The 280,396-nt window shown below is 43.1% G+C and overlaps 2 protein-coding genes and 3 long non-coding RNA genes across 10 annotated transcripts; 2 read left to right on the forward strand and 3 right to left on the reverse strand.

Annotated features, from left to right (window-relative positions):
- Positions 1–100,432: 100,432 nt before the first annotated feature.
- On the reverse strand, positions 100,433–128,273 carry LOC142065420 (uncharacterized). Its single transcript, XR_012663414.1, has 3 exons — positions 128,088–128,273; positions 126,606–126,705; positions 100,433–101,835 (listed from the first exon to the last, which is right to left on the reverse strand). It is a non-coding gene; the product is annotated as an uncharacterized LOC142065420 (long non-coding RNA).
- Positions 128,274–136,323: 8,050 nt separating this feature from the next.
- KCNJ2 (potassium inwardly rectifying channel subfamily J member 2) lies at positions 136,324–143,285 on the reverse strand. Its single transcript, XM_075111518.1, has 2 exons — positions 143,144–143,285; positions 136,324–138,109 (listed from the first exon to the last, which is right to left on the reverse strand). Exon 2 carries the CDS (start codon positions 137,891–137,893, stop codon positions 136,610–136,612), a length of 1,284 nt encoding a protein of 427 aa, XP_074967619.1. The 5' UTR covers positions 137,894–138,109; positions 143,144–143,285; the 3' UTR covers positions 136,324–136,609.
- A 111-nt stretch (positions 143,286–143,396) lies between these two features.
- LOC142065424 (uncharacterized) lies at positions 143,397–153,877 on the forward strand. The gene is made up of 4 exons (XR_012663419.1): positions 143,397–143,764; positions 148,171–148,246; positions 148,674–152,012; positions 152,984–153,877. It is a non-coding gene; the product is annotated as an uncharacterized LOC142065424 (long non-coding RNA).
- KCNJ16 (potassium inwardly rectifying channel subfamily J member 16) lies at positions 143,809–192,790 on the reverse strand. 6 transcript variants are annotated; one of them, XR_012663416.1, is made up of 6 exons: positions 192,606–192,727; positions 188,707–188,794; positions 179,894–179,999; positions 161,448–161,521; positions 156,162–156,342; positions 155,595–155,657 (listed from the first exon to the last, which is right to left on the reverse strand). XR_012663416.1 is itself a non-coding variant. In XM_075111519.1 (4 exons), the coding sequence occupies exon 4, from the start codon at positions 161,443–161,445 to the stop codon at positions 160,156–160,158; it is 1,290 nt and encodes a 429-aa protein (XP_074967620.1). In that variant the 5' UTR covers positions 161,446–161,521; positions 179,894–179,999; positions 188,707–188,794; positions 192,606–192,716; the 3' UTR covers positions 156,955–160,155. The 6 variants fall into 6 exon arrangements, 2 of the variants coding, with proteins under 2 accessions (XP_074967620.1, XP_074967621.1); XR_012663418.1 differs by lacking the exons at positions 155,595–155,657; positions 156,162–156,342 and adding an exon at positions 143,809–144,401 and having other exon boundaries at positions 192,606–192,716; XR_012663417.1 differs by lacking the exons at positions 155,595–155,657; positions 156,162–156,342 and adding an exon at positions 149,385–149,908 and having other exon boundaries at positions 192,606–192,716.
- Positions 153,979–156,378, forward strand: LOC142065425 (uncharacterized). The gene is made up of 2 exons (XR_012663420.1): positions 153,979–154,125; positions 155,265–156,378. It is a non-coding gene; the product is annotated as an uncharacterized LOC142065425 (long non-coding RNA).
- Positions 192,791–280,396: the final 87,606 nt, after the last annotated feature.

Here is a 280,396-nt window from a genome sequence, read left to right on the forward strand (position 1 = left end):
GGTGTGCTGTGAACACCATCTCAGTCTCCCTGTAGCCTACAGACATGCAAGGTGTCCTGCTGCCCTCCCCAGGGCTGAGTGCCAGACCCCTATGCCCAGCACGAGGCAGTCTGGTGTGCTGGGCACGCTTGGGCATGTCCCTTCGCTGCCGAGCTGACGCGTGACCTCGACGGGGAAATGACAATACAACCCTTTAAGGCTCGACAATTAATTTTTAGCTATCAAAAAGCTGTTAACTTACATAGGTCCTGGCAAGTCTAGAGAGGCACCTCCAAAGGACAAATCTTTCTGTTTTAGATGGTTATAGATCCGTAAGTTTTGATTGTAAGTATGTTTTTTTTAATATTTACCTTTGATAAAGGGACCAGGAAGATAGACATAAGCATTTGCTGGTGAATGGTTTGTGACACACTTTCAGCCTGAAAATTATTTCTTTAATCTGTGAAAAAGAAAATGATGGGTACTGCATGCCAAGAAGTTCTCACCTTTTGCTGGAAGATTTGCAAAGCTGGGAAGGTGTGGAATCAGTCGTGAATTTTAAGTGTAATGAATAGCTCAGGTAGTGAGGACTATCACCCCCCCTCACTTTCTTAAAGCTGTGGCCAGGGCACGGGCACCGCCTGGAAAGCACTGCCACTGTCCTATAAATTTTTATAATCTCAAAATCCCTATTCAAAAAAAAAAAAAAAAATGCACATACTGGGAGTTCCTTTGTCCACAGGAGGCGGTGAAATGAGAATGAATGTGGATGGTGAAGCATGGAATATACAGAAAAAATTCCTAAAGGCTCCAATATAACAAATACATCACTCTGCTCCTGTGCACTGTTGCAGGGAAGCCGTTTTCTGGTGACTGGTGCATTGCAATTTTGCATCACTTTGCTCGTTACATGCCAGCTGTTACAGGAGTGCACGCAGAAAAATACTGCAGTTGCTATTATAACAAGAACACCAAGAAAAAACTTTTTCTAGAAGCAGAAAATGGAGTTTGCTCTACCACAGCCCTCACAAAAGACTGAGGTTACTTGCAGGTAGTGACTAAAATTGAGAAAAATATTTGATGCCAACTGATGTAAAGAAAATGGGCTACGCAGCAGATGAATGAACAAGATGTCCAGAATGATTGTATTGGGGATTAGTAATATAATGATTACTGATTTATCAGTGATATTGAGGCAAAAGCTGGGGAATGTTAAAAAAAAGGAACCAAAACTGACCCCTACTGAAATTTATAGAGGCTGTTTAAGTCCCCTAACCTGCTTTGCTAACCCGTACCCACCTGGCAGGCAATATTCTCTCATTGCAATAGGTACGCTTCCTCATATCCCTTTTTAGTGATGAATTAGTAAATGTGCAAATAAAAATAGTAGTTTTTAAAGGTCTATGCAGCAGCCACTGTTGTGGATGAAGTCAACTGATTCTGTCAATTAGAGTAATTATTTGGCTTGCCCAGTCCCTTCTCTACTTCCAACTCTTATTCAGCCCTTGATTGTATCAAATAATTTCATGAATGAAACAGCAGTTCTGCCTGAGTAAAATATTTATGTTGAGTGTTTCCTGATCTTTGGTTTGAATTTGCTTTTTCTTTATCTGTTTATTAGGATTCAAGTTTCTCCGTAGCTCTGGGATGGAGAAACCAAAACCCCACTTGTTACATGAGTGGTAAGGACTAGATAATGTTGGATGTTTGAGAGTCATTTAGTGATCCTCAGCTCTTTTTTCCTGAGGCTAATACCCATTTGAAGATGCTGATTCTCAAGCTTTCGTTTTCCTAGTGAATGAAGCCATGGTTAAGAACTGACTTCCAAAAAGCAGATAGTTTATACTATGTTTAAAATCACAACCTTGTTGTTCTTATTTTCTACTACTATTCTTGATTCCTGTTAGCAGGTTACAGGTGATCTCTCTTCTCTACCTTCCTTGAGGTGAAATTAAGTTGTAGCTGTGAATTTTATCTCTTATGATAACATTTTTCTTATTCAGCCAACCGTAAGTCCAGTGTTGAACTGTAGTCACTCAGGATAGAGGTGTAAGCATGATATCTGAGGCACTGCCAGAACTATTTCTCCTGGGTTTTATTATTATTAATTTAATAGCAGGTTTGTGGCCAGATAACCGGGACTGAAAATATTTGTTGTTGTTTATGAAGGTTAAAATGGAATTGACCCTTTGTAGATGTTTTCTTAATGTCTTTTTCATAACTGATGCCAGACAAGGTAACTAAATCTAATACACGGTAGAAGTTAAAATGGAAAATAAGCACCTGCTGGCTTAGTTTGCTGTTGACCAGTCAGAATGACTGCAAGTGGGAAGCGGCTCGTACTGCTCTGCTTGGAGTGGCTGTGTGTTCCTTTTGAAATGGTTTCTTAGTTGGTCTGGAATAGGATTTTTTTTTTTCTCTGTGATCAAATATGTGTATTACAACTGTTGATATTACCACTTTGGTGAAACAATACATATTACCCCTCACCAAATGCTCACTTAGTGTCTCTACACTCGTTTGTAAGATTTTGAAATAATAGAAGATTTTGAAAAGAGCTCAGTAGCAGTATCACACCAGCCATCACTCATTAGTTAAAAAGTGGGATAGATTCTTCTATAGGGAAACAAATATTCCACCTGTTAATTTGAAAGTCTTGAGGAATGGATCTGGGATGAGTAATGAACTTTGGGAATATCATTATTTTCTTTTTAGAGCATCCCGCCTTGTACAGGAGTAAGGAGTGAAAGCTGGAGTTAAGGAAACCATCCTTTTTTTGGAAACTCCGCCTTGCTCCTTCATGAGATGGATGGTGGCAGTTACATGATGTGCTGTTAAATGTATTAGTGATGTTATTTTACAGTAGGGCAAACCAGTGACTTGCTACTAAGCCTAAGCATCAACAGTTGGAAGGAAGGGGTGGGAAGTGCATTTGCTGCTCCAGTAAAAACATGTTGCATTCCCAAAGAGTGGTGTGACTGACTTCAGTGTCAGTGAGAACCTACAAGTTTTGCATTTGATTTCCCAGATCTCCAGATTTCCTTTCCTTATCTGACATCAGCATTTCATTTATATATATTCACCTGTAGGTTGCACACACCTCTCAAAAGTGTTTAGGAACAGGTGGGGCAGTGGGTTTTGGCCTGAGGCTTCCTGTATAACAGTTCATTGCAAGGGCTGACCCACTTTTTTAAAGGATTGAGATTTATGGCCAGAAAAAACTGTTTTTATCAGAAGGGCCTTGTTGTGAGCCATATTCTTATATGGAAAAATGCGGCACGTCTTCCCAGGTTCCTACAGATTAATTCTGGTTTTGCCAGCACGGCAGAAAGGCTTTAATGCTTACAATCAGGTGCATGTCTGCCCTTGCTTGATTAAGCCAGTTGCATGCAAAGCCATGATTGCTGGTAGGGTCTGGCAGCAGTTTTAAACTTGTTTCCTTTCTATCAGGCGTGCAGAGTATGCTTTTTCTCCCTTCCACAGCTAACTCATGTCACAGTCTCATTCCTGCCTTGAATTTTAGGTGTGAAAAGAGCCTTTTGCATCTCTAGAGTTTGGATGTTGAGAATCTGGCTTTCACTTAAACAGCACATTCTGATCCCTTACCTCATTCAGAATGATGAGCAGAGCAAAACTAAAGGGCACAGAAGGCATGAACTTGTAAGGGGATTGCAGCAGGGTCAGTTCAGCTACCTAGCTTTCATCTTTCCTAGAAATAAACAAAATACCCATTTCTTCCCTCTGAGTCTACAGGAGAAGTAAGGCAATTTGAAATGTAACGTTTTTGCGATTTACTCTTTATGTAACTTGGTTTGGTGGTGATCAGCATTGTTAATCCTGCACTGGAGAGTTCCCAAGGATGGCTCCATAAGAGGAGGCTCAACTGCTAAGCTCGCAGGGTGCAGGGGATGGCTCAAATAATTAAACTCACAAGCCTATAATGAGTTGTACAGTAATTTCATTTGGTTTTAGAGTTTAGACACAGCTAGGAAGGCTCAGAAATAAGTCAAATGGCACAAGATAAGGATAAACCTAGCCCCACAGTCACACTCACTAGTTTTAGGCATGTGCTTCCCTGTCCTGTAACGTGTTGTAAACATCTGGGCTATTTACTAAGCTGGGATGAAATCAAACAGGGGTGGCTGAGTGGGGTGAAGTTGAGATGACAGTGTCCGACCCGGATGCCAAATGGTTAGATAACAGGTGACAGTGTGAGGCTTTGCCTTATCGCAGGAGTGGCAGCTGGCAGGCGGGCTCTTGCCCTGCTCTTTCTGAGCCTGAACAGCAGGTCACAGCTGGAACTTGCTTGTTGAGCTCTCTTTAAAAAAGGTATCCATGCGAATAACATACAGGGGAGATAGAACAAAATGCAAAACATTCATCAGTGTTCACTTTTTTTCTTCATCCTTTCCTTCCCAAATTTTACTCTGACTCCAGCACACGAAGCTTTATCACAGTCCAGAAGATTTCCCTGGACTGTAATTCTTTCACTCTCGGTTGCTTATCTGTTGTCACCTTTTTCCTCCATCCTCTTAATCTCATTTTTGTCTCCTTTTTTTGTTTGTTTTTCTTCTCTTCTGAGCAATCTTACCATCCTTGGTTTGTTTTCATTGCAGCCTGCAGAAAATTGCTTTCTCACTTGTGCTTGGGCTAATTAGCTTTTGCTGACATATGTGATTCTCTTCCAAAGAGCCCGTTGGTTTGGGCAAGAGTGCTTGCATTCAGCTTCCTCTACTGTGCTTGAGCTCTCTCATAGCTGCCTTTTATTTTATTAGTTGCATTTTTAATAATAAAGAAAGGTAAATAGGAATCCAGCCATGTATCTTCTAAAGCAATTTTCTTGCTGATATTTCAGTTAAGTACTGAATTGTATTCCAATTTTGGCATATTTTCTACATTAATCCTAAAACAGCAAACAGTTCTGGCTCTGTACAGTATCTAGCAGGCAGCTGGAGGCCAGCATAAGTGTGGCGTGTCTGAGTCATGGTAGATACATTGTGATAGGTAGAATTATGATTACTTTTTAGGAGTGTGACTGATTATTTACCTCCACTTTGGGATCCCAAATGCAGAGCAGCTGTTTTCTTGTTGAGCAAACTAAAAGGCAGTAACTGTCCCAAAGAGCTTAGGAGCTAAGAATAATGCCAAGGTGACAGATGGCTAGGGGCAGATGTGGGAGTGCATGGACACAAGGCACAAGTTCTGTTGCTCTTAAAGTAATCCCCAATAATGCATGTTTTCTCTAAGAGCAAAAGACAAAATGTGTTACCAAGCCAGAAACTACAGGAAATTCAGATGCATTTAGCATTAGGGATTTTTTTTCTTTGCTCTTTAGTTATGGATTTCTTATAACAGGAGCCAACCCCAAAAAACCTGCTGCAACCATCTGAATGTAATCTGGGGCAAACAGACACCCCATGCATGTTTGTTTAAAATAAGCTATGAAAGCAAATATTAATATTGGGTAAGAAATAAGCTGGAACTTAGTCTAGATAGTGAAAAAGCCATGAAGGGCCAGCTTGTGGCTATTGAAAACTTCAGGCCTGATGCCGTGAACCTGGCTCACCTAGGGAGTGCTTCATGTAGACGCCCTTGAATTCAGTGGGGTGTCTCGCTGGAGCAGGACCGCATGTGAGCAGGTATTTGCAGAGGTATCACTTTGGCTTTAAATCCTGGAGAAGCCCAAGTGCTTCTGATGACGTGACCGCTGTCGGCTCAAAAAGCAAATGCTGTTGGAGCTGCTCAGAGCTTTATCAGAGAGGGACATAAGTCTTCTGGTACCACAGAGGTCGTAAATTAAGGGAGTGTTACAGCAACAAAACACCTGTCAGTACAGGATGTAATACAGATGTGAGGTAATTTTCCTACTTGCACATCTCTTTGGGAGTTAACTCCTTCCCTTCTGCACAAGCAGGCAGTGGAAGAGATGCCCCTGCCTAACGACTGCGGAGGGCAATGCCTGTGCTCCACAGCGGTTTAGCTGGCTCCCATTGCAGCGGGAAGGCAAACTCCCTCTTTACAGATGTTGCTCTGCAAAGGTTCAGATGCAACCAGAGGAGAAATCTATCACTTCTGCCACCAGCCTGTGCCAGGAAAAGAGAGGTTAGACTCTGAGATGATATAGAAAATAAAGTGACTTTTCATAGTTGTCATCTTCCAGTGCCTATCTCCAGATAAAAGGTATTTATAAGGATTTTTCCTGCCCCAGGCTGAGGGTAATGCTTATTATCAAAAATTGTAAGGTGGTGGTGGGGGTTATTACTGATTTCAGTGAGCTGAGGGGCTGCCTCTTGTAACAGCTGATGGCTCTTCACTGTCACACCACTAACTGTGACTAAATACAACTCGAGGTTACCCTGGGTCTGCAATGATTTTCACCACCACCACCACCACGGGGGTGGCAGGAGCCACATGAAGCAGTGGCTGGTTTTTGGTGTTAGGCAGGGATGGATGAGGGTGGAAAATGGTGAATTTTTGAGCCAATAACAGCTATTTAATAGAAAATATTGTTTGGATTCTAAATGGTTCTTGTCTTTAAACTTGTAAAAGTTGTTGAATAGTATAAGGTCGGGTTCAGAGAATCTGGATGTTCCAATTCTCTAAAAAAAATAATTGCAGCACAACATATCTAGCCACATTTCTAATAATAATACTTCTGAACGATGTACGATGTGTTCTGTTTGAAATACCTGGGAACATCAAATTGGGTCCTATGAGTCTCAAAAATACAACTGATAAAAAGACAGCCATCTGAGAGAACACCATTAACGAGAGGCATAGCTGAGGTAAAACTAAATGTCTCTTTTGCTTTAATGATATTGCAAAAACATCCTCCTATTAAAAACATAATTTCCAATTAAATTATCAGAATTTACTTTGTAGCATGCTGAATGAAATTATTAGAAATGGCTCTGTAGTACTGGGCCTTTGTTAGGGTGAAAGTGTATTGATTTGGTGCCAGGCTCCGATTAACAGAAATAAGCAGCGAGCCATGGCACTGTCATTGCATTACGATTCTTGTACTAATTATTTTCTAATTAGAACCGATGACAAATGGTGACGACATTACTCAGATAAACATCCCACTTGTTAAAATAAGGACTGCAGCTTCTGGACACTTGGGTAAAAATTCAAAGCTTGGAAACTAGTGAAGCTCCCACTGATGACAACGTTCATATTTTAAATACATGAGGGCAGAATTTGGCCCTTCTGCTTTGAAACACTTGCTTTGTCTTGCACTTCATACTGACTATCTGTGCATCTAAGATTGCTTTTTTATTAAAATAAAAAGTAAGGAACAATGGGCGCCCTGATGGATTTCCCAGATAGCTTGGCCTGAATACCTTTAAGTGAGAAAACACTGGGATAAAGTCTCTTTGCTAAGATTTTTTTTTTTTTTTTCTCCAGAATTTCTCCCTCCTTGTCAGTTGTAGAGCAGTGTGATAGGGAAGGCTTGCTTTGTGGAGCTTTGAACTTTGAAATAAACGCTAGGACTTACCTTCAAAGAAACTGCTGTAAAAGACAATGACTTTGTGTCCGCGTAATTCATACAACCTGCCTTGATATGATATTTCTCCCCTAATATTATAATTTTTTGCCATTGTCATCGTTGCATTATTTTATGAATAGGTTGAAGCCTCTACCTTTTGCAGTCTTTTGTACTGAATGGTTTCATTGTGCAGCTGAGGCTGATTGCTGCAGGCTAGTGGTGTGTTTGCTTGGCGGTGAAGGGAGGAGAGATTCAGCGCTGAGCTTGTCTCTTCTGGGATGCCTACAGCCAGCACGCGTGGGTTCACGTTTCCAGCCCTGTTTGAATTCCTTGAGGAGGGCTGCTTCCTTACCCCTAGCAGAGGCTAAACCTGCCCTGGTGTTCTCTTAAGACGCTGTCTTGGGATCTCAAGGTTTTAAATCGCTGACGGGGTGAATGCAGCTGACCAGCCTGTGGTGATGCTTTCTGTTATCTTCCCCAAATCCTTCAACAAGCAGGTGCCTTTGCCCAGGTGGGCATGTTCCTCTGGAGGTAAAAAGCTACGTTTTCAACATTCCATTTCATTGCTGTTTTCAGAAGCCCATCCAAAGAGAAACTGAGCCAACTGAAAATCTCTACTGCCTTTAGAGCAGACCTGTAGAGAGCAGCTAATGAGTACCAAATCCCAGAGGTAGTTGTGCGGCGCTCCTAGGATAGAGAGCGCCTTCAGCAAGCCTACGTTGTATCAGAGGAATTGGCCGCTTTTACTTTGCCTTATAAGTATTAATCCAACCTCTCAGCAAGACTCTGCTGTGGTTTTGACTAGTCCCCAGTAACTTCAGAAATGAAATAGTCTGGCACAAAAATCGCTTCTGCCAGCTCCTTTTGACAGATCACAATGTAGTAAGTAAATTCCCCACGGTCAGTGGATGCTGTCGTCTGATACATGTGTTTTCAGCAAGTTTTATCTTTATCACATTTCCTGAAGAAATCAGACTTCATGGCCATGAAGCCAAAAAGGATTTCTCTTTAGTGCTTCAGCACCTGTTTGTTATGTTTGGGGACTTAGTTTGTTTTTTATTTATTTTTTTTCTAATGGGAGGTGGGAGAGAGCAGAGGGGAGCAGGAAAATGAATACAATTTGGCAAGTTCAATTTGCCTTTCTATCCTGCAGCCAAAGCAGGAAGGAAATGTCTTGCAGTTGGCCGCTGTCCTTGCTGGATGTGTTTAACTGTTTAAAGTAAAATGTGATGTCTCTGCCCACCCTCTGGTTCAATGCCAAATTTGAGCTGGTCTCACTGGGTGGCAAAAACGGAGGTGTGTGACATGGGGGTGTTTTGAAGGAGATGGAGGGGCAAAAAGAAGCAGGGATGAATAAAGCAAAGGTTTCCTCTTACTGAATAAATATTCTGAATGACACAGCAATGTCCAAAAAACTGTGTATCATGTGGGGTGATTGAGGATTTAGTGAGATTACCCTTAATCCTCCTTAGTCAATAAAAAAGGAAACAAGAACAGATCCTTTCTTAGAAAGACAATGACATTTAGTATGTTTGCTAGAGTTGGAAAATTGGCACAATGTGTTTCATGTCATAACACTTAAATCCTCATAAGTTTAGACAATGAACTTTATCTGCTTTGCCCTAGTGCATCCATGGCTAAATGTATTTTTCTGTAAAGCTCTGAAACTCCTTATCTGACAGAAGGCTTGTGAACTTGCCTGGTGATAGAAATAAACACCATTAGTACAGGGATGCTGCTAGCTGCTTCTAGTTGTGATTGGAAAAGACAACTTTAAACAGGTACAGGCTGTATCCATCTTGAAAATTGATGACGTGATGCCTCATGCATTTGTTGCTCTTGTTTTCTTACCTGTGCATTTTGAGCAGAAATGAAACTTGCTTCAAGCAAGAGTACCAGGGGAGGTCCCACTTGCACCCCATTTTAGAGCTGGAATACAGGTGGTCTAACACTGAGGGTGCTAAACTGGGCTAGGGAGAGCTGGATTACATTTCTTGTTCTGTCGGCACTTTGAGGTCTCCAGTAGAAAAAGGCTATGTTAGAGCTAGGCAGTAAATAATAATTTGTCTGTCTCAGATTGCCATGTCAAAATTGGATAAAATTACTTCTGTATCTTACAACGCTTCTTAATACACTAGAGGTTGGAAGATTTTAAGATGGTTTGCTGTGGATGTAGAGGACCTCCAGGATTAAACATGATTTCTGCAGTGATATTTCTAGTTAGAAAGTAACATAACAAAATCTTGGCTGGTTTTACAGTGAGACATAATCCAAAGAAAACCATATTCAGGTGAATCTTGCTGAACACTCCTCACCTGCATGCCTGTGAAGATTGGTTCTGACGTTTATGTGCGTGTTAAGGCATTAATGTATCTAGAGCTCACTGATATGCTACAAGGAGATAACTTCTAATAGAGCAGATGAAGATTAGTTAGTTGTGCACGTGGATTTAGTGTGTGGGCCTCGAAGAATGGGCAGGACTTGGATTTTTGCAGTAAATGAGCTGTGCCAAGCGAAGCTCAGGCTGACTCGTGGAGGAAAACTGCCTCAGTTGTGCAGACTCTGAGCCTATATGTCACTTTGCTTGAGAAAAGTCATTGGCTGCCTTGAGACCAGAAGTGTGTTATAAACTCTCTGCTAGTTTAGGTTTTAAAATGAAACGAGCGTACGTGTATGATCGTACTCTGATAACATTGCCAGTTTTTGGGACAGTATATTGAAGATTCAAGCCTGAATCTCAAATTTAACTTACGTATAAGTCTATGTATGTTTTTACATTTTTGCACTCCTTTATCACCCAAGTAAACCTGTCATGGGTGAAGCCCTATTACAGATGATGTATAAATAGCCCATCAAAATATTAATCCCTGGCTTGACAAAGACAAGTCCTTGAGGTGTTTGCAGTGTGACTGTAAAACAAGAGACAAGGGATAGGTGCGTGTGCGGGAAGGGGAGCAAACAGGGTGGTCAAGAAAACATGAAACTCAAACAGCAGGAGAAAACGACAGACAGTAGAAAAGCTCTTTCATCAGAGATTTTTGAACCAATATTTAGTTTCTCTGCTTTTTCAAGTTCCACTTATGAATCCTTCAAGCTTGGATTTTGCAGTCTCCTGCTTAGGTGACCTGTTTTAACTTGCGTGTGTTAGACTAGATGCTGTGATCTTTCCTGCAGCTAGACTTGCCTATTTTTTCTGGTACTTCAAGAATTACACTGCTCTGGAAAATGTCAAGTATTTTTCATAGCTATAAAAAAAAGTTTGTTAATGGATATCTCATAATAAATCTTTCTCTAAACAGCAGAACACCTACCCTCCCTGGAGACTGGCTGTCACAAGCAGCTTGAGCAGCATTTGGCACCAGAGTTTTGTCAGTTTTCACCTTTTTGTGTGCAAAGTTATAGGGTGATATTTCTTGGTTTTGCCACCAGTGAGGAAGGCTATTTGGTGGTGAAAAATACATAAATTTAGTTCGAGCAAAATCTTATGGTATTAACGATTGCCACACATGGAAATATGATATTTAAATGGCAATGTTCTTATTTTCACCTTACTAGAAAAATCCATCTCTCCGGTCCCATAAAAATATCCCAGATGAAATGGAAAATGCTATAGATAGCAACAGTTCTTCCAGGAAAATGTCAGCTAATCTGTTACCCTTCTTACCACTGTCATGTAAATACCAATCAATTTGGGATTCATATTGTATATAAAAGAAAAAGAATAGGGAAAGAAATGAGAGAGAATTGCAGCCATTCTCATGAATTTCCTACCTTGCAAAAACCTGATGAAGTTCAGTGATCCATGCCACTAGAAGGAAAAGCTTTTAAACTCTTTATCTGCAGTTCTGCTTGTAGAAATTTCCATGGCTCCACTAACTTCAGTTGAAATATTTGAGCTTGCATCAGCTGAGGGTTCGGTGTTCACTTTGTGCAAACATGTGTACGCTCACACTAACCTACCTGTATAAATGGCTGTGAACAAACACCCGTTCACTGTTTGGCCAGCTCTATTTTTTTGCTGGACTTTCCTGCACTGCTGCAAAATTCAAGAATACGTATTGTGATATTATTTTTGATCCTGAACTTATTCATGCAGTTAAAACACCCCATACATTGGAAGAAATACTAGAGAGGTATCTACGGAAAGAGCCGTCTTCTGGTGGGTGCATAAAGCTTGCCATCTGTCTGACCCTGAGAGGTACAGTGCAGTGATGAAGTAGTATAAAATATGCTGACTCCTCAGCTTTACAAATGATTTCTGGTGTTGACGCTGGGTTTTTCTGCCTTGCAATCACAGCTGCATACCACTCTGTTGTCACAGATGCTTTTTGGCAATTAAACAAGCTGTTACTGCTCACAGCAAGTCCTGGCTCCCCGGTTTTATTTGGAAACCTTTACCTTAGAAATGGTTAATTACTCAGCTTCTCTCAATCCTTATGAGCTGCTTTTTCAAGTTTTCTGATGTACATTGCCATGACTGGGCAGCAGTAAATCAGAGCCCAGCTGCAGCTACTGATCTCCTATAACCCTTTTTTCTCTTAGTTGTAATTTCAACTATAAGCTCAACAATAAACCCATCTCTTAATCTCAGCATGAACAAATGGAAAATGGTCAAATGACGCACAATTTTAAGCTTCTTGCTGTATAAATTAGACAGAGTGCGTCAGTTCACTGGAATACTCTGACCTTTTCTCCTTAAAAATACTGGGGGGGGAGGGAAGATCTGGGTTGAGCCCTAGGTTAAGTGTCTGTATTTACAGCATGCAACTCCCTAAGCATAAGGTACCGATATGTACAGAAGCTGGTGCTTAAAATATATGGGGAAATGGAAGCAAGGGCATATAGAGAGGAGTGCCAATAAAAGCCAGACTGTTACTGGCTTTCAGCAGCTAAATTTACTATAGTACTTGTATAGGATAGTATTTCCCATCCTTAAGTACAGGGAAGGAGGGACACGCCAGCTACCTGAGGGATTTAAAACTTAATTACTGATAATTTGACACAGTATTGTCCTTTTATTTTGGCTGTAATGTAGTGTGCCAAATCTGGTCCTGCTTCCACCAGTGTGAGGCTGTTCAAGTCAAGGGAAGGCAGAGCTTGGCTGGCTCTGTGCTGCGGGAGGGAAAGCCAGGAGGCGCGTAACGCCGACGCGTGGTGATGGGAGCCTGTCGGCACGGCGCGCTTGCCGCAATAAGCGCTTAAGCAAGTCCACCGCCACATCGCAGGTTAATTTGAATATTAATCTTGCTTATTGCAACCTGTGGCGCAGTGTTAGGCAAAGTGAGGTTATGAACTGATCTTGCTGATACAAAAATCCACTTCTGCCAGTGTTATGGGAATGGATTTCTCACCCCCAGCGCTTCTGTCGCTGTTGCAGCTCTGATATATCAGTTGGGTTTGGTTTCAAGTTGCTGTAATGGTGATGAAGACACACAAACCAGCACGCTTTGTAAACTCAGCAGGTGGGTTATGCCTTGTATATGGGCACAGTTCTAGATACACAGACAACATTTAGAAAAAAACATATTTGCTTGCGTGTCACTTGATACTTAATTTAAAAGAATTACTGCTACAAAACAGACTTTTTCAGAGTTTCCAGACAAATATTCACATTACGTACTCATTTAGAACCAAGTGCAAATGATGCTTCTTGGGCATGCTCTTCTCTGTGGCTTCTGTGCCAGGCTCTGCGTGGCCAGGCTCTGAGCTGGCAAGGGCATAGTTTCTTACTGTCCTTCATTTCAGTGCTGTTTGTGTTAAATTAGTTGCTTCATTATTAGTATTGCTTTTTCTTGGACAAAAAGAAAATGATCCCTAAGTGGGGAGAGATTAAAAAAATAAGGAAGGGAAGAAAACTTAACAGGATCTGATTTTAGAGGCAAGGTTGAATTTTAGTTTTATGAGCTAGAGGTAACCTGAGGTTTACCTGAGCTGAAACTGTTAAGTGCAATTTTTTTTTCCAAAGCATTTTGGATCTCTTAAGTTGTCAGTGTTTCTCTGAGGAAGGAAGGAATCGCTTGGTATGTCTGAAATGAAGCCACAAGCGATGGCTTTTTCTCCTGACCCTGGCTGATGCACTGATGGTGGCTTGTGATGTTAACGGCTCTCCCACCAAGGTTGCTCCCCACATCTTCCTTCTGCAGGGCAGTGTCCCCCTGAAGTACCGGGGTGCCTGTGCTGTAGCTGCCCAGGGCAACAGCCTGACAAAGAGATTAGAGAGGCTGATGTGGGTGAAATGGGAACTGCTCTGTTGCAGCCCCCAGTGCTCCTTACTTCAGGGAAACCAGGCGGGAGGTTTCCATACAGGCTGGTGCTGTGACCACTGGTCACCTTCTCCCCAGAAGTGAGGATTTGCTGTGGAATGCACTAATGTAAACCCAGCCTAGTTTCACCGAAGACTTGAATTTTAAATAATTAAAGGTACAGGGCACAAACGTGCTGGGAAAATGGGGGGTGGGGGTGGAAAATGGAAAATGTCTTAAATTGAGGCTCCAGATCCTTAAAGATGTAGAGCTGGACTTGGGAGAACTTTCTCAAAGATCCAAGTCCAGGGTGTGCATGTGTTTCCATCACAAGTGAGATGCCTATGTGTACTTGTGGCCCTTCTGCCTAATGCTTGAGCTGAGTGGGACTTAATGTCCAGGCCAGTTTAAGGCTCCCCGCCATTCCCTAAATCTAACCACACACATATAGTGTACCTGTATTTATTGACATATATACCTCAGTCTTCATTTGTTCCCCACACGCTGCTCTTAATTCACCTACTTGGGGTGTGGGTAGTGGAGCCACTGCACTTCACCTTTTTGAAGCACACGGGCTCATTTTAAGGCAGCTGAAACCTGCTGCTTAATGCATTATTGAAAGCTGATCTTTATTTTAAACTTTCCAGGAAGTTAAAAATAGATCTGATCCTTTTCATTCTCTTATAAATAAAGAGCAGATCTGAAGTATGCATTGAACACTGTGTATAATCCATTGGTTAGGGATTATATCTGGTGAATGCATCAGTTAACTGAATCAAGTCTATTTATGTTTTCTTAAAAAAAAAAATATCAAACCTGGTTCTTGGCCACTTCCTTGCTGTCAGGATTTAGAAGGCAGTCAGTGCTCTTGCCTAGCTTAAACGTACTTGATCATCACTGGATTTGGAGATACGTGTTCATCCCAGTATCTGCAGATTGACCAGAAGCTTGAGTGTGGATGCTCAACAGAAATGCATTGATTTTGTATTAGTTATGGGTGTCTTATTTTCTCAGAATATTCTGAGAGAGAAAGTAATCTTACATAGAAAGAACATACATTTAAAAAAAATTCTGTCCTCTTGTCACTTTGAACTGGATATTGTTCAGGAACACAACCCCCATCCCATCTGTATGCAGAGGTGTCTGCCTTAACACCTTGCGTTTCACTAAAAAGACTATAACTAAATTGAGCAAGGCCAAAACAATCTCTGTAACCCTGAGCAGCTTTGTTATAGATTCATGAGAAAGACCTTGTCCAGTGTGGAGGAGCATGTGAGTGTCCTGGACACCGAATTAATTTTTTCAGTTTCCATAAAAACGTACTGTGTTGCTAGGTATTCACGTCTTAAATAACATTAAGCTGCATAAATGCAAGGAAAAAAAATCCAATCACTGCCTAATTTATTACAATGAATTGTCAAAGAGCCATAGGGGTTTGCATGAAATGCTGTGAATAATTAATCATTTCAGGTGGGATTTTCAAAAGTGCTTGGGGGCTAGCTCAGCCCCACTCATGCCAGGGAGATGGATGAATGCTCTAGAAAATCACATTGAAATACCAAAGATTAGAGCTAACCAAGGACTATTTTTCTAGGTATGCCCTTGCCTGTGACCTCTGTTACTGGAATTTTGGGGCTTGAAAAAAATAAATGTCTTGCAGGAAACTTTATTGGAAAGATAATTCTTCATATCTTGGTCTGATTTTTAATTTTTTTTTTCTGAAGGAGTCTGCCAAGAAATCAGAGTCAAAAAGGAAAAAAAAATCAACTAGTTTCACCAAAGCTGTCAGTAACTGATAATCTGGGATAAAATACTGTAAAAATCATTCTTCGTCTGCTCACAAAAATATCCTTTGTCCATAGCGTTTTTCTATACAATTATGTCCTCTTCTTGTGCCATGAGTTTCAATGGGGGAATTAACTCTTAGCTCACATCTGTTTTGAAAACCATCTCATGTGCACTTCCACAGCTTTCTGTACCTTAAATATGCCCAACTCTGAAGAGAAACAACCTTTCCTTGCAAGGGGCTTTTTTTGTATGTAGACATGCAAATACATTGCTCTAAGAGAAGCTGTAGAATGAATTTGTAACGAATGCTGCTTCTCCAGTGAAACCATCCCTATGTACAGTTGTTATTGAAAGTACAGGCTGAGCAAACCACGCACCAAGAGATTCATGCTGAACACAGCAGTGCAGAGAAACTCATGCTTGTACTCATCGAATACCTCCTGCAGGACCATTGCTCACTAACTGGAAGAGCTGTCAGCGCTAGCTCTTGCGTGCGTCTCGGATTCATATCCCATACTCTGTAAAATGTGATCTCCGTATGTGGTGTATGAAATGTTTTGTGTGTGGTAAGAATTGGTCTTTGGCCTTCAGCTTTTTCCACCTATAAAAGACAATACTAGGGAATGGAAAGGTTCAGGAGAAAAGGGAGAACTCTTGTTGCTAGAATCTTTCCTGCAAGGTGTTCAATATCCTGTTGCTTATGAGCTGTCTGATCTATATTTACCAATGGCCTTAAAATGGCAGGTAAGCAAAAATAGGGTTGGATGAAAGGAATATTGCCAGCCACCTGGCTCACCAGCTTAGTATTGCGTTCAAGTCTTTCGACCTTGCTAGAGCCTCCATGAGGGGAGTTATGGCTCAGGGGGATTAGAAGGAATGAAAAGCACTAATTCAGCTTTCCCCATAGAGAGTAGGTTACATCCACTGTTGCTATCAGTTACAATATGATTTTCTGTTTTCTAACAGACAGGAGTTGGCCGGGGAAGCGGACATGCTAGCTGCTCAAAGACAGTGGTGGCTGGCTACACCTCAGAGCTCACTCTGTATTTTTGGAAGTACATTCTGGAACAGTTGATGGAAAATCGACAAGCTAAGAGCAGTGGCCACCATTTAAAGGTAATCTGGAGGTATGTTTGCTCTCATATGGCTTCTCCCAGCCTTGCAGATGGCACAGTGCAAAAGACGGGTTGTGAGCCTGAGGCTTTGTTCATCATGTCAAGAACTGTGTGAAGACCGCACTGGCAGGCAGGGTAGGAAGTTGCTTAATGCAGCAAACTCTTTAGCAGTACTTTGGCGATGCAAGGTGATGGTGAAGGGTCAGGGCTTCTGCTCCTGCTCAGCAGCAGTAGCAGGGGACAACCACATCTGGAGTCCATCCCAGTTCTCCTCCCACCTCCCTCTAAGCAGCAGCAGCAGCAATGCTGCAGTTGCCTCTTCTTGGGGTGACAAAGTTCAACATTACTGCTGTGTGGAAGCCTTGAGCGAGCCCTGCTGCAGCTCTGTCCCACCTTCTTGGGAAAAGGCAAGGACAAGATGGATTTGTAAATAGGCTGGATTATGAGGACTCCTATTGCATCGTAAGAAAGATGTTTGAGTGGAGGGTTAGTTTTGGGGAACGCTTCTCGCCAATGCTGTGTTCATGCTAAGTGTTAAAATACTTCAGCCCTCGCTGACGTGAGCTCCTGCTCATGTAGTTTCTGGTCTGTAGCATTTTCTTCTGTGCATATGTAGCACAGCCACTGGATGACACAACTCATATTTTTGGAGATACCACCAGACACAATGAACCCCAGACTGTCACACTTCTAAATATTTTATTTGGGTTGCTTAAGACTCTCGTGTCTTGACCTATGTGAATTTTGCACTTTAAACCAGCTGATTCATGCTCATGCTACAGCACTTTTAAGTTCCCAGAAGCAGTATAACCTATCAGCCTCCAATAAACCTAAGCAATCCCAGCTGGAGGAGCTTAGGCAAGGTCTATACTGAGATCTATGTAGGCTTTAACTGTTGTGCAGTGCTCTGGTTCGCAGAGCAGAATTCAGCTATTTCGTGGGGGAAATGGAAAGTTCCACTGCAGAGCTCCATGCAGAGGCTGAAACACAACCAGGTTTATTTAGATGTGAAAGCCGAACTTGTGTCCTGCACTCCATGTGCTGAGTGAGTGGCTGAAGTCATTGACTAGAGCAAGGACAATGAGCAGCAACAGTTGGAAAATGCATTTTCAGTCATATACTTTCCTGATAAACGGCGAGTACCTTTTTTGCAGCAGCAGGTCTTCTCTGCTGATTGAAAAATTCCTGGGGAAGATCTCTTTACTTCTGCAGTTTTCTCTTCTTAGCTAACTGTGAGCTGAATAGGAAAGTTTGAGAATCTCAGTTATGTCTGAATTAATAAAAATTGGAGATTCTCCAAGCTTATACACAGGTATTTTATGATCAGTCCCAGAGCAACTATTAGATATATACATAAGTTGTGTTGAAATCGGTGTCTCTGACTCAGAACCATGCTTTGTGAGGGTACATCCAGCTGGAAAACAAGTAGAGTCTTGAACATGATTTCCCCTGTTGTAGCAAGGGCAAGCTGTGCTGGTTGCTTTTTAAATATTTTTCTAAATGTGCATGTTGAGAAGCAGCAGAGCAGTGTGAGAGCACTTACTGTCACAGGTGAAGGCAGAGAAGCAAAGTGTGTTTGAGCGTATGGAGCTTTTGTTTGCGTGAACAAGTCGAGCAGTTGCTCGGCCAGAAAGATAATGCTCACAAACAGGCTGGGTATGGAAATATGGGTGTGTACAAGTGGGCTTCAACCCTTTTATTAAGCTGCAAATGATTAGGCCTGTAATGTTAAGTGGAAACATATAACACATAAAAACAACTGCTTAAAAATAAGCTTTCCAGTCTAGAGGTCCAGGATCTTATATTTGCAGATTATTTTTATGGATGCCATTTTCTCTTTCCAGTATTGTCTGTGTCATTGGTAGGGGAATTATTCATCTACTCTACTCATCAAAGATTTATTTGCTAATCTCTACTAACAGGTGCTTTCCAGGCATATGCATACCCATCCCTTTATTAAGATGCTCTGGATCTGCTTTTGGGACTCTTCCCCATCTCTGATCTTAAAAGCCAAGGCCAAAAATTTTATATCTGTCTGCCTACTTATTAGATACCTAAATCTGTTTCACATATCACGTGTAGAATAAGAACATGAAAGCGTGCTTGTAAAGGGTGGTTGTAAAACTAAGCTTGTGCTCTATTAAGAGAACTATTTACAGAATGCAGCACGCAGCAGCTCAAAGTTTGGCCAAATTTACAAGATGGGTTTGTGGGTGCCACCTCCATGCTCCTTCCTCTGTGACTTCTTTCTTTCTCCAAGCTCAGTAAAGTGGTTAGTTTTCCCTTTAAGCCAAGTTTGCTGATTTAGGCTCTTTTGAGTGGCCACCAGTTCCCTATGAGAAAGGTTGCTGCTGTGTTGCTTGCATGACCAAGGAAGCCTCTTGGCTATAAGACACTGTGATCCATGTCTGCTCTCTGGCTCATTATTTCCTCAGCTGGTCCTCTTGGCTGCTCCAGAAGTTCATTCTTCAGCTGATCGGAAACCTCTGTACTTGAGGTGATTTTTTTTTTTTTCACCAAGACTTTTCTTCTTTCTTCAATTTTATTCTCCTTACAGATCAAATGTTCAATTCCATGATATATGGGCTTCTCCTCTGAACATTTCTGATGTTGTGTTTATCCATTTAGTGCTGCAGCACAGGGAGATGCCTCAGATTTACAAGTGGGAAGTTCAAGCAATGAAAACAAATGGTCAAGGTCATAAAGTCTGTTCTGTGGTAAAAGGGGAATCTGAGTCTTTTGACTCTTTCAAAACCACTCTTAAATGGCTGAATAATAGTTTAGGAATTGTATAATTTGTGTATGAATAAATCCAAATTAATGACCCAGCAGTGGGCTTGAAAAGAAGATTCTTTGCACTAAAACCAAGTAAAACTGAAGTTTCTACCTATAACTGGGAAAGCATGGCATTTTCCAGACCCCAGGGAAAAGAAAGAGGTAACATCACATGAAACAGTGATGATGTGCACTGTATTACTTTGGTCTAGAAGGTCAATGATGAAATCTCATACCAGCAGAGACCATGACGTGTTTTAGAGAGTAAGAAACCCATTCAGAGAGGCTAAATGGATTGTCCAAAACCACAGATCAAACCACAGAAGTCAGTGCACCCCTCATAAAGCTGCTGAAAGGACCCAGTTCAGAGGTGAAAAGAGGACCCTCTCTTCTTTGCAGGCGGTCAGAGTAAGGGAATTGGAAACTAAGCACTGATGGAAAAAAATAACTGCTAGGTTGGAGATAAGTGAATAAAAATACACTGCCAGCAAGCAAGGACAGCTGTGGTGCTACACCCAATGGCAACTGCGGAAAAACAAGGCTGTAAAATAAATATACACATGAGGAAAGGTTAGGCAGGTCTTACTTTCCCCCCTACTGTTACTGTAACCCATATAACAACGTTTTGGTTGTGAACAGAACTGTGAGCACTTTGCTGTTAGCTAATGGAAAGGATGGGTGACAGTTTGGGTCGTTCAAAAGTCACTGCTTTGGTCCACCTGTCTCTGCAGATTTCTCTGATTGTCAGCTATAGGGACAGGAAACTTTAACATCAGAGGAGGAACAGTGCTGTGGTACTTCAGTGTAACCATTGCCTTCATGCAGCTGCTGAAGCAGAAATGTCCTGTCCTTCAGGGCAGATGTAGCTGCTCTTGCTCCAGATACTGGAGTAAGGTTAGGGAGAGGTCCCTGGCTAATGATCAAAAGTGAAAATAAAATAGGGATGCCTCCATATTCATCACAGCATTTGAAATGGCAGTAATATCTCAGAATATGGGAATTTAAACTGCTTGCTAAAATCTCACTGAAAGGTTAAAATCCTGGCTAAGACAAAAACTTGGCAATGGGAGTGGTTTGGGTTCCTTAAAAAGGGTAAGTTTTTCAATGTGAGTTTCAGTACCTTTTTGTGGTTGTGAAATTGGTGAATGCTGATCTCATCTTAAGTTTATGCTGTTCTTTATCTTGGGTATTGTGTTGCAAAAAGTAAAGGTAAAAAAATAGTCAAAATTATTCCACATTATTTCACACAGGGTTCTAACTCAAAGAAAAGAATCATTTGTAGGAATAATTTATAGCTTTTGTCTTAATTGCATATATTACTCTCCTATTGTCTGCAGACATTTCAGGACCCTCCAGAAGTTATCAGAACATCATCTGTTTCTCCATTATTAGGCTTATACTAGGCTTTAAAAACACTAGCTTTTTAATACCCATATCCATGAGAATCTTAGATTTATGCTACTGTGGTCATACCGTTCTGTCAAAAAATATGTAAGAATTAGTTTTGCCCAGAACCTTAATTAATGTAAGGAACCTGATGTTCATTCTTCTCCTACTAGAAGTGTGAGCATGAGAACAAAGGCAATTTGTTCATGGCATAAAAATAGGAAAATTGCATCATTTCACAGTTAGTTCTGTCACAGAAAAATATTCATGTTTTGTGCTGTTCTAAGTAGGAGCATCACGCGCTGCTCTGTAAATGGACACAGCATCCAAGTCAGGTCAGCAAACCCCAGCTGCAGTCACTGGCACAGAGATAACGGTAGCAGCAAAATGTTGCCTGTGTTTGGAGTTATTTGAATGCTTTGGGGGGAAGCGTTTCTCCTTGCTAAGCATAATCAAGGTGAAAAACAAGCAACTGCAGAAGGCTTCCATCCTCATGAAGGACACGCAAACCAGTTTTGGCCATGCTCTCTTGCCTTGCCTCTGGCGACAACTGATAAAGCATTTAGCTCTTCTCCTATGAGGGCTGCATGATCTAAATGTTAGGTATTGTCTCTAAAATCATTCCCCAATATTTGGGGAAGTAAAAAGTTACCAGAAATTATGAAGATGAGCAATAAGTCTGAAACCCCCAGCCAACCAGCCTAACTCCTGTCCAATAGGATTTCCTCCCAGCAACAGGCTGGACAGGGTCATTGCTCAACTGCCCTACAGTCACTCAGGTTGTTATTATTAGTGCACTGTTGTTGGTGCTATTTAAGAATTTCCAGTATACCAAATGGTAACTTTAGTCAGCATTGTCAGGAAAAAAAATACCACCTATAAACTATTTTAGACTTAAGCACATCAACAGTTACTAATACAGTGCTTTACAAGGCTCAGTAAGCTATGGAGCTAAGCTCTCTGGTAAAATAAAACCAAACACAATATTTAGCCTGCAACTGTGCACTTACAGCTTATAAAAAGTTGCTTAGTTTTCCATAGGGAGGGGGAGCTTTTTATGTTGTAATTATCAGGTGGCAGTTGTGCTTGCAGAAATGTACTTGCCACTTCGACAAATGCATTTGATAAGACTGAGTGTTCAGCATCTGACAAATGTTTGTCCTATTATAATTTTGATTAGTTTCACACATGCAAAACCAAGCATTATAGTCATGAAAAGTTGTTAGGTAGGCTGTAACAAGTGATGTTTATATAAAAAGTATACAAAAATAAAATGAGTAAAAATTAATGTCTAGACTTATGAGAATTGCAAAAGCAAAGGACTAAGCAAATAAATATGTAAACTGTAAGTGTCAGAACAAAAAAGTCAAACATCAGAAAATGAAAAACTGATGTTTTTACTTACACAGTAAAGAAAATTGTCGGTTTAGATTATTTAACTGCTCATATTATTGGGGGGAAAAAAAGAATGTTGACAATTCCAATTAATTTCTACCAAGGTTTTTCAGAGCTGTAATGAATGTCTTTACCTAATGATGCTGGTACCCAGTAATATGGCTCACTGCAAAGTTTGCAGATGTCATGGGCAAGACCTAATTAAGAGCTTGTAATCAAGCTGTATCTGAGCCCTGACCCAACATTCACTGAAGTCTATGATAATCCTTCCATCAACCTCGGCTGGTGATCACTCATCCTCTATAGAATTGTTACATACCATACGCAACTGACTCCTTAACTGCACTCCTGCAGGGAAGCCCCAGTTCTGGTGGCTTCTTAGAATTTCCAATGTTAATGAAGAGCCTTCAGATGGTTAGTTAAAATTGTTTAGGATCACTCCGTACTGTACATGACACATCTTGTAAGCGTAAAAACAAATTGTTGGCATTTCTCTTCCAGAAATCACTGGAGAGTGATTTGGACTAGGCTCTGTCCCTGCCAAATTCAAAGTTGTGGAGCCTTACTGTTTTGGCGAAGAGTACAAACAATTTCCATTGTGCAGCTCAAGCAAAAATTATACACAAAGCTGTTGAATCTTGTACTTTTATGTGTTTTCATTTGGCACAGGAAAATGTAATCATTAAACAAATCTGTTAGTTTAACAGGTCAACTTTGATGTATCTTAACAAGTAAAAGCCATCATTGCTGCATGTCTATCTCTTGAGGAGTGTGAACTAGCTCTCTTAGAACAAACAGAAAGCTGACACTAGGCATGGAGGCTGCCAATTAGGTATTTTATAGCCTTTCAGTGTCTTCCAATACCTTTGACAGGAATTCTTATTCTTTATAATGTACCTCTTCCTAATTTACCTTTGGAATCACCCTCTGTTTTATTAAAGTAAAAGGCTTTTTCATTCCATTATGATTAGTCTTGGGGCAAGTCAACGTGATTTATTGAAGGCAGATACAAGTTCATCCTACTTCTTGCTTCAGCCAAAAGCCACGTAGGCCTACAGTCATCTGGGTTTGGGCTCAGTGCTGCGCGCACAGCAGCTGCTTGCTGTACGTTTTGGAGATCCTGCTGTCTTGAAAGACAAGGGGGCTTCTCTCACAACTTCAAACCATAAAGCAAAGCCCATTACCTCAAGTATTCACGGTTAGTGTTTCCCAGGTTCAGTACTATCATCTGTCAGATTCTCTCATCTGCAAAATGTCTTGTGAGTTGTGAGGCTGTTCTTGATGGGGCTTAGGGAGTTAATGGTGTTATTTTTGTCCAGGTGTAAATAACTTTGAGAAGGGGCATGAAAGAACCTGGTCCAAGGTGCTGTTGGTGTTGTGGGTGCAGATTTCCCACAAATCTTTCTTTTGCAGCTCTTCCCTTCTAATGAGTTACAAAACCTACTAATCCACTTTCTCTCATTTTATTACAAGCTGCAAGTGTCCAAATATTTCCCCATCTGAATTCTGACTGTACAATAAGTTGTCTTTCCAGGCCAGTAAAACTTAGCATTTATGACATTCCAAAAGCTGTTGCCTATTAGCAGTTTCTCAAGCTTCAGGGTGTTTTGCAACACAGCAGTCTAACTAATGATTGAGGGGAAAACAACATAATCATGTGCTGACATTCCAAGTTATTTTATAAGCCACTTTTATCTCTGACACCCTTTTCCTCCCTGCCTTGTTAGTCTAAATCTGCTCCATCTACTGCTGCTTCATTGAAACATTTCTGTGGTTGAGCCTAGAGGTCCTCCTTCAGCTGCTTTGGGAGGCAGCGGATCTTCCCTATCGTAGGCCAAGCCCCCCTCATACACCAAAGATAAAAGGAATTCAGCTGATGGTAACTGTTTATTAGCTGTCCTAACTCTGCACCAGAATTATCCCCAGAGGCACCTTTACTGAAAGGTTAATTTAATGTATGTTGAAGGAATAAAAACTGTGGCTGGCTTTCTAGTGTGCAGAAGTGATGACATTGCTGGATCACTTATCTGCAGGGCTCAACTGGGCTTGGGATGTCTAGGTCTAAAAATATGGTTGCTTCCTGCCCGTACTGAACCGTTAGGGATGCCTATGCTAAAAGTTGCATATTCAGAAGTGTCCGAGCTCCCAGACAGATGTAGAGAGTTTTGCTGTGTTAGCATGTCTTAGGTACCGCTCTGAGTGCGGATGCTTATTCACAGTAATTTAGTTTCCTTTGTATAAGTGTTCTAGAGAAGTAAGGTATCTCACAGCTGTGTAAGTTACAGGTGATGAGCATGAAAACCTCTGGGGTCCTGCGTGGGGTGGGAGAAGAAAAGCCCACAAAACGATTTCCCTCTAATGGAGCGGGTGTGCAGAGTGGGAAAGCTGCAGGAGTCCCGGCCCAAAGAACATGGCAATGACAGTATCACAGGCTGTGTTTGGGCATTCTCCTCGTTCTTCTGGATACTGGAAAATAGTTTTGTTTTTACCCTGGGTGGGTGGAAGGTGGGCCACAAATTCAGTTTGTCTTTGCAGGGGTTTTGTTCGAGCTGGCTCCCTTTGAGCATCTGGCTGAGCTTCTCTTTTTGATATCTGAGTTCTGGTGAGTTTAAAAATGAGTAAAAGCTGATACCTGTCCTCACCAAACTGAAACCGCAGGTGCGCACCATTGCGATGCAGTTAGAAACTGGCCCTGGCTCCTGGAATGTTTTCCAAGTAAAGAGTTTGTCAGCTTGCAATGAAAGACTACCCTAGCTAAAAGCTTACATCATTTGGGCTAGTTTTTGACAGAAACAGCCAAAACTATCTTCTGCTGACCTGAGATTTACCTGTACCCTTACGAATAAACCACAGATCCATTATTTAATGGAAATTAGGAGTCTTCCTGTAATCCCCGGGGGTGGGGGGGAAGGTGTAAAAACAAAACTGAACTCTAGTAATGTGCTCCCACTTGCACTATGCAAAATAAATACTGCAAAGTCATTTAGCAGTGTTTTTATTCCTGGTTGATTTCTGTAACCCCTCCAAGAAAAGTTAGGGAATCAGAAGTGATACTCACTTTTGACAACTTATTAATGGAAAGTGTGAGGCAATGGAAAATAATTTATTGGGTTTTAATGTCAGTGAAATTTACATTTTGCCAATTCACTGACGTTTTCGGCAATTCCTATATGTGCCAGTAAATGCCAAACACCAAAACTTGGATGCAGAACACGAGAATAGGGTAGTAAAATGATAGGGATTGTTTTATCTGTAAGCCAAGCCTGTTACCTTTAAACGAGATTGATCATTCTCGGGACAGATCAACTATTTCTGTGGGTAAAAGTTTTATAAAGACTATTGTCTTGTTAAACTATGGAAGAGCAGAACTTGAACTCTCTTAGAAGTATCTGTCCAAAGCTGTACAGTTCTGTTTATGGTTATACACATGAGGCCAAACCACTGTGACTTCAAAAAGAATTTTCAGAAGAAAATAGAACTCTCATTCATTCATTCCAGAAATTTAAAAATAATTAAGTAAATTGAAAAATAAGAAATTATTTCTGCATTGTTATATGTTCATAGTTTCCAGTGTTTAGATGTTAAAATTGTGGTCTTTTTTCTTGGTGGCTGACTAAAGAAAGAATAGAGAAGGGAAAAAGGTCCAAAGGGGATTTAATTAAAGTATTAAAAGTTATGAGGGGCACAGCTGTCTGATCACTTCATTGTCCCTCGGGGAACAGTCAAAGGGTCAAGATTAATGACAAATACATTTAAAGCATGTCAAAGGAAAAATATCATACATGTTTAAGCAGCCTTTGGAATTAACTGTTGCAGGAAGCCACATGAGTATATGGTATAGCTTGACTTTTTAGAGAGATGGATCACTTTATAAACAGTAATAGTCAGGAGGTAATATTTATATCTTGATATTTGACAGCTTTAAATTGAGCAATGATGCTGGATTTTAATGGGGCTGAAGTCTTACAAACTCTTCTTCGCACAAACAAAAGTGGGTATTGCTGTCTAAACAGCAAAGCCCTACGCACGGATAAGTTGCAGAAATCTAAATTAAATATAAGCATGTATAAACTTAGGATTCTGGTAAGCAGATCGTTCATCTTTTTAAAGAGTAACTGATGAGATGTAGAAGTTTGGATCTCTTATATTCAGATTAAAGCTCATCTAGGTCTTCATGAATGCTTTGTTCCTAAGTGTACGTGTTGTAGGTGGGTTTTTTATAGACTCTGCCTAACTGCTGCAGCTATGTACAGAGAAAGCAAAACTGGGGGGGCCCACAAAGAAAAAAAAACACCAAAAAACTACAAAACCCACCAAAACCAAATTATAAAAACCCCCAAAACCCCTTCCCCAGACAAGCCCAGTGTAAAGCTTTGAAAATACGGTCTGTATCTCTACAGTTCTCTTCTGTAGCAGCTGTGCTGTATTCCCTTCATAATAGACTTTGAATATGTGGGTTCTTTTTTGTCAGAATTAATCCTTATTACTTCTGTATCAACACTTCAACATTTTTAGTTAATGAAGATACAAGCAGCAAATAAAGTGTTATCCAGCACAGCACGTTGATGCAAAATACAATGTGCTCCTAGGGCTTAATTCGTAATCCTTGTGTGGCTCTCAAAGAAAATCTGCCCATACCCCACCTATCCTTTACTAGCCAGGGATTGAGAGTTCCAGGTTTGCAACTGATTAACTCATCTATCTTTAAGTAAAGACTCCTAGTCTTGCAAGTCAGAGCAAAAAAAAATTAGAAAATGCAGGAAAATTTCCTTCCTCTTCAAAGGGTTTGTTCTTTGCTCAACCCCCTTCTAGTCTCTTATCTTCTTGGTATTGGCATCACTCTCAGAAATTGTGTCCCATGTTAGCTCTTGATAATTTTTTTCTCTCCTTATATCTGGTTATTTCTGTGATCCAGCCATTCAGCGGAACTACAGCCTCCCTTGCTATCATGGCTCACTGATTTCTATTTCAGCAGCCCCCACTGTGCCATCCGCTGGCTGAGGACCAGAAGCAACATGAGGGATTTAGCTTTGCCCCCCAGATATCTCCCCAACTCCTGGATGTACCAAGGATGCATCTGTTCTCCCCCACCCTGCTAAGGCACGCACTGCACTGCTGTCTTTTTATTTAGAGTCTGGTACCTGAATACCAGCCCTCAGCAAGTCAGGACACTACCTTCGGTCAAGGAACTGGAAAACTTGTATAACAAAAGCTCTTACCACTTATAAATACGGAGGAACTGCCTGCTCAGTGGATCAGACTCATTTGTGTCTTCTTTGCTCTAAAGCTTCCATAAACTTGGAAAGCAAAGGAGTTATGCAAGTTCATATCAACTGATGACCTGACTGCCTTTTATTAAAGTTGCGCTGGTTTGTTTTTCTCTTCTGTTTAAGATTAGGAATGGGCAGGAACACTTAAACATTTAAATCAAGTATCCTTTCAAAATGCTAGCCAAACCTGCAGTGGGCTTGTTTCAAGCGTATTGATGGTTTCTTCTTGAAGTATCCTGGCACACAACAGCTTCAAAATATTAGCAATTATATTTGGAGCTGGCTGAAAGTTTGCAAATGTGAGCAAAATCAGTGCAAGCCACTGTTCATGTGTATACTACTGCCAGGCTGGAATGAAAGCTTGCTGCCAGTGCATTTGAAGCTTACCTTAAATATTCCCAAAACTGCTGTCTATGACCCTGGAAATCTGATGCAAGTTAAAGGCTGAGATATACCATATACCTGACGTGTACATTCGCTCCCTGAATCCTCAGATAAATGAAGGGTCGAGAGCAGGAGGGCAAATACAATTTTCTCCTGTCTCTGTCCGACTATACCCTTCAAAGAGAGGTACAGGAGGAGAAGCTCAATTAATTCAATATACCATGAACAATTCTGAAAGGTGTAGCTATGGAAAACAAAGGGCTAGTATGTCAGCTGCTGCAAATTAATAGGGATGCCCTAAGCCAATAGAGTCATGCCATTTTAGCACCAGCTGTGGAAGGATCTGGCCCACTGTCTTTCACTTACATGAGTTAAGAAACAGAGAGATTCAGTAACATGCCTCTCTGCTGAGTCAATAGAGTAAGAACCTTTCTTTCCATGTGCATTAGTTTTGCAGCTATGGCAACAGTGTATGCGTGAGGAAAGGGAGTGCTTAAAATAGGCTCCTGCTCCTAGTTGGAAAGAGCTGACAGCAAACACGTGTGGTCACCCGAGAACAGAGAGGGAGGCAGTGTGCTATTCTCAGCCTCCCTTTGGGTCGTCTGCCCCTGGATGGTGGAGGCTGTAACCAAGAAGATGGATGCACCTGGTTGCAGCAGCAGCTTTGCTGTGCTTCAAAACCTTCTCTGAAGCTCTGAGGTTTCCTCCTCCGTGCTCCTTCCCACTGTGCTGGCTCACCTGTGAGCAGCCTGGGATGGATTAATCAACAAGGGACTTTGAATGGTGCTAGTCAGTTGTAGAAGAAATCGTTTGTGGCTGACAAGCGGGCTGGTCTCTTCTACCAGACTATTGTAAGGTCAAGACAAACCTTGCTGTGCAGTAACTCAAAAGCATAGCAAAAGGTCTCCAGATATCACAGATATGAACAGATATTGCTGGGTATCCTCCTTCCAGCTCTAGCTCTACTATGCTATTTCAGAGACGGGGAAGGCTGTGGAAAATAGTAGCTTTGGCTCATAAGCTGTAACCTGTTTTGGTCTCCATTAATTAATTTGGCACTGGCTATATTGTATGCTATTATTAGGCCCTCTGCAACAAATTAGGGCTTTCACATCTGCCTAAAAATAAAACTTTCCTGTCTGCTGGCTAACAAGCAAAACCAGAATGCAGCATATGTGTAATAAAGATGCACAGCTGTTCTGTCTATGAACTCAAGAATTTGTAAGGGGCTTTTTCTTTTTGTCTTCGTTAGGGATACAGTAGGTACCCAACAGTGAGAAACAGTATTTCCAATAAACTGTCAGGCTCTTAATGCATTGTAGTAAGATGGCTACAAAAGGTGAAACAAGAAGGAAACATCCAGGAAGATTATAAGAACTTAATTATGAAACGTAAATTTGTTTTCGTTCCTTCTTTAAGCCAGTCAGAAAGGTGACGTTCTTGATTAAAGAAAAATAGTCGCAAGGGAAGGTGTAATTCCCTTAGTGTTCTGTGTGGCTCCCAGAGAACTCCGAAGCTTCAGAGCATTTGCAGCTCTCCTTTGCTGCCTCTCATCCAACAGCTTGTACTGTTCTCCGCACCAGAGCCATGACTCTGTCCACCCTTTGTAGATGGTCGCCGGGTACATCCTGCAGTACGTGCTGCCACAGCCGAGAGAGGAGCGGGCTCCCGCAGGCACCCGTGGCTGGGGCTGCTCCCCGACACCAGGCACAGCTCTCCTGTCCTAGCCCATGAGCTGAAGAAGAACAACATGCATCACTGGCAGCTTGCAATGAGAGCAGCAGTAGGGCCATAGCGTATATATTTAATATTAAAGTACTTCATAGTATTTCTTACTCTAAGGAGCCCCTATGTGGGATACTTTTCACCTAGCTGAAAACACGGGGCAGGAGGAGTAGGATCTATAGCACGTTTTATTGTTTCAGTAATGAGGTGCTTGGTAAGACTTCGATCATCTCCGAATTGTTGCTTCTGCGGTTTAACATGCGCTGAGCAAGGACTGAGCGATACGTAATACAGTATGTGTGTTTTCATTCTTTCTGTGGCTCAAATAGGCAGGCATCTTCAAGAGAGCCAGTTTGAGCTGGTCTAGCTTTTTATCACCTGACACATTTAGATATGCTTTTTAGATAAGATTAACTAATGAATTTCCTTTGACATTGGTATTTACTCTGTCTCTGCATTAGTTACGTTTCTGTGATGTGGGATCCTTGCTTTGCTCTTTTTTATTCTGGCTGTCTGCATGATGTATTAATATTGAAGTTTGTTATGTAGGCAGTAAGCTTTTTTTTTTTAAGAAATCAGTTAAATGGAAATGATCTGTTTTATATTTGCATTTGGCCCCAAAGTAACAGCATAGAATTGTTAACTAGCAAAACAATGGGCTGCAAAGCATTTTTTTTTGAGATAAAAAAGAGAAAACAATCTGTTAATCGGATTAGTATAAAATGTACTTACCATCTTCATTCAGATCTGTGAAGAAGAGGAACTATGGCAATTACTACTTTTAATTCCTAATTTTATGTGCAGGAAATAATAATCTCTAGAGCTAGGGAACCTGGCTCCAGGGTCACACGGGGTATCCTCTCAAGGCTCTTTCCCCATCAGTGACGTTTTCCTGGTACCTGAAGGATTTTCCTGAGAGGGGTCGATGGAGTCCAGACTCCTGATTGCGTGAAACAAAGTCTAACTACCAGAGTATGCAAGAAAAAAAAAAAAAAAAAAAAGCTCTCTTGTTTTTCTCTTTTTCTTCTGAATTACATGACATTTCACGGAAATGACTGCAAAACTTTTTCCATTCAGACTTTAGCACTGGTTTGGTGACAAACTTGGTAAGATTAGCAATTTTCCATGCGTTACGAGTGAAAATTGTTTCTGAAGCTGACTAAACCTTTCCATTCAAAGACGCATTTTCAGGTTTTTTACAACTTTGCAACCCTTAAACCTTGGTTTAAGGATGTTGGTTTTTAGGCCAAGAAACCTCATCCTTATTAGATACAAATATGCACGCTTTTGCACGAGTGGGACCCCCATCCATGGCTGTCTCTGGCTATTGCCGGCCCTATCATTCAATCATTTTCTGTGCTAGTTTTCCTGGCTTTTCTCTCACAGCATACTTCCATGCATTTTGAAAGTCCATGAACAAGATAGTGTCTTCAAAGAGGGAAAAATCCTGAATTTTTTAAAGTATTTGTGTTTTGCAAGTTGAAAACAAAACACTTCAAATAGGTCATGCTTCTAATCAAACATATAGAACTTGTAAGCAAAGATAGATTTGAAAAAGAGGGTTTTCTTATTAAAAACAATAATTTTAAGTGCATTAAAACTTAACGTGCAAAACATGAAAAAGTTCCAGAAGTCTGTTTCCATGTGCTCAATTGTATTTGCAAAAGCAGCCCATTTTCAACTAAGAAAAATATTTTGTCTGAAAAATATTGATCTGGGGTAATACCGTGCATTGCCAAATATGCCTTGTCTTATCTCTCCTGACTTCCCCGCCTTTCTGATGATAGAAAAAGCAACAGCTTTCCCTGTTCCTGATGAAGATAAAGTTTTCAGAGCCAATGTCAATAGCACTACTAATGTGCTATTTTCCAAAAAAAAAAAAAAAAAAAAAAAAAAGACACTTTTCACAGCTTTATTTGATCTTGGTGAATGTACATAAGAGCAAAGGTAAGATTTCCCAGGCATAAAGTGGACAGTAACTAATTTTCTGGTTTTGAACTTCCTATCCAATTGTTACAGTAACTAGTAAAGCATAGTAATAGGGTAAAGAAACGATATCATTAAATAACTTAGTATTTGTAATAGGTTTTTGGAAAAGCTATTATTAACATCTATTAATGCAGGCTATAAAAAAATTACAGCTGTGACTCATTCATGTTCCCTGAGTCCTGTGTGTTTTGTGTAGGAGCGTCCTGCCTTAGACACAGCTCCTGCTGTGAGAACGAGGAACAGGTTGTGTCTCGGCACGGAGGAAGGTTTGTACGACCTTCTCTGTGCTGAATCAGAGAACCTGATGAGAGGAAAGCCTTGTATCGCAGTGACCGACGCTAAGGCTGGCAACCTGCGAGGACTGAACAGGAGTCCAGCTCTGTGCAGTGCCGAGCAGTACCGGTTGAAAACGATGGGCTGAAATCCTGGGGTCCTTTATTGGGGCTCTCCTCCCTCTGAGTGACACAGCGATGGAACTGGAGACCTTTGCTTGGAGCTCGTGGGCCGCAAACGAATGGGCTGTGAAACAAATTGTGGATTGAGAAGGCAGTCTTAGACTTGCTGCTGGCTGGAGCATGGCCGCTGATGGTGCATGGCCGTGCAGGGGCTCAGCACCCCTTGCAGAGGATGGGAAAGTCACTGGCTGCTTTCTTACTGAATCTGGGATCTCCAGCAAGGAGAAGCATTTGGGATGGAGGAGTGAGCAGTGCAGCAGAGAGGTGCAACGGGATGAGAGTGCTTGTGGGTTCAATTCTTACTAGTATCTTCCCCAGACTGCAACAATTTCTCTTCTGGGCTCACTCCTAATGTAGGTTTTCCTTGGCCTTCCAGCAGAAGAGGCACAGCAGCACACACTGAGTTCCTGTGGGTCTGGGAAATGTATGTGGAAAAGACCTAAATGGTTCAGTAAAGACAGAAACTGAGAACTAAATCCAAACCCACTGAAAAACTCCCTTTGCAATGCATGGTGGAGTCAAGTTCTTTGCCATGTTTGACAGCAAATGATAAAAAGGAACGTGAGACAATATTTATCTCTATCAATAAAAAGTCTGTAGGGATCTACAGGGGAGATGTAAGTCTCTGTGAAATAATAACATTCAAATAGCTTCAAAGCAAAAAAAAAAAAAGTTTAATAGAAAATCTGTGTTTTTCATGAAAAAAATAGATGAGAGGCCTGGATTTCAGAGATTAGATCTGTCTTTGTCAGTTAAAAGCTGCTCTGCTCCCACAAAACAACATAACTAGTGGGAAGAATTATATTGCACATTTGCCCTTTCTGACAGTTTTCTTAGAGATGGATTGGCCTGAGAATGCAGCGGAGCACACAGAGCTTGCTCTGCTCTGTTTGATGCTCTTTCTATCAAAACAAACCTCTTGGTTCTCAAGCAAGACCACCTCACATTGTCTCCATCATCACCTTACTATTATTCAAATACTTGGGCTGATTTACGTTTTTAAGTGTCTTTAGATAGTTATTTCAGGCTGTGTTCCTAATTATTTTTTTAATGGCAGTATTATCATGCTATAGATGTATTTGTTTAAATCCTGGCTGACTTTACGGGGGTAGTTTTTTAAAGGAAGAAGAAAATGAAAATCACAATCAAAATATGTGCTAGCTTTTTTGGGATAGATGCCAATCTGGTTTCAGCTGGCACAAAAGTGAACAATAAATGTGGGACTATATGCTCCTTTTTTTCCTCCGAATAATCATTGCTTTTTATTGTGTGTTTCACCTAGCTGCTCTGTAGCTCATAACCCTTCTCGACCCAGCAGAAGAGAGCAGAACTTGTCTTTGTGTTAAAGTTCTGAATTCATTAGTTCTGTTTCTTAGTAGGGACAGAGGAAATTAGGGGGAAAAATTAAATCAAAACCTCTAGAAATGTTCACCCATACTTTACCCTGATGGAAAGCTGTCTCCATATTGTCACATTTATATTTTACTCTTCTACTATGGAATGAGGACTAGGCTTAGGATAGCAATATTTTCCTGAATATTATGAATTTGAATTGCTACCTGTTGGAAATTGTCACTTAAAGCAGTATAACTAATGATGATATAGATGGTATATCTCCAAGCTGGTTTTCCACACGTTTTTGTTATTGGGCATTCTGAGGCTTCCTCTGAAGAACATTGAATTAGGCATTTTCATTCAGCAACAGATTATGGATCCAATCCATAAATGGTAATTCCTGAAAATGGAGCTGAGGATTGTTACTGAGCACAAAAGAAGTTGGGAATGGAAGATGATGGGTTAGGAAAATCATGTATTCGAAGGAACAATTTAGGAAAACTCACATTTAAATAAGCAGAGAAGACTTTGGGTGTAAGTCAACCAAAGGCGGATCATCAGCCTAATTTGCTTGTGTCCCTCTAAACTTTTTATTTTCAATAGTCTCTGCCTAAAGCAATCCACATAAACTAGACATTGGAGTTTAAACCAGCTCCAGCATCAGGCTCTAGTGCTTGTCCTTCCTTTTGGTGGATTTAAAAGTTTAGGCCGGGTGGCTCCTTTCATTAAATGAAAGCAGCTGAGAGAATTACCCATAGCTGTGTGAAAAGTCAGGCTGAAGGGGTGGATGGGTACGGCAGTGGTTAGCACATCCCAGCACCTGCCTCTTCACACTGATGCTGAAAGCGCAACCGTGACCTCCAGCACAGCCAAAGAACATGGGAAAAAAAGAAACCCTACTCTCGGACCTTGACCAAAATCATCCAAGTTCAAGTTTACATTCTTTAACTTTCCAATATTGGCATTGCCGCTAATGCTTTCACTCTGAGTGCTGCATGCACAACAAGAGAAAATAAAGAAAAATTGACAGATGGAAAAAGCATGCTTTAGCCACAGCTGTTTCCTCCTCCCTTCAAAAAATGATTTAAGCACCTTATAACCTAAGGGAGAAAAAATGATGGTTTTCTAAGTGAAATATATTCTGTTGAAAAATCTGCTATAAAATTGCTTATTACTCAGTAAGATAATATCTCAGAATTATTGCTTAATGATTTAGCATTTGGGTTTTTCTTAAACAATCATTCCCAAAATTTCCATTACAGAGAGAAAGAAACTAGCCATTGGTGACAGGCTTTACAAGAAAAACATGAACAGAGTAAGGAAAACAGGGGAAAAAATAAAAAAGCTGAGGATTTTGCTTACATATGATGTTCTGTCTAGTGTAGATGGGAAAAATAAAGTATAATCAACTGGCTTTGCTAACAGTTAAAGAGGAGTTGAAAGCACCTTCCCACCTGAAGAGTGGGCAGTTCCTGGCTAAAGTTCATCCTCCCTAATATTAGATATTGGTGTCTGTCTGTTAAGATAGAAGAAGGAGAGGGATAAAGTGAGCAATTAACGTTTTAGGCAGACTGAATCATCCTCCAGGGAAGCTTATGTCTCTCCATCTACCTGAAACCCTAAAATGGCCATGTTCCTAATGCAAGAATCACACCTTGGACACAAAAATGAGATGAGGCAAAACCAAGACCAAATCTTTTACGGACAGGAAAATGGATCTGGAAGCAAAGCTCATTTTAAGCAGCACCAGAGTTTTGTGTACTTGTACCCACATATATGCTGCTCCCTGCGTAGCTCTGAATAGGGCTGGGGAAGCAGAGTATTATGGTAGTAAACACTCTTTCCTGTCTGTTGGTTATTTCTTCCCATTCTACTTTCAAGGCTTCTCTAAGATATGACCACTTAAGGGATGACTTCTGGGATATGTTTAAAGCTGCTTTATCCTACCAACAGGGACGAGAAGTCATTACAGTTAAGAGAATAAACATCACATTTAAGATTTGGTGAGGGTGGTATTTGGCAGTCTGCCTGAAAGTTTTCACCTGACAGCAGCTGCATTAGAGGTAAAAGAGTGGAAAGGACCCAGCTTGATCCTAACAATGATATAGCAGCAGTGGTTGTTAGACAAATAAAACTATTTTGGTCTGAAAACTGACTAGGCTTTGTATGGAAACCAGTAGGGAAGAGCAGACGGCGCCCTAGCTTTACAATTCTTAAGGCTCCAGTTCCACAAATGCTTATATTTTAGCACACAAATGTCTCTATTCCATTTTGTAAGGTAACTCAAATGCAGAAAGCCAAGCGTACTTGGAAATGGTTGCCAAATGTGGGTCTAAAACAGAATTTAAAATAGTACTTGAAAAAATCTGCAACAGAAAAGTAACTTAGAATTGTAAAGCATTGTTGGTTAGAATAGGGGACCTATGTCAAAACAAAAAGCTGGTTATCAATCTCTAATTGAGCTTTTGCATAAGACATCAGGTATTAACAAAAATAGACAGGTTTGAAATGAGAAGCAGATGGTCACCCAAAAGCTCTTGTCTTGGAAAATAAATGAGAGGAAAGAAAAGCAGATTGACTAGCAGTGACGGTTTTATATACAGTAATATGGTCAGAGATCTGGAAATAGTTGACAATTAATTGAAATAACACATTGCAAATTGTCACCGTATGATGAAAAATCTTCGGGGGGGGAAAAAATGCTGTTTGGTCTGGAAATTTGGATTGTACTAAAGTCATTGTAAGGAAAAAATGTAACCCAACTCAACCCAAATTTCCACAGAATTTTCCCACCCAAAACATTTGCAGGGATTTTAAGTACAAGCTGATATTTCATGTTAGACTTCTTAACCGTCAAGAGGTGGAGGTGTGCTTTAGCTAGTGAGCCCTTTCTTTGGGGGGAGCAAACCTTTTTTCAAAGTTAAATCAAACTGATTGAGAACCTTAACCTCATTTCCACCAAGCACCAGTGTTTTACTGTCCTGCTCGTAGGTTCAAAAATAGTTCACTCCAGTTCAAGACTTAACCTTATTTCTCTTTCACATAGGGTGCTTATCAAAACATGGCATTCGGGCCAAACAAGCCCTCTTATAGGTTATGTTCTCCTTTGCCTCTCTCGTAAATAACTTATTCCTGCACTGGAGAAGAAAAAGGAAAGGGGGGAGGGAAACGCCACCCACAATGAGGCACGTAAGTAACAGAAATCAAACAAAACAACATGAAATCTCAATTTTTTCTGATTCTAGCACATGTTCAAGTGAGAAGGACAAGTGAGGTTGGTTTCGGGGAAAAAAGCAAGCCCATGTGTACGGAATTCTATTGTTGCTGCCACTCGTGCGGTATCAGAAATTCCAAATCAGCAGAAGAATTAGTCATTGAGTTACAGACTTCCTTTTGCCATTACATGTTACGCAGCCTTGAACAGCCACTGAGCTGGGTTTGCTCCTGAGCCTGCAGTGGCCGAAGCAGAGGGCACTTGTGCTTCCACTCCCCAAGGAAACATAGCGGAGGGGAGAAGGGGGAATTGGAAAAAAAAGAAATTTAAAAAAAAAAAAAAAAAAAAAAGAAAAAACAACCTGGCTGCATAAATCTCTTTCATGTAGCCAAGCGGGAATTGAAAATATCTTCCTGTTACATTCTTTCCACTTCTGCAAGGGCCATACTTAGATTTCATTAAAAAATATTTCCTCTTATCTTGAACAGGTTCTGACATAAGCCAGGTATTTGTTAATCCTAACATACTTTCTTTTTTAGCTGGTCAGACCTTGTTATTCCTGCACTTTCTTATGTTTGCAAAGGGGGCTTTTCATGATATACGTGTCAGGATTTTTGTGGGAAGGTGTATGCCAAAGTCAGTGTGTAAATCATCCTTTTTTTAGGAAAATGCTACATGTGCTCATTAGTGGCAAAGAGCAACTATGGATGTGTAAATGATGAGTGGGCAAATAGATGTCTGCACAGTGCTTTGCTGTTAGGACCTTGGACAATCTTGCTCCTCAGCAAGAATGTTCAGCTGCATTTTCTGGGCTATCGACTCCTACTCTTTTTCTGCAGCTAGCTTCTATCTGCATCTTTTCCTCATTTTTTCTGTCTCGGATAAGGATGTTCTATTAAACTGGGTTATCACCAAAATGCGTTTTATTCCAGCGGATTTTTTCCATGTTACAAAAAGCAGAGCCCTAAGCTACTCCTTGCTACAACATAAAGTCAATGGGAGTTTTACCTCTGACTTTGCTTCAAGGAGAAACGGATCTTTCATCTGCCTGTGCAGTATGCTTTGCCCTGAATAGATATGATGTTGAAGAAAAAAAGAGAGGCAGTAACAATGATAGTAAAAGGAATTAATTGCTTTTACTAAGCTATGAAGGAGAAGCTGTTCTCTTTACCTATCTATATTCTTCTTTGTCTGACAAATAGGTATATAGATTTGCTCATTTTTGAACCTCTAACTGGGCCTTAAAATTGTAGAAGAAAAAGCCCTGTCCTCATTTGCTGCTGTAAATGAGAAAACAGAACAGCTGCAAAACTTAATGTAGTAAGATGCTGCCATATGAGACACAGTGTTTTCTCATAAGTCTGTGCATGACACAATGGATGTGATTAACTGCTGCATTATTACGCAGTGATTGTTTTGTTACTGGCAGGGGTGAAAGCAAAGAAAGAATCATTGACCTTTCCTCCGAGTCCTCAGATCATGATACAACCCTAATGTGTGTTGGATGGGAAACTTCCAGAGGAAGGGTTGTGGAGGACCCTCATCGCCACATCCAGAAAGAGGAGATCATTGTAGGAAAGGATAGGAAGAATCCAGGGAATGGGGACTCTTCCTCAGAGGTTATTAAATAGGATTGACTTGTTTTGCCTAAGGAGAGAAGGCTAAGAGGAGATCTGACAGCTGCCTATGAGTGCATCAAGGAGGCAAGCAGCAGGCAGAGGAAAGTTATTTAAGCAAAGAGACAATGTTGGCACAAGAAGAAATGGGTATAAATAGACAGGCGCTGGAAATCCCTTCCAGTAGGAATAGTGAGGACACATGAAAAAAAATCAGGCCAATTTTTAAAATTAAGATCATGGAAAGAGATTACATGCTTTCCGTGGCAGCTGGGGTCTCTCGCACAGGAGGTCCATCCTCTATTTCTACAGAAGTAATTCTCCTTCTGCGCTTAATGTGATGGCTGGCATCAAACGCACCAGTGCCTCTGCACCAGCTGAATTCAGAGAGAGCTGGATGTAGGGTGTTGCTACCAAATATCTGTGACTTTAGATGCTCCCTCTTTGTGATGGAGTTGGATTCAGCGTGTAGTAATAAAGCCCATCCAAGTTCAGCCCAGTCCAACTTCTGCTGTGTTGCATTTCGCCAGCAGAAATGAGATACTTTCCTGAGTCTGAAATGTCTTTTGGTGTTGTGTGAGCTCATTAAAAAGTCAAGATTATTTTTGTCTTTCTAAGTAAAAGGGAAGATTTACTGTGCTGATTTGATGACCTGATGTGTTTTCTGGACCCTGCAGTACTCCAGCTTGGAACAAAGGAAGATGAGTGCATCCACAGTTTTCACAATAGCGTCTCTTCACTGTGGCACCGGTACAAATGTTGTTGCAGAAGAGGTTTGGAGTATTGAGCGGCTTGCTCCAGACAGGCAGAGGTTTGAATGATCAGGAAAAACAGGATAGGAACGAGTTTCTCGCACACATCCTCACTGTTACCGTTGTCAGTAAGACTGGAAACCTCTTTAAGAGTCTCACTTGGGTATTTCTTCTATTCGACTTCTATCCTTAGCTTTTGGGGAAGGTTTTTAAAGTGGTTTTTTTTAGCCCAGCTACGCCTGAAACTGTGTTCATTGGCTTTCCCTTGAAGTTTTCAGTGATATGCAATAAGCTGGCGTCCTTCTCAAGGGGACAGCCTGACCTGCTCTAGCACAAGCTTCTTCAGATTCTCTGACTGTAATTTCCATTTTTTTTTTTTGCTTTTGAAAGCAGACACCTTTTAATGAGGTTTTGCTTTTGTTGTTGGGTTTTTTTCTCTCTGGATTTAATGTAGTATATGCAGTTAAAGAAAAATAATGAATTATTACAAATGAAAGGAGACTTATAAAATATCATCTCATAAATGGTCACTTTAATATATATTTTCTTCACACACCAAATGTGTGCTTTTTGCTTTTTTCCCCGGTATTATATTCTTCAATCAAGAGTTCATATTTGTCTTTAGTTTTAAACTTACGTTTCAAAAACTGTTGAGCAAAACCTTTATTACGATGTTGCTAAAACAAATCTTAGTGCGTAAGATTGTCACTTGGCAACCATTCCCGCACAAAGGTCATACCCAGTTCAAGAGCGTGGATGTTGGCAGTCACGAATGCAGTGGGTCTTGTATTTTCTCCTCCTGAGCAGTTGTGGCAGGAGGAGGAACAGTGACGTTTGTAGCTCAGCAGGAAATATGTGGCTTAACCAGATGTACTGAGCGCGCTGCAGCAAAGAGGACTTTTTCCAGACCTGCAAGGCTCCTTGTGTCATTTCTCCTTTTGCACCCCTTTCCGTGACTTCACGCTGCAAACATGAGCTCTTTGGTTTTGTCTTTGAGGCTCATCTTGGCCTGCAGGGCCAGACCTCTATTTCTGCCTTAGGCTGACAAGTTGGCTCGGTCCTTGCCTGCGCTCCCCATCATTTTCTCTTTGCAAACAATTGCTGTCTCCTGTCTTATAGAGAAATGGTGCAGGGCAGCAGCCGCTTTTCTCTTTTCCTCTGAAATACCTCCTGTCATCAGGTCCAGATCTCTGACTCTGTATCCTCAGTGTTGCAGCAATAGAGATGGTCATTTGTAATAACCAGCCTCTATTCTTTTACACGTTATGAAAGACCCATATAGCACGGAGAAGTCTCTGGTTGTGATGGTAGAGTTTAAAATATTCTTCAACTGACCATGAGCATAAATTCCTATTCTTACCTTTAATATAAAAGAGATGCCCCCTGAATTAGCTGTATCTGCTGTCCAGCTGTCCTATGAATGTCCCTGGTCTCCACACCTTTTATCACTCCAAGAGGGCATAGATATATTTTTTTCTGTATGTCCACATAGTTTAACTTTTTATCTTATTGCTGTTACTTCATTTACATATTTTTTTCCAAGTTTAGGGGAAGTCAGCCAGCCAAAAAAAAAAAAAAAGCCAGTAGACTATTGTTTGCTGAACATTAGTTGGATAAATTAGAAGCTCTGTACAGAGACTTAATGCTATTGATTCTGTTTAATCTCTGCTGCATATAAAGGCGTTACAGATTGGTGTTTGCTTAGAAAAGGATACTGCTAAGACAATATTGGACGAGTGGGTAGTGAAAGCAATAGGCTGAGCCTATTGCAGAGCCTAGCAACAATGGCCTGACCTGCAGTCAGAAAGATTAGAGGGAGGTTTGGAGGCACCGTGACCTCAACAGCCAGTTAAAAGACAGCTGCCATCTTGGAGTGGGATAGAACTGGGATTTATGGAGCACTTTTCTGCTCAGAGATGAACGAATGATGAGTATTATTTATGAAAGCTAGGCAAAGTGGAAAGCTGCAAAATTAGACTCGGCTTTGGGGATTCTGCAGACCGTTGCTGCTGGAATGGACCTTGTTCTGCCCTGCTCTGGGTTGCTTTCTAGCATTACTGGCTCAAGATGTGAGTTTTGAGGCCCTCTGCACTGTACCCTGTAGCACAGGAGGGATATGGCCAGGCAGGCAGGTGTCTTGACTGAAGAATTGGTGTTCAGTTATTAAAACAAATGACTGAGAAAAAGGATGGACTCCCCCTACTTTCACTGCTTCAGAATGAGACAGGATGTTATTTATTTGTTCAAGATAAAGGTAAAATATGATAACAACATTGTGACCAAAAGGTTGGCTTTGACTTAAGCTCTAAGGAACCATTTAAAATAGATTAAAATTCCATTATAATAATCTTCTGTTTGGGTTTGCAAAGGCCATTGAATCTCAGTCTGTGGCAATGAAGTTCACAAATGTTTCAGGAAAATTCACGAAACGTGAATTTTCAAACCAGATGCATTTCCAAGCAATGGTAGAAGATTGAGTTTTAGGAGGACGCCTTTCCCCGACCCTCATGGGAGGGAACAGCAGAAGAATTTAGGCAGGGAAAGCTCATCCCAAGTCAGAGCCCGCAGCTGCACGTACAGTTGCTATGGTGAAGCAGCTTCATTGTATTTTCTGTCAGGCTGTACCTGACCAAGACAGCACTGAAGGCTGCAGCTTTAACAGTGCCTCTTTCTTCAAAACTGCCAGGTTACCCTCTCAGTTTTAGTGATGCCTGGGTTTAAAAAGTAGGACTTTTGCAGAGCTGGGTGGACATACAGCAGGAAACTGCAGAGAGCTTTCATCAGAGCCTGGGAAGCCCCAGGAACATCACACGTATCCGAACATTGGCAGCACAGCTACCAGAAGTGCACTTTATAGCAGAGTAAATAATGTGTCTATCCCCTTTTGATTACTCTACATTTATGCTGAGCTCAATGTCTCTTTTGCATTTTCCCCAAAGGCTGACAGACCTCATAATTTAAACAAAATCCATCCATCCACCCACCTTGGGTCGTGCCTGCCAAACGGCAGGTGGAGAGAGATGCCTGCCGAGGAATATCTACATTCCTATAATCTATACAAGAAACCAAACAACCGAAAACACGTGAAACATTTCTCCAAAGTGCAGCTGCAAAAAGTATTTTTGCTGGGAGCAGTTGTAGCACTTAATGACTGCTGAGCTCTGTGCACTTTTAACTCATGTAATCCTTTTTCCTACAACAGCACCATCTTGGAAGAATTGGCCAGGGACTCTGAACATATTTTCCTAGTACTTGCATTCTTGCCATATATTAATGACACCCATGGAAATGCATGGGGAGTGGGAATACAAATGCCGCTACCTTACGGTTCAGATACTCCAGAGGAAGGTTTCAGTAGGGATCCAAACGTTTGGACACTTATCAGGAGATGAAGTTATCTTAGGATTTTCAAAAAAGCCCCTTAGGGCTTAGATGGTTTGTGGGGCACCTTATTATTTTAGGTGCTTTGTAAATCCTAGCCTTAAAAAGCAAAAGCAAGCCTCCATGTGACCACTTACCAGTGAGGCTTGGATTCATTCCACCCTGTTTTAGACTGCCATTGGAGGTGCCTAAGTTAAGAGCACAGTTCTTCAGACACTAGATAGAGGGAGAGAGATGTTTCCCCAGAAAACTGCTGGTTTTGTAGGAGGCAAAATGTGGTCTAAAAATGTAATCATCAGGACTCCGGTAGCAGCCTCCCAAAGGCCGTAGCAGTACATCAGCTTCAGACTTCTGCTTATAGCTGGTTGCCGATGAAGCTTAACAAATTTATTGTAGGGTTAGACTGGCCCAAAGCGTGTAAATAGCATTATAAGTAATGACCATCCAGATAAAGGGGAAATAATCTAGCTGAGATAAAAATCAGTGGGACAAGTGGTCCCAGCTCTGGGACTGGCATTTAAAAGCAGACTGCAGCTGCCCATAGAAGTACACGAGGGTACTTAACACATAATTCAAAAATTTGAGAAAGTTTTATTTTCTTACATTTTTCTCCTTACTTGTGTTTTGGTTTAAAATTTGGCTTTGCCCAAATAAAGCTAACTAGAATGATGTCAAAGCTGTGAAATGAGTGTACATGCAGGGCTGGCAAGAATTTCAGGTTGAGTTTTACGTCAAAAGTGGTGAAAAAACCTTAATGGTGAAACCAGACTGATTTCATGTCTCTGTCTACAGCCAAGGCACTGTCTTGACTAATATCCCATCTGTAAAGTACAAAGGCACCACAAACACAGTTAAGAACTCCATTGCTTTGTCTGCCAAAGATCCTAATATCTCTCCTAAGTTGATTCATTCAACACTTGCTTAATGAAAAGTTTTTCAGTTTTCCCTTTTTTTTGTTGCCCTTGAGAAATGGTGCCAGGTTGTTCTCCAGCCTCGTAGAAAGGGATGAAATTTCCTAAAGGCATTACATGTAGCCTCAGGCCTGGTTGTGATGAATTTCCCCAGTATCAAATGATCAGAAAAGCCCAGGATTAGAACAAAAGATTCTTGTTACATTTCAGGGAGATATATTGCTTATATTTGCCCTGCATTTGGTGATAATTTTGTTATTTGTAAGACATGGCCATTAATTTAAATACACATATCTTTTAACAAACACCTGTGCAACCCACAAACAAATAGGGAGAGGAAGAGCTCATTTCTAGTTGCCAAGGCACAGCAAATCAGCCATTTTATTATTTCATTCTGTTGAATTGGTCTATCCCCACCTGGATAAATACTGCTCACCTGTTCACCACTCCACCCAGGCAATGAGAGTCCTCCAGCCCCTGCCCATCGCTCCAGCAGTGACTCATCTGCCACCTCTTGAGGGTACTTCTGTGTACCTTGGCTGTATTTAAGGCACATGAAAAAGTGTTTTAGGGTGCCCCTGTGTTTTGGATGTGACCTTCCTGTTGGTGCATCCCTCAGGCAGGAGGGGAAGGTGCAGCACGTTGCAATTAATTTGTGAGAAGAGGAGGCTGGACTTTGCTCCTAAACTTTACTAAAGGGTCTAAATGGGCTTTGGAAAGTGGCGGGAGCTTCTCAGCACTCAAAGGCATGTTCCTTGGTGTGCTGGGACATGTATTTTTGTTTTAGGGCATGCCTCTGCTCTCCTGCTGTCTCAGTACTCATCTGGAGCTCATGACTGAACGCTGCCGGTAGTTCCCAGGCCTGTGCTTGAGCACTCTCGAACCCAGAGCTTGAAACACACTGCATGGGTGGTTCAGGGAAGCAAGCCGGCACCCCATGCCTTGCTCATCATTCCTCTTGTGTGGATCTGACACTTAATGGTTAGTTGTTGCTGTTCGTATAAACTTGATCCTCGGGGTCTAGGCTCTCTGTCGGGATGCGGTGTGGTTTCGTTGAAGCCGTCCGCTGCAGGGCTCTGCTGCGTTGTGTAACTCTGAGGTGTGTAGGCACGAACCAGGAGAGGTGTTGGTGAGGTCAACGTGCTGGTCTGCAGTGAAGCTGAGGCCCGTAGTGATGCTGTTGTGACTGATCACTGCAAAATACTAAATCAAGCAAACAACCCAAAGGCATTAAATTCTGATCCAGGACCAAATCCGAGCATCCCTTGTACCTTTCCCCTCTTGGCTCCCTATGCCTTATACCTGCTCAATAGCCACGGAGCTGTAAAGCAACTTGCAGGTCCCCAGATCTTACTCATGAGCACATTGGCCTCCTTGAATTAGCACAAATGAGTTTTGCAAAAAGCAAACAGGCCATTTAACAAGCTGCTGTCTTCAGCTGCAGGGTGATCAGGTAAGAGTTATTAATAACTATACATACTCCACAGTCCCAAGGTGTAGAAATATGTGTGTGTATGTGCACATATGCACACGTATGTGCCCACCAACACAGAGTAGTTGGCTAGAGGGTTGGATGGAAAATGTTTGCAGTTCAAGGGTTAAAGGGCTCTATGGAAAACTTCTCAAATATCCTATTTATAACAGTTCTGTCAGAGGTCAGATTGTTCTGTGTTTTACTTCCCTGGGTGTATTTTTATGCATAAGGATATTTTGTCAGTTTACACCTGCTAAGGAACTGGCCTCAGAAGAGAAGTTTTTGGAGGTTTAGGGCCGTTTAGCATTCTGATGAACCTTCCTCCTTTTTGGGGCCCAGGGACTGCCTACCCTTTACACTCACCTGCTAGACCCTGGTTTTGGGTATTTGTACAATAGAGTGAGATAGCTAATATTAACTAGGGATTGTGTAGCTCTGAGAGAGTTATTATTACAGCTCTCCTACACATGGTGCTTGTATGTGCCTGATGTTAGGTTCTAAAATGCTGCCATAAGGTCATACCCCCTTACCTGTGCATTTTCATAACTGTCAGTGTCTTGTCATGTAGAATGGAACGGCAGAACAGGAGATTTATCCACCTGGGGCTTCAACTGTGAAAATAGACTGCGGACTCTGAAACAAGCTGGGCTTAAATGATTACGCACCTGGGAAAGACCAGCATTTGTCATTATGATAGGTATAAGGAAAAGATCCACAAATAATCACTGCAGAAACTTGCAGCACAGAAAGTGGTAATCAAGTGTTATCTTCTTGTCTAAATGCTGGGAGATTCATTAGGTGTGTTCAATAGGAACAGTGCTTTACTAGGACAAACCCAATGGCATCCCCCCATCTAAGAAAAATGAAAAGCAAGGAGAAACTGTGGATAAATCCAGGTATTCAGGTGTCACATTCTCCCAGAGAAATGGCTCCCACAGCAGTTCCCTGAAGCTCTAGCTCGCTGCTCGCACACTGTGCTTTCCAGGCTCTCTCCTTTCCACCACCTTCCTTTGATGCTGCTCAGCAAATGATCCTCTGCAGAATGTCCTCTTCAGACTCCCCCGCCGCTTTCCTCTATGGGCTCACCAGTGCGCGACATCGTTCAGCAGCCAGAGCCCCTGTGTGCCCGGGGCTGGGTGGGAAGGCATCGCACCGAGAGCAGCACCACGTGCTGAGGCAGAGCTGCGCCGCAGCGTGCCAAAAGCACAGCTTTTGCTTTCGGTTTTCGCTTTCCTTTCACATTTCCATCCGTGTAGCTTCATAGCATTAGAGCTTTTTGTTCTGATCTGAAAAGTGGGATTTGAATGATTGCTGTGAGTTTGACTTGGTTAAATGTTGAAGAATCCAAAGTTTTTCCAATCTAATTTTTTTGATGTTTTTCTTTTTCTTCTCTCCTTTTTGAGATGTAGGAAAAAGAAAAAGTACAAAATGTATCTGTATTTTTCTCCAAAATTAAAATTCCTTTGGAATATGTCAAGCAAAACAAAGACTATTCCATTCCACTTTTAATTGAAAGAGCAATTAAGACATCCAGTAGCACTCAGTTTAAAAACATCTCTTAAATCAGGCTTAGCTGAGGCTATGATTAATTTAGGAGACTTCAGGGAGCCTTGAACGTGCTCAGGATGAGCTCCCAATTCACACTGCAGACCTTCGTGCAGCTCTGCTTGCTAGGGCATGCATGCAATTTGTGCAGGGTTTGCATTTTTCCCTTCTTCAAGCTTTCCTTTGAACATTCCTTCCTTGTGATCTGTCCTCTGACACATTCTGTCTTTTGGCTTAGCTAATGGCACAAACCAAAAAAATCTAGTTGTTAGAGAGGTGGTGGGGTTTCCCCCATGATATTTTGCTGAAATTTTCATGCATTACTGTTTTATTGAGGTATCTAGGAACTTTGATTTTGCGAAGATAAGGGTTCGTGTGGCTGAATCTCAGGAGACAAGTGACAAAAAACGTTGTTCAGGATCAGAGAGGTTGATCAGAGAGGGGGCAAGGGAACTTAGGGCAATGCTAGAGACTTTCCTGAGATCATCTGGCATGGAGAGGTGGTGGCTGGCTGGTCCCTAGTGCTCCAAGGCAACTTAACCTTCATGTGCAGCCCAGGGTGAGAGCAGGTTAATAGAAGGCACTGTTCAGTCTGCAAAGAGGGCATATGATAGTGTAACATGGTGTTTTATCTAATGCAATAGTCACCTGCAGACAAAAAAAATCAACAACCCATACATTTCTGACTAAATTAGATAAATTTCATTAGTGAAATTGCTTGATATTTTCAGACATGCAAGGATAGGTTGGCTGCAGCTAGAAAAAGTACAGGATGACATGTTAATAGACTTATATTTCAGTTTCAGAAATAAGATTGAAAGGGGTTCTGTATCCTGGCTGGCTGTTACGCCAGTGATCGAATCCAGTCCTGACCTCTCTGCAAGTTATACAGCTGAGACACAAACACAAACTGCCAAGTTAATGTTTAAGGGCTGGAAAGTAGAGGATCTTTTCTGTCAATCTGTTTTGATTTGGGCAGATCAGGAAGGAGAGATTTCCTGCTTTAACACTTCGCAGGGGGAAAATATTGCACCACCTTTTAGAAGCAGTGCTAAAAAATGTTAATGAAGTTTGGCTCACGGTCAGCTTCCATGAAGAAGATGTAGAGACCGATGTGGCTTTGACTGATTTTCTGAAGTCTAAAGGGGGTGGAATGGAAAAGCCCATCTCAGGGAGTAGGTGGGGGAGGAAGAGATGAGATGAGAGAGCTTGCCTGAGGCTGGTTAGCGATACCTGCACCGGAACATGGTCAACAAAAGCCTTGAAATTTGAGGGGGTGACAGGGATTCTCTGTTGAATCTGCCAAACACCTCGAGCTGCTCCTGAAAAGGGAGACTGCAGGCTCTGAGCATCCAGGAAAAGTTTCTTAAGAATTTGAATAACACTATATAGTTATAGTTAATATATATTTATAGTTTGAGAGGGGTTGTGGGGTGTTTAGATCAGGGTTTGGTGGGGTTTTTTTGGGGGGGTTGGTTTTTTTTAATCCTACGAGAGTTTAGAATATAAATGTAAAGTAATGCCTCAGAAAAAGAATAGCCATCAACAGAGGAATAGTGGTAAGAAATTAATGAAAGAATGTACTGGTCAACTCAAGAGACAGTCAGAGGCAGGATGCCAGTCACCTAACTTTCTCTTTACAGTCAGATTTTCTGTGTTTAGTGTCTTTAGATTAAAGAGTTCTCTAGTATCATCTTGTGTTAATGCAAGAGACTAAAAGTGTATGACAATAAAACAGGAACATTTAATACAATTCCAATCTCTGACAGTTTCTTAATACTGCTTATCCTGCCTTCCCTTTCAAGATTTAGTCATCCTAGATTTCCTTCCAAATGTGAATGAGGTGGCTTAAATCAAACCATAAATTATGCTTCCACTTATTATTTGCTTGCTAATCAGGATGGAAATGAAAAGAAGTTGGTTGTCAACCAGGACTCTTTCCCACAATGTCCAGGAAAGTATCAGTATTAGGCAATTTAACAACAAAAGGAAACCAGATTGCACCTTGAGGAAGAAAGAAATAATCTGCTGGCCAGGAAGAATAGAGGAACATAGATTTTGCCAAATAAGCTTTAAAAAAAAAAAGTTTCTAATAATTAAGAGGGTCTGTGAGTGAAGCTGGTGAGGACAGAACTGTGATACTTCCTGTTAGTAAATACAAAGAATAGACGCTAATAGGGCTCCAGGGGAAAGCGATAGCTTGGGAATAGCCTTGGGAAGCAAGACAAACATACACAGAGGATGCAAAAACAGTGTGAAAAGCGATTCACGGGGACTCTGTAGTATTCCGAATTGTTAAGGCTTTATTGTATTAACGGATTCCTACCAACCGAACAAAGACTGTTGATTTCAAAGCGGTTTGAATTGTGTGCCGGGAGCTGGCTGAGGCTGTGGGGAACACCTGCTGGGGAGTGCGGAGCAGCACCCCACCAGAAGCAAACCAGGAAAAGTCAGGATGAAGGTTAAGGTGCATGCAGATAGCCAGGGGAGCCCAGTGACTTGCTCTGGATACAAGCCCTTTTTTAATGTTACATTAGCACGTGTGAAAATATGACCGTGCTTAACATGACTTGAGATGAAATGTGTGTTAACTTCCAGCTACGGGATTAAGGGACTATAGCGCTTGGAGAACTGTCACTGAAGAGCTAGTCCAGTTTACGGCTTAGCTGGTATCTGTTTCTGTCTCTGCAGACTCAAGTTTCTTTAGCCACGTTTTATGGGTCTCCTAAACTGAAGGTGCCAGGACCACCACAGGCCAGATCAAAAATCACTGCTGTCTTCCAAAGAGGAAGAGCTCTGTATCTAGAGCTCCTGAACCAGTGCAAAACCAGCATGCAGACTTGCTTGGTGTCATTTTGCCAGGGTGACCATTGCTGGGACTTGGCGGGACCCCTGCCTTTGGGTCTGATCTGGATTCCATACTTACTTCTTACTTCTTCTTATTTTTTTTGAGTTCTTGGAGTCATGCTCCTCAGCCATGTTTACCCTCATGCTACACTGAATTTTCATAGTCAACAGGGTTCATGTAACAAAGACTGTAGAATTTCTTTCTGCAATGACATGGAAGGTCTCAAGGAGATATCAGAAAATCTGTCTCTGTGGAGTTCACTTCAGCTGTACTAGAGCATGCAAGCTAGAAATCACAACCCTACTTACTGCTTGCCATGTCATTCAGGCATGAACTTCTTGGGAAAGTGGAAGATTTTTGTGATCATTAGTTGAGATTTTAAGCATTAGCCTCCATGACAACCTTAAACAATATCTTTTACAGATCAGATCTTTTGTTTTATTTCTCTACCTGTGTTGCCAATAAACTTCTACAAGCTGACTAGCAAGAAATATCAGGATAGCACATACTGCTAATAAATTTCCGAGATTAAAGTCATGTGAATAATATTTAGTCCAGTAGTCTTGAACATAAATGAATATTCAGATAGAAGTGGATGCAATATTTTGGAAGCTTTCAGTGATTTGCAAGTTTGTTCATTAGTAATGGTATGTTTAGGAAAGCAAAGGACCTGTCTTGGCAAGTAATCTGTAAGAAAAGATGCATGCCAACAGCTGGGGAAAAGTTCTCGGGGCGGGAGGGAAGTGATTCAGGATTGTACCCTAGAGTACAATCTTCTCTGCTTTGTCTAGTCTGATTACAAATGATTCAAGTAATGAAGTTTCTACTATTACTCCTGGGAAAAATCTGTGGTTTTATGTTACTTGTGACTTGGGCCATTCTTTAAACCAGGGAGTGAGGAATGTTCATCATTCATATTTTATTAGTGTTCTCTGAACTTTCAACATTTACATTTAAAAGCGTGAAAAGAAAAACACTGGGAAATTGTTTTCAGGAAAAATGCCAGTGAGACACACACGTACATTTATAATATGTACACACTAACCCCTTACATATGTTGATGCACTTGTCTGCTCAGACTCTGTACATACAGTTTTCACTTCTGCCTGGAGATTTTAAAATCAAAATGAGACAATCAAATAAAAACTGACTCAAACGCAACATAATTCCCATCTGCCCCATTTGTAACTGCTTCTGAAGCTTGCTAGGAAATTCAGCAGGTCAGAAGAGGTGTCTTCTCCCCCCCCCCCCCCCAATATTTTAATCCATTTCCATGCCTCTATTTGAATAACTGATGGAAAAAGTAGTGGCTAGATGGAAAAAGCTAGTGGCATCCACCAAACCTCTTACAAGGAGCAGCCCTCTTCTCTGCCATCTGCCTGTGGGTTGGTTCCCAGAAGGGCACTTTAATCAGCAAATATCCCAACATTGAGAGGTTCAAGGTTCAGTTTGAAAATATTAAAGATATCTGTCTCTCTTGAAAGTCATGTCTTAGTACAGGCTCCCCATACCTCTCTGCACCTGCCTTTGCCGGGTATGGGAGCAGCATATGGAAGCTGAGAAGGTTGGAAGGAGCCATAAGCAGGAACGCTGCGTCCCAGAATGGCTCCCCAGCCTCAGCTGTGTGTGCAACAATGAAAATGAGCACTCTGGCCACCTTTATTTTAAGGCTGATATCTTCCCAGCATTAGTTGCCTTGCCCTCTAGCTCTGGGTGCTGGAGCCAAGAAGGGTGGAGCATTTTGAGACCACTTGCTTCCACAAAGCTGTCCCGTTTTTCCTCTCTCCTCTGTCCGTACGTAGGTGAGCTGGTTGGAGTTTGGACGAGAATGTCTGTGTGCTCCAGCTGCAGACTGGGGGAAGGTGGGAAGGCCTGTTGTTGGAATATGGCTGTAGCCTTGCTTTTCTCTCACGCTTTTTCTTCAAAAACAGGCTGATGGCCCAGACGGACCCCAGAGCCACCCTGAATGCCCATCCAAACGTGCAGTGGTAAAAACAAACGGTCCCAGTACACGTCGCTCCTTTCCAGCGAGCTTAAGTAACTGGTTTGGCTGATTTCCTTTGTTGTAGCTTCTCTCTTGTTGGGGCAGCTGAATTAAAGCAAATCTATTAAATATCAGGCTGCTTACTACATAACAGACTATGTGGTGTATATTCGTGCTTTTGGGGAACAACAAAGGATACACACAAGTGAGTGAGAAACGCTCTGTTAGCAGGTTTGATTAGCTGCTGTCTTCCTGTTTGGCCTGAGAACAGCGAGGTCCTGGAGGCACTCAGCCTGCTGGAATGAACTGCTCTCTTAGCTTTTTGTTATGGATGATCGGCTTGTTTGCAGCTCGGATATTGAGAAACAACTTTGTTGCTTGTTTTTAAAATAGGCAATCTTGCCAGAGCTTTTATTTCTGTTCTACGGAGTCTCTTTTGACTCCACTGATTTCTTTCTGTGCTCCTGTTATTCTGAATGGCACGTTATTACCTTTTCTTGCCTTACGTTGAACTGCCTATAGGCTAGCAGCCCTTCACACAGCTCAGAGGTAGCAGAGCTGACCTCTGCACAATTAATTCAACAGGTCTAAGCTCCATAAGGCATCTTTGCTTTAGAGGACATAGGAAAGATAAATACTCTGAAAAACAAAATCAGTCATAGGAACTGGAGAAGCAGCACCAAGGAAGAACAGCAGTGCTGCTCAGCTCTCTGATTTACAGAAAAGGGCTGCTGGTGTGTCAATCTGAATAGATAATTGCAATTTCCAGTTGAACTGTGACTGCATTTCAGTTTTTAAACCCCCCCTGAAAAAAGAAAAAATCAAATTTTAGTTCCTTGCTTGCCCAAAATTTCTTGGGAGAAAAGGAAGTCTGCTTTGGCACTAATATAGGTAGTTACACATCAGAGACCCCAAAAGAACAAAGTGTTTATGGCTTTCAGCTGGACATACACCAAAGTTTATGGCCCACGAAAAGCTCAAGCCACAACAATGCATTGGGTCCCCCAAAAGTACACTGCAGAGATAGTAACATGGCCAGTTAAGTATAATGCCTTTGGCTTCATGGATTTGCTTGAGTAAAGTTAAAAATACATTTAAATGTCCTGCTGGGTTATGGCTTGAGTGAGGAGATGCAATTTGTTCTGTGGTCTGATGACACACCATCAAAACCAGGACCATCTCAGGCAGTGGTCAGCTGACACTGAGCCAGCTGATGATGTCAAGCTTAAATATGAGTGCTATTGTGCAAAATCCAGTGAATGTGAGAGCTGAAGAGTCAAATCAGACCAGACGGCTGAAAGTGAGAAATGCTCCCTTGTGCTTTTGCAACTGTTAATCTCTTATTTATACAGAGTATAAACTCCTTGGAGCAGGAGCTGTGCATTTCGTTCTTTATCAGAGCAGGGCTTAGCACAGCAGTGGCCATGGCTGGGGTAGCCTGGGCTTGCTCTAATACAGGTATCTAATATTAGAGTTTGTTGTGGTTTTTTTTGGGGGGGGCGAGTGTGTGTGTGACCCCCTAGGCTTTGTCAGATAAGGCAGAACTCTTGAACCAATCCTTTCTGTGGCAAAGTACTTGTTTTAGGAAAACATCATTCAATAAACATTTACAGGGTGGATTTTTTTCTTAAAATAGAAAGAAGGCAAGCCCACGATCTGTTGTGGTTATGGGCCTTACATAGGATACAAAAGCATGGTAGCGGAAGGACCTTTGGATCATCCCATATTTCAGGTGATTACCTCAAGTCCAAGGCTGTTCCTAGCTCCCTGCTTTGCTCCCTACCCTCTCCTTTTGCAGGCACGCACCTCTTCTGAAGCCTTAACTTCCTTTTCTTGCAGACAAGCTGCTTTGTTGAAGTCTGAGAAAGTTTCATAGCAGAATAAAAACGTTTCCTGGGCAAACCTGATAATATAAGAAAAGCAAAACCCGTTTGCTTTTTGGTGCAGGCACCCTCTGTACTTGAGTACCAGACAATCCAGGATTGGGTGCAGCTGAGGTGAAGGGAAGCATTTATCTGCATCACTGGTTCATTTTTGTAGATTCCTTCTGCAGTGGTTGAAAAGGTTGAAAGCAGAGATTCCTTCCTTCATGTCAGGTCCCAAATCAGTGGGGGAAACACTCAAGCTCAGAGACAGAAAGGTCAGGCCCAGCATTTCACAACAGGTTCTGGCTGAAACAAAACCAAGACATCCTCACCTTGGCCATGTCCATCTTCCCACTTGGAGCCGGACTTTTCTTCTTTTTTTAGCTACAGTGTGAACTCTCCTGGGGCGGGATGGTGGGGTATTTTGAATCGTAGCTGTTGCTGTGCTGCCTAAAATGAACAGTACAAGAATAGCCTGCTCCCCAAAATATAAGTGGTCTTTGAGTTCCAAGTCTTATAAAAGCTCTTTTGCCTGTGGAGCACATGCCAGATGGAAAGTGCCCCTCTGATTTCCTCCAAACACGCATGCAGCTGTTACTGCTTCCCCCTTTTTTTCCTAATGAAATTTTTAGACCTCACCTGTTGACACATGCATTATAGGGTTGGGGTTTTTTTGTGTGTGCGTGTTTTTTTTTTTTCTCCCTTGTTCTCCTAAAGGAAAATGACTTGATGTTTTGGAGAAATGATACAGGGCAGAAGCTGTGAAAATACCTTTGACATACTTTTAAGGGTGGGAAATTTCAGATACCGGCAAGCCTTTGTGCCCACAATACAGTGCCTGGCTGGAAAGAGTCTTTGTTTATAGCTTGTTTTATTTTGTGAGACAGAAGATGGAAACTGCCCAGGTCTTAGGGGGAATACCAAGCATTGAGCTTGGACAGAAATAGATCCGCAGCTTAGGACACACTGAAACAAATGGAAGACAAAGTGATGACCCAGATCCAAGTTATTAAGGGTAAATACATATTGACAAGATTGAGGATTAGGTAGAAGGTACTTACACAGTGAAGGAACTACACGTCGTACACTGAGTAAAGTTTACGCTGCAATCTGGGGCTTTCTCAGAGTAGCTGATTCTTCATTAAAAAGAAGATAACCAGCTCAAAGGAGAGAAAACCTGCTTCTCTCTCCCAGCACCTGCTGTATTGTGAATGCAACGTGAGCAGTGCACCGAAACATCACGGTAAATCTGGCAGGAAGATGTCTGTGCTGCTCCGGTGCGACAGCCAGGATTGTCCCACGTCAGGATCAGGCTCATGGCAATGTCATAGCTACATATGGCTCCTCCCTTGCAGGAGTCTTCATTACTCAGTTCACCTTGAAGTGCCCCTTTCACTGTGACGCCCAGCCCCGTCTGCTCATAGGCTTAACAGACCCTTCAGCATCTGGTGATGCTATTAGGAATGACCCAGGAAAGAGGGAAAATAGAGGTTCCTAAAATAGGGGTTGAAGGACGACAAAAGATTTTCATTACCATTTTAAGAACACGAGCCCTATGTGAACGTGGTAACAGAAAAAAACGGGGTTAGGAAGCGGGTGGAAAGATATTCTCAAAGGAGAAGATAATTGTAGCTGAGCTAATCTTTCACATCTCTTAGCTGGCTGGTATCTCTAGCTGAATGCAAAGACTGAGCATTTAGCAAATAATATTACTTACTTTAGCTGCTGGTTGATGCTCATCATTTTCTTTTAATGGGTTGTACAGACCCTCTAGTAATATCAGACGTGTGATACAGCATGCACTGAGCATGTGCTCTGCTCCCCTGTTGCACCTGGACGATTAGGTGTGCTTTTATTAGGATATCGGCACAGCTTGCTATCATGGCACATGACAGTCATGACTCATAAAGCAGATGTCAACAAAAACCCGATTCCTGCAACTGTTAAATAAAGTATCGTTCCCTTGCAGAAAGCCATATTGGGGAATATTTTTGAGGGGACATTGAACATATATTATTTGCTTAGGTAAAGCCTAGTCATTTGGAAATGGTGTCAGATAAGAGCTAGGAAACCTCAATTCTTTCTCAGCTGGATTAGCTGACAATATCCTAGGTCAAGAAGCACGTTGGTTTAGAGAAAGCTTCATGGCATTGTTAGGGCTATATTTAAAACTGTTTAAATGCTTAAGGATGCAGATAGATCCTTAGGTGCTCCTGAAAACCCCAACAGGCATCCCTGGGAGAGGTGTACAGGTATCTCAGTGTTTTGTTTGCCTGGTGGGTCTGGGGAAAAGGAAAGAATGAGGAAAACTCTTCACCTTGTGTCCTTCTACCCTGATTTTGTTCCAGTGTCCAGCAACACAGGAAGACCAAAGATTATTCATTCTGGAGCAGAAACAGACCATTTGACCCAAAGTGAAAAAAATCTTTCAGACTGAAGCGATGTTTTATTTATGTTGTAGTATTTTTTTATGGAGAGATTTAGTTTTAGTAATATTGAAACAAAACTTGAAACTTTACTGGAGTGAAAAGTTGCCTAGAGTAGAGATGAATTTCAAACATATTTTGTTGTGGTACTCTCTGCTTTTTCCCTGTCAATATTTTCCATCAGCATTTAAACTTCCTTTACAAAATCTGAGGTCTTATCCCACCAGTTTCTCCCACATGCTCCTCAGTACATTAGATCTTAGTTTTAAGTTCTCATTACTGTTTTCGTGATACTGACCTATTGTCATTCTGCAGACCAACAGGCCTCTAGAAAAAGGGGGCCAAGGTCCTCAAGATGATTTTCCAAAAATGAATTTGTAGCAAAATGACCCCACCTGACTTACTTTGCTGAGATGAATTCACAGATAACACTGCTTCTCCAAACTCTTTTTCCTTAGTATTTGCTTGCATTTTCTCTTTATTCATGAAACATCCTTCAGAATTTGGCCTATGACTTTTAAGGTCTTCATGCTTTAAATTGCTGGATAGATATAGCCTGGGGGCATCTGGCACCTGAAATTTGATTTATTAGCTGTCCCCCAAAGGTTCACCTCCATTTGCAAGTAGCTCTGTGCCCGGAGATGAAGTGTTCTGGAGTTTGCAACACTACGGGACACGGAGCTATTTTCATACCCACAAACAGAGGGTATTTTCACAGAAGAGTGGGCAGGAAGTTATTGTTGCAGCTTACCTTGAATAGACAAAGGGGAAATCACCAGCAATCCCAGTGCAAGCTCCTGCTCCTCCAACATCCAACGATCGCAGGAGCTTCTGGGGCTTAAAACAAACACGTAGGTCCGCTCTATTGTTCCTTAGCTTTCTATAGCCCTTGCTTGTTTAAAAAATGATTTGGAAAGCCTGCTAGCACAGAGCCAGGCTTTGTGTTCTTCTTTGTGTGTGTATTTCAAACTTGACTCCATTCAAGTTGTGAGGATTTAAAAAAAAAATAAAAATCCATCATTTTCTGGCTTGGGGGGGCGGGGTTATTGTTGTTGTTGTTTCAGTTTATAGTCAGCTTCCTGTATTTACTTTTCAGCCTGCTCTCGTGGTGTGCTGACTTCTGGTGTTTACTGGTTTTAACAGCTGCAAACCTCCAGGTCTCAAACCTGCAAACCAGGAAGGTCTTACCAGCTCTTCCTGCACATTTCTGAAGGGCACCCTCACGCCCCCTTCCGCCGCGGAGCTGCGAGGGGGAAGCATGCAAAACAGGTTGGAAACCCCCTGCTCCCCCTTTCCCTGCTGGTGTTGATTAAGTCCGTAAAAGTATATTGCAAATAGTGGGTTCACCAGCTTCCTGGAAAAAGACTCAAAGTCCTTTCAGACAGCCAACTGCCATGGACAGGTGAAACTAGAGATGTTCTGATAGAGTGAGAGAGTCAGGTTTATTGTATACAACATCTGCTTGATAACTGCCTGATGAGTTCAATGCTGAAGCATATTCTGCTAAAGTGAATTGTAAAGGGCTCTCCCAAGCACTGGCACATCCCAGACATCCTTCTGATACAGCCTGCAGATAGCAGAATCTGCCTAATGTGAACTCATTCACGTGAAGGGGCTTTTAGACGCACTTTTCCTTTCCTTCTGTAAAAACGAAGCTGTTGTCACAGTGTCTTTCATGAGCCCATTGGCAGATACGTGCGGGCGGCCTCGCTCTGACATGCACGAAAGGCAAGACAGATTTCCCCTGCGAGACAGCATTCCCAAGTGCCACCAGGAGCCCTGAGCAGAGGCAGGTGCGGTGTACGCACAGCCCGACACCTTCCCGCGTCCAGCTGCAGCACTCCTCACGTGCAACTTACTCCTTGATCAGGACTGCGAGGTGGGTGCCGATGCTACCGCATGTTTAAAGCTGGACCCAAAAGGCATTTGTTTCCTGTGCTGCTCTGGATGAGCAGTAGTTTTGCCAGTCTGGGTTATTTAAAGGATGTAAAGCAACTCTGACTCCTATTACAAAATCAGGAAAAAAATAAAAAAGAGCAGTTTGCATTGTCTCTGCTTGGATGCCTCTTTCGCTGGGGAAGCAGCACCACCTACCACCTACTCCCACCCTCCAGCTGACAGCCAGGGGGGTTATTAACTTGCTTGGCAAAGCTGGGGGCTGATATTACCATACTTGGCTCACATCCTCCTGGTAGCACTTTTTTTACAGTTAAAATTATTCTTTCTGAAACGTAAGCAAACCCCTTTAGCATTTTTGAAAGAGGTGACCAAACACAGGGGATAAGATTTTCAGAAAAAAACCCAACTAAAATCTAGACTAGATTTATATTTCCATCATTTAAAATGATGTCAGCATAGGCAAAGGGATAACCTACTCCCCTTCACTTGAACCAGTGTAAGAATGTTTTTACCAGTAGAGCTTGTTCCAGTTTACAAAAGCAAAATAAGAGATATTGCTAACTATAAAGGATTTTTATTGGCTTTTCTGGGGCTGGGGGGATAAGCCATGCTCGTGCCCTGCAGGGTCATGCTCACAAAGCGCTAAAGCTTAAGAGGCCTGAGGCAATAGGGCACCACAAGTTACTGAAATGTCCTTAGGTGCCAACAAAAGTTTCATTTTCCTAATTTCCTTGTATTTACCAAAGGGCGTGAATAACCAGCAAAAGCAGTGTTAAAGCGCCGCGTCTCTAGAAGACATGAGAGATGAGTGTCATCAAACAAAACCAGGAAAGAAAGAGAGGAAGGGCAGCATTGCAAAGGACAGGAAGGTGGATATTAAAAACAAGGAAAGCATAAGAAGGATGGACACATCAGACTGAAATAGCACGTGTGAGAAAACTCTCCCAGCAGCAGCTACGTACTGTCTTACAATAAAAGATGGGGGCAGGAGGAGGCGGGGGAGTGGAAAACCGGCATGAGACCCTTCGTTTAGTCCCCATGCAGAACCAGCTCGGAAGGAAAAAAATTGAATCTTTTTGCTATAAAATCCTGAAATTCAAAGTTGTTTTGCAGCAGAACTGAGACAGAAAAGGGGCAGAGAGAAAGTTATTCTAAGAAATCATGGTTTGTTATCTCCTACGCCCGCAGGTATTCTGGGGTCTGAAGATTCTGTGCCTCAGAGGCTTTTCTTCTTTTGCTGCTGACAGCAAGGAATTTAGAAAATACACAAGATGCCACATTAGTTAAGGTTTTGTTTTATCTTTTTGGCTGTGTTTTTGTTTCTTTTTTAACTGTTTTATCAAAAGGGGCAGGGGAGGGGAATCAGGTGACTCAAATGCTTGCCTTTGGTTTCTTATCAGAATTGCATGATTAAGCTATATTCTTATTACTAAAACATTTCAGGGCTGGACCCTATGTGTTCTGGGCAGTTACGCTTTGCAAAGAATTAAACTGCTGATTTTGCAGGATGAAATTAAAATGCTAACTGCAGCGCAAGTATGAAGATGTGAGAGAGAGATTTAGATTTTTCTGAGTAGAAGACAAAATGTAAATAGCTCTATAGAAATTCTCTGAAGTGTGTAAATTTACCCATTGAAAGATTTCTCTTTCCCTTTGAGATCTAGGTTTGAATTAATTTTAAGGTTTATCAGGGCAATGGCGTTCAGATTCTTTCTCCTTTTTAGTTGCTTTGATTACTATTTTTTTAATCATTCACTCATAAATCGACCGATCTGGGACCATTATACATTGTACTTTGGCTCAGGACCATAGAAAACAATGGCTTAAATCCCATACATGCTTTGGCACCCACTCAATAACTAGTACATTCATTTATGCTAAATTTACTTCTGTTTTCAATATTTCCAGTGTGCCCTAACCCTTTTGACCTACAATCTGCTGTAAATCCCGTTTACTACTCACTGACACGTGACTTTATAAATCATGCACAGGGCACTGAGATGATCCTATAACTGAACCCGGTATTTAGACTACAATTGAAAGGTCATAATTCTGGGCATGTTTAAAAGGCAGAGCTTGCAATAGCAGTTAGCACACGATTCAATTTTTGACCTTAAAAGCAAAAGGAAACCAAGGTTCCTGCACACACACCACAACCCCACACCCCCCATTTTGTTTAAAATAGTGCATTCAGCAGACAGATGAAGCAATTTGAATTATTCATTCCTCAGAACCCACATCTTGGAAATATCTGGCACCAGCAAATGCTGCAATGCTCTGACACTCAGAGGAGTCCGCGGGTGTATAGATTCAGCTGCTCCCTGAATCCTTTCCCAGAGGAGGGAGAGACTCCACACATTTTCATACCGTATTTTGTTCACTGGAAACCTCAGATATTTTGCTACAACTGGAGCAGAACTGCAAATCTGAGGCACTCTATCCATGAGGCGAGGTCTCCTTGCGATTGCAACCATGGAGCTGCTCATCAAAGTGTCTTAGAGATTTGGGGTAAAATAGGCGAGTTCAGCTTCCTGTTAGAATCAATGGAAAGGTCCTTGTTAGCTGCCTCGTATCCATTCACACGTCAAAGCCTATCCTAAAGATTATTCCTATTACCTTATTGGGTAGGACTCATTTTGCTGTCTGTCCATAAGGCAGCTAATGTTAGTCAGGTCAGGGGTAAATTCAAAGTGCCTGTTTTTCTTTGTGGACTCTAAAAGGAGACTAGGAGAAGACTCAGGTGAAGATATTTCACATGCAGATGCCTACAGTTAGGGAAGATGAGCCCACCTTTTACATCTGAGGCACATCCAGTAATGTCAAGTGAATACTGCTATTGATCAGTGCTCAGCACCCTTGTATAGGCTTTCGCTGTGTGGACTTAGTCCTAGGGACTTTAGCTGGTGCTGGATCTGACCACAGCAAGCCAGTTGCTTGATTTTTGCAGGTCTGAACTTGCAATTTCATCCAGACTGTGTTTTCTCTGCTCATCTGGTGGCTTAACCCATCACTTGCAACTCGCTGAGAGAGGTTGGTCACTTGCAGAAACTGGTTTGTTATCAGTGCAGGAATATGACATGTTGTATGTGTGTGTGAAAAACTGTTCTAGAGAAACCTCATCTGTGAGCAGAAAGAGTGTGCAATTCTGTGAGTAAAAAATATTGGCGCTGCTCTTCCCATCAACCACTTAGCAAGGCTGTTATTTACCACTTGCCTTGCCTAGTACCCAATAAAAATTTGACTTTCTTTTCATGCCCGCAGTTTTGGCAGCACTTACATCCACTCATCAGGGGAAGTAGGCTACAGTGTTGTAGGTAAATAAAAAGGGAACCCAATCCGGTTGCAAAAATAAGGGCTATAAAAACAAAACAAAAATACAAACCTCTAAAAATTCAGAGCTTTTCTCTTGGCAACTTTTGAAATAACAGACTACTGCTCATAACGTTGCATAACATTAGAGAACATTACTCACTACCAAGTGATGTAATGTGACATCTGGTATTTGGAAACTTCAACTATACACTAACTATATGTTGCCTTGACTTGTTAAAGTAGTTGCAAGATACTCTGTGCATGGAAAGCACGTGTGGCAACGCAGCCAATGCACGGCTCTCATGAGGACTGTACACCTTCTGCTGGCACAGGCTCTTGTCATCTTTTCTTACCCGATTTCACCGAATTTCCAGTTACAGTCGTCATGCAGATGCATCTCTGCCAAAAGCCACAGCCGTTAGAGGCGAACGGCAGCACGTCAGATGATCAGTGCAGGGCATAGCCCTAGGGTGGAGGCTTCTGACACGCACTCCTATCAGCAGGCAATCCTTTTCATGGATGGGAATTGCAGCATGTAGAAATAATTCATGTATTCTTTCTCTACATTACCAGTTTTATGGATAGATACACTATTATAAGGCATATCGTAAAGTTTTGACAAATGCTTTACATGGTGTCCCCACCGGGCAGTGCCTGGCCATGTATCTTTCCCTGATTGTTCATCCTAAAGGATACAATGACCATGTTTACACTAGGCCATACAATTTAATTACTTTTTAATTTAATTATAATTTAAGAGCTACCTTCAAGTCCAGAGACACTCTCCTTCTGCAAACCTGCAAGTTTAGCATCCAGTCTACAGGCTGCTCACGAGACAGACCTGTGTACAGAAGCTGGGTTCAAAGAAAAGATATAATGGAAATATAGCTGGGACTTTCCAAAGTGTTCACACTAGGCTAAGCATTCCCACTGAAAGCACTAGAACAGCAATGAAACCTGAGCTGGCTTTGCAGAAATAGGAGATGTGTGTTCTTGCAGCACTCGCTCCCTGCCCCGCTGCCCCAGTCTGCACCATCCCTCCCGCTCCTCCATCGCTTTGACTGATTTCCCCTATGAAACATGACCCGAGGATCTCCCATCTTCTATTTTTATTCCAGATTTGGATCACTCTGAGTTTCCAGAAGGCTTTAAGTCCCAGGCTGTGTTACAAATACCTTTCGCACTCTCTTCTCACCTCTCCCCTCCCACTCAAATAATTTTTATCATCTCTCTTGCTTAGAGAGAGAGATATATCCTGTTTCTGCATTGACCCCCGAGCGAGCGCAGCTGGCCCAGCTCCTCCAGGTCCTGCGGTACCGTGTGAATTGCTGAGGGTCCAGCTGACCGCTGCAGACCTTTTACCTCTGCTTGTGTTTGTTGGTTTGTCACTCCGGCACTGCTGGTAACACCCAGCTAACAACTGCACAGCATGAACTTAGGAAAACTTTGCCTTTAATGTTTTGCCTGTCCTTCACCTGTCTCCTTAAAGACTGGGAGGAAGAGGAAAAGAAAAGCCAGGAAGAAAAATCCCTCTTAAAATTCACTTACACCCTTCTGCTTGTTTGACAAAGCACCTGCTGAAAGGCACAAACCCAGACACAACCTGCTTCCATTTGGCCAAAACCAGGTACTGTGGGACAAAGTTTTAGGAGGATAAGGCTGGCATTAGTGCAGGTTTAAAAGGCTCCTCCCCACGTGCCTGCATTTCACCTGGTATTAGCGTGATAGTTTTAGTGGTATATCTGAAGGGAACGTGGCCCAAATGTAGGATGACAAAGTTGTCCTTGTTGCCCTTTCCTATTGGCAACAGCTGTTACCAAAAATCCTGAGGCCGTGGCATTTCATACAATGCCATTTAATTTAGCAACCGTCAGATCGTAACTTTCACCAGTTTCTTGAAGCATTCAAAGCTTGCATGTTTTTTTTTTTTTCTAATATTTCCGTATTCATTCCTTCTCTCTGTTGGATAGCGCCTGGCAGTTCCAGAAAGATAATTTGTAAACATGACAAAAAAGCCATGTATATTCACACATGCTTTAATATAAAACCAATAATAAATTATTTCAGGTTATAAGGGACTTTCCTTTTTTTTCTCAGAAAGTAATTACTTGAAAACAAGAAGTATCTTAGTAGTATCTGTGTCAAGAGACATGTCAACAAACCGGGTCCTTTCTTTCATCAACAGATTATGGCACCGTTTAACATGCTCTTTAATAGATGTTAATTAATATGGAGGCTTTGTGTTTTCATTAGTTATAAATAGCTTAAGTGGGTGGTAGGCAACTGGTTCCTCCTTGCCACATAACTGTTATGTTTAAACTGCTGCACAGTAAGTATCGAGTGTATGATTCATAGGAAGCACCACAGTGAAGACTTGTAATAGGGTAGATAAAAAACAAACAAGCAAAATACTGAGAGCTAAAATGCCTAGCAGGTCACCTGCTTTATTTCCCCCACTGACAGTGCTGGATCGTTCCCTGTGATATTGCCGTCTGGAAATTACTGCCTAATATACTTCATTAAAAAGAAACATTTCCAGGGATCAATCCAAGTGTTTATCTTAATACTTACTGCAGAAGTAAAAAAAAAAAAACCCCAGTGGAAAGTTCATAGCACTGCACGTCAGGATACTGCAAAGGGCAGCGAGCTCTGAGATGCACCCGTTTGCCATGTCTTTCCCCTCCATTTTTTTTAATATTATATTTTATTTGAAATAGTTCATTTTGATTATGAGCTTTCTCTGAACATCCATCTCTATATAATCCACCTCCATGGGATTTTAGAAGCAGTTTACAATTGGAGATAACAGTGCCATCCAGTTCAGGGTTTTTCCTAGGGTAAATCCATATGGATTTAAATTGGAATTGATTTCATGCTTACAGGGTGGGTTTTTTCTGCCCCTTCCATCTAGATCTAAGGCTGTGTATAATTCGTTCTTCATCCCTGACTCACCTGTAAAGGAAAAGAGAATGAGGCCATCACTCTTGCAGGAAAAGGGTACTGAATTTTCTTTGCTTAATTTGCACTACTAAATACACAGAATATTCAGATTATTTACTACCCATCTATTATTTCTAATGAAATTGGAGGATAAAGAGGCTGCTTTATCTGCAGGATGCAAACTGATAAAAAAGAAGAAAGTATTATTGCAAATACCTGTTTGTGTCCTCGAGATGCGGCCACTGTAATTAATGGGAAATATTTTGTTAATGAAGGCATTTTGAAGAAAAGAAACCCAACATCTTAAAACTCTGTTCTGTTTTCCCTGTTCTAATAAGAATGAACTGTCCAGCACATTGCACTTCACGACCATCCTATTCACCACGGGTGTGCACACACACATTGCTGCTCCTGTGTACGAGCGCCGAGTTCTCATTGCAGTGGTGTGTACCTGCTCGCAGCCGCAAGCAGCACCAAGGAGCAGTTACCTGCAAGTGAGGCAGAATCACGGGGTCCACCACCTCCAGGCAGCTCCCAGATAGCTGAAACTGTGCCAGCAAAAATGCTGGGACCGGAGTTATGAGAAAAATTAATCCATGCAGTCACACTTAGTCGGAGGGGGAAGGTACGGCAGGTGAGAGAGAAGGAAAGCTTTCATTGGCAGCTGTTGAACCTACAATTATTCTTAAAGTCACCGTCTGGGGGCAAGGGAGGGTGAACTTTAGCACTTTGCCTAAAGAAATCCAAGAAAAAAATGTTCCCAGGCTGCCCCTTTGAACTGCCAGATCAGCTCCCCAGAGGTGTTTACACGCTTTGTGGAGGCCTGTGAGGGCTGGACACCCTGAGCCTCCTCATGCGGTGAAGTGTAGAGGTCAGCGGAGGAGAAGGGTGCAGTGCATGGAGCATGAGGCGGGAGTTATAAGAAAGGAGCTTGGAAACAAAGAGGGGAAGCAGAAATCCAGAGCTCTGACAGTCACTTGGACTGAGGCTGGGAAGTCATACATAATCCTTTCGAAGACTAGCCTTCCAAAGAAGCCATTGTTTGAGTCCTGGCATGATTTGTGCCTGTACTTGAAAGAGTTTCTCTAATCATTTGAGGTCATGGGACTGTGATTTAATTACTGTGAATTCCACTGCTAAACAGTATTGAAGTACCAAGGGGGAGAAGATAGCACAGCTGACAGCATGCTGTCTTAAACCTCTCCGTGTCCATACGTACCTGCGTTCTTGCAAAGAGTTCGAGAAGATTTTTCTTCCTCAAAACACAGGTTCATACTGAGACAGTCACTGAAAGTGGAAACCAAACCAGCTCTTTGGGAAAACATTTTTAAGGAATGCTGCCAACTAGTATCTACTGGCCCTTGCTTAGTAGGTGATTTTTTTTGACATGCACTAAAAGGGTGTTTTAATTAACATTTCAAAAAAAAAAAAACCAAACCAGAGGAAAGAATTATTTTTCATCTTTTAGAAGGTCGAAAGGTGTTCAGATATCATAGAAATGGATATAGTGTGAGAGCCTAAAGAGACAGAGAGGCATGTCAAAACACTTAGATACCGTATCCCCGTAGAGTAGCTATTTTCTTTCTGTTATCGTGTTAAATAGAGGTATCATAGAAATTAATCTCCTGTTCAGACATGCTCAAAAGATAAGGCAGAGGTGGTGGCAGGTACTTCTTGTTCAAAGTGTCTTTGCTACTTCTGGCCAAAGTAACAGGGGTGCTTAAAACACATAGTTGTATGATTATTTTGTAATGTGTTACCCTGTGGCAGCCAGCCCTGCAAATGGATGTCATCGCTTTTTATGAAGACGTGGCACTCACGAGTGTGAAAGGTTAATGAGATTGTTCTTCAGCCAGGCACAGTGCAGGGCATCTCTCGTCTTCTCTCTTGCAAGTGATAAAAGGAGAAAGCTTGCAATGGGAAAACCTTTTAAACTCCAGCTCGTGTACTTCTCCGTAGCAGAGTCCATCAGTCATGCTGAACTTCACTGGGAGCTCCCTAATGTACTTCACTTGAACTTTTAAACTGCTCGAGTCAGCTTTTGTTCAAGCTGGGACCCCCAGATCAAACTGGTTTTATATGAAAGAGGTTGGTTTACCACAGGGAATGTCATGAGTTTTACTGAACTTTCTTCAGAGCCAGCCTGCACATAAAGAAATAGCCAGTTTTACTGTGCACAAAAAAAAAAGCCTTACAACAAATTCTGAGTGTGCCTGCGCCAACGTAACCCGGACACGTGTGCTCCCATTTGTGGGGTGGACAGGCACCGCCCAGCCAAACAGCTCAACACAAAACAGGAAAAATATGTAAAAAGTAAAAATTCCTCTCATCCTGTTCCAGTAATCAAAAAGGCATAGTAAAACTCTCCCAGATATGAAAACTAAAATTGATTTATTATATTCAAGCTTGCCTTGGGTGCAAGGTGGTAATAATAACAAGGTAATGCTAATAAGTGCGCATTTTTCTTTTAAGTGGTTGTGGGAGATGCTCTAAGCTGAACGATGAGCCTGTGTAAGTAAAAATTGATCCCAGCTCCCAAACTCTAACAAAGAACCTGCACACCTACAGGAAAGAATTTTTATAAAGCTGAATATATGACAAGAGACTTTCAACGGCTCGAATGCTCTTATAAGTGCTGAAAATAGATAATTTTCCAAATATATTTCCCCATCCAAGGCAGTGCATCTGTTTAAACAGCTTGCAAATAAAATGTTAAGTTTGCAGGTACCTATGACTGAAGGTGATTCAAAGGTTAGGAGACAAGAATAGCTGGGCTGTAATCCTACAGATGCCTGGTGGCTTCACCTGTGGAGCTACTTACATTTCTTCAGGGGAACATTTTAAACCTGTCCTTCCTATCCTAGCTGCTCCTTTCCTATCTCCTTTTCCACCTCATATCAGCACCAGTAGCCATTTCAGCCGTGCCAGTTAAGCTGCCCAAAACAGATCTGAGAAATGATCCAGGAGAAGGAGGAGAGCAAGTCTCAGGCTGCGAGCGTGGATCTCACAGGATATATTCAGATCCAGCTGAATCGAAACAACTGTATGGGGACTAATTCTGAACAGGTGGCAACAAATGAGGCTGGAAACCTCTCAAAATGCCATCAGAATAATAATGTGCCCTGGTTGGGCCATCAGAATATAAATTATTCTCACCTCTGGAGTGCCTTGTGGGGTTAGTATGTAATATATTCAGGTTTTCCAAGTAGTCAGAGCCTAGGGAAGGAAGGGAGCTGTAGAAGTACAAAATATCAGCATTACAATAAATTGCAGAGGGGAAGCACACTGTCATTTCCATGTAAAAACAAATTGGAACTGTATGCTGACTGCCTGGTGGGTGGCGAGAGCAGCATTGATGCTGTGATCTACAGCCTCCTGGAAAATAAATATCTGCATGATTAGACTTCACGTTTCTCCACAGCGCTGAACAATTAGGCAGGGTGGAGGCTGGTTTCAAACAGGCATAAATCTTTCTTCCCTCTGCTTGAATCTCACGCTGATAGGAATAAGTTTTCTTACCGGCCTCTGATGGTAAGAAACAAGGATCTAGATAAAGTTGTTTATTCCAGTCAGGTATTGGCATGATGTGAGAAAACGCACTGGGAGACCAGATGTTCAGAAGTTGGCCACTGCCAGCATTTGCTCAGGAGCAGGAAAAATGGTTTTCCCTCCTTTTCCCTGGCCTCGCTTTGCCTGTTGTTATTTCCTATGAGGACCTCGACTTTTTCCTTCATAAGTTGGTGAACATATCAGAGCAAAGCATGGTTTCTCCTCTTCTGCACCGTCTGTTTCCAGAGAAGTTTTTGAACACTATCAACACACAAATGATAAATATTCCTCGGGATTCAGGAAAGCATTCAACTGAATATAATGAATAGGATATAAGCACAGGCTTAGTAATCTGTTTGGCCACACCAGTAACCACCAATCTCATATAGGACAGTGTTGACAGCTCAGCTATTAGGTAACTTGTATCTTCTATATATCAGAAAAACCACCTGGCACTTGCAATCCCCTGGACACCAGTTTAGCAGGAACGGGCAATTAAGTTTCTTTAAGTCCCTATGGGTGGTTTGAGCGTAGTTGGCAGCCTGGGTCGGTGGAAACTTGCTTGCAGCTAGCTAGTCTCTCCCCAGGTGCACCAAATTCATCTCCTTCATCATGGGGAGATTCACTCACAAAACAGGAGGACAACATTTGTAGGTGACTTTGTTCTTCTGGGGTTTGTCTGGAGGGTTTTTTCCCAATTAACAATATTTCAGTAGAAGCTAGACAGGGGAGAAAACCACAATACAAAAATGTTCTTTGATCTTGATCAAATGTTTACTCTATTAAATAAGTAGTTTTTAAAAAAATGAGCAGAGCTGTGCAGTCTCATCTGTCTGCAAAGTGTTTGTAGTCTACAAGCACAATAGGAGATAATCAAATGTCTACATAATCTTCCCTTTTAACCTTTCGATAAGGAAGTTTTTCCAGCCCGACTGTGCCTGAAGCAATTAATAACGGCGCATCTCAGCAGATAGGATACCTCTGAGGGCAGCCCATTGTACGCGGCATAAAAAATATTAGAAAGCACTTCATTAACCAATCTGAAATGAAAGCATTCAATCTTAATCCTGTCATCAGGGTTGCCTAATTAAAGGAATGAGCAGATTTATGAAGCTGCTATTTTTAACAAAGCCCCGGCACATTCAGTGCCTTGGCCTCTCGGCGCGGCGGAAGTGATGTCAGTGGTTGCCTGAGCGAACATGAATTATGTTTACAATATCCCAGGAGAACTTTTGTATTTTTCAACTCCCACAGAAAACTATCATATTTAGCTTCAAATAGAAAACCTCAGGCAGGGCTCCAAGTGATTTACACAAGCTGAAGCTGCAGCTTTATTTTTCTTTCATATTTCATCTTACAATATCTTTTCCTGATTTCTTCTATTGCCAAAAAATCCCCATCTTTTGCAAGTCCAGTTTAAGGCAGTGGGATACATTTCCTTCCTGAACAGAGTGGAACAAATTTTAGGGGTTCCTATAAAGCCATCAGACACATAACCTACATTTGCTGTGGGGTCAGCGGTGACAGCATTTGGTCAAATGGGATTAGGAACGTGACAGTGTGTGTGCTGGGACACCCGTAAACATATAGAAAGTGAATTTAGATCGCAACAGATGGGAAATCTGCAGAGAGAGCAGTCCCTTCTTGGCCCCTTGGCACTGCTGGCACCGTCTCTGCCTCTCCCGCCTCTTAGAGCCACTGCACTTTTTGAGAAGCTTCCTTGTAAACAACCTGTTTGTACAATGAGGGATCTCCAGGAGCATCTGCGAAACAGCCCTAGCCCCTTCCTTCCACCCTCTGTTTGAAATTGCCACCTTTAGTGATGCTTTTGGGGGAGAAGTGGCGGAGGGAAAGGTTCAAGTTTCAAAATGCTGCTGTCCTCCAACGAGTGATAGGAACAGTCTCGATTTCAAAGGGCAAAGAAAACGCCCTGAAAAATCAGACAAGAAAAACAAACAAACAAAAAAAAGACCCCAAGGAAAGAAACCATTAATACAGTTTACAGAGAACAAAAATTCAAGCCCAAAGTACTTTCAGTGTTTTGTTCTTAACATGTATTGATGAAAACCTTTTAGCGTTATCCCTATATTTAGCATCGCAATAAATGTTCTGCATCCCCACACTGCCATCACTGCTCATTTAAAAGCCTAATAGCTTAATTTATGACAGGTTTTCTTTCTAATGCCACTGTTTTCATTCTCATGAATTATAGATCCAGCTTTATATACAGTGTTGGTATCAGACAAAAACTAATAACTTCTCTTTATGAAGAGAAATTAAGGTAGGAAACTGCACTGCGACAAAGGACAAACTTATTGATTAGGGGGAGGGGAAAAAAAGTCCTTTCTGGACTACTTCTGGTCTTGGCTGGCAACAAGTCCTGAAACTCTGTCAGACTCTGCCTTACTCATACTGGAGGAAAGGAACCACTGACTTCAGCAGGAATTTGATTTCTCTCTTACAGCAGAACAAAGAGCAGGATAAACGAGCAGCTATCACAGTACTTAGTGAGCCAAATCCCCATTCTCTTGTCTCGCGGGGGTGACCCCTCACTGGACTGTAATTTGTCATGAACTCTCCCAAACTAAATACTCCTTTGCAAATTCTGACCTGGACACTATCCACACCCGTATTTCAACATGTTTTACTACTATTGACCAGCATTTCACTGCTGTATCTGGACTCCTCCTTCCAGGGGACCCTATTAGCAAGAAGTAACATTCCTTTTCTTGAATTCCTTCCCTCCTACAACAGTGTATGTTGCTGGAAGTGGGCAGGTTTTTACACATTGTAAACCAATGCAACAGGAGTCTCACACCCAAAATACAGAGGAAGGATAAACTAAACTAATTTTTGCTCTTAAGTTTGGAGGGGAAACATGCTGCCAATTATCTAAATGTCTTTACTTGTCTTATGTCTCTGTGCTTCCATGGGACATTTCACTTAAAAATGAAACCTGTGAATGGCATGCGTTTCTTGTTTTGCTATATATACATTTGTACCCTCTTGTTTTCTCCCCTTACACAGGGAACCTTGCCAAATTGTGCCTTTTCTCTTCCATATCCCCTACCTCCATATCCTTCTTTTCACATTAGCTGACAGTCTGTTATGTCCATATCCTGGCAATTTCTTTTACAAAATCTTCATTCCAGAAGGAAGGAATGCAAAGGCCAGAGAGTCAAACGTACCTTTGCAAATACTTTAAGCTCCTTTTCCTCTTGTCAAACCATCCTAAAATAAATGTATTTCACACCTAAAGTTCAATAAACTTTTACAAGGCAACGCTTTAATGAAAAAGTATAAATCACAGTGGAGATAAGAATGCAACCAATAAAGGTGTATGTACAATTGAACTGCAGGGGTGTGAAGGTCTGGAAGATGTGACCAAGATACTGTTTTCTAATTGTTTCCTCACACAAAAACCAGCATCTTCGTCAAACCCTGAGCAACTCACAGGAATATAGTTTGTCCCAGTGCTTGTTTCTGATGTGAGTAACCTTGCCATACTGACCTCCTGCCTAAATCCACTCAACATGGGCTGGAAAGTTTTATATTTTTTCTTGCTATTTAGTTCTGCCCATTAGGGGAGCAGAATTTCCCCCACTGAATGACAAAAAATACAATGAAGAGAGAAAAAAAGGAGGAAGTGAATGCAGCTTTGAAAACCAAAATATAAAAAAAAAAAAAAAAAAGCAAATTAATGCTCAAGAGCATAGTTTTGTGTTGAAACTCTCAAAATCCAGGAGGCCAACGGCAGACTTCTGTCCAGGAGCTATTGCGGAATACGGGCACACACATGCAGAGCCTTAGAGACAGAGCCAGTGCCGGGGAGGGTGGGTTGAAGAAGCCGTCTGGAATAAATATGCAGGTTCCTACAAGTCAAGGAACTCAGGGAACACGGCAATGCTGTCGCTGCTCCCAGTCCCTGGTTTGTTCTGGAGGGCAGCAGTAGCAGTCCCAGAATAAACAAATCAATCTTACCGAGAGTTTTCCATGAGACTCCGTCATCCAACGTTGCTGAATATTAGTTTACACCAGCCCATACTGTGTCTGCGGAAAGAGTAAATTGATGAGGAATGGAGTGAATTTGATACTGAATATCCCTTTTTTGTTAGTGCTGTATAGAGCTGCATAGCATCCCAACAGCTACACCACATCTCCGAGCAAGATTCCTCAAATTACTTTATGTGGATCAATGTGGTTAGTTATTTCTTTCTCAGTAGCAAATATTGTGAGGTTGTTCCTGTTTCAGTGGCAAATTGCATTTGTCAAGTAAGCGTTATCTTCTGAAGAGCGGTGGGTGATTTATCTTTACAAGGAACGCGCTGCGACTTGCACAGGCATTTCAGTGTTACTGGGACGCCAGGTGAGCTACCTGCCAGGAGCTGACGGAGAGGTCTGGAGCTGCTGCAGTTCATTTCTCTCCAACACACGCTGATGATACTGACATGCTGCTATTAGTTTTGTGGGACATTGGACAGTGGCAAATATTGACCAATTCCTGATGCTTAAAATGGAATTTTTCAGAGATGGAAATGCCCACAGGCTTTCGCTGGTTCCTTATAAGTGAAGAAGAAAGCTAAAAACTGTATTTCTGGAAGAGGCAGAAGCATTTGGTCTATCCAGAACCTTTTCATGGAAACTGAAGATGTGCTCGAAGGCAGCCCCTGCGGCTCGATGGAGGCAGCTGTTGAAATGACAGTCCCTTCCCCAGCTGGCTGGGAAAGCCACCTCGACAAGCACAGCGCTCGCCCCTCGGCTGCCTCCCCAGGGGCCTCAGCTGGGCCCATGGCACCTTCTCAGCTTGGACCCAGCTGCGTCCACCCACCAGCTCTGTCCGAGGAGCTGCTTGTCACTAGTTTGGCAGCATGTGCCTACAGGAGACAATGAATGGCTAGAGAACAAATAAACTGACAATGTCAGAGATATTATTGGATGAGGAAACTGATACTTGAGATGAGCTAATTTTAATTACGATTGTTTAAAATTCTTTCTATGTCTTTTCTATATTTCCTCCTCTGGTTCTCCATCACCACCCTAGTTCCTAGGGCTTTCAAATTGCCACACTGGGATGAGCTTGGCAGCAGAAGCTGCCTGGGAATCGCCAATGCTGGAAGCCCTCAGATCCTCAGAAGCCCATCATGAATCCAGGCATGGTTCCATTGGAAACCAGCCTTTGATTCACCCAAAGCCTGACATAGCCAAGATACATCAGATGAAACAATTTTGGGTTCTGCGGAAAAAGAATGACTTCCAAAAATATTCAAACCAGCTCTAACCACTACATCTTCAACAGTGATGAGCTGATACCTCTTAATCAACCCCAAGAATAGCTAGATTAGATATTTTGCTCCATTTTGAACAAATTATATTATCCTGAAACCAATGCTTGAGTGTAGTTAAATTAGTCTTTACAAATGTATAAACTTATTCGGGTTAATTCTCAGTTAATTAGCTCAGAAAATGAGGCTCAGGCATTTCGCAAGAAATGCATCCAACGAAATCAGGAAGACAAGACACTTCTGATATTTTTAAGGTAAAAGAATAACAAAACTAAGTAGGCTATTAAAGAACTTCTAGATTAATTTTGCTCATCATCCAAAGAATGGCAAGATGAAAGAGATACAAAGTCCCCCATTTCTCCTGGAAAACAAAATCTTAATGATTATTTACTGTCCTTGGAGCTGGAGCTCTCAGTAATATCAGCTGTAGTAAGCACTGATGTATGTGTGACTGACTGTTTTGGGGGAGTAAAAGAAAGACAGAGTGAAGGAGATTTTCAGGATTATTTTGGAAAAAGAAAATTACTCTCCAAACTCCAGTTTGACAGGCACTTCCATGGGTTTGGAGATGATTGTCTTGAAACCTGTCCTCTCTTAAGGAAACAATAACATGTTAATTACACTCTTGGTCCAGCTTTCTCTACCTCTTTTCATATGGAAGCAATGGGCATGTCCATTCTGAAGGTCACACCAAAGTGCCCCAGAGCAAGGTAAGCTCCTTCACCACTGGCACATGTCTACATCACCAAAAGGAGGCATCCTGTCCTGCACCCACTGCTCTTGGGAAGTGCATCATCTGGGAGACCATGGGCTTCACCCAGGTAAGTGGCATTAAAATCCAGCTGCTGCAGGGAATGGTGGTACTGATTCAGTAGGTGGCACTACCCCCTCTGAGTCAGTGCCAACACTCGTGTGAAGTTAGGGAGCTTTGTGCTGTAGCATCTGGCATCCTTCAGCTGTCACATTAACAAGGTTCTCCTTACTTATGAAATAGCACATCATTAAAGATCCCATGGCATGTTTCGCAAGACTATACTCAGCAATATTGGTGCACTGAGCAAACTTCATTACCTTCTGCCTCCCGAAATCTCTGTTTCCATTAGAGGAGGTTATTTCCTTCTTGTCAGATGTGACTGGTAGTTGTATTTAATAGATTCAACCTTCCACACTACAAGCTGTCTGCATTTCAGTGGGAGGGTGTAGCTGAAATTGTACGTTTTTGTGGAATAATTGGATGGTTTTCAGGAGGGCAGTGTATCAACGTCAATCAGTTTTACTATGTCTCTCAAGCTGCTTTGTACATGATACATGAACCTTGGTTCACTTGCGTTGGATGGAAATTCATGGGTGGTGATAAGAGCAGAGACCTCATTAGCAGGAACTGAGCACAAAGATCTGAGCTAGTTGCAGTGTCATTATGTTATAACTGTGTGAATTATCCGTGAAAGACTCAAATCAGTCCTAAAGTATGTTTGGAGACATCTCCCCAGGAGGCAAAAGCGGCAAGGTCACGGTAAGTGGTGAGATTAGGAGAGGTAGTATACTCCCTGTATATATGTGCAGGGAGAATAAACTCAAACTGGAACAGAGAAGACGTACTATAACAGCAGGATTACTCTTATAAAATTAAATTAAAGACATACACCTATTTATCCTTGAAATGATGGCTCTGAAGTAACAACTGCATAAATACAGCTGGAGATAAGAAAACTAACTGCTTAAGTGAAAGGAAACATTAGGAGAAGAACAAATGACACTAAAATGATGATGGGTATAATTAGGCTGGATATCAGATAACTTCCAGTAACCTGAGCAGGAAAAGTCTGGAACAACCTTCCACTGGAAGCACTGGGAGCGCAGAGACTAATAGTTTTTAAGAGGGAACTTAATCAGCTTATAAAATGGTTTATATGATGTAGCTGCAGAATACAAACCCTCTTTCAACCTGTTTTTGTGGTCGTACTCCAACAAATAACTAAGATTAGCTTCCTAAGTACATTACCACACCGCTCATGCCCTCTTGCTATGTCTCCATCTGCTCATTGCTGGAACCTGTGATTTCGTCTGGCGCGTGTGGTATGCTTTGTGCTGCGTGGTACCTCTAATCCCGTTTCTCTTTGAATCACACTTGACGCTGGTTTGTGTAATGCGCTACTGATGTGGAAAAGAATGAATGCACATCTTACACAAAAGCAAAGGAAGACTCCTGTTTCAGGAATGCGCTGGCAGTAATCCACCAAACAAAGATTTAACTTAAAACCACAAGAATGGACATAAATGGTGAATGGTTGTCCTCCTGAAAGAGCCCAGGAATGCCACCGGGCCTCCAGTCGGTGCTCACCCCAGACAATGCCCGCTCCGCAGCTCGGTGACATGTGTGAATCTACACAAGGCACCAGCCTCTGCTCTAAACTGACAACTTGTGTGAAGCACAGGTTTTTACTCCCCACCTTTCCAGCCCCACAAAAGCCTCTCTGTCCCCACACTTTTGGCTGATATGTATTACTGCCTCCGGTGCAATGGTTGGTGATAACTGGCATATCGGTGGGCAGGCGTTTGCTTCTCTGAATATTGACACAAGATTGATGAGTGAACAGACATATCGATATCTCTGCGCCGGCCTGTTCTAGGGGGTCCTCCCCCACTTTTGAGCATGTCTCAAGGGTATCACACAGGGCTGACATCCCCAGCTAAATTCTGTTGTTCAAAATAGTGACATTCCCAATGTTTTATGAAACCTATTGTTAATAAAAACACTTAGGTTGCCTATTTTCAAGTTTATGGAAATAGTGAAGGTAAATTTAATGTTCGGTTCAGCCTGAGAGAAGATGTGACAAGTCAGAAAATAAAACTAAGTGTCTGTGTCCTCTGTATCGCACAGCCTGAAGCGTCCCACTTCCAGCAGTATTTCCTGCTGTTTTTCCAGAAGGCACTGGTGATTTTTTAAAATTTGTTTTCTTAAAACATTCATAATAATTCGTTCCGCTTCAGATGCAGGAAGGATGATGTTTCAACTCCTGCTAAAATTCAGCCAGCGGAGCAGCGGTGAAAGCATTTATCCTCTATATTCCCGTCTATGGGTAGGCTTTTTTTTTGGATCCACAGAGACTAAACTCGACGTTGCTTTTTGTTTTTACTGTGGGAACTCATAGGCCATGAATCAATGGAACTACAGTCTAACTTTATGATCTCCTGGGGAGTATGAAATGCTTTTGTCTCTGCGATCAACCTCCTTTTCTTTGTCAGCAAAGCAGTCTAATTGCTGGAGACTGTATCGTGTTCAAACAGTGCTGTGCAGGATGCAAATGGGCAGTGCGGTAGCGGTGGGAATATAACCCCACCTGCAAACGGATCTCATCGTGGACTACACATAAATTGAATCATCAAAAAATGAGCATTTTTACAGGGAATAAGATCCAAATATTAAGTGGTTAATAGGAAAACATGCTCACATTTGTTTGGATTTGGGTTAGTATAGATTTTGTAACTCCAATTGAATGATGTTGACCATATGGCAAATTACTGTTGTTTCTAGGGTGCTTAAACAGTGTAATCAGTTCAAAGAAACTTTGCGGCACACCTCACCGAGCAATTACCAGTGCTGGTGCAGCTGGAGGGAAAGGACGTGGCAAAGCGAGAACAGAAACTTGGGAAATGAGTTCCTGGCTTTATCCACCATTATGAAGTGTTTTGTGAAGTGTTGCTTAAGTTATCTGTGCCTTTGTTTTCTCCACTTTAAAAGCAGGCTTATAACATTGACCTCACACTGTATGAACTAATTAATTCTTACTGATAAAATACTTTGCAGTATTCTGTTGATGGGCACTGGAGGAGTGCCCAGGGATGATACTGCTGTTGTGGCTCCTCTGGTGTGTTTGGAACTGAATAAGGACAACTTCATTTCAGGTGTCTGCCTCTAGCAAGTGAATCTTGAGCAACATTCTTGACATGAAGCAGGAAAGAAAAGTAATCTGTTGGTCATGGGAGGTACCCCGTCTTAGACTTTTTCTTAGTGTGAACTGTCTGAGATTTAACTAACTTTTCCCAGAGCACAAAGAGGAAAACCCTTGCTAAGAGTGAGATGCCCCTGGAAATTTTCAGATGTGTGACATATTGTGTTTGGAATGTGGTTCTTAGTCCTACAGCACCGCTTCTTTTCACCATAGCCTCGTGGAGCCCCAGAGCCAGAGATAAACAGGAATATTAACTCAGAAGCAGGGAGTCATTATTGGCAGCTATGAGCGTGACGACTAATTCAAAATTATTTTAGTGATGCTAGTTAATGTTTCAAACACATCAAGATTTGAAATCAAATAAATCAAATCATCATAGATTAAAGAATTCAGACAGCATTTTGGACACAGCCAGGCAGGCATCCATAGCCTTTTCCCCCCAAGTTTCTCTCTAGTAGTAACAGGCTTTGGGGGCAGCTCGGGGGAACGGACCACTAGTGTATCTCCTAGCCTGAGAGCCCTCAGTACTTTTCATGTCTCAAAGACCAGGCTGTTCTATCGCCCACATCAATGGAGTACCTTAGCAAAACTAAGCTTTCATACAGTTTTCTTCATTTTTAAATCTCTTTGATCTGACACCGCCCTTGTAAGGTTGCTTGGAGGCAGATGATTAGCTTGGTGCCAACCCTGCGTCTGGCACTGAGTTCTATATAAAATACTACCTCTGCCCATTAAGATCTCAATTAAAGCTCTGGCCCTGCAGGATGCAGGGTGCCCTGGGAGATTCCCATTTTCTTTCTATTCCTTCAGCTAAAATGTTGGAAAAAACCATAACATTTCTTAAGCTGAGGGCCCCCAAAAGTTTATCTAAAAGCACATTAAAAAATTAGTTTTATTAAGCATGAAGGTTGCAAATGATGAAGCCATGAGAAAATGTAACAAACTTGCCTTACACTTCCAAGATAAATTGATATCAGATCTGATGGAAAGTTTTTAAATATTCCCCAGGTTTTATGTCATTCTCAGTATCCTGAATGAAATCTCCAACATCTGTGTAATTATGCTTACGAATATGAGTTTAATCTGCATTAAGAAAAACAAAAAGCCTAGCTCAGAGTGGATGCAAAGTACAGAGGTAGGAAGCATTATATGATTCTCTTTAGTTTTTTCTACTGTGCTTTCTGTCTGCTTTCTGTAGGGGAATCCATTCAAATGACCTAAATCTGACCAGTGTCGATTGTAACCCCTTTCACAATCGTGAGGAATTTCCACTTGGAGATGTTGCTGGCTCCAGGCAACGACAATCCATGACCCATATAGAGGATGTGCCAATGGTCAGCTTCTGTATGTACCGCTCCCAGCCTCTGCTCTGGCTGGGCACGAGGACCAGATCTCTGTTTTTATCTTTTGGTTCTTACACAGCTGTTGGAGGGGAACTCACCCAACCGCTGTAAGTGACTCAGGAAATATATTGCAAATCTGTTCCATTCTGGCCATGCTCCAGTGCGAAACACGGCTGTATTGGCCAGCAGCAACGGGTGGAAATCCACACAGGGACATTCTTCACATTCTGGGGCACGTGCTGCTTACTGGAAAAAAAAAAAAAACAACCAAAACCAAAAACTTTCCACTGCAAACAGCCACTGAAAGACTTTCCCTCTCTGACTGTCCCGGAGCCACCAGAACTAGTGTTGGGGATATTGTGGTGCCAGGTGCCAGCCCCTGTGACTAGCAGAAGGACAAGCCCATTCTCAGAAAGGAGAAGTTGGTTTGCTCTCGCCCGGCTTGAATATGTCGTTGGAGAAGCTTTGCAAATACTTACAAAAAAGCAGTCAGGTTGTGTTCATACCCCTAAACTGTTCCCTGTAAGGTCAGACCAGCGCCTTGTCCCAGAGGGAGCCCATAGCAGGCATCAGCACGAGAGCGTGGGACAGGTCGATGTGCTCATTGCCATCCTTTCTCTGCACACTCCCCAGCCCCCAACATTTAACAGATCCAGTGCTTGCCAGAGCCGCTGGTAATATAGTTTTATTTTTAAATATTAATAAACGCAGAGCTGCTTATCCACAGGTAGTGAAGAGGAGGATGTGAGCAGCACAGGGTGATTGTAATACGTGACTTGATAGCAGAGGAAAATATGGCTGAAAGGCTGCTCAGGAAGAGCTTTGTGTTTTAATTGCTGAAGAGAGCTTTAATTGCCGTTTTCAACTACTTGCAGAGAAGGCAGAGCCAGACTCTACTCAGAGGAGCACCATAAAGGACAAGCAGCAGCAGAGACAGGTTGCGGCAAGGGAAATTCTAGATACAAGGGAAAAAAATTCACCATGACATTGAACAGGTGCCTAGAGAGGATGTGAAATCCCTACCCATAAAAATATTCAAAACTCGATTATACGAGGCCCTGAGCAACACGGTCTAGCTTTGAAGTTCACTCTGCTTTGAGCAAGGGGTTCCTTCCAAGCAGAATTACGCTTTGACCTTATGAGCCCACACCCTTGATCTCTGAGTTTACAAAGCTATAATCTTGCTATATTCAAAACCATTTTCCCTAACTCTAGAGATAGCCTTGGTATGTGCTGTCTGCATTCTCAAAAAGACCATTTTCTTTTGCATCAGCCTGTGCATCCTGAATGAATGCACTGCCCACCTTATTCTTACATGTTCTTAATCTCCTCTGTAGTTTTACTCTCTGCCACCCTGATGTAATTTAATAATCGTTTTGTTGTTAGTTGCCTGTCACCAGCACATCTGTCACCAATACTTCCCTAGAATTCCCACTGCACTTGTATAATTTGTAGTTGTCTAGTCCCGTTGCTGTACCTCTCTCACCTGTGTGTTAACTATACATGTATTATATACCACATTTCTTTTATCCTCCGTGTGTACCTACGGATGCAGAAAATGTTCTCAAAGCACCTTTTTCTTTTTAATCAGTGAAAACAGAGAGACATGGTCAAATTCCCTAGCGTGAGTACAAATTCGTTCACTATTTTTTAGGAGATGGACGGAGTTTGTCACAGTGAAAACATTTTTAATCAGCAACTTTTGGCGACCTGTTTTAAAAGTTTCAGGCAGTAATCTTTTCTGTTCTCTCTTGGCCTAAATAGCTAAACAAATATTTGCGTGTCTGAGTGTCATCAGCTTCTCCGAGTCTCCTTTATCACACTACAACCAATCGGTGCCAAACTGCGAATGTATACTGAAGAACTGTTGATGTTGCAACTGAAGTTTTTGGCTCACCGGTCCTATATGGAACTTGGGAAGCAGTCAGGACGAGACTGAGCAGCGCGTGTTGCTTCAGCAGCCAGAGCGGTGGCAGGCACAGCAGCCGTGTTGGGAAAACCCGCGCAAAACGCTGCTGAGCTGCGAGTGCAAACCTGCCCAACCCCACGCAGGTCCTGAAGGCTCGTGGGGCTCCTTCCGAGCTCCTGACGTCGCCCACGATTGTCTTTTGGTTCAAATCAGGGGCAGAAGGAGTCAACACTTTGAATGATCAGTTTGAAAATTGGGCTGCTGGCGGGAGCTATAAACAAATGCACATGACTCCCAAAACCCATGCATGCCACCAGTCCACTGAGTTCAAACCCAGACGATGAGTTCACGCCAGAAAGACTATCCCCCCACCACCTCCTTCTCATGGGCTCCTTGCAGCAGCAGCCTAACCAGTTTGGCGAGAAGCAATGACATTTCTCATATTTTCACCCACTGCTGGCATAAAAGCCAAAGTAAAACCATTTTAACTTCATCCCAATCTTACGCCCCATTTGCAGCTTTGCTAGCACTTCCAGAATCCCTGTGTGCTAGAGGAGTGCTACGATTTCTGCTCCACAGATGAAGAATAGAGACACGAAGGGACAGATTTTCAGAAATTCTCAGCATGCACTGAAGGGACCAAAAGAGGACAACTCTTAGATAGGCAGCCAGCTTTCTTCTTCTTTTTTTTTTTCTTCTTCTTTTTAATGCTGAGCACTCAGCAGTTCTCGGCAGCCGCATCTTTCAGATGCTTAAGTGGGCCTTGGACTTTTATTTTAAGAAAAAAAAGCTGGCTGTTAAATGACTTGCCCAAGCTCACACAGGGTGTCTGTGGCAGAGCCAGCAATCGAACCCAGATCTCCTAAGTCTCAGGCCAGCCTTAACCACAAGACCATTCTTCCTCTCACAAAGATGATCCCCATCCCATAGGAAAAATATTCTAACAGGATTTAAAAAAAAAATCCTATAAAAATACTTAAACCTGAACAAATATGTAATAATTGCTATTCAGAATCCATGCAGGGTCTAATTAAATCCATATTCCGTAACCTTAATTTAAAACAATCCCAATATTATTTTTAGGTTTTGGATGTGGATTTATTGCTTCTATCAGCAGCATGTTTGGCACCCGATACCATACAAAACTCTGTGTATTTCATCAAAGTGCTGGCAAGAACCTTTATTTTCTGGACAGCTGCTGTAGCCTCACAGCAAAGGAGAACTAGCAGCTTCATTTCCCCTACATGGTGGTTCAGATTAAAAAACATCCCTGTTGCTTATGCTTATGTTATTGTACCATTAGAAAACAGGGTGGTTGTGTTACTGATAATGTAAGCAAGTCCTTTCTGATTTGTACTCCAAGCCACAGTTTGGGATTAAGCTTTAATTCCGGAGATACGAGTTATATAATAAAGCAGAATACGACTCCCCAAGCGATGCACTTGCTGACCTTCCCGTCCAGCAAGCAGAGGGCTGCGGCGCTGCGCTCAGAAATCCGACCCGAGCAAATTCTTTCATCTCCTTAGGCCTAATTTCATTTTGCCTCTTGATTTCTAATGTGACGTGTGCATGATGTGCAAGAGTTTGCAGAAGCCCCAGAAGTTGAGTCAAGCTGTAGGTGTTGTTTTCACATGTGAAAGAGACAGTAAATGATGTTCTCTTCATAGTAATTGAAATAAAGGCACGTGGCAACACATATCTTCTGATTTTTTCTCTTTTTATTCATTGTTTCATGCTTCTGTAATTCCAGGATCGGTTAGAGGAACTAACCACAATAATACCGTTTTTTACAAGATTTCTAACTTAATTTTGGTCAGGGACAAGAAACTCAAATATTTCTGGTAAACTAGAACAATGCTGCCTCTGCGAACTGAACTTGAAGGCTGTGCCCTGAAGAATTGCAAAGCATCTATTTGTCCTTGTTTCTCAAAACCTTTCATCTTTGTTTATAGAAAAGGGTTAAAAGAAACAGCAGAAAAAAGCGAAGACTTCAAAATTAGTCAGGCCAACCGCAAAGCCAGGACATTTCTCACACTCTTACCCCACATCTTGGTACCTGCTAGACTAGTGTCTCCTTTTTCATTACCCCACGAACAACGAACACTCCACTTCAACCCTCAGTCACTGCCTTGGCCCTGAGCCTTCAGAGCAGATGTGGCGGGCGCCACTACAAAAATAGCAAGTAAAGAGCAATGGCAAAGACCAGGCTGGACAGGAAGAGAAGGGGAGCCCTGAGCTCGTCATGGAACTGTCAGACAACCCTGGTGATGGCGATTCCTCTTTTGGGTTCACTCTGCCTCCTTCAGACGCGGGACTGTGCATGCAAACCCTCTGAACTCGCTTTGCTGTTGCTGTTAAACGACAACGGTCAGTGCTTAACTTGCCGTACCTCCTTCTGGCAGCTTCAAAGTTTGCCTCTGAGCGTTGCAACTTCATGTACTTCACAGACTCAGGAATACAATCTGGGACAGCAAACCCGTTTGCTGCTGGATTAATGCAATGCACAAAAGACATGTCCTGCCTCTTCTGCAGATTTTTCCTGCTATGCCAGTGGTGCGCTGTGACCCCGAAGAGAGGATGCGCCTGGGAGAGCCGCCATGGTAAAAACCCTCTGATTCGATACCGCTTGCGTTCAGGTCAGCAGCAGCCCACGTTGGACCCTGACTCCAAACTGGCACTTAGGCAGATGAATGAAGTTAGACCTGTGCTTTCAGGGTGCTCCAAAACTGAACTGACACAAGTACATACTCCTGAAATTGGGCACTAAGTGAGGTTTGGGCTTTGCCAGTGAGTTGTAGTCATATGGAGAAAGAGAGCACTGTGAAAACAGGAGCCGTTGTCTGTCATTACCTCTTTATCTTGCTATGATATATATGTCCAGCCCTGCTTCACTTTGCAAACCACTGTGGCTGGAAGTATCCATCATACTATCAGTTCAGTTGGATTAATTATGCTCAATCAAAATGTTTCAAAAGAGGACAGAAATATCTGCAGCAGTTAATCCTGTCCATTCAGGATGTCAGGACATTGGCATTTTACACTTCAGTTCAATTACAAGACAAATCTGCTAATGGGACGTAATCTTTCAGAGTAAACAAGGAAGCAAAGCACTAATATTCTGGCAATTGATTTATGCAGGGTAAATGGTGCAGAGCAAAAGCTTCAGGAAGCCACATGAGTGAGAACAACCATGACCTTGTCTGGTGCTGCTTTCCCTTCCCTTCTTCCACAGGAAAATAAAAATCATTATGTGAAGTCTCTCTTTAATTGATCTGCATCCAGGAGTCGACTCTTGGCCGAAAGGACTTGTTATACCTGGCGGGGTCTTCTCCTCTCCCTTCTCCCTCTGACCCCCTCTTCGCTTCCAAGGGGAAGCAGGATAAAAAGGGAACCAGTGAATCAAAAGCTTTTGCTGCAAAGGGTGAGATTCCAGAGTCGTATGAGCCTGTCCTGCAGATGAGGAGGCTGGAGAGTCATGTAGCAGCTCACCCGCATTTGGCACTGAGCGAGCATGGGGCTGGGGGTACTGATGAGAGACCCCCACCTCTCCCCTTTGATCCTCCCTCTTCAGCTCAGCTCTCTGTAGAAGGCACAGGTGAAGTCACCAGAAGTGAGTCCTCTGCAGAGGAATGAGTTGTGAGCTCTGAGCATTTCTTTGACTAAACAAACCTTTAAAGGTTTAATTAAAAGCGATTTCGAGTGATGCAATTGCCTTCCCACACAAACTAAAATTTCCCAGGCGACCTGATCGAACTATTGCTGTGTAATTCCATGCACACGCACACATCCACGCACACACACATATACACACCCCACACCCCCTGTTATCCCTGGCACATTTTTAGAACAGAGGCAAGAGAAATAAATGTGAAGCCTTTGTAGCTTCTGCCCATTCCTAGGTTACTTACAGTAGTGCAGCTTTGTAACTCTGCAGAGTCACTAATACCCTCCAACAGCCATTTGGACATCATGTTTTCATTAAGCATTTATAGCAAACCAACTGCAATTAAAGATTTATAAATCCTATTGCATTACGGCACAACCCGGAGCAAGAATTGCCCCTGAGGACAACAACACTGGCATCAGTTATCAGTGGAAAGGGCATGTACCGCATCTTCAGGGTTTTGTCCAAGTGATTTTGGTTTTGATGGAAGCATTTTGTTTGGAACATAGCATTTATTGAAGGAGGAAGAGCCTGAAAATTAGAATACACCAAGAACTGCAACTCGGTTCAGCGAGACCTCTCAAACTCATTTTCACCCCTGGCTTAATTCTTTCAGCACAAGCAGGTATTCAGCACAAAATCTGCCATGTGATAGGCATAAATGTACTTCAGGCAACTCACCTGAGCTCTCAAAGGAAGGTTGGTGCAATGAGCTGAACCCTGGTTTCCCAAGATTAACCTCCTCCCAAAAGTAGTGCACCCATCCAGAAGGCGGCACAGCATAGCTGGATGCCAGAGAAATGTGCTGCCAGGTTACCTTCAAACATTCATCTTAAGAAATTGAAGTGGTTATTTTGTGCTGGGGGAACCTTATACCTCGGCCCAGCAATTGTTGAACTCATTCATCCACCTCCATCTCTGATTAGCAAATTTCACTGGTCAGGATGTTGAAAGCAAGGAAAGAGTTATGGAAATCTGAAATTATACTGTGAAATGATGACATTGTTGGGATCAAAAAGGACATTTTTATAATTGAGTACATCCAGACTTTTACAGCACATTTGGAACTGAAGTCATGTATAAATACTCTTTCTCAGAGTACCCATGGGATTGATTTTTTCCCAAGGATTTGAAGTCTTTACAAGGTACTTTAAGGAAAACAGTGTTTGCCCTTTCCGTTAAAAGTTGGACCATATCACCCAGATTCAGTCCAGCCTGATCTCTGCTCTTTTGGAATGAGGAGGGAGGGGTTTACCGGTTTGTTTTCTAAGACTTTACCAACCATTACACTATGAATGCTTAAAATTACACCTTGAAATTCCAATTCAGTCATCAAAGAAGTGGGCAGACTTCAAAACAGTGTAGCAGTTCACTGCCTTCAGTAAAGTCAGTGGTTCAGCATGACCACTTTTTGGCTTGGAGAGAAGTTGCAATCAATTAGCAGGCATATTTTTTTTCCTAATTTTTAAGACTTGGAGCATTTTTTTCACCTTTCAGGAAGACACATGCACACGCAAGCTGTGCAGCACACCCACAACTGCTCTGGCTTTGAGAGGCTGGTTAATTATTTCCGGAACGGTTACAGAAATGTGTGGGTTGCAGCCTGATGTTTTCTGTGCATTTGTCCACATAGCAGATGAACTACTGCACACTTGGCACAACGCTCTGGCTCTCCCGCCGACAGGCTCGAGGGGGTTGCAGAGTGGGCTTTGCCAGAGCAGAACTGCCGGCAGGAGGGGCAGTGGGAGCCAGCACAAAGCAGCTGATCTGGGACGTGGCTCTTAGCTTCGTGAGAAAGTGCTCCTGTGGATCTCATGCAAAGCAGCTGCCCCCTCTCCATGAATATTAAGGTCTCTGGGCACGAAAAAAACTCCTCCTTCTCCTCCAAACTTGGATTTTTCAAGGGTTTCATCTCCTCCCCTCAAGGTTGGGGAGGGGGTGAACAGCTCAGACCCAGCTTAACAACACACTCTCCAGACCATAAAATCCACACTTTGCCTGTCAAAACTCAGCACCAAATATTTCACTTCTGTTTGTACCTAGGCTGGATCTCCCCAGGGACCAGTGATAACATTTTGACTTGTGACAGATGCTTCCTTCATAAGGATATTTTCCAGGCTGACTTTTCCCCAGCCACCTCATAAAAATAGTCTCTTTTTATTTGAAATGAGTTATTTTAGTTGTTGGAGGGGTGGTGGTGGTGTTGGCATCCTTTAAAATTTGTCTTTTGATTAAAAATGAAAAATATAATTCTAAAGTAATTAACGTGTGTGTTATTGGATGTACACTGATGATTACATTATAGGACTGGCTATCAAAGGATTACAGTTAAGAGGTTTAATATTCTCCAGCTGATCCTGTAGCAAATTAATCTGGTCTGACCTTTACTGTTCTTTGTTATGTCACCATAGTATCATTGCAGCGTATCATCCCTTACCCCCTTTCAGTAAAGTTAAAAAAAGTAGGGAATTTCAAAAACATATCTTTTAGAGGAACTACTAACAAGCAAAGCTTAGCTTGTTCATCCTAACTGATCAGTTGAGAAAAGTAGATATGAATTGCAGACTGTTGCTCTGCTGCAAACCTTAGATTCTTGTTATAACAGCAATGAACTGTGAAGAAATCCATTGCCTCTGTAAGGATTAGGTTCAGTCGTAGATAAAATGGGAGCTGCTTGGCGCCACATACGTATTGTATTAAGTGTCCCATCCGTAGAAACGAAGGAACATATGAGGCCCATAGCCTGCATGTAGCTGTCTCATGTTCAAATCCATCATGTTTAATCCCCTGGTGTCCACATGAAGCCCACACAATTAAGTGTTTACGTATGACAATGCAGTCTCACAGCCGTGAGGTCATACCGAGCACAGTGGATTAAAAACATGCTACCTCGGTATAACGGTGTCAGACATCATAGATAAGAAAAGCTGCATAACGACAGATTTCTGAGCTTTTTGTCTGACTAAGCAGAGGACAAAAGACTAAGCCAATTAAATAACTGACATCTGCTTTTTTACACTTTTGCTCATCTCCATGTAAAGCAATCTTAATAGGTATTTTTTTTACTAGTCAGAAGAACAGGTTTGACACTGATCAGGCCTATCCAGATTAATTTTCCTGTTGGAAGTGTTAAAACGCTCTGGTGCTAGCCGTCAAACACACGATTGAACACATGATTACAAGAACACATACTCCAGGGCTATGTAAAACCGGGAGAACATCCAGCAAACGCTCATGGAAACAGAGCCCAAGCCAGCTTTGCAAAATGCAAATGCCTTGCTGATAAGCCACAGGTGCACAAAACACAACCAGCCCAAAGGAGACGCAGAAGGAGTGAATATTCTGCCCTGCTTCACTCCCTCCATAGGATATTTTGTCTCTCTCTACTTTTCTGGGCAGTCCCTCTCCAGCTTTGGAGTCTGGGTGTAGAATGGCTGATTCTTGACTGAGGTTTTTTGCACCCTTAGTCACTTAATGCCAGACCAGTGTTATCCTATCCAGTCCCTGGAGAATAGTCTCTATCCTAACGCCATTTTTCACATTCCCATCTAGCTGTTCTACCAGAGCAGCTCCAGCATCTCCCTGCACATGCTGCCAGAGCTCCTCTGCTTCAATTTTCCTTCTCTGTCTGAATTTGGATTGCCTGTTTGGTAGAAAGGGCACAGCTCCACCATCTCAGAGCAAATTGCTAGCCTAAATTCCTTGTTCCTAAGGAAGAAGATATTCATGTTTCCTAGGAAACATGTTCAATATAAACATAATGGCATATTTGAGGAAATAAGGCTCCTCTTCCATCACAGAAAAAAACTAGCGACGTTCATCAAGCCTCTCCCTGTAGCCTCTTCCTGGAAAGGGAATTAGACCTTCATTGTTCCCTTCAATCTGCTAAGCCCCTGATTTGAAATTATTGCAGGGTTACCTGCTGCAGAAAGCACCTTCCTCATGACTCCAAAGAGCTGCGGCACCACCCAAGCCTCATGATGAATGATTGCTAAGAGGAAGGTAGCCAAAATAATTATGTGATCTAGTAGCCTGCTGAATATTCTTCTTATGAAGGCATCATACTCTGATTTACCTTAAACCAAGCCTGGCGGAGTGCTGTGGAATACAGGGCAGCCTTCTTTTCCCTTTACCTTAGCATCTAGAAGTTGGGTATCGGGTCTCAGCTAATCATCCAGGCAGCCTCTTTGGTCACCTGAAAGTTAAAAGGCATCTTTAGAGAGAGATTTGTACCAGCAACCTGAATTAATCATCCCTTTGTCCCCTAGCTCACTCCACATGGAGCCTGGGACACCACCTTAGACACAATGTCCAGCTCTTAGACGTTTAATGTTATGTCACACAGATGCCTATATAGATGTCCTTCAAGAAAGCCGCATTTAGGGCCTCAACACTCACAGACGCATGTTTATACCCCAAAATTATATGAATTTCCCTTTTTCTCCTTTGCTTTCCTTTCACCTCTCTCTGTTCTGTTCGCATGGCAGTTGTCACTGGCCATTAAATCGAAGTATTTGCTTTGCAAAATGGAACAAGTGTAGAATTCCCAGCATTCATTTCAGCATGGCATGAAAACACGCAAGCTGGCGTGTAATTCTCTGAAGGGTATGACTGTATTATATGTGAATCACAAGAGTTGGAAAGACACACCCAATGTAAGATGCTCCAGTTATGCAATAGTGTTTAAGAAACCAGGCATTTCTTCAGATTCTACTCTCAATTTGCCAAAAGGAGTTGACTGCCCAAATCCATCTGTTGCCAGGAAATGTATGATGTTCGGCTCTGCTTTCATATGGCAACATGAAAACACTAATAAATAGGATTTATTCTGACTGATGCCATTTCAAGAAGTATTTCTACACAATCGTAGGCACCTATAAATTAAGTTGTGTGCCCATAAATTAATCAAAAATTTGCCAGTGTGTCTCTCAGCATTCCATTTGGTTGATAGTAAGGATAATAAATTCACTTTATAAATGCCCTGATAGTGCTATTGTTAGCATTGTGCTCTTTTCTCTTTTATAAATTCCTGGTTTGGGTTACGGAGAACACTGAAAAATTTTAATTGTTTGAACTGAAATTGTATGCGGTGGAGTGTAGGTTTCAGAAAATGTTTCATTGATTTTTTCCCCCTCAAGCTAAAACAATTCACCTGTTTTCCCATTTAAAAAAAAAAAAAAAAGAGAGAGAGAAGCGAAAAAGAAACGTGATCAGTTTTAATATTTGGAGACTTTGAGGCGGGGTTGGGGTCTGGCTGCGGGAGGAGATCTGTGCTTTCTGCCCTTTGTGTGGCAGCATGTTTTCACATGCAGATGGTGCACGTGTGTATATATATAAGCTGTATGTCAGAAAATGGTAGTGCCATTTTTTTGACATGGAAATTGCAAAAAATATTCCCTCTCACCCCTTTCTCTGCACCCCCCTAAGGCAGGAGACCTTAGGGTTGTATTTTGCAAAGCACGCTACGCTGCTGGACATGTATCAAACATTTTTAGCTCGCTGTTGGTTTACTGCAAGCTGAAGGAACTCTCCAAGTCCCCAGATACACTGGGCTGCAGACAGCATTTACTGACATGTCAAACTCCAGCTTGCGGAACCGAGTGGAAAGTCAGCTCTTGGACTTGTCAATAAGAATGATGCATTAAAACTCAGTGTACAAATATTAGCTTGAGTAATGCTTTAGGACTACTTTATTAAAGAAAAAGAGTATTAAGGACACAGTTTTCTAGTCTGAGCCCTTTTCCCACATAAACTAGGATACTAGCAAACACTATAATTTATTTACAATCTACTTTTAGCAGTCTGTTAGATTTTCCCAGATATATGTTTCATTTAACTGAGTGAACAGTTAATGAACTCCTAATATATATTCTAATACTTCTAATATGTACCTTTATATCTAAGCAATACAAAGAGGTACCTCTCTGTGCTCACGGAGCGGTGGTAACGATGCAGTCAGGAGCCCCGGCATTTATATCGTCTAAAACAAAACAATGATGTCAGTATGAAACATAGCAACTTTACATCAGGCTCCGAGAAGGCACTGAAAATTTGTTTCCCCTCTCCATTATGGGTTTGTGGAAGCAAATCATCCAAATCCTTCTATTTTACCTTCCTGGAAAAATGTCATTTTTCATTCCTCATCAGAAATTCATGATTGCTGGTTCATATGTATTTGCATGTATTTTTAAAATTATATTCAAGGGGACCAAATATATGAGTTGTCTTTTGCATAAAATAACATAACTCATAGCCCAGATTCCTTAATCTTTTCTGTGAGCAAATGAGCACATAGGTAGGCAAAGGAAAACATGCACGCTACGCAAATTCACGTCCTAGCTAGAGCTTCGCTGCAGCATTAGCAAATAAATGTTTTGGGGACTAGTGACACCGTCTTGGCTATCTAGAGCACAGATTTCTGCTATCCACCTCGAATTTATGTTGATTTAGGTGTGACCCTATCAGGGAAAAAAGGAAAATTATTTCAAGTAGAGCTCTGTTAAAATATATACTAGTAGTATAAATCTTGGTTGGTTCTTCCCCGTGTTTAGCAATATTAGCAGCAGGCAGCAGTGTTGATGGCTTTGGACCAATGACAGAAAATGTGGTTTATAAACACAGTCTTTCCCACTTCTCCGCAGGTATAAAAGTACATTGAAGAGATTAAGCCCCAAATTCTGGACTGTTTTGGTCCTCCAAGCGATCTGCAGGAGATTTTTTATGTGCACGGTGCACCTCTGCAGAGTAACCCACACAGGACGGCCTGCTGCTTACAGGCATAACTGCGGCAGGGTAGCATTAGGTAGTATGATTTATTTTTTAAAATTTTTATTGTAATAAATCCAGATCACAGCTAGGATCTCTGAATATTCAGCAGAACATTTTATATCCCCCCAAAGCCTATACTTCAGGTAGAAAAAGATAGGCAAAGGATACGTTACAGTTTAGAGGTGATGGATAGGTTTAAAAAAGAAAGTCATGACTTATTTCAGCAATGGTAGAAGTCAAGTTCAGATCCAGAAAACAAAAGTGTAGATTTGTCCTAAATGGCCTGATACAAATTATCCTCTTTTCTATGCTCTTTTGTATTCCTCTTTGCAGATAATGCTTTTCAGTCTGTGCTGAGGATACAGTAAGATTCACTGTCCAGAAGAAAATCAGGGTCTTTGCAGTAGCCCGAGGGAGCAGGCCTCTGGGTATCTAAATCTGGGACTGGTTAAGCTACAAAATGGGAGCCACGACAGAGTCTTCCACAAAGCAACAACATTTTCTGAACCAAATTCTTATTTAGTTCATTAGTCTACATGTCCCTTCTCCAAAACTTTGTAGTTTCTGGAAGAACTGCTCCCTAACATACATCTCACTCCTCACAGAGCGCAGCCGAGCTCCGTGATGCTCAGGTCCCAGAAGAACCAGAGGTACATAAAAATTGTGGTGGGAAAGAAAAGTCTGGTTTAATATCTTTTATCAAAAAAAAAAAAAAAAAAAAGTAATGAAAACTTTGCCTGTTGTGGAATTATTCTGTGAAAGGCTGAAAACTAGACCCAGGCTGTCAACCATCGTAAGGAGTAGTGATGCTCACCGTTACCAGTGCTCATTCACACCAGCTGATGATTTAGTCTTTGGTCACCTGAGCGCTACCTACACTCAGAAAAGTTAATTAAGAATAGCAGAGTCTCTCCTGCAAACAGTGGTGGCTCTGTTCTTCAGTTCTTTTAGTAAATACTTTATTTCTGAAACTAGAGATCCTGAACTGATTTGTGTTACAAGAGTAACTTTCCTTTATAATTAATTGATTGATTACTTAGTTAATTACTTAGTGATGTGATCGCTCAGGTGTATTATGGCATCTGGTAGGGCTGATAATGATCTCTGACTAAGTGTATCATTTGTACCCCCTGCTACCTCTGCCCAAAACATGGGGGTGTGGGTTTGTTTGGATGTGAAGGAGACCAGGGACAGAGGGAAGACTTTCCCACGCCTCAGTCTGATCCTTCTTCTCATCACAAATTTTGCATTTTGAAATATTTTGGTAAGTTTTACTTATGATTCAGAAAAAGAAAGCATGCTGTGATGTAAAAAGGGTATAATGTGCCCATTTGCTGTGGCTTTTGAGTATAAGTTTTGCAGTATTTCCCTCCCTTCCCTCTGGCTCCACCAAGACTGCAGCTTGTCCTGCTTCAGGGAAGGACAGACACAGTCTCCACATTGTCTAAGAGCTAACAAGAAACTTCCTCAGAAAATAATTACAATTGACCCACACAGCCAGTGTGTCGTCTTCTCCCCAGGCCCCTGAATATTCATAATTTTAATTTCTTAAAAAAAAACCTTCTACTTTCAGATTTATTGTGTTTCTGTGGCTAAAATTACCCTGAGCAGGACGCCTAGTTACAGGGCCTGACATTGCCAGGTGCTGACAGTACTGGAGATGCTGCTCAATTACCGTGATTCATTTTCTCTTGCTTTTGCACAACGTGGGAACAGTCTCATCATCCCGTAGCAAGCTGCTCGTAGCCCTCCCAGGTCACAGGAACCTGTTGCATCATCTGTGCCACGCTCAGAAAAAATTCTGGTTTTCTTATCCTACCACCCAATGTGTGGTGGTTTGTTTGTTTGTTTGTTTTTTTTGGGGGGGGGATGGGACAAAAAGACATTTAGGTGTCTGGGGATGGTATTTTACTGGCTGTCTAAAAATGCTGTAAATGCATGGATTGACACTTAAAATGTTCCATGAATAGCTGTGTTCTGGCTAGGAGACATTTGTTCATACTGTTGAGATACTATTATGTACTAAATATTTTATATAATCAACTGGAGTTTTAGTGCAACATTTTTAGAAAAATTATGGGTATTAAGGTTATTTTCTCGTAAAATGATTTGCATTTATTTTGCTTCTAGCTAGCATTTCCGTAAGAAAACATAATTATAACAAACAGGTCATTAAAGTTTCAGTATGGATGTTTGAATAAGATTAATTCTGTCTGGCCAGCGCAGTTCCTGATGATTCATGTCAGATTATCATCAGAACATGCCCATCTTTAAGCAAGAATTTGCAAAGATAGTGTTTTGAGTTGAGTGCTTAATCTTCTCAACCAAATAAAAGTTTTTTGTAGCGAATATCAACTACAATTAATTAACATAACCAGATTCAAATGTCCATCCTTAAAAAAATTGGTTTTTTAAAATTTTCATTAAAACCTGGAAGGCACTCGGCTCCATTTCATTTCATAAAAGCCATCTTAATGGATTTTTCTTCAGAGGTCTATCTTTTGCCCTGTGCAATGTGTTTCAATTAAGCATCATCTTTGTTTTTGCAAAGTCTGGCTCATGATTTAAAAAAAAAATCCCACTGTAACATATCCCATTTTCCAAACACTTATTTTACGGCTAATTTTTATTGAATTATAACAAATCCCTGAACCTTCAGGAGTTTGAAGCCAGTGTCAAGTTTTTCGGGGCAGGCTTCCCTCTAGTTTTTAACGTTTTTCCATTCACCTTTAACTAATCTCAACCCAGGATTATAAAACAGAAGTACATGGAAAAAGTATCTGGTGAAAAAGTAAGGAAGTCGTGCTTGAGCACCAAGCAGGTTTGTTTCATGGTTGACCAGCTCTCACTTTCATATAGGAGATGTAATACAAACTACTTGTATCTTCTTTCTTTCTAGCTGTAACTGACCTGCGCTAACCTGGCTACTCGATACCGTTGGTTTTACCTTTCCAACACAATAGACACAGAAGTCCTTTTCCCCCCGCTTTTTTCTTCCCTCTCCTCCTATTCAACTTCAGCACCATTTGGGAGAATGGAAAAAGTAATTGATTTTCCCTAATGATGTCTCAGCGAGCAGATCAGGTTAACTGTGGACAGCAGCTGCAGTTTAATTTGTGAGTGTGCGATTGAAAATTATACACTCATTGGATTACTGCACCTGACCATGAGGCTGGCACGCTGCCTGCTGGGTCTTAAAAAAAAATAAGACTCTCAAAAAAGTCTAGAGGACTTCTAGTATCTGTGCGGATGTATAGAAGGAATATAAAACAGCAGAAAGGAGATCCATCCTTATTTGTTCAGAAAACTTATGGAAGTTAGAAATTTTCTTAAGGAAGTCCAGAAAAGTTGCAGTTGAGTTACTTTAAATGTCATTATTGCATTTGGTTGTGTTAAACCCATCCTTGCTGTTTTGGAATTGTCTCCGGAATCAGAAAGTGAAACAGAAACACTAAGGAAAAAGCATAAATTTGAAGGTAGAGCATACTGGTTAAAAATCTAAAGTGCCAGGAAAATATTAAAGTATTACGACTTTAAGCATTTAGAAACAGATTCTTAATTTTTTTTTTTTAAAAAGGCTATTTCAATCTGATAAGAATCTGAATCTATATTTTTTATTCTAAAGCTGACAGTGTATGTTAATATTGTTGAGGTTTGGTTTGGGGTTTTTTTTTCTAATACTTCACATGTTTAAACTTGAGTCATTTCACTTCCAGAATATGCTTAGTTTCTCTTAGAAAACAACAAAAAGCATATTTTAGGTGTCCCTAAAATAGACAAGAGAAGCCAGTGTTTGGCCCATTAGATTTTTCCATTTGAAATCACTAATATTTTGCAATCTGGATGAAGCTGTGGATATTTGTACTCTGAAATGTCAGCCAGCATCTTACAATTTCACATACTTGTCATCATTTTACAGACTTCAGGTTCATATTACAAATTGGCAGTAAAAATTTTCAGGTCATCTAAGTATTCCCTTTTTCTCTCTCCCTTAACTGAACTCTTACATTTCAAAGAAAATCAAGAGGTAAATCGTAGTTCCAGGCAAATATATCACCTAGATATTGCAAGGGCAGCTGTCCTGCAAGCCCTAGGGCAGGCTGGGCTCTCGCCCATCAGACAGAGCTATATAACACCAAGGGCAGTAGAAAACTTGAGTTACAGAAAAAAGGCACCTACAAACTGCAAATATGATGCCTAGATGAAAGGATATAGGGGTGAGTCATGGTCTAAATTCTGGAATAAAGAGTAGCTAATAAGCTAGTTCAGAAAAATGTGGGAGGAAAAACCTATCCATGACTATCATGAAATAATCTATCTGAACAAAAAATTCCACCTCATCTCTGAGAACTGGAAGTTGCCCCAAACGCCGTGCTTTCTCTGCCTTTGGTAAATCCTTTGCTTTCAATGAAAATGCACTTTCTTGCATGTCGGAGGGAATTCCCGTGCTACGTCAGACCAGCGCTCTAACAGCACTAGCACTCTGCAGAGCAAGACAAGCTTGCACTTGAGCTCCCCTGACAAATGTGTGAAGCACAAATGTACAAAGCACAGCTGCACTCGTGCCCTCTACATATTTCAAAAGGGTTTTTCTTCTAGGAAACGTGACCATTTGTCACGTTCCTACACTGAAAGCACTTTAAATCAAACAGCACTGCAAACTACAGCCTTACAAACAACTACTTTCATTTACTCTTTTCTTTCTGCAGCCCATCTGGGAGGGCGGGAGGGAGAAAACTCGCCATCTTCTAAGTCATCGCAACAGGAGAGAGGGGAAGGCTCATGCATTCACCTATTCTGCTCTTCTGGCAGAATAAGTTTATTTTCCTTTGCGTATACGTTGCCCAACCCAGTCTAAATCTTTCTCTGTTGAAATACTGATTCTTTTGCTGCTTTGGTCTCTGAAAGTGAGAGATTTATCACTTGCAATTTTGTATTTTCCTGGATTACAGGGAATAGATGGACACTCGAGCCACTGTTGACATTCCTGGCATGTATAGATAGCACAGGCAGTTTACTTTTACAAGCCAAAAACATAAAGAACAACCTTTTGTAAGCATTTGCTTTTATTGTGACATCTCAGCTGTGCAGCTGTGCAGTAATCTTCATGCCAAGGAGATGAAATCATCAACTTGTTTGGATTCTTGCTTTTATCATAGCAGAGCTGCTATCATAATGGAAGGCCTAACTTCTTGCTAGGTTAATTGGTTTTAATTTGTCCTTTGTAGGAATCTTTTGACTCGACTGTCAGATGGCATTTATATAACGCTGATCCTCTTCAAAGCACTTCCCAAGATCAGTGGTCTTGGAAAACACTTGCAAACTCGGCATTGCGGTTCTTCCCTTTGTAGTGCACAAAGGGTTTGGTGGCCTGATTTTGCGGGTCTAGGAGTCACACCTGAAAACTCAGCCAGACGTGACTCATCCCAGATTACCACAGGGAGGAAATATCACAGAAGGGGTTAGAAAAAGTAGGAGTGACGAGGTCCCCATTTGGACTCAGGCCTGAGAGCTAATTCCCCGGCATCGTACAGTTCAGCTCCCCCTCTGCCTGCCCACGCCACCAGGGAATAGTGTATATTTAAATAGAGGAAAAAAACTCCATAGAATTAATGCTTTAAAAGGGATCCTCAGATTCAGGTATTCAGGATTAAACGCAGCATTTTTCTGCATTTACCAAAAAGTTTACCCAGCGGCAGGCAAAACACCAAGACAGACAGGAACATAAAGATGGGTTTTCACTGGAGAGGGACAACGTTAGAGTTAGGCTCTAATTAGCAATGTTAGCAATGTTAGAGTTAGGCTAAGACTAGCTAGACTAAGATGATAGTTTCCTTAACAGCGTTTAGGGTCATGAAAGCCACTTCTGAACTTGGGACTTTGGTAGATTTTGTAATTTGGTAGCCTCTCTTGCATTTTTACCTTTTGGAAGTGCTCTCTGCCTTCCCTGTTTGCATCCTGTTCATCTCAAGTAACTCAGCAGTGGAGATGTAGCCTCAAGGACTACTAAACTTAAGCAAGGTGGAAAAGGTTGACCACAAAAAATGAAGGAAAACCATTCAGCATCTCAACATCAGTGCAGCAAAGCAGGCTACCTTTACTGATAGATCTCCGATGTTATGTTTCTGCCCCAGATTGTTTGTGTACATTTTGATGGACACTGAAGGAGGAGTAGGTACCTTCATAGTCATAAAACTGAGAGCAGGGAGATCCAGACTTATACTAAGGGGTTTACAGTCAGATTTTGTCTCTGCATCTTAAACTCTTTCTAGGTTTTGAGAGAATCGGTTTCCATCTCCCATACATATTGTATTGTTGTAAGAAGGTTAGCTTAGATATTTCTATCAATATGAAATAAGGTATAACACAGTAATTTTTTTTATATACTAGACTCTTTTGTGGCACCAGGAGTCCAATGTACAAGAACTGTAATTCTAAGGCAAACTGTGTCACCAAGGCAGTCAGTGTAATCCCTGAGGGCTTAGTATGTGTTTATATCTCTCCGCTAAGGCTGCAGATCTTCCTTGTAGCAAGTAGAAGACAAATATTCCCAGAGAGGGAGAGGTGTGTGGCTTAGCATGGCTGAACAAACACTTTGCTGAGGGCCAGAAGGCACTAAGGAAAGGAGTGTATGAAGGGAGACAATTCAGAGAAGATGTTGGGGGAAAACCATTCACAAAAACTTACAGGAACCTCATGAAAATATGGATCTTTGCCTCTGGGAATTCTGTGCAAAATTTATTCTTCCTTGCACTACAGATATTTCTCGCTATGTAAAAATTAATGAATGAAGGTAATGTGAGTGCACTGGGACAGCAAAACTCTCCACAAAATGTGTTTAGAAATGTTAAAGTAACTGTCCAACTACTGCAAGAACACTGGTGACTGAACCAGGAATGGGTGTCCTGGACACAGAGCATCCCTCTGTTCCCACATTTAAACCAGGGGAAATGGAGTCTACATGCTTTCTTCTACTGTCATTATTGCTTAGAAAGGGCCCCTTTGCACCAGCTGTCTCAGTTTTTGAGAGCCTCTATCACACGGTTTCCAAACCATGACTTTCTGCATTATATTTCCTGCAAACTGTTCCTACCCGTTCCTAGCTCAATTGTATTGAACTTGAGCAGACTGGTACTGTTTCAGAAGAGTTTGCAGACAACAAATAGCAGCATTTGTTAAATACATGACTGCCAGATTCTACGTGGAAGAGCAATAAAATGCAAAGTACATAACTCAGCTCCACATAGCATGGTCTGGCTGCTTGCCCTTTTGCCTCTGAATTGCCTTTTGAATCCCTGCCCTGCCCAATACAAGTGAAATTATTCTAATTATACAGTTTGAAAGAGTCCCTAGTGACATGCTGGATACTGATCATTTCCTAGTTCACTGCAAAACAATTTCGCATATAATACAGATTACACAAAGGGTCATGAGCTCATAGAAACTCTGAAACTGTCTTGAAAGCTTTGTTTTCTCTCCGAGTCTAGGTCACTTTTGGGTACGGATTAAAGAAAGATGATGAACCTTCTGTTATTTTCAAAGTAAGCTTCTATATGTTTTATTCTTCTTAATATCAGACTTGAATCCTCTGAAGAAGTAGAAATAGATCTGCTCTCTTCCTTATTCCATTTTCAGATGCATGATGAATTAACCAGGTTGTGCCTGTCAGCTCTGTTATTAAGGTGGACTAAGATCAAGCCCCAGAACCCAAACAACATGCTAACCAAAGGAAGTTCAGTGTTAGATCCAGACTTTCTACCTGTTCTCCCTTTTGAATGACCCAAATCCAAATTTTAAGGACCAGCAGAAGAGTCACAGTCTCTACTCAGGAGTTAAAATACAGATCTAGAGATCTGGCTGTTCTTCAAGAATCTTTTTTTCCAGAGTTGTGCGACAAAGACTGTTTTGATCGCCACTGAGGTATAAATTAGCCGTCTAAACTGGCACAGGAAGATGGATATAGGACCTTCAGTCCCTGCAGGTGACCCAGCCCAGCAGCCTCAGGCAATGTCAGTCTTTTACAGTAACATTGTCCTAACCTGCAAGAGCTGAAATAGTGGAAGGTTTTATTCTCATTGACTGTCTAACGCTGTGAGATTTGTTGCATCCCTGAACATGTGCTCATAGCTACAATTTGGTATAATTGAGGTCATAAAACTATACAGCCTGTTATATAAAATGACGGTTTTTAGTCATAATGATATCTCATAGGTTAAAACGGGGACAAAAGCATGCACTTTGCAAACCTGTCAAACTTTTTTCCAGGGCTGTTTATTATTTGCTGTCTTGAAGGTTAAATTTTTATCAAAATCTTGAAAATGGAAAATTGTTAGCAAGGCCTACCTACTAGCAGCACTGGGCTTCCTGTCACAGAAAATCCCCATGCTGGATCGCTAGCCTGGTGTGTTGGCCTGTGATACTGAGCTTACAGGATTTGACTTTACAGGGGTCATCAGTGGCACCAAAAATATGAAGTGAGAAAGAACTATAGTCAAAAGAAGTAAAGGTCTCCTTCTCTCCTCTCTCTCCTCTTTTCCTATTCCAAGGTTGACATATTTCCAAGAGTTAAAAACAAAAGATACGCTCTGCTGTTGTAATGACCTCACCTGCAAAACACTACGCCAGCACAGATTTTTCATGCATATGTAATACGCAGTTATCCAGCGCTGGTTTTCATATTATTTTTCCCAGTAGTTTAGTCAGCCAAAAAATAGCCATGCGCCAAGCAACGTGATGGTAGTGGGGAAACAAGAAAAGACTGCCTTTGGTGCCAGGGGTAGTGACCTTGATTAACCAATAAACCAACCTAAATTTTTACAGAAGGCTACACATGGATGCAAATGCGGTGTTTGTGGGGTTTTTTAATAGTCTTTTTCCAGCTTCTTTATTCCCTTCTGTTTGTTTACTGTTTTGTTACTTGGCTGGTTTTTTTCCAATTCCAATGTAGCAATGGAACTACAAAGAGAAATACAGGAACCTAGCACAGGGTAACTCTTTTCACTATCTGTAGGATACGCTGGCTCCCACGTTTTGAGCAGAACTTGATGCTTTGGAAAGGCATAAGTCAGGCTGAATAAAATTTAACTTCTTGCTGTAAAAAAATACTAGCTGAATAGATCAAAGGAAAGGCACCGTCCCATTTAGGGACAAAACTCAAACCTCAGACGTTTCTGATAGGGCCAAGGGCTTCACCTGTGATATTTTAAATCCCAACAGAACCAGGTGGACATACTTTAAACTGTCTTCCAAGGAGGTGTATATCTTAAAGGGGCATCAAACAGTTCAGGTGAGGCATGGATGAATCAATGGAGCAAGCTCCCCAGCCTAGGGGATCCCTTGCCCTATATCCAGTCCCCACTGATGGGATATACCAGTCAATGGTATTTCCATGCTGGCCCTACAGCACTGTGAGAGCAGTGGGGAGGGCAGAGCCTTTTAGCACCATGGCTGTGCCTAAGGCAGCCCCTCTCTGTGCCCTCATGCCTCGTGCTGGACATCTGCAACCACCAGAACCTATTCTTTTTTTCCTCAAAGAAAAAAATCTTCTCTCTCACATTTTGTGCTTCAAAAGATAACTGGAAGGAGTACTCCATCAAGGCTGGGTGGTCCCTGCTCCTGCAGTTACCCTTTTGAAATAAAGCGCATGAGCTACCCTGTAGACCTGCTGTCAGGGAACCTGAAAGAGGTGGGTTATCAACCTAACGGCTAAAGGGTGACCCTGCGCCTGAGAGGAGCCAGATTTGTGCCAGAGCTCGGCTGCAGACCTATTGCTTTATCTCAGACCAAGACGGTCCGGTTGTTCCACCACAGAGCGCCCAGCTGCCCGGTTTGGGATGTTCCTGTTGGCCCTTTCTGATCTTGGGTAAATAGCACCGCTGCTCATTTTCTTTCCAATTGCAATTACAAACAGTTTGGAGAGAACGATGTCTTGCCATCTACTGCACAGCTCTTTGAAAAAAGAAGTCCCATGCTCAAAGTTAGCCTTTTAGATCTTCTGGAGAAGAATTAAAAGCAAAAATAACTTTGGATCACAAAATCCGTAATCGCAGCGCTTACACAGACAACTTAAATCTTCCCCAAACCCTCGAATCCATCGCGCTCCAGCTTACAACTGCTAGCAAGGTTGCGCAGGGGACTGAGAAATTTTTTTCTAAATTAAAGTTGGACTGGTTGTTTTGGTGAACTTGTCTCTTTTATAATAAATATTTTCCCCCTAAAATTATGGAACTGTCTGTTTCATTTCAAACTGTTTCTTCACCCCAGGATTCAGAAAAAGCAATGTTTTTTTAATGTGGAAATTTCTTGCACAGGTCCTTTTGTCCTTTGAGCCAAATCCCATTTGATGATTCTTAAAGATTTATTTATTGATACTTTTTTGGCCCACCTGATTAGTTACACAACTACATATCACAGACGGGATGTAACCACCAGTTTAAAAACCATTTTGAAAAGTGACTCGAAGCAGCCAAAGAAGCTTTATCAGTATCACGCTGATTTATTTAGCACATACAGTGATTTACTACAGCATTTGGTTTATGCTTGAAGAATTTTTTTTTTTCATATTTTTTGGTCTCTTTTGAAAAGTTGACACATGTAACCACTATTGTTTTCTATTCTAATCTTTTCAAATTTTTAGGGTTTAAATCATCTCTAATAAATAAAAAATTTCAGTTGAAACAGGAGAAGGAAACTTTTTTTCTTTCCAACTACTCCTGACCATATGGCACGTTAACGGTGGGGCTTTTTGTTGTTTTCTGCTTCTGTTTGTTTTGTAATTAAGAAGCTACTCGAATGAGAGAAAAAAAAATATATATCTTGCCAATCTTGGATCCCTTATTACTTATAGAGCCAAACTTCTTTGAAGTTTCTGACAAATCCTATTAATTTTTTTCCCATTACACGCTAAGGATCCAATTCTTAGCTCAAGCTGGAAGTGCTGAAATGGCAGAAGTAGCCGGCCTTGTAACTCCCATGAGATTTCCAGTAAAGTTTTGGCAGCCTGGAAGGCTAAACTCTGGATATTTTGGCAAGGTATCTAAATTAATCTTTTCATACCTATGTCATTCATCAGTGTGGATGGACCAGCTATTAAGCTTTAACATTCAAGAAGGCATTGCCCAGAGCACTTTTTGTGTTGTAGCATTCCTTCGTTATTGCTGTGGTGCCGGCCCCGCCGTGTGCTGCAGAAAGGGCGAACGAAGAGATGCTCCTTTGCCTGGGAGAACTGACATTTTAACGGCATTCTTTATTATAGGTCCTCTTATTTCCACAAACCTTTCTGTAAGCGAGGCAAGTGGGGTCAGTCCTCGTTTAAAGATGGGAAATCGAAGCTCACAAGTGTAAATGATTTGTCAAAAACAATGGCAAAATCAAAATGAAAACGCAGGCTCTTGACGTCCCCTCTAGTGCCAAAACCACCAGAGCAACATTCTCTCCCCTTTGCAAGGAAAAAGCTGCTGGTTCACACCTCCTGGGGCAGATTTTCAAAGGCAGTGACTACTGGGATTTTAGAAAATAAGCAGTTGAGGGGGAGTTTGGTACCTAGGCATGGAGCAGCCACACGTTTTTCCAAACAAGTCCTCTTGCATCTTGAAAACCTGACCTTTCTCCTAGGCATAGTCTGTACTGTGAAGATTTTAGAGCCCTCTCAGAGATCCAGTTGTCATTTTTACCCTGTTGCTAAAATGTTTTTGGTGCCAGGCACGGATTCAGCAGTTTGCAGGGAAAGGCTGTTCCAAGCTCTTCAAGTGCAGTTCTAGTCATTTTTCCAATTGATAAATACACCACGGATGACTCCCATCGCTTCCATTTCCAAAGACATAAACAAGCTGCAGACCATTCTGGGTTTGAATCACAACCAGAGTAGCAAAGTCCTGAAATCCAACACATTATCTCATGTTAAATACTCTCCTGTTCTATATGATTAATATGCTTTCTACTTAATTGAAGTGTGACACACAAAGCAAAAAATGTTAATTGAATTTTATAGCTCATGAAAGTTGCCAGGTTCTTGGGAGATAATTTTGCTGAGGGGATAACTTATCTTTTTGAGCTTTATTTCTTTTTGGTTTTGGAAGCATTGAAGGAGCATTAGCTTGGAAAGACAACACATTTATTTATTGGCTTTGGTTTCTTGCAGCTAATGGCTATTTTATTTTTCAGAAAACATGCCTAGCTTGGCTTTTAACTACAGTTTGTGTAAAAATCTCATAAAAGAAAAAAAATCTGATCACCAAACCGCTGAACTTGAGCCTTATCTCAGATTTCATCTCAGTTTGAAATGAGGTCTGACTCCTGACCTGTGTGAGTTGAACATCCCATCACCTGCCAGGCTTCTCTTCTGAAATACAACTTCTATGTGTCCTAGTAACATACACTGCATCTAATGTTACAGTGGTCCCTTCTAGGAAAGACAGCTCTGAACTTGCACTTTGCTATACTTGACCAATTAAGACAGAAAAAGAGCTGAGTATAGCGACTGTGATAGTAGGGACCATTACAAACCCTTATGCATTGATTTTGGTCGTTTAGAAGGTTTCTTTTTTTTTAACACGCTAAGTATTGGTCATCATATACAAATGAAGACATTTGTAAGGTAATTGCTTCTTCTGCAAGTCCATGAAATATATTTAAAATTTAGTAGCACTAAAACTGTGATCCTCAGCAAGCACGTTATGCTGATGCAGAGACAGAAATTCTGCTCCAGAAATATGTGCGCTCTCCAGCATATTAAAGGCACTTTTTTGGCAAAACCTTTGCCAGTGACGCCTGGAAGGTCACATCTCAAAGGCCTCTGCCTAATGTTGTCTGTGTCACCAGCCTGAACCTCAGCTGTCAGAAAAAGCTTTCTAAGTATTTAGCAAAAAAGGGAATTTGATGCTTTGAAGACAGGCAACTCTACTTATTTCCTCCTTACCAGTGGGGGGGGTAGTCCATGCCCCAGCCTAGCCTATACTGTACATTGGCGAGAGAAGTCTGAATATATATAGATATATGTATGTCCTCTATAACAATATCAGTAATTGCTCACAAGCTCTTGAGAAACGGCACTTCTTGATTTGTGGTAGATTGGTTAAGTCTGGGTCCACCACCAAGGAAGCAAACCAAACATGGCACTGATAATAAAGTTCATCACTTCTCATCTAGTGAATACCTGTTTCCATGTGCAGGAAAAGACAGAAGTCCGAAAGAAACCCACATACTGTCTTATTGGCAGGTTTATTAGAGGAGCTATTAGCATTCTTATTAATGGATCTGCTAGATTTTCTTACTAGTGGAGTTCCCAGACCTGCAGCAACCCGAGGCCTGTTGTGCTTCTTGTCATGCTTTTAGCCTTAGTGTTCACCGGAGGCAAAGTCAAGGTCAATTTAATTAAATAAAGCCAGTAGTCAATTTGGAATAGATCTTCTAATACAGAATATGGGAGGAAAAAAGAGAAAATTAAAGAGAAAATTAAAAAGAAAATTAGATAGAAAGATAATAAAATATTTTCAGCTTTCTGTGAAATTTCTCCAGTTTCCCCACACTCCACCACATGCACAAGGTTCTGTTGTGGAGGTAAATCCTGGACCATTTTTCATAATGCACAAACCAACACCTGAAATTATGTTTGTCAGCTCAATAGAAGTCCTAGCACCGCTGCCACCTGAAAAAAGTGCATTAATGACCCATGAGGTCTCTGCTACAGAACCAAACACTTCTTGTGTTTGCTTCTTTAGTGATAAAGCAACCAGCTGGCAGATGACTGCATATCAAAGCACAGTGAAGTACAGTCTGTGGTTTTAAACTACATTATCCTCATCCCCATTATGAAGAAATATAGCTCCTTATAATCCCCATTACACTCCTGCATAATTGTGAACAATCTGCTGTAGTCTCTAGAGAGAAACCCTTGACTCTCAGACTGCTTCTAACTGGTATTTTAAAAGCATTGCATTAAAGCCCTCATATGTTCCTTGCCTTTTATGCAGTAATCACTCTAGTATGCTTAAACAAGAAATCCACTCATTTTCAACACAGAACATTTGTTTATCGATTTTTTGCTACACATTTGTTGATGTTACAAACTGTGTCTTCCACAGGAGAAAGAGGAACAAGCAAAGGAACAAGAACACATACAGTCTGAGTGGAGAATTGCTAATTCCGATTGGGAATGGGAATGGAGCAGGCAGAAAACAAAACCTTATGTAGAAGCATGACCTACAGTACAGACCAGTATATTTCCAAATAGTTAATCAGCAGAACTCTGCATATGATTTAATGAAAAGATTTGATAAGGAACCTCATGCTATTGAATACAAGTTTCAGAGCACTAATGCGGGGTCCTCATATGTGACCCTTATTTTTGAATTGATGAATAATGTTGACGATGTGCTCGATAACCTGCCTCCACTGAACAATGTACCATGCAAGTACAGAATGTACGATACTAATTAGCTGCTTTGCCCATCTACTTAAAATGTGTTGCACATGCCAGCAAATGTAAAGACACAATTAGGGCATATTTAGTTAAAAGGCAAAGGAAGATGAAGTACAACTATTATTAGCCAGAACAAAAATCTTCATGATCTTCACCCATATTGAGCTCTAATTAAGTTTGCAAAATGTGCAAATCAGCTTAGCTGATTATTTAAGGTTTGGAAAACGGTCCTAGGTTAGAAAGTACAACACTAAGAATTTTGATGACATGGGTGACTGTGGTTTTACGACTGCCGTTACTATTAGCTGTGTGTTGTCTGCACGCATACTATAAAAAACTCATAAGCCAAGTGTGAAAGTAATTAGCATTAGGAAGTTGTGTTAACAGGAATTAGAAATGTAGTCACAGGAGATCTTCATTACAGATGAACAGTATTAAATGTCAATTGTATCAGATGTTTTGCGTTGTTGTGTGTCTTTCTACTTAAATGTAGGAAGTAAATAAAATTCAGCTCATTGTCAGCTCAGTTTAATGACAAAAACAAGTTTGAGGGAAAAAAAGGAAGAAGCGTTTTCCCTTGTTGAGCATTTGCCATTCCATATCTAGAAATATTGCACTTTTTGGTGCTTGAGATTGTCTGGGATTATAAAATGCTTAAAGAGTTAGTGCCAGAGAAGATAAGAAGAAACTTTCTTCCAGGGAATTTGAAGCATTGGTCACTGTGGTAAATGTTTTATTTTCAGGTTAGAGGTAATTCCCCTCCATCTGAAACAGAAGGTCTTTTATAAGAGCGTTGCCCCTGACACAAAGTATTGCTTTGCAACAGCCTGACAACTTGTTTTCTTTCAGACTTACATAGGGAACTAATTAAAATAGAGTTGCTTCATTTCCATTGCAGAGGGTTTCATCTTATGTCTAAAGGCTGACTGAAACGTCATGTTACGATAATCATTGCTCCAGCTCCCAATTAGTCCAGTTGCTCCCAGGACCAGAATGTGCATCTGAAAATTTGTCCACCTGCACTCCTCGACTAAGGATGCCCTGTGTACACCTAGGAGGGCTGTCAGAGGGGAAGTGATACCCAAACATGGCACCAGTAGATTTGGGTGCAAGACCTTGCTGGGCTCCATCTGATGCTCCACACGGCAGTTTTGTGTAGCTCAATGTCTGTTTGGGGTCTGCCATCCCTGCGAGTGGCATCAGTGGCTGGGCTCCCATGAGGAAGAACCAGGTATGTTGATATGTAAATAAGTAAACTGAACACGTGGCGGTAAAACAGAGACTACCATTTACCCTGTCAGTAACAGTATTGCTGATTACCCTTAAAGCAAATTCATGCTTATGATAAAAATATTTCAATTTTTTTATTTAAATAAAGTTTAGCTTTATTAGTAGTTCACTTCTCTTCCCCCTTCTCCTCCTGAAGTTTAATTCCTACTTGTTTTCTACGTAGCAAAGTAGTTTCTTTCCCACACCCTTCTGAATCTGAGTAGGTTTCAGCAAAGCAAGACAGAGAGAAGCAATTGAGAGCTAATGACTAGTGCAGTCCGATATCAGACTCCAGATAGGCAGGGTTGATGCTTGTTGAATGTGTCTGCGAGTTCTAGAAAGCTAATTAAAGCTAAGCACATTCTTCTCATCTTACAGATACTCTGTGTCTGTGGGATATAAGATACCAAAAGAGACTTCTGTTTCCCTGATCCTTTAACTGTGTGTTAAAGCAATGACCCCTAAACGACGTTTCAGCTTTCTCAAGGCGTTGCTAGGTGCTAATTAGCCTCAGGGCCTTATAAAAAGGGGAGAAAGTGCAGCAAAGGTTTTCTATGGACATTGGTTTCTTGCCCACTTTTTAGAAATAAGCCCCACAGGAGTCTGTCGTTAGAGGTTGCTGTGACGTTTATTCCCGGGTTGTGGTTGTTGCAGGGATGGGCTCTGCACTTATTAACACAAGTATATATTGCTTTAGCAAACTGATTTTCCTCACTCTATAGCTGGGGCTGTCTATAACATCTCCAAAGTAGAGGGGAAGACAGAGCAATATTTATACGTCCCAGGTCTTTGTTAGCTCGGTTCAACTAAGGAAAGCTTCCATCCTGGACCAGGCTCTTTCTGATCACTGGTTTATTATATCCCTCTAAAACAACAATAAAGCAGAGCAAATAACCCAGTCTCAGGTGAAATGGCACAGAGCTGAATCAAGCCACAGGTCCTAATGTCCCAACCTCGATTAAATTCCCAAAGTCCTAACGGGTGGAGGAGTGTGAAATGTCCTCAGCTCCCTGATAGCCTCAACTCTATGTGCTCAAACACTCAGGCACTTTCTAATAAAGGGTTTTGGAAAACTGGATGCGGATTTGGCCTACCCAGATACCCACTTTTTAAATTTTTTTTTTTTTTTTTACTGTTCCATTTACTGTGAAGGAAGGAAGTGGTGAGAAAGTCGAGTTACGTGCCCAGCCACAGAGTCCCAGCAGTTTACAATATTCCCATACTCCCAAGGACAGTCATATTCTTGGCAGGCTGATGTTAGCGGCAGGCTCACCTAAAAGTGCTTATGGCTGCTGTCAAACCCTTCATAACATGGCAGAGCACATCTTGTTTGTGGATATCCTAGCCTTTTTTTATTCAATTTCCGACTGTTAAATTACCCCGTGCACTCTTGTAACTATGTAATCACCGTCAATTCCTTCATTGTTTGGGGTGATTGAATCCAAAAGTTTGGGGCTTTTTTGGGTCATGTGTGCCAGACCTCAAAGTGACCTTAACAATCCCTTGTTTCTCTTCCTTTTTCATGTACTTACTTTCCAGGATCAATCTCTTTCCAAAAATAATATTAATTTTGGCCCCATACCCTACTCCATTTCACTCTGGTATATGTCTGGAGCAGTAAGGATAAGAACAAAGCTCTCTGTCTTTGAAACACTTCTCTTTCAACCAGAGTTGGGTCCTTTACTTTACATCCGCTGTATTTCTAAGGGGAAAGAGGGAGGGTTTTGCAGTAAGGGACTTTGTGCCCAGTGCTAGTGACTCGCGCAGCATCCGTCAGGACTATTTGCTGGACTTCTTCCCGTCCCGTTTTGATACTGTTCAAACATGAAGGGGAATTCATAACCTAGGGGCACTAATGCACGATCACGTTGTTCCAACTTACGCTTGCCCAATGCAGTCTGCATGAAAAAAAATCACTAAACAGGTAAAGTGCAGAATAATGCACAGATATTGGAGTATCCAGGGACAGAAATGGCAGGAGAGGCTGATCCGGGAATGCTGTGCTCTGTTTTGATGGCTGTAGCAAGAATCAGTAGCTGGAAGCTACTGATTATAAAATTATAACAAGAAATTAGATGAACATGTTTAACAGCAGAGTGACATAATCCTTGGAAAGAAATTACTGCAGGAGTCAGTGGACCCTTTTACCACTTCACAGCAAGGCTGGATGCCTTTCTAGAAGATATACCGGGCTAAAAGCCTGAATTTCAGTGGGCTGTGACCTGTGGGAAGGAGGCAAGACAGAGGCTATGTGACACATCACCTCTCATCTTAAACTTTCATGAATCAGTGAAAACCAGAATTATTCCTTCTGATTGCACAAACTTCAAGCCATGACAGAGTTTTATGGACCTGTGAAGACTGCAGGGTAGGTGTAATGCAATCATGATATTTGCTCCCAGTGAAAGGGCACGAGAACCCACTGAGCAACGTGTGCACTCAGGGAACCGGCTCTGTCGCTAGCCCTGCAAAGGAGAAGGTGCTGCTCTGTATTTCATTCAGCATCGCTGAGAAAGTTGTGCCTTCTTCCCTGCCCCCCGATGCAGTCAAATGGGAAAGGATGTGGGCTATAAACCCCTCTGGGTAAGTGGGGGAACTCCGGCAATCAGCCCCTTTGCCCCACCACCAAACCCTCAAAAGCTTGCAGAGCTCTGGACAAATCCCCGCTCCCCGGGGTGGACAGGTCACCGTCACAGCATCAGCAGCCCAGGATGGAGAAAGCTGCTGTCATTTGTCAACATCACCATTTTTGTTGATTTAATAACAGGAACTGATATGAGTGCTGAGATTCCAGCAGATAAATGCGGGATAGGGTGGGCAGCTTAGCAGGAGCAAAGGGATGCAGAGGCGTCTGTTCCATTTGCAAATTGCAGGGCAGGGCAGGAAGGGTGAAATGGAGAAGTGTTAATGCTCCATTAGCTTATCTGATGGGTGGAATTAGGACAGTTGGGTTTGAGGGTTGGGTTTTTTTTTCATGGTTCCTATTGACAAACATTGCTTTTCTTGCTCTTCCTCTCATGGGGAAGAGTTAATTGCCTTTCCTCCTTCCCTCCCTCTCCACCCAAGCACAGGACAGTGCAGACGGTCCAGCTGCTGATGCTTTGCAGGAGCCAGCGTGGGCACCTGCCCCAGTGCTTCCCAGGCTTCTCAAGCACATATCAGCTCAGCTTCACATCCTGAGTTTTGGGGAGAAATCGCACTTTCCCCATTTGCAGGCTCAGAGTGAGGGTAATTATCCCCATTACCTCAGCAGGCCTGACCTATTTTCACTGCCTGTGGTTCTCTGCTTTCTGGGAGCAATGACACTGGTGTACAGTAAAGAAAGGGCCCTATCTGAGCCAAGTACTATTTATTTAGAAGAAAGATTTTTATTTAGAAGAAAGACTTTTAAGAGAAAACAGATTTTAGGGGCAGTAAATCACTCTGTATCTCCCTACCTAGAGCTTACTTATCCCCTGATGTTAGATAGACGCATTTGAGGTTTTTTAGACCTTTTTAGAGACTTTTTGTGGACAGCCCTGGGCTGCTGACTACCCCTCCGATCCAAGGGGGACCGGTCCTGTGATGCCTTACACCCAACTGTGGCTCAGCAGCTGTTTCAGTTTGGCAGGGACCTTGAAATTAGGCCATACCCTTGTAATTGAGTCCTCAGCGTTTGTTGAGAGATCGTTTATTGTGTTGTCCTGCTCGTTCCCTTCCCATTCAGACAGGAAAGTCTTATACAATAACTTCACCTCGTGGAAAAGGTCATGTACAAAGTTCACAAAACACTGTCTCTGTATTCCTTTGTTTATTGCTCAGTATCCCTATGCCCATCCCATAAGCCACAAAACAGGGGAAGATATTTAAAAACAGTCTCCATTTTGGCACATTCCCCATAATTTGGCAGTATTTGGGTTGAGGCTTTTGGTTTACATTTATCCGAGTTTCAGAAAAATCAGGACAAAGCTCAGCTGGAGTTTCACAGTTTTGCTGAGTTTCACAGAGAACCCCCATGCAGAATTGCCGCAGGTTTTATAGGTCTCCATCCAGCCCATAAATCAGTTGAGGTCAACTTGAAACTCAGCCCAGGTATGCCATGACACCCCAGCAGCCCCGGGACTGATCCAGACAGCTGCACAGAGGCTTGCACAGACATCGCCTGTGCTCGGTTCCTGCTCTGCCATTGACTTTCTGCATGTCCCATCCCTTTTGCCTTAAATGGTCCATTGCCCCCAAACTTGCCTGCTTTCCCAGCATGCCATTACACAGCCCATGTGCGCTAACAGCACCATCCTCACGTCAGCGATGTCCCGTGGTAGCAACAGGCAGAGCTGTTATCGCTCACTACAAACTGTTCTTTCCTCTCTACGTGGTTGTTGTTTTTTTTTTGAGTGTCAGATGTGGAAAACCGAACAGGATGATCACTCAGCACGTACCTTGTCTCTGCTGCCTGCTGGAAAGTCACAGCAAAAATGAAAAATGAGAAAGGGAAGAATTTAGAAAACACTGAATTGCTCAAAAGGCAATGGGGCAAATTAAGCGCTGTGGTTTTGCTGGTCTCGATAGAGTTGTACCAAGAAACGACTACTCAGATGTTCCACTGATTTGTCAGCAGGCAATTGGCAAAAATCTTTTAGCACTTTTACTTAACAAGTGATCATTTTTTCTTCCCACAAAACTCCTGTGGGTATGACGAGGCATTCCCCAAAGAGCACTAATGATCTCATCCTAGCTGACCCTACAAAGAAACCTTTAGCCCAGGCATGAATGCTGATCAGAGAGTGCTCACTTATCATGGCACAATTGCTAGTTGATGCTCCATTTGGTCTTGCATCAGTTTATCCACAAGGGTTTCCATGGAAATTAATATACAGTGCATACCTGTTATATCATGCCCGATCTGCTGTTTTTCCACGGGCTGTACCACATGCCAGCCCCATAAATCCTTGAAAAGCCTTGGATCTATAGGGTAGTAATTACCCAGTGTCGGTGGAGCAAATCCAAAACATACTCTGGATCTGTGGAGCTGTAATTACGCTATAGACTGCATGGCTAAATGACTGCTGCCGGACGTTTTCCCAGTCACAAGGTGTAACGTAACCCTTGCAGCCACTGGATGTTTTCCTACATTAAAAGCCTTTGCAAGGATTTTAGGGGTTGAAAGTAATTCAGCTGCTGTAAACCTAGATTCAGATTATAGGCCAGATTTATTGGCAGCAGGACTCTCAATAGGCAACTTTCCCACCACAGGAGACCTCAGTACCTTTGGTGACAGGGTAAGGACCCGTCCCTAGGACACACCTGCGCATGGGGTCAGTCAGTGTCTGCGTGCCTGTGTCTGGGCCGTGTACTGGGAGATGCCGTTCTCCGTGACCTGAGCCTCTTTCTCCTGCTACGTGACCCTGTCTGTAAGACACGGGCTGGTCCGTGGATTAGGCACCCAGAAACCATGTGTCTGGTGTGAGGCTTCACGGGAGGGCGAGGGGAGTGGGGAGAGCCAGCAGCCCAGCTCCTGGTGAAGACAGTCCACAGCGGGGTTCTTTGCTCAGCTCCTTCCCTGTGCTCTGCTCAAAACAGCTTTCCGGTCCTTATATGCAGCAATATCTAACAGCCACCAGCATCACTCGAGGGGGATCCACCTTGAGGAGTGGTGTGAGAACCCAGAACTACATGCAACCTGTCTGAGTACACATGCACAGCATCGCTGGCAAAGCTGTGAGAGCCCTGTGGTAATTTTCTTTATTATAAATTCAGCCATGATCACAATTTTCCAAATTTGGAGGGGCCACAAAAGAAATAAAGGGGAAGATTTAGACGTTAAAGTGACCGGAAGAAAATAGATCAGTAGGGTACAGAGGTGTGAGAGAAAAAGAGTAACATTAAAGGGAAAATCCAGGGTTCAAGGGTAGGATACTGATGGCCCAGAAGGCAGATAAAAGGATGTAACCACATGTTCACACCCAGTGCATTACTTTAATTTTCACCTTGCCTCCATAAAACCTCTGTTTTCAGCCACCACCCATCAGAAATACGACCGAATTAGCTATATTGTGTTGAGGGCATGGTATTTTCAGGAGTAGAAAAACTTTCCTCTGAAATTAAGTCCTCCAAGAACTGTTTTGGAGAGCAAGTCAGATCACATTCAGAGGAAGACACATGATGTATTCATTGCCCACCCGTATCAGTTGGATCTGCAAGTCCTGCCATTATGCCAATTAATTATGTCTTCCAGTGTTTACCCACGTTTATGCCGCAGGGACTTGAAGGTTATGCAACGCATGCTTGGGGCAATATAATTTCATACCCTTCTGAAACCTCAGAAGGCATAGCAAGATCCCTGGAGCAGGCTGCTCCGTGAAGTACTTGTGAGAATAATGAAAATTCATTTGCTTTACCCGGTAGCTTTAGTTTTCATTCCAAGCATGATTTTATGAGGGACTCTGGAATTTCTCATAACTGTGGTACAATAATTTCTAAGAGTTGCTGAGGCATTTTACAAATGTTTACAGCTGGGGTGTGCGACAAAAAGGGATGGAAGGTAGATATAACTGAAATGAAGTTTGCTTAATGCCACTAATTCATCAAAGAATAATTGTGCTAGTTAAAAGTTTACCCATAAGAAGTGCCCGTAGCACAAATAGAGCAGTGAGCGGTGGCTGGTGACCCGACAGCTGTTAGCATATTGCAGTCGCTGTCAAGATCTTTCAAACAAACCTCAAGCAGGCAGATGGAATCACACGCATCTGGACATCATCATAAGACAATCTACCTGCACATCCAGTTACAGTGGATGGCGGCATTGCAGGCTGTATCACCAAGACAAGGTAAGGAGGTGAGAAACAACACCAGCAAGATTATTAACTTGCATAATATATCTGTTTTTTCCTATGATCACCTCCAGCAAGCTCTCCATGGTCTCACTCTCTTGCGCTCTCTTGATGTGGTGGGCTGAGAGACAACCCCAAGCTGCAAGTGGTCCACATGGTTTTGCATGTCACTTTGTGGAAGGTTGCCTCCAGAATATGCCTATGTGTGTGCATATATATATATACACACACACTTTTCTTTCAAAGAGCTATTATTTACCTTCATCTCTTCAGCTTCTGTGTGGTGAGCTGGAACAAACTTTACAGAAAACCCATTTCCATCCTTTAATTTTTAAGGACAAGTATTGTAGCTTCCAGAGGGACTTTCATGGCAAGCAAAGTTGTTTTCTCCTTGAGAGACTGATAAAGCGAAATGTATCTCTTGCAGCTGCCTTAGTCATTCTCCTGAAGGCACGCTCACCTCGCTCCCCCAGCAGCAGAAGAGACCCGGTGCTCTCCTCCTGGCACTGCTCACATCTGCACTTGAACTGAGCTCATCGGGTAGGAGACCGTACTGGGCTTCTGTTATAAAGGGGATCAATGCCTTAGCTGCACAGAGAAGGAACTGAATCACAATAGAGGTTACTGAAGAGAGGACTTTTGAAAACATTTTCTGTTTCTAATTTTGGTAAGGAAATAAGCAATTACTGTCTTAAAAAATTAAATGTCATGAAATTTCAAACTCCATTTGTTTCTGATAAATAACTTGCAACTTGTGACAGAGGTTGCTGGAAATCTCCCCTAATAGCAGTGCCATGTTGGCCAAGAAGTGTTTGATCTGTGCTCTAGCCTTTTCTTCATGTGGATTGGACTGGCCTGCAGTCAGATAAAAAAATCATCTGGTTAGTTTAGTTTAAAAAAAAAAAATAAATTGAGCCAGTCAGTCCCCACTTTACAGCCGCTATACCCAATCTATACAGAGAAGTAGTTAAAACTAGGCATAGGCCAGCCCTAAAACACCACTTGCCAACTTACTTGAACTTTATGGAGGAAGTCTGAAATCTTGATCTATGGGTCTTCAAGCTTTGGCTGAGGTCCAGCTCTACCTACTACCGAAGAAGGTTTGGTGGGATGGCATGTACTCTGTTGGATGTGCAGCCGTGAGGCTGACAAGCAGTGTTTACACGTGTTGGCATCTGAGTCACCTCCACACTTCAGTAGGTCATAATTTCTCATGTAAAACATGTTCAGTAGGTTGGGTTTAAATGGCCGTACAGATATCTGGGCAACAGCCCGTCTTTAGATTTTGTCTTAGGTTTATTTGGTTCTAATCCATTCTTACATGAACTTTCTGCCATGTAATGTGATCTGCACTTACAGTACTTGGTTGAGTTAGGGGAATACCCTGACCCCATTGAACAGGTGAACATCGAACACTCCAGCTCAGATTTTTAGTTAAAGAGCCTAATGATGCAACCAGTCCTTTTCAAAAGGACTTCTAGGTCTAAATCCCAGTTGTTTGAATGAACTCACTGGCTTCAAAGCCAAGCAGAAATTCCTCCAGCTTCACCTGAGCTGTGAGCTCAAAAGCTTGTAAATAGTTTCCTCCTTAGAAGTTGTAAGTCTCGTTAAATGAATTCTTCAGCGATTGCCCTGAAAGTCTGGAATAGTCTTTCATGCTATAGTGTTCAAGTTTGGAGAATGACATGAAATCTGCAAGGCTTGAAGAGAGGGCAAGGAGAGCCGAATGGGTCTTCCCTGACGTGCCACACTGCCATGGACTGGAATTTCCTTGGCCGTTAATCCTCATTGGGAAACGTGTTGCCTTTACATTGCCATGGTTGTATCAGCGACAGCAGAAGCAAAGGCAGCGTCACCAACCATGGTGGGACAGGACACCCAGACAAACACGGCAGCTTGGGCTTTAGCTTGCGGTTGTGATGGAGCACAGCTCATCTATCATTGCCACTACAGCCCGCCCGAGGCAGCGGGAATTAATTACAAAGCTTGAGAAGAAAAGTCAATAGCAGAACTGAAATATTCCCATCGGTTTCTCTTGAATTAGATCTCCCAGATAACGTCTCTTGATTGTAAAATATGATGCCAGGTGAGATAATATCGCTAATTAGAGGGACACTGCGCCCAGTCTTCTGCCAACTCTTGCGAAGCTCCATGAGGTCATGCATGAATAGGCTCCAAGGAAAAAGGCAAAGTGTCAATAAGGATGACTTTCTTCAATAGATTCACCTGTGATAGGCACATTCCACTGACTCAGTGCAGAATGAGTAGGTGCTGGAATTTTCACATCCATGTAAAAATAATGTAGTACAGAAAAATCCAGCAAATGCTTTTTTTTCCCCCACAGATTGTATTTAAAATTGGAGATAAGCAATAGGAAATCTGAGCAAGAAAACAAATACCCAGTATCTGTGGATATTTACTGTCATCCCAGGATGCTCTGCTCATGAGGTAATACTTCATATTTTGGTGGGAAAAAAAAAACACACACAAAATTACTTCCAGTCGGTTCTGAGGTAGGCCCTAAGTGACTAAAATCCCTGTCCTTTGAAACAAATCCAGATCATATTAGTTGTGCAGGCTGTGTTCTGATTCAGCATGGAATTTGTTTTTCCCATCATGTGAGAGAGAAAATGTCCAGTCCAAAAAGGGAGATGTCAGCCCGTACGCAAATTCGCTCATCAGAGAGAAATGATGCCGCAAACATGCAAAGCAGAGGAGCGGGCTTAGCAACATGGTAACTTTCTGTATTGCCTTGTGGACAAAACCGTCTTTGAAGGATTAATAACAAACTAAAAGCTCACTGGAAATATCTCCCTTGTTTGTTTTGGCTTCCAGAGCATCTCTAAGTGTAATTACTAGCAGTTGAGGAACGGAGAGGATGAAAAAAATCTTGTGGTTACTGCAGAGGGCGGTGGCTTAAGAGACCTAGGTTGATTTCTAACCTCTGTCACGGTCCAGTGTCACGCAGGAAAAAGAGACTTTAATTCATCTGCAGCTCAGCTCCTTTCCTACGGCAGGGATGAAGCTGCCCTTTGCCTGCCCAGCAGCACAGGCAGCTACTCCTTACACTAAGGTGCCTTACAGACCCAGCCCTTGGTGGCCTGCTGATGCTAATGTAATGCAGCCAGCGATAATAACGTAGCCTTTGAGGGTCCCCAGTGCTTATATATAAGCCTCTCTGAATAGCACCATACTGCTTCAGATGGGGAAAATCCACAGTTCCTGTGCGCAGATGCACAGCCTTTAAAACCAGTGGATATGAATGGATTTGTGCTTCTGCAGGAATGAATGTCTTTATTAAGATACACGTTTGCTGGGCAGTGTCAAAGCTTTCCTTCGAAACATACTGATTAAAGTTTAATTTTATTCCTGATTATAGGCAGCTTCGTTTGCAAACCAGCCCTCATCCAAGTTTGCACACATACTGCCTGGAAATGAACATTAGTCTCCAACTGCATAAGCAGCTTTGGATAAGAAATGATGGTTTCAGGGAGATTAGGAACATAAGAAAGATCTCCAGGCTATAAGAGGAAGTTAAGAGCAAGTGCCATCACGAGTTCAGGAAGAAATGCTGCCACCTGTGAGGGTCTTAGTTTTCCAAATCACTTGGAAGGGTTGGAAAAAGCTGCTGGGAAAAGGGTGGAGGAATTAAGGTGACGAATTTAGACATGGTGAGCATGAAGACAGCCCATATACATGTGCGTGTATATATGTGTGTGTGTATATATGTATATACACATAAGTTGTCAGCAGGAAGATGCCCAGCAAAGCCAGGATGCAAATATTTGCCCTGGTATCTAGTACCCTGTTCATGCAGATTGTATCTCCTCTGGGTGCTCTTCAAAGGTACATGCCTATTCTTCCAGATAAAGGTATTTAAATACAACATATTAGAGTTTGTTCTTAAAAACATATGTTCATCCCCCCCTCAGAGTGGGAGGAGGAGGACAGTGTGAATATCCGATGAATATTTCACCCTTGCTGTTGTGACAGCTTTGATTTGTGAAACAGCTTGGAATAAAATGCTGGTAATTTTTCACGGAGAAAATAGTGGCCATAGTTTTTGTGTGCCGCAGAGAGAACAGCAGAGAACTGAAATGCCTGGACACACCGTTATGCACGTGCCAAAATCCCGGATGGATATAACAGTTTGCGTTTTTAACCCAGAAAAGTAACATTACAATCATCCCTAATTAAGTAGATCCTTCTTGTTTATTGTTTTCAAATATCTGCAGCTCTGCTCATCAATTTTTCACATTATTCCTTGGGTGTTTTCTCACGTGCGGTCTCTCTTCTGGTTTGACGTAATGCTCTCCAGAGATTTCTTTCATAAATTTTTACTATTTCCTCAGAGAGAGGTGTTGTTTGTTTGGGTTTTTTTTTTGTAATTCCAAATGACAGTTGTTGCTGCGGTGTGGTGTAGCGAGAGGAGAAAGCCAGCCAGTGGAAACTCCTTTAACTGAATGACATGGAAAAACCCCTCTGGCTCCCTGTCAGCCAAAGAAGGTCGACTGCTGTCAGAGCTACAACTCTGTCAATGGATCCTAAATCCAGTATTTAATATTGATCTCCAGCTTCATAAACACCATATTGGCACTGGTGACATCAGCATGATGAAATACAACCAGGGCATATAAAGATGACTTCACACTGCCAGCTATGCCCACAGCTACCACTGGAACCAAACCGGAAAGGTCCTTTCGTAAGTTGAATTAGTTATTAATAATAATGTTTTGTTAGAGGAGCTCTGTAGGCCGGATGAGTGTTGCTTGCTATCCAGCTGTCTGGGGAGCCCAGGCATGATGCTGAGGTGAGACTGAGAGGAGCAAAGCTGGACTGCCTCCATAGTTGGGGCAGGGAGATATTTGAAATCAGTGTTTTGGGCATTTAAAGCAGATATGTGCTCACCTCAGCTCCCTGGCTGTGGAGAGGGGGCTTGCTGGGCCTGCCCTATACCACCCCGCGGCTCAGCCAATGGACCAAATATGATGTTCAGCTTCAGAGGCAATTTTTGGAGATTCATCTTTCTGTGATCTGTCATAGCCCAACACTAAGCACAGGGTCCCAAACAGCAGTTTGCACCCCGCTGTTGCACACACATGGACAGTCAGACGTAGACATGCCCAAGGTGCTGGGCACATCCCCTGCAGCGTAACGGGCCAGGGGTCTGCTGCCATTGCTGCCTCTGTCGGTGCTGAGCCTGGGGACGTCCTTTCTGAATTTAATTAAAATCTACAAGCAGCCCCATTAATCATACAAGGACCACTGGAACGCTTTGCAGAAGAGAGTGTTCTATGTGACTATGGTGGTATTTAGGGAAATGGTTATGAGCTGACAAAAATTCACATGGTAACTATTTTTTAATAAAATGAAGGGGGAAGGAAGAGAACGATTCAGATTTTCCCTTGAAAATTTTACAAAATTACTTTTCACATACCTCAATTATCTCCACCTTCATTTTATATATGAAAATCTGTGCCTACAGAATGAGTCAATAAAAGCCAATAAAATGAGAACAGTATGAGACAGATCTTTGGATTGTATAAATAAAGCATGGCTGAGGTGACATCATTGGGGCAACAGTGATTTATACCAGCTGAGGATCTGGCCCATAAACTGGGAATAACTCTTTCTGTGCTGTGATTTATGTTCTCCAGTTATTGACTGCTTAGGAATAAGCCCTCTGTTATAAACAATCTGGGAAGCGAAGAAGGCAATTGTGTCTTAATGAGCCCATGGTTCAAAGCAATGCCCTGTTACATTGACCCTTCTATAGATCAGAAAGGCTCCTTGATTTAATTACCTTACAGAACCCCAGACTAGACAGCTCCAAAACTCATTTATGCCCTGATCTTTTTTTTTTTTTTTTTTTGGTGCACTTTATAGTGATTTACAATTCAGCCAAGGGACTCTTCGGGCAACCGATGAGAATTGTTTAGAGGGGTTTGGAGTTTGTATGCAATTACATTTTTCCTTCAGAAAAAAAAAAAAAAAAAAGCCCATTTTGGGACTGTAAAGGTCTTGTCTCCTTTCCCAAGCCCAAAGAATAAGCAGTTCTGCCTTTTAAGTCTAAGGGACCAAGAACTTCAAGAAGAGAATAAGGGGATTTTAAATTAGAGGCAACACACCACACAAGTCTGAAACACTCCCATTTGAAAGTTCACAATTCAGTCTTGCACGCAGTTTTCAGCAGATCTTACAGGATTGTTCCACCAGAATTATCTCATCTTCAAGATCATTTTATTTCCTTTCAAATCTGTGGTATAAAACAGTGGAAATAGTATAGTGTTCCCTTCCATTCACAAATGAGTGTTCTCTTCTGTCTCAGGATGCCTCACAGTCTCTAATTAGATAAGGCTCAAAACACCCCAAAAATTAAACACCCAAATATTACATCATAATTTCTCCTGGAGCAATACTGCACTGCAACCAAACGTGCAGCAAACAGATTTGGCTCCTCTCTAATGCTTCCTTGGGGCCACAGACCATGGGATTTCATCTCGCCGCTGGCAGGGAGATTCTCAGGGTCACCACAGCCCCAAACCGAGTGTCACCTAACCCAGCGATGACTGCCATCAGCTGTGGGGTCACACAGCCCCCTGTGCCCAGAGGTGGCTCTTGGCCACTGAACCGGCATGGAAGTTGTCTTTGTGCTATCAAAAGCCTTGGTAAATATTCAGTAAACACCAGTCTTTATGTCAAGCCTTTGAAAAAAATCTCCTCCTTAAGCTTTTCCTTCATCTCTGTGGATTCAGACTTTTGTGTTACAGTTGCAAAAAGTCCCTGCATGATTTAAAAGCTGAAATCCCCTTGCATTTTCATAATTTACCATTGGTTTCCAGAGGCATTGACTGAAAGACACAATTACCACTCACCTTTCTTCAGAACTTCTGCGCGTCACCTACCCTGATTTGCGATCTGCTTTTGGCCTTTGCACTAATTCTTCCTCTCCTAATACCTGTCCCTTGGCATTTTCCATCTCTTTCCTTTCTCTGACCACAGAGTGCTGGAGTTTCAGTCTTTAGTGTCATGGTCTGACCTTGGCACAACCACCAGTGCTTGTCTCAGTCTCAAGGGGCTGAGAAGTAAGAGCCTGATACAGAAATAAGCCAGGTCCTTTTGCTCAGGACATGAGGCAGTACCTGTGCTCAGCAAAGCACAGTGCCAGGTGTCATATTTATATACTGTCATTAATTAGTTCCTGACATTAATTAGACTAATGTTCAAAATGTAGCAGAATTTTAAATAGAAAACGTCCCATATATTGGCTTATTTATATGCTGTGAAAATATTTTTTTGTTTAATCTCAAGTCCCTTAGCAGAAATTTATACTCCCTCTGGAATGAAGTCTCTTGGACAAAGTTATAGTATATATTAAGAGAGGAACTTTAACCCATGCTGTAAACCACATATTAATATTTAATAAGCCCCTGCCTTCTTTCAACACAAATAGAATATTATTGCTCTCAGGGCTGAAATATGTTTAAATGGAACAATGATTTATATTTTTCCAAAACAAACAGTCTTTAAGTGAAGTTCTTTTGAAATTATTTGAGAGAGATTTTTGTGAATTGGATGAGTGCCTAAAAATAATGTTGCAGACTGTAAGATCTGACAATAACAATAACTACACATAATTCAGCCTAAGCACCCTACCTTTCTTTGGGTGTCAGGACTCCCTTTCTCTCCTTGATGTCTAGGGCATTTTAATGTATTCTAGTTGAACATGTAAATCTACAATCACAAGGTCCTCTGCAAAATATAGTCTTGTGTTCTTAGGACTGGAAAAGGACATAGGGAACTTGTTTCTCCCTATTAAAATAATAATAAGTGTCTCTACTAATAGGAGAGAGGAAGAAAAAAAAAGAATAATGTGACAATTGTAATGATCCTACTCTGTCATAAAACAAATATGTTAATAGTGAAATACAATCATCAAACTGTAGAGCCGCTCTGACATCTGGACTGAATTACAGGCACTCGAAGGCGAGCCCATGCAGCGCTGTGCTGATGCTGCCGTGCCCCGGAGCTGCGGCAGGTGGATGCGCAGCCCCACACAGAGCAAGCTCACGCCGCTTTAATGCTCCTCCAACTTGGCAGCTGGTCCCCTCTTAAACTGGGGTTGCTGCTGAATCAGCCCTTAGCAAGATCTATAACCAACATGGATGCCCCAAGCAGTAAAACAGGTTTCCCCAGGGAGATTTTCAGCCTGCAGTTAAAAGAAGGGACTGACTTCTGGGTGCCCTTGCACATGCATTGCTCCACTGAATCATAGAATCATTAAAGTTGGAAAAGGCCTCTAGGATCAGCAAGTATAACCACCAACCCAACACCCCCAGGCCTCCTAAACCATGTCCTGAAGTACTGCATCTACACTTTTTTTGAACACCTCCAGGGATGCTGACTCCCCCACCTCTCCGGACAGCCTGTGCCTGACTGCTCTGTCAGTAAAGACATTTTTCCTATTATCCAACCTAAACCTCCCCTGATACAGCTTGAGGCCGTTCCCTCTCATCCCATCACTGGTGACTTGGGAGCAGAGACCAACCCCCCCCTCACTCCAGCCCCTCTCAGGCAGCTGCAGAGAGCAAGAAGGGCTCCCCTCAGCCCCCTCTTCTCCAGGCTAAACCCCCCCAGCCCCCTCAGCCGCCCCCCAGCACACTTGTGCTCCAGACCCTGCCCCAGCCCCGCTGCCCTTCTCTGGACACGCTCCAGCCCCTCAAGGCCCTTCTTGTCCCGAGGGGCCCAAACCTGAGCCCAGCATTCGAGGTGGGGCCTCCCCAGGGCCGAGCACAGGGGCCCCATCCCTGCCCTGCTCCTGCTGGCCACACCAGTGCTGACACAAGCCCGGGGGCTGGTGGCCTCCTTGGCCACCCAGGCACTGCTGGCTCATGCCCAGCCGGCTGTCAGCCAGCACCCCCAGGGCCTTCTCCGCCGGGCACTTCCCAGCCCCTCTGCCCCAGGCCTGGGTCGCTGCCTGGGGTTGGTGTGACCCAAGGGCAGGACCCGGCACTTGGCCTTGTTAAACCTCACACAGTTGGCCTCAGCCCAATGATGCAGCCTGGCCAGGTCCCTCTGCAGAGCCTTCCTACCCTCGAGCCGGTCAACATTCCTGTCCAATCTGATGTCATCTGCAAACTTACTGAGGGTGCCCTCAATCCCCTCATCCAGATCATTGATAAAGATATTTAAAAAGACTGGTCCCAAAACTGAGCCCTGGGGAACCCCGCTCATGACTGGCCACCAGCTGGATTCAGCTCCGTTCACCACAACTCTCCGGGCTCGGCCAGCCAGCCAGTTTTTACCCAGTGAAGAGCACACCCGTCCAAGCCATGAGCCGCCAGCTTCTCTGGGAGGATGCTGTGGACAGAGTCAAAGGCTTTGCTGAAGTCCAGGTAGGCGACATCCACAGCCTTTCCCTCATGCCCTAGGCAGGTCACCCTGCCATAGAAGGTCATCTGGTCATAGGAGGAGATCAGGCTGCTCAGGCAGGACCTGCCTTTCATGAAGCCATGCTGGCTGGGCCTGATCCCTGGTTGTCCCTCACATGTCTGGTGATCTCCCTCAAGATGAACCACTCCATAACCTTCCCTGGTACCAATGTCAGGCTGACTGGCCTGTAGTTCCCCAGATCTTCCAGCCCTTCTTGTAGATGGGCATCACACCAACAAGCCTCCAGTCATATGGGCTCCCCTGTTAACCAGGACTGCTGATAAATGATGGAGAGTGGCTTGGCGAGCTCCTCCACTAGCTCCCTCAGTGCTCTCGGGTAGTTCCCATCCAGCCCCATAGACTTGTGAGCGTCCAGGTGGAGCAGCACGTCATAAACTGCTTCCTCCTGGGTTATGGGGGGGTTATTCTGTGATCTGATACTGCCTTCCAGCTCAGGGGCTAAATACCCTGGGGATAATTGGTCTGACTATTAAAGACTGAGGCAAAGAAGGCATTAAGTACCTCAGCCTTTTCCTCACCCTCAGTGGCAATGTTCCCCCGCACATTCAATAAAGGATGGAGATTCTCTTTGACTCTCTTTTTGTTGTTAATGTATTTGTAAAAACATCTTTTGTTGCCCCTTAAACAGTGGCCAGGTTGAGTTCTAGCCAGGCTTTTGCCTTTCTAATTTTCTCTCTGCGTTACCTAATGAGATCCCTGTACGCTTGTTGAGTTAACTGGCCCTTCTTCCAAAAGTGGTAAACTCTCCTTTTTTTCCTAAGTGTCAGCAGAAGCTCGCTGTTCAGCCCGGCTGGTCATCTGCCCCGCCAGTTTGTCTTGCGGCACTTGGGGACAGCCTGCTACTGCCCCTGCAAGGCTTCCTTCTTGAAGGATGCCCAGCCTTCCTGGACTCCTTTGCCCTTCAGGACTGTGTCCCAAGTGACTCTCCCAACCAATGCCCTGAACAGGCCAAAGTCTGCCCTCCAGAAGTCCATGGTAGTGGTTCTGCTGACCCCGCTCCTTATTTTGCCAAGAATTGAGAACACCATCATATCACGGTTGCTAAGCCCAAGACAGCCTCTGACTGCCACGTCTCCCACCAGTCCTCCTCCATTTGTGAACAGGGGGTCAAGCGAGGCACCTCCCCTGGTGGGCCCACTTAACCAGCTGTGTGAGGAAGTTATTGTCCACACTCTCCAGGAACCTCCTAGACTCTTTACTATCATCTGCTGTGTTTTATTTCCAGCAGACATCTAGTAAGTTGAAGTCCCCCATGAGAACAAGGGCTAGCAATTGTGAGCCTTCTGCCAGCCCCTTGCAGAATGCTTCATGTACCTCTTCATCCTGGTTGGGTGGTCTGTAACAGACCCCAGCAGGATAGCTGCCTGGATGACATTCAATCTATGCAGCTACACTGCCTCACCGAGCTGAGGGTCTGGCACCTGGTGAACCATTAGCAACACAGCCCCCAGATGATTAAATACAAAAGGAAAATAGCTCTGTGTGGAAAGAAAAATGACACCAATAACAATGTAATGAAGCCCTCCTGTGTATCAAATGGCTGAAATGGCTGCAAGCAAATCCTGTGCGTTATCTGGCAAAATATGATTAGAATTATGCCTGTAAGCTCCTTAAGGGTACAGACATAGCGCATATGGAAGTTACATATACTTCAGGGTTTCCCATCTCTCTGCAGCCAGATTTGCAGCTTTCTTTAGGGGTTACTGGAATGGGGTATCCTGGGGTTTGCACCTCTCCGGCTGGGTGCTGCAGTGCTGCCCTGCCGCACCTCACCAGGCAGGCAGGGTGAGTGTCCCACCGCTTCCCACCTGACGCTAAGGCTGGGTGCCACACCGACACGACTGTAAAGGCCAATCTGCTCTGCTCTTTTATACTACAAATGGGATGAGAGGAACAAAAATTGTGGTGACGTACGCTATTGACAATGCGTCTGGGCTTTTGACTAATTGTAAATCAACATGGCACAGTGGTGTTTCAGAAAGTGAGATTGGTTTCGGTGTTATTTCAGTAATCTGGTGCTTTTTTAAACATTTACCAAGCCCTACTGCATAAAGCTAGAGACAGCAAGGGGAGAAAGCACCTCTTGCAGGACATCCCTTCCCCTCAATTTTTTGCTTGATATTTTTAAGTGCTCTCCTTAGCCCAGTTTTCAGTGCTCCCGAGTGATGGGGACTCCTATCCAGGCAGCAGCTGAGCAGCCCTGTTTATTTATAAGAATCAACCAGAGCCACACAAAAGGTTATGGCTACAGGCCAAATGTCTTTGACATCATAGCCTGTCATTAATGGCATAAATCCTCTGTGATTTCATTTCCCAGTCAGCTAACCAGCATCTATCACAGATTATTTTAAAGGAAAAAATGTCTAAACATTTACCTTCAAACCCCAAACAGATCATATCATTCTATTTTGCCTTCCCAATATTAAATATATTCTCTTGCATATGGCATTTTTATTACAGGTTGCGACCAGTCACAGAGCTTGTTTCAGAAAGAGATATGTACAAAGAGAGGGTTTCTTATTGTTCCCTAAGGGGAAAAACAAAAACGGCATTTCATTTAACAAAACCTTTCCTAACCACAATACTTTGCTGTTTTTAATGTATTTTTGTTCCCCTGCTTGTGCACCAGATCTCTATCGGGTCATTCATTTTGAGGGGGAGAAAAAAAATAAAAAGGTTGCTCTCTGTGCTACAGCTTCTTAAATCTGAGAACGTTTAACGTGGACAGGCCAGAACAGTTTTACTTCAGACCATGCCTGTCCCTTCTTTTCCATAAAACGATGTGGTTATGTGTAAAATATTAGCAAGTGACTCAGAGCATGAAAGGAGCGAGTATTGCCTGAGTATTTTAATTTAAAACACCTTGGTATTTTAAGTCATACTGACCTCGGTGTATTTGCTGGTGGACAATACATTGCTTGATAATAAGCCTCGATACTTCATCAGTCATTGCTGGTTACATTAGATTGGGCCTAAAACGCACAAGAAACGTTTTCCAAACCAGGGCTGGTGCTAAGCCTGCAGGGGTAAACTGGGAATTCTTCTTCGCTTGTATGCAAAAGCAGATAGTCAGAGAGACAGTTTTGATCTCACTTTTTTGCAGGTAAATCTGAAATCGCTGAAATGAGTCCAGATTACACCATCTGAGAGCAAAAGAACCTGATGGGGTTGCCGCCAGAAGAAAACGCCCCTAATGTAATGTACAGCACCCACTTATCAGCCCTCGTCTCCAAAGTGCCCTGTAAGGAGAAGTTAATTATATGCAATTACAGATGAATTCTGAGATCTGAATGAACTCAAAGGAAGAAAACTTAGGATCAGATCAAGGCCGTTTCACATCTGCTGCACAAAGGGCAGAATTACACAGGCAATTTGGTACGTGGCGGTAGCAGTTAGGCTGAGGCAGTGCGCGTGAGCCTCCTGATGCCAGTGCAAACTCCTGGACGCTGTATTTTTTCAGTCCCTGATGCCTGTATGTCCCAGGGGAAGGGAGCATCGCAAGGAGCACCGTGCAGTGAGCAGCATGCTGAGGGGCAGGGCAGAGCAGCCAGGAGGGCGCACCAGCCTGAGAAGGTACACCTGGCGTTTCCCAATGCAAAAAATAATACATAAGGGCGCACGAGCAAGACTGGCTGAGCAAACGCAGTCTCCCCACCCTCTCTGGCCACCCTGCAGTGTTCAGAAGAAAAAGGACAGAACTGGAGTTGGACGCCTCAGCATGAACCCAAAGTTCCCATTTGAGCCATCATTCTTGCCTTCATCCCACATTAACCCTGTACCCAAAAGCCCTCACCACCACCGAATAATAACAAAAGGACCTCACGCATACCTTAGCAAATATAAATTAGATGTTTCCTTTTTCTGAGCTGCCTGGGATCTCAGGAGGCACCCACAAGCAAACGCTACCCAGACGTGCAGACAGCACAGATGTGTCAGAGCACTCATGTGAGAGCCAAAGTTAAAATATGCCTGCAAAGCACCAGTAGCTCCATTCTTATGACTAACGCATCCCAAAGGTGCCATAACATGCACTAATGCAATGAATTCTGGGGCGCTGGAAGGAGTACAGTGAGAGGAGGAGCTGGAGGGGAGAGTTTCTTAGGAAAGCCAGCAAGTTATTTTTCCACAATTTGTCATGCTACTTTTACACTGCACGTTAGCCTTTTCCTCCAACTGCAGAGATGAAAAGTCACACAACTCCAGCATGAATTAAGTCAGCCAAGAAAAAGAAACGCAGCTTTGTCTGCTCCCCAGGGCATATATTATGCCTATTTGTTAATATTTTTTGATAGGGGGAGGAGACAAACTTCAAGGAAGGAATGTGGTCATCTCCCGTCTGAAACAAAATCTACCGTATTGGAACAGGCTGAACGTGTTGCGTTAGGAAGACGCGTTAAGGGCAGTAATATATTTGGGGGGTAATGCTTACATTTTTCGGCGTGAATAATACAATGCGGTGCTGCCCTTGTGAAGAGCAGTCACGCGGTGCACCTTACAGTACCGGTGGAGAGAATAACCAGCACAGCTGCACCCTGGCAGAAGAACAAGGTGTGTGCCTGAGCAGAGCAGGAGGTCAGCAGCGAAAGGCAGATCCCAACCGCCTTTGCAGAAGCTCCCAGGCTTTACGCGCTCCTGTGGATGATGAGCCGGGTGTCAGCAAAATTCCATGAGCCTTTAGAGTAGGTAAAGTTACCTGTAAACATGCTGGGAAGCTTCCTCCTGAACAGCCGTCAGCGACAACCGTCATCTGAAGCAATTTTTCCAGGGACATAGAAACATCCGTGGAAGGAAACCTGCAAGATTTGAGGTGTGTGGCATGAGGCTTAGAAGCAAAACATAATTAATTATATCTCAAATACATGCAGATAATTTACACAGGTGACAAAATCTCCAAGTCTGAAAACCCAGAATATGAAAGACTGCAACTGTTTAATCATTTACTGTAATAGCAGTATTGTCATTAAAAAGGCCCCACGATGCGATTCTTGCAGCAGATGAAAAGGAGGGACAATACATGCAAATGCTACTCACATTTTCTTTTCCTGCTCTCCCAGCGGTTTAATTTATATCTGATGAGACTACAGTTTTAAGAAGGAGAATGGCACATTAGTCTCGCTGGTAATACCGCTCAGGATGAAAGCACTCTCATTATTTGCACTGAAAGATCCAGATTTGCTTAAACAAGAACTGTCACAACATGCTGAGGTCCAGGGATTCCTGGGGGAGCTAGTCTGACATATTTGAAGCTGATTTGCATTAATTTATGAATATTACATAGTCTGTTTGTCCAATGGTTCTAAAGATGTTTAGTCAATGCATACCTTGAGTTAATTCAGTAGAAAAACTGTCAGATAATATGCCAAGGGACAGGCACAGCAATTCTGGCAACCCCTCCTCATTAAACACTGAGCATAAAGAACTGCAGAAGGATTTAATCGCAGGAGTTAATGAGCTATAAATATTGAAAATTCCAAGAAGCTCCATCTACATTAAAATATTGCAACTATAAAGGTAAATAACAAATCCGCAAGGGTGCTTGAGATCAAAGCCTGGTGAAGAGCATCACTGGGATGAGAGAGAAAAGAAGGGGGAAAGGATGAGAGAAGGGCAGAAATAAACTCCTGAGCCTGCTGGGAGATAGCTTTGGAAAACTTGAGATAATGACTCTAACACAGCTCCAGTACTGGCTCTAATTAGGATAAGTCAGGGCTTCCCTAATTGCTTTTAATCCCCTTGGCTTCTGTGAAAACAGGGTGACCATGCACAAGGCGCGCAGCCTTGCGCCGGAGCGTGCAGCACGTGGAGGAGAGCACCGTGTCGGAGATGCGCAGCCATCTCACCCCGCTGGTCCTCTCAGAGGCACTTTTCCGTAAGGGATCAGGTTTGCAGGCTGGCCAGGTAAAGAGGGGAGGAGGGAGGCCGAGGACACCAGGTTCTGCAAGAGCGCTTGCCTCTATCAGCACAGCCTTTGCAAAGCAAGATGCAGCTGGCATTATCCCTCCCTCAATTGAGTTAATTCCTTTCCTTTTCCAGGTGTTGCTGTTACAATCACCCAAACCCCTGCAGATAGGTGTCCTTCGGGTGGAGCTACTGAGCTTGCTCTAAAGAGCAGGTGGAGTATTTTTGCACTCTGTTTGCTTTGAAATGCAGTGTGTGCGTTTGAGCTGCTCCATACCTTTAGTCACTTTATTTTCCTTTAAAGCCTCTTTTTTTTCTTCTTCAATTAGCTGCTGGGCTTCTTATTAGAGGGTAGACATCTCTTGCCAAACTCTAGCAGAAGGGAGACTAGAATTCCCTTTGCTCCCATCTGTAGATCACAGAGGTATCCCGAGTCAACTGCAGGCAACCAAAGCTCTCTTGCCTAAGGTGTAAACAGAGAAAAATAACAACTTTTGATCTGCTTGTACCTTTCCAGTGAAAGTGAAGTCAGTGCAAGTATCAACAGGGGAAAAAGAAAAAAAAATTATTTGCTGGTCTGTCTTGAATTCTCTGTGTGCGTGCAAGGGACTCGCGCATAAATACAGGGTTCCTGGGAGCTAACAGCCACTGCACCGCTTCAGAATATCAGAAGACTTCAAAATAAAACTAAAGGGATATTATTTTTCTGAGTAACCCCAGGGTGAGATTCATCCCTGTTCATAAAGACCCTGTGCTGTTGAACTATAGAAATCTACCCTTTCCTTTTAACAGCCTATTATATATCAATTAAATGAAACTCTGATAATGATTTCAGTAGAAGCAGTGTCTTTGAGTTTATTAGTCTTGGGCTATAATAGCAGCCAGGTTTTTCTCAAAGCACAATAAACAAGAAATTTCTTAGGTAGTGACCTCACAGTGCTTTGGTTTGGTCTTTATTCACACGTGATCGTCAGTGTCTGCAGGCTGGAGCTGCGGGTTCCCAAGGCAGCGGTAGGAGGCTTGGGCAGCCCAGCGGCTCCGTCCCTGCTGCTTGCGGACTCCAAGCCAGGATGAAACACAGGCATAGCCATGAAGCACATTGCATGCCATGTAATGCAAAATAATTAATAAGTTCATTTGCATATCAAATATAGTTTATGCACAGCAAGACATTTTGCCTGTAGAAAAAAATAAAAAGAGTTAATAAAATATCAGTCCCGGAAGGCAAGAGCCTATGGCTTCCTACCTGCTGCAGCAGGGGAGGCCTCCCCAAGGAGCCAACGTCCTTCCTGCAGCAGGAGGGAGCAGGGTTTCCCCAGGGTACCCTCCCAGCTGCCTGGTTAGGAGGCATAACCAGAGCAAGGCCAAGCCTGGGCACACAAGACCTAATACTTGAGTTTGACCCTGGTTCCCAAGTTACCCTAAAATCTGCTGTAGGTGGAAGGTGCAAAGAGGAAGGTATCCAACACGGGCAGGAGATCTATGCCACAGCTCATGACTTCCCCTTGCACAGCTTCCCAACCAGAGTCATTCAGTAGCTATTTCACAGTTTAATGTATATCATTTGTAAGAGTTTCAATGTAGATTTTTTAAAATACTTTCCAGTATCTGTGCGTTGAAATCCAAGCCAGTAAGGAAGGAAAAGGCAAGAGCAGTAATTTTTTTTTTTTTAAGAAAAATATAAGATGTATATATTGCTGAAACAGGTATGTTTGTAGCCCCTTCCTGTCCTGTCCATCCAAAATTATAAAATGCATTTGTTTGCATATAACAACCTGGATTTGCACACTCAGTAAAGCTGTATTATGTGCTGGATTAAAGACTGTACTTCAGAGAAAACTTTGGAAGGAGAAAAATAATTATATTTTCAAGACTCATATTTCATTTTTATATTCTTGAACTTCCTTCACTTTTTCTGTCCTGTCGCCAGACGTTGGCAAACCAGCAGAAACATCTCCATGATCTGCAGGAGAGGACAAAGCAAAGGCAATGCATCAAGCTAAAAAGAAAGGAAGGCTTCAGGTGGCTGTGAGGGTTATAAAATGATGTTAACTCCTTACCAAATAAATTCTACCCTAGGCACATGATAAATGGAAGGATTTAGCTATGGATTTTGGCTCCATCTGGAGAACTGCCAAAAGGACGGAGCAGCCTGCTGCGGGTCTTGGTACGGCACAGTAGCCGGCGTTACCCCGTCTGCCCCTGACGCTCATGCTGGATGTGATGCGAATGGTTCCTGTGATGCTGCTGGTGTTCCCCTGGCAGCGTGTGCTCCCAGGACAGCGCTCCTTCCCTTTCTCCTAACAGAAGCAGCACAGGGTTGCCATGAGCAGCAACGTACTGCTGTCGCTGCCCACCTCTCAGCGGCCGTTGTTTCCATGTAGCTGCTCAATTCACAGAGGCCTGTTCCTGTTCCCTCACCTGGAACTTTGCAATTTTCATCTCAAACTCCACCAAGTGACTCCACAATCATTCAGCTGATTTCACTCATCCTCTAATTTCTGTGAAATGCCATTGCAGTTGGTACAGGTGGTGGTCAGAGCTTGGCTTTGCTTGGTGGCTGGGGAGTGCTGCAGGAGTCCTACTGCTGTTTGGCTTCCCCCGTGAGGATGCATGGCTTTTGTGTTTGCAACATCAACAATCCTGTTTGGACTTCCATCACAGCTTCTAGTCACAAACAGGTCTAAAAATTGCCAGTTTGTTGAAATTAGGCTGGACGAGTTATCTGAATGCAAGGGAAACAGCCGAATCTTGCACGCCAAAGAGCAAATGGAGAGAGAAGCAAAAATCAGTCTGTAAATTTTCCCTCCTAGTCTATCTCACACAGGTTTACCAAAGTACGACTCCTTACGCTGCTGCCCTGAGGGCTGCAGGAAGCTGTGGGGACCCTGTACGTGCGCTGACCCCCCCCCCCCCGGAAAGCTGAGCCCCATCCGCAAAGATCTGACAAGTCTGCGACACCGGGACAAACGAGCTAATCGAGACAAGGTAGGCGTTGAATCCCAGAGCGCATGTCTCATCCAAAACCTTCACTGCATGGTAATCTGCAACTGCCAAGACATCAGAACCACGAAATAGCCTCCCCTGAAGTCACAAGTTTAATTTAAACATTTTTAAAGAATAACCATTTCTTTAAATATCATTATACATTTTTGCACATCTAGAAACCGGCAGTCTTCAGCATGAGCTTGGCATGTCAAAAGAATCAGCAAGCGCTGCTGGTTTGACAAGAAAACTGGGAAAACAGGTAACAGTTGGTTCATGCATGTTTCTCTAATGCACGTTCCTGCGCTGTCTGCCGAGGGCACACCCCCAGCGAGCAGCAGGCAGTGCGGCCCGTATCCTGCTGCTGCTGGCATGCCAACACCCACGCTGTCATGTCTTCTGTGGCATTTTACTCATGCCATCTACATTCAGGTAGCATATGCTTGTGTTCTGCAGCGCATGCTTGATGCTTGCTGAATGCATCCAGCTAGTATGGGAAGAAGAGTTTAGCTACTACCTTGCTAGCTACCAAAATACGCTGCCTGTGTTTTGTTGCTATATTTATGCCGACTCCACTTGACCAGACGAGTGGGCCAGCAAGAGAAGGGAAAGGCGCTGACAGGAGAGGGTGCTAACGATTTAGGCAGCGGGAGCAGGCCAGGCAGAATATGCAGATAGTGGCCCCGACCCTCTGCCCCTGCGGCCATCTTCAAAGCCAGGGTCAGATCAGTGAGCGGCTCTCAGAGAGGATGCTTTTCAGTAGGGAGAATAAGCAGATCCAGGCCGTGACAGCTAATCTGTATGTCTAAATCCAGCCCTGTAATTATTATAAGCTTTCCAAGAGACCATTAGATTGGAAAAGCAAATTTGAATTTATAAATGGAGTCCTTCTAGATAGGGTCAGGGCTCCATCTGAGGCATCATTTAATAGCATTACAGACCGATAAAAAGTTTGAAAAATCAGCAGAGGGGTCAAAACTGCATTGAAATGCTTCACTGCCATCCTCAGCCATTGCAGCGTGTTTGATTCCGGTTAGATCAGCAGTTTTGAGCTGAGTCACAGTTGTGCAGCCTCAATATCTGCCCTGGAGGCCACACACAAACAGCAGGAAAGGAACTTTCCAACCCAGACAAATAAGGGCATTGAGTCTCTTTTCGGTTCCTCGAGGCTTGTTCCCATTACGCTTCCCCGTCCCATTACAGAAAAACCCAGCTCCGCACTTGTGACATCAGGCTCAGGGCTCCAGACAAATGAGGCATGTATGAAGATTACAGCGAGCGTGTTTGGAATGGAGCTGAGCTGAGGAGCATCGTTTCAATAAGGCGATGTTCCAGGCAGACATGAAACATGAGGATTTGAAGATGAGTTTCCTGCTTAATTTTTTAATCCCTTTCCAAATCTTTCAATGTGCTTGCTTATGCTCTTGTTTTATCCTTCCCCCACCCACCCCTTCCCCTGCTTTGTAGCTTATGCAGACTTTGAGCTTTTTTTTCCATTTCCTACAACCTGTAGCTAATGATCTGGAGCTCTGCAGTTCCAGGTATGACCTTAAGAAAGTCCCTCAGTCCCTCTGGGGCAGGTCTTCCTTCGGTGCAAGTTGCCTTACACCACGTGGTGTTTGTGTTCTCATCTGGGAAATAATGGTGGCATCACCTTTCCTCCTGCCTTTTGTCAGGGGAGAGAACGACCTGTCTCTTCCTAAAGTGCTCCAGACAATGACTGTGCTCAGACAGCCATAAACGCAGCTCTGTCATAACCTCCAGACCCATCTGCCCAGTTCATTTACATACATGCTGCACACACCAGTTCATTCTCCATTTTTTTTATTTAGAAATAATAAAATAAGACATAATATATAAAAATCTGTACAATCCACAATTTGTGCAGTACATTAGGAAGACTTTGATACAAAAAGGCTGCAAACAGGAAAATAGTAATGGACAACTGTCAGATGCCTTGATTGTTCACCTTACAATAGCTGCAGGCCAAAAGTCATTACAAAATCAGTTTCTCCTTGGCTGTGGGATGGCAACTATGCAGCACCCTTCTACTTTACAATGGTCGTGAGCAGCCATAATTTAAAGACATTACAGTACTTCTCAGTTTTACCTTGTAATCCATTATGAAAAAGAAGACCTAAGAGAACAAATAAAACATCTGGACCCTTTGTCTTTTCCAAGAAGAGCAAGTGCTAAACTAACAACACAGAAGTTTGTCATGGCTGGGAGAGAGTATCATTAAACGCAGCTAATAAGTAATGATTTCTACCCTTGCTACTTAACCAAGGACAACTCGCACGGAAGCGACAGAGGAAAGAAGAGATCCATCCCCACCTGCCTCGGAAATGCTTTTTGTCACTGTACGCAGTACTATGTTTTAGACAATGTGTCTCATTCAAGTATTTTCAGGGAAGGGCAGAAATAACATATTCCCCCCCAGACCCTAAGCGAAATACAGTATAAACCTTCTGTGCGAGCCAGTTCAGCCAACTTTATCCTTGATAAAGAAGCCGAACCAATGCCTGTTGGAGCCTGCGGGTAGAGCTCAGTCAGATTGAAGGGCCCCTAATGGAGCATCAGCTTGGCCCAGGATCGTCGGGAACTGAAGAACCGCTGTCTGTCTCTGTGTAGTCCTTAAAAATAACCATGTTTTTAAAAATGACTAACCCACTTTGCTGCTGTAGAACTGTGCTACAATAGTCTGTCCTATACTGGGCTTACCACGGCGCGTTGAGAAATAAAGAAATGATGGGCAAGGGGGAAGGGTACCATGGAGAGTACATTGCAGGTCTCTTTCTAGCAGCTTCCCGGAGCCAGAGGCTGAGTGCAATTCTGCAATGTAAGATTCAACTGGCAAAGACAAAGGGTTATTAAAAAAAAAGGAAAGGAATGCAGCAGAGAGTGTAATGGATTACCTCAATGCACATCCTCAACAAGACTAGCACTCGGAAAGCTGGTAACTTTTAAAAATGCCAGTAACTAGAACACGTTTTCAAATTAAAAGTCCATGCTTAAAAATAAATAAAGAGAAGTTCATAGCATTAGGAATCCTATAAGGCTTGCAAGTATTTGCTAAAAATCATGCTAACCGGTAGCATCTAGGTACTAGCTAGCCGAGACTGCCGAGCAGAATTTATACTTTTTGTGGCCTTTTCTTTTTTCTTCTCCTTGTCCTCCTTTACAGACTTCTATTTACATTTGGCTTTAAATATGAAAATACTTGATAAACTTTATAAAATGTACATTTTAAAAATATTTCTGAAAAACTGACTTGAAAAACAAAACAAAACAAAACAAAAAAAAACCCCAAAACCCCAAACCTCTGCACCAGAAATGTTAAGGGGGAGGGGATATTTTTTTCTTCTCTGAATTCCTTTTGCTTTAAAGAAACTGGCTGAATCCTGCATTTCCCCGTCCCCCGTCTCTCATCCCTCCCTCAAACATCTCAAGTATCATTTAGTGGGCGCACTCTGCACCTGGGGGATGCTGACCTGGAGAAGAGGTCCCCTTTCTCCGGCTCAGCCTCCCTTTTCCATCTCTTCCCCATTGCGTTTCATGCACCCTCTGTTCCACTGAATACTCTTTGGTTTCGTTATTTTCCTTGTACAAGAATATCACAATAGCAGCACTAGCAGCACTCAGTTGTCTTCACTACTGTTGACCCAGAAACTGCGATCAAATTGCCTTTATATGTTCAGCCTTTCCTTTCTTTTACGTCCCCCCACCCCAGTAACAGCCTTAGTACTTGCACTTAAATCATCTGCCCTCTCTAGTAGCCAAGTCTATGTTTACAATGTCGAATTTCCACAGTTTTGAACCCGCCCACTGTAGATACCATCTTATCAGAAAACATTTCATTGCAGGCATTTCTTTCAGGCAGGGCTGGAAGGGGCCAGAGGCCTTCACAGATATCTGTTTGCAGAAGACATTAGACCTAGAACAAGCTGTTTTTTAATGGCATACAGTGATCCAATACTGCAAGAGTTGACTAGGATTGTCGTCCCCACCACCACCCCTCGCCACCTGCTCCTCGGGGAGCGGGCGTGAAGTGCGGGTTTGCCGTCTCCTTGATCTTAGAGGCACAGAGAATTTAAAGCCTTCTGGGTGAAGGAGCCAAAATACCGCTAGAGCCAGAGCTTCACAGAAGGTCACAAAATCTGCTCAGAGCTCAGTGACGTCTCATCCACTGACCACTCAGTCGGTGTTTGCCAGGGAGAAGAAGCAGGGAGGGGATGGACCTCGCTTTGCAGCCTCATCCTCCCCAAATAACGCCTCTCCAAATGAGCTGGAAAATACGCTTTTTCTGATACCCTCGCCCTGCTGAAAAAGAAGCATTTTTTACAAAATGCTACAATCCCTGTGCCACTCCCAAGTGCTGTGTTGTAAAAGTTTTCTCTTTTCCTCTCCCTTACCCTCTCCCTTCCTCTTCAAAACCTCTTCCCGGGGATTTATCTATCGCTCGGCCCATCTGTGCCTAAACGCCTGCTCCAGCAGCATTAGCCTCTAGCATCGATCAGCAGCTTCGCGTGTCTCTGGCATAGGTTAACGGGTAACACAACAGCAGCCAAGGGGCTCGGGTCAGACGCCTGCAGCACGTCGGGGATGGCTCAGTTTTCAGGAGGCTGGGTCAGCGCTGAGGTCTAGCGCGGGTTTGGGAATGTGTGCGCTAACACTTGACCTTCTGCTGCAGCCCGGCCCGGCCCGCGGCCGGGGAGGACAGATGTTTGCTTGTTTGCTTTCCCCCAACTGCATTTCTCCTTACAAGAAAGGACGGGAATTTATTTCCCTACAGAAGGGAAGGGGAGGAGTCAGCTTTTAGAATAAGGTGCAAAATAAAGGTCTTAAAGAAAAGGAAAAAAAAAAAAAAAAAATCAAAACCAAAAAAAAGTGTCTGAGGTTTGAAATTTTTTTTGTTTAAAGCAGCCTGTTCCTTTTTTATTTTCTTTTTTTTTTTTTTCTTTTTTATTTTTAAAATAAACTCCGCTGTGCAAAACTCTGCATTTTCTTTGGTATCCATTTAGGTAGTTTTAACTTAGTACTTTTTCTTTGTACATATATTTTTTATTTTACTTTTCCTTTAGACAGAGAATTAAATTCTCGCCCCAAAAATCATAATTTTGCTGGAGGCTACTGATTGGCCTGATATTACCTAATGCCCCTTATGTAACTGGAAAGAGAGAAATTGATTCTAGCTATCAAACTACTGGCCTCAAAAGGAGTTTAGACTTTCTGGCAACATCGGCCTCTCTGAAGTGATCATGAGCTTTTCAACTCAAAAAGTTCAACACTGACTTTCTTTTTTTTAAATTACACAAGAGAAAATAAAAACTACACTGCAACAAAAATAACCATTTGTGTTCATGTAGTTAGCAGCAGCTTTTTAAAAAATAATTATAATAATAATAATAAGGCAGATTCTTGCCTTTGTTATGCCATTAAAAACATTCTTGTTCCCTAGAGAGAAGCATTCTGGAAAAAGTTGAAAAAAAATAATAATAACCCAACCAAAGCTTGCCTGCAAGTTCAAGTTTTGTAAAAAAATATATACATAATTTATTCTACAACATATGTGCCTTCTGTTCATACTTAGACATGTTTAGTGCTTTGTGTTTAGAGTTCATTTTCTGTCGCCCCTCCTCTGAGGACAGCCCTAAAACCAGCCTGGGTTTCTCAGGTCTGCTTGCCTTCACACCACTCTTCAACAGTACCGTTGTCTGAAAACTGTTCTGGGCCAACTTCTCAGGTCAACGTGCCTCTGACCGATAGGTTTGGTTTTTTTCCTTTCAACCAAAAGAGAGAGGAAGAGTTTGTCAGTCATATTTCCGACTCCCGCCGTAGTGGCCGTGGCTCTAGAGGCACCCCTGCTTGGTTGTGGTGGTCCATGTCCGGGTGGGTGTCTGTGCTCATGCTCTCAGGCACCCCAGTGTCAATCTCATCCTCCTCTTTGCTGGTGAGGGCCACTTCGTTCTCGTAGCAAAAGGAGTTTGCGTTAGAGAGAATGTATTTCTTTTCCGCTAAGTCTCTGGCACTACAGATGGGTGTGTTGGGCACTTCATATGTTTTGTGGAACCTCGAGTAGTCCACTTTGTAGTAGTTCTTCTCTTCAAAGAGTACAGGCTCGTAGCGGTGGCCCCAGAGGATTTCGTTTGCCAGATATGAGCTACGGCACTGGGTAGTCATGGCAGTAGCTTCCACCATGCCCTCTAATATTACTACAATTTCAAAGTCAGCATTGTCCATGTCTTGTTTGCTCAAGTCATACAAAGGACTGTCTTCATCTATTTCATGTACTATTGTAATCGGGGAGACCAGGAATATGCGGTCTATCCCACTGTCAAACCCTACATTGATGTCTATTTGATCCAAGGGGATGTACTCCCCTTCCGACGTGATCCTCGATTTGAGGAGCTGTGCTCGCACATGTGCCTCCACCAAGTGGCTTTTCCTCAGGTTTCCAACACGCCACATCAGGCACAGTTTTCCATCTCTCATGGCCACCACGGCATTGTGGCTGAAGACTAGAGTTTCATTTCTCTTTTTTGGCTTAGCCATCTTTGCCATGACAGCACCAATGATGAATGCATCAATGATGCAGCCTACTATAGATTGGAAAACCACCATGAAAACTGCGATGGGGCACTCGTCTGTGACACACCTGAAGCCATAGCCGATCGTGGTCTGGGTCTCAATGGAGAACAGAAAGGCTGCAGTGAAGCTGCTCACTTGAGAGACACAAGGTTTGTTATTTTCTTGATTCTCCAGATCGCCATGCAACAGCGCAATCAACCAAAACACACAGCCAAAAAAAAGCCAGGAGAGGATGAAAGTCAGGCAGAAGATAACTAGCATCCACCTCCAGCGGATGTCCACGCAAGTGGTGAAGATGTCTGCCAGGTATCGCTGTCCCTTCTCACCCACGTTAATAAACTGGACGTTGCAGTGGCCATCTTTTTTGACAAAGCGGCTCCTGCATTGCTGTCTGGTATGTACCTTACTCTTTCCATTCCCAAAGCCGTTGGCAACGGCCATGGTTGCCAGCTTCATGCCGTCCTCTTCCGAAGACACGATGCTGTAGCGGTTGGTTCGCACGCTGCCCATCACTACTGCTGTGGACTGAGGTGCTTCTGCTTTAGAAAACAGTCTAAGTTTCTGCAAAACCCTTTGGAGAAACAGTTTTGAAAGTTCTAGAGGAACACACACACACAGAAAAACTGGGGAGAGGCTGGAGTCCCCAAAAGCCCTTGGATCAACCAAGGACAGTCTTCTGGCATGCAGAGTTAGCTTAACAAGTAACCGTCATAGAGAGGGCATGGTCTGCAAGAGAAAGAGAAACGTCTTATTAGATCTTGGAGGAAAAGGATAAGGAATCAAACCTGCAAGAATCAAATAAAACGACCGCTGTGGACCTGTGGGAAGTTCCCTTGTTCTTAATGACAGCATTTTCCAGAACGCGCAAGTTCTGAGCACAGTTGTGGATTGACAGAAGTGACTTCATTACCACAAAGAAGGCATCGCTCCTCCTGCATGAAAGCTCTGAAGTGACCATGGCACACAAGTCCCTAAGCAATGTTCACTTTAAAGCTGGACATGCAAAGAATCTATCTACTATCTACAACCGTGCTGTCTGTTTATTTTGAAACAAACAAGTAGCTTTAACATCCATCTGTTCAAATATTAAACTGCTTCGGTATTTTAGTGACATACAGCATCTCCTGGATTGTTTTACCTACAACCAACAAGGGAGCACGTAAAAGGGAAGACAACTTGTCCTGAGAAAAGCAATAAACTTGGAAAATGCAAATGTCAGTAATTTCCATGAAATGGACATCACATATAGCTTTTTTTTTTTTTTTTAAATTAAGCTAAAAAAGGAGTTGTGTATGCCCTGCAAACGGCAGGAGTAAAGCCTGCAGTAGTTCCTCCTTAACTCCATAAATTCATTGGGATCTGTGCAGTTTTTACATTCACGTTAGGCTTAAGTTGTACAAAGCAAACTAAACCTTGTAATGACCCTCATCTGCTCCTGCTAATGCAACTAGCAAAAGGCTACGATGGATTAGGACTGGCAAGGCATCTTCGCAATGCCTTTGGTGGCAAGTACCAGCACCTTCGCCTCAGAAGCCTGAGGCAGCCAGTTCCACCTCCAGCAGGCAACGGTTCTGAGTGTCCCATGGGTCTTAAATGTCAGCAATTAAGACTCAGCAGAGAGGCTACAAAGTCTCCTTCCTGAGGGTAGAAGCCACCAAACTTGTTTCAGGGAGGTCTGGCTTAGACCCAGGTTTAGCTTTTAACAAGTGCGTCATCCATTAAGTCGTGTACTGTATATCAGGAAATGTAATTGAAATACTGCAGAGGAGAAGAGATGCATTAATGCAACTGTTCCATCCACACATGCACCCCATGGAGGAAATAAAACTAAAACCAAGCCACGAGGACTGCCTGCTGTCCATTTGTCATAGGAGAGGAGACTCAGTACCGTTTACAGTAGCGGGGGATTAAATCACGACGCTCTTTGTAAATCAATATTATCACAACTCATCCGAGTTTGTCCAAAACCCAACCAAACTTCAGCTACCGAGGAGCACGACCTCCACCCACAAAGCGGCTTCAGTACTCTGCAGCTCTTCCTCCGATTCATATTGGACAACAGCTGTAGATAAGAGTTGATCTCCCTTCCCAAAAGCAGCCCCTAAAGTCCTGCAGAGGTGTTCCAAAAACTCAAAAACTTGAGAGATTTCAAACAGTTTCTCAGCCCTCCCACATCCTTCAACCACACTGCAAGGGTTTTAGGTCAGCAAACACTTGTTAGGAAAAGAGCAGGTGACAACCAGAAAACAACATCCTGCTCGCCGTTGCACGAAGGCTGGTTTTCCCTCTACAGTCTCTTTAGGGTTTACTTTTACCTTCTCTTTTTTCCTCGCTTCTGTTTGTTGTGCAAGAATGCGTCCCAACGCCTACTTGCCAGATTAGTCATCTGTGACTTCAGCGGCGTACAAGACATTTTGGCAGCTTCTGATAGGTTCGGTAATGCTCGGGTTTGAGTACGGCTCTCAGCAACGTAGGCTTACGGGATGGTGTAGCTGCTCTCTTACTTATCTGGCTATCTTGCCTATACTGTGTAAGGGTTCGCCCTTTCTCCCTCACACCTTCTTAATCATGGTGTTTCCAATTCCTGTCAGGATATCATTCTCAAAAATACAAAAAAATTCTTTTAATGTCTACTGGAATTATTTTTTTTGGCTGAAAGATACTTTCATTACAAACCTGACCACAGGGGGAAAGTGAAAATACTGTTAATACAGTTCACACAAAAAACTTCATGAAAAAACATTGCACTGGTCTGCAAATCGATCACTTTTATAAACCACATCCTGCAATCACGGTCATGTTCAACTTCCACATTCAAAGTCTGTTTTGCTCCAAGCTGGTGGAAATACACAGCCTAAGAAAGGCTTCAAAATAAAGTGTTTCCTTTTTTCTTTTTCCCGCATTGTCTCTTGGATTTTAGAGGAAAACTTGCAGTGGCGGGAAAGATAAGCTGTAAAGTCTCAAGTGTCCGAATGTGCAGCACCCCCCATGAAAGTCTTGACCCGAGGACATTTGTTTGAATTCCACAAATCACTTGAAATCCTAACGCCAGCTTCCTGCAGCGAGCTGGCTGCATTTAGAAGTTTGGGACCTGAATTAGGTGTCATACATTGTCATATTCCTACTCTGAATGGCTGAGCACCTTCCACCTACTGCACCTCGCACAGCCTTGCGCCTTCGCTCTGCCCTTGGGAGCGATCCTGCACCAATTTGGCTCTAACGATGGGGGTGTGCCTGGGGGCACCCTCTGCTACCTTTATGGACTGCTTGAAGTTTATACAAGAAAGCTCTGGCATCCTCCACCGCAGCATAACTGCCTTCTTTCACAGCACATTGCCTCTCTTCCTTGTGAGTGCTTGGCGCGGGGAGGATGCCGGGATGGGAGCGCGGCCAGCGCCGTGTGCAGGGACCGGCCAGTGCAACACAGCGGGTCTGATCTTGCTCCCGCTCGTGGCGGCACAGGCCCTGTAAAAGACCCGGTAGATCCACCGGCTGCCTGATCGCACACCTGACCGGTGGTCACCCTGACTTTCACAGCGAGTTTTAGCAGAGGTTCCCCCAAAAATCCCAGAAACAATCAAACTAGCATGAAAATCCAATGGTACTTCTTATTTTTCTAATCCACCTGCTGCCTAAAGGCAAAACAAGTTTTTGCTGCCCTGCACCCCGTTATGAGCTGTTGGTGGCAGCAAAGATGCCAAGGTAGCGTGGGGCCAGCCCCGCAAACCTCACCAGACAAAAGAAGCCACCCCAGTACCCCCCAGCCAACCCAAATCTTTGTTTAATTGGGCCCAACACACTGCAGCCAGATCCACGCACGCACAGAGCTGTAAATCCAATCATCACTAGGTGTGCTGTTATTATTAATTCAGACTGCCTTTCCTCCTAGAAGCGGATACAGGACTAGAGCAATGCAGCTTGTAATTACCAGCACTGGCACCGACACAGCATTACCGGGAAGGGATGAGATTGGATAGGAGAGCCCCAGGGTTGCTCTGCTGCAAGGAGATGCTTGGAGGAGCAGAGAAAAACGGGGCTGCGCTGCATCTGCAGCATTTCTGAACCAACATCTGTGCAAATGCCGCGATGAGGAGCCCAAACCCCCACCTTCCCCTTAGCAAGCACCCCCTTCAAGGTCTCCCCCCAGGAAAGACATTCACACCGCACATCTGAACTCCGCGACGAACAGCTCGAAGGGAATTTGCGCAGGAGGTTTAACACTGAGCAAAAACTCTGAAGTGCAGAAAGAGCGGGGCGGGGGGAGAGAGGAGCACTAATGAGGACTCGGAGCAGTTATTCCCAGGCCGACGGCGCACTGCCCTGCAGAGCCAGCCGGGCACACGCTATTACCAAGAGCGCACCAGCACTACCTTAGCCAAGCGCCTTCCCCTGCTGCCCTCGGAATAAACAGAACAAAGGAGCTACTCGCACCAGCGAAGCCTGGTTCCCACAGTCCCCGCGCCCTCGATGCTGGGCACAGCCAGCCCCAAAACCTTCCTCCAGACCCCTGCGTTACTTAAAAGTCATTCCCCAGGGCTCCTCCACTGATTTGGGTAGGACTCAAGTTACACAAAGCGGTGAGCTGCCTTCAGGAGAAGAGTCTGTCCTTTGCGATCAGGCATCGGCGGGGAGGGAAGAGGTTAAAAAAAAAAAAAAAAAAAGAGCAGATGATGTAGGGAAATGGGTGCGAAGAAATCGGAGAAAGGAAAGGACAAGTGGTGTTTGCATCTGCTGTCCTGCAAAGGAGCCGAGTTCAGGATATTTCTAGCCGATGACAAAATAACTACAAGTGAAACAGCCATCACCAGGGGGTGTACTTGGTGCACCGGCTGTGAGGATGGAAAAGCAAACAAGTGTAAAGGTAAGGCTGAAACACAGAAACAAGTGCCGGCTGCCTGCGGGCTGCAGAGGTGGCAGCGGCTGGGGAAGCCCGGGGGTGCGGGTCCCGGCTCAGCCCCGGCCCCGGCCCCTGCGGGTCCCGCCTGCCCCGGCCCCGGGAGGATGACAAAGCAGGCACCGAACCCCGCAAATAAATCTGCCGCTCCTTATCAGTATTTTTTCCTTTAACTGTCATGAACTAGGCTGAAACAATACAGTCTCTTCACAAGCTCCCCAGCTGCAATGGGTTAGTGGTTTGTTTTTTTATTTTTTCCTATTTTTTTGGCAGGAGGGTTAAAAATAAAAGAAAATCCGCCGTTTGCATAATGCCAATGAATGAAGTTACAGGTTCATTTCACACCCCTCTAAAACATTCCGGGCACTCCTTTCAAAAACACGCATCTGATCGCTAAGACTCGATACTTTTGACCTCTCTCTTGCACAGGAAACAACAGGCGAGAAGAATGGAAAGGGATGGAGCGGTGCTACTTCTGCGACGCGGAGTTGTCATGCAAACTTCCAGCCCTTCCCCAGAATAAAATATCTCGGGCGGGGGGAGCAGCTGGTGCATGGAAAGTTATGAACATAAACAGATGCTGCAAGCAGATGCTCGAGTGTTCCCAGCATACCTATCTAATTATTTTAGGCACTGAGAATAGCTCGTGGATGGTGCATGAGAAACGCAGGAGTTCCCCCTCCGAACGGCTGTGCCGAGGCGTGCGACGCAGTCGCCGACACGGAAAGCTTTAGCCCGGGAGCGTCGCGACACGGTGCGCGCCCCGGGGACGGCTACCGGCGCCTCGCCCTACGCGGCACCGGGGGGGCCCTCGGGGGCGGCCGGGGGGGCGTCCCGAGGAGATGTAGAGAGAAGGCGCTCCTTACCTGCCGGCGGCCTGAAAGGAGGTGCTTATAGAGTTAAAAGGGTGTAAGATCCAGCAGCTGGGGGGACGCAGCAGGCCAACCCCGGTGCCCGCCGGCCGCCGCACCGCTTGCAACTGAGCCACTCAATGAGCCGCTGCCCCTCTTTTGCGGGCTGCCATGTGATGTTTAATAGCGGCTCCGCCGTCCCCGCCCTCGCCGCCGCCCCGCACCAATGGGAGGCGGGAGGCCGGGCCGCGCCGAGCCGAGCCCGGCCGAGCCGAGGGCGGTGGGGCCGGGTGCGGGGGTGTCCCGGCGGGACGGGGCGGGGGGTCCCGGGGGAAGCCGCGGGAGCCGGTGTGCGGGGGGTGGGGGCGGCCCCGGGCACTGCGGGGAGGCCTCGCCGGGCGCCCCAAGGCGGGCAGCGCTGCGGGCTCCCCGCGCCCCCTCTTGCGCCCGCTCCCCACGGTGCCCCCCGGCTGTGCCCGCGGGCACCCGCACCTGCCACGGGTGGGTGTCCCGTGTCCCCGCACCGAGAAGGGCTTTTGCAAGGCTTCCCTGGGCACTTGGGAAGGTCCCGATGGGAGCTGTATGCCTACTCGCTCCAGCTTTCCTGACCCGGGCTGGTGTCCGAGGCCCCGTGCGGTAAGCCAAAATACCAGAGAGAGAAGAGTTTTGTTCCTCTGGTTCCTTTCTTTATTTCAGTGGAGGGAAATGCTGAGATGTGGGGGTAGCTTGTCACAGTCGCCCGACCCTAACGCGCACTAGAAGCAAGTCAAGCATAACCAAGCACAGCTATTAATCTTAACATCCTCCTCTTTCACTAAAACCGAACGTCCCTTCCAAAACAAGAGCTTTGATCCCTGAACTGAGATCTTTCGGAGCAAGGCTGGACACAAGAGAAGTACACCCTTTGGCTGCAGTACATAGGATCTGTTTCTTTGTTTCATAGATCACCTGTGGCAGCTCGATCCGCAGGTGGCTGGCCATTGTTGAAATATGCAGAAATCTAAACGATTTTTAATAGCTTGTCCTCCCTACAGTGGACGTGGCCTAAGACAAAGAAAACAAGGGTGAAACGTCTGGCTGCGAGCCTTGCAGGAACAAAAACAGCCCTGTAAGCACACTCCGAAGTTTGCCAAACTCCAGCTCTGATGGACAGTGCAGGAGTGTTAGTTTCCGAGGCAGGTGTCCGCTGCTGCCGCCCTCTCCTGCTGCCCTCAGAAAGCCGAGGTCCCGAGTGCCAACAGCTGAAACCCACCAGGGAGCCCTGTGCGGTGCGCTGGAAAACAAAGAGCGAAGGTGGCTGCTGAATGCAACGGTTACCGGCCACACGAGGCTTTAGAGATTGGCACAAGCACCTTGCGTTGCACCCAGGGCTGCAGCGGTAGCCTCTGCAACACTCAGAAAATGGGCGCTGGGGATGCTTCTGGGACAAAGACTGTTAATCAGCAGTCAGGTCTTCTGCCTGGAGCTGCTGAGGGATAGACTGGTCCAAGCGGGTTGGCCACTCTCCTCCGGGGAGCTTCCTTACAATGCCCAGAAGAGGCTATAAGCATGATCCCTACTTGCCGCAGCAATGCCAGTGCCTGCAGTCACTCGTAGCTGCTTAAACTCTCCTCGTCCTCCCCATTTGTTTCCTAAGTTTACAACTCTGACATTAGCTGTCTGTAAGCACTCAGTGAAAATGCATTGCCCAAATGCTTTCTCATGGACTAGAGGCTTTAGGAACACATTCCTCATAGAGCTGCTGCACAGTTTGCACTGACTGCCATTACTGTCACTTACAATATTTGCCGAGTTCCCCATACTCCGAATGAGGAAGCACCGCATTGTTGCAGTAACAAATACAATGGGCAAATGCAACTGGTTTTAAAAGTCCCCAGTGTTGTGTGTGCAGGATACGCAAAATCTACATGATGGGGAGAGGGGAAGAAAAGGCCAGTGCTTGTGTATATTGAGCAATCTGGCATGTTGGGCAATCATACTGTTTATCCTGGGTGTCTGTAAATTTTTAAGTGCAAGAGAAGTCCTATAACACAGGTAAGTTTCTTATGAATGGTGAATCTGGAAAAAAAAAACCTGTAAGAGGGAATGGCTGCAATTCTTTTATTCATTCAGTGAGACAAAGATAATTAAATCCACAGGATTTGCAAGCCATAGGTACAAATACTACACAATTCATGTACCTGCATCAGAGAAAAGAAGCCCCCTCATTCCTCTGAGCGTACGTCTGCTTCCTACGAACAGCTAAGACAGCAACAATTTGACCCACCTTGAAGAAATAGGTGCTCCTCTACATGTAAGTGGAATAAAGTAGATCTGTGACCCACTAATGCTGAGGTGCTCTGCTGAGAATACGCGCAGTTTGCTGGGGGGTGGGTTTGACAAATCTCTGCACAATATCCACAAGATGTTACAGACTGCAGCCTGACCTTGCAGACTCTTACTCAGCCTTTACTCATGCGAACCGACTGATAAAGACTACAGACCTACTAGGCCCAGAGACCCCAGATCCGCCGATATGAGTAAGGCTTATTCACAGCAGCACAGACTTGCAGGTCAAGCCACTAGGAATTTCCTACTGAGGAGGGATACAGCATATACATCACGACTATTTTACAGCTTTTTTAAAGTCGGAACAGCTCTGCCCAGAAAGCTCTTCTCAGAATGAAGCATCAATTCTAATCTGATAATGAGAACTGTAACAAAGCAGTCTCTCATCTGAATGGGCTTCAGCAACAGAACTACTTCCAAACTCCCAAACAGGGAAGTTGAAGTTACAAGAAAAGTTTCTAAAAAACCCTTTCCTGTTGCAACAAGCCAGGACAAAGAGGGTGAGTGGCAGCTGAAGACTTAACCCTCAAGAGTGAGTAAGGGTTTGTTTTCCTTCTCTCAGTTAATGGTTTTCTCATTTGAGGTAGTCTAGCTCCAGGAGTCTCTTACTGCCTCCCTGCAGAGCCTCCTGGCTGAAATACTGGAAGAGCTATGTGAAATGGTCATAGTCTGAGGAGTTTTCAAAACCAGAATCTGCAGAAGAAATGGTATCAAGGGGTAAGAAGGGCCCTGGGAAGGCAGAACATTCCTATTTCATACCAATGTAGGTGTAAAAGGAGCCAGCAACAACGTGGGGTGCTTTTTCTTAGATAAATCTCAGCGAGGCCATATCAGTGAAAGAAGGGGTTTTTCTCCCCACATTTTCTGTTTTCTGGTATCATTTTCACTTTGCCCATCACATCCACCCTGTCCCTCAGTCTTGCAGAGATCTGCAGATGCCCTGTGGAAGCAAATCTGAGAGTTGTATTGCAGGCATAGTCCTTGCCAGCTGGGACCAGAGGCTTTAGCCCCCGTCTTACTGCATGGGAGATGTTATTAAATTGCTTTTTCTGTCTTGGCGGTGAAATGACCTAATTATCAGATTGCATTAGGCTTCATCTCTTGAAGTGGCCAAATCTGCTTTGGTTCTCAAGGATTTTATTGCCAGCAGAAAATAGCTTAATTGTATTGTACTCACAAAGAAAACATGGTCTGGTAGAATCAAAGCAGTTGGTTTCCACAAGATGAGAAGAAATACCATAAATAACGCGTTGGTCTTTTTTTTTTTTTTTTTGGGTCTCACCATTTCCATGCATGTAAACTGGCATAAGTTAGCCTTTCTTCTCTAACCGTTAAGTCAACTGGAAAAAATTCATCAGGAAAAGGTGGTTTCCCAATCACAGTAAACCCCTGGGGTTTAGACATTAACTGGATCTTTATAGGTCTAATGCTGGGATCTCCAAGGGAAAATGGAGCCACACTGGTAACAGAAGGAATGGGTAAATCCAATGAACCTTCCACAGAGAGAGGGTTACATGTTTGATAAGACTTGAGAGAGCAAATAAATATATTTTGTACTTTGCAAGCAAATAGGATATACAGATGTGCAGCCGGTGACACAGTTATATTGGATGATAATAATGTGTTTGTTCATAGAAGGGATGAAATATGACATAGGAAATGGAATTGTTTTATATATCTGGGAATAGTGGAACTCACACGCCATTCACATTTTTTTCTCTCTTTCTTTCCCTCATACTTTGTGTCCAAAATCTTTACTTAAGAGTTCAGGCTGGCTTATTTAGTCTTATTCTAAAGTCAAATCACCATTCAGTGACTATATTTTTTTAAAAATTAACTATATACTTTCAGTCTTTGCTACTGCAGATGGTGGATGAGAGAAGCAAGGCGAAGAAATCTCGAAATAATGAATTACAAGCAGCAATCCATCGCTAACAGTAACTGTATATAACTAGCAATGCAACACCAACCCAAGAAGTTCTGCCAAAGAAAAACTTATTTCCAACACCGTATCCATGTGGCTCGATTCTCGCTAAATGAAGATGCCTAATTTAAAGGAACTTTAACTTCCAGCTAAACTTTCAGACCCAATGAAGTATGACAAATACCTGTTGGTAAAAAGTGAGCTGTCTCAGCTCTCAACACATGCTTACCTCTGCAGGAAACGTTAATCTGTTGTTTGATGTACACCTTGCACATGCTTTATTTTCTAGAAGCCTTGCTGTAGCAAGACAGTTGTACTACCATTTGATGATCTATTTTCACGATTTAGGATTGTGGTTAATCGTTCAGAAATGCAATAACCTCAAGGTACATCTAGCATTGTTTGTGACTTGGCAATATTCTATGTTTTCCCTTGTTCATCCATCAGTCACTGTGGCAATTTCCCCTCCGAGGCGGCAGTGGGGAATGTATGTTTGGATTAACGAGAAAGACATTAGTGTAAGTGATAAAACTGTCCAAGCAATTACATATTAATAAGGCTAATATTTTCCTATTAATCTCAAAGTTATCTAATGATCTTCCATCATTCCCATTCTTTGGATATCTCAAGGGAAAGGGAGTTAATGGTTAATAAAACTTGCCAGGGTGGTGAGAACATGCCCATGGAGCTGACATCGGGATCTTGACAATTCCTGGAAGGAAAAGGGTTAAGAGCCAGCAACTTACACATACAAAACTGTGTGACCACGCTTTCATTCTCTTCCCTACAGCTTCAGTTGCTAGTGTTACTGGCCTGCCAGGTTTTCTAAAATCAGGATAGGCTCACGCTCAGCTGAACAGAACAGGGTAAGAATATCTTTGTATTTCTCTGGCTTGCAAACTTTTGGTTATGTAAATATTGTATGTAAGCAGGAGGGCTCTCAAGGGAGTAGATATGATTCATAGGTTTTTCAGTGAGTACCCAACTGTGGGCTGTCACTAGTCAAGTCACCTACTTGCTCAGAAGCCCACGTGGTGCTCAGCCAGCTTTCAAACGTCCATCTGCAGAGTCCGCTGTGCTCATGGCCAGTGGCTGGGTCCCACCGCGCAGGCCGGAATGAAACCTCAACCTCCTGCCTTGGGGGTTGTCGGAGTTTGATGAGTTGATCCTTATAAATGGTGGTTAGCTGAGGTGTGAGGGTGGGGAGAGCTGCAAGGGGTAAAGATGTGTTTCTGGCCTGCTTCTCTGCCCCTGCAGCATCTTACCACCACCGTTTCTGCGTGTTCTGTGCAGGATGAGGAAGGGGCAATGATTACAGAGCAGTGTTTCCTCTAATTTCACCATGGATGTAAGAGGAGGGATGAAGCAGAGATCTGCCCGGCCTTTGTCACCGTGCATGTGCCGCCAGAGGCAGAAACGTGGAAAATTTCCAGCGGGAAGGGGAGCGGCAAGAAAGAATAAAAAGCCAATTGCAGTAGAAAGATCTAGAAACCTTTCATCTTTTCTAAGCAAAATTCATGCCAAGTGCATGCCTTTTCTGCACCTCTCCTGCTGACCTATTTGTGTTGCGCGACTTGGTTCACCAAAGTGATTCAGGTTGGGCAGCTTCACTTTCTTAGGTGACATTTGGCAGTTCCTGAGAGAAAGATGATGTGAAATATGTGGGCACATGATGAAAACTACTTCCAACAGCAGAAGACTATACCCAGAAGTGACTCAGAGAACCTCTGTTAAAACCCTACGTGTTTTTCCTGCATTGCAATGTGCTGAATGCCATTTATCATCACTGAACTTATCACCTATCAGTGTATCCCTCTAGTGAAAACTGCATTTATAAACTCAGAAGTGCCTGATTTGTGTTAACACCGCATAAACTACTGCTCTCCTTACTTTCTCACACTTTTTATTGTAATATATTAGCTTAGATGCAAATGTCCTCAGTGTTTTCTATCAGTTTCTACCAGAACATAGGAATTCGCCCGGACTCCATGGCCACAACATAAGTGACAATATCAGAGTTTATTTTCTCTCCTGGAAAGCAAATAAACTTTGCTAAAAACAAAGAGTTAGATCATTGGCCACTGTGGAAGGAAAAACGCAGTAGAAAACAAGCTTAAGCTTCCAGAAGGAGCCAGCACTGTGCTTATTTACATCAAATGTGAACTTCCATCGTGATGGCAGCGGTGCAGACCACTCCCTGACAGGAGACTGGTGGCTGTCGGTGCATTTGTGCTGGCTCTTTCAAAGCCCTGTCAGCTCTGACGGAACGCAGCAGTTCCTGTACCGGGTCTGCACGTGCACCAGGAGGGTCCTTGAGCTGCTGGCGCTGGCGTGGAGCAGTGCCACCTTGACTGGGAGAGCCTGGGGACCTTCCACAGCCATCACAGCATCTCTTCTCCCCTGTGCCTGCACTTCCCTGGTCAGGAAGCCAAGGAGAGCCTGGCCAGGAGACACGCCATCCAGGCAATCAGAGGAGTAGATTGCTGGCACAAAATGGCAGTTCAGCCCCGCTCGTAACTCCTACGTGGCTGGGAAGGAGGTAGACAAATTAGATTAGCTGGCATCTTTCTAAATTTCCCTCAAAACTAAAATTGAACAGATGAGTAAAACCAAACCAAGCTCAAATTGTTGGTTGAACTTCCTGATATTGTTTTTAACTGATTAGTTGGACCAGCCCTCCAAGGCCCGCCCACTGAAACACCTCTGTCATTTGAAAAATCTTTCGTCAGAGAGGAAATAATCTCCAGCAAGTAAATGCCACAGCTTCCTTTCTTCTGCTATCATGATCTTGTTCTGCTTATTTGCTTTTCTGATGCCATTTTGTGCCTCCAGGCTAAATTCTGCCTTTCATTTATATGCAGACGTGCAGGGGAAGAAGGACTCCTCACCCACCCTTGGGCATCCTGCATTAAAATCTGGGCCAAACTGCATGTCCTGTGCTCTGTTTTGGCCTGATCAAGATGCATAGAGAGGGAAAGCATGGCCACAGAAGGAGGTTCTGCCCTGTTTTGCACTACGAAATGTGGCACCTCAGAAGGCATGAGCCATGCGATTCTTTGTAATCTCCCTAATACTTCAAAAGTTGGCTTTGATCCTCTGATATTATTTGAGCTAATGCCCAAACCCTATTAAGCAACCTTGTGACAGAGACTGGAGGGGAAAGGATCACGCCATTTCCCATCAAGTATTAAAAGATCAGTACAGAAAGTCGTAAAATGATGAAGTTGATGCAGCCCGTAGTGACTGCGAGAGCCGGTGACGTCATGGTCCGCTGACGACATCACAGGTCGCAGGACCCGGTGCTTTCCCAGGGCTGTCCTTGCTCTTCACACATGCGAATGGGTGCTGCAGATTGCCTGGGAGGGGGCAGGGCTCGCTGCCTGCGGGCTGGGCTGGCACAAGGTAGCATTTTCGGCAGTTTGTCGTTGGCGTAAAGCGATTTGCAGGAGCGTGCTGCCAGTCCGTAGCTCACGAGGAAGACAGGATGACTACAAGAAGTCCACATTCCTCCTGAGACGCCTCAGACCAGAAAACCACCTTTATTCGGAGCAGCACTGCGATACATGTTTCACTTTAATCTAAGCACACACTTGGGAGCCAAATGCCTGCTGAGGCCATCGGTGACATGCTCGGGCAGAGGGAACATTCAGCACCCAGGTTCTGACTATCTTAATTTGACAAAGGCCAGAGATCACATGTAGAGGCGATCAGTGGCAAAGAGTAAAGAGTGAGAGAGCAAGCGAGAGAGACAAAGAGAATGAACAGAGGCTCGTCATGTCGTTTGTTACAGTACTGGAAGGTGCTTGTGCTCTCTGACAGCAAAGGTGACATAAAAAACCTTTGCAGAACAGACCAGACCAGAGCACAACGGGCTGGCTTTGTACATATTTCCTGATGGGGTGACTCCAGTGCTTAGGATCGAGTGCCAACAATGCCAATCATTGATGAGTCTTCTGTTAAAAAAACAAAACAACACACCAAACCCAAACAAAAACCCAATCCTCCAGGTTTACAGAAGTTAGGAATCACCGGCCACCTCATGTTCCCTTAATCGCCGCCCGTGATGCTGGTCACCAGACCCACCAGTGAAGCCAGGATGGGCGCACAGTTAAGGTGAGCATATTTGAAAGCACCAGCGAATGCTGCAGAGAGCTGTTTGCTGTGCATTATTCACACTTTTCAAGCTCTGGCAAATTGCTTTTCCTCTGACCATACTTCACTGTAATTTTTTCAAGCTGAACTGGTTTGGATAGAATAAAAGCCTGTTCTGAATCTTCATTAGAAATTTCAATTGACTTTGAATCTTTTTCGAAGGTCCAGAAAGAAACAGAAGACTTTCAAGCATCTTTATGCTTTTGGTGTCTGGAAGTGGCTTCTCTCACAGGAGAGAAGAGAAAAGAAGCAGATCTACTGGAGCAATTTAATCTGTATAAGGTAATTTACCGCAAGGCAACACTTCAGTACTCACTGCTTTTATTTTCCAGCACACAAGTATCCTTGACCTCGCTCTTCTCTAGCCTCAGTCATGTTTCGGCTGTCTCCTGTAAGAAGAAGCCTCCCCAAGGAGCAAATCTACAAGTCACAGTCCTGACTTCCTTTGCTCAGAAAAGGACCCAGAAGACTGGATCAGCGGTATGTATCTCCTCACTTTATATGGTTAGGCTGTTCCAGCACTTTCATCATCTCAAGTAAAATTAGCACTATAGTAATTACCCTGGGCCAAATATGCAGCCGGTGAAAGTGCACATATTTCAGAGGGATGAAACTTGAGATGGAATTGGCAGGCACCGTCCCCTTTTATTAAGGCTAACGTAAGGAAAGTGATGGGAGCTATTTCCGTCAACATGCAGCCATACACTCACACGCTCTGCTGTGATTTTCCCTGCTAGAGCTTCGCACCCAACTTCCCGAGGGTTGCTAACGCCTGCGTAAGGTCTTCCAAATCACCCCTCCACACCTTTGCTGCAGACCAGATGAAAGGAGCTCTGTGGGTTTTGGTCTTCTGAACTATCACCCATAGGTTTGCTGGAGGGTGTTGGGAAACGGCTTGTGGCTGGTGGTGTGTAAAGGTGTGCAGGGCTGATGTTTCCTGGGATTGCGAAGAACTAGTTTTTGATGGATTTACCTGGTACTTTTCCAAAAAGAGGGATAAAATGGGAGGAAAGAGAAAGAAGACCCAGTGAGGCAAAGCGTTAAGGGCGCTCTGACAGAGCGGTTGCCAGCTCAGGGGTGGCACTCTGCTGTACCCTCACAAATGAAACAAGTGACAAGAGAAAAGTGGATTTTTTTGCCTATGGAAAAAGTGATAACTGAAGAGAAGGGGTTGTAATCAGTATACGCAGTGAGTAATCCCAAGAACTACAATAAAGTACTTACCAAATTTTGTTTCCCGACTCACACCCTACCACAGGTCACTCTGGAAACTGTCCCTTTGAAATTGGTGGGGTCACATTTACTTACCATGAGTAAGGCCCTTGACCTGGGCGGGCGAGGAAGGGTGCCCTTTGGGTACACTCACCAGGGTCTTTTTTGATTTCCACTTGGAGATCTGAAATGAGACCTACCCATTTATGCGTAATTCCTCTTTTTCACGCCCGGTTTAGGGCATGGCTATCACAATGAAGGATTTATCAGTCAAAATTTGAAGACCTGCAGCACAACCGAAGGGCAGCTCTCTCAGGACGGCGTGCTAGTGACACCCAGCATGGGCACGTCCCCGAGCCACAGGACGGAGCAGTGGCATGGGGGAGGCTTTGGGACTCTCCCCTCTCTACTGCCGTTTTGTACAACAGTCACATATAGGCTGTCCGCTCATTTTGGCACCTGGACGAAGCAGAAATCGTGCTGAACGAACATCAGACCAAAAATAGTCCCTCCCCTGTCAGGCAAGTCTGAGAGAGACCCTGTGATCAAAGATGGGGAAACACGAGGAACAAATACAATGCCCAGTAGTCGCAGCAGACCAGCTGCCTGACAGTTGTGGAGCTTCCTACACACGCCGCTGCGAAGGAGAGCCTGAAGAAAGGATGTGAAGAAGGATGATGATATAGATGGTTCAGCAGATGTTTAACTGGAGCTACTCCCATGCGTGAGAGAACGCACGAAGCTGTTTAATGGAAAATGTGCGTTCAGAAGTGGACATGGCACTGAATATGAGATAATTATTAAGGCATTTCTATTTTGGAGCCCTTCTGTGTGTAGTTTTACACAACAAACGTTAGCGTTGCCTTTCTACACGCACACACGTTCCCTGGTCCAAACAAACAAGCGGCTTTTTGCTTCTTGTCACTGATACCTCTTGAAGTAAGTATCTTTGGCCACAAATAGATCATTGCCCTATTTGAAAAGTTCCTAGTGGAGCGTAGCCAGTTTTGACCGGCTATATATACCTAGGCTGGCAAATCAAGCAACCTCTCAGCTTTTGCTGCTATATATAAAGAGGAATGATATAGAATGAATCAGCTGGGCAGAGCACGTGTCAAATCAATTTGTGTACCAAAATCATTTTCTTTTTGAGTTTGATTTATTCTGCTGAGCTTGAGAAGGCAGCTATAGGAAGCCCGCAGCTCTGGCCCCAGGTTTGCCCAGGGTAGCCAGGCAATACCAGGAATTTGCTGACAACAGGTTCTGCGCTTATGCCGTGGGTGTAACAGCGCCTTTCACGTACCCTTTGGAGCGGCCGGGCGCGGCGTTAGGACTGTGCAGCCCTGCAGCGCTGCCCCCCGAAGGAGGGCCGGGAGCAGAGGTGGGGGCTAAGCGGAGGGGTGCGTTTGAATTTCTGGCGCCCTTCCCCTGACAGATGCTCTTGGGAGGGCTCTGCTGCGCGCCGTGCGAGCGAGAGCAGCGCAAGGCAGCGGGGCCGGGGGGGGGGCAGCGCCCGGGGGGGGCCCGCCCGGCGCGGGGGGCGGCGTGGCCGCTCCGAGGCTGCCACCAGGTGGCGCCCGAGGGCCCGCGGCGGCGGGAGGCGCGGGGCCGGGCCCGGGAGCAGCGGGGCCGGGGGCGGCGGGAGGCGCGGGGCGGGACCGGGAGCAGCGGGGCCGGGGGCGGCGGGCGGAGCGGCACTGGGGGCGGGCGGCGGGCGGAGCGGGGCCGGGGGCGGCGGGCGGAGCGGGGCGGGGGGCGGCGGGCGGAGCGGGACCGGGGGCGGCGGGCGGAGCGGGGCCGGGGGCGGCGGGCGGAGCGGGACGGGGGGCGGCGGGCGGAGCGGGGCCGGGCGCGGCGGGCGGAGCGGGACGGGGCGCGGCGGGCGGAGCGGGGCCAGGGGGCGGCGGGCGGAGCGGCGCCGGGCGCGGCGGGCGGAGCGGGGCCGGGGGGCGGCGGGCGGAGCGGGGCCGGGGGGCGGCGGGCGGAGCGGGGCCGGGCGCGGCGGGCGGAGCGGGGCCGGGGGGCGGCGGGCGGAGCGGGGCCGGGCGCGGCGGGCGGAGCGGGACGGGGGGCGGCGGGCGGAGCGGGGCCGGGCGCGGCGGGCGGAGCGGGACGGGGGGCGGCGGGCGGAGCGGGGCCGGGCGCGGCGGGCGGAGCGGGGCCGGCGGCAGGAGGGCCGGGAACGGGGCCCGTTGGTCCGAGCGCCGGCGAGGTGAGGGTTAATGCTCGGGGAACGTGGAGCCACGCTGCTGTTGTGGGTGGCCGGTAGCACCCGCGGGTGGGTTTGTGCTGGGCCAGAAGGATACGGGGGGCACGCCCGGGTTAGGGAATTCTCGGGCGTGCGTGACAGCCCTGGGTAAGCGTGTGCGGTGGAGCAGGAAGCAAACCTCCACTGACAGGTGGCAATATCACAGCTTCAGAAAATCCTAGCTTTTTAGGGAGCAACACGAGCCCAAAGGGGCTTCACACCGTTTTTGCCTGATGTTTATCCGATTCCCCCATCCCCTCCTGACCCACCAGGACTGACCCCCAAGAAAAGCGTTAAATTCTGGAAGTGGCTCCCTTGAAACCATCGGTCCACACTTTTCAGCCCAGACTAAAACTACAACTTGCTCCTTGTGTCATTCTTCTTTCACTTCCGTCACGCTCCCCCTTGTCTGTTTGGAAGTGAATTTGGTGTCAGACGCTTCCCTGAGTGGGCCCCTCAGGCCCACCACAGGGACACCAACTCCTGTTTGCAGGTTCCCTGCTCAAAACCCGCATAGGTTTAAGAGCTAAAAAAAGCTTACAAGCAATGTTTTTCTTCCCACACAAATGCTTCTGATACCCTGAAAGTACCTGTTATTTCCTGAAGTGAGTGTAGCTGTGTGACTGTAATGCTTCAGGTTAGGCAGGCAGCTGAAGTCAGACCTCCTGCACCGCGTGTAAGAAACAAGGGATAAACAAAGGGGTATTATGTCCCACATCTGAAAATCAGCTTCACAGAAAATATGCACTAAATGATACATGATAATGGGGAAGGAAATGCCAGCTGCCTTAATGAACGGTGGTAGGCAAATCTGGAAAAGTAAATTATATAATAATCTCTTATTATATTCCCTTTGACATAAACTAATCTTGACCCAGAACAATAGTGCTACTTTCCAAGAGAAAATAACTGAGATGCAGCTATAATCATGATACGGGAGTCCAATGCAAAGTGGTTTGTATTTTCTCTTTGTTGTTAAAATTTTGCTTCATCTGGTAAATTTTGTGGCGAAGACGGGAACAGGGTGAGCAACTTCCAGCTGAGGCAGAAAGAAACGCCAGTGGCTGCCTCTTGGTGGCTGGGAAGGAGCTGCTGAACTGCAACTCAACGTGTGGGCTTTCTGAAGACCCAAGGAGCACGTGCAATGCTCTGGAAGAGCGGGAGGGTACCTGTGTTTCGCTTCAGCTCCCAATGCACGCAACAGCCCGGGGTGCAGCTGCGCGCTTCTGGGCTGGTGGGCGCTTTCATCCATTCAGCAGGGATGACTCAAGGGTTAGGGCTGTGTCTCTGCTGCGAGGATGCTTCTGTTGGGTTTCCGAGACAGTTGCTTTGCTTTTGTGTTGCTCAGCTCTGTGACGGGGATGAATAAAAAAAGCCAAATGGAAATCCTTGGGAACACCCTCGTCTAGAAAGAGCAGATGGGTGAGGAAGATTCTCCCTCCTGTGTGCCCAATGCCACTGCACACCAGTGTACCGTAAGAGTCTTTTCTAGGCAAGGAGGATGTAAGAGCTGGTTCTGCCAAGAGTGCAGTCGGGCCCCACCTAAAGGGTAGTTACGGAGGGAGTCTGCGCATTTTGTGTGCTTGTGTATCTCTTCTACACCTCTGCCCATTCCTCTCTTACCCGCCTGGCACTATCGAAGATCCTTCGCCAGGTGAGGAGGTTGCAGGCTAAGTACACACGCTCTGGAAGCCACTGCCACGCGGAGGCGGGTGGGTGCGTGCATGCCTGTGAGCGGGGCTTTGCTTGGCTCATTCCTCCAAACAAGCGGAGTTCATGCTAAGAAGCTTTCACAAAACGTATTTATAACTTTGTGGGTTTGCTTGTGATCTGGCATCTTCTGAAGTCAAAAGACTACTCTGCGCCTTATAAATCTTTCCATGACCTCTTAGTGCATAAGATATGGAAACTTAGAGCTGTGGCTGAAGGGAAAGCAAAAGTAAAATGCGCTTTCACGAGGTATGTGGTAGAGGCATGATCTTTATTTCTGTGACTTTATTCATAAAAATGCTATGCATGCTTTACGAGACATTATTCTACATAGTTTTTATTTTGTGATAAATGACATTAAAATATCAAACAGAGAAACCCAGAAAAAGCCAGACTGGTTGAGACGAGTGGTTCAACGAGTATCCTGTCTCCAGCACTGGCTGGTATCAGATGCTGTAGATAAAAGTAGAAGAAACTGTATAGTAGCCTGTTACGAATTAACATGCCCAGGAGAGAAGTTTCTTCCTGACCCTCATCAGTTAGTGGCTGACTTACATGCCAAAGCACACACTACGATACAAGCTCACGTTTACATCTATCTATACCAAGAGACATGTGACAAAATGCTAAACCAGACTCCTGGTACTTTCACTTACAGGAAAGTCATTCCAAGGAAAGAATTTTCTTTGCCGCAAGAGGCTCACGCAGTACATAACTGGGAGAGGGAGAGACAGCTGAGATTCGCAGCTTAAAAAGGGAAACTACTTTTACAAACAGCACCTGAAATCTGCACCTTTTGAAGGTATTTTGGGGATTTTGATTCCATATCTCAGAAGTATCTCATCTCTCTCAGTAGCTTTACCTATGTAATTAAGCAAACACACGTGTGTAAGCACTTGTAAAGCGACCAGTTAAGCAGATTTCATGTTAAGACATTCCCTTTTTCTGAAAAATCATAGGATCACAGAAAAACAGGGCTGGAAAGTTCAAGGCAAGGTTGACCATTCTGTATTGCTTCTGACAGACGTGTTTTCCCACAGGCTCCCGAAAGCCACCACCACAGAGATGACACACCCCGCAGATCTGTCGGTGCTTCACCGCCTTTACCACAGCGTTTCCTAACTCACTTCAAACTCTTGGGCTTCGGTTTAAGCCCATGATTTCCTGTCCTACCCACCAGTCACAGGCAACAGATTACCCTCTCTCCTGAATTGCAATTTTTGTGTTTGAGAACTGTTTCTTTGTTTCCTAACCCCTTTCTGGACTGAAGCACCTTCTGTTATTTCCCTACTTCCTCACTGACATGTTTTCTAGATCTTCGGATTCTCTTCAAATTGTTCCATGGCAGTCCCAAAGTGCAGTACCCAACACCGAATAAAGAACCTCTGGCCAAGGTCTTGCAAAGTCAGGGGAGCGTGGAAGGATCACTTCACATGTCTCGAAGGTTATATTCTATTTTATACAGTCCGATGGTGTTCTTTCCAACACCACATAAGTACTGAGACCCTTATACATTTTCCTACATTCCTTTCCATTTTTTTATACTATTTCCCAATGCCTGCCAGTGCTCAAATCCAGGATACAGTAAGATGTTTTCTACTGCAATTACAGATGGATCTGGTGATGATTCAGCATATAAAACAGGCTAATTAATGAGCTTTGGACTAACCACCTCCCCACAGGCTTGTTAATATGCTTGGTTTTCCCCTTTACCCTTTAGGTAAAGGGATCCAGTCTATCCAAAGGCAAGTGCTAGCAAAAGAGAAATGCAAGATACATTAAAATCACGCGGCTATACTACTATACGGAATAAATTTCAGGAAAAAAAGATTCAGCATGCTATTTTTCTTCATTAAATATGATGAGCTCATAAAAACTTCTAATTAGTCAGGATGATGTGAACAACTCGTCAGACCTAATTTTAGCAGCCTAAAGTTAGCCAGCATTTCCACAACAGTCATCTCATCTCCTTTAACAATAAATGGAGACGGATGAACATTTCCAGGATAAACACATCCTATTGCCTTCAGCTCCCTAAAAAGCCAGAGTAAGATGGGATGAACTTGTCTGTGAAGACAGAAGAGCAGTTCTAGTAACCACAGAGAGCCTCAACCAGTAGGCAACAATTTCTTGATGGCTGAGGTCAGTTGAGATAAATACCATTTTAGGCAATGACAAATTCAGATATAATTATTTTTACGTTAGCATGACAATTAAACACAATGCAAATTAACCGTAATCATCAGGGGAAAAAAAGCATGATGAGAAATTATGGAATAATTCCAGAAATGTGCAGAACGTGGGGCTTCCATGTCACAGACAACTTCAAAACATTTACAATTTCCTTCTTCCCAAATTGAGCTGACAGCTGAGCATGTTGAATTTTTCTGTGAAGGACCATTTTTACACAGTCATTTCAGATTAATAAAAATATTTTGTTTTGACAAAATCACATGGTTTGGCCTCCAGATTGATCTTTGACTTTTTAAAGAGGTATAATATACTACAAAGGAAAGCAAGGCTGACATTCTGAAATGAAAGACATTTTGATTTAAAATATTGCACCGCTCACTCTAAAATCATGATCTTCTCTCTGAGGCTCAACCTGATTTTGCTGATTTTTATTTCAAACTTGAGGTCTCCTTTTGATTTCTGAACATTGCAAAGGAGCCAGCTTGGCCAGCCCTCCTTGCCGTCAGAGCCATGTAACAGAACCTTCATGCAGCCCCAAGCCAGCTGACATACCGCATATCTCAAGCTGCTGAGGGAGTGGCACTTCTGGGAATGGCTCACGACTAGGAAATGAGAAAAGCTCTCCAGGATCCCACTGTGGATCCCACAGGACTAGGCAGGCTGTAAGCAGGTTTCCAATACTACCCAGTAATACAAGGTTCAGTTATTCTTGCCAGTTCACTCCCCCCTACAAAGCCCCATAGGTTCACTAGTGCAACCCCAGGGCGGGGGTTGGATCTTAACCGGTAGAGAGGTGCCATTGGCACCAAAGCACAATTGTTTGTTGCGATGGTCGGGAGTTTCCCAGCCTCCCAGAGGGACTGGGGCCTGGCTTGCCAAATAAATTAGGCAGCTTTGAAAAAGCTGACCCAGAGGGCACGCTACATCGTTTTTGTTCCCTGCCCAGATCATTATCTCTCTCAGGGTATGTCCAACATTGGCCCCTGCAGGGTAATAAACTTTACAGTAAGTTTGCTCAAGTACAGTAGCCGTCGAGTCAACCCAAATGTAAGCTGCTTCCTTGTGCCAGTGCTAATCTGTTACTGATACCCACGCTAACCAGTATGAAGCTCCTTCTAGCAGCTTGGCAGTGTATTACAATGTGGGCATGCTGTCAGCGAGGTTTATAATATAAATACTTGTGCATATGAGTTCATTGTTTATATTCTAAAAGCTATGCTGGGAGAATCTGTTGGAAGTGATTTTAATTGCAGTAAAAAGCTAGATTTGGGACTCTATTGATAGCCTACTTAAGGTCACAGCTGCTTTCTGATAAGAAACTTCTCCAGAAGGCTGATTGACAGCTGTCACCAGGTCTCCTGGGTCTTCACAGCTGGTGATGAGAGCAACTGCACTAAATGACTTTTGGTTAGTATTAAATGACTTGATCTCCAGTGCTGACGTCTCTGCTTCTTTTTCCCGTGTCTTCTCGGTTCGGTTCCATTCTTGCTCCTTCCGATCCAGTTGCATGGCACTGCAGTGAGGAGCATAAACTTCTGTGGTTTCTTCAAACTGTAAGCAATCCACCTTATAGTACTTTTTCTTTACATGTAAGACATCATTAAACCTATAGCCCCACAGAATCTCTCTGGGGACATACGAGCTTCTTGACTGATGTGAAGTTCCTGTTGAATCACCTGTGTAGACAAATGTGACCAGGATTTCGAAGTTGTCCTTGGCCAGAGCTTTCCGGTCTAGACCGTACAAGGGGCTCTCACTATCAATTTCATGTACGACTGTCACTGGCGTAACAAGTATGATCTGGTCATTTAGCAACTTCAAGTCCTTGTACTCCATCGTCATCCTCCCTTCCTTGTCTTCCCTGTAGCGCAGAAGCTGAGCTCGTACAGAGCCCTCAACCATGTGATTTGGCCGGAAATCACCGATGCGCCACATGAGGCAAAATTTATCATCCCTTAAGCCTACTACAGCATAGTAGCTAAAACGAATGGTTTGAGCTCTTTTTCGGGCTGTGGCCATTTTAGCCAAAGCTGCTCCGATTATGAAGGTGTCAATAATGCAGCTTAATACTGACTGTAGGATAACCATGAGGATTGCAACAGAGCACTCTTCTGTAACACAGCGGTAACCATAACCGATGGTCGTTTGGGTTTCAAGGGAGAACAGGAATGCCCCTGTGAAGCTATGGACATTTGCAACGCAGGGGGTTATTTCTTCGTCATTGAATAAATCTCCATGTTGGATTGCTATCAGCCAGAAGACTAGCCCAAAAAACAACCACGAAAGAACATAGGACAACGAGAATATCACAAACATATGGCGCCACTTGATGTCCACCAGTGTGGTAAATATGTCCACTACGTAGCTCTCCCATTCCCCAAAGATGTGTTTGAAGTACACATTGCAGCTCCCATCCTTGTGGAGAAATCGCTTCTGCAATCTTTTCATCCCCATTTCAGGGCTTTCTTGACAAGCGCTTTGGTAATTGATCTTATTTCCCTGTATGTTTACAGACCTATAGCAACCGCTCTGTTCAGGCATCTTTCTCATACCTGCCTCGTGGCATCAGTTTACAGAACACACTTGTGGTTCCAGGGGCTATTTGTTTTCTTTGTTCATTGGAAATCTATGAAACAAAAGAAAAAGTTTATTTTTGTTTTAATTTCCTATGCCAGAACTCTGTAACACCAAATCTAAATACATTCACTCGGTGGCCATCATGAGCAGCTCTCTGGAGAGGTGCAGACTCTGACATTCATTACACAACATAGCTCGAAAACTTAGGCCTGGAAATATGAGGTAGCTAGGAATGCAACCAGTTAGAAATGTCCATATCACTCCTAAATTTTGGTATGTAGATGAAAACAGAAATCAAAAACCTTTGTGGTGACCCCACTGTGATTATCTCTTCTAATGTTCTGGTTAAGTAACATTCAAATAAGGACGGGCTTTCATGCACAGACACAGGAATGGCATGAACCCTCTCAAAGTTAGCCAAATAGTTGAGGTAGTTAATTATTTGTTTGTCACATGTTTGTTTGTTTGCTCTCCTCCATTTGAAGAAATGCCAAGGAAAACACGCACACTTAGACGTAAGACTTCAGTAGCATGGGCAGGCAAGTTCAGCGCTAATGTGTTTTAACCAGAAAATGTATCAACCGCACAATCATTCATCATTATTTGTGTTTCAGTATTGCCCAGAAAAACCTGGTCATGGAATTGAACTTTACTGGGCTAGGGCTACACAGACATATTTGTTCAATTTGTAGAAAACTATTTACATTTCAAATGAAAAAGAGAAACCTCTCTGAGGTCCTGGAAACCCTCACAAATCATTCCTTAAAACAAATAAAAAAAATCCGGCTGCCAAGAAGTATTTAAATTTTTATTAATGAGTTTGAAACAAACATGCAGTATGTTAATAAAATTTGCGGGTGACACAAATTTAGGAAGTGATGTGAATTAGGAGATTCCTCTGTCAGATCAGAGAAAAAATGGATGTCTTTGCAGATTGCAACCATATGAACTTCAGCAGTACGAAGTGCTAGGCTATACGTTTAGTGACTAATAACAAGAACTTATGTTAGAAGCTGAGACCTCATCAGCGGGAATCCAATAAAAAAGGAAAGATTTAGATGAAGTAATCAGTTACAGGATGCTTATGAATTACTGGTGGGATACAGCACTGAAAAAGGCAAATGCCTTTTCCTGCAGGTCTCCAGCTCATTCTGCCATATCCCAGCCACTAACACACAGAACGCTGGCAAGTCAGAAGTGACAGGGTACACAGCTAGAACAATTCTAAATTTTTTGCCAGATGTCATGCTTCTAACTGATACTCCTGAAGAAAAAAGCTAATATTTTTGAGGAAAATCTGTCATTATTCTTCCAAAAATCATAAGTTTCCAATGGAAAAATGACATTTCCCATTTTTAAGCTAGTTTCAGCTGACAAAAGTTCAGATGTAGGTTTAAAATGAAGCCAGCATATTAATGGAAAATGAATTTTTAAAAAAAGTTTCCTAGTGGTAATCTTTTTCCTCAGCTCTTCATTCACTTTGCCTGAGTATAAATGACTGCACACACTTTGAGGAAGAAGAGAGTCAGGCCCATAGAGTGTAATATATATTGGATGGACTAGATTAACAGACAGAGAACTCTTCCATCCAAGGAACAATGACAAGCATGCATAGACACTATTCCAAAAACACTTAAAAGCCAAACATAGTTTCCATTTCTTTTTTCTTTTCTTTTTTTTTTTTTCGGTACAGAAATGAATGTGACATATGGTGTCGTAGCCTCAGAATGTGGCCTTCATTAAAAAACACAACATTAATGTTTCCAAAAATACTTCTTGGAATACAGTCTTTGGAAACATTCATATAACTTGCTTTACTCATAGCTTTAAACAAACACTGTAGCCTAGTCTATTGAAGAGTCTTGACCTAACATTTTATAAGTCATATTTCACAACAAGCAAAAACTGGAAACTGTTATTTTTTTAAGAACCTCATAATGTGAGGTGTGAAAATGATGCAAATTGTAATCAGGAGCCAATATAATCTTAAATAAAAAACATACGTAGGCTTATACTGTTTTTCTTATTGACTGATTCAAACTAGAGTTCCTTGAAAATACTCACAAACATCCTGGAATTCTAAAAGGGACTAAACAGTTCATGAATCAGAGACTACTGAGTTGATTCCACTCTCTGCTATTGCCATCAGTAAATCATCATATTTCAAAAATGGTGTTTTGCTGGCACCACCTTTAGATTTTGTTGGTGCTGGCAAGAATCATGGAAATCATGGACTGTCACACATGCAGCTATGTGGCAAAGTCAGCTCTGATTTTACGGTAGCCTGTCACACACAGGAGACAACTTTGACTGCGAGGCATCTTGCATTAGGAACTCTGACTCTACTTAGGTTCTCTCCTAAATACAAGTTCTAGTAATATATATGCGCTCATGGATGTCTGCGATGGGTTTTTGACTGGTATAAATGAAGCCTTACAGTAAGGTGCTAGATCAGATTTTGCAAAACAATCAAAAGTACATCTGTAATAAGAAACAGAATGTGGTGCAGAGCTTCCTAATCCAGAACCACATAATCTTGCCTGAAGCTGGGTGGAGTAAAGAAGAATCAGTGCAAAGCAACACTAACAGACGTATATTGCTCTCAGGACCTGAGTTAATCGTTCTCTGTTGTGTTGAAAATTGGGTAGCTCAGAGACTTTTGCATTGCACAGTGGAGACGTGCTCCAGATGACCTAAAATCCCAAATGTGCTTGAAAGTCTTAGGAAATAGCAACCTCAGCCACTCAAAAACATCTAAAAATGTCACCCAATATTTTGGGTGTGCTTAAAGGTAAGCCAAATCTGAACCTTTCCAGGCTACCTCTTAAAGTCTCTTGAGTGCAACAATAATCATGCATCATAATTAATAACTCTTTTACATTGTCTGATGCTGCTCAGGACATTTAAGTCTAAAAAAACATCCTTCAATGTTCTGAATCATGTAAGTCTGTATTTCGATCTGTATTTCATTCATGGGGACACTTTTAAACAGGCATGTGATTTTCCTATTCCAAGTGAGAGGCAGTGAGGCTGCAAAGCCAGATGTTCATCGCCTACTCTACTGAGACATGCTGCCTTTTGCAGATCAGTCTGAAGACTATTATTATTACCAAATTTTAAAATGGGGAAGACCACAGACTTACAACCAGACTTATAAACTTAAATATTAGAGCCATTTCAAAGATCTTAGTTTTCAAAATGGAAATATTTTACACATCCCTAAGAAAGCCATATGAATTACATTAAAGGTCCTACTACCTGGTAAAGATTAACAAAGGGGATGGGGGAGGATTTAAAAACATTCTCTACTCACTAAAGCTCATGGATCGGTTGCTGCAAACGATTCTCAGATGTTGCCGGGAAGCGTTTTCACCTTCCTTTAACACTAACACACAAACCCTCGCCCTTTTTTTCTCTTGCTTTTACTTTCCGTGGAGTTTTTCCCTTTATTTCTGGGCATGTTTGTACACATCACGAGCCTCCTCTTGCATGCTGTTCTGTTGTTCAGGGGAGGAAGCGTGCTCAAATTTACAGTACTTTTGCTAGCCGTTCTTATAAATGTATTTCCTCCCCAAACAAAAACTTACCAGAGATAAAAATGGAGCAGTGAAGCTAGGCAGGATAGCAGGAAGACAGAAATAGAGAAATCTCAAAGATTTCATTAGGATAAATGGCACAGAGGGTTCAGAAGTTCTTCTAAAGGATATATGTACCAGACTCAGAGTTCAGAAAATCAGCATATATTCTTTATCATCTAAGCCAAGGCTAGGATCTTATTGTGTTGGATACTGAAACATGCCCAGGGAGATACAGAACTGCTCTAGAGACCCTGTGTTCATGGGGACTGCATATTGACCCCCCCAAACTGGTATCTTTGAAAATTTCACCCCAGTTAGATGTGGGAGAAAGGTAAGTAAATTCCTATATTTCAAAGGTCATAAAGCAGTGCAGTGGCAGAAATAGGAACTAACCCCACACCTGCTTTACCCAGCGAGGAGCTACCACAAAGCAAACACTAGCCGAAGCAAGGCTTTTAATCATATTTACCATCTTCATCTAGTTCCTCTTGAATAGAGCAGCTGTACCAGAAGAACTTGAACTCTTGTTTTTCGTCAACTCGCTCAGAACAAGAGTAACTTAATAGCCTTAAGCATCAAATTCAGCCTTTTAAAGACTTCTACTAAATGTAATTGTCAATTTAATCTTGATATTTTGAGTTTAGGGCTCAGTGTTTTATGAGGATAATCCCTATATTGCACCTTTACCTAATACCCAACGAGTTGTTGCTACACCCATTTTATGACTATATTTTCCCATTATGTAAACAAGTAGGGGTGAATTTTTGTTGAGTGACAACCTCAGTTAACAGCCTGTTTGTAAAACATTAAGCAAAACAATGTGAAGATCTTGGTTCCAGAATAATTCTCTTCTGAGATTAAATCAAAAAGAAAACAACTCAAAACCTCCAAATGAAATTGGGTACTCTCACTCTAGCCCCACACACATGGAAGTGGATCTCTCTCTCTAGTGTCAGTTTTGCAATCACCTCAGTTTCCTGCTTCATTTTGGAAAAGGTCTGAAAGGTTTCCAGTTTTAGCCATTGCTATGTAACCCTGGAAGACTTTCAGCTCAGAGACCAGAAATGTGACAAGTACAAACCTTTTTAGCTGCTTTGGAACTGACTCAAATACATGTTGCTTGAAAAAAAAAAAACCACCTAGAAAATCTCAATAAATCTACTATAGAACAGCACTGAGACTCTTCCTTCCTTCCTTCCTTCCTTTCTCCTTTCCTTCCTTCCTTGCTTCCTTCCTTCCACTCTTCTTCGCAAAGGGAGCTACCTTTTAATACTTACAGCCAGTCTTTCTGCCAGCGCAGGGTTGGCACACATCATGATTCACCATTTGCGTATCACCACACGACTGCCCCACGGAGGTGTTTGCTAGCTCTCCAACAGATATGCCTCAGGATACACGAGACTGCGCTTGTAAATCTGCTTCCTGCTTGGCTTGTAAGTCTGATTACCCTTAGCCCACAAGACAATTATCTTTATGGTGCTAAAGCTTTCACTCACCTCCTCTGGCAGAACAAAAAAGCTCAAAGATGTTTGCAGTTCCAGAAAGTATCTGATATTCTCTAACAGGTCAGGTCTGAGAGTCTGATGAGCACAATTTTATGTTACAAGTGGCTTTTTTATATTTAATGCTCCTCATTGCAGCTCAGATCCTCACAAATGACTAAAGAACATCTCTACCTGGGGAGGGGGAATGCAAAATCCCCTAAACTGAACCCAGAGGCAGACCTATAGGGAGCGAGGACATACGAGAGGGGTTCCCATCAGAGCATGACTCAGAGCGCTTTCAGATCAGTACGTGCTTTTGTGCTGACTTTACAGGAGTGGAGCACACCCCAGCCAGGAGCTTCAGTCACAGAACTTATATCCATAGTACTGCCTTTGAAGCCACTGGAGTGAAGCTTTTAAATGACTCAACTTTCCCTTTAAAATAAAACTTTCATTGTTCAGATCGCTTCAGCTTAGATGACTGAGTGCCACGGAGGTTGGTAGGGCTGCAGTTCACCAACCAGCAACGGGACTCTCAAATTTGTTACACACAGTTCCGCAAAGTAACACCTTACAAGTAACACCTTTCCTCTCCATCGTTCTGTGTATATAGGTCTTTCAGTAGCAGAAGAAAAGATTGCAAATACAAAAATAAAACTTCAAATAGGCTAAGCCCAGAGTTGGAGAAAAGGATATTTCTTAGACTTATTCAATACCTCTGTACAGACAAAACCTAAAGTATCAGTATAAAAGTGTTTGTTTATTAAACATTTTTTAAAGTAGACAAAAATAACACAAAGCAGCAGATCTTTGCACAGATTTTAAAGTCATGCAACAGTGCTGCAATCTACACTGGAACAACTCACAGTAACAGATATATTGACATTTAATTAACCTAAGTGAAACCAGATCTCCCTAAAACAAAACCAAAAATAAAAAAAAAAAAGAAGTTTGGACCCTTAGGTTTGAGAAGGCAGACTCTTAAAGTTGCTCCTCAGTAAAGGCTGGTTACCTATTTCAGAGCCACAAGACAGGTTAAAAGTGAACCAGCCCCCTCTTACCACTCAGACAATTTCCCAAAATCTGTAGAAAGCTGAAAATGTCTATTTGAATTTATTTGCACTGTATGCACTGCTTGGTTTTAGCCAGGAACAAGCAGTGGAAATACTGAAATACCATGAGAAATGGAAAGTGCTGGCAAGTTGAAACTCTTGATTTTGGGCCTCGCTGCCATTCTTTGTCTCAGACAATTTGGCAGGGATGAAACCTAAAACTGTTGACTCTCAGGACTCTCTTCCTCTTTTTAACCCTCAGCTCTCAGCAGCTCCTGTACCAGGGTGACCGGATGCAGCCTGCGCTCGACAGCACGGTACCCACATCAGCCTCCCCTAGCGCAGGTGTGGGTGGGTAGACGTGGCCCGCAGGCTGGGTGCAGCTTGTGAGCAGTCCCAGCGCACCTGCAGCAGTGCTGCTGAGCTGGGCTGGCCCAGGGCTGCCCTGACGAGCCAATGCCCCGGCCACAGCAGGGAAACAAAGCAAACGGGAGCACCTGAGCCAACCCTCAGAGGTGACCCTGCTGTGTGTCAGCGCAGCCCACACCTGCCATGGAGCAGCTGGATCCACACAGGGTCCCTGCCATCTTCTGCTTGAACACTCCTCCGCCTGGTTCTCTTCCCACCAGCTATGAGCTGTTTGCATTGCGGTATTGAGCTGATAGGACCAGAGTCTCTATTTCTGGTCAAGACCCTGTAGCCTCAGTTCTTAAAAATGGTATACCTGGTATGCATTCTCGACCTGAAAATCTACCAGACACACAGACATGGAACAGCTGAAAAGATGTATTTTATATCCAGTCTTCTTCCTTTGGAAATCAGTAGCCAACTTATTCCTTACTTTAGCAGGCAGAATCCCCTGGGCTTTAATGCAAGTTAGCTGTGAGGCAATCGAATACAAATGTTAGTGCTAATTATCATTTCCTCCTCCCTCCTCCCCTGACACACTGATGTCTGTGCCGACACACAGTGAAGTCTAATTTCAATAGTCCTGCAGATGTGTGCAGCGGGATTTCTCCACACATTGACCCTTACGGATTACATTTAGCCTACAGAGGCACAGAAAAATACTTCGAAGAACTTTTCCACCAGATCTTGTTGGCAGGGAACAGTAGAACAGTTTGTTGCAGCTCTTGGTAGAGATGATGTAATATAATAACAATAGGTAAGTGGCAGGTCATGGACAATGATAGAATCAGATTAGATAACACTGACCACTTTCATTTAACGGAGCCAACACCCTCAGCTCTGTTACTTGCCGCAATTCAGCGCTGTTATATCTCTTCTCAAAACACAACAGGTTATTAATAATGTAGGATTCTGGGGGCGGGCAAGAGCTGATATTCTAACAGGGTGCTTCCAGCCTCAGGGGCCATTTCCTTTACGTCACATTGTGCAGTTCTGCTTCCTGAGGCAGAAAACGTAGTCCTTTTTTTCCTGTTTTCTGGAGCACATTGTAAACCAAATACACAGGGAAGGACACTGTGATATAACGATACGGAGTCACTCTCTTTCCAGTTGTACCCTTTATTCAAGTACTTCTGTAGCATAAGAAAGGTAAGGAGATACAGGGCTGTACTTGTGGTACCACAGCTAGGTCCTGCAGCCCTATGTACTTTGGTGCTCCCCGGTCCTGCAGCTCTTTCTGCGTGCACACACAGCAAAAACAACTGAGAGAAGAAAAGGTTATGTGGCTTTAGCCAAAGGGTTATGTGAACATCAGAGAACCCCTCATATTGCCTGTGCAAGTTTTAATCCTGCCAATTCAAAAGGCCGCAGCTTTGACAATGGAAAGCCTTGTGTTGGTGTCAATGGCGTTTAGATCAGATGCCTTGCTATTGTATTTCATATAACGAATAGAATAAAACAGAATCTTGAGTTAACAGTATGAGGGAGCTCTGTTCAACACATGAAAGAAGTAAAATGTGAGTAGGAAGCGTGAGGATCTCTGATTTTTTTTTTCCCAACCTTAGTAGAAAGTTCCTAAAATGTAGCTTGACACCAGTTACTAACTTCCAAGGGCTATCTGGGGCAGATGGGAACACATGCAAGTTTCTACTGATCTCAACTTTGGGCTACTGATCTCAGCAGGAATTTCACTAAAATACCCAGAAGCTGTCTCATCCCACCTAATAAAAGATCTCAAATGCCAATTAAATCACCAGAGCCTTTACATTTTCAAAACTAAAGTAGTATCTAACAGTGAAAATACTATTTTGCATTACTTCTTTGAGGAGATGGAAGGAAGAAGGAAAAAAAATCAAAACATGTAACCAAAATGAATCACATCCACCTATTTTTTTAGGGAATACCACAAAAAAACCTGCTCTCAGCTTTCCAGACTGATTCCCAATGCAAAGAGGTTGGGATAAGTATTCGCTAAGGATCAAGTCAAACAGCGTATCAGTGCTTTTTCTTCAGGAAAAGCACCAGAAAATTCTGTGACTAACATTAACACATGCAGTCAGATAAACCAGGCAATCAAATACTATGCTTCAAGAAGTCAATTTATCAATCATTACTAGGGTCAAAAATGATTATTTGCTTTTCTGACCAGCTTTGTTTGACTCTCCTTTCATTTGTGAATATAGATACAGAAGAAGTCCACCTCTGGTATGCCTAAATATGATTTTCTCTTGAGTCTGGTAGAGAGTATCCTGTAGCTCCAACAACAGGAGCTGCTCAGGCAAGGCCCATAGTCCTACATGGCATCCCGAGTTCCAGGTTCTTCATCCAAACCAAAACAGGCTTTGACATTTTTTGAGCTACATATGTCACCACTTTTAAAAGCCTGTGAAATATATTAGATGGTTTCAGAGATCAGAGGCGTGATCCAAATCCTACTGAAGTCAGCAAAGAGGTTGTCTTTGATTTCTCGTTTTGGATCAGATCTAGCTGTTGGGTTTCTCAGTATCACCACAGGCAGCATCCATCATTGCTCTTCAGAATTGGCTTGGCTTGCTGGAATTACAGCAACACTTTCTAAGGAACAAGGACTTTTGTAAGTCTTCATTTGCTTTGGTTCACAGACTTTAGCAGAATGCTGACTTTCCATATTGCTACTTAACTCCACTGGGGTCTGTAGGAAATTTGGGAATGGGATGCTTCTTTCAGAGATGACTTTCAACACCTTGTGAAGCAGATGGCCGAACCTCTGTGTATACATCCTCAGAGGCCTCAGTCTCAGCGTGGCTGCATGATATCTGGAAGGGCAGGTTACTCTGAAACTCAGTGGTTGTTTTTTCAAAACTTATACTCAGCATAAGATTAGCCACTCTTTTTTTCAACTGCCATTCTCTTCCCAAGTTCAGTGGTCTAATTTACAGTATGTTGGTGTTTTGCAAGTCAGATAATTAAAATAATGTGGAACTGGAAAATCACATGTGTGTGTGTGTTTGGACCGTATATTTAAGAATTTTATTTTTACCTCTGTCGTGGTTCAGCCTCAGCTGGCAACTGAACACCACGCAGCCGCTCGCTCACACCCCCCCCCCCACCCCTGTGGGATGGGGAAGAGAATCGGACGAGCAAAAGAACTTGTGGGTTGAGATAAGCACAGTTTAATGATTACAATAAAATGATGATGATAAATGATTATGATAATAATGACAATAATGTTAATATAATAAAAGGGAAAAGGAAGGAAAGGGAAAACAGGGAAAAAAATGCAGAAACACGAACGGTACAGCCGCTCACCACCCGCCGACCGACGCTGCCCGTCCCCGAGCCGCGATTGCTCCCCCCCTCCCCCGGCCAGCCCCTCCCAGGTAGCATACTGGGCATGACGTTACATGATATGGAATATCCCTTTGGTCAGTTTGAATCCGCTCTCTTAGCTGTGCCCCCTCCCCTCCCAGCTTCTCGTGCACCCAGCAGAGCATGGGAGGCTGGACATGTCCTTGACTAGTATAAGCGCTACCCAGCAACAGCCTAAACATCTGTGTGTTATCTCAACAGGGTTTTTTTCCATGCTAATTTCAAAGCACAGCACTATACCAGCTAGAGTGAAGAAAATTAACTCTATCCCAGCTGAAACCATGACAACCTCAGTGTGCGGGTTGCATAACTTCCTTTTTGGTCTCTTGAAGCTGTTCCACAGCGTATTCCTGATCAACTCAGTGAGTTTCTGGATACAGTGATTAGTATTTTAAGAAATATGAAGAAGAGCAAAATTACTCTTAAAGCTTGCCTCTTCTCCCCCACCTTTAAAACATCATTAGATAAGTTACTCATTCCTCTGAAGATGGGAACATTCATCCTGAATCAGAGCTGAGTTTCATTTATGCCAGTGCCCACTCTTTAATCATGGTCCACACCAAATATTTAATGGGGCAAAATCTATTCATCATTTATGACTGCATATACAAAGTTTCTCTTCTCCACTCCATCTAAAACCACGTGTAGCAGACACATTTAGTGCTTAATTCTTAAGATCCTTTTCAATATTTGCACCAATACTAACTGTGACATCCTGATGACTCATTACCCATGTCAATATCCCATTCTTTTGGATTAATCTATTACCTCTCTGTCAGTGTTTCTCAGATCTAATCTTCCTCTTTTTCATGTCTTCTCACTGTCCTGCTTCTTAGAGTTGTCTTTTGGGCATACTCTGAGTTCTCAAAGGTTGTTGAGTGAAGACAGCTTTTTTTCTTGCTGTGCTCTTGCCTTACACACTGTGCATGTGGCATTCATTGCAGCAGGCGCTGAAAATGGCTTTCACAATCCACCTCACACAGTTTAAAAAGATATTTTTCATGATGGTGAAAACCTTTAAATCTTGACCATGTTTTATTCTTTATTTCATTTCTGTTGGCTACCACTAATACTTTTAATATAATTTCCTAAATATTTTCATCTTTATTTTTGTACCCATGTTACAACCACTGTATGTCAAACCTGCACTTGCCAAACTGATTTGTGAGTGAATCCTAATGACTTCTCCCATGGATTCCCCAAGGAACGGACCCTTCAATCATAGGCCATGGGTTTCTTCAGCTCTGAAAGTGCTTGAGAGTAATCCCAGGCCAGGCATGTGGGATAAGGACAATCTAAGAGATAAGGCATTGGGTTTCAGTCTAAGAAGAACATTCATGCATATGCTTAACTATAAGCACATAGTAAGAATGAATGTAAACCTGCTTCAAATCTTCCTGAGACTGGAGTCAAAGAGGTAAAATACTTGTCGAAGGCTTTACAACGAACCACTGGAGGAATGCAATAAACTGGTTTCTCAGTCCCATCATAATGAATTTCTTCCATCAGCGAATCCCTCAGCTGTCTCAGAGAAAGTTAATACATTATTTTCTGTTAAAAATGACAAATTGTTTCCAAAAGTGACAGTGCTTATTTAAAAAATAAAATATTAAAAAAAGTTAATGTAGGGGGTTTTTGATAGGATTTTTGCCCTCCAGTGATTTGCATAGAGGCTGACTATGCCTTCCTTGGTGTCCATGGTCTGTGCCTCTAGGGCTGATCTTTCCGTTGAAAGTTTTCACGCAGCAGCACTACTGACTGAGCTACTTATGAGAGGTTCAGCTCATTTCAAGATATTTGTCATGAACCTGTTCAGTCAGCCGTGTGTTTTTCCTGTTTTACTTCTCAAAAGCAAACACTGTGAACAAGCGAGCAGATCTTATCAAGGTGATGTTAACAAAAATACATCAAATAAAAATCTGTTATATTACAAGTGTCAACACTCACAAAAACCGATATCTAAACTACAGTAGAGTCGATTATTTATTTTTTTTTGCCAAAGCAATTCCCAAAGATTGTTTTGAGAAACAACTTTTCTGTTTTTCCTCATAGGTGCTATGGACCTGTGAAACAAATGTCTCTCTTATTTATTACACATTAACTTTACAGGGGTGCTGTCACCAGAGGCAGCAGCATGCCTAAACAGAATTTCAGTCTCGGGTTTGAAATTTACTTTCACTGTCCCCCGATCCACTCCAAATTATTTGGGAGTTAGATAAATTGATCAACAAAATTCAATTCAAGATTGATATACCCAGCCTAAGTGGGAGATGCTTTATCCTATATTCTCTCTGGGTTGTTTTTATCCATGTTTTCACTGAGTAAAACTGAGTAAAAGCATCACTTTCTCTTGCTACAAATCCAGAGTCACTCAAAAGTCACACAAATCCGTAAGTGATTAATTAAACCTCAAATCGCTATCAAGGCCTGACAAGATCCAAATCACATGAGTTTGGATGGGTGGCATTCTTCCTCAGGAACATTTTGTATAGTGCTAAGCTGTATTCAATTCATACTGAAAAGGTCTTCAGGGAATGAAGTCTGTGAAAAACATAAAGTGGTGTTTCCCACAGAAAAAGTAAGCCACAACACTTGGGTGTCTTTGGGAGCAACTGCAATGCTGATTATGCTCCGGAGAGAAAGTACAGATTAAGGAGAGTAAAAAGTAACCTGAAAGGTTCTGGAAGGAAGCCAGAAGTACTGTAACACAGAGAAAGCAATCTGAAAACAATAATGTCACAAAACATCCCACGGAAAGAAGCAAGGATGAATCTCCAGTCCATATGAATGCTAGATAGATGAAGTTATCTCCCAGCTACTGCCAGCACAAACATCATTTATGGAGCTTGACAGCTGCACAGCAATTAGGAGAGGAGCTTGTGTTTACTTGCGTTTAAAGGCAGAAGCGGCGAGTGGATTCCAGCAACATTATGACGCGTGTTGATAATTATGATATTATGCCATTGATTTGGTCTTTGGGTGTTTTTCAAATCAGGACTTGAGATCTCTTTGTTCTCCCGTGTAAAACTCAGCTTTGAGGTCATTCTTCGCCTTACACACCCTTGGCTGTTTATGAACATCCTCACAAAACTCAAAACCCATTTCCCATTGAGGAAGACAAGAAACAGGTTGTGTCATTGTCTGGCTGAATTGTTCTTTAAAAGTACATAATAATTCCAAGGAGCAGAATACTTACTTGCTTGAAGTTTTATTGTTATAAAAGCCTCATATCAACAATGAAAGGATATACATGGTACCAGACACATGACTGAGGAGAATCTGCTTTTCATATTAAAGAAAAATGAATGAGAATGACATCCATCTATTTGAAAGGAAAATTGGCAGAAGATTCAATGGGATAGCCACCTACAATGAATGCTAAGGGCCATTTCTGCTATCTTGTCACCAAAATAGATGCCTCCAGACATCTATGTGTGACACAGGTCCCCCACTGACATCCCAAAGGATGCCAAGCCAAGCCTTATACGCTTTTGGCTTCAGGGTAGAGGGAGAGACTTTGGCACCCTAACCTGACATTTCCTTAAAGCTGCAGGCAACATATTCTCCTGTCCTGATCTTACGCATTGTTGCTCCTAGCTGTGGCTGCATTTTATTAGTTTAGACAGTACTCTGGGATCTTTCAGAATAAAAGGATTATTATTGCAGAAGTTGGAAAAATGTCAGCAGAAGGGATGAAATATTGCCCCATGCCCTTGCCATACTTAACAGGGAATCTTTTCTTCCAGCATTGGTTTAGGACTTAATTCTGCAAGGTCCTGTCTGTCAGCAAATGCAATCAGGTTTAAAAGCATGAATAACCATCCTAGAAATCACTGGAAACTGTTTTATTAGTGTAAAATTAAGCAAGTGCGGAAGTTCTCCAATAGACTTGGACCAGAGTACTCAGCACCCTGCAGAAATGAGCCTTTAGTTCTTAGAACCATTTATTGTGTCCAGAACAGCCATTCATTAGTGCAGAGAGGTTGAATTTCACTCACTTGGAAGATATTCTTCCTAACCCCCTGAGACACACAGACTCTTTGGTTGATTTGGAAAACAAAATGATTAATGGCATTTTACAAGTTTTTCCACTAAACAGATTTCAGTTGAAGTCTGCCACAAGCTGAAGAATTTGCAGGAATAGTGTCAATCTGATGACATAGTGGCAATAAATCCTATTGTACTGGATTACGTTTTTACCCGTTAAAATGCTTTGACCTATTGTCATCCAAGTAGAACCACATTCCACTGGCTGTTCAAAAGGTTCTGATTTCACTCTCGATTGTTACCAGGGCAACCGCACCTCAATCCAAAATTCTGCCGCACCAATCATGTAACTCAATTTGCACAGACTCATTTAGATAAAGTGAAGCACTAATTATTTATTCCCATTGAAAAAATCTAAATAAAATCTTTCTGAGACCTGAATAACAGAAACTTATAGAAGTTATTTGAGGGTTACTTGGGTTTTTTCCATGAGGCACCAATTGCCTCATTTATTTGGGGTATAGCTAGCTGTGGTGACAAAATGCCATTAAAAGATTAATATTCTTAGTCTATCCAAGGCAAGAGTGCACTAGAAATCTCACCACAGGCCACTCCTGGAAAGAGCTGTCACTCAGTTTTGGAAAACTAAAAGGATTTTCATTAATAGTCCAACAGCTGGTTAAGGCTGTGAGTGGAAATAGAAATGTTTGAATTTCCCCATTGAGATTTCGGCTGGAAAGTAGGCTGTGTTTTACGGCATATACTTTCATATGTATTAAGTGAATATCATCTCAGTTGTTCAAGTTTGCCTCCATTTGAGCTATCTTTGAGCAGGAAAATGCCCGTTAGAAAAATGTGCATGTTCTCCCGTAGCTGCTGAGGACCAGCATTTCTTGGACAGCAAAATGGGCCATCTGGACATGACAGAAATCAGGTCAGTAAAGTTAATTCAGGCCTGATCACTGCCAGGATGCAGGCTCGCAAAGAAACGACAAGGTGATGCTGGTTCTGCAACATACAACCAATGCCCTGATGTACACAAAATTAGGTGCCAATTTGAAAAGAGTTTGAGTGTGAACACTTCAAAAAGAACTGGAGATCTTTTGTGTTTGAAGTTGCCTCAGGAATGGAGCTGCTTTAAGTTTGTACACATGGAAAATTTCCAGCTAGTTTTACTCTTTTATGCAGACGAGTCTTCACTGCACACTGCCTAATGAATCCCTGTCTTGATTTTCCTTTGGGGTGCAGGAAAACTTGTCTGAAAAATGGTGGTTCGCTGAAATTGCATCTATTCAGTTTGTTTCCCAGACTGCTGATTTTTATCAAATGTCAATACTTAGATCTTCTCAGGCTAGTATTGACCTACTATCCTCTACCATGTTGACAGTAAAGAGAAACCAATGCTTCTTTCCACAGGAAATTAAGGGCTGAAATGCTCTCCACTCTTCCAGTTCTCCAATCCAGTGTGTCACCACAAATAACATGTGAGTAGTTGAAGCATATTCTCCCCTGTCTGCACTCTCAAAACACGAATTTAACTGCTTTAAAAAAGAGGAACCAGTGATACTATCATGACTGCAAGCTACAAAAAATGAACAGTTCCTTGTGGAAAGCAGCACAATGGCTTATTGGGTTACAGTGTTGCTTCCTGCCAGACAGGACAGACAACTAGTCTGCTTTTACAATATGAGATGAAAAGATGAAGAATCAAATCAAGCTCTTATCCCAATTTAAAAAGCAAACAGAAAAGAAATGTGAGGTTGTTTTTGTTTGTTTGGCTTGTTTGTATTTATCATATGGCACTTTAATCGCACAATAGGTTACTGGAAACGGATGTTCTGTTACCAAACATTCCACCAAAAGCTCATGATGAGAATATTGGGCAAGAAAGGTAACTAATAAAAGAAAGAAGGGCAAGGCATCAGCCAATCTAGACAGTCTTATTCACATCAGAGAATACTGAGCGAGGTGAATTAGCAGTGTCCTGTAGAAAGGCAGAAACTTTCTCAGTATGAAGTGTCTTCCAGTTGATCTTTCCAAGAACTATTCAGAACCTCTTCTGACAGAATTGTTTCTCAGATTTCAACCTTTTTGTCTGGTAACACTTCCTTTGCAGAAGGTTTTTTCTTTAGAAACAGTTTCCTGAACAAATGACTGATATATCAGTCCCTGCTCTTTCTGACTCCAGAATGACAGATATAGAAATCTTGGTAAGAACTTGTCTGGTATTTCTGACTTTTCTTCCCTTCTGTTGCAGCGCTGAGTTGTTACAGCTACACTAATGAAACCCATCTAAAATATGGATCACTTGGACATTGCCTGAATTTAGCGAGTTTGCAGCTGTTAACTCTGATTGATCAACTGACATTTGCTAAGCAGTGCTAAACCATTTATCAACATGTACTATAATCTTGCATTTGACACTATATAGATCAATTGTCTGATCTCTAGGGAGGATGGCTGGCTTAGTAGCACCAATCTGTTACATCAGTACATTCACACCCTTTGAAAAGCAGTAATGAAACAAGTGCACCAGAACATTTGCCCCCACTTCAAAAATGTCCATCCGCATTGTAGAATGTGTCATGTAGATGCCCCAAGCCTTCCTTGCATTGTTTTAAAACATGTAAGCAAAAGGACATGAGGAGAGGAGAGGAGAAGAGAGGAGAGGAGATGCAAAAGTGCTGTGAGGCTAGTCAGTGAAGTCTTTGCAGATCATGAAACCTAAAGAATTTTCTCCTTTCCTTCTTTCAGTGACTAATTTCTGTTACTGTAACTAGCCAGTAGGAATGCTTTTCACCACCAAAACTGAAGCATTCACTTCCTTTTCTCCATTTCCTATGGTCACTTGAAAAAGCACTTCCCTCTCCATTCTGGCTCTGGCAGGAAAGCTTATAATAATACTAGAAAAAAACGCTATCTATAGAAGAATTTCTTTTGTGATTTAAAAGCTTATAGTCTCACTCTGTATCACCAACCCCACAGGGAATGAGTCAGGGGTAATAAGAAACACCAGCTCAAAGTTCCCAGGAGACCATGCTACCAGAAGAAAGGAAGGTGATGTAATGCAAGGACATTGCAAGCTTTTTTATAGTAGTGATCATATGGACAGACCACCTCAGAGACCCTCTCTAATCTGGATCACCTCTGCCTTCTTCCCAGGCTCACAGCTCTGTTGTAGCCACTGCCATGGGAAGAGGGATTCAATCCGAAACTACAGTACGGGCGCAAGTATTTGAGGAAGTTTAAGAATACAGAAGATGGAATAGCCAGTATTATGTAACCAACCCCCTGTCAAGGGCATTGTAACCCATGCAGTGAGCAACATGACGGTTGTGTTGTCTTTGCTGTCATTCAACTTGTTCTGTCTGTTGGGTTAGTATTTCTAGACAGGTTATCTTCAGCAGGCGCACCTTGGCAGTAGGAGTGAAAACGCTAAATATACAACAAGGAAAGGAAATCCTGCCCACCAGTTTGCCTTCTATATGACCTTCCCAGAGCCTCGGCCTACTTAGAAAGTTATTACAGAGTTTTCAGTACAGTTTAAAATGTTTGTTCAGGATTTAGAAATATAGAAATAGGGGTACATCTAAGGTAGATGAACATAATTCTTCCTTTCTTACCTTTGTCTGCAGATTTTCATGGCATACTAGGGGTCAGAACCTCTGAGCAGACTCCTTACACATACACGTTCGTACACAATTACATGTTCACACAGGTTCTCACACACGGCCACCCAGTTCTAACAAAATTGTGTCCATTCTTGTATTTCAGGCCTTCACTACTAGGCCCCCTTTACCACAATCGTTCCAACAAACTGGTTGCCCAGACCAGACTCATAAGGCAAGCTTTGGGGCAGAATGATCCTTCTGACTCACAGTCATTTCAGCCAACATTTCTCACAGTCTGTAACCTTCAATTTCCTCTGGTATGAGCTGAAAGTGCCTCTGCTGGTCTGCCCTCCTAACTCAAGAATTCATGCGGGCAGTTTTGCTGCACCTTAGCTTTGTTCCTCCTCTGGTAATGACAAGTTGGATAAACCCCACCAGAAATGGACAGACAGGAATGGAGGAATGGAGGAACTGCCAAACTGGATCAGACCCACTGTCTGTCTAGTCTCGTATCCTGTCTCCACCAGTGGCTAACACCAAATGCTCCAGGAGAAGGTGTAAAAGCCCTGCAATAGGCAGCTTTGGAAAAATTTCCCTCCTCTGACAAGTTCTTATCCTGATCTTCAGTAATTAGAGGCTGGCTTCAGCCCTGAAATTACACAGCTTAATATCCTTCCCAAGCATGTATTCATATAAGCACTAAAGCTCTGCCTTTTTTTAATATCCAAATGAACACGAACTCTCCTTCTGAATTTCAGAGGGAGAAACTGTTTCTAAACAACGACTAACAAGCTGTTAGGTTACAATGCAAAACACACTTCCAGTTAAACAAGATAAACAGTTTATTCCCACACAGGTTGTTTAGTTTAAAACTCTCTAAGGTAACAGAATTTCTGTTTAAATGTACACACACAGAAACAAGCATAATTAAGGAAATGAGAAATGGGCTTTACCTTAATGTCTGCTGAGATCTGAAACAATCTTTGCTTCACTCCCTCCTTTCTTTTTCTCTGTCTCTCTCCCTCTCTCTTGCATGGCTGGACTGACAGGTTGGCAGAGCTGAGAACGACAGGTTGGGTTTGTTTTTTTAGGCACAACTCCTCCCCCTCTCAAAGAGAGAAAAAAATGCAAGACTGTTTGGGAAAAGTTCACAGAAAATCCCATCCTTTCAGCACATTAGAACTGACGAGAAATATGCTACATTTGGGAGCCCAGTAGTTTTCCAATTTTTTTTCTCAAAGACTCAAGGTCTACTTTGCAGTAAGTACGAAGCAACCAGAGGATTTACACCAGGAACTAATTTGACCCCAAACCTTTCCCATTTCTCTGATAACTGATCCAACAGATAATTATAGCCCCTTTAAGGCAGCCTTGACAAGAGGATTTTTGTAAAAGTGGAAAAAGCTTTTTGCATGCAGCACAAGTAACCTTGGACCTTGGACTTTATCCTTGCATCCCACCACCACTATGTATAATAAAAGCCACCAGTATATGTCTGAAGTTCTCATTTTTCTCCCAGAACCCTCTGCTGCTGCTAACCTGCCTGTACTTGCAGAAGAAAGCAGGTTATTCTAAACTCCTGTTCTACTCCATCCTCTGGCTAGGTTGCATAAATACCAGCTCACCTCCTGTCACTGTCACCTAAAATGTGACGGCAATCCCAGAGAGCTGGGAGACATCTTTAGCAGGCCACACAAGCCACAAAAATGAGTCAGTGTAAAAAGAGGCATATGCAGTAGAGAGCAATGCTACCAGTTGTGTGCTTGCACAGGCCTTCCCAGGTGCTTCACAGGCCTTCTCACCTAGACAAAATATATTCCTGGAAACCCCTGCTACTACAAAGTTTTTTAACTCAACCCATTAGAGAATGTTACACACAAGATGCAGGCAGTGATTTTACCCTAAGCCTATCATCAGGGCCTTCAGATTAGGATTGTGTCGAATCGAGTCTGCCTGCTCCTACTTCTGTGCACAGCTGCTGCCTGTGCCTGTGCCCACCTGGCCATGGAGCTTTGCTACTGCGGACCCATGGGCAGAAACTTCTGTTAACAAATGTTAAGAAAAAGGAGCCAAGAGGTTGGTGGCTGGTGATGAACTAACATTTACAATTCCACATTCCTGCAATCTGTCAAAAGAACTGTCAGGCAAGTCTCTTTTGTGCTCTAATACTTTTCCTAAGATGGCAGTTTGGGCATAAATCTGCAATTTCTGTGGCCTGTTCTCTGCAGACTAGCTGTCCCTCTGTTACCCTGCTGTTTCAAGCAAACATACAGTAGACTAATGACAGTCATCTGCATAAATTTGCATCACAGACTCCTTGAACAGAATCCATATCTCCTCCGGGTCAGATCCGCAGCTGGTTTATAACAATGACGTTTCACAGACTTCATTTACCTGCGTCACTACGGCTGGCATTACAGTATTCAGTATGCTGATTAAGCAACAGCTCCGAAAATCCGTAAGTATTCTAAAACTTCTGGAAAAACACCCAGTTTAGTTTAACATTATGCTGAACTAGATTAGAGGTGACATCATATACAATAATGTCCAGTTGTACCTCTTGCTAGGAAATCTAGGTAATTTCCTATACCAGGGGAGGGCCATGACCACCTATTCCAGGATCGACTTCCATCTTCCCTGTCTCCTGCAGAATGCATTTTCTGTCTCTTCTGTCAGGCAACTGTTCTCAATCGTGTTCAGCTTCCTACTTAAGATTTCCAGGGAGATAACACAAATGCTCAGAAATCTTTCCTGACAGTGGAACAAGTTAACTGAATCCAGACAAAACTGGCCAAGGCCAGCACCAAAGTTCAGTGATAATGAATCATGGCTGAACGCACCAGTGCCTGCTGAGTGCCTCTATGAAGTGAGAAACTGTTCTTAAGGTGACGGCATGGTAACAGTCTTCATGTTTCTGCCTTAATTTCTAATACAGATGGGATGGGGATAAGAATGTATTAGCATTAAGTGCATGGCAGTCACAGCATTACAGTATCAAAGGTAGATTTACTAGCAGAGAGATCCAGCTGTAGCTTACTTTGGCACTGATATATGACAGAGTCTTCTCAGTCCTCCATCCTTAGCATTATGAGGCTGTACATCCAGATCCTTCTAAAGATTTGCAACTTGCAGAATCCTTAAGGAGGCAGGGTAGATTCACAGGGGTTTGTTCTCTCTGCCGACCCCTGTTACCTTCCCCAAAACCAAAGAGCCAGGAACTAAAACATGCCCAGTACAAGACCCCTGCTCTACCTCTGGCATATTGACCCCACATGGGCTGGCCAGCCTGTGGGCTCCTGGAGGAGGAGAGAAGCTGAGCAGCATTTGCTACAAGGGAGAATGTGCCAATGCCCAGACATAGCTTCCTGCTGAGAACCCGACCGATCCTGTGATGCAAGCCTGGAGTGTGACATGTGCTGGTGAGGCTAGGCTGTGTCCACCCCAGGAGGTAAGGGTCCATACAAGCCAAAAGCTGGTCCACAGTTCTTAGCAAGTAGAGTTGCTATAAGAGCTTAAAATCAGTAATAAATGCACTTCAATTAAGTACTACAGTGAGGTCAGATTTCTTGTTTTTCCTGTTTCACTAGCAAGTTTCAAGACAGTCTAATAATGAACCCTCAGAGCATTGCTCATTACAGCATCAGAAAGGTTGCAAAATTGCATACAACTTTGGTTTATTATACTCAATTAGTTACACTCCCTTTAAAAAAAAAAAGAGGAAGGAACGTGTCTCATAATGTAGGAACTTAATCCAAAATGTCTTCATGCCAATGACAAGATTCCCATGGCTTTCAATCAACTATGGATCGATACAACTGATATAAATCTGGGATTTTCACGTATTGCTGCTGATATTAGGCTAGTGTTTCCCATTGGCTTTCAGTTGGATTCTGTACGCCCTGCTCCTCTGTCCTGCTTTGAAAACATCTGACTCAATGCATACAAACAGTCCTTTGTCTTTGCAAGCTTCTTGGGCAGGTATAGCTGAGCAGACACCAATCACACTGGAGCCGTCTATGTACTGCAACGGGGGAAAGGGGAAGAAAACCCCACATTGCAATTCCCAGCTTCTAGCCATTGGGAGTGTGGGCCACTCAAGCAACCTTGCTGTGGTCACTGATCTACATCGATTACCTCAAAGCCCAGCAACAACGTGCATAATCCAGGCTGCCCTTTTTGAACTGCCTGAGTCTGTTGGTCAAAATTTCCACCCATTCAAAGTTCAAACTCTCTTTTTACTACCTATAAACTGCAGGTGCTTAAAGTCTGATAGGGAGAGAAGAGCAGCAAATGGGACAAGGTACCCGATCTTCAGTCCTTACAAATTGGTGGTCCCATGAAAATCAGCACAAAAATCCCTGCTAACTTGGAGGGCACAGATAAGCCATGTGGATGTGCCAAACCTCTCAAAGGACATTCAGGCTATTGGGGGCTACAGAAGGCCCCTAGCCCTTTTACATGTGCTATTGTGCAGGGAGAATATTTCAGTCTGGGGACTGAATAATTCACCAAGAAATCAGCTGGCCAGTGTGGAAATAATTTTAAATGAACTGAGCCCTTAGGTATTACATTAACGGGATCTCTAGGGAAGGATGTGGATTATTGCAGCTGAATAGAGTCCTTATTTATCAGATGGAAAAGGTTAATGTCATTTCCTTTCCTTTCCTCCATGGTTTTTCTTACCACATCACCATTTATGGATAGCATGAGGTGCAGACAGTGTAAGAACATGTGCTTGATTGTTTAAATGACCAGAGCTGTTACTTTAATGGGGGGGAGGGGGTAAGAAATTAAGATTTCTTCTGGTTTCCTGGGGGGAATTACAGGGCTAGGAAACATAAAACACTGAAGAAAGGAAATGGGCTTGTGGAGCACCTGGTCTTTGATTTGACATCCAAGAGTACCTAACTGAATGAAGGAATTTTTGCATTCTCATCTACTCTGTATGCATAATAAGAACCAGGATCAAACTAATCTAATATCCTTATTTCATACTTTATAAAAAAAGAGTGCATTAAGAAAGGTCATTTTTTTTACTCCTTAATGAAGTTTAAATACAGTTAAATTAAGTTCTACTAATAAAGAGTCTATGCTTTTTTTTCTAATTTGCCTCTGGAGTCTCAATAGCTGTTGACCTAAAGATAAATATCAGAGCAGTTCAGCTATTTATGATATACTTTACTAAGGATGTCAACAAGGCAATTCTAATACCAGCTATGGACACAATTTCCATGGCAATAAGACTGAAAGCAGTGAAAGCTCAGATTAAGAGATGAAAACTCTTTTTGTGGTAAGAGACTCAAGAGACCTAAGTCTGTTTGCCTGTCTCTAGCACAGTATATCCTTAGGTAAGCCACTTGGGGATATCCTCCTCATGCAGTAACAAAGATGGACCTAAAACACACTGTCTGTTGTCGAAGTTGAAGAGAAGGATGATCATTTCTGACCACTTGGGAACTCAAGGATGCCAGGACCTGGCTCCCTGTATGAGTCAATGGAGAAAGACGAGTATGGCATTTGTGTTAGGCTTCTGAGTACAGCCCTTTGTTCTTCTCAGTGTCTAGAGGTATTCAGATCACGCAACATAGGTGTCATGCATATTTCTCCTTGCCATGCCATAGATAATAGATGGTTTGAGCTCCTCATCACACTCTTGTTTCCAGAGCCATCAGTAGAATTTAACTCCATGCTAGGCCCCATAAGAAGATATCTGAATACAGCTGTTGGTCTCTCTGACTACACAGAACTACAAAATATGTAATTGCTTCCTAGCTTCAAGGGCCAACTGCTTCCCACCCCCTGAATCCAAATCCATGTTGGAGAAAAACAAGCATGCACCTTTCCTGTCTCTACATCCCACTATCCATGGAAAGAAATCCAGACTGAAGGGATGACGAGTGTTAGGACCTCTGCATGTTTGCTGGATGATTCAGAGGTAACCTTTCTGCACCAGCTTCCCATCTGTGAAACTGAGTCAATAGCATTACCTTACCTCGCAGAGGTGTCTTGAGGACAAAAAAATGAATATCTGGGGGCACTGAAATGGGGATAGCTAATTCCAGCTCTGAATGAAATGAGGAGAAAGATGCCCATTGACTTATATGGGATTTAGAATGAGCTCATTAATTTTACATTAGCCACCAAATAGCCATTTGAGGATAGCAGTGAGTAACTATTAATACTTGTGCAGTTAAACAATCAGCATCTAAGTTATAATGGAGTAAAGTAATGTATGTATTTTAGCCCACCACAATGTGGCTGTTGAGTTGGCTTCATGAAGTGAGTTTTTGCAGAATATGAAAAGAAGCACATGTAAAAGTTCAGTGCATCTGTTCTGATTTCCCCCCCACCCCTCCCCAATAAAGAAACAGCTTTCCTGGGCAACCAAGCAGCAGGATATTATAGCAAGTACTCTTTCACATAAAGCCAACCTTGACTTTGTTATAATTGCTATATAAATATAATCCCACTCATCAATTAAATGCTGGAACATTATACATGTTCATTGAGATGGAATCCATGTCAATTCAGTTTGCTAACTCAGTATTCATGTGCATTAGCCTTGGAAAAGAGAATGTGATTGCTTGAATAAATTCAGCCACTACCTCCTGAATCCCTGTATCAGTTGACATGCGTCAGTCTGACTGCAATATGGGTTCAGAAATATGTTGCCATGGAAATCCTAAATATTCAGTTCTTGGCAGGGGAATTCAAATGGGCTACCTGATAAATAAAAATAGCCCATGCCTTGCCAAGCGCATAGCTAACCCCTTGGTCTTAAGATGTTACTGAGAATCAGGAAGTAATTTTTTTTCTGAAGTACTGGAAGAAGAAAAAGTCTTAATTTTCACTACCATTTGTACTTCCAGGTTCCAGATTCCTTGGTGAGTCAGGAAATCTCTCCCAGAACTTCCCATTGCGTAAGTGCAGTCTCTCCAGTGGGGTGACATTATTTTTGAGCTGTCTGGATCCAGCCAGTTCCACAGGCCAGAGGGTAATTGTTAATGGTCTCTGACTGCTTAGGTATTGCTACTCAGCAGTAGCCCTTGCACTCAGGATGACCTACGCTTTCTGTCTCTGTGCACCACCCACATGGGGCCAGCCAGCCTCTGACCCCTTGTTTTATGGTTATTGTTCTGTGTGACTGAACATTCTTAGCAATTCAGCACGGCTCTATAACTTTGTTGTTTCCTAAGCATAGTTGCAAACTTTACAACCTAAAATACACCCATAAATAGATTTCCCTCTCAGGCAGAATCCAGCAGCTGTTCAACAACATACAACATCCCCCTGCAGCGGTTTAGCACAAGAAGTAATGGGTGTCATACCTAATTAAGCTGTAGGCAATTCAGCCTAGAGACTAATTCTTTGCTCTATGTTGGTAAAGAAGCACAACAGAACATTACTGGGGCACCATGTACTACTGTAATATTTAAAATGTCAGTAGTTGTTACTGGGGAGGAGAAATGAAGTTCCACAGAGCATAGGGGACATTGTCCATAGACATTGAGGTGCTGGAGCATGTCCAGAGAAGGGCGACAAAGCTGGTGAAGGGTCTGCATGAGGAACAGCTGAGGGAGCTTGGGGTGTTTAGCGTGGAGAAAAGGAGGCTGAGAGGAGACCTTATCGCTGTCTACAACTAGCTGAAAGGAGGTTGTAACGAGGTGGGTGTCAGTCTCTTTTCCTAAGTAGCAAGTGACAGGACAAGAGGAAATGGCCTCAAATTGCTCCAGGAGAGGTTTAAATTGGTTATTAGGAAAAATTTCTTCACCGAAGGGGTTGTCAAGCATTGGAACAGGCTGCCCAGGGAAGTGGTGGAGTCACCATCCCTGGGGGTATTTCAGAGACATGTAGATGCGGTGCTTGGGGACATGGTTTAGCGGTGGGCCTGGCAGTGTTAGGTTAAAAGTTGGACTTGATGATCTTAAAGGTCTTTTCCGACCTAAACGATTCTATGATTCTATAGTAAAGCTTTGGGGCGGGAAGACCGTTTTGAACAAGTTTTCCTCCAGAAAGTGCTCTAAAAGCACTGCGACACCACCTGCCTTGTCCCTGCCGTTAGCTGAAGGGCGGGCAGCCACGGGGCGCGGCGCGCAGGGGGAGAGGGAGCCCCGGCCGGGCCGGGCGGGGCGGGGGTGGGCGCTATCCCTTCAGCACCACGCCGTTATCCCTCCGCCTCCCGCCGCGCAGGGCGCAGCCGCCGAGCGCTGCGCCGGGGCCGGCCGCCAGGGCCGTTCACGAGCCTCCCGGCCTCCCCTCGGTGCGAGCGAGCAGCTTCGGATCTCAGCCTGTTCCCGCTCTAATCTCAGTCGTTCGACCCGAGAGCGCTTCCCAGAGCTGGGGTCTGCCGAACGCTGACCGCTCATGCCGAGAGGGATGCGCTTATTCCTCTGCGGTGGAGAGGAAAGGAAAGAAGAAAATGCCTTTCTCTCGTCTTAGGTTTCATACGATTTTGTACTGGAAAACAAATCAACCTAAGAGGATTTTCTGAACTTGAGCTAGGAACAAAAGACAAGGTGAAAGCATCTGAATTTTGAAAATGTGCCCAAGTCCCAAACCAGCAAATCCTTTGCCTGAACACTCTTTCCTTTCATCCGCACTAAAAGAGTACAGAGAAAATGGGCTTTTTTTTTTTTTTTTTTTTTGCCTTTGAGGTAACAAAAAAGATTCTCTAAAACCTATTTTCAGTAAAATATTGCTTGTGCTTTCTCTTCTCCTCAAAAAAATGTTTCTGTACATAGAATTTTGCCAGAAGAAAACTAAGCAACAGTGCAATCCATGGACCTGCTCTGCCAATCTAGATAAAACCATCATTAGGGCTAATGAAGGCTAGAACTTCATTTGTCTAAAACGTACATCTCACCATTCCTTTGACTGTTAGTAATTTCATTTTTGGCTGAGATTGTTTCATACTCCACTATTGCAAAATAATATGCCTACCAACTAAATAAACTTAGTTCATCTCATGCTTGTGCATTGCTTCAAGTTAGGTCTGGAGGGAGGAAACGGCTGCCTTCAGAACTGAGAAAATACCTGGCAATCTAATAGCCTCCTATAACTCCAAAAATATTTGGTACACTTCTTTTCAGGTGAGATATTTTCCATCAAAGACAGAGAATTTTAAGTTTCTGTTCAAAATCAGGACCTCATAAGTACCCCAGTTTTCTGTGCCATATATTTCAAACATATTCATAGCTGGCCAGAAGAAACATTGAAAAGAAATTCTTCTGCTTCTATTGAGAGAGGAAATTTCTAAACATTGGCGGAAAAGTTTACTTAAAGAACTGGATTTCTCTTCCTCCAATAGAGTTTGTCATTTACATTTGGCAACTTTCATGCCTTTGTGCTGAACAAAGCAAAGAATTGTGCAGAGCAGATTAAGAATTAAAAAAAATCTACATCAAGAAGGACTGTGAAACAGGAGTAGGAAAATATTCTTGTCAGACAAACCACTCTCACATCGTGTACACATACAAGCTACACATTTCAGATACAACCGTCCAATCTTCCTGCACATTACAATGCAAAATTTTGAAGATTCATAACGTACAATACTGCAGAGCATGGATCGCACCAGTGTTGTATATTCTGTAAATTGCAGTGGCTTTCAAAAGCATGTGAAATAATCTTATCTGCAGTCACTTGTTTGTATGTTATTTATTTTGTGTTTCAAAATATAAGAACAATATAATGCTTTGCTGGCTTAGCTGTGGGAATTGATTTGGGTTATCAAATGAAGTATGGTAAAAGTCTAAGTTGCCCTTACCAAACACTTGCTCCTTGTGTTTGAACCAGAAATGCAACGGTCTTGACCAGGTGTTATCAATCATGGTCTGTGCGCTCGTTTCCAACTGCTGTAAAAAGCAAACAGATACAGTTTAAATTGCAGAATCTACCTGCCCTTCCCTAGCGTTTATTACTTGTCCCACTTTCCACCACACCAGAGTTTTCTTAGGTGCTTCATGCTTTGACTCAAATGAGGAATGCTACTATGTGACTTCTTAAAAGATCTTTTTGCAAAGCTCAGAGATCCCATGCAGCCCTGACAGCACAGCAAGAACAGAATTGCCAGCAGAGGGGGAGAGTTAGAGAGACATTGTGATTTGATCTAACATCCACTGAAGTCACTGGAAGTATTCTCACTGACCGTGTCAATAAAAAGAAGGAAGAACCTTCCACTAGAGACATTTGTGTGATATATTCTCCAATGCACGCTTTCTAGGTCCCATCCATAACACCAATATTCCTTGGTGTTTATAGTAAAGAGTGTTCATCACTTTTTCTGTGCAATACAAAAAAAAGCTCTGGAAAATGCAAGGCCACATATGGTCTCATGAATAATGATTAAGTTGAAAAAAATCCTCCTTGACCAGAATGAAAAGGCACTGAGCAGCTTTAAGCAGAGAATGCCGTATGCCAACCCTTCATGCCCCTAATAAATCTGCATTTGATCGTGCGCTGTAAGTCCTTAAGCACATTGTAGAAATGGGGCAAATCCTCTTTTGGAATTTACTGACTTAAAAAAATGAAAAGCAACATAAGTCCATTTATTTTAACATCATTAGATTCTGAAAAAGAAACCCTGATTGTATCATGGGATAGTGTTATAGTTATTTCTGTGATTGCCACTGCATTTTAACACTTGACACCGCGCATTGCTGCTAGCCAATGAGTCTTCGGCTGCGGGGTTAGGCAGGAGATGAGAAGCAGGTTAAGAGCTGGAGTGAGGCACAAAAAGCAGTTACTGCTTTGCACTTTTTTCCTCGGGGAAGTCTAATCTATTTATTGTCAGAATAATGCCACCAAGCCTGGATGGGGCAGTGGTGCTGGAGTAGGATGCTTTTCTGCTGTTTGTATGTCTCTGAAGCATGATAAGGTGTATCCTACGTACCCTATCCTATCCTTTAGTGTCACCAGAATGTTTCTGGAACTGGCTCCTAGTATTACACTAAAAAGCAAAACAAGCAAACAAAAAAAACCTCACAACAACAAACCAACCAACCATAAACCCAACCAACCGAAACAAAGCCAACCAAAACCACAAAACTAAATGGCAACCAACGAATGAACCAAAAACCCTACAGGGCTCAAAGTCTTGCTGGGCTGCGATTCTTGCTGCTGGCTCTGTCACACCAGCAGAGACAAAAGTTAACTCAGGCACAAGGAGCTTGTCTGCTTTTAATACAGGCAATATCGAATTTAGCCACTTCCCATTTACCCTTTCTCCTCTGGAACAGCCCTCAAGTAAGTTCCTGATCCACTTTTTATTTTAACCACTTCAGTTCTGAAGCTGAGTTGAGGTAGCTCTACCGGCCTAAGCAATTAGCCACGACAAAGCAATGAGGATCTTCCCTGGTTCCCTTCTGATGTGTGTTTGCTTTCACCAACAGGCGTAGTGTCCTTTGAGTTCTATGAGAATTCCAGTTCTCACTGGTCCACTGGCTCCTTGGCTCCTTGTCAAGCCCTTCATCTTCAAAGCACTCCATCCCCTTTTGATGCCAGCGTCTTTATTTGCATTTCGTAGCACCCAGAACAAGCTAGGCAAATACGTTTAAAGTCCAACATACGCTTTGTAGAATTGCCAGATTAGAAAAAATAGTGCTCAGGAAATGGAGAAATCCATGGACCCTTAACAAACATTAAACTTCTGACAAAAAAGAAGGCAAATTCATCCTCTGCTGACCTAGGTCACCTTTGAACAGACACAAGGTTCTTTATCAACTTGCCAATTCTCCCATTCTTTTAGAGAACGGGTTTGTGTTTTGTTGTGTTTTCTTTGCTTGTTTATCTCTTAATCTTAGAGTGGATTGCAAAATCTGAATTCAGCCATTGCAGAAACAGGTTCAAAGCTTCACAACTGACTTCCCACTTACTTCACAGTCAAGATGCCAGTCTCTTGAAATTCATGCAACTTCTCATTTACTTTTTCTATCTTATGATTCAGATTTTCATAGTCACTTGGGCCTGTGTTATGACATCCGTCCAATGCAGACTAATTTATTCCACCAATACTCTCATTCATTTCAGTGTTCTTCAGTGGGAGTAAAGTGACAGAATTTAGCTATATGTGATAGATGTTTTGGAAATATCTGTTAGCCACATTATCATCTCTGCATCATCCCTTGCTTATGGTGCCAACGATCTTTAGGGCTAAATAAACTGATCAAAACACAGAATAGCAGAGTCTTTTTCCTAATCTAATAGACTTACAAGGATCAGAGATGTGTGAACTACTCCCAGACAGATAGTTATAGTTTCTTTTAAGGAACTATGAAGATGGTGTGCCTTCACACCGCTTAGTGATCATACTGCTTTCACATCTCATAATGTGCCTGCAAACCTTTGCTCAGATTCCTAAGTATTTACAGGCCAAATACTTTGACTGCCAATGACACTCAAAGATATTGTTAAGGAACTGCTTTACTCTGAGGGCAGCAAATACATGTTGCAAATGCCGCTGTAATATAACTCGAAAGGCAAAGAGGGCAGCTGCGGTGCCTTTAGAAATCTCTCCAGCAGCACTCAATAGTTTTGGACATGCTCACCCTCACAAGCACACACAGAAGTACGGAGAGGAGGTTGCACCTGGGCCTTCTTCAAGAATATATTGGGGCTGAGATGTTGTCTGCTTAGATGGAGATCACACCTGACTGATGGGATTTACTCATGGAGTAAAATGGCATTCTGAGCAGCTGGAAACAGGAACAATTTGGTTCTTTCACTGAAGTTTGTAAAACTGATTTCCATTAAAATGTTATTGTTTCTAAAAATGTGTAATGTTTATCTAATATGCAACAATACAACACAATGAACAGCTACTTTTTGAATGTCTTTAAGTACTTGTTTTAACTTCCACTCGATCTTCAAATTTCCTTTGATGCATTGCTTTGGCTAAATTTCAGTTATATTGTTTTCCATGTGAATTTATGTCACAGCAAATAAGGAAAAAAAAGATTTGAGCAAGTGAATCCTTTCTCTGCAAACCATTTTTGAGGCACCACATAGCATACGCAGGTACTTAACATTATTTTAAAACAAGTATTCACACTGCATTGGCATAGTAACCAGAACAACCGTGGTACAAGTGTCCTAGTCATCTCTGTACCGTGCAGATGGGTGCCTGCCTCACCAAGAAGCTTCCTCCTAGAATTCACAGCTTACTCAAGAACAGAGAAAAAAAATCAAGGGCACAGGATGAGTGCAAAACAAATGGTACAGCTGGTTCATGTGAGCTTAGTGAAAGGACTGATGTAAATTCAGGCCTTCACAGTGCAGTCATGCCCCCCCGCAAGGAGAAGAGGCAGACCTTTCAGATTTGAGCAGTACAGAAAACAAATAGGAAGAAAACAATAGTTACAAAGATAAGGGCATTGGTGTGAAGAAAAGAGCGATGGAAAGCACTGTGTGTGTACCCATGAATATGTGAATGTCTGGACAAACTCACCCTTCATACTCTTATACTACATATATAGATACTTTTTCAATTTGTGTCAAATTGGAATGAAATTAGCTGGATGTATCTAGTGATTTAGTTTTAAAAAGTCACAATTGAACAATGCTTCCTATTGACAGGTTGTTCTGCCCTAACAAATGCATTGCAGAAAACAGAAATGTGGAACTGCTTTCCCGTGTATAGGTATGGAAACAATATGAAAGGTACTTTACCTTTGCTCATGCCTCCATGAGGAAGTTATTTCAAGGGTGGGTCCTTTGTTTCTTGTGTGCCAGCAGCTGTGCAACTGTAAAGAAAAACAGGGGTTGGGTTAATAATAAAGAAAGGTACAAGCCATAGACTCCAACGACTCAAGTTAAACATTAACTCCAGTCTGTCCTTGTGAGCAAACTCAGAGGGTCTGCTGTGCTAACTGCTGGCATCCTGAGAAACAGGTGACAGCCAATCTGCTGCTTGCTCAGCTACTTCCCTGTCTGCAGCTCAGACACACAGCAGAAAGCTGAAATCACCTGTGCATATCTAGGCTAGGATTTAAAAACAAGGAGGAAATTCTCCCATGTAAGAAAAAACCTTCACAATTCAAATGGTACTTCAAATATTTACACATGGGATTAGATTTGGAATTGCCCACTGATAAACAACTTTAGAATAAACAGGTTCAAGTTTATACTTCCATTCTATTTTATTTATTCAGGTTTCTTTTTCTACAGAAAGTCTTTTGTTTCTGTGTAAGCATGAGGCTAAGATAGGGACTTCCAGTCTACACAAGAAGTGCAATCTCCTTTTCTAGCATAGTCACAGAGCAGGTAGCATTACCTGTCAGCTCCTGCTAGGCAGATACCTGGAAAAAGGTGAGAACTAGGGTGGAGTGCAGCCTTCATCCCTGCTCCCTGCTCTGCTGCTTCAAGACCTTTCCAAAAATGTACTAGCTACTGCTTTTCACTTTTCATGACATTACATTCAGGCTGTTCATTTAGGCACCTGAAGATGTATTTAGGCACTTAAAGATGAATTTAGGCTGTCTGAATGTCTAGGCACGGCTCTGTACCATGCAAGGTCAGGAGCAGACCGGAATGCAATCCCTGCACAGAGACCCTGTCCATTTCTGAACCTGATATATATGAAATGAACCTGTTACAAAACCAAACCAACAGCAAACCGTAAGGTCTAAGCAGAGAAGTGAACTGGTGCAAGGTGGTATGAGGTTTCTCCAGCTCACACAGCCAGCCATCAACGGGAGTCAGTTATGCTAACTCACATTAATCTTGGCTTTGCTGAATCAATCTCACATTATCTTGTGTTTGGATACAAGAAGGCAGGCTCATTTCTTTTAACGACAGCTCTGTTCTCCAGTACTGTACTCCAGTAGCTGAGGTACTATGCTATGACTCAGTAGAGATGAGTATAACTCCTAGTTGAACTGCTGAGCAGCTATACAATTTAGGGCAAAATGCCCTTTGTCTGTCTGGTCTATTTAGACTACAGGCTCTTTGAGGTAAGACCAGTCTCTGACCGGATATTTGTACAGCACCTAATACAATGGAAATCCAGTTTCAGTTTGGTAGTTCTGTAATACAAATTAATAACAATAACTAGACTTGACTGCTTGACAAAAAGCAAATAGTTTGGAAAAAGCTGTCTTAAATCTTTCTATCCCACTTCCCCAGACCAAAAAAAATCTACGAATGTTATTTCTTTTGGCAGCTGAAACCTAATCCTACCTTGGTTAACATAACAGAGAGAACAGGAAGCACTGTGAAGGAATTTTTCATTCCCTGGGACGTCTTTGATCCCCCTCCCCTCCCTTTTCCTATCAGGTAATTTTCAAATCTTGATGTTTCCAGTTAGTCTACGTATCTTCTTGTTTTGTCTACTTTAGTCAAGCGTTATTTAACTTCCATTTCATGGATGAAAAACTGGTCTGCATTTAGACTTTGCTGTTGTGTAAGCCGGAACCTGAGAGCTTCAGAATCCCAAAAGGGAATACAGATAAAATTCACAGCCCTTGCTGGTGGAAAACCAATCATTACTTTGCTTTAACACAGACAAGGTGCATTCATACATTACATAAATGCTAAACAAATCATTTAATCATTTTCTGTTGCAGCCACCACTTTTTGTCACTTAGAGTTAGTGTCTCAGTTCAACTTTCCAGCATATGGAGGAAATTTTTTCACCATTATACATCTTGATTTATGCTCATCTAAAATGTGCAAAGCTCAAAACAAATTAATGTCTGTTTAATATTTGGGGTTCTGAAGGAATGTGTTGACCCTTATTTCAGTCCCGCATGGAATGCAAGACTGCATCTCATGTGGGCAAATTTTGGACAATAAAACAAGTAATAATTAAAATATGCATGACCCTCAAAGGGCTTAATTACCACACGCTGCTGAGTGCAGCCTCATGCTTGTAGCAAAGACAAGCCTGTAGCACTACAAAGCAGGAGATGACAACACACGCAAGATAAAATGCAAACAAGATCATCTTGGAGTAGATAATACAACATCCTCTTTGCCTGCAGATGAACGTTCCCGTCACACAAGCTGGAGCTTCAGTAGCATGTGCAAAGCACACCACTTGGAACTGAAGCAGCTGCACGTGTACTGTCTTTTTTGCTCGGGTCTTCCTGCTTTGAACCAATCACAGTTTGCCCTGCCTGATGACTGTAGCATGTTGCATTTCTTTTTAGCCTTGATTTGTTCAGAGAGTCCTTCTTTTTCTACTTACTATCTTCTTTACTTCAGTTGTCACTGGCATTGTCTGCACCTCCAAATTACCAGTCAAAAGCTCCTTAGAAGTCAATAGGAGCGAAGGCAATCACCTGCTGTAGGAGTTACTCTGGCTGTTCAAACAGTTCCATGACCATCTTACAGCAGCTCCTGGTCAAATACTCTTGTCAGTGCCTTGACGGGGTTAGTTGCACCAACGACAGAGCATCTGTCATCCATCAGATGGAAGATGTCACCTGTCATCTACTTCAAGGTAGGCTCAGAAAATATCTGTTCCCTAGGAGGGATTTAGCTTTTGATTAACAAAATATCTTACAGTCCCACAACTCCACGTATTCCATCCTGTAGTAAGAATACTTAGTTCCATTGTATGGATAGCAAACTGGGGCGCAGAGACAACAAATGACTTCAATCAGTATAATTCTACTTCACTCAAAAAAAAAAAATCAAGCAAAACACAATCCAACTGGAAAATTTCAATTAACTGATTTGTTTTACCTACACATACACAAATCTTGGTTTCAGGAGACTCCTATTGTGACAGTCCTCAACAGAATAGCAGGAGATGTATCTATAAATCCTCGTTCCCTGTCACATACTACATAAGGCCCCATTATTTTTTTTTTTTCTAGACCATAATATTCCTAACATTTTCTGCTAACTATTGTGCATGTTTTCAATTTTCTGACAGAATAACTAACAGTAATCCTCCTTGGTAATAATGGAGAAACTTTGCTTGCACTGGCAAATAATGCATGATAATCAACAGTGCTTTTGTCACTGATTCCTTTATTTGCAAAGCTGTCTATAACTGGAAGCCAGTGGAACAGATACCAGCTTGCTTACATGAGTATTACTACTGACTGCAGCACTGTTAAGCCTGAAAGATGTCAACAGAACTGAAATTAGACTCAAGTCTTTTGTGTCTCTCTTTTCCCCTTCTCCTTTTTCTTCTTTACCAAGAGATGGCCAACCTTGCTCCTTCCTTCTCTTCTCTGAGAAAAGTTACAATAAAAGCTACAAAAAGTGACTGCAAGGCAGGGTAAATATATAATTTCCCTCCTCTTTATGGCTTGAACTTGTGAAAATCCAGGAACACTTTTATTATTATTCCATGTTATAATAACCTGCACGTGGAGGTAGATTCTAGGCCATTATTGACTTCACTGGTCCTGAAACAAGGACATTGCTCAGAGCTCCATTTACAAAATGTATATACCACTGTTCTGCACTCTTGCTTCCAGCTATTTATAACTCTCCAGTGCCTTGGACCAAACAGCTGGGGAATGAGTTAGGGACTCAATAGCGCTCTTAGGACTCAGTGGCACTATGCTTTTCTTTTCCATTTTTTCCCTTTTAAAATTGAATTCTTTTCAGCATTAGCAGAATAAGACAGGCAAAAAAAGTGTGCACAGAATGAGACAGTACAAAAGCAGTCAATACCACCGCCTGATGGTGCTTGTTTGTCACGGCCTGCAAGTAGAGATGCTGTAGAGAGGCATGGCCTAAATAGGAGCTTGTGCCTTTAGGATCAATGTGCACTGACTATGCGCCAACCTTTAAGTGTGTGTAATGGGCTGTGCCTGGCAATGACCCACCCTTTTTTCAAGCCCTTCTGGGCTGGTTGTTACTAAAGGGACTTATACAGGCTGGAATTGCTCTTAACTTTATGTGGGTGACTCTGCCTCATCAACCTGTGCAAGAGGCAAGGACATGTTAGGTTCCTTCCCACTTACCTAGCAGAAGGACAGAAGAAGAAATTATAGGCTGCTATCTCCATTGTTGCAGGATACAACAAGAGAAGGATGGACTTATTTTGCTGAAACAGAGGAAATTGAGTGGAGATGTGTGCCCTTTTTTTTTCCATATTAAAGAGTTCATTTGCAACCATCTTAGAAACACTGTCTCCCATTCTCAGACACAGACCTCTCCTTGGGCTTTCAAGGCTGTGAGAGAAAGGGAGATCAGAAAGTAGTTTTTTTATTATTTTTAAGTGAAGTAATAAGCCTGGAAAATATAATCACTTACTTCCTTTGCTTTGCAGCATTTCTAGGATAAAAGGGCAGACCCTTCTGATGCACAGGACTACTCTCATGCAGGTCCCAGTGTTTTGTGGGAGCTTGCACATACCCTTCTATGTTTCTGGGCCGGGCCAGAATGCCTCTCCTGGACTGGAACATAGTGTTGAGAAAGGAAATCTGGGCGCTCTGGAAGGGGTAGCACTGGAGCCTGCTGTGGTAGGAACCATGGCAAATAAAAAAATACAGTAAAACACCAGAGGAGAAATGTAATTGTTTTCTGTGAATGCTTTCTGAAAGGGACCCAGACCCATTCAGGCTGAGGAAGGCACGGCACAGCTTGCTGGTGGGCACAGGCTCTTCAGGCAGGCTGGTGTCCCTCAGGAAAGGCCCAGACCCCGATGATCCCCTTGTGGGGCCACAGGAGGGATTCAGTTATTTTGTATTTTACACCCTGTCATTCTCTACTGTGACAACACCGTCCCACACCGTGCCCCAGCGCTCACCTCCCTCACCAACAGCCTCCTTCCCCTCCTGGTCAAGCCCTGAGCCCCTGCCTCGGGCCACCGCCGCCCCCCGGCCCGCTCTGCCATCCCGCGTCCCCATAGCAACGCCGCCATAACGCGACAGTGGCTGTAAATGGCGGGGCCGGCGGGCTCCCCCTGAGGGGCGTCGGGGGCACAGGGAGGGCTGCGGCGGGGCGGCGGGAGCCTCTGGCAGCGCCGAGGAAAGGCAGGGGAAGAGTTCACAGGAACAGGGAAGGCAAAGGGTGTGTGAGAGGCAGAGCAGCCCTCAGACAGCCTGACGGGGCTTCAAAGCGAGGCCTGAGGTAGCAGCTGGGAGCCATCTGGGTGCCGTCGTCGCCTCCGTTAGCGAGAGGGCTGCACGGTCGCCTCCAGCCCATGTTCAGGGCGATGCAGAGTTCAGGCAGGGGCCAAAAGCAGGAGGCTTTGAGTTCTTTAAAATGTAGCTTTCCCCGTGGCAGGGCCTACTGGTTGGAGAAGTATAAAACTGAAAGAAGGTGGCAGACTTGTGCTGGCAGTGCCTGGGCAGTCTGTGTGTTGGGATCAAGGACACCTGTGTGAGGCCACGGAGCCTCTTCAGAAACCACTTTGCTTCTGGAACCAGAGCGGGAGCCATTGTGGGAAGCTCCAGCATCCTGAGGCAAAGCAAATTCCTGCCCAGGTTCTGACAGATTTTCTTCAGGTTCAGAAGTCAAGGAGTGAAGAGGTGCAGAGCAAGCAGTGCACTGCCAGTGACAGCGGGGTTTTTGCAGGGGCTGAACCTGAGTAGGAATTACTGACAACTCGGAATACGCTCAGCTTGTCATTATTGTAACGCCAGAGAGCATGGTGGCTTGACCGCTTGCCTTCGTCCCTTCCCTTGCTTTCCAGCAGGATTTAAGAGAGCACAACTGACAGAAAAAAGGATTTGAGGAGGTCATTGGAAAAAAAAAAAGTTGGCATGACTGTACAGATAATAAAATGTAATGATTTTTATTTCCAATTTCATCTTTGTACTTTCTTACGGAAACAGTCTATTTTAGGGCAATAGTTCTTATTAAAAAAAAAAAAGAACAATTAGTGGAACGAAACTGGAATGACAAACTGTGCTGCATTGTCAGATCCTGTCATGCAACTATTCTAGTAGCCTTAATGAGTTGTAGGCATGTTTTCTTCTTGCTTGTGTGCCTTCCTGGCTTTCAAAGTGCCAGTATAGGAATTGTTATTTTGAAAGCAATGCAATAAAATTTTATTAGACAGAACAGGCTGGTTCTGCCCTGGTATGGACCAATTGCAGTGTAGGACGGAGGAAGCGACATGCCAAGCACAATAAGGAGTGAAGCGCTGGAATGTGACATTGGTATTTGTCTCTGATTGATTCTTCACCTTGGAGGAAAGATTTTACTTTGCAGGAAACTCTTTCCTCTTTTTCATTGACAACTGGGAAATAATAGAGTTGTTCATCAAATAGTTATCGTAAAAGACAGAAATAGCTCTGAACCCCTGCAACAGCCCCTTGCCAGCCCTAGGAAAGACCTCTTTGCTAATCCTGTCGGCTCCCCTGCCAAGCCAGCACTGTTCTCTGCTGCAGTTTCTGGTGCTTTGGTTAAGCTAGTCCCAAATGTTCCGAGAGATGTGGCCTCTGTCATGCTCTTTGCAGACTGTTGCAGCCTGAAAAATAGCAGTTTCAGAGTTTTGCGTGCTATCCAGGGCATTAGTTTCCTTGACTTCATCCCATTAGTTATAGCTGTGTGTCATATACCACACAAAGCTACCCCTTTCCAGTGCTGATGTTATATTTGGTAAAAGAAGGTGTGCAAACTAATACTATTTTACTTTTATGAATTAGGGTCTCCAGCTCAAAATCATTATTGCTGGTCACTTCTGAATGCTGTCCAATCTGACAATACTATTTTTGTATATTACCAAGAACTAAGTACTCCCATCTCTTTACAAATAATGGTTGAGATATTTCCTTTTTCTTTCACTTGCATTCTTTTAGCTTGTTTTTCTAATTCTTTGGCATATATAGTGGATGGAAAATGCTATATATTAGTAAATTCCTTTTCTGTACAGAGTAAGGTTAGACTGAAAAAGCAGGCCTGAAGCCTGGGGTCAGTTCCAGGTTTCACATGATTGTGACCAAGTGTGGTGTTCACCTACATGTAAAAATGCAAATTATATTTACCTGCTTTGAAAAGGTAACATTGAGTAGCTAAATTCATTTTTGTAAGTATTCATTAATGCTGTTTACATAATACATCATGATAATCAGATTTTTAACTGTGCCTGTAATATGATCTTGTAAATTGACTGTTATCTAAAGGTTTTGTGTTTTTTTTTAACAAGGGTATAGCGCAGCCCAGTAACTTTCCTCTGACTGGCAGGTGGTTGGAGGACAGCACAGCACCGAGGCAGTGCTACCACTTCTTCACAAGCTGGCTTTCTGCAACGGTTCCCCTTTTAGTGCCTTTCTCTGTAGTTAATTCCTGGCTCTCCCTGCAAAGAGTTCAGGCACCTTTCCCAGGCCAGAAAATTTCAGTAGGTGAGACCGCAGAGAGTCACATTTCTCAGGGATACCTGATGAAGTATTTCTACAGGCCAGGCTTGATATCCACATGTTTCACATAAAGGGTATATTAGGACTTTTTCAGACCTTTAAGTGGAGGATACAAAACCCAAAACATGGATAACTGAATGAGTGTGGAAGAATTTCTTGCAGGCTTGAAGAAGCTGTTTTCTATATTTAACATCAGTTTAGTCATTGTGTTTCTAATAAAAGTAATTAAAAACAACCCCAAACAAAATATTGTCTGAAAGAGCATATTTATAACATATCATTTATAGTAACTGCCACTTGAGTAGAAGTCATGACTGGCAAACTGGAAAAGTCCTCATTTAAATTTTTTTTTTGAACCAAATGTGTTTGACTTGACAATCATAATCAAACTGTTTTTCTTATCAAAACAGAACACACCCACAAGGTTGTAAAAGCCAGAGGCAAGAAATGAAATGTGGGTGGGGAAAACAGTTTTCTTGTGAACTGGAGATTATTCAACTGTATTATGGGAATAAGCATGACCTGAGTTTCCTCATTGAGATTGAAATAGCTTCTGTCCGCCTTGAATGCATATTTCTGAGAGGTACGAGAGAGCTGAAGACTGTTGCCCAGGGATGTCGTTTTTGATTAAAGAGTGCATTAGGCCAAAACCACAGATCCCAAAACCTCTTAAAACTTTCCCAAAATGTAACTCCTAATCTGAATTTAACATCTGTCTCTGTAATGAGCTGAACTAAAGCTTGACCTCCAACACCAATGAACTTTGGTAAAGTTCAGTTTCCTGTTCAAAGCTGCGTTTCTTCCCTCCAGATGAGCTATCCCAGGAAATCAAGAATTTGGTACATTGATAAATCCACAAATAATACTTCTAGGTGTTCTATATACAGGCTGTTTGATGCCAAAAATGTTATATTCAGCTACCTCCAGATGATATCTATTTAGTGCATAGACATGTGTGAGGCCTCATACACCTAAAAGAATTAATAGCAGTGGAAACTATTTGAAGAATTGCAGGTGAGGCATTTCATTGTGCCCAGGGGTATTTATGACCTGGTTTTAATAATGAAGATGGTGTTTTCACAAGGTCACTAACAGCATTCAAATCTATCCTAAGAAATGCAGCTAGCAAATAGTTGGAATGAAGGAAAAAAACCAATAGAAACAGTATTATTGTATACCTCTCAGCACGGATAAAGTAATCTGGCTCTCCAAATGCAAAAACCCAAGGGATGGTTAAGGATCCTGGGGATACTGCATCATCCCCCAGTAGATGCAAAGCCTTTCTCTCAGGACAATGCAGTGTTAGGCAGTCATGGTGGGAAGGTTCTCCAGAAAGAATCAGGTCTGGCATGCAGGAATGGCTCTGTGACATTAGATGTGTTTGAGATGTCAGTCAGGGTGCTGGCGTCTGGAGCTGGTATTCAGGATGGATGCAGGCAGAAACACTGGGCTGCTAAGCATCCTCCATGTACCTCCAGCAACCCGCAGAGAGCAGTGCTCTGCAGCAGGGAAAATATTTGGTTTAACAACCAAATATAAGTGAATAAATAAAATAAGTAATATAAAACAAGCCAGTATGTTCTTATGTTGGCAAGTCATTTAATAAGTACAAAGATTTAAGTCTACCATATGTCACAGACACCACTGAATAGAAGAACAATGCACAGCTGTATTGGGTTTGCATGGCAAGGTTTTGGTAGCAGGGGGGCTACAGGGGTGGCTGCTGTGAGAAGTTGCTAGAATCTTCCCATGTCCAACAGAGCCCGTGCCAGCGGGCTCCAACAGGCACCCACCGCTGGCTGAGGCCGAGCCTGTCAGCGAGAGTGGTAGTGCCTCTGGGATAACATAGTTAAGAAGGGGGCGAAAAAACTGCACAGATGCAACTGGAGAGTGGGGTGAGAACATGTGAGAGGAACAGCCCTGCAGACACCAAGGTCAGTAAATGAGGAGGAGCAGGAGGTGCTCCAGGTGCCAGAGCACAGATTTCCCTGCAGCCTGTGGTGAAGACCATGGTGAGACAGGCTGTCCCCTGTAGCCCATGGAGGTTAACAGTGGAGCAGATACCCACCTGCAGCCCCGTGGAGGTTAACAGTGGAGCAGATACCCACCTGCAGCCCGTGGAGGTTAATGGTGGAGCAGATACCCACCTGCAGCCCGTGGAGGTTAATGGTGGAGCAGATACCCACCTGCAGCCCAGTGATGTCTATGCCTGAAGGAGGCTGTGACCCTGTGGGAAGCCCACACTGGGGCTTCCCCAGTGGGGAGAGGAGCCCACACTGGAGCAGGCTTGCTGGCAGGACTTGTGGCCCCGCGGGGGACCCACACTAGAGCAGCCTGTCCCTGAAGGACTGCAGCCTGCGGAGGGGACACACACTGGAGCAGTTTGTGAAGAACTGTAGCCTGTGGGAAGGACTCACATTGGGGAAGTTTGTGGAGTCTCTGGTGAGAGGGACCCTAGGCTGGACAAGGGAAGAGTGTGAGGAGTCCTTCCTCTGAGGAAAAAGGAGTGGCACAGACAGGGTGTGAGGGACTGACTGCAACCCCCGTTCCCCATCCCCCTGTGCCACTGATGGGGAGGAGGGAGAGAAAATCAGGAGTGAAGTTGAGCCTGGGAAGAAGGGAGGGGTGGGGGGAAGGTGTTCTTAAGATTTGGTTTTAGGGTAATTTCATTACCCTACTGTGATCTGGTTGGTAATAAATTAAGCTAATTTCCCCAAGTCGAGTCTGTTTTGCCTGTAATGGTAACTGCTGGGTGATCTCCCTGTCCTTATCTCAACCCACAAGCCTTTCATTATATTTTCTCTCCACTGCCCAGCTGAGGAAGGGAGTGATAGAGTGGCTTTGGTGGGCACCTGGTGTCCAGCCAGGGTCCACCCACCACAACAGTGTAGCCTCTTAGAGCCCTGAAATAGCAATTCTTTGTGCCACCAATTAACTGGATAAATATCCTGAAGTGGGCAAAATTACTAACTCATTATCCATGAATGAGGGAATAAGCTTTACCAGCTATATTATTTGCTACCCTGTAGTTAGTCTCTTGTTAAACCGAATAAGGTACTGCATCCTAATGGAACAGGGAAAATGGGAGTGGAGATTGTTCTGTAGGTAGCTCCAGGTGCAGCTGATACTGCCTGACTGCTTACAGATCAGGTCATACCTGCATTAACGGTACACACTGAATAATCCACGGGTCAGAAATGCACTAAAATTTCCATCCCATACTTGCACAATAAGACACACCAGGCTGTGCATTTCTAGTGGATTATTACACTCCACTGAAATCTGAAGTCACTCGGCCTTTGGCCTCCCAGAACCACCCAAAGCTCTCAATAATCGCCAGGGCTCTGCTCCCTGTTGTGTCTTTCTCAGACAAATGGAAAACACATTTTCACTTCAAACTAATCCCCATTAAACATCACTGAAACCATGCAAACCCTTGAGCTGATTCTAATAAAAAAAGAACATATTTAGAAGCAAATTAGTCTTGTAACTCAGGCACTGTAATATAATTCTGTGAAAACCACTGCTGGACAGCTGTGATTAGCTGCTTTCTAAATGCTCTCCTGGGCCTGAGTGACAGCTAGCACATTTCACTCAAACACAGAGATGATCCAAGCACTCTGCGAGCAGTTTAAGTCTTAACCTATGTTGGTATGGGCTTTTCAGCCCTGTTTACACAGCATTATGCTTTTTAGTGAAAGGGAAAGCCAATTCTGTAGAAGCAAGCTGATCCAGAGAAGGGAACTCTACCTTGCTCCCCCATATGCTGCTAGCTTTTAATTAAGAAACTTAAATGCAAAATGTGTGCTGTGATTTACTTAGGATAGTGGGCAAAACATTACGAGTAAGAATCTCAGCTTTGGGTCTTTGTTAGTGAAGCTCCAGTAAGCTATTTCTACAGGATGACTTATAAAACCCTTTCAGCTAAATAACATTTTTCCTGGGCCACCTTCAATTTTGCATTGATACTGCCTCGACTGATGATGGCCTGCCAGGCCTGCTATCCAGCCACCAGCAACACTCGCTGGTTCGAAAAGGTGAAACGTTTCTGAGGTACACCTTGCCAATACGTTATTGTTCTTCAGGGAAACACATTTCTTCCTGATCCCTGCAGTGATCAGTTCATGCAGTGAACATGTTCAGATTACTGTCTCCAGCTGTGGAGTTTGCTCACATTTGGAACATGGTGTAAAGCTTGTCTTTCTAGCCAAGCATTGTTTTGAACATCACTTGTGAGGGCTGGGTTTTGTTTTGGACTGGTCTTTTTTTGTTGTTGTTTTTGTGAGTTAAGGGCTTTGCATGGAAAATTGCTTTTTGAGATCTGTTATGCTCCCATTTGAGCTAATGTGTTGCTTATTTTTAATTCTCCATTCTGTACTCCAGACTCAGTGCACTGGTTATATCCAGCGACCATTTAAGATGTGCAAATGTCTTAACAGCCTATTCCAAAGCCCACTGAGGCTTTCTGTTTTCTTCAATAGACTTTGATTGGGCCATGAGTAAATAACCAGGAAATTTTATTTATCTTAACCTTTCTCCTGCATTTCTCCTTTCTTGCACCGACTATTTTACTTGCCTTTGTTACATCTATATTTAAAGATGCGAATTCTTCAGATTAAGGTTCATGTCTGTAACTGTTCTTTCTTCAGCTTTTACAGATTTTGACTTCTTAGTTCTAACCACCTTAAATGGCTCAGAGTCAGGTTTGTTGTGTAAGTGAAAATTCTGCCAGTATAATTTTTGTCCCCAGGTTTTTGCAGAAAACCCATTAAGAAAGTAGAGGATAAATCTCTCTAGGGGTTTTGCTATATTTTCCCTTGATTTGTGATGCAGTGCCTTCACTCAGACCCTGGCTCAGGAGATGGGCAGCATGTCTCCCCTCTTATCCCAGCCTCCTGTCTCAGGGTACAGCAGGAAAAGGTTGTGGTTGAGGAGTGTCTGTGCTCTCCTTACTGAGCAGATAAGAGAACAGTAGCCATCTCCTTTGACCCACAGACAATGTTCTGGAGGACCTTTGCTAGTGTGTTCTTTGACATTACATGGTCAGATCTTCATCTGGCCGTGGGTAACTGCTTCCATTCCAATCACTGCTGTCTGTTCCTTCTGCCCAATCCTGACTGTCTCACTGGGCAGTGGTTACAGAATGATGCTTTATGTGCTCTGAGGGCTTTCTGGTGCTCAGAGAGTAGCAATCGGAGGAAAAGGACAAAAGAATGCAGAGTTCAGTCTGACTCACCTGCCCTGTTCATCCAGGAGCACTGGCAGTTCCCCTGCTTTCAGTGGGGCAATGCTTTGTATTTTCTGTCCTTCTACGCAGTGTACTTCTCCACCGATTCAGACACCGGGTTGTGTTGTCCCATGTATTTTATCAAATCAGTGCCACATATTTTACAGTGTCTTCATTCATCCTGTAAATAAGAAAATTAATTACAGTGTGTCATGTTACCTTCATACTATGCTTGGCCTTCCCTGGGGCAAAGAAGAGTGCTTTTATTCTTCTAGGCAATCCTGTCTGGAAAAAAAAGTTTCCATCTCCAAAAATTCTGTGAGGGTCAAAGTCTTTGCTTTGCAGTGGATAAATTCAGATCATACTCAGTGTTACACCCTGCAGCTACACTGAGGCCAGATACTTGGTATTTAATGGCTTTTATTATGGTCTTAGTTGGCCTGAACAGGAATAGTTAGCAAATAATAGTTAAAATTCAAACAGCCATTAAAGTCTGGTCCTGACAAGATGCAACTACTCTGTTACTAATGGACTTTCCCCCACAAGGACAGCTTTGTTAAAGGAAAATGTTTTAAATATTTGGCCAGTTGACAGTGGAAAAAAGGAGAGAGCAAATTCTAAAGTTCTTAGGAAGCTGTGGTGGCAGTATCCAGTCTGCACACATCAGCAAGATCCACTGATCAAGAGAGGCAGCATTGTCCTTAGGAAAGTTTTCCACAAGTTCTCTTTATTTAAACAGATTTGCACTCACACGTTCCCATTAGTTTGGTGGAGAAGGCTCAGAGGATAAGCTACTTGAATATCGAGAAATAATGTTTGACTGGTCAATTAGCAAAATAAAGCCTCTAGTTGCTGTGGAACCCTGGAGGAGTTCAGCACTGCTCTGGTACAACTGTATCATCTGTGTTATGAGGAGAAATCAAGTCAGGCTCAGAGGGCTAAAATTCGAGTCCTGCAAGATAACATGAAGAGCTGTATGCAGTGTGGCAAACATCATACCCAGCTTTTGGGACAAGAATTGTGAGGTTTTGCATCAGCTTCAAGCAGGCAGAAGCACCTGCAGATCGCAATCGATAGGTAAAGACAACTTGGTTTCAGTGCTTCATTTAGGAACACTTAAGCTTTAAGCAAGCAGATATTTTGCATGAGAACATGTTGATTCTTGGTTTGGCCTTGGATTTATTCCATGTTGCTCTGAGTTGTAAATGTTAGATATACAAACTTACCTGAATGGATTGGCACATGAAGGCTTCCCACTGATGAGCAGAATGGTTTCATTCATGAGAATCCATCACCTAAAATGGCAATACAAAGACATATCCCAGTGGTGATACTAGTCAGCAACTTCCATCTGACCCACCCAGCCATTCAGAAGATCTTTCCAGCTGTTCAGAAAGTTTCATTGTGTGAAATGCATAAAGGGCTGGAGGCAGTTGGAGCGAAAGATGTGTTATGTACTACATGATATCACTTTGTTTAGATCAGAAGCAAGTGCGAATAATACAAGAAACATTTTAAAATTGTAGTTATGAAAGAGGGAAAAAAAAAACAAACTAAGAATAACTACACTTTATTTTGTTTCTAATTAGATGCAGGTGCTAGAAAGCACTCCAGAGCTACTCTTCACATGGTATTTGCAAGCTCTCTCTACCAAATGGGCTCTTGGAGTGGCAAATAGAAAGCTATTAAACCTCCTGACCCTCCTCTGCCTCTGTAGTAAATGTACTCTCAATGCCTGTGATCTGTTCCTACCTTTTAATGAAGTTTTGTACTCATTGCTCTTGCACTTCTAGATCATTTCTCCAGATCCCTGAGTTTGGATTTTTTTTTTTCCTGCCATAGCATTTCTGTTTTAACCTCTCAGCAACTGCCTGTAGAGAGCATGAAGTTGCTGTGTGCTGCTTCAGCATCGTGGTACTTGGCACAGAAAGCTTTAGTCTCTCTCGGGCATGTTAGAGCTCTCACATGTGCTACATGTTATCTGCAAACACCCATCTAATTGTGTCATTCATAAGGTACTCCTTCCCAAATTACCCAAAGTGTTAGAGCAGAAGCTAAGGTCTCTTCTCCTTTTTCTCCTATCAGCATACATATTCAAGATATCTCAAAGGAAGCTGAATGTGTCCTTTCAAAATGAGAACCTGTTAGGTGCCTGGTTTGCATGTGAAATACTGGTCCCTAGGTTTTGGCCAAGTTGAATGCGATTTAAAGCTCATTAGGCAACTTAGGATCAATATAAATGAGAACAGGTCTGCCTGGACGTCGGATAACAGCAGCCACTTGCCTATTTCTTCATTTGACTATTTCTTTATAGACTTTGTTTCACTCAACAGTGATTAAACCAAAGGCATTGTGCATACGCTTAACTATTTAACAAGATGTTTGTAAAGAAAGATCTGCTCCCATGAGCCAAGGCCACTTTTTTCTTCTGTATTCTGTATCGTGCTTGCCCATATTGCATTCATATAAGTAATGAATGATAATAAAAACATCTGGTGTGGCTTTATTCATTTTGTTTAACGTCAGCTGAAGGAATACAGATAAAATTTGACCATGAAAGACCACACTCATGCTTTGTGTTTCTCCTCCCAAGATCACTTTTAACTTCCCTGTGATGAAATGGATGTTAAGAAGAGGGAGAAACCTTCATTCTCACCTATAAAAGTTGCAGCTGTTTTCCTGTTTTTATAGAAAGCAGCAGGCAGATTTACTATAGAAGAGTAAATACTCTACACCAAAGTACTGTTCACCTTGAGGGATGATGTCAGAACCATAAATAGCACTGCGGGAATAGAGATATGTCCTTAAAGGCCTGTAAGAATGATGTGAAAAGGAAGTGAAAAATAGGCAAGCAAGTGTGCTATGCACAGCATGCTGCACATGCTAAGCATCGCTCTAGTATGGATTTGGTCTCAAGTGCAGGAATGGATGGAAACATCGACAGCACAAAGAAACGTAATAATCATAAGGAAGTTGCTATGCATGCCTTCAGAGACCATTAAACAGAATAGGGGGCACTGAATGCATACATAGTTTGGGGGCGGTGGAGGAAGAAGGCTAGTGGTCCCATTACATGTGGTCTGTGTGGCCATGCTCTCCTGTCTGTGAGTGTTTTCATTCAGTGTGACTTAGAACATCAAGCACAATATTCAAAGACTGTTTTTGAATATCACATTCGATGTTTGTTTCCCTTTTATTTTTAATAAGGGAGTGAAAAATGTGTAGAATGAGCTCTAAAGAGCTGCGCTAGTACCAGCCATCAGGGTGTATGCAGGGTGCAGTTTTTCAAACAGTAAGCAGAATAAATGTAGTAAGTCTGGAACAGAATTAGATCATTCTGTTGAATTGTTCTCCCCTTCTTCTCTTCAAAAACTTAATTTTTGGAAGAACTTGACATGCTTCTAAAAGTGTAATGACTGAGAATGACTACAGAAAAGCAGCAAAAGTATTCAGAGACAAAAATCAAGAAAGTTAAGATGCAAAATGGGTTTCATCAACCTAATAATATGAAACTCAATTATACGATTTTCTAGAAATACTAGAAAGAAAGAAGAAAAGGAAATAACATGGTACGTTCTTTGGAAGTCAGTTGTGCATTCTTACCCTTCCCAATGAGCATTTCAGAGGTTTCCATAGTTAATGAACTAATGGTGCCTCCCCTTACTGGTGCAAATTTCATGTTTGATTCTCCATTCCACCAAATAAAGAGAAATTTGTGGAATATTGAAGAAATTATTATAGCTTAAAAAAAAAAAAAGACAACAAAATAAAAGACATAGTCTTTCAGTTAAAAAAGGTAATCTACAATAGTACAACAACAGTAATAGTTTCCTGTCTGTAAGTATCTCCTCCATTATATTCTAGGGGTGGATTCATCTTTTTCCTTTGTTCATAGCCACATCTTCCTCTTTTCCCTATTTTTAAATGTGTTATATTCTGAATATGTAGCAAAAATTCTTGCTATTACCATTCATGTTTTGACACTACATGTTAGTAAATTTCCATCTCTCTGCCATTACTCAGACCCTTGGAACTGCTTGATTCTTCCCTATTGGTATTTCCCTCCTCCAGCATCCACATTTCAACCCCAACTTTTTAACATGCCTGAGATCACTGATGAAAATTTTAGAATCAGATTAGTTCAAAGACTGATCCCAAGGAGCCTTGCAGTGACACTCCTGTCTCATGTGTTACCCTTTGAATGCAATGCCCTCTCCTTCCATCTCTTTCACTAGTCTTGTTCTTCTTTAGTTTAATGAATATCTTGGTATGTGGCAGTTCAGGTAGATTTGCATCCACTATTGGGAGAAGATCAGTAAACAGTTAAGAATAAACAGGTTAACAGTTAACAAGAGCAATTGACCCTGGGAAAACCTTTGCTGATTCTTAACCCCTTCTGCTAGAGGGTGTTCACTGAAGCCAGTTCCTCCAGATTAATGTGCTGGCAGAGTATGCTGTGTGCTGCATGTGCCTTCGGGAAGAAATAAAAGATCCTTTTAAACTGCTGCGAGGTGCAGATTCTCTAGCACAGAAGGAGGTGCTCACAAAATGAGGCCTCTTTTTCCGCCATCTGTCCCACCACTGGCACCACCCAAGATGGCTGAAGCTGCTCTGCTTCCCATCTTCCTTCAGAGCCAGCCTGCATCGCCTCTGGTATCAGCAGCTCTGGCAAGGTTTGGTTGCTTAGGGAAGTACAAAAGGGAAAGCAGCAGGGAAGGGAGAGGGTAAAAAGCTGTGTTCTGTTCCTAAAAACCAGCAACGTAGTCAGAGGAGGTAAGTTCTCTGAACATGGCTTCCAAATGGCATCATCAGTTCATTCTTGTGGTTTTAGCTTGAAAACGCTTGCCATTGCACTCTGAGCAGAACAGCTGTCTACCAAATGCTCCAAACGCCTCAAATTAGCTACCCAAGAGCACCCATCAGAAGGGAACGGTTCTGCTGGCACTCAAGAACATCAGGCTTTTATGACATGTCATTCTTTGCTCTGTCCTCATTCAACCTCGCATTGTTTCCCAGGCAGGGCATATCTTCTGAATTAGAGCGAGATTCGTTATTGGGAAAATATGGAGACTCTAGTAATTGTACTGGCTTGTGTAACCTTTGCTGAAGTTGGATCACACTCCTTTAACACCAATGGTGACGCAGTTTTCATCTAAGGCAATGGAAAGAGAAGAGTGTCAGGGCAGAAAGAAGAGGGATCTTCAATGCGGATTTGACACTTTTTGTTATATATTTGACAGAAATTTTTAGCAAGGAAAATAAAAGGAAAACTACATCCCAAAGTTTTATGCAGCCATAGCGGTGATGATATCGGTGCAGAAATTGGCTCTAGGTTTCTCGTGCCGGCTAAGATTCTGGTTAATGAGAAGTGCATTCAGAATTGGATCTTTCCTTCCTTATCATGGTCCTGTGGCAGTTTTTGTGAGCCAAAAAGTTACTTAGGTAATCACAATACATACAGCAATCTGGGTTATCAGCCAGAAACGCCAAGACACTGCTAATTTCCAGAAGCACGTTACCATGGAAATGTGTCCTTTGCATGCTAGGTGACATCTTACTTGGAAGAGTAAAACGAAGGTGAACGCTTGCCTGTGTTAAGTTATTGGCATCAGAAGCGTAGTCAGGACAGCATGCAAAGTCCTTGCAGGAAAACAGACCTCAGGACGTTCACTTTGGCTTGGAGTCAGGTCTTATGCTTTTGTTTGGATTAGTATCTACTGGTCTTTAAGGGTTTGGGGTTTTTTGTTTTCTGCTAAACAAAATGGAAGAATGGCCTCTTCCTTTGGGAGAGGGAGCCAAACTCTGTACTGGTAAAAATAGTGTTTTGTTTATTTAAATCTCATCTTTTTCAAAACAACAGAATGATCTTATACTTGTGCTTAACACATGCTCACTGTAGAAAGTGCTCCTAGAAAAGCTGGAAACTCGTTCAGTGCTATTATCTTTTAAGCATGCTCCTTTCCAGTGGACATCCCACAAATTTGGAAGTCTTTGCTCTTCTCTTGCCTTCTGATGCACCCCAGTGTAGTTCCCAGTATTACACTGGGCTCAGCAGGGAGATCTGCTCCTATGTTTCTCAAGGCGAACTCTACCAGCATCTTACAAAAAGTCATGTAAGGGAGATTTAAGTCGTGGAAGGGTGATTTTTTTTTCAAGTATAAATTAATTAGTGGTCAGCTCAAGCCATCTGTGATACAATGTTTTTTAGCTAGCTTAAAAAAATTGTGCCAATATTCTTTTTAGAGACTCATTATGCACATATAATTTTCTTAATCCACTAAATTTGTGATGACAGTGATCTCTTATCCTTTTATTTGTACAAGGCATAAGAAGAGTCCTTACTCATCACAGCGGCTTATAGGCACTAGATAATAATAACAGCAGCAGTAATTTATGTCTCCTAGTAATGAGTTTCATGAGTTGCTTTGTTTTCTAAAAGCTTCCTTTTCTTGTTTCTGAATTCTTGTGCCATGAAGTTTGTGGGAGACTTATTTTAGTATTATCACTTAGGGTGAGTAGGAGCTAACTTTTGTACATTCAACACTTCCAGTCTGTCTCTCTCTTCACTGCCAAAAGTTTTGCATTGATTCAAAATAGACAAAGGCTATATATTAGAAAGATCTGTAACTCAAATTAATTTTTTCTTTGTGGGATAACTGCAAAATGTTTGCTTGCAAATGCAGATCCAGTGCCCAACTTGTTTGTTCACAGCTTCTTCAGAATATAAAGCCATTGTGACCCGCTGATCTGATGATTGCAAAACATAGACAAGGGATTTTGCCCAGTAATTTGTGCATTGTTAGTAACTTATGTTTTAGCTGCACGTCTTCAGAAATACAGGCAATATTCATTTTCCTTCAGCAATACAGGAAATACTGAATTTAAAGATGTATTCCTTTCTAATGTATTTCACACCATTCACAAATATTTGTACAGGCAAGCGTTCCCTCTACAAGTGCTAAAAAATTATTTCCTAAGACCCTTGATGGCAACAAATATTTCCAGTTCTTCAGTCAGTGCTTTAGTAACCCTGTAGATAAGCTGGTGATGTAATGAATGATCTCATGCACTTTAAACTTGAGCTGGTTGCAGCTGAATCTAAAAACTTTACTGAAGTGAAGCACTTGTAGAATAGAGGGTGCAGAATACAGACAGCACTTCAGCCTTCCATCAGAGAGCTTTTTAAAAAGGATGATGGTCACTACATGTCTCAGAAATGATCACGGAAAAGGGGAAACCAGCTGCCTCAGCTACACTGATGACCCACTGGCCGAATGGAAGAAAAAAATCTAGGTCGCCTTCCCTACACATCCAATGCTCTATCCTTTAGGTAGTGTCTCCTCCCCAACACCATGCCATGGTTGTGTCTACTCAATGTCTTCTCCACTGTGCAGCCTGCAATGAAGGGCAAGTTAATAAGGCAAAGGAGGGCAAATACTGCTACCCAGGAAAACAGTCACTGCTGTTGGTTGTTAAAGGCTGTTATCGGTGCAGCAGGGGTGGTGCACTGGGTTAGTAGCTGAGTTCCCATGAGAAATTTCTGCTAGAAATAAATGTTCCCATGTTTCAGTGCTGGTAGGTAAACTGGGATTCCTGGTAATCAACTGGTTTGTGTACATGTTTACTTCTGTTCATTCTTGATTCTTTCTCCAAGGTGATAGGGTAGATAAGTATCATTTATTTTTCCTCTGAGAAGTGCATGCCTTGGCTGCCCTACATGTTCCTTGAGCTCAGCAGCATTTGTGCATGTTGAAGACCCTTGCTTGTCTGCGAATGAGACCTCCCCCAGGGTCCCTGGGGATGGCAGCTGTACCCAGGCTGGCTGTGGGTGCGAGCACTTCCAGCACAGCCGCCTGAGCTTCCCCTGCTCAACCTCCTCATCCTATGCAACCTTCCTCCCCGGGGCTGATGGGCTCTTTCTCTCTGCAGGGCTTTAATAGTAAGGTGACTCTGTGTGAAGCATCATTGTAAAGGGCAACTGGGGATTATGCTTTGTCCCTAACGCGATTTAACATCCTATGCCACCTTCCTGTCCCTGTTGAAAATACGTGCTCCTATTTTCCTCCCTTTGCCTAAATCATGCTTTTCTGAGCTTCAGACTCAAACGATGGGTCTCTGTTTATCCAGATCAGTGTAGACTAAGCAGGATTATAAACCCAGATTTATTCAGGGCCATAATACTGTAGTTCCAAGGAACACTCTCCAGTGGCTGTGAGGTGCTTAATCTTTTAGATTAACTAGAAAGATCTATGGTTTTAAACTGCTGTTTTGCGTCATGTCCTGAAAGCCGCTTTATGAACTGTTTGGGAAACATAACCGTGATTAAAAAATTGTCTCTGGTCATGGATTCTGCACAAAAACCAGGAGGTGAAAGCATCAATTCTTCACAGTTGAATTTACCTCTGTGCTCTCAAGTAGTCAGATTTACATGTTTGATGGGACAGCAGTGCTTTGGTGAATGACCGAGTATTTCCTGAAGACACAAGAAGAGTAAAGGAAAACAGCAGGACATGCCCAAGTAACTCAGGGGAATGCTGCTTTCTTGACATTGCTCAGCTTACTCTTTATCCCAGCACTTATGCTGTGCTGTGCTGAAACACACTCTTTAGAGCCAAGTATTAAGCAGAGAATTAAAAAGTAATTAAATAAACCAGGTATGTACTGTCAGTGAGAGCTTCACTACAGGCCAGCTCTTGGCTGCAGAACATCTCTTCATTTCTCCCTCTGCTAACCTGGAGGATCCATATCCTCCCACCCTCCAGCTTTTCCCATCTTACCCCTTGTGCAGTGATTGCTCAGTACGCTCCCTGGATTGAGCATGACACGCGTCACGTTGCAACGACAGAGGTGGATGCGATTTATGCTCAAGAGTAACTGATTCGCAGGGCCCAGGTGGTAGCTGAGTTACATGGGAGAGTCTGCGCATCGCATTTGGTGCTTGAATGGCTCACGTCGTGGTCTGAAAGGGCTTTGCCATGTCTAAACACACTCCCTTCTCCCTACAGACTGTGTACGGCAGGTGGGGAAGAGGTAACAAGGCTTCTCCTCTGCCTGCCGGATGCCTGCATGGGGCTCCTGATTTTCATGAATTAATAAGGTCGCTTGCAAGTGCCTGGGACTTTTTATTGCCTGTGTAGCAACTGAGATCATCAGGACAGCTATGAAAGCTCTGTCCAGGTAGAAATAGTCTGCAAGTGCTTGTCCTGGTGATAATTTTCTAAAAATGGAAGCAACTGAGAGAAAAACAGTTCCATAAATTTGTTTATAGAACACTCAGTGACCATGAATCATGCTATAAATATACCAGGCTATAGGTTTCAGGGTTTCTTTACTGGATTGGTACAGTGGCTTGTAACAGACCTTGGTAACAGTAGCTTCGTGATGGTTGTGACAATCTGTTTTTATCCCTTATCTCTCTCTTCACTCCTTCCTTCCAGTTAGACCAGGCTTTTACCCATAATGTTTATTCCTCACCTCATGGAAAATTTTTGACCGAGAAAAAGATCACTTCTGTTGAAAAACCAAAAATGTCCAGCCAAAACCAACGTTTTCATTGTTTGGCTGAAAATGAGAGGTTTGCCATTTAAAGCCTGAAGTTTTTGGTTTGGGGCCAAAATATTTTTGCCTTTTGCCCAAAGTCTCCAATAAAAATTCCCAATTTTTCAGAGACAGACACTTGTTTTTACATCAACAAGAAAAAAGTTAAAAACCTGATTGCTCACCAAAAATAATTCAGACAGAACCAGTTCTACAGAAAAGTCCTTTTTCTTTAAATGAACGTTAAATAGCAAATGAAACATGTTTCAGCTTGCCTCCCTGTTACATGAACATGGCAGAGCTGAAGAATAGCGCTTGCCAGAAAGATTCATGATTGGAACAGAAATGATGCCGTGTGATTTCAATGTTCGATGACAACTGAGACAGCCCCTGCTCGGTCCTTGTCCTCTGCATGGGAATTCGCAGCTTCTGCACAGTTCAGAATTATTAAGGAACAGCGTTGGAGAAGGAGCCTGGGGCTGCTGTGGTTGTTGAAGCACCAGAGCTTTTATAACAACCATATCAACCCAGATTTCTGGTATGAAATTAGTAAGGAGGTTGTGTGTGGACTCTGAAAATGCTAGATCCTGCTAGAGACATGGATTTACATTGCATTAGGGAGTGGGATTTTCCTCACTGCCGTTCCTGAAGTGACCCTTTAGCCACAACAAAGAATCACATCAGTTAAGGCTGTTTTATTTCTGACACCATATCAAGAATTCATAAAAGAAGTGAGGAGAGGAAGTCATTTGCAACTCACAACACCACATGTTAGTGGGCCTGCAGGAAACTAGACTGTATATCCAGGTGCACCACTGAATACAGCTTGTAGCTGGTGGAATGCCACAGGAGTCACGAGGATGGAAAGCACCGTGACATACCAAATGTCTGTGAAACCTTTGCTGCTCCCCTATGACAGAGGGAACTTAATGATGCTTTTTTAATCCATGTCAATGAGCTATATGTAATAAGGATAAATCCAAGGAATAATTATCCACCCTGGGAGAGCTCTGAAAGGAGCATTTGATTCTAGAATCCCCAATACCTTGATGGGGATTGGGTAGATCACAGCAAGAGCCTAAGTGTGGCATTTTGAATGCCAAAAGATGGCCCAGTAATTGGCTAGTTTTGGAGTGGGTATCTTCTTTGCTACCCGTGTTTGTCATCCTGAACTTCAGACACATTTCAGCAAAACGTCTACCAGGAAATTATAACATGGAAAATTGGCATTTTCTAATGATTTCCGTAGAGCAATTTCCAACCAGATAGACATCCTGTACAACAGTAGACCAAAAAATGACAAAGCACTGATTTTCTTAAGTAGAGAGACCTATATTTGTTACCCTCCACAGAAGTAAGGCCAGCATTGTGGTGGTTGTTGGGTTGTAATTTGCGCGTGTTTCCACAGTATCAAACACCATGCTATTATGCTTGGCTAATACTAGAGGTGAACAGTTCATCAGAGGAGGGAATCGGTACACATCAACAAGAGAACCGACTTAGTGCTACATGAGCAAGCTTGAGTCACTCTTAAGTAACGCTATAAAATATAATGACACAAGCATTATAGCAACTATAAAGCTTTTAAGTTGATCTTCAGCATTTCTAGGTCCCAAGGTGAACTTGATATGAATAATACTGATTTCATTTAAACTTCAGGTTTGGTGTTTTGGTCGGGAGATTCAAAGATCAGCTTAATGATTCCTTTACTTACCATACTGTCATATTTTTCAAGTTGTCATGATATTAGTATCTTGATGATTATCAAATATGTTCAGTATAAAGAAACATCATCACTGGGACCAGATGAAAGAATGGAAAGAAATAATGATAAATAATTGCTCACTGGTATGAGCAGTGGTTTCAGCACATCCGTTTCAGGGATCTTTGTTAGGCACTGTGGCATAGGAGAGCTTTAAGATAGGACTTCTTTTTTCCCCCAGAAAAATTGGTTTAGACATTGGTAGATTTGGGGTAATTTTTTTCTTTTATCCCTCTGTTCTTTTTCATGCCATATATTTCTCAAGTAATTTTATCCCAGCATTCACATATTAAGAAAGGAAAAAAAAATTAAATCTGTGGGTTCTCATTCGTAGCAAGTTATGGTTTCCTACATGAGTTTTCCATGGAATTTGTTTAGGAAAAAATGTAGAGTGCACCAAAATGAGATAATGACAGGGTTTGGTGTTTATCAAAGCCCTTTTTCTCTCGTCATCAAACTGCTAACGTCCCACTGTCTACTGGACGAGAGGGTGCTGCACAAGCCAAAATGTGAAACACAACTGATCTCTTGTAAAGGTTCTCCTTTTCAGAAACCAGTGCAGAAACCGGGGACATTGGGAGAATCTGTGTCTTTCTGCATCTAGCATTCATTTCAGATGAGGAAGGTGAATATGTTTCTCAAGATGAGAAAAAACTCCTTTCCCGTGCGGGTGCCAGAGCAGGGGCACAGGCTGCCCAGAGAGGCTGTGGGGTCCCTTCCCTGGGGACATTCACCCCCCGCCTGGACGCGGCCCTGTGCCCCTGCTCTGGGGGTGCCTGCTCCAGCAGGGGTGGGACGGGGTGAGCTCCAGAGGGCCCTTCCAACCCCCACTGTTCTGTGATTCTGTGATTCATAAGCATGCAACAATGAAGACTCAGTAATTGATTAAATGTTGTATAGATCCCACAGAAAACTAAAAGAGAACCCCATTTCTACTACCTAAATACCCTGTGCTGTGGATACCTCTAAGTTACGCAAACCAGAGGTTTAGTGTCGCTATATTGTACGGGTGAGTGACCCATTCCCACCGACTGCTTTGGAGTGTGGCGAGTCCCGTTTTCACTAGGACTTTTCTGTGACTCTTCGAAATACACTCTTTCAATGAGAGTTTTGGTCCTTTTAAATCACCTTCAGTGTAGCATCTTAAATATTGCTAGTTCTACCAGGTTTTTTTGATCCTGAAGAATTCCTTGAAAACTCTGGGTATGACTGTATACTTCAGGGTAATGTAATATGAGGTTAATCATAAAAGTAACCTAATCTCTCACCTGTGTTGGATTATTTCCCTTCTCTTCTGTTTTGCCTTTCTATCATTTTGCAAACCCTAAACATTGTGCAACTATGTTCATTACACACTTTCTCCTTTAAAACTCCCAGGATTTCACAGTCAGGAAGGGCTTTTTTTTTTTTTTCTTTCTTCCTCCCGAGGAAAAAAATTACAATTGAGTGTTTTATGTTTTTCCCATCTTACTGTGTGTGAAATCCTTAAGTGGTATAAATCAACATAGTTCCACTGAGGTAGAAAGGCTCTACTTCCACTTATAACAGTGGAGAAAATCACCTATTGAATTTAGTCTTTTTCACCAATTATAATAATTTATAAGCATTTCCGATTCTCTTTTATTCCATGGATAAAACTGGGTTTTATGTGTATAACTCCTAGGGTGATAATAGCAGGGAGTAGTTTTACTGCACACATATAACTTTATCTTAGGCCAAGAAAAGCAGCCACAGCGTTTCATCTAGTCCCAGCAAAAATTAAGCAGGATTAAAAAAAAATAAATCTAATTGAAGGGGACAGAGAGTGGTGGGAGAAGAGAAGCTGAAGTATGCAAATTAACAACATGAAGTATGCAAAAATCACTCTAACTAGTTTGTCCTCTATTTTAAATGTTTTTGAACTCTCAAATTAAACTTTCAATTAAATGATCATATTTTTAGTCTTTTTTTTCTTCCCCTACAGCTACATGGGACAAAAATCAAAGGATGAAAAATAGAAACATGAATATTTAATCTGCATGTTACTCTTGCTGACTTTTCAAAGCACGGTTTCCTAGCTGCCTGACTGCAGGGTAGAACAGCAGCAAAATCATTCATGAGAGCATCCTTATCCAGCAAAGCTTATAATCTTTACACTAATAATCTGCATGTGGGATCTTAAGCATTTGCAGAGGAACTGTCCTGAAAATGGGCCTTAATCTAGAAAAGAGAGGAGAGCTGGAAGGTTTGGGTGAAAGAAAGACCTGAAAGACCCCGCTTGGAGTAGCATGCCCAGATATCTGAAGTATTTTGTAGGATTCAAGCTGTGTGATAAATACAAATTTAAGTTAATATATTTCCATAAAAATTTGATTCAGAAGCAAAATAGGTTTTCAACAGCATTACACATTTCCATGTAGAGACAAGAAAGAAGATCATATTATATATCTGCCCTTTTCCACAGCCTCAATTATTTAGTTGTAGGAAGCAATCAGGTTGTTCATGCATAATTTGCCCCTGGTAAATTGGTGCTGGCTTTTGCTGCTTGTCTTGTCCTTCATGTGGCTGGGTTTGGCTTCCATGAGGACTTGTCCCACAGCTTTTTTAAGGACTGGCCAATATTTCCCAATGAATGCCAACAGTGTTGAGAACTAAAGGGGAAAAGAAGCAAAGAACCAATAATGTAGGTTTCCTATATAATCTGTATGTGTTAGAGACCTGAGAGCCACACGCAGCTTCCTGTACTATAGGTTTTATGGACAATAACTAGAGCATCTGAACACAATTACCCTCTTACGGCTTCCCTTGCACTCAGCTCCCCCCACTGCAGCCAAGGCAGTTATTATATAGCATTATAGAAAATTACAATTAGTTCTAGGTAAAGCGTCAACTTCAATCTGATATTGAATACGTTGGGGGAATGGATGGTGGGTTGAGTTTGGAAGATCCTGAGGCTGTGAAGGGGAAATAGGCAGCAGGAGGGAATTAAACAACAGCATCAATATGCACAGGGGATCAGGCTGCAGGAGCTGAGCTGTTCGTGGGTGTGTATAAATGTTAACTGTGTGATGGTACTGAAAGAACATAGGGGCCACATGAAAGGAGGAAAGGTCCTGCATATGCAGGGAGCAAAAAGCAGATGGAACCAATGTGAGATAAATTTATCGTTGAGGTGAATGTATGCAAGCCTACCCTTAATCCCTTTAAGGATCCCAAGAGAGCTGAAAATCTCAGTATAAATACTGACAGTGTTGAGCTCTTCAGTGCCGTATCTGTTGAACTTCATGTGAAACTTGACAGAGTTAGGTGTCAATTAAAGAAACGCCGTTCGAAAGTTGAAGGTAGACCACTATTTTGATCATCCGTTCTGACGGACATATTGTGCATGGCAGGTGTTTTCAGGCTCTGAAAGAGGATGGGGGATGATGTTTCAGCTCTTACTGTGCCCTTTTTAAACATTAAATGAAATGCATGGTGGGCTGGCAAGCGGAGCATTATTGGCTCCTGTTAAAGCACTGGGATTTTTTGATCCTAATCAATGGCACCAGTACATTGTCATGACTTATGACTTCCTCTGTGATAACCTCTTCTCTTAAGCGTGCTGTAGACCACAGCTGTCTGCATGGACACATGTAAGTCTATGTACACATATATGAGGAATACTCAATGTGTACATACAGATAGGATTTTTTTTTAGGTTGTCTGCTCAAAAGAAAGTAAACTAGATGGTTTACATAAGTATGCTTCTTCCTGAAAGGCTGAGCTATTTTAACACTGCATTCCACCAAAATGAATAATATTTGGCTTTTGGAGGCAGATTTTTCTGTGGTTACAACCTCTTTTGCACATCATAAAAGTCCAACCCCATCCTCTTGCTTTTCTTTCATTAAAAAGAACAACTAACCTTTAAAAATACCGTATCTGTCATATGCTTGCTTGGGTTTCAGCTGGTGTGATTTATGTGTCTATCTTCAGAGTAAATGTACTCATTGAGGAAAATAATCAAGGATATTACACCATAGAAATGAAGTCTTTGGGTGAGAGTGGGTCATGGCAGATGCTGCTGAGGACGCAGCCTCCTTAGAACTGACTTTGCAAAGGGGTCACTGCTTAGGCTGGGCTGTAAGTCGAGGTGGGTTATGAGCCCAAGCTTTGGGCTGGATAACCTCCAAAGTTTGCAGGAGATCTGTGTGTGTAACAGTAAGCTGAGATGACAGCGAAGCACTCCTGCCTTCGTGTGAGAGTGTGATGGTCATGGTCATGTTTTGTTATCAGGATGGATGAGACCAGACTCCTAAACATGAATCCTCCCACATTTTACAGTGCAGATCACATTAGCAGTTTGTGGCTCCGGCTTACCTCCAGTTATGTCCTGACTGGTCATTAGCACCTTCAATTAGTTAACCAGATTCTGTTCTCAGTTGCACCGCTGTGAATCGTGAGTTGATCCTGCAAAATTTAAAAGAAAACAAACAAGCAGTGCTGAAAGAATCTGGCCCAGCAAAAATAAATTTGTCCCTTGCCTTAGCAATGAACATTTTCAGCTGGTACAGATCTGTCCAGTTTTGTTTAAGACCCTAGAGGTATCCCTCTTTACACAGCAAACAATCAGATCCAAACTGAGCACGATTTCTTGGTAGAAGGGGAAAATTATTTGAGGAGGGAGTAAATGGCACTGCCTCATTCCAACTGGTCAAAATTTGTTTTGCCAAAGCAACAGGAGAAAGCTGTTAAAAAAAGATTTTAATTGTAAGTCATTTCGGCTTTCCCTGTAAGAAAACAAGGAAGAAGCAAACACAATGGCTAAAGAACATGAAAAGATCCCAAAGGTTAAGAATGCTCCAAGAAAAATATGCTCTCAATCTGAAATAGTGAGCAATGGAAACATTATTTGCACTACTTTCAGTGCTGTTGTTGCTTGCGAAGGCAGCAAAGCCCCTGTGATTTCCAAGACCTGTTTTTCCTTGGAAAGGGGGCAGGAGGAGACAAACATCAGAGCCTGAGCCTTTCTGCCCCGATTCCCAGAGAGCTCAGGCAGTGCATTCAGCTCTGCCGTTCTCCCACCACAAAGGATATATTTGCACAGCTCATTTGCAGGGTGAATGAGAAGGCTCAAGTGGCAAATTGGGTATTGATAACTTCCAGAAGACTTTTTGGGACTGCTGTGTTATTCCACTCGTCTGAAAAATTGACAAACATTTGCAGCAAAAAAGTTCCCTTTCTGGCAAAAAAGTATGGCTGCAAATGAACTAACTTTCAAAACTGATATTTAAGGATGTTTTATTAGTCTGATGTCTCTCCAGGTCTTGCCAGAGTCGTCATGTTGAAAAGCTGTAGACTCAGTTATAATAAAAGGGAGATTATTTGTAATTGTTTCCTCTCAGCATTATCATGTCAGGGTAAAGGCGAGTGGAAAAGCACTTTTCAGTGCTCTGATCCATCTCCCTCATGTTGCTCGGTTCATGTTCCGAACTCCTAATGACGGACGGAGCAGGGAGGCATTCGGGCGCTGTGCAGGAGTTTGTGCTGCATGGAACTGCTCTCGGGGGCCTCCACGGCACGGACCAGAGCAGCCCTGCACCTGCGCGGGGGCAGCACGGGTACAGCTCAGTCGGGTCCCACCTCCGTTACCGAGCACAAGTCTTCACTCTCCCGTATTGCCGCCGGAATATTGTCACTCTTAACAGGAGGGGGAGAGGAGTGCCTTTTCTTGTTTTGCTTCACTTTGTTTTGCTGATGGTTTGTCTTTGTGTAATGTTTTTATTAATTAAGCATGGGATTTTTTTTTCTTTGAAAAGGAGGCAAGGATCCAAGCTTAGGCTTTTTGCATAAATGTTGGCAGAACAGCTTATATGGGAGAAGGAAAACAAAGGTTATCGTGATTAGCACATGATTTTACTTAGGCAATGTATCAGTTAAATTAGTCTCAAAATTATAAGTTTTCAGCTGCTGGTATTTTCCATATTAAAAATAAAATTTAATTTTCCAGTTTTGCAGAAACAAAAATTCCAACCATTTGTTGATTTCCACCACCACCACCACCACCAGGAGGGAAGAAAAAGGAAAAAAATAGAATGAAATACAGCTTAATTCCCCAAAATAGATTTCCACAAAGGCTATTTCTATCTGGGGGAAAATGTCAGTGCAGAAATTTCAGCCATCCTTAGTGTCCGTACCGTGCGGCATCTCCCAGACAGCTGTGTGCGCTTCCTTCTTCACTGCTCATGGTCTCATTTAGTGCAGGGAAAACCCGGCCTAAATCTTCCAAACTCTGTGATTTTACTCTGTACTTAGGGCGGTATAACCCAGACCAGAATGTGCCACAGAATATGCGCGGAGGCTCCTCATGCCCTCGTAGTCCTTGGATGTGAATTAACGTTTTGCGGAGCAGCATCAGCGTGCACGCCGCCCGGCCGCCTCAGACGGAGGAGTGCCATTTCTGACCGTGTGTGGCAAGCTTTTTCAATGCTTGGTTTAGTTCCATTCAGGCTACAAATCAGAGAACCAAACCAAAAACAGAGAAGAAAAAAGAGGGGAAAAATCCTTTCTGATTTTCAGCATAAAGCTAGGATTACCACCGAAGAACAATAAAAATTCTTTTATTACCAACAACAGGAAGAGCAAAGGGAAAAAAAACCACAGAAAATCTTTGTTGTAATTTTTCCATAACAAATAAGGTCTTTTCTGGTCATGTTTGGCTTTTTTTTCCTTAAAATTGTATCTGTTTAGGAAAAAAAATCTTGTTTAGAATAAAAACAAAACTGCAGAGGAAAAAGCATAGCTCTTATTAAAGAGTTTGACATCATAACCCATCTATTAAATAGCAGTATTCTTAAAGGAAAGTAATTTACAAATAAAAGGACGGAAATGAAAGGTTGTATGAGTTCCCAAGCCCATTGTTGAGGCAGCAAAGTACAGAAAACTTCCACTATCTATAGTCGCTGAAGTCATGTATTAGCAGGAACCAGCGCTGGAGGTTCCCACAGGGAGAAGATCCTTGTAGAGCAATATGACTGTGACTCGCCTTTGTATTTCGCTATTCCCCACACTTTTTTCTAGCTCTACTGTGAGTGACTGGGGAAGAGAAAGTATCAAAGGGGAGTGAAATGCACTGCTTCCCTTGGCTGGCGGGCGCGATGGAGCGGCACCCTGCGAGCCCTGCTCTCCCCGGTCCACCATGAGTGCTCCCACCCCGCAAGTGCGGCCGAGCATCAGCTGAAAGCCAGCTCCTGTGATTTTGAGGGGGGTGTGAAGTTATCTCCAAGAGCTTCCTTTATGGTCTCCCTAGATTTGAGGGCTGGTACAGTTTTGTTTTTACTGGGCTTCTGAGAAAGAAAACTCCTTTTGCTCTTACAAAGCCTGGCACACTTTCTTGCTTCACTCGGCGTTTGCTGTGTGTGGCTCTGTCCGAGGCTGATTAGGGTCGATAATGTGTGGCAGTGAGTTATTACCATGTGAGACCGTAAAGCCAAAACAGACAGATTCGACATAAAACAGTTACAGAAATGGTCTTTTTTTTTTGCCTTATCTGACTCTGCTCTTGATAGCAAAGGCAACCTGGTAACAAAAGATTTTGTTCCCCATTAATCTGTAGCGAGGAGTATCAGGCAAATCACCCTTCCATCAAAGAGGCCTGTCTGCTCTGATCCTCTGCCATGGAGTGACAGGAGATGCTGCTGATCCAGACCTGGGTAACAGCCGTCCCAGAACACAGCGGCCGGGGTCTCCCTGGGCACGTCCCAAATGATAGTGGAAGGGCAGTGCCTGGATTTCCCCTTGGCCAAACAAGGGACTCTTTTCCTAAAGGGCCGTTAAGCGTGGCTTGGGGATGAAACAACAAAGAAGCAAAGTTCTCATCAAGTTTTAATGGGATTGAACAAGGAACAAGTTCCAGGTTCCTTAGTCAACTTCTTAAAATTATAAATAAATGTTAAAATGCTGACAAGAGGGTCCTTATCACAGTATAGCTCTCTTCTGTTCCTTCATTGCTACCCTTCAGCTCCTTCCCACATCAAAGTACCTCTTGCATCATCTTGAAATCAAGGCCTGAATTGAGTGAAGGTTTGTGAACAGCTTTAGCCATAGGCAGATTCGTTGGTGTCTGCTTCCAATTCCCTCTCAAAAGATAATCTGGGGTCACGTGTGTGAAGCCCAACACGGGCCTCAGTTACTCTGCACTGGGATCTGCACTGGCATCAGAAGCTGTCAGCTCTTCAAAGCAGAATTTAGAATTGGATGTGTTTGTGCAGCACCAAAGGGGTCAGGTCCTTTTGGCCACCTACGTGGTATTGTACAGTGCTAACCCCCTGCTCCAGTTAATTTGATAGCCAAAAGGGTCAAAGATTCTCATTTTGTTTTGAACACTGATGTCTTAACCCAGAAAACATAATCAAATCAATCAATCTAGAAAAAAATTTTAAAAGCCTGTTTCCATGTATGTATTTCCAGATGTAAATAATCCTTTGGTTTAGTATAAAATTATTGTACTGTAAATTCTCTTATAACATTGCTAGGTTTAAGTTTTGGTTTTGTTTTTCATTTTCTTATGTATTTTGTGGATTTGGGGTACAAACGAATGAGAAGGTACTACCAATGACTTGAATTAGCTTTTAAAAGACATCTTTTGTTTTTAACTCCTTGCACCGCTGTTTTTTCTGTCTGACTTCCTTATTATGGACTTTCTCAGGAGGGCAACACATTTTGCCATAGTGTGTGATGGGCAAATTAAGATTCCCATGGCCAAACTCTTTCCTGAGATACATTTGTATAAATATTAGATGATCCCTCAAGATTAATTCTGCAATATATTTTGGGAAGATCATGGTGATGAAAAGATGATACATCTCATCTAGAATCCGGAGGAGGAAGATGTCCCAGAAGAAGAAAGCCAAGTACTAAGCAGTTATTCAGCACACAGTGTTCACATCTACAATCAATCAAAACAACCAAACTGGATAGCTTTGGGTATTTTCCTGTAAAAGAGTTGCCTGGTACCCATGTAGATCTAAGAACTGTACAGAAATAAGATGCAAAGTCAAGGCAAAAAGTTATTTTAGTGCTGTGTGGAACAAAGCTGCGGTCAGGCAGGGCTGGGAAGAGATGGGACAGCAGGGAATATGGCCAAGGACCTGAGCTACATTAATTATGGAGATACAGATAAGGCGCAGAACAGCTCTGTGGTTGGGGAACAACACGTAAGTATAACATTCACCTGTTCTCTCATGTAGCCTGATACAGTATATAAAACCTACACTTAATAACATTATTTTTCTATTTCACAGAAGGGGTTACTCCACCAGATACTTCCAAGACATGGAAGACCTTTATCTCAGGTCTATCCAGCCATGACCTTCCTACTGTCCATCCTTCGGTCCATGAAATACAATACAATGTCATACAGGGAAGGACAGAGATCTGTTCTGATTCATTCTTTCCCAAAGACACTTTCTTTTGAGAACAGTGGAAAGTACCTTTTTCTTTCCATGACCATAATTTAATTCTTTATTTTAACCAAGTTGCTACGTTCTTTCTCCTTGATAACTCACGAGTTTGAATGTAAAAAATGTATTATTACAAGAGACAATTACGGGGTTCAAAGCATTCTGAAGCATTCCATGCTTCCAGCTTCTGGTACTGATATAAGTAGAGGAATATTTGTGGTTTTTTTACTTGCATGAAGTGGATGAGTTCCAAGAGCTGGTGGTAAAAGGCCTAATGAAAGTCTGCCTTCATCAGACACAACAAAGATCCTGCATCCTGGGAGGTTAACTGTTTATATGGACACGATGCCCAACACCATCATACAACTGTCTTTCACAAACAAGCCCTTGACCATGTAAACTCAATCGTTTCATGCTCAGTCAAAAATAACAATAGCAAAATAATATGAAAAAAATAAATCCTGGTTTTGTTTGGCTTTAATTTTTTTTTTTTAAGTAAAGCATTGCTTTGGAAGTTCAAGGTATGCAGCTCCTTCGCTCCCCAAGTTTGTTTGGACTGAAGATGTGTCTAGCACCTTTGGTGGTATAGTTGGATACCAGCAGGCTATAGAAGTAGTGACTATTTTGAAGTAAGCACAGTTGTTGCACAAACATCTGACTGCTGTAGTGCAGGAGGTTTTATTTCTACTGAACCTTCTGTTTGTCATTTATTTTTCCATTTTATAAATACTGATTGGAAACTTCTTCTTGGAAGGAAGAAGGAAATCTTGTGGATTGTAAACATGGAGAAGAAGATGAATTGTTTAGGATGGTGAAAGGGGTATAAGGACTAAAAGCATAATGTTAAGTAGAGGAAAGTTTAGACTGAATAACAGGATAAACTTCCAAGTGCTGAAATCTTATTAGACTGTGGAAAATTATTCCAAAGGATGTGGGAGAAGCTCCACTGTTCGAGCAGTTTGCCATTAGATTGGACAAAGGACTAAAAATAAATCTTAAACAATCTTGCCCTAGCAAAGGGTGTGAATTGAAGAGGCCAAGTCAATGTATCCAACAGCTCCTCCATCCATGCCCAGAGAGTGAGAATATCAGCGAGACGTATATGTCTAAAGACAAATTCACTCACCGTGTTCAGCTCACAGGGATGGACTCTGACTCTGTAACCTGCTGAAGAGAAAATATGTGCAATGCAAGAAAGTAGGAGCTGCCAGCAGCCTCCTGTCGCAGCAAGAAATGCAGCAATTTTAAACTAGGAAAACAGTAAGTATATATATTTGAATTGCTCTTCTGCCCAGAGGGCCAATTGTACCCTGGGGTTCAGAGAGCCTTCTTCATCCACAGGGAGCAGCCTGGTAGAGCACATGACCAAAACTGGAAGGATACATTATGTTTTCAGACCATCAGAAAGATTAAGGAAATCAACTTGATTCAGCTGAGACCAAACAGAAAAATATTATGCCCTAACACTCGCCATCTGTCCTGAAAGGACATGTTCAGATTCAGCACCAGCAGTGATACTCGTGAGAGAAAGAGCAGTCAGCAGTAATTGCAGACTTGCTATGTCACTCTGGCAAGATATTTTAAGTGCCTCATATCAGATGGTCACACATTCTGGAGAGAATTTAAGTTTTAAATATGCATGTGTTTAAGTAATGGGCTAATAAAATTGTTGTCAGTGGGGATAACTTAACCATCAGATGATCTGACTTGCTAACTTGTTTTATGTAGTAATGGCAGATGACATGAAGCAAAGAAGATACAGCAGGATTTACAGCTGTAACAATTCGCCAGCAGGATTAGTACTGGTTTGGATGTTAATCCACTTGCTGCCTTTCCCCTTCTCTTTATGGATGATCTAAAAGCAAATTCTCTTTTTTTTTTTTTTAAATCCATTCATGATGGTATTGACTTGAAGTTCCTGAAGAGATGAGAAATCTGCCCACTGACTCTGCTGGGTCCTTGGATTTTATCAGACTGTCTAAATTTATTACATAAACACCATATTTCTGAACTGTTTGCTCCGGGGACTCATTATGAGTCTTCAAAATTTGATCTGAGTTACTTAACTCTGACTGGTCAGATGAATCACATGGTGGCGTTTCCAGTCCTGAATGGAGGCATGTGTAAGCACATCTGGTGCAAATATTTCCTGGTAGAAACCGAAATGTCAGTTTCTGTAAATACTTCTCTGTGTGATTCTGAAATTTGCTCTCCACTACGTTTTTGGCCAGTAAAACTTGATAACTTGAAAGTTCTTAGAAAGCAAAGACAAAGAGGTGAACGTGGCCAAAGTGACTTTATTGCAAATTTGAATGAATCTAATATCAGTTAAAGCACACACTAAAGCTGCAGTAAAACTGAATCTTCTGTAAAGACTTGAGAAGATGCACAGTTCTTGAACTAGCAGTAGACCAGATGGAGACCTCAGGTTTTTAAATTAAAAGCAAATCAGCTGGGATCGTGTCACTGTTGCATGCACAGAAATATAGAATCTATACTTTTAATAGATGGGAGCAAAACATGGTGTTTCTGTGTCTGGTATTTTCTGCTGGACATGTTAGGTTAGGTGAGGCATCTGACTCGCACCGCGAGCATAGGTGAACTAAACTGGTCTCCTATGCATATGTGTAAACGTCACTAAAAATCATTATGATTAGGAGCATCAGACTGGAAAGAATGTCTTGGTTACTTCCTGTCTAAACAAAAACTTACCTTTTTCCCCAAGGAATAGATGGATATCAAAATTAATTTGGATTTTCTCCCTGTTATTATTTTTTAGTTATTATAATTGAAATGTTGTTGCAGAGCCTTAGCACTTTTAGAGCCACAAGTGTGATTTCTAGCCTACCCTACTTGTAAATTATGTATTTATTGTTTTGGAGACAGCCAGACTCTGTAGTCTAGAGAGAGCCTCACCAGCCCTTCCTACAGCAGCCATCTCATCATCACACTTACCGTCTTAGAGCCAGGCAACCTGTGGCAGCTCCAGCGGCAGTAGGAAGGGCCACCTCATGGTCACCTTTACTTGGTTGACCCCTAGCCTTGGTTATGAGGATGTAAACTGCTACAAGCCTTCCAGCACGGCCACGGAAAGCTGATGCAGTCGCAGCGCGGGCTCGGCTGGGGGGAATTTCATTCTCTGGTTAAGTCAATGGCAAAATCCTTTAATTTCTCTGAACAGGCAGCAATACATTCCTATGGATACTTGACTTTGGGACCCAAAGATAAAGGGACTTCTTGTGTCTTTTCAAGCAAGGTGCATTCTTAATTGCTGCATTTAGCAAGAGATTTCTCTTCTTTATTCCCATTTCTTCTAACGTATCTCTACATTGTCTCATTTCTTTTTGTTTTTCATTTTTTCCTCCGGACTATTTTCTTCCTTCCTAACTTTGTCCTACACCTTTCCTTAATGCTACCCCAGATCTTTTTCCCTCTCCCACTGTTATGAATCCTCAAGGGCCACAAGAATTTTCCATTTTCCTGCCCTAAACTCTTCGTATATCTCTCCCCACCTCGTTACAATAAAATAATTCTTCCATTTCGCTGTCACCTCAATTTAGCTCTCTCACCCTCCACTCCCTCTTTTTCCCCTGGTTTAAAGACCGACCAGCATTTCCTGAATTGGAAAAGCCACAATAATATTTTTTCCATTGAAAATACCACAAGTACAGTATTTCCATTGAACATACCGCAAGAACAGTGTTTCCATTGAACATACCACAAGGACGGTGCTTTTGAGGTATCTAAATGCTAAGATGAACTCATAGTGTTCATCTTGGACTCATTAAACCAAAGCCCCTTTTCTTCTCCAAAAAAATTTCCTCAGACAGAGAAAGAATTTTTATTCACAGGTTTCAAAAAAGAGAAAAAAATACAATAAAAACAAGACCTAGACAGAGCCAGGACAATTTTGCACTTGCTTTGTGAGTAAAATATAAATAGGTTTTAGCAAGTTAAAAAAAAATCCATTAAAAATGCTCAGAGTGGTTGAACAGCTGGAAAAGCAACTTTTTTTGATAACATTTAAAGCTGCTCAGCAGCTGGGGAAAAAATCGCCTGTAAAAACACTTAACATTTACAGCCACTCAGTGGCTGGAAAAGCAACTTGTTATAAAATTGATTTAACATTTCAGTGGCTGGAAAAGGCATACACACACACATACATATAACTGCAGTGTTTTACATAGCTATTTATGGGTATTTAGACACAGATAATGCTATAAATAGATAAGCCTGGCATTTCTGCTGATGGCATTGTGGCAGAGAATAATTTCCATTCAGAACATTCACCATTTTATTTTATTTTCTGGGAGTTTAAAACTAAGCCATTTAAATTCCCACCAGTCTGAAGTCTGGCATGCCTGGATGCTCAGCCATCCCACCCAGCCCCCAGGAACGTCTTAAATCATTTTAGTTACAGAGCACTTTATGAAATAATAACTGAGTTCTGTATCTGATCAGCTCACATGAAAGACTGACTGAGGCAGCAGAGCCCAAACTGTTTTACAAATAGTATTTGTGATCAAGGGTGCTAGACAGGGCTGTCTCCACCGGCTCACCTGAGCTGACAGGGGCCATGGGCTGCCTTTGTACCGCAGCCCTGATCGCTGATGGAAGCCTTACATCCCCAGAACCGACAAGAACAATATCTGCTTATTAAAAACATGATGTGAAAAGCACCGTGTAAGTAGTAATTAAACATATTTGTTTCTCTCTGAGATTAGAGTCCTTTAAAATGCCGTTTTAAAGCGTGAGTCATAATAAGCCCCAAAGCAGCATCGGGCAGTTGTGCCCTCACCCCCTGAACTCCGCACACAGCCTCTGGTCCCTGCATCCAGCTGTGCAGCGCAGAGGCGAGGGGCGGGCGGGCCCCGTGCTCAGCCCCGGTCAAAGCCCCTAGAATGGGGACTAAAGCTATTGCCTACACGTTAACACTAACAGGCTTTCTGTCAGAGCCTGTGAGCCATGAAACACTTTCATGTATGAGAACCTTGTTGCGTGTGGGCATGCACTGGAAATAATTGCTATATTAAATTACTGTCATAATGTAATAGATCTGTTTGCAGCACAGGAACTTAATTCCTCCCTAGAACCAGTGATTCCCATTTTCCCCAGCTCCCTGGTGAAGCAGCAGGACTTTCTGTCACTCTCCCTCAGACTTCTCTCCCATCTGACATTTCTATTACATTTTGCCAAGCGCGTCTCTGTGACAAAATTAACTGGACGCGTCCGTCGTGCTTGAGAGGTGTCATAAAACCATAGAGGCAGTTATTGCACTGTTACAACACATTTCTGCAGTAAAACATTTTATGTGATGCATGTTTTGCTGGCGAGGGGCAGTCCAGGCAAACGAAGGACCCCTGTAAATCTGAGTGATCCAGCCTCGCTCCCCAAGAGCCAACCGCAAGCTGGTGGTGAGCCCCTTCGGGAGGGAACAGTGTCTCCTGGAGCAAATGCACCTAATCAGGTTTGATTTCCAATCAAGGATGTCCTGACTGGCTGAATTATGGCTGATGCTGTGTAGCCGATTGCTGCCTACCCAGTAAAGAGGGAATAGTAAATGTTGCTGTGATTGGGTCTCATTTCCCAAAAACTGACGGTCCAAGGCTTCTCCTAAAGTCAGGAGCAGAGCCCGAAGCGCCGCTCAGCTGGGTTTGCTGCCAGCTTTCAGAGCTAAGATGAGAAACTGGATGTCTTGCCTCTGCCGCTAACTCTGCAGATAATGAGGCAATGTTCTCAAAGTATCTGAGGCGGGGATCTTTAAGTGTAATACTTGTGAAAGTGGAAAAATAATAATTACCTATGAATATGTGAAGACATATATTCCTCAAGGACAGACAGGAATTGTTTAGTGTCGTTCGGGTGAAGAGAGGAGGTGCAAAAAGAAGATTTTAAGAGGAGTTTTCCTGCCAGGGAGAGCTATTAGGCACTGGAATTATTTCCTCAATGAAAGCAGAGGAAGGCAATTCCTTCAGACATTTAATAATAGATTGGGCAAAGAATTAGGAAATATAAAGAAGCAGCCTGTACTGGCAGGTAATTGAGCTAATCAGAACTAGTAGGACTTAAACTTTTTATTTTTTTTAGGATCATTTGGAGTCAGCTGCAATAGATATTTCATGGATTTACAGTCTTTTTCATTGCAGTCCAATACCCAGGAGTAAGGCAGAACAGCTTAATATTAAAAAAACACAACCCAGTAACTGTTGAGAACACCAGGACGATGCAGTGCCAGCAAGGCGAGATTTCATGGGCATGCATAAAATACCAAGCAAGTTCGCAAGCAGGCCACAAAAGCCAATGTGGAAGAGAAGGGGTAGAAGGAGCCAAGGTTTGATCTGGAAAATGAAAAGGGAAAAGCAAGGATGAAGAACCAGGGGATTGGACTAGATGGGATGGGATGGGAGGGGGTCCTGGAGAGGACTCTGTCTTGGCAACAGCCATGGAAAATAAAAGTACAGAATCAAAAGCTGCTTTAAGAACAGCCCGTGATCAAATACCAGACTGGCTAATTTGTATTTCAGGGGCTAGAGGAGAGGATGCTAGCTGCAGTCTCTGTACCTTGCAACACATTTTGTGTTCCTGGACACACAGCAAGTACTAAATCATGGGCATCCGGCTCAGACTTGAACTGGGGTGTAAAGGCTGAGCAGCATCAGACTGAGTAACTAAATTTGGGGAAAGGCAGACACTTCAGAGCACTGTGGTGTCTGGATTATCCAGAGGATGACTAAGCCAGGTACTTTTTTTCTCTCACTGTTCATCCTGAACAGCATGGTGGGTGCCAGTTTTTATTCTTTCATCCTTTCTCCCTGTTCTGCGCATTTAGAACATGCTGTAATTATTCCATATGGGATTATTATCGTTATGTGCGTTGCTGGGCATGGTACCGTGATGTCCAGGAGGCTGAGGTCAGGAGGGGACATAGCCAGGGGCGTCCCAGCGGCTGCTTGAGGGACTGACAAATGCTGCCGAGTACATCTGTGATACTTCCCAGCAGAACCCCGTCTCCCCGCTTTCCCAACCTAGGGCATGTGATCTCTCCTGCATCTCAGGGTGGGGGGGAAGTTTGTTCCTAAAACAAAGCTGAAAAGAAAGAAGGAAACCGAAAATCCTCAGATGATGGCCTCACCCATCAATTCCTTCAGAGCTGAGTAAATGCAAATGAAGTTTATTCCCTAGATTATCTCTAGGTCCGGTTCTCCCGATTGTAATTCCACAAGGGCCATAAGTGCTTGTAAGTATATGGAAAGGATGGAGTGTTTATTCCAGAGATGTCAGGGCCAGACTTTTATGTACTTGTTGACTGTAACGGGTGGAGAGGCACAGCCTAACAAATCCGTTCTGGTTTAATAGCCATTAACTCCACAAGCATCATCACTCAGTGATGCCATTATCATTAAGCCCGAGTAATGATATCAGAATCTGGGCCTGTACTTCCGCAGTTATTCTGTAGCCTGCATAGAGAAATGCTTAGCACAACTCTAACCCTGCTTATTTAAAGGCTGCGCAGAAGCCCAGGTGATTCGCTATGTGTATGCACAGTGACCAGAGCAATTAAGTTTTACCACGACTGGAGCCTAGGATAATCCCTGAGCTACAGCCAGCCTAGAGAGCCGCCGTCCCTCTCGGCCCAGATGGCAGCTCTGAGCAACGGTGCTCGATGTCCTTCACCGGTCCCAGGGCGGACACCGGAGGTGATGTGCTTAGGGAAGCTTTTGCCTTCTCGTACCTTTGAGAGAAGAGGTATCAGATATGGAAGAGAGAGGAATGTTACGCGAGTTAATGCTTCCTTCCAAGGTATCTGCACAGGTTGTAGGATAATTAGACCCAAGGGAAAAGAGACCATGAAGGAAAAGAAAGCTGAATCTCTGGACTGGGATCATTGCATTAGGAACAGAAAAGACTTACTGTATGGAAAAGTCAGTAACTTCATGCTGCACTGTAGAACTCTAACTTATACCCTATTAGAAGCTGATATCACCATTAGATTTGAATTCTAGCTATATTAACCTCCATCAGCAAATTGACCTAAAAACTTATTTATTTAAGAACATAAGTGGTCTGAGTAAAAGACTTATTTCAGATGCCAAAAACAAAAACAAAAACAAGTACAATGGGTTTTGGATCTAGACAATGGTTGGGAACCGTATTGGCAGCCATCAAGTTAGAATATTTGATCTTCACAGCTTGACGTCAGGAATGGCTTTTAAATCTCCTGGCTGGTAAATATATCTGGCTTATGCGTTGTTTAACATTTGAGGCGCTTATAGATATTGTGGTTACAAAGATGATCAAACATGCAAGGCATCATTTGTAGGAAAAACATTTACCTTACTGGAGAGGCTTGACATACACAGAAGGCTCAAATGATTTCCCATCTGCTTTAATGCATGAAGTAAATTGGAATTTGCTTTGAGGATCAAAAAACAAGGCAGTTCTTCAGATGCATACTCTTGTGTCTCGTGTGGCTTACGAATGCCTATAGGTAAGTTCAGCACCGTTTTCTTTTGTGAGATAAAACTTGCTCAAAAAGTTAGAAAATGTTTATATTGTAAAGCAAAGCAAAAGGAAAATTATCTGAGATTTGAGAACTGAATGTGAAAATTGTGGTTATCGTCAGCGTTCTCTTGTTCCCCTGTCAATAGAAAAATTAAAAAAAAAAAAAGAGGGAGAAGGATTGGGAAGGCAGGGAAAAGAGGGAATGAGAATTGTAGAAAAGAGAAATAAAATAGACATTTTTAACTTAGTTGAAAAATGTACTCAAGATTTTCCATTAGAATGTCTGGGAGAAAAGAAGGGTCCTGTTCAGAGGAGGTGGTTTGAAGTGAAATAAGGAAGGAGGTGGAGGGTTTTGTGTAATGAGATCAAATCTTGTGTTCCCAAGGGACACGATGCAGGGCTCTGCCTCTCTAACTGCATTGATGCCTTCACCTAGATGACGTTTCACCAAAGTAGAGGAACCAATATTTTAAAATATCTTCTGTTACCTCAGCACAGCAGTGTGAGGCAACGACTGAAACTGCAGTGGATTAAAAGAAATGAGGGAAGGGAAAAGGACTCATTCTCATCCTGAAAGCTAGCGAAGCAAAAAGGAGCAGCGTCTGTGGTGAGCATCTTCCCTTCCAGGCGAAGGGGAGCACAGCAGCCTTGCAGCTCCTTCCATTTCCACCCACTGCTGTGCCTTGTGGTCTGCGACCCTTCTGTGGCCTGTGAGACGCCTTCAGGCTTGTCTGGCGATGTCCTGAGTATGGATAGTGTAGCCAAAAATCCCACATACCCCTGGTGAAGCTAAGCCCCTGCGTTTGCTGCCTCTCTGGACATAAGTAACCCTTAAGAAGACACTCTAGTAGGAACCGTTCAGTTGCCAACAGGAAAATGTTACTGTTCCCCTCCAGACTTTTCAATTTTTCAACTCCTCCTGTTCTTGAAGAGAAAAGAGAATCTGACTGTATGGCGAGAGGGAGGCTGGCGTGTGTGGGTTCAGCTCCGCGCTGATGCTGCTGTTCTGAATCATAACTGAGATAAAGATTATCTTTCCACTCTGCTTAAAAATACTCAAAAGGCTTTTCCTGGAAGTAGTTGATTTTGAAGTGAAGCAGTGCAATTTGCGCATGGCTGCTGTTACTCTGACTACTGCAGATATAAGCTCTTAATAAGCCACTCTCAGAGTATTTTTGCAAGAGTTTTTTGGTGACAAGTAACCAGGTGGAGGGCGAGATGCTATCGCTGTCTCTGCTGAAGGATGCTCTGTAGGGTGAGTTCAACCATCTGTAAATCCCTGAGAATGGACACCGAAGAGAAACGTTAGGAAACTCCCAACGGTGGGAAATGCATCAGCTGGCACTCATGCTTGTATTAGACATCAAAGAATTCAGCCGGCTAAAAATCCACCAAAAACCAGGCTTCTCAGGAAAAACTTTCATTTCTAACTTTCAAAGTGTTGAATTTATGTGGGAACGGCAGCTTGCTTCATTTTGAAGGTTGGTTTCCAGCAGATTGGATGTATGAGCCCTACAGGCTGAGAAGCAAGAAAGCAAAGAAAAAGCACTAATTTTGATATGTTTTTACTAAAAATAATAATGTTTTTCAAGCCAGTCCCAGGAGTTTTGGGCATTGATTCATGACTTTTGAATGCTTTGGACAGACAGTAACAGAGACCATCCAGTAAGGGAACCAGAATATTACCGCATGAGCTGAATAACTAATGAGCAGCACTTAAATTGCAGTCTTGCATACCAAGAGCTATTGCTGAGAAAATTTATGAACAATTTTGAATAACAAATTAAGTTGAGAATCCGACAATCTGTAGACAACCGTCGAACAAAAAAGTTCCAAAAACCAAATCCAGAGTCTCAGGATCAGGAAAGGATATGTACAAAATTCTCTTTCATGTTATTGTTGGACTAGGCCAGACGGCCAGACACACCGAGTTACTCAAGCTCGCTGTCAGCTACACAATAAATTTATATGGAATTTCAGTGCTATCTCAGAGGGGCAATATTGGCTTAAGGTGTTTCCATTTCAGAACCTTGTCCCATGGCAGATTGGTACTTTTTTTTTTTTGCCCCGTTTTGCCTAGTGTTGAGCTTTCTGAATGACTTTAGCTTCACAAATCTTTATTGGCCACATGTTCCTCTCCCAGACTGCTCCAGCTCCATATTACTGCAGTCCAGCGCCTGCCGGTCAGACTTAACACCAGTCTGCTGTCAGTGGATGCTACTGTGCTATTTATAAACCATTTGCTACATACAGGTTTTTATGGCACTGACTAGGGTCAGGAAGAACAAAAAAAAAAAAGAAAAAAGAAAAAAGTTCACTCCATTTTTATTAGTCAAGTTCACAGCCAACCATATGGCCACGAACTGGAAGCCGCCAGCTTAGACAACTGGAACATCACTTTCTGGGTCCTGCAAAAGCCATTATATATGTGGGGATATATATATATCTTAAGAGAGGGGTGTCAGATATTAAATAAATGATAATGAGTTCCTCCCTGAGACCCCTCCGTCACTCTTGTACCTGATCCCTATTAATAACAGAAGGTCCTTCGTTTCATGGACACGCGTGCCTCCCGAGGAGGCACTGCAGCCCCGCTGCCGCTTCCCTCCCAGTAGACTCCCACCCAGAAAGACAGGTTTCTTTGCTGAAATAAATCATCCTGATGAAGATACAGACACAGTCCTGAGTGAAACAGGAAGAACATGCAGCTGTGCCTGCAAGTGCTAACGGAGGGGAGAGAGTCCCCTAAGCCCCCCGCTAACCACGCAATATATTTTGGAGATTATTTCATGTAGTCTTCTGCTCTGCGTTTTGGGTTTGTTTTTTTTTTTTTTTTTCTTTCTGTGGACAGTTCTTGCAGGCAATTTGAAAAAAAACTTTTGTTTTAGATTTGTAATGACAGAGGATTTAGCCGTCCACATAAAAGTTATTGCGCAAAGTCAACAGGAGCTCAGATGTTTTGAGCAGAGTAGCTTGTATCACGTACCACAGCAAGCTGCCCAACTCCTAAGGGTTCCTGTCTTATGTCCTCTGGTGGAAGAAAACACGGTGGTGCTCAGCAAGCACTGATGAAGCATATCTGTGCATTCAGCTTTGTGGAGACCCTAGCTCATGTCCCAAAGGCACGATAGCCATATAGGTGTCATTCAAGTAGGCTTTGCCTCTTAGCACATCTCATTCGCCCAGGCATACCACGGTGCTGATACATATGCTACTACCAGGGCCGCACTTATCAGTTGTGCTTTTGGGTCTCTGCCTTGCTCTCCGCTGAGCACAGAGGCCTGTGGGCAATCCTGCACTCGAAGGCTGGCATTAATGTTGTCTCTATTGTGGCTTTCACAAGGTCATTCTCATTCTTCTGGCTATCTATAAGATAAAGTTTCCTAATACCTGCCTAACTCAGAAGCTTGTGTGTAGGTTTAATTAATAATCCACAGTCTCTGTGGGAGTAACAAAGAGGCGGAAGAACTGGGGGAGGGAGAAGCTGGGTAACAGTTGTAGGAAACACATGGTCGCAGAGCTGAGCCGCGCGCAGAAATTCCCATCAGGGAACAATGCTGCACCAGCTGGGAGGCGGCGAAGGTGACCTCAGGGCTTCGCCTCTCCATTGCTGCGAGCCCATTGTTCTATTGTGTCCTTTGCAGGGAGTTCAAGGGGATAAACAGCATTTTCCAACCAAGCTTAGTCTCTGGGATGGCTTTCTTCCCTTCTAGCTTTATTTGAGCAAAGACATCAAGTGTCGATGCACTCCACACCTGCTGGGGTGCGGGTGCAGCGTGTGGTTTTGCAGAGGTACTTACAGAGTCTGTCCCAGCATCCTGCTGTCCTGTCCTTTTCCTGGTGGGAACGAGCCCAGGGCCAGTGAGGAACCATTGTGGTTCTTCCCTCCTGATGTCCGGAGCGATTCGTTCCTGCACGGCCTCGTCCCATGGAAACGGCGATGTTCAGAGGACTGACCGCTGCTGCATCACAGGGGGCTGCGAGAAGCAGCCACCCCACCAAAGCAGGGCTAACTCGTGTTCCAAATCAGACATAGAAAGTAAAATTAAATGGGACACATGCACTAAGAGCTTCAACTCCTTAGGTTGCCTAAACAGCTCAGCAAAGTAGGTGCCTGAAGGGGCGGCTTAAAGCACTCGAATTAAAAGCCCAGCATGAGCGTGTGTAATGCAGCTGCCTTAAGAAACCTCGCCGAGACAAAGCACAGCTCAGCTAGCAGTTGCCTTCGCTTTTCCCCATTACACCCATGCTTCCCCAAGAAGTAAAATGACCATTCTTCTCACTTCTAATCAGGCATGATTAGCACGCCTTTCTCCCTGTGAGCTTGTCCCCAGGTCAGCTGTGCTGTTTGGATTCAGTGTTTTCTGCAAGGATACCCTGAGGTCTCTTCCCAGTGTGTGGCTGTGTTAAATGTCTTCGCCTTCACCATACCCAGGACTCTTGGAAACCCTCCCTTTAATATCTCCATATTGCTGGAGGAAGGAGGTGGCAGATTGGCAAATGTAATATTTTGTAAAATAAAACCATATAAATTCCAGCTGTTACCATACGATCAGTCTAATTTGGCAGAAGATGTGCCGCGCTACCCAGGGCTTATTTGATTTCAGCATGAAAGTATGTCATTTTTAAATCAGAAGACACACCTATTGTTATTCAAAGTTCTTTAAATATAGTTAAGCTTTTAATCACCTTGCAGTCTGTTATTTTAGTACCTCCTTTTCTGCTGGCTTTTCAGAGCTCTGGAAACTTAGGCACTACAAGAACCTGGTGCAGAGCAGTCCTTTGCCACCCACGGCAAGAGCAGCCCGGTCCCTTTCCCGTGTGAAGCATCTTATTTGTGATGAGATGCCTCAGCTGTGGCCAAAGCACTGGGCACAGCCAGTGACTGCAAAGCCATGGAGAGGAGAAGATACAGAGGGAAGAACTCACCTAGATTCAGTGGCAGCAGAGCTTGCAAGACATGAACCCAGAGCCATCCTGCAGGACTCGGTGGGCTTATTTTAGATTTATTTATCCCTAGTCTATAAATATGAATTTTATGGAGACCTCCTTGGTGGAGCAGAACTCACGACAATTTGGCAATTGAGAATGATAAGCGGGGGGTGGAAACATGGATGTGAATAGGACTATGTCTCCTAAAAGAAAGGCAACAGAGGAAACTGGGAAGCACAGAAGGAAAGCAATCAGCAAGGAGGGAGAGTGGAAGCGGGGAGGCCCAGTGGCACGGAAGCGAGTGGAAGGAGAAAATGGGAGCTTGGCGGCACGGTGTTAGTCGAGCCTTTCTAAGCAAAGGTTCTGCCAGCCAAAACAGCGGCAAGTCTGAAATTGGTTAGGGTTTGTTTATTTATTCATACCACAGGATGTAAACTAATATAGTTAAATTCCCCTGGGAAAATAAAGCTGCTTTTTTTTCTTTTTTTTGTAAGTTTAAGAATACATTCATCCTTCTTTCCCCTCTTTCATGAAGTTTAAAAGGCTTCAATACTGAATTCCTGCCTCTGCAGGGACAAGAAACAGTCATCACATGGAGGAGCGAGTGGGCAGGACCTTTGGCATCCAGATGTAAGACATTGTCCTATGACAGCTCATGGTACGTGTTCAGGAATGACGTTTTGACTCTTAACCACTGTACTTAAAGATTTGCTGGGCAGTAGATGTGACTAATATTTATAAGAAATTAATCCCCCTGTGCAGGAGGCTCTATGTTCTCAGGTCAAAATGTGTTTTTAGTAGGAGTTAATTGGAGAACGAGTATTTACTTTCAGCTCAGGTTTTGCTTCCTTGGCTTCAGTTTGTAAGTGTCGAAGGTTTCACCTTCCCAATGCAAAAATAAAATGGAAACAACGAGATCCTAAATTGCTCACTTAGAATAATCTGAATGGAGCTTTATATAAAATACAGATAGTTCAGGAGAAAAAAACCACAGAACCTGCAGCTGAAAAACAAGGTCTGCAGGGTTGCGGAGGATAACCACCCCGCCACACCGGGCATTCCTCCGGCGCTGCATTCCCAAGCAAAAGAAAAAGTAAAAAAGACATTTAATTGACCAAAGTCCTGATTGTCTTTTCAGACACCCTTCTTGATGTGGTTAGAGATTGGAACCCTTTTGGAAAGCAACTTGACATTTCATAGCTTAGATATTTCCTCCATTGCTTTTGACTTTCAGGCCTCAATTATTTCCACCAGGAGAGCGTTTGCCAAGCTGATGAAATTGGAAACAGAGTGGATGTTATAAAATACAGGTAGCTCTGGCCGCTGTGCGTGATGCTGCTTCATGTGTTTTTTCATTTTACTTCTCCCGACTCCCTGTAAAGGCTGCAGCATGGCACGGGCTGCGCTTCGCCGGAGCAGCTCCGCTCGCGAAGGGGAGCAGAGCTCCATCAGCGCGTGCGTGTGCCTGCACATGTGTGTCCAGGTATCAGTTTTAGCTTGGTTTCTAATCTGGAAAATTTCTTATAGTTTTTGCAGGGACAAATTATTCTTCCCAGTTGTGGAGGAAAGGAGGGAAACCATTCTTGTCCCTCAACAGGTTTTGATGGAAATTATATTCCTGTGCCAAATGATCACTGAAAACATTTTTAAAGAACATTTATGGGGAAAATGTTGCAATTCTCTGGCTTTTTGTGCCCTGTTTAACTTTTTGTGGGGATGGAAACTGGTAAACTTTCAATTTACTGCAGCCATCCAGTTTTACAGCTTAGAAGAGCACCTCTTCCAGGGGCTTTGCTATCACACCTACGTGACACAACTGCACTAATACATCTGGAGCGGCTGGAGCTCAGCGCATCTGAAAATTTGGCCCAGGTAGTGATGCTTAAATATGATGGACTATAAATTTACACTCTCAGGGGATCTTTACTTCTACCAGTGCTGAGTGAGGCACTGGCTGGGACTGAGGCAGCTGAGGAATTGTCTGGACACAAGGAAATGCCAGCTGAATGCTCTGTGCTAACCCTCAGAACAGGAGGTGACGTAGGATCCCCTTCCCAGAGCAGCCGCACTTCTCTGTGCTATCCCCATCCCCTGACCATGCCAAACTGGTCCTGCAAAGTGGCCTTAACCAAATAAAAAGCTTGGCTCTGAATACACTGGAGTTGATACTCAAAAAGCCGACTGCATTGAACAATTGCACGGCTCCCACCAGGAGCCCACAGCCAGGGCAGGGGTGGGGTGGAGGCACCGGGGGGCAGCGCTCATCCCACCGCCACTCGCCTGGGGTTTCGCGAGCTCCTGTTACCGCACAGGGCTGCGCACGCGATCCGACGTTATGTCATCTGGAATAATGAGATGCAGATGCCCTGAAGCAACAGTGATTTGTTTAGACCTGGCGGAGCTGGTTACAGGATTGATGGTCCCGCAGAGGAGCAATATCTGTCCTCTCTTCCGGGAGGCACCACTCAAAGATATAAGGCGCAGTTTGTCTCTGCCAGCACTTGAAGCTTGAGGACAATTCTGTAGGAAGTGACAGTGGTAAAACATCCTCTGTAGCATGTAAACAATTTTTGCCTCTTCAGTATGGTCAAAAATAAAAAAGGGAGCTGTGTAAACATCTCTGAGTTGCCCTTGCTTGTCTCTCACTCCCGAGGCACGGAGCAGAAGGCTCTGCTCAAGAGCCAGTACATACTGTAACTTCCTTCTGATCCGTGATCCAGCACAAATACAAAACCAAATCATGTTTCCACGTAATCAATCCATGTTCTTAGAGAGGAAAAGAGTCCTTAACAGCTGACTAGGAGACCTTGGAGTATAATAGAGCTCTCTAAATGCACAGGTGTGCCAAAATACTTTACCAACAGTGTGTGAGAAAGTATTCACATTGTTCCCAAACCATGGGAAAAACATATCCTGTTCCCATTTCTGAAACGTGCCATTCATGCGGCTCTATATATTCTGCTTGGTGCGGGGACGTGCGTTGTCTCCTTGCAACCATCCTTGCTTCGGGGGCTGGTGATAAACTTTCGCTAGCTTCCGTGCATTGTGCTGCTCTCAAACAAGCTGGAGAGACGGTGCTGCTGCCCCTGCCCCGCTCGGACGGGGAATTAAGACCGCGCCGAGAGCAGCATTGTGCTCTTTCTGTTGGGCTGACTTATATCAGGAAAGATATTAAAGGCAGAGGCTTTTCTGATGCTGTTGAATTCTTCTCGCTCTCCATTTCCCACATGGATGCTCTGATGCGTGGTGTTTCCTTCAGCGATCCGGAGTGTCCAGAGTTACAGCGTGAATGAAGATCGCTAGATGGTGAGAGAGGGAAATGAGAAAGACCAGAATAAAGTCTGATGATAGGAAACTTGGATGTTGTGGTCGCATTTAAATGAACAACATAATAAGGGAAACAGAGAAGTGACTGCAGAGAAGAATGACGGATACTTATTGCTTAATCGTAGTGAAGTGCTTCTACATTTTTGGCTAACGTGAGGGTATATCTACAATTTCCACTTGAAATGTTTTGGAGATACAAGTAGCTTTCCTTTTCATCAAGAAAAGGTCCGTGCAATTTTTTAATTAAAGGTAACTTATAAAGTAACGATTGATAACATATGAAGTAACAACTGAGAAGCAAAACATGTTTTTGCTTTCAGAATTTCTGTTTAAGATCTGTTTAAAAACACTTACTCTGACATTTCAACTACACTATGGGATCGGCTGCTTGTGACCATCTCTCCTTCCTCAGTGCAGAGGACATCAGAGACAGTAGCACTGAGATTCCACTTCTGAGTCAGAAGTGGAAGAAGTCCAGATATCCAGGACCTTTCTGAAACTCTGAGATGTGCCATTCTTAATAAGAATAACATGTTTAGAGCAAAGAAATTGAAGTCGGTCTGAATTTGAACATGCCCGCTACCTTAGTCGTGTTTAAAGAAGTTTTATGACTTCAGATCAAATCGTTGACAGCTTCCAGCTCCTGAACTTTCCCGTAAGGGAGGTGGCCATACACCAGACAGGAAAAAAATGTGGTTTTCACAATCTAGTTCAAGAATTGCTAACGTGGCATCCGAGCATCACTAGACCACCCAGCAGAACAGATGCGAAATGCGTTAAGTCTGAGCTCATGGCTGTTTTCTGTGGCATTAGCCGGATCACGGTGAAGCTCTCGTACCGGCTCGAGGGCAGCGGCAGGAGGCCAGGCAGCACCCGGGCAGAGATGGGACAGATCCAGCGCCGAACCGATGCAGGAGAGTGAGCCTGGGCGGGCAGCGCAGCGTGTCTTGTGTTTTGATCTACTGCTGCGAGTTCTCACAGCGGATTTATCGTAACCCAAGCCCCAGGTGAAGCCATCAGAAAGTGGCTCTCCCTTCCTGGATGAGGAAAGGCATCTCCCAACACTTAGCAGCCAGTCTGGCCAGACTCGAATTTAATCATTCAGATATTGAAGCCACAATGAGTTCCAGCTTCGGCAGAGTTCATCGGAGGTTCAGAACGCTCAAGTCACGAGTTAATTCCCACCAACACCAGAACTTCCTTAATTTTACAGAGATTGGAAAAATATTGTAGTAAATAAAACCTGGGTATGAATAAGAGTCCTTTTTGTAGACTGGTGGGCGTGTTTGGCTACTGGAGCAGTTAGTGGCATTACTTAGAGCTGACTGAAGCTATGTTTTTATATTACGGTAGTGTTTTCCAGAGACCATGTTTTCCATTCCAAAACAGCAATTATTTTACTATTGATCATTCATTTCCAGTGATCTAACTGGAAATGTATAATGATACAGCAGCCTGTATTTTCAACGAGAAATCACTAATTTTGCTTGTCAGTTTTCAGACAACCATCGTAAAAGTCTGCAGAGGAGCTGGCTGTTTCCAGAGGCCTGATAGCTCACCCTTGAAAATGAGGTGACCGTGGTAATCACCATCATGGTGGTTTCTTAAAATCCAGCCTGATGTGCGTGGTGTTGAGACACTTAGAGATGCTCTGGAGCACGTGGCAGGAGGCGGGCACCAACCTCTCCTTGGCTTTAGCTCCCAAATGACCCTGATGCTTGGCTTAGGAAAGGGGTTTTTATTGCAAGGACAATTATTGCAAGCACTAGGGACAACTGCAAGCAAAGGGACGAGTCCCCCCCCAGAGCAGAACTCAAGCCCTATGGCTTTGCAGACCCAAAACCATCCAACACCAGCTACCCCACAGGTAATTCCCCCCTGGGGAAGGCACCATGAGTCACAGTGCATGAAGTCGGTAGCAGGAGAGCTGGCGTTTATCGACCTCCCTTCCCTGAGGGACCAAAAACCGTTCACCCGCAACGCCAGCGAAAACAGGGAAGCGCCTTCTCACTACAGCCCTTCTCTTGGCTGTGGGGCTGGTGTCGGGGTTGCACAACGAGCCTTTTAAAAATAAAGCATCTTTAAAAATACACTTTTTTTTTTTTTTACATTATGAGAGGCTAAGTGAAAGCAGCAATTTTTTTGTTTTATTTTGTTTTAAACCAATGAAAGTTAATGTTTATAGCAGTCTAGGAGCTGGAAACCCAACTTAAGAAACACTTAATGTTTAGATCTACTTAGTGGTTGGAAAAAACAACTTTTTAAATGCTCCAGCAAGTGGAAACAGCTACTCCTTGTAAACAAACCTTTAGCATTAAGATATTCCTCTAGCAGCGGAAAACCTTAACTGCATGGAGACATATTTCTAAGATATTTCGAAGCGATCATAGGCTGCCGGCATAACCACGTTCTGTCAGCAGAGACGTCAATGATCAATGGAGACGAAAGAAGAAAGAGTTTCCATACAGGATGCTTGCTGAATGTTTGTTTCACAATAATTTACTGTATTACACACATAATTCATATCCATATCGGGATCCAGTTCAACACTGCGTTACTCTAGTTTCGTGTTTTAGGGTCAGTGAACTTAAACCAACAAAAACAGCCAGGAGTCGGGCACCAGAATAAAAAATATTCGTTGTTTTCTGCAAGTACAGTAAAATTTCCCAGCCGTAAGATAAGCTTGCCAGATATTTTAGTGGTGACCTTGAAAAAATAATACAACAACCTGCTCAGTCGGTGTTTTGCCTCCAAAACCTCATTTCAACCCTGGTCATGTGCTCTGTAGCTGCTTGCCCTGACCGTGGGTTGAAGTGTCCCTGAGGTGAGCTATGTATGGGAATTTTTTTTTCCCAAAGAAACAGTGGAAGTCCCATCATGAGACAATTAAATGCATCCGACTTGCTGTTGGCAGGGAAGTGGCAGGGATGAACTCATAGGTCTTTTCCATCCTTTGTGCTTTAAATCTACTGCCTGAATGGGTCATTGCACGTACCCGCCGCTGCTCCTTGATGCTGAGCAGTGCTGGATGCGGCTGCTTTCTTGGGGCATCCACCAGCGCATCAGTCGTGACCTGCTGGGATGTGATAGCAGCCGGGGCTGCCCTCCTGTTTTCCCCCCGAGCAGTGTGCCACCATGATGCTGCGCATCGTCAGCGCGAGCCCAGGAGGTTCCGTGTCCCCTTCTCCCACTGCGGAGGGAAAAGTGGGCACCCAGTGAGGTGGGAATCTTTGCATAGCCCCAGCTCGAAAGCAGGCAGGCTGGGAAAAGATGGGATTTAGGAAATGCTGTTTTGCTAACGAAGGGGTCGAGTGTCCTGCAGAAGTGGGGCTGCCGGGGCAAGACGCCCATGCGCCCCTCACACAAATTCGGGTACCCCTGTGCCGCCCGGCTCTGGCTTGCGGGGAGCGGCTGCCTGGCGCTCGTGGAGGCTGGGAGCAAAAGCCAACGTCCGACACGCTCCTCCTGCTGGGTCATTTCCTTCGAAACAATTGGGAGCTTTGATCCCGTTATGTGAGCGAAAACCTGCTGCTGTTCTCACTGTGCGCCCTCGGCGGGGCTAAAAAAAACCCCGCGCTGCAACCAACAATGCGCGCGGCAGAGCCACGCTGCCGCTGACTAAGCCTCTGTCCTGAGGTTAGGTAATTTCCTTGCATAAATCTCTTTTCAAGAAGGATTTTAAACAGACTTTAACTAGTACCAGACTTCTCTACTCTGGATTTGATCCTGAGGAAATACCTGATAATAAACAAATACCTTGCTGGGATCCTCAGCCTTGCCAGAAATGACAGTTGATTTAAAATTCACTTTTTTTTTCCTTCTGTTTTCTCACTTTACCCTTTTTTAGGTTAAAAAAACGCAAACGAAATTGTAACCATACAGGGCTGAGAAGGTGCCGCAGAACAAACAAGCCCCAGCATCTGCAGAGGGATAGCATTTCACTGCCACATGTCCGCGCTTCCAAAACACCTAAACCACTACTATATCCTCTACCTAATTTAAGATTTCCATTTGGATTTGGACCAGCATTTGTACATTTCCAGTGATCTTACTAAAGACAATAAGACTCATCAAGCTTCAGCATCACAGCACTGCATCCTGTGGGAAGCTTGGGTACCTAAAAAGTGCAGTACAAGTATAGGGCTATGCACGATGTTTACACTTGGACTATTCAGCCTGATTTTCTAAGAAAATACGGCTGAAAATCAAACTCAGGGGATGCAAAGGACTTTTACATTCGTATCAGCCAGGCAGAGTCCCCCGTGCGTGATTACAGTTTGTCTCCCTGAATTCCCCCAGCAGTTTCCCATGGAAAAAGGCGAATGTCCCGCTCCAAGGCACTGTCCCAGCTCACTCCTGTGCTGGCCCCATTTCAGTGATGGGCTGATTTGTTATTAGAGCTGTTGTTTGTGTTGCTGTTACTGTTTGTAAATTCTCAGAATATGAGACTAAATAAACTCAGGATTATTACCATAATGGTCCAATTTAAGGAAAATCTGTTTATCTTTGGTAACCAGCAGAGAACAACTGAGAAGAGGAAAAATACACAGTGCAGTGGATGTGCCCCATGTTGCAGCCCTTCTCCCTCTCCTTATGGTTGATGGCCCTCAAGCAGGCGAGGAGGGACATTGCCATAGATAACAGTAAGTTATCCATGTGGGTGTCATTTTTTAAATCCCTAGCACTTTTCCTGGCTAGCAGCAAAGCTGTTAAAGCCCACCAGCATGGCTACACCTGCATCTGTAAGGTATAAGGAGATTGATGTCTTCTGGCTGCTGCAGTCTTTTGGGGATGTTTTAGGTCCCTTTGTTCTGGTGATATGGGGTAAATTTTGGGTTTTTTTCCATATCCCAGGCATTTTCTTGGGAGATGGGGACCATTTCCCAGATGTCATGTTGGAGTGGCTGAGGTTCATGACCATGCACCCACTGGAGAAAGCAGTCTTGCAAATCAGCCTCCGCTGTGGATTAGCCAAACAGCTCAGCTGGGCTCATAAACTTGTTCTGGGATACCTGAAGTGTGTCATCTGCGGTCGTGCCGATCAGCAAGATACAACTTACACCGTTTGTCAGTAAGTCAGCCTTTATCTGCAGATGATAAAAATGTCCTAATCTGTGATTTAGCTGAGTCAAGGTTTTAGTCTGACCTCCTACACTTGATCCTCAGATCACGTCTGGCGTTTCATGTCACGGGCATGTCTGTGTCGATGTCTAAATGATAAAGATTCATCAAACAAGTGATTTGTTATTGTAAAGAAGGGATTAACAAAGGTGTTTAGAACCCCATGGTTGTATCTACTTTGAGGATTAAGGGTATTTTGGAACAGTGTTATCCCTGGGCTTCAGTGCAACTTCCATGGGGGTAAAAGTGCATGAAGCTGCAAGGAAGATGTTACGGCAATGGTTGTCACGAGTGGAGGTGTTGGGTCCATCCGAATCATGCCTAGAAGTGATCCCCCGTGCACACATCCACAGCCCCAAAGTCACTAAGAGGGAGGAGGACCTGGACCCTATTTTGATTTAAATCAAGTTCCCTTTACACCTCTCTATGCCAGTGCCTTGAAATTCAACCCAGTTTGCAAGATTTTTTGCACTTGCTATAAATGGAAAGAGCTGCTTTGCAGGTAAACTTTATGATGTTACTTTCATAGATCAAACCATTATTATTTGACTTGCCTATGTTAGAAAAGAAAAAAAAAAACCCAAGATTTTTTATGATAATTTAACTTCCAACAGTATTTCTGTGTTTAAGAAGTTTTCTTGACAGTACATAAAATTAAAAGAAGGATCATTTAGAGAAAAAAAAAGGATCAGTAATGTAAGCCCTCTTTTGGGACCGTGCCTCAAATTATATCTATTTGATTCTGACTTTCTGCCCAGGTTCCAGTGGAAACTTTTTTTTTTTCCATTTACAAAGCAAATTTCTGTCTTTGAAGGCAACCAAACTAGCAGTGTTGTTCTTTCTCTCTTCCTCTTTTTAGCCAACTATGTCCACCATCTTTATTACTTAATTCCCTTTCTCTCCTAGTTTGGTTTTATATTTTCTTTCAATAATGAGTTAATATATCTGTAAAAGCAGCTGGTGGAGCTTTTGGAGACAAAACAGTAGCTCTGAATCAGCTGTACTTTGAGAGGAGTATTCTTTTGTTTTAGATGATGTTTAGCTGTTCACAGGTAAGTACTTCTGACATGCTGGAAAATGTTGTTAAAGCCAAAGCAGCTGCAGAAAGCGCAGTGGAAGCTGCACGGTGAAACCGCCATGGGCAACGGGAGAGACCCCCTGGAAGCAGCGCTGGTGCGTGGCTCCAGAGAGGGAGCGGGGACGCTCTGGTTGGGACAAAGACGTGCTTGTGATATTTTGAGTTGATCGTGGCAGATTCCAGCTGTTTTCTTTTTCTCTCTTCTTTGTGCACCAAAGCTCTGGGAGCAGGCACGTTGTTTTAGGAGCTGTTTGCAGGTATGGCCGTATCTTTCCTTCTCCTGAATTAATGATGGGCTCAAAATGAACCTTGTGCTTTTGAACTTTACCACTTAGATGTAAGCACAACTGTCAGCAACTGTTTTGCTCCATGAGTCCAAGCAAACACACAGGTTTAAAAGACAATTACATTCCTTCTTTAAAGCTTAAAAAAAAAAAAGAAGGGCCATATTTAGGCAGTCTCACATAATCATTAAAAGCAGTTTCAAAGGCCAAGAAAGCACTAATTGTTGCAGGGTTGCCAGATCTTGTCCATACTGAGTGAGAGCAGAGGAGTGCTCGGGGTGTCTGCGCTGGGTGATCTGAGCACAGCCCAGAGGTGCTGCAAGGAAAAGCTCTGCCACACCCTTTCTTCCCATCCAAGAAAAATATTAAAGAAGGAAGAAATGAATATCTTTGCTATTGCTTTTCATTGTGTCTTTCTGAAGATGTGATATACTAAGATTTCCTGTAATTACATGTAATAGCTAGAGGGGGAAGAAGGGGGAAGACAGCGAATGAAAGTCAGAAAAATTAATTCATTTAAATCTGTCACTAAGACTTTTACGAGCCAACCTGTAAATAACTCCACAGTTAAAGTAACTTTGTTTGCATAACTCAGCTCAAACCCCACAAAGCTGAGGGACCCGGTGTTTTTCCCCTTGCTTTTTGCACATGAAGTGCTATTTGAGACACTATTAGTCTGTAAATCTGACTCTGTGGCACAGCACCAGATTTGAGTGGATGAAACAAGCTCCTCGAGCCAGCATACATGCCTAAAATTAGCACCGAAGATATTGGATTCTCAAGTACTTTATTCCTTTTTTCCTCTCACAACAGGACTGGATTTTTGGCATGCTGCTGAGGACCAGTTAATAATATTAGCCTGTGGTTACTGCACCATTAAAACAAACCAGAGTCGAGCACCTTTCGTTCATGAGATGAATAATAACAGCACTCGCCCTCCCTTCCCAGCACACACCAGGCATTGAATTAGCCTACTGGGATAACTGGACAAGGTTGTTCAGGAGCCAGTGGACTTTGAGCTTTGCAGTAATCGTCTGCAGATTGCAGGAGAATATGAGCCTGAGAAACGTAAAGTGGCTGGGTGGCATCCGTCCAGAAGTCAGCATGGGCTCCGGGACCCCGTTAATAATGTGCAGCATTAGAGGTGACGGTGCTGTCATGGATGGGCTTCGAAGTCCTCAGGAGCCACGTCCCACCCACGTCTCTCCTGGCCATACCTTTCCCTCCCTGTGCAAAAGCAGTGAAGCTGCAGGGTGTCAGTGCTCTCTTAACCAGCCGCCGGTGGGACATGGGTGGGGGGATGCTCAGCAGGAGCAAATACCAGTGCCTGATGAATGCATTAGGCAGTGCAGGGGGTCTCATTCCCCTGCTACCACTCTGTGGTCCACGCGGAGAGGTGGGCACCTCCAGAGGGTATTGCCACCCATCCCGACGTAGCTGTTTGAGGTCGGATGAGTCTTCTGGAAGTGCATTTCTTTGCTCTCTGTATATGTCAGGGAGCCAAGAGCGGACTCAACCCCATGCTTGCATCCCAGCTACAGCTGGGATCCCAGTGGTAGGCGAGCACGGGAGCTGGAGCTCCCCGAGGAGCAGACCCTGTCCTGTCCCTTCAGGGGGTTTGGAAAGCTGCAGTGTCTGGGTCCTACAGGGCTCTCCAGCACATGCTGAGCTTCATGCAGGTAGTGCTCGATGCCTTCAAAGGGTGGTAACGCAGTGCCGACAGCGAGCATCGACTGGTGGGGCATCCACTAGAGCAAGGTGGGGGGTCTGAGCAAAGAGGTAACTTTTGGGTCAAGGAAAATGTGATCCAGAGAACAGAATAAATGGAAGAATAGAGGCACAGTGCCACTGATTTTCATAACCCAATTTGAAGGGCTCCAACAGCAAATGCTGTTTCATACCATGATTTCAAAAAATCATTGCAGGCAGCACAGGTATTGGAGGAGCACCCAGAGCCAATTTTCTCTTGTACTTAGCCCATGGAAAATACTACTAATGCCTCATTCTCTGGGAGACTGAACTGACCCCAACTGGCCCAGCTTGTCTGGAGGCGTTTCTGCAAGCCTGACCTATTAAATAGTCTTTTTTTGTTGTTGTTATTTCACAACAAATACTTCCCTCCCCCTTTTCTAATGAGACATTTGGCTGGCCAGCACATAGGGAATGGAGAAATTCCATGACATCATTTGCAGGTGGTCCAGGCAGAGGTATCTTTACCGTCAGGTTTTCATTTTATTAGATATTACCAGAAAAAAATAACTTAAAAAAAATAATCGAACTGAACTCCAGCCCAACAGCAGCAAAATATCAAATAGCCATCTATTCCGGTAGGTTAGCAGCCTTTAGTAGCGGAAGCCAAAGGACCTGTTTTCTTTAGTGAACATTTTAAAAATCTCTAAATCTCTTGGATTTTTCAATCCCAGAATAACTTCTGAAGTACAAGGATGCTTTTCTTTTTTAATCTTGTCAACAATTCCAAGTACAGATTTGTTCTGGAGAAATCTGAGAGTCTGCCTTAAGTTCAGATAAGTGTAGTAGAGTTGGCATCTTTGTCTTGCTAAACTAATCCTCCAAACTCAACTCAACCACAGAGACCCCATAAATTTCTGTAGGACTGATGAGAAACCTACGCCTTCGTAGGAGGAGGCAACTGAGTCTGACATTTCCACTTTGGGTCAGACATAGCAATGTCGTAACACAATAGTCTTAAAATTTTCCATCATTTAAGAATTGTGTCAGCTCTATTCAAATCATGGTAAGTGTTGTAGGGTTTTTTCTGTGTCCCAGATAAATTTGACCAAGACCTGTCTTTTAGCAACAGCAGTGCAGCATTCATTGCAAGAAGATTCCTGCCGATAACACTCTGACAAACTATTCTTCATATAAAATCTGCTTCTGGGTGTTTGGAAAAAGTCACCATATGCTTAAATTTATTAAGAGGTTCCTGAGCCTCATATTGGCTCTCTGCAGGGGTAAAGGCTGATCAATATTTTAGAAAATTTAGTGTCCATTTCAGCTTAGATGGCGTGTGTTTGGAACGGCGAGTTCCTGAGTTAATGCGGGGTGAGGATGCAGGCTGGAAAGCTGCAAGTGAGATTCAACTTGTTATTAGAGGGCTGAAAATATATGGAGGGAAAATCCATCATCTTCGTTTTCCATGTGATTTCAAAGAAAAAAGAAACCACTTTGAGTTAAAGCTCTGAACATAAGATCACCTCTAATTCCATAAGTTATGGATCTATAAATCAGTCAAATAATACAGAGCTGGCCACAAGGCAAATATATCTTCTAGCACCAATAACTATAAGGGAGATTCTCTTATTGAAGAGTTGTTCATAATTCACTATAATTGGTGGGAAAGTGAGGGCTGAGACAATTTAATTAATTCACAACTGGCAATGTTATTATTTCAGAACAGAAATATTGAGTTATATGAAAACCATCTGGTGTCAACAGAAACCATCACTATGGTCAAGCAACAGCTTGGTACAAGTGGATGTTGTTTTAAATATCTTGGGACAGAAAGGTTGGTTGGTTCCAGCCTAGTGCTGCTGCAACACCCACAAAAGCTTCACTTTTATTGTGTCATCCAAATGTGGAGAGTCCTGCTTATCTGATGCTAAGATGTCGTTACCCTTTTTTGTGTGTTTTCATAGCCTTTTGAGCTGTTTGCGGTTGGTGAAGTGTCGGGGAGCGGGAGACCGGCTATCACAGGGCTGTGCAAAGGGACTCCTGGAACTCCAGGAGAAGAGAAAATCCTCCTGACTGGAGTAGCTTTAGATGGACGATGACTATTTAGAACAGGATTTTCAGCAGGGCTCAGAGAAGGGTGGCACCTTGTTAAGCACCATGAGAAGCACACCCCAGCATCTGTGCAGCCTCAAGCATTCAGTAAAGAAAAAAGCCAGAGCTTTTTCCTCAAGTGCTTTGAACATCACTGTAGGTGACTGTGTGATAGTTCTTGGGAGTGGCTGCAACTTTTCTCAGATCACAAGTTTTAAAAAGTCCATGTAGGGTCCTGGGCTTTTACAGTCACCTGAGTCTTCACAGAGGCTCAGATCAAACCTCTGCAAAACCAACCCTTTCCCCAAGCATCTACCGTGCCTTGGAGGGGAGGGGTGCTCCTGCTTAGTTTTTGAGACTTTGCGTTTTAATCTCCAGCCAGAACAGGAACCAAAGTAAAAAAAAAAAGTCCTTGCACATCAACTTTTGTGGCAGCAGCTCAAGCAGGTGCCCGCGGGAGCCCGTCCCCGCGAGACCGCGGGGTCTGGGTTTTGCAGACTCAGGCAATTGGGAGCGCTCGGGCGCCCTTGCAGAGAAGTATGTGAATGTGGGAGTGTTTGCGTGAACTCAAACCCTTCTCCGGAGCCTTTTGAGGCCTGTCTGTCAGCAATGCTGACATCAAATGTGTATCCCCACATCAAAGCCCTGCCGAGGCTGCTGACTTCCTACTAAGGAAAACAAGGGAAAACAGATTTTCAGTGCGTGTTGTTTATTTAAACATGTTTTTAGTATTTGATTGATTTCTTTTTTTTTCCTAGAAGCAAACCTGAGGGGGATGGGGGTTTTTATCAGGAAATGAGAATATATTTACTCGAGCAAGCTCGGGCAGTGCAGGTAGGTGCTGTCTCAACGCTGTTGCATTTTGGCTGCAGGTACTGTGGTGCCCCAGAGCGAGGTCTGAAGCTGCCGATGGAGCTGGGGCAAAGCTGCTGCTCTGGGGAAGTGTTTACAAATCATTTCTGACCCCTATAGACATTAACAATCATTATTTCCAACATAATCAGCTTCAGTGATCACAAAGATGTGGTCATCCTAAGCATTATATGCTGAAAACTGAAATGTGAGGGCATTATGGCAATGCCAGCCCTTACTGAGTATCGGGAGGAAACCCACAAATGCAAGCTGTATCCCAGTTTTATTTTCCTTCAGGCTCAGAGGTGCAGCTTCTCCGTGTCTCTGCCTAGTGCTGCCCCATCGTTACTGGCTGCCCCCAACAATATCACACGCAGCTTAAAACCGCGACTCCCCCACAGCTTGTCACTCAGCTGCTGCCAGGATTCACTAACGTGGGTACACACAAAGCCTCAAATTAGTCATAGAAAGTGAAACAGCCTTTCAGAAGAATTAAATTTGCTGTGAAGGAGTGAATCACAGCAGAGATAATATCCAGAGTAATTTTAGCTGAAAGAGCATAAATTACTGGCTGTGAGCGCAGCCTGAGAGAGTGTTTGCTGTACGTTGCAGGGACACACAAGAAATGCTTCCCTGTGCACTTCAGGTCCGTGCTTTGTGTTTGCCGAGTTATTTATACAGAGCAAAAAGGGTGCAAAGGCAGTAGCCACCATTAGGGACTGAATTGAAGCTGAACTTGCCTCAGCTTGAGGAACCTTGGACAGAAAGGAGGTGTGGTGGCATCAGAGGCCCAAAGCAGCGTGCAGAAAACCAGTAAAGCTTCATCGTCCTCTCTGAAGACCCCACTTCTCCATGTGTCTAAAGACACTTTACAAGGGTTTCATTCACAGCGGAGAGTAGCCCTGGGATGCTGCAATTCTCCTGACTTGCATATTTGTTCTTTTCTCATAAGGATTTAGGCAGATGGCTCTTCAATAATTAGTGATAATGTTGTAGGGGTTTTGTGTGTGTGTACATCCATAAAGCCCTGACATGGGCGTCAGTTATTAAATCCGCAGGAGCATCACCTTTTGGAATCAAATGGTGCATGAAATTCAGAAGATGTTAACTCTGTCCCAGTTTAATTTTTTTTTCCCAAGGACTACAGTGATAAGGACCTTAGAAGAAGAGCCTGACTTCTCTAGGCTTGGATAGAGGCTTTCCTGAAAGACTCAAGAGAAAGATGGCAAAAAAGATAAAAAGTCTGAACTAGCTGGGGACGAGAGAGTTAAGGAACCTGCAGCGTGAACTGCTCTCGAGGGAGACAGGAAAGCCGTAGAGATTTGGCTCTAAGTGCAGATCCCAAAAATTAGATCATAGTACATAATTATCCTCCAAACTAGCCCTGGTGCCAAAATCTTAATATCTGGGATTGTTATAATTTGAAGTCATGTAGGAAATCCAGAGTTCCAATCAATTGCATTCCCATGCCCAGCCGCTCCATGTCATTGCCCGTTCCACAATAAAACGTACCTGGCATTGTGTACAGAATGAGTAACGATTCCTGTGCCGAAAGGGAAGAGGGAGAAACACCGAGAACTCTCTCAGCCGCTGAAGTCAGTGGGAGCCAGCGGTGCTGGCAGGGGCTCAGCACCCATGAGTCAGCCCCTTGGCTCCTTCGCGAGCAGTCGTCCTGCCGCTGCCACCCCACATCTTCCCGCAAGCACACCGGGAGCTGCCTGTCTGCTCAGCAGATGCAGCTAAGCTGCTCAAAAAAGCATCCCTGGGTTTTGTTCCAGCTACGCTCATTTGGGTTAAGTCAAAGCGAAATGCTCAGAAGTGACGTGATGCCCAGTCTGGTGGAAGGTCCCACATGGGGGCGCGAGATCAAGCCGTGGTCTGACAACCATCTCAGAAGACCTTGGACAAACCACCGTTCTCAACTCCTTTCTCAGAAGCTACAGAAATACCTAGTGCTTGCTCGTTTTGGGTCACAGTTTCCATGGAGAGAGTTGTATGAATGCAAACATGGGGGTTTGAGCCTGCACGATGGGCTAACACTGGCTGTCCTTCCTGACAGGGTTGCTAGGAGGTGCAGTTTGGGGTTTTGCCACCATAAGCATAAGTTGTCTATGTAGAGGTTTGTTCCACCCTGCCCAGGTCCAGGCTTTTCCTGCAGCTCACCATGAAACACAGAGCTAGCACAGCTTTCCACCCTCAAGGTGTGGAGCTGCAGCATCCCATGGGATCAAGCCCCCATTTTTTGCACAGTAGGCTCAGATGAATGCAGCACAAACCCTGTTCATTCGCTCCCACTTTCCTTCTCTGAGTTTGGCGCTTGGGCATTACCAGCATGTGGTACCATCGCATCTCCCCCCACCGTCCTGCTGTGCTGGTCCACAGCTGTCCCCAGCCGCAGTCCTGCCCCTCTCCTCTCCTGCTCCCCTGGCTGGGCGCTCGAGCCCATCCGATGGAGTGCAGTTGCTATGGACATCTTCAGAAAAGAGCAATATGTATGCAAATCTGCTAGAAATCTTATAAGCCTGGCTTGCATCTTTCCTTCAGACATTCACCCAGCTTTTCTAAAATCCAGTCCTTGAGCAGGGCTGAATTAAATATATTTGTTCCTAAAAAAGGTTATTGCACAAAATCCCTCAAACTCACAGGAGTCCAACCAGCAGAGGGCATGGGCAGTCGCTGCCATGCACCACAATGCCCAAGGCCAAAAAAAACTTCTTTGGGGCAAAAAACGTGTGCAGGATGGGGTCCATCATTCCCATGATGGCACAGGGAGCAAACGCTGGCTTATTCAAGCCGTTAAGTGCCATGCAAAAGCACAGCATGCACAGCCCGGCGTGCAACCGCCACTAATACACTGAACAACCCTGAGGCGTGATAGCACAAAAACAAGTTTTAGACGGCGCTGAGCTGGAGATTCAAAATTCTGCCAGCAGAAATGCTGATGTCGATGCAGGTACCTGAGTGTCCGCCTGCTGCCAGGGGCTCAGCTATGGACAAGCAACTAAAACCTCAGTCGCCTCCGGTAAGGAGAACACAGCAGTGTGGTGGCAGCTGAGCATGTGGTGATCAAGGGCAGGACATGCCTTGGGATTTAGGATTTCTTTTTTTTTTTAACTTCCTGTTTATAGGTTGACTGTATTTCCCCAGCGTTTGAACTTCTTCGTCATGCTGTTTCTCCGCTGCTCCTGACACTGAGAATTAATAAGCTTCCTCTGAGCAAATATCTTTATTTAAACAAGCTGCTACCTTGCCCCGCAGCCAGAAACCCGCCAATAAATGCCATTTTGCAGAAGACAGGACATGGGCAAAGACCCTTCCTGCAGCACCACCAAAGGCCAGGGTGCTCTCCCGCTGCACCAGCATAAAGCTGCTGCGTTGAACAAGTATTTGGAGGGTTGATCTTTTTTTCCCCAAGTGAGCAAGAGAAGGAGGCTGAGCATGACTGAGAATCTGGCTCCATTTTCTGGTACTGTACACTCGACCTCAGGCCTGCTGAATATTTCCAAAAACCTGACCTACCCAGCTTGGCCCCCCCCAGCCCCCAAACTTGTTGCGAGCGATGGAGCAAGGAGGTGGTAGCCGTGTTCTTTGCTTTTCCTGCACTTAATTATACTGCAGTGATCTCCGAACAAGACATTTTTCAATCAGACCTGAAATGTTTATTTTGCTCGTCAAAAAATGAATCCGCTGCCCGTGGTATTCATGGCATCTCACATATTTCTTTCTCTACTCACTGTCAAGTGATTTGATATTCCAACAGATATTGCCACAAAAGCAGGAAGTCAGATGCTTTGCAAGCTAATTAATCAATCAGTTTACTACATTAGCAACCTTAAAGGAATTCTGATGCAGACCCAATGCTTAAATCGGCTGCAACATCTGCAGCCAATCATGCTTACATTACCCCATTAACAAATTACATATGTGCTAAGCAAGATACCCTGTGGTTGAGTGTGCAGAGAGCCTCTCACAGTTTCTTGAAGCACCACAGTCACTTGTGTAAGCAGAGCACAAAAGACTAAGGACTTCTTCAGTAGAACAGGTTTATTCTGTGCTTGTGGCACTTGTCACTTGGACTCAGAGTAGTGTGAAGAAGGCCAGATTAGCTCCAAAGATTGGAGAGATTTAGCAGCCCTACCATGGAATGATAAAAGAAGTTTGAATAGACGCAGCCTTTATAAAAATCTTTTATTATAAGGATTGGCAGGTTTGCACATCCCTGACTGATGGTCTGGCTTGGGTGCTGTGCTTCTCTCCTGAAAGGTAAGTGATGTGCAGGCAGTTATAGCAACTCAGGGCAGTTTGGCAGCAAGGAGAGGCTTGCTTTGCCCTGCTCTGTGTGCTCAGAGCGTTGTCCCGCCCCATAGAACAAGCCACTAGCCTCTGGCAGCATCGCCAGGAGACATTTCTCCCCGGAACAGCTTTCTGCTGAGCACCCATGAAAGAACCCCTTTTTAGGGTGCGTTTTGGTCACAGCCCAGTGCTGACACAGCGCCTGGGGTCCTGGAGTCTGGGGGATCTCTAGCAGCCGTGCTGCTTACAGTGCTTTAAAGCCACGCTGAGTCCTGCTTGCATGGTCACAGGTGGCGTGTCCCTGCAGCCCACCGATGACCCTTCCCAGTGTCACGGGGCAGGATGTGGCCCCGCTATTGCAACTGACAATATCATACAGAGGTAAAGAGCCTCGGAGCAAGGAGGTAATTTCATAGCTGCTGTTTGGAAGCCTGGGATCTAAACGCTTTCCTCTCGAAAAGCCTCCTGCTATGTACCATGCAGATGAACATTTTATTTTCCTTCATTCATTTCCAAGAACTGCTGCTGCTGAATGGAGAGCTGAGTGGTGCTTCACAATATTTTTACTGAGTGGCTTCAAGCCCCAGAGTGGCTCAAGCCTGTTTTGTATTTGTCCTCCCTCCATACTTACAGCACCATCAGGTCGGCAGATGCTTTGCAAACAGCTTTAAAGACAGATCGGTGCCACAGAAGAGTTTGAAAGCTGCAGAGGACAGTCAGTGCTCACAGAACATCATGTACCGTCGTAGTGGGCATGAGTCTCCCACTTTTATCTTTGGCTAGTCTTTGTCTTTAAGCCTATTTTTTCCCCTATGCAAGTTGATAATAACTTTTACTGCTGAATGGGAAAGCAGGTTGCCAGCATCAGTGGGAGATGAGCAGCTCGGGGCCAGCTTGTTCCCTTCCTTTAGGAAGTGTCCATGACTTTGCAGGATCGACGTCTTCCAGCTGTATCAGTGGTGGGGTGTTTCTCCTCTGATTGCCCATACCCTCACCTCTGCTGGAAGTGGGGCTCCTGGCCTGTTTGGGGGTGAGCTGAAGCTGTGCTCCTCCTGCAAAGAAGTCCTAGAGAGCCCCTTTAAAGAAAGGAGTCTCTTTAAAGCAAGTGAAAATAAAATCCACCCAACTGTGAGTTGCTGGTTTTCTTCTCCCCCAATTATTTGCTGCCTGGTGACTTTACAGCAGAGGCACTGATGAGTTTTATATGTTATTACATGGCACTTTATGTTGGTGGGGCCGGTAGCCTAATGAACTGATTAGCATAGACTCACCACGGTCTCATTAGCATGTTGCTTTCTGCTGTGGCAGCTCGAGGCACTAACTGATCCAACAGATTCATCCCATCGATTTGTGTGTGTCTGGGGGGTAGGAAGAGTTGGGTCAGGTTTCAGCACAGACCTGTGTGTCGCACCAGCGCGATGGGTGTGAACGGGAGGCAATCGCTTCACTGGTACGGACGGAGGACGGCTCTGCCCAGGGATGTAGCAACGCTTGGGCTCGGACGGCACAGAGCTGAATGCACACAGGGTTAGCAGTTTCTCCGTGGCCTGTGCTGCTCTCTCTAATGAGCTCCCCATGCATCCTTTCATCTCTTTTAAACACTTCTTGGCTCTGTTATCCAGGCTGCAGCTTCCAGAGTGGGGAAGCTGGAGAGAATCTCACCAATAGCAATGTGCATCCCTGGCAAAAGAAAGAGTTAATCCAGTGCCGACATCCTCGCTCCTGTAAAACATCTCTGTTCGCTGCGGTTAGTGAGCTTCCTTCAGTGACAGCAAAGGCAAGTGAATGAATGGCTTTTTTATTTACTGTGGGCTTGGTTAGATCAGCATCTAAGTTTTCAGCTATTTTCCTCATAGATCTGATAAAACTTTAAGCCAGGCTCAATGGAACTGCTCAGTCCAGGACACGGGCAGTCTGAGGCTTGCTCTTCTTTAATCCGCTAAAGTAAAACCATGTTATTTGGACATCTATAAGCTCAGTGCCACAGGTCAAGATGCTGCCAGGCTGCTCCTGCTAGTGCCCCGCTGGCAGACTGGCCCCAGCCCTTGGTGAGATGTTTGTGGCCGAGAGAGTGTAATGGAGCAGATTCGAATTGAGCACCTAAAAGGCTTAATGCCCACGCGTGTGTCATTAACAGGCCAGGAGGAGTCTCTAGGAGAAAGAGAAACAAAAGCAAAGAAATGGAAAAAAGTTAAAAGAAAGGACACTAAACTGGAGCAAAGCTTGGTTTAGCTCCTTGGTGAGTCTGAGGAGCTCCTGCTAACCACTGGCATGCAGATGCGAATCCTGTAGAAGTTCCTTTTTTTGCTAAGGGCGATGTGAAAATCCTGATTTATGACTCTTGCCAAGGACAGGACAGGAATCCTCTTATCAGGATTAAACTTTCAGGGGAAAAAAATGCTCTCTTCTAAGAAAAACTGTGTACTTCACTTGTTATGTGGGTAATTAGACACAAAACATTGGGCAGCCAATTCTTCTATGAGCACAAGAAGCAAATAGAGGCAAATTTGATTCATTTACCATGATTTTCATTTGATCATTCATACGTGGCTCCAGATTAAGTTATATTTTCCTGATAGGATTATCAGTTTAGCTCTTTATTCTCCCACTATTTTTCCAAAACTACTCAGCCTCTGATCCTGTGCATTACTTATTTGGTCAGCACAGAAATACTTTGACTAGAGGCCAGTGACTTTTCCAATTGACATGGAGGAAACCTGGACTTCTCCTCGATTACAGAATCTTTTTTCATTTGCCTGCTGTATTGCATTATGGAGATTTGATCCTCCTCTGGAGTTAGTTGGGTGATGTCCAAGGGATACAGTTGGATTCCCCACTACTTTGTTTCTCCTTCCAAGATGGAATGGACTTTTATGGAGAATATAAAAATCAAAAAACAAGCTATCACTTGCATTTGCTACACAACTCTTCCTGTGCGTTGGTGGAAGTACTCTCTGAGGGTTTTGAAGCCTGTTGTACTATGTGTGGGATGGTAAAATGATGGTAAAGGAAGGACTCATGAGATGGAGATGGAGTGCTGTGAGGAGGTGGCACGCCTGCTCCAGATGCCCTCAACAACAAGGGACAAAGGCCAACAGGGCATCGTGGTACCTGTGTCCCCCATGCCACCTCACTCCCTGAAGCGACAGCAGCAGCATATCTCTCCAGGTGGCAGATGTCCCTGTCAAGGCACCCCGTGTGACAATGACATCTCTCCTCCAGGGGGAGGAGGAGGAGGGCGCGCTGCTGGCAGTGCAGGGCAGCGTGCAGGCACCTGTGGCTCACGGAGGAGGATGGTGCTGCTGTGACAAACAACACTGCTCCGAGCGCAGCACTGAAGCCGTCTCATGCAAATGGAATGCTGCACTAATTTGTGTTAATGGGTTTATGAACAGTGCCTCCACATCTCCTTCAGAGACAGGAGAAGCAATAACAGATGTACAGCGGGGGGGCAAATACGCATGAGCCCCACTGTGGGTGTGACTGGAGAGGGGTCTGCACGGCAGAGTCACTGGGAGGCAGAGGACACGTGCTGCCCTTACAAGCCCATCTGGGCACCGAGCGGGGGTTGCTCTCCCGTGCCCACCTCCATCCTCTGCGGTCCGCGCTGCGAACCAGCCACCTGGGAGCAGAAATCCAATGTTTAGAAGCATAAGTCAGATCTGGAAAATAAGGAAGCTGCTTTTTAAGGAATCATGTCCGAGATGAGGTGTTGCTGCCTTGCCAGGGGATGCGTTCCTAGTTCATAAATAAGGCAAGGAGACCACATCTTATTATATACCTGGCCTGTTGATATGAAGATTTTCCTGTGGTGAAGCCAGGGCTAGATGCAAGCCAAGCAAAGTTGTATAACACACAATGTAGCTTAGGGGTAAGAGAAAATGCCAAGCAGAAAACTCATCTGGGAAAACCAAAGTCCATCAAGCACTTAATGGGCAAGTTGATACAACACTGGAAGTCAAAGCTTCCTTGCAATCACTGTGCTGTAATTCCCTGAACACCCATCCCTCTCACAGCAGTAGGTGTCACGCGGACACTGATCATTCACCAGGAAGAGCTGAGCAGTTGCTGAAGATACACAAATGATGACAGCAGATCCTCAAAATGCCTTTGATCCCTGGTCTGTGTTTAGCTTAGGGAGTTTATTTCTCAGCTCAGCGGTATTCAAGTGGCATTGCTCATGCTGGTGGTTCACAAAGTAGCTGTGGGCAAGCAGCCTGTCCCAAGGACGTTTGCAAAATAACAAGCAACTGTGCTGAAAACATTTCCTGCTTCAGCTCTGTGCTCTCAAACCAGCAAAGCTACTGTCTGGGAGTAATTTGGAGGGACTCTACTAGCAAGTGCAAAAACAATGCAAATGTGCAACTCCTCTAGACAATTGCAGGGGAGCATCTGTTTACATTTCAGTACCCAAAAGGCAGCCTCATCTACTGGGACGTTTGCAGTCTGCAAAGACAGTATGTTACTGAGTGAAGTTTTGAAAAGAATATGCTGTCATTCACCAGTTTCACGCAGTTGCATCTATTCAGCCACTAGCCAGAACCACCCTGTTAAGACCACAACTGTGGGTATAAGCATCTCTAAGAGCCTTCATTGAACTCCCTATCACAATCTTTAAAGCAATCATTTTGATTGCTCTCAGTTTAGCAATTATGGCTGAGTGACACATTTTCAGCTTTGAAAAATGATATGCTTAGCCCAGTTTCCCTATGCATAAGTCTCTCATATGCATATATGTATTTACACACATATTTCCCGGCTTTCATGTGCTAAATGGTTTCTAAACTCCTGCCTGTCACGGAGCTGGCTTGATCTGCAAGCAGAATTGCCTTGTGATGTGTGCCAACAGCTCCCTCTGGGTTTTTTGCTTAAGATTTACTTCAGTTGCAGAAAAATCAAGGAGTGTCTTTGTTCCCAAAAGTATTTTTGGCAACCAACTGTGCAGAGCATGACCCATTCTCACAGCCCCGTTGCACAGTCTCTAGACAGCAACTCCTCAGGGCCAGCACAACCTGGGGAGAGGAGACAAGCTCTGTAATGGAAACGATTGTGCCTTTGTGTCTGGGAAGTCAGAAAGTGTCATTCTTTGAAAGACGGAGTCTATTTCAGAAAAAGCATCTCTAGCAGAGATGGACTGTAGCGTTCCAGGGCACCATGGAGATGTCCACTTGCATAACCCTGACAGTCACTGCGAGGCAGTCTGCTGGAAAGCGCCGCAAATATCCCCTCTCCTGCTAAACACAAAGCATCAATGACCGCAGTCCTTGGCCATCCCATCCATCTCCAACAGAAAGTGTTAGAGGGAATAGCATCTCAGGAACTTCTCCCATAAGTTATGAACTAACATGGCTAATTTTACAGCTACTAAAAGATACCAAAGTTCAAAACAATAGCTTTGCAAGTTGACTAACTGGTGAATGAGAAGCAAAAGCAGGAGAATCATGGATTTATATTGAGGTGAGCGGTAGGTAGAGGAGGAGCTGGAGTCCCTGGGCCCACATTTGAAGGCAACAGTTTTATGCTGAATTTCATTAACTGAGAGTCTGGTGCTGTGTTTTGCAGCCACTGGTGTGATCTAATCAGGTCTTAGGTAAGAAGCAGGTTGTTTTGTTTCTTTGTTCATTGAAACTGGAAAGAAAGAGCTGACCATTTTGGAAAAATTCTGTGGGACTTGGTAGAAATGGGGCTGAGGTGCCACAGAAATTTAATAGAGTCCTATGCAGAAATTACTGTAAATACTAGTAGAATTTAATAAGTGCTTTTATGCTTCCTGTTGGGTTATTTTTAACACTCTTGTAGAATTGCATAGTGGGATATGATTATGTGTTAAATTTTAATGGCGGTTAAAAAAAAAAAGCTATTGAACACTATCGTTTTCTATTTGGTTATACAGGATACCTCCGTTAGGAGTGCTTTTCTGCTTCCAAACAAAGCCTGAACAGATTTGAGCACTGTACATGAGCAAAATAATCCCAGATCAGAGAAGATATTAATGAAATCCAGGCTGAGAAAAAGTGCAGGAAGCTGCTGTGGTGTTTCTATTTCCAATTTCAGTTCACACAGGTGAATTCAAGAGCGAACCAAGGTTCAACACATCCTAATTGTGTTTGAGGGCACTGTCAAAACCCTGAGCTTTGAGATTTTCCTTAAGGAAATCTGCTTGATTCATATCTTCTTTTGTGATCAAGGAAAAGTTTTCCTGCAATTTGAAGAGACTGTATACATTTCGTGCCTTCTCTAATCTAACCCCATGTGGCACGATCAAAGGCCTTCATGAAGTTCAGTGCGTGAAGCTCAGTACCCTTGCATCTCATACAGATTATCCTCCAGGAAGACATCTGAGTCTTCTGTGAAGACTTCCATTGCCTTCTATCATTGCGCATGCTCATCTGGTGTTATGATTAAACACTATGATTTCAGTAGGACTGACATGGTCATGTCTCATTAGCTGGTTTTGGCTACCACACATTTATTAGGCATCATCAGAAGATCTTTGGTTTTTAAGACCATATTAGGTTTTCACAAATCATGCTCAATTTTAACCGGAGTTCTTGGGAATGGTGGTTGAATACAAGTCCCATTGGCCAAGGGGTGAATTGTTCTCTGCAAGCTCATAAGCTGCGTATGCTAAGATGAAGAAAGATTGGGGAGGATGTGGTCAGCTGCAAATATCATGTGAGTGTTCCCAGTATTTGGGGTGGCTAACTTTTTTGGCAGGATTTTGGTAGGAGAGAATTTGCTAATGAAAGAGGAAAAATAAAGAGAAAATCTCCAGATGAGGGTGCCACCACATTGTCCTCAAGCCTTGATACAGCAAGGGCTGAAAGTCTCCCCCGTAGGGGCTTCTCTGGTTTTGGTAGCTGAACTTCTGAGCTGGCTCCTTCTAGCCGTACTCCTTGGCTGTGCTCGCGTGCCATGGCCAGGTCGGTGCCACGGAGGGCTCAGCAGTAGGGCAGTGGCCGTGTCCGGAAGGCAGAGGGCTGTACAGGCACCTCCAGCTTCAGCTGAAAGGAAAGGGCATCATGCGAGAGGCGGGCAAGTGCAGGGATCTACGTCCAGGGTTCTGCAACGGATGACTTTTGCACTGGGCTGCTCCAGTGCCATGGGCGATGCAAATGTCTGCAAGAAGCAGACACTTTTTCCCCTGCAGATTCTGTCTCCATTTATTTCTCATGTAGGCAGTATTCATTCTGAGTCCATTTATTTATCTAAATACATTGCGTGCTTACTAATACAGACAGCGTGTTCTCTTTCTTTTCACTTGAGAAGGAAAGTCTCATGAAATATGTTGCCAGTCTAAATTACTCCATAACTTGCCTACATTTCAAATTAACTGGAGGAATATCAACAGACATAAAGGCAATTCTTTCCCAATCCCACCTCCTTCAGTCAGTCTTTAACCCACTTATCAGACACTTGTTATTATAAAAATAATGAGAAGAAAATACACCAGTGCTGAATCAACACTACCGTACTTTTTTCTCTCTTTTTTTTTTTTTGTTCTCGTGTAACTCTCTTGGTTTCTGTTGGACATACACCAGCCTGAAATTTTAGAAACACAGCTGGCTAAATCCATCACATCTTATTACAGGTTATCAATTCTCCCGTGCAATAAACACATTTGACAATTAGCAGTGATTTGATGAGTGACTCAGTTTGGGCTTTGCCATTTAAAGGAGACTATTTCTTTGCTCTTTTGTGCTTAACAGAAAAGTTCCCAATACAAGCGTAATTTGTAGAAAATGTAAAAAGCTGGTAAAGCCATTAACATTTCTTATAACCAAAATGACAAATGGTCTTTACATTAATCTCAAATCACTTCTTTAAAGCAAGGATCAGGAAAGAATTTTCCTCGAAAGGATATTACTGGCCAAACGAGGAGGTGCTTTCATGGGGCTTTCTCACCTTCTGTGGGATCGATAGGCTTACGGGACTGCCAGGCTTGCCTTTCTGGGTTTGATAAAGCCATCAGTCTAATTTATTTTGATTAATCTTCTGCTTCTACAAAAAAAAAGAAAAAAAGTTGCAAACTCTGCATTTGCCGAGGTTTGCAAAGGACCAAACCACACCGTGACTCACACCATACAGTAAACCTTTGAGGAGTAATATTGCAGTAATTCAGATTTAACTTGTTCAGTTCCATATCCTACTGCAATTGAATTGTGATATTTGACCAGCTGGGTTTTTTTAATTTCTGTTTTTTATTTGGGGGAAAATATCTGCCAGTGCCAACCACCATATCAAAGCCCTGTACAAGTCTTAAAATAAGGACTGAAAGAGATTTTTGAGGAGGAACCTGCTCCTTCCCTCTCCCCCAAGGCAAGACCTCCCCTCTCCACTTCCCAGGGACCGAGCTTCCCCAAGTGCCCGGTCGGGTACCCGCTCACTGCAGCGTTTCTCCCATTAGGTTTTATAGAGAGATGCATCAGCCTTACTGTGTAAAATGGACATTCATCAGGAAAAACACAGGCTACTCTCAGTGTAGTCACAGAATACCAGCCGTCAGCTTTGATCTCTTCAACGTGCAAATAGAATGAGGCTAGTGAGGGAATGAAATCTCTTTCCTTTTCATTTGCCAAACACATTCATGTGTTCTTGATCCCAAAATGATTCTCATTTACTCATTGTAATCACAGCACTTTAGCTTTTCTCTTTCTTTGTTTGGGTTTTTTTTTGGGGGGGGTATTTTTTTGTAATCAAGTGTTTTTTCTGTTTATGCAAGCTGAATGTTTTCCTATTCACAAACTTATCCTAACTTTGCTTTACAGGTATATTTTCCCCTCCGTTTTGTCTCCCCCCGCCCCTAGCTGAAGCGGAGATTTGCTCTGGCGGTGGAAACGAAGGGTGCAGGTGACACCGAGGAAAGTAAAGACCACATGGATGGTCTAGACATGCATTGGTCTAAGCAGCAGCGTGAAAATGCCCCACGCACATCCATTAGTGAGTGAGTTCTGTTTGGCAAAGCTCCTGGTCCAAAAGCCAGGTGGGTTGGGGTTGGGTTTTTTGCCTTTAACGGCTGTTTGGAAGAGCAGCAGCTTAGGCATTACAGTAATTTGCTGATAACTATATAAACAAGGAAATATTTAAGGAGTGAGCTGTCAGACTAGTAATGCTACACACCTCCTTGGTGGGCACAGGGGGTCATGCCTCATCATGAAGCACAAGCTGGTGCTTTAGGATGTTGCTGTTAGGGACAGTGGGAAGTCACTGCCTCTGCTAATCAATGCTATATGTGAAGCGATGGTCTGATTCTTCCTGAGCCTTCAAGATGCTTTTCACACTCCAGCCATAACATGGTCAACCCCTTGTTCCCATGGTTAATGAGTTACTACCCACTAGCTATATGTGTGTAAGCGTGGTCTGTGGTTACTGCAAGGTAACTTTGTTCAGCACACAGTGAGACAGGCTTAAAACAAGATGCCTTGATTTGCTTTTGCCACAGATGTAGAAAACAAAAAAAGGCACATATGGAGATTTCCTACAGCTCAGCTGGTGCATGGTAACTTGTTAAATCTCAGTAACTTGAAATCTCTTCCTGGCGATTGAAATACAGCTCTCCCTGGGCTGGCAGTGCTTTAGCAGAATACAATGGCACTTCATAACACTTAGTGATGTTTCACAAAAAAATATGTCCAAACTATATCATACAGGAAGTACGTAGGATGTAACAAAGAGTAGTGGGTGAAAAGCAGAGGCTCCCAAACCAATCTGTGTTGGGAAAATCATCTGTAGGTTCCAATAACTGTGTCAGCTGAATAGCTTGGGCTGCTTTTGTGTGCAGAATCATGCAGGAAATCCCAACAAAGCAGAATTTCTCGTAAGACTTCTGGTGCATCAGCCTGTGGTCTGAGCCAGAAAGAAACCACAAAAACAATTGCTCTCCCTGCTGTGCAGCTACTACAAGTCCCAGGTGGAACCTGAAAATGAAATGTGTGTGTGTGTCAAAACATTGCAAGACTTTCCAAAATCCTCTCTTTGGATGTAGTTACAGAAACAAGCACATGATGAGGGTCAGAGGGTCGTTCTCTATATTATACATTGTTCTCTCATCAGCTTGGCTGGAATTGACCCAGTGACTTTATTTAAGAATACTTTAAAACATTTCTTGTATGGCTTAGATTTGAGCACCCAAGATCATGTATCACTTTGGAACATCCTTAAGGAAACTTTAGAGCTTTATATACTTTACTGAACAATGGACCCATTTCTTCATTGTTGTCCTGAGATGGATACCTGCTGAACCAGAAGTGTATAAACAGTGAGAAGAATTGGCACTAAAAGGTCTTTAAAGCTAATTTATATTCAAGGCTTGGTTAAGGAGCTGGATTATCCTATTCCTACCTTTAGAGGACCATAATAAGGAAGGCAGAGGACTGACAACAGTAATACAAGAGATGCGTATAAGTCAAGGCTAAATGTTATTAGAGACTTTTGAACGCTTGGTGGATATTCAGGGCTTGATCTCTATTATGGGTTTCTCTCAAAAGCACACATCCTCCCTCTCTTGGGTGGTTTCTATGCACACTTGAGGTCTTCCTCTTCTCCAGGGAGAGAAACCTCAGCAATAGACTAGCTCACCCGCGGGTTGTCTGTCACAGGGGAAAGCAGAGATGGCAGCATCAAAAGCCTCAGTTCTCATGCCTGTGTTGTTCTCTCACCATTGTCATGAAGCTGAGGGAAACCAGAGCGGCCAGTGAGGTGTCCCAGTTTGGTGCTGTGTATAATCACCATGTCTTGTGATGTTGGCACTCACATTGCTGAATCTTGGTGAAGCCTTTGGCAAAGGAGCACAGCACCCTGGAAATGAGTTTGGCAAGAAAGTTAACGTTAGAGCAGAAGAGTTAATTTTATTAAAATCTCATGAAGATAGGGATGTTATAATTTGTCCATTAGCACTTTAGCTGGCTGGAGTTCCAGCTAGGAAACGTTCTTGGTTGAAGTGGAACAGGTTTTTTTTTTATTCCCTAAAATCCTATTAGGAAGTAATTTTCTCAGATCTCTTCAGCGATGTTCATTATCCTATTTTCATTGGATTATGAAAAAGAGAAATGTCTGCATTTTCTTTTTTCTTTAGGGGTGAATTTTATCCCTTTTGCAAAGTTTATGAACTACCCAAGTCCTTTTTAAATCCTACCCTGTAGTTTTAAGAAAATGTAATAGTTTTCATCTTGCAGCAAAATTTCTTGGAGAGCAGAAGTAAGAATTCTGAAATGCCAGAGGAAAAAATAACAGGAGCTCTCTAGGTTTGTTAGGGAGATATTGCTGGATGAAAAGATGGGAAGTAGAACAAAAATTGTATAGGGTTAAAAAAAGTTTCTTTATGCCCAGGATCTTGCCTTGTTGTCTTCCTGTGTAAAATATCCAGAAAACTGCTGGCACTACATGAAACTTGCAGTGAGACCGAGGCCGAAAGCACCAAGACTTTGCTGAAATTGAAGTCTTGTTAAATTAATTTTTTCCAGGATTTGCAAGAGCTATTTCCCTTCCACCTGCTGACCAAACAGGATAGCAGTAAAATACTTCCTCTTAGTGACTCACAAATCTGTCGGAGGTGATGAGGCCCTATGGGAGTTTGATGATGTCTTAAATAGCGACTTGCTTTTCACCTCTTGGCAAAGAGCATTCTCTGGACGGGTAACACTAAGCTGTGCTTCCAGGCTACGGAAAGGGGAACCAAGAAGTGTCTGTTGGTGGTTATTTTGCTGTCAGAAGATTTCCATCAAGCACCTACAGTTCAGTACAATTTGAGACACACCAAAAAAAGGAGGAAAATTTCAGGAGCATTTAGTGATGTGTTACCCGTTAGAGACTGAAAAATTGTTCGCTAAAGCTAATAGTCCCATAGCCTTGCAAGGAACATGGTCTCTCCTCCACTGCATGAAACGAGGTCTTTATTTGTTTAAAAATTATTTTGGTGGAGCGATTTTTCCATTTCAGGGTATTGAAAGACAGGGAGCCCACAGCCCACGAGCAGGACTGCTGTTTCTCCTTCCAGATGGTCTGGCACTGGCTTGTTGAAATAATGTGCCCCAAGCCTGTTCCAAAGGGCAAGTCAAAGGTTTGCGTGGCCCTGGACAGCTCGTTTGATGGCATCCTCAAGGTAGCTCTTTATCTGCAGTAATTGCTATCAGAGAGCCCTGCTCCTCCAGCTGACAGCCAGAAAGCCAGGAGGCAGTTTGCTCTAGTAAATCTCACTTGGAGTTTTTTCGTTTTTATTCCCCTGCCATAGAGGCAAGACAACAACGGAAGATTAAAGTGAATTATTATATGCTATGGGTTTCGGAAACATCCTCTTGCTTCCTTCCTAGGTCATGCACAGTCCTGCGGTTTTCAGCTGCGGGCTCTGCTCCTGTTTCCAGTCCGGTAGCTTTCCATTCACATTGCACCGAGCCGCTTCTCCAAACGCCTGACTAAACGTGTCTCCCAGTGTGTTTGTAAGGGGAAATGATTAACTCAAACCTTCTATAGAAAGCAGTACTTCCTATTTAAAGATACTCTTGACAAAGCTGAATGGGAAGAAATCACTATGGTGGTTTCGGATAAAATATGCTGCACCTTTTCCAAAAACTTCTTGGTGTTTTCCATGAAGAACAGTTTCTGCGGGGAATATCTGCAACTTACTGCAGATTATTGTTTGTCAAAGCAAACATATCCACTCTCTCCCCACTTGAAATGAAATCCTTTGCATCCAATGAAAAGATTGCTTTCTAAATAATCTTTAGTCAGGGCACTAAGAGGTGCAGCTGACCTAACTCCACCGATGTAAGTAAAGCACAGACTGAAGATCTAGTAAATCAAAGAAACTGAATGTTTAGCTATGCAACTATTAAGATTTGGACTTGCATTTAACTGATGATCTGAAGAAAAGGTGACACCCCTTAACAGTCAGGCTCAAAATGCTTTGATTTTATTTGCTTTTGTTTCAGAAGTATATTCAGGGCTAAGACATGTATTTAAAATATCCTCCCAGCTCTCCACCCCCACTGAAGATTTTAAACAAAGGTTAAATAAGGAAAGAAATAGAATAAGCAAATTTCAAGGGACAAGATTAATTACTATGTATCTGTAGGTTTTTTCCCATTCTGCTAATAATCTACCCTGAAATATTTCTGTGTTGTTTTCACTGTACTGAAACGTGCCAGCAGACTCTCGCTGAAGTTATCCGAAGACATCCGAGCAGTTCTTAACTCAGCGCTGGCCTTAAGTTAGTGGCTGCCTCGAAAGCCAAATGAAACCAGTCTTCTGCCAGCGGGGTCACATTTGTTAGCAAACTTTAAAATTGAGATGCTGGTTTTTCCTTTCCTGAGTCATCAGTTTGCCCATGCCATAACGCTTCCAGGAGGGGGCAGTTTTCTTCAGGCATCTGCCTGGGGGGATACTGAGGAGAAGGTCTCAAAATTCATAGCAGGAGGCTTCAAAGTCAGTGCCCTGACTTAAGGCACTTACAAGTAAACATGATGTCTAGGGTGAAGCCGTTCCTGTGCACATGCAGAACAATCTCTCTCTCCCTATAAACAAAAAGAAATGTTTTCAGTTTACATCTTTTCAGTTTACATAGTATGGAAGGTTTATGTAACTAACAGGGGAGAAGAGAAAAATTTAATTAATTCATAACAGCCCAGCGAGGCACAGCATCCAAAGCTAAACCTGTCAGGCTCTGGACTGGGGAGGATGCTCGCTGGGAGAGCTGACAAGTGAGACTGCGGAACTACCAAGATTTATCGTATACCAAAATAATTCCTACGCTTGCTGAGCGAAGTTGCTGCCCCAGAGTAACTGCTCTCAAAAATATTTTCCATCATGAACTCCAAGTCATTTTTCTTGCCCAGATTCCATCACAACAAACAGCCCAAGGATTTATGTGCCTCTCACTTACCTTGTGATGACTGCCTGAGGTACAGGTTTTATGCAGACAAGAGTGAAGGAGTGCAGCCCCCCTGGCATTCGCGGCAGAGGGAAACTGAGGACCGGTCCATCCTCATCAAAGCAGAGATGCCAGGGTGGGGTCCTGGGAAACAGGCGTTTCTTCAGCCCTTGGTCTGGTGGATTTGTTGTAAGAGTAGAGCAAGGACATGTCTAGCCCAGGGCTAGCAGTGACCAACCCCAAACTCACTAGATTTTTTCAGACACAATAAGAGGCATTTTCAGAAGCGTTACATCACTTCCTCGTAGTCAATACCAGGCTTTAAAAAGAGCAGATTTCGGATAATGCTGGGGAGGTTTGGAATTCTCATTCTGTTTTCATATGCAGGTGCCCTAAATGAATGGGCCAGAGTGCCATCTTCAGAAAAGACATGGATTTGTTGTCTGGCAGTTCCTGATCTGCTGCTCAGCAGCTGTAACTGGCTTACCCAAAAGTCATCACTACCTTGTTGTGCAAACTTCTATATAAAAGTGAAATTCTTCTTATCTGACTTCAAGATGTCTAAAAGTTAGATGACTAATCCTGGGCTCATGCCCTGGCCTCCTTTTATATTCCCTGAAGAAAAACAGACACCTCCAAAATTTCGCTGACTGACTGTAGGCACGGGTCTGAGGATCAGACAAACCTGTGCCTTCTCATGGGCTACAAAGGGATCACAGATAAAGAGCCCAGGCTGAGGTGTCAACAGCCTATTTATAGGATTTCAATAATAAATCAGGAAAATTATATTGTCATAGCAATAGAAATCCCAAAATAGCACCTCTGTACCACTGCCCATCCACATATCTCCTGCTGAAAAAGATGGCATGGAAATGAGATGAGGGACAAACAACAGAGGCTTCTGTGATAAACAGGGCTCAAAAGTTGCAAATAGAAAAGGAAAAGAAAGATCATTAAAGATCACAGGATAAATGAACCATGGGTGTAACGGGAGCTGAAGATTGAGGTGGACACAAAGTCGATGTGTTCAGGAGGGAGAAGGAAGGTGTGCCTTGTGTGGGGCGTTGGGACAAGCCAGGATCTGGCCAATGGAGGAGGTGCAGAGGAAGATGTGGGGCAATCAGGGCGGTGGAGAAGAAACAGAAATAGCTTTGTTTAGGCTAGGAAAATGAGGAAAAGTCTAGGAAAAGGATTGCTTTCTATAAATAATCCAGGTAAACCCCCAGGGAAGGGAGATAGTTCTTTAATCTAAAGGACAATGTTGGCCCTGAATCAAGCTGGTTGTGAGTAAATAGAAGGTGGAAACATGAAGGTTTCTGAGCATCACAGGAAAGATGTTCTGAAGCAACTTTCCAGTCGCAGCAGGAACCTGAGCACTTCTAAATCTGTCAGAGCAGGAAATTGATCTCAGTGCCAAGATATCTTCCAGATCTACATACACATTACTCATACTTTATTTAATCTTTATTTTGCCAATGACAAATTTTTGCCCTGCCTTAGAAAATAGGACCGGACAAAAACAAAAACTTGAGAGACTGTGTAGTTGGTAGCTTGACCAAAGGCAGGTTCATTCATACCGATGGGAGTTGGGCTGGATTCAGCTGACACATCCACAAGTGACATCCTACAGCTTTCTAGTCCTCCACTACCCTTATTATTGCAACATTTTGTTAACGGATTGGGTTTTTTTCCTGTTATCTAGCTTCATCTCCCTCTCTGCAGTTTAAGTTCGTCATTAGGCTAATAACAGCTAATGGACCACTGCAAGAATGGTGGGATTTTTTGGCCTGGGAAAAAATGCCATGAAATCTCCTTGGGAGAAACCTCAGTCAACAGAGACTATGGAAACAAAACAAAAACAGGAGTAGTGCACTGGTTTGAATATGGCAGTTCAGCAATCAGGGAAACTGAGGAAACGGGGCTTAATTTTCCTTTCCTCTAATTAGCCTTTTTACATAGCCATATACAGAGGAATTTGATAGTGATACAGGAAAAACCCACATTCCCACAAAAGCTTTGGTGCGCTTTTCCAGCAGCAGTGCATAAGGATAAAGCAGGGTGGTCTCTTGTTTTGGGATTCGCCTCACACAATCTTTTGGCTTGGCTCTGAACCTAGTTTAAAAATATATGTATATTCTAGTCCAGTTTGCACAGAGCTGCATTCTCAGTGCCACAGAGCTACAGAGCTTTACTGAACTGCTTTCTTCTTTCCTCTTTATATCTGAGGTAAATTGCGCGAGCCAGGTACTAGCTTTTTGAGTGGTTAATACATCGGTCGAAGGGTTTTCCTTGCTATATAGAAGAGATTTCTACCACTTGGCCGTAAAGCAAATAAGTGATATTATAAAAACTAGTTCAATTTAAATAGGAATTCTTATCATGGAAGGAAAGATAAACAAATCATTTCCTTTTTTTCTCTTTCCAATTCTAAAAAAGTCAGATTCACACTACCGTAAACTTCTAATTTAATCAGGCTACTTGATTCGCTCAGGTAATCTTGAGTCGTTCACTACTGAATTGACCAAAGTACAACAAAGCAAGAAAATAGCTTTTTCACAGCTGAAAATGAGTCAACTCTCCATCTTAGCCCTGCAAATCAAGAAAAGACAAGGCTTCAGCATGCTGAGATGGGGAAGGGAGTAAGGATTTGTCAGTAAAAGCAGGCTGTGATCCCCACTTACCTTCATGATTATGCTGCAAACTCAGAGGGTAAATATAATCTCTGCCAAGTACATTATCATCCACCTCCCTCATATATCATGTCTGAACCTTCATACCCCGACCACATATCAGTGGGTGGTTATCAAAGGTTGATGAACAACCCTTCTTCTTCGGAAATGCTCTATTTAATAGCAGCTCCTGCTGTGTCTCAACTGTTGCACTAGGAGCCCTGTCCATCTCCCACGTCCTAAAAAAAGCCACTTGTGAAAGCAGGCAAGCACAAGAGCTGAGTAAACTTGGACACAGTTCCCAGCCAAATTATGAGCATGTTGCCAAACATGGAGAAAAGTGCATCTGATTCTTCTGTTAAGGCGTCCAAGGAGGGCCACAAAATTATAGTTCAAACTATAAACAGAATGAGTACATTTTGTTCATTTTCCTGTTCTCTTTATAATCGATGCAATATGAAGAGCTGCTATCAGTGGAGAGTTATACAATCAGATGGCAGCAATAAAAAGAACGTTAGCAAGTCTAGGATATCATAGGAGGTTAACTGGAGAAAGCAGTTATAAAACAAGACCATTTATACCTATTTAGATGAGAACATCAGATTCATGGCAAAGTCATTTTGATGTCTGTCTGCCCACTTAATACTCGACTAATGGACATCTGCATCCTGAGTTACAGTGGTTGCCTGGAGAAGGATCAGTACCGAGGACTATATATGCGCAGACACGGCTCTTTGTGCACCTTGAATAAGATGTTTGTTATATAGAGTAACAACATATCCGTATACAGATGAGTTAATCTTATGTACACAATAGATGCATATGCAGAATTTCATAATTGTTGCCTGTTTTACTGTTTCCTCATTCTTTTAGACTCATGGGCAGTTTTAATTTTTGTTATTGTCATTTTAGCACAAATTGAACTACAGGTTCGGTGTCTTACAAATCCGTGGCGTGGGGAATACAATAAGTACAAGATGGGCGTCTCCACCAGCTTTCAGCGGGGAGCCTTTACTGTAGCATCTTTTGTTCTCTGGCATCTGAAAAGGCCCTGGTTCTCAGATGGTCTTCAGACTTGTTTTATTCTGTTACAGCCATCTCTCCTCTGGTATCTGCAGAATGCACTTGGAAAATCAAGGGACTATCAAAATGAGAGCTGCAAAGCTTTAAAAACAAACAGACATTTCACCTGTCTCTAATCAGCCCCATCTCATGGTTTGGCTTTGATTTCCCCAGTGCAGAAAAGAAATGTATAGGATTTTAATTTCTTTGGCTCCCAAGAGCAGTATGAATGAGACTGCAGCATTGCATTCGGCTTGTGTTATTAATGGGCTCCATGCTTGCAAATGTCTCATTCAATATATTTGCTCAAAGTACTTCCAAAAAGGGGGAAAAAAGAAGAAAGAAAACATCAGGTTTCTAGATCTAATGTATGTGACCTGACAGCATGAATACATTAGATCTTCTACAGAAACATAGAATTCCAGCACCATGCGTTGGATCTCTAGCCTTTTTATCTTCATCTGGACTCTAATCAGTGCGCTAGCGTACTGCCTGGAAATAAGACGTATTTTCCTGCCATTCTGGCTCATACTTTCTATCCATTTGAAAGGGTATGAAACGCCTTCTTATAAAGTCCCTGTAAGTTGTGAATGTTCCTGAGCTCTGTTCAAGCATCCTGAGCATCTTCCAATACAAGGGCTTTCTTTTTTGCCGCGTTGCTTAGCCCCCTATGCCAGAGCCAAGACTGCCCCAGATCCTCTGCAGGCACAAGGCAGCATGGCTCTGCTGAAGGCCATATGCTCATGTCTCACTGCTGAGGATCTCATACCTCATTTTCCAGTCATAAAGAAGGTACGGTCCAATAATCCTAAACTGAGACCTATGAGATCTCAGTTGTCTTCTAGGACTTCAGGCAGGTCATGCAATTTCCCTACTTCATGTCTGGTTTTCCCTTCCCATGCTCTGGCTTATCTGCAAGCCTTTAAGTTCTTAAAAGGAAGAGCTGTTTTATATTATGCATCTGGACAGTGTCTAACACAAGAGGGCCCCAGTTTGATTAGGGTCTCTTGTGACTACCGTAATACAAATACTGCTAATAAAATGCATTTGAATCAGAAAAAGGCAGTGATGCTTCTCTTCCAGTTAGCTTTTGCCTTGGGAAAGTCTGGGGGAGGTGGGATTGTCAGCCAGGGGCAAGGTGGCCTGACTTGACCCATGCCAGCACAGAGAGCCCTTTGAGCTGTCCTTGCAGTGCTGCAAACCAAACCTAGCAAGAGCTGTGCTCGCCTGTGCCTGCAGTGCTTTGCGCATCCAAATGTGCCACATACTTGCTCTCCCAAAGCAGGGCCTGCTTCTGTTAACAGCAATTAATCACTTTATAGCCAGTCTTTTATTATTATGAACACAGCAGATGTGTTTCCATTAATACGTCCCCAAGTGAGCCTTATCCAGCATCTCTGAGACTTAATGAAGGAGATTATGCGGCCTAAATAGAGTTTTCATTTCAGCATCCTTCCATTTCTATCTGCACTACCATTCCCAAATGAAGTGGGAATCTGGTTACGGACTCGGTTACAGTGCATAGGATAAACTTGCTGCCAAATAATAAAATGCGTCCACTAGTTTAACGTGATTAGTAATAGCTAAAATTTGCATCGGTATTTTTACAAGGGTCTGAAACAAAACATTAAAAACAAGCACGTAGATGTCTTTATACTGTAGTGGTAATTCAGAGCTCTCCACTTCCCCAATTAACCTCAATATCTGAGCAATGAGAGGGCAGGCAGCTGGCTCCCCAGGGAAACGCCTGTCTCCAGAATATTGTTCAGTCTCGGGGAATTTTTCAGGCATGCTGGTTGCCATTAAAAAGTCATCACTTCCAACAGTGGCTAAGACTTAGCAAGTCTTTGGGTGCTTATAAAATAGTGTCTTACTAATGACAGTAATCATGAGGGTTATTGAGCAGTGGCACGCGAGCTTTCTCCGTGTGTTTCTTCCCTGGTAGAAAGCAGCCTCCGTGCGTAGCACGCACAGGGCATGGCTGCTCTTCCACAGCACGAGAAGTTTTGTGACAGAGGTGTTTTCCAAAGCATTTCCTTTGAAAGGTCAGACTCTGCAATCGCTTTTGCTCCCCTAAATTATTTCTAGAGCCAGGTCCCTTCTACCCAAATGGCTTCCTCACCCATTTTCTGCTGTGCATTGGCTGAGGCTTACTGGAATTTCATCTTGAACTTACTTGAATCTTAAAAGAAGATAGTCAAGAGGCTACATCTACTCCTTATTCCCAGCACAGTAAAGAGAGGAGGCAGTTCCTTGTGTAACACAGACAGAAAAAATCCTGTGCATTTCAAATAAGTCCTCCGGGATTCATATGGAGTACCTCCAATGTATAAATATATCATATAATTTTAAAATCCAGAAGGATCATCTAATAAATTATATAGATCTGTCTTCCACTGGTCTGTGCAATAAAGGATATTAAAATATGTAGTGTCTGCAGTACGGAGCCACTGGAGAGGGAGTTCAGTCACTCAGGACAGAGTATTTAGCCATTAGACAGTGGCAAACAGACCTCATTGCTACAGGCAAGGTGGGAGTGCAGGCACAGGGTATTGTCCTATAGCCCACTTTAACTCCCAAGAATGTTTTCAGTTCCTGCATGAGATGCTTGAGTATGACAGAATGGAAAAAAGATGAACTTGCTTTCTCACACACATCAAAGCAACTTTACCATAAAAAAAATCTGTGTAACCAACAAATGATCACCCTTAGCCATGTCTCTTTAAAACAAAACAAAACAAAACAAAGTGTTGCGTTTTTAATTAAAGCCCAATTAATTTGAATAAAGTGAGGAAATCACATCTGGGCCATTTCTGCTATACAGCTTCTAACCACAGCATGCGTGAGGTTATGTCAAGGACTTGCTTGTCAACTTTGCTTTAACTCACATATGGGACTGGGTATGAAAGAAAACCCAAGAGTTTTTATTTTCTGCAGTAAAAGCCAAGCTAACATAAAATGAAATTAATGGCAACAACAGTGACTGCTTTCATTTCCCAATGAACTTTCTCAATAGTACCAGTAATCAAGATCAGGTTGGTCTTTCTTCTTTTTTTTTTTTCCTTTTTTTTTTTTCAGAAAAAAACCAACTTTTCATCAGAGAAAAGAAAAAGAGATACTTAAAATACATAGACACATCTGTTCTCCCATATTAATGACATTACATCTTTCTCCATGTGACGCATAATGAATCATCTCAGTGTGTTTTGCTTTATAGTTTTGTACAAATCCAATTCCTTATGACTATTACTGTAATAATATTTTCCAATTCAACACTACCTTTCATTTTGAGTTTCTCAGTGCAAGAAATTGTAACAAGTGAAGTGTGTTGAACCCATTGAAACAGCTAGAAAATAGGGAGGCACAGCTGTAATTACCAGAACTAGAATTTGTCTTATAATGGGAAGAAGATAACGGTGCATATAGTATTTTTTTATTGCAGACATATAATTTTGACTACATTTTGGTTAAAAGAGCAAGTATTGTCATCTGCATTTTTAATGCTGGGAAAAGCAAGGCTTATAGCACATTACAAATGCTACTGTCTTTTTTTCTTCCTTGTTAAGAAGAATTAAATTACAGCCATCGCGCACGCTGAGCGGGTAAGACTTCACATCCAAGCCATTGCAAACCCTGTACGATGAGCGCAGGGTAGAGGTCCTGATGCCCATCCATCCTTCAGAGAGATGGTGCTGAGGCTTTAACAGAGCAGAGAAATGAACATCCAGCATCCTGCATTCTGGCCCCTGCTCTAATTGGATGCCCTTGGGCAACATGTTTGCCTTTATAGGCTTCACCCTGTATGGATTTTACTGAGTCTCCTCATGGGCCAAAATTATATCTAGTTTTCTTTTCCTTCCCCATGACTACTTGGGAAAGATAATCTGAGCTAACTTTTTTCCAATGACTTAGTTAAACTGCAGTAAACCCCAGCTCAGACGTTCTGGATTAGTGGGGATTAGTGCTCCTAAGTAGGTACCAAAGCCATATCTACATGCTTCCAGTGAGTGGAAAAGCACAAAACTTGGACACCTTCATCGGGCTTATAGGAATTGTTAATCTGATTTGGCAGCAGTAATTAACAGTTCCTCGAAAGATATAGATCCTGATTCATTTGATCATGTGTCTTAAATGCTGCATGAGGACAACAGTCTTGTTTGTGTTTGCTACCAACATCCAACGGGAACAAAGGAATGTTTTCTGCAGCGAGGAATGATAATGACAGTTCTTTACTTAAAAAAAAAAAAGAAGAGAGAAGAAAGAGCAAGTATCCTTGATTCAATTAAGTCTTAGTCATGTAAATAGTTGGGAGTTTCCAGAAAGTAATGTCTTTATAGCAGGATGCCAATGTAGCGTATAATTAAAATGTAAAAAATGTAGGAAGGTCACCAAGCTTTTGATCATAAACAAGATTTTCCTAACCCACCCATGACTTGGCATTTTGATCCTGAAATTTATCAACAGGAAAAGGTGATGAT

The sequence above is a fragment of the Phalacrocorax aristotelis genome, chromosome 16 (genome assembly GCF_949628215.1).
Source record: "Phalacrocorax aristotelis chromosome 16, bGulAri2.1, whole genome shotgun sequence".
Taxonomy (NCBI): domain Eukaryota; kingdom Metazoa; phylum Chordata; class Aves; order Suliformes; family Phalacrocoracidae; genus Phalacrocorax; species Phalacrocorax aristotelis.

Coding starts and splice junctions, on each gene's coding strand:
- KCNJ2 (XM_075111518.1), bottom strand. CDS start 137,893: ATGGGCAGCGTGCGAACCAACCGCTACAGCATCGTGTCTTCGGAAGAG.
- KCNJ16 (XM_075111520.1), bottom strand. CDS start 161,445: ATGAGAAAGATGCCTGAACAGAGCGGTTGCTATAGGTCTGTAAACATA.